Genomic DNA, 288,358 nt, shown 5'->3' on the forward strand with positions numbered 1-288,358 from the left:
TCAAGCCTGTTTTCCTCAGTCCTCTGTTGCCTCCTCCGCCTCCTCCTCCTCCTCCTCGGATGATCGGAGGTGGTCCTGCCTACACGGTGCGACGCATCATGGATTCCAGACGGCGGGGCCGGGGTTTCCAGTATCTCGTGGACTGGGAGGGGTATGGTCCTGAAGAGAGGAGTTGGATTCCGCGGCGACAGATCCTAGATGCTGACCTCATTCGTGACTTCTACCGCCTCCATCCTGGCGCTCCGGGATATCCGCCCGGTGGCGTTCGTCGGAGGGGGGGTACTGTAACGATTCCGGCAGTCTGAGTCGGTTCCTGTCTGTGTATTAGTTTTTCTGCTCGGGATCTCCAGTTTCCCGAGGGTTCTGGAACGCTCCCTGCCTGGTTGCCGGGCTACGTTGCTAGGCGGGAGCTCTCCTGATTTCCACACCTGCATTCCATCAGCAATCTGCACACCTGGCCCTGATCATCACCTTCATAAGCTCTGACCTGACATCCATTCCCTGCCGGATCGTTAGCCATGAACAGTATGTTTATCAGTGGATCAGCCTTAGAGCATGTAGCGTTAGTTTTGTTGTTTTGCACCTTGTTTGCTTGTTTTGTACTTACCTCCGTTTTGTTCCATCTGCAGTCACTCATCCGGAACCTTCACCCAACCTCTGCCTGATGGTCGGCGGCTGCCGAGCCATTACTGGACCTACCACTGCACCCTCAACAACCCATCCACGCCACCCGCTCTGTTTCCTGGATTATTCAGCCTCACTCGTGGATCTATTAAATAAACACTCACCTTTGTTTCAACCTACCTTGTCCTGGTCTGCTTCTGGGTTCTGGCTTAGTAAACCGTGACAGTCTTTGACCATTTTTAGGGCCTTCCTCTGACACCGCCTGTTATAGAGGTCCTGGAAGGCAGGAAGCTTGGCCCCAGTGATGTATTGGGCCATACGCACTACCCTCTGTAGTGCCTTGTGGTCGGAGGCCGAGCAGTTGCCATACCAGGCAGTGATGCAACCAGTCAGGATGCTCTCGATGGTGCAGCTGTAGAACCTTTTAAGGATCTGAGGACCCATGCGAAATCTTTTCAGTCTCCTTAGGGGGAATAGGTTTTGTCGTGCCCTCTTCACGACTGTCTTGGTGTGCTTGGACCATGTTAGTTTGTTGTTGATGTGGACACCAAGGAACTTGAAGCTCTCAACCTGCTCCAGTACAGCCCCGTCGATGAGAATGGGGGCGTGCTCCTCTTCTTTTTCATGTAGTCCACAATCATCTCCTTTGTCTTGATCACGTTGAGGGAGAGGTTGTTGTCCTGGCACCACACAGCCAGGTCTCTGACCTCCTTCCTATAGGCTGTCTCGTCGTTATCGGTGATCAGGCCTACCACTGTTGTGTCATCGGCAAATTTAATGATGGTGTTGGAGTCGTGCCTGGCCATGCAGTCATGAGTGAATAGGGAGTACAGGAGGGGACTGAGCACGCACCACTGAGGGGTCCCTGTGTTGAGGATCAGCGTGGCGGATGTGTTGTTACCCGCCCTTACCACCTGGGGGTGGCCCGTCAGGAAGTCCCAGGGTCCTTAGCTTAGTGATGAGCTTTGAGGGCACTATGGTGTTGAAAGCTGAGCTGTAGTCAATGAATAGCATTCTCACATAGTTGTTCCTTTTGTCCAGGTGTGAAAGGGCAGTGTGGAGCGCAATAGAGATTGCATCCTCTGTGGATCTGTTTGGGCGATATGAATGTTGACCTGTTTAAAGGTCTTACTCACATCGGCTACGGAGAGCGTGATCACACAGTCATCCGGTACAGCTGATGCGCTCATGCATGTTTCAGTGTTACTTGCCTCGAAGCGAGCATAGAAGTAATTTAGCTCGTCTGGTAGGCTCGTGTCACTGGGCAGCTAGCGGCTGTGATTCCCTTTGTAGTCTGTAATAGTTTGCAAGCCCTGCCACATCCAACGAGCGTTGGAGCCGGTGCAGTACGATTCGATCTTAGTCCTGTATTGACGCTTTGCCTTTGTGATGGTTCATCGGAGGGCATAGCGGGATTTCTTATAAGCTTCCGGTTTAGAGTCCCGCTCCTTGAAAGCAGCAGCTCTACCCTTTAGCTCAGTGCGGATGTTGCCTGTAATCCATGGCTTCTGGTTGGGGTATGTACGTACAGTCACTGTGGGGATTACGTCATCGATGCAGTTATTCAAGGATTTTTCTTAATTTTTTACATGTTCTATATTGTAGAATAATAGTGAAGACATCAAAACTATGAAATAACACATATGGAATCATGTAGTAACCCAAAAAGTGTTAAATAAATCAAAATATATTTTATATTTGAGATTCTTCAAATATCCAACCTTTGCCTTGATGACAGCTTTGGACACTCTTGGCATTCTCTCAACCAGCTTCACCTGGAATGCTTTTCCAACAGTCTTATGCTGAGCACTTGTTGGCTGCTTTTCCTTCACTCCGTCCGACTCATCCCAAACCATCTCAATTGGGTTGAGGTCGGGGGATTGTGGAGGCCAGGTCATCTGATGCAGCACTCCATCACTCTCCTTCTTGGTAAAATAGCCCTTGAGGTGTGTTGGGTCACTGTCCTGTTGAAAAACAAATGATTGTGGGAACTCCTTCAAGACTGTTGGAAAAGCATATTTTGATTTGTTTAACACTTTTTTAGTTACTACAGATTCCATATGTGTTATTTCATAGTTTTGATGTCTTCACTATTATTCTACAATGTAAAAATAAAGAAAAACCCTTTGTGTTTTAATAAAATCAACTGTATGCATTGAGCTTGTTTGATGCTTTAAGCTTACGGTTTGATGAAACAAGACAAATGCCTCAAGAGGACGCCAGAGATCTAGATAACTAGAAGAAGAAAAAACTTAACCTGACCCAACTATTCTCCTCCCGCTCCTGCTGGCTTTCACACTTTCTGCCAGTACTCTCCTGAAGTTAACGGTAATAGGCTACAAGAGGAGTCGGCAACCTTTCTCATGTGGAATGCCAATTTATCTTACCATTTCTACCAATCTGAGTGCCAGTTATGGTTTTCATATGCACATTTTGTGAAACAGTTTAATTTAATTTATAATAACGTCTTCATATCTCAATCATTGTCATGAGGTTAATTAAAATTCAATACAAATCTAAATGAAAATGATACAAACTTAAAAAGTAACTAATATTTCCATTGCCAACTATGTAAAAATAGCCTACATAAAGCCAACACATAAAAACATTGCAGCCTGCAGGTAGAAAATATCCTCCGGACTCGGGAGAGGTGAAGGTCGAGAGCCATGCATCCTCCGAAACACGATCCTGCCAAGCTGCACTGCTTCTTGACACACTGCTTGCTTAACCCGGAAGCCAGCCACACCAATGTGTTGGAGGAAACACAGTACAACTGGGGACTGAAGTCAGCGTGCATGCGCCCTGCCCGCCACAAGGAGTCGCTAGAGAACGATAGGACAAGGACATAAATCCCGGCCAAACCCTCCCCTAACCCGGACGACGCTGGGCCAATTGTGCGCTGCCTCGTGGGTCTCCCGGTAGCGGCCGACTGTGACACAGCCTGAGATCGAACCCGGGTCTGTAGTGATGCCTCAAGCACTACGATGCAGTGCCTTAGACCGCTGCACCACTTGAGAGGCACTCTAAATAATATTTGTTTTCATTAATAATAACTGCAGCACCCTCAGCACCCCCACTTCCCGCGGCTATGCTCAGGCACCGCTCCAAAATGTTGCATGAGTGTTCAATTCGGTTGAGATCTGGTGACTGAGACGGCCATGGCATATGGTTTACATCATTTTCATGCTCATCAAACCATTCAAGCACTTGTGCCCTTTGGATGGGGGCATTGTCTTCGTAAGGGGGCATAGCCATGGTAGCCAAAATAATGGCCTGCCCTGCATTTTTATACAGTGCATTCCCAAAGTATTCAGACCACTTGACTTTTTCCACATTTTGTTACGTTACAGCCTTATTCTAAAATGGTTAATTTGTTTTTTCCCCCCTAATCAATCTACACACAATACCCCATAATGACTAAGCAAAAACCTTTGGCAATGATTACAGCCTCGAGTCTTCTTGGGTATGACGCTACAAACTTGGTACACCTGTATTTGGGGAGTTTCTCCCATTCTTCTCTGCAGATCCTCGCAAGCTCTGTCAGGTTGGATGGGGAGCGTCGCTGCACAGCTATTTTCAGGTCTCTCCAGAGATGTTCGATCGGGTTCAAGTCCGGTCACTGGCTGGGCCACTCAAGGGCATTCAGAGTCTTGTCCCGAAGCCACTCCTGCGTTGTCTTGGCTGTGTGCTTAGGGTCGTTGTCCTATTGGAAGGTGAACTTTCGCCCCCAGTCTGAGGTCCAGAGTGCTCTTCATCAAGGATCTCTCTGTACTTTGCTCCGTTCATCTTTGCCTCGATTCTGACTAGTCTCCCAGTCCCTGCCGCTGAAAAACATCCCCACAGCATGATGCTGCCACCACCATGCTTCACCGTAGGAATGGTGCCAGCTTACCTCCAGAAGTGACGCTTGGCATACAGGCCAAAGAGTTCAATCTTGGTTTCATCAGACCAGAGAATCTTGTTTCTCATGGTCTGAGAGTCCTTTAGGTGCCTTTTGGCAAACTCCAAGTGGGCTGTCATGTGCCTTTTACTGAGGAGTGGCTTCCGTCTGGCCACTCTACCATAAAGGCCTGATTGGTGGAGTGCTGCAGAGATGGTTGTCCTTCTGGAAGGTTCTCCCATCTCCACAGAGGAACTCTAGAGCTCTGTCAGAGTGACCACCAGGTTCTTGGTCACCTCCCTGACCAAGGCCCTTCTCCCCCGATTGCTCCGTTTGGCCAGGCAGCCAGCTCTAGGAAGAGTCTTGGTGGTTCGAAACTTCTTCCATTTAAGAGTGGAGGCCACTGTGTTCTTGGGGACCTTCAATGCTGCAGACATTTTTTGGTACCCTTCCCAAGATCTGTGACTCGACACAATCCTGTCTCAGAGCTCTACGGACAATTCCTTCGACCTCATGGCTTGGTTTTTTCTCTGACTTGCACTGTCAACTGTGGGACCTTATATAGACAGGTGTGTGCCTTTCCAAATCATGTCAAATCAATTCAATTTACCAAAGGTGGACTCCAATCAAGTTGTAGAAAAATCTCAAGGATGATCACTGGAAACAGGATGCACCTGAGCTCAATTTCGAGTCTCAAAGCAAAGTGTCTGAATACTTATGTAAATAAGGTATTTCTTATTTGTGTAATTTTTAGGCAAAAATGTCTAAAAACCTGTTTTCGCTTGGTCATTATGGGGTATTGTGTGGCTGTAGAATAAGGCTGTAACGTAACAAAATGTGGAAAAAGGGAAGTGGTCTGAATACTTTCCGAATGCACTGTATATCACCCTAAATATGATGGGATTTAAATTGCTTAATTAACTTAGGAACCACACCTGTGTGGAAGCACATGCTTTCAATGTGCTTTGTATCACTCATTTAGTCAAGTGTTTCCATTATTTTGGCAGTTACCTGTATTTTTTATGTAACACATTGTACCTTCCTGAATAAACTCCAGAATAAACCTCAAGAACAAGGAGATTTTACTGGTGCTCAGGAGGTCCCTAACGTTCTACATCTGTCTGGGTGTTATATGCTTAAGTTTTTAAAATATAACTAGCAAATATATAGTTTATTTTCTAGAAACCTATCATTAGCTACATTGATGAACTCAGCTGATGGTGGGAGTTAGCTGGCTACCTAGCTCTTTCCCAGCAGTTTCAGCCTAGATACTGTAGCTAGCTAGCTATCTAATGGCCTTTTAAAAATCTTTATAGATAATATAAATAAATACATTTTCCTCTCGAATTTAGAGCTGCCTACATCAATGAGATAATGAAAAACACGTTGAAATATCATTGTAGATTTGCAAGCAAACATATCTCATATCATGCAAGCACAGGTGCAATTCGAGAGAGCACAGGCAAGTATACCATGAGCAGGGAGCTCAACATTAATTTTTTTTGCGCTCAATTCCACTTTCTGGGCACCCAACATTTTTGTCTGAGCTCTTAACTCTCTCTCAGCTCCTCAACATGATCCTATGCGCCCTCTAGATTTTTTTATCTCAACTCTCTCCAACTGCGCTCAACATTATTTTTCGCGCTCTCTTGTAAGACTGAAATGACCTATATGCCTATTTTTTTGCTGCCATGGGCTAATTGAGAGGTGGGGGGGGGGGGAGCCAGTTGCCCATCCCTGTTCTAAGGGGTACAAATAACAGTGCCTTTGAGTCTGACAGGATATCAATTACAGGGTCGAAGCAGCGTACCACGTTATGGCAACAATATGTCTGAGAATAATATTTTCAATATTAAGGTATTTTGGATTCCGCATTATTTCATTGCAGAACAATAATCCAAGCTCCAGCTGGACGAATCGATTTCTGCAGCCTTTTTAAATGATAGTGGCCAATTACATTGAGAGTGCATCTCTTCCCACCCTTCCTGCATGGTTCAGCTGTGTTTAGAGCCGAAACTCGCTCGTTCCAAACCCAAACAGTGAACAGACACTGGCCGTTGTGTTGGTCGGAGCGAAGCCACAAAGACCTCTCTCCCTCCCTCTCCCTCTCTCTCTCCATCGCATTGCATTCTTCTCCTCTCTCCTCCAATCAGCGTTCTATAATTACCGAGACCCCCCCTCCCTCCCCCTCTTTCGCATCCGACACCACGTGATCATAACCAGACCGTAACCTGCTGCTGGTGGGCGCAACGCGGATTCCAGAGAGATGAGGAGGTGAGCGCAGCAGACGGACTCACTGAGCGTCTGAACACAATTACGAGGGGACCGCTTGTCAAGGAAGCCTGTGGCATTTCTGGATATTACTAGGACGTCTCCGTATCGAAACCGTGTGATATAAACATTATTTCAGCTTCTATTCCTTCCACCCACCCCTTTTTTTTCATCTTTATTTTCTCTCCTCATCGTTGAGCCTCCTTCCTCTACCTGCCTGCCCATCCTCTTTCACTAGTTTACCTGGCTAACTTTCCCCTTGACACCATCCCACACACCCTCCATTGCTCCCCCCACCCGACCTTATCACCCGAACCCCCTTCACATTGTAGCTGCGCCACCTCGAATCGGGCGGAACTCGTTGGTTACTCTACAGCACTTCATGGGGCACGCATTCTTGCACAGAAGATGTCCCTTTCATGGTCACTGAGCGCCCCGGTGAAACAGCCAACGCCTGGACCGGAGTTGTTGGTGCGTGTCTGCCTCTTTTGCCCAGCTCGCTTGTGTTGTCGGGGTACGCCGCTGAACTGAGATGGGTCTATCCGTGGCGGCGGCGGCACTACAGGAGCCCCGACGCTCGCACCAGTGGAGCCGGACAGTGGGAGATTGGGTCTGGATCACCGTCGTATCGGTTTTAGCCACTTTACCTGTAGAGCAACTTTGCGCTTTCCCGTCATCCCTCAGCGACTGTCAGACGCCTACCGGCTGGAACTGCTCTGGTAAGAACGCTAAGGAGTCGGGTGCATTTCTTTGGGCTACATTAAAATCCCGTCTGTATGTTCTGTCTGCCTGTTCCAGATGTGCGCCTTTGTAAGCAGGGCGGCTAATAGTTTTTCCCGTAACGGTAATGAAAGTCTTATTGCATATGGGAATTTGGGGTGGACAGGCTAATAAATTATCGAGGACATTGTCTGCAAATAGCATCGTTTGGGTTTTAGAGGAAAACATTATTCCAAATAGCCAAGGAGTTAGGATGGTCATTAGCCCTCGATCATTTCTGGGTTGCCTAAAGGTTCCCTTATATTATAATACGCTATGGCTTTATCATTGACAACATACAAATGAATTTATTCGCAACAAAAAAATGTTTATGCAATTCACCAAAATGGCACATTGATGCAAATGTCCATGAAAGTAAATGTTTACCTTTCTTGCATTGTTTTGCTTATTAATCAATTAATTAGCACACATTGGCTATTATTATGAGCCTGTTATTATTATAACTAGCCTATTTTATAGTTATTATTAGTCACTGTTGTTGCGGAATCATTTGCGCGGTGCAAAATTTAGAATTGCAATTATTTCTCAGCATAGGTTCGTCGTCACTTGAGGAATTCAAGTGCCACATTCTAGTTTATATTTTAGACTCCCCAAGAGTGTATGTTTGATTCATTTTAAAAACTAATGAATAACGTATTATTTCTTAACTTGTGAGCAATTGGAAATGTCTCCAATTGTCACCAAAGACAATATTTAACCCATTGCACGCACTACAATGATTTTATTTGTTCACTATAGGCTGCTATAAACCTTTTCAATTGTGTAATCTATAGATTACCAGAATACAGGTAGGGTGACATCAGCTAAATTGGGCCACTTTTTGGTAAATCGTTTGGGACAATAATACAATACCATATATGCCTTTTCCATGTGTTTTTATGATTAATAATGACTGTTTTTGATAATTTTGTGTTGAAATTATTTAATAAAATATAATTATTTAGGCCCTACAGTTCTTGAAACATCAGCTCTGCCAACATTTGTTGCATGAGCAGTTTCAGGTAAAATGGGCCACAGCTTCAGGTAAAATGGGCCAGTCAAACTCCAAAGGGAAATAGTCATTTATCATCAATTTTAATTTTAAAACACAGTTGCTTATACAGCCACATAACATTTAAACTGCATTAAACAAAAATTCATATGTGCCATTCAAAAACATTTTGGGTGCAAACCCACATATTCAAATGTGCAATTAAAAAAATCTTGTTCTGAAACCAGTAATATCCGGCCCTTCCTGCTGTCAGGGAGAAACCAGATATGTCGTTGTTGGCTGCAAAATCAAAGGCCACTTGCTGGACATCACGCTTTGTGAAGGGAAACCCCCTCTGCGCCAATGTCTTGAGGGTGGCAGCAAGCTCCCTTTCCGCCTCCTCTGGAAGGTAGGGCTTCCGCCCTGACACATGTTCACTGCCAGTCACCTTTCCGCTGATGCGTCTTTGCAGTGTGGATCGCGGCACACCCCATGCTCGTGATAAGAAGTGCACACTCACTGTAATTCCTTTCTTCACTCCCTCCCTGTATTCATCTAAGGCACCCTTCATCCTCTCCTCTTTCCACATATTGTAGTTGTTTGGCCTTCCTTTCCCTCCCTGTTTTATCTTTGTATCCTTTCCTCTCTGGTCCTTGCTCCTCCTCTCTTTTCTCTCGTTCTGTCTCCTCTCATTTCCTCTGCATTCCTTTCTCCTCACCTGTTCTCTCACTTCCTGTCTCCTCTGCTTGTCTCCTCTCTCATCCTTCCTTCTCCCTCTCACTTCCTCTCTCTTTCCTTCTCCCTCTCTCCTCTCCCTCTCGCTTCCTTCTCGTTTGCCATACTCACTGTAAATAAAATACTACCATTATTACTGTTGGGGGGTCATGGTGTGTGTGTGTGTGTGTGTGTGTGTGTGTGTGTGTGTGTATGCACGTACATACACATACAAACACAAACACACACCCTTACACAAACTCACTCACACACACTCAAACACATGTGTATGTGTGTTTGTGAGTGACACAAATGATGGCCCATTTTAGCTGAAACCATGTGGCCCATTTTACCTCAAGGGGTTAAGGTAAATTGGGCCCCCCAAAAAAAGCATCACTTTTTCAAAAAATATGTTCATATACCAAACTAACAACATTATTTCTGATTGATGCCATCAAGACAGATATTATGCATAGTTTTTTATGGGCATGTTGTTGTTTTTACAGATTTATCATCCTTATAATAGTTTAGTTAGATTTGGTATGCCAGGCTACTCACCATGCAGCTTTCTGGTGCAGTCTTGATTTGAATTATTGCACTGCCCACCATAGCAACCATGAACCAATCAAATCACCTGTTACTTGTCAAGTACAGTTATGACAACAGTTTGAAATCCTTTGCAGTCATTGGCTCTAAATTCCAGAGGGGCTGGGACCCCCAAACCTTAAATGGCCCATTTTACCTGATGGCCCATTTTACCTGATATCACCCTAGCCAATTTGTCTGTTCTTTAGCCAACTGCACGGCGAAATATAGCCTTTTCTTTTTATCTACCTGGCGCTGTTCCGTTACCTGCAGGAGTTTCATTTAGTGCTACCCGGAATATGAACCTTACCGCTTTTTTATAGGCCGGTGTAAACTTGTTTTCCCTTTTCGGTGCTAAACCGATAAAAACATGGACGCGAGGCTGTAAAGCACGTCCGCGCGACAGCCTGCCTTTGTAAATCATCTGACTGTGCCGCCGTTGATTTTCTGTCGCATTTCTAAATTTGAATCCTAAAATAGCCGCAACCCTTTTCCCCACATTTGAGTACAGTAGGCCTAAGTGCTTGAGCATTATTCTACACCCACTGATTTTGAAATGTGCAAGTATCACCGTCATTTAGTCTGTAGCTTACATAAAATGCAAAATGATTGTGATGACAATTTATTATTTGCGTTAATCCATACACTTGGACCTGTAGCCTTCAGCTCATTTCCTTTATAAGCATATGAATGTACTTGTGAAAAGCTCTCTCTACAAACCCCCAGTCCAATTACCCATCATGTTGCCTATTATCACACAAGAAATGTAGATAAGCAAATAGACACTGGATTTGTATTTTTTTTAGCAAGAATGTACAAACTATGCATTTGAGTGAAATGCATGCAGAGCACTACCTGAAAATGGTAGGCTGCAAGGTCTGAGTGCTTAAAAGCCAACATTAAATATTTGGCCAACATTGCCAGAGTAACAGGTTGGGATGGTAATCTTGGGACCAGAGGACTAAATATGCTATCCTGCATGCGTTTTATGTCCCATTTCCTCAGCCAGTGAGGAATGACTAGTGCGTCCCAAATGCACCCTGTTCTCTGTGTAGTACACTACATTTGACCAGGGCCATAGGGCTATGGTCAAAAGTAGTGCACTATATAGGGAATAGGGTGCCATTTGGGACGCATCTTGGTAGCTAAACTATTACTGGACTGTTGTAGATAATTAGGTCAAAGCTCTGTCATTTATCAACCCCGGTTTGCATCCCTCGTTTCTCTCTAATGGGCTGGACTAGACTTGACTTAAGAGACTTATTTTAGTCTTATTGCCTTTTCACATCCTGAATGTCTATCTTATTAATGGATTCACAGAACTAGTTTCACTTTGTTTTTTAGGCTCTAAACTTTGTAACTGTGATGTATCAATGGATTGTGTGTGTGTATGTGTGTGTGTGTTCATAGGTCTAACCAACATGGTCAAGTTCATTGAAGGTAATTGTGAGGGTGAACGTGAATGTGTTGTTGATGATGATGATGACGATTTGGTGTCCCCAAGTCAAACCCATATGATCCTCTTAGGGGGCTGTGTCTGAGCTTTCATCCCTCCCAACATGAAAATGTAACAAGTGACACATTGTCCATTATGAACATGAATGGTAATCCTCAATGATGCAAAACACTGAACCCCTAAATAGCAGCTGGACTCAATGGAAGCCGCCTTCCTGGTCATGGTCGATATAAACCAATGATATAATGAATAGATGTTTTCAACACCAAGTCCGTGGCTGCTTTGACATGACAGTGAAAATACTTTGATTGCAAAGCAAGAAATGCATTAGTTGTTATCATGTCCTTCTTTAATGATAATATAAATAATAATAATATATGCCATTTAGCAGACACTTTTATCCAGAAGGCTTGTTTGTCCCTGGTGTCAAGAATTCATTTGACTGTGCTTGGATACTGTACATGATCAGAGAATGAGAGCGAGAGAGAGAGTAATTTGGCTAAGATGATAGCATAGTATATGTTGTTGATATTGCATTATGGTCTTGGTGGTATCTGAAAATAACCATTGTTAGCTGGAAGGCCAACATGGTGATTGGATAGGCAGAAGGGATGGATAGATTGATGGTAAAGGAAACACATGGAAACTCATGCATGTGGCAAGAATGTTGTTTGTGGCCTTGCTATTGACAAACCTCAGAACTATAAAAGAGGAATGCATATTTCTGATACACAGCTGTCCCGGTAGCACTTTATTTGATGGTACTTGGTATATCATTAGTAAAGTATGTGCTATAGTGTACTTTCTTACACGAATTGTGTCTATTGGTGCAGGTTATTATTGTGTAATTTCCATTTTACCATGTCAATTCTGATTTTAGGATGACCTTATCTGAAATACCCGTGACACGGTCTTCAATAGAGATTGTGGACTAAAACTACTAGGAGAATATACAATATGTTGTTAATTCCATCAACCTGGGCCTTGTTTCACAGATTGTTTTTTTGTTTGTGTTCATAGCTAGATCCCAATTAAGTTGCATCTTTAGCAACTGAGCTGTTTCCATAAAGACGTAAAACACTGTTGCAATAAAACTGATCAACGAAACGTAACTTTCTGTGAATATGAAGTCACTGGTTTAATAAGAGGCAACGTTTACAGATACAGTGGGGAAAAAAAGTATTTAGTCAGCCACCAATTGTGCAAGTTCTCCCACTTAAAAAGATGAGAGAGGCCTGTAATTTTCATCATAGGTACACGTCAACTATGACAGACAAAATGACAAAAAAAAATCCAGAAAATCACATTGTAGGATTTTTAATGAATTTATTTGCAAATTATGGTGGAAAATAAGTATTTGGTCAATAACAAAAGTTTCTCAATACTTTGTTATATACCCTTTGTTGGCAATGACACAGGTCAAACGTTTTCTGTAAGACTTCACAAGGTTTTCACACACTGTTGCTGATATTTTGGCCCATTCCTCCATGCAGATCTCCTCTAGAGCAGTGATGTTTTAGGGCTGTCGCTGGGCAACACGGACTTTCAACTCCCTCCAAAGATTTTCTATGGGGTTGAGATCTGGAGACTGGCTAGGCCACTCCAGGACCTTGAAATGCTTCTTACGAAGCCACTCCTTCGTTGCCCGGGCGGTGTGTTTGGGATCATTGTCATGCTGAAAGACCCAGCCACGTTTCATCTTCAATGCCCTTGCTGATGGAAGGAGGTTTTCACTCAAAATCTCACGATACATGGCCCCATTCATTCTTTCCTTTACACGGATTAGTCGTCCTGGTCCCTTTGCAGAAAAACATCCCCAAAGCATGATGTTTCCAACCCCATGCTTCACAGTAGGTATGGTGTTCTTTGGATGCAACTCAGCATTCTTTGTCCTCCAAACACAACGAGTTGAGTTTTTACCAAAAAAGTTCTATTTTGGTTTCATCTGACATTCTCCCAATCCTCTTCTGGATCATCCAAATGCACTCTAGCAAACTTCAGATGGGCCTGGACATGTACTGGCTTAAGCAGGGGGACACGTCTGGCACTGCAGAATTTGAGTCCCTGGCGGCGTAGTGTGTTACTGATGGAAGGCTTTGTTACTTTGGTCCCAGCTCTCTGCAGGTCATTCACTAGGTCCCCCCGTGTGGTTCTGGGATTTTTGCTCAACGTTCTTGTGATCATTTTGACCCCACGGGGTGAGATCTTGCGTGGAGCCCCAGATCGAGGGAGATTATCAGTGGTCTTGTATGTCTTCCATTTCCTAATAATTGCTCCCACAGTTGATTTCTTCAAACCAAGCTGCTTACCTATTGCAGATTCAGTCTTCCCAGCCTGGTGCAGGTCTACAATTTTGTTTCTGGTGTCCTTTGAGAGCTCTTTGGTCTTGGCCATAGTGGAGTTTGGAGTGTGACTGTTTGAAGTTGTGGACAGGTGTCTTTTATACTGATAACAAGTTCAAACAGGTGCCATTAATACAGGTAACGAGTGGAGGACAGAGGAGCCTCTTAACGAAGAAGTTACAGGTCTGTGAGAGCCAGAAATCTTGCTTGTTTGTAGGTGACCAAATACTTATTTTCCACCATAATTTGCAAATAAATTCATAAAAAATCTTACAATGTGATTTTCTGGAATTTCTTTTCTCATTTTGTCTGGTCATAGTTGACGTGTACCTATGATGAAAATTACAGGTCTCTCTCATCTTTTTAAGTGGGAGAACTTGCACAATTGGTGGCTGACTAAATACTTTTTTTCCCCACTGTATTTCCACAAGCTGGTGAGACTCTTTTACGAGTTTATACAGTCAGTGTTTATATTGCACTTTATTAACAACCACCATTGTAAAAACAACAACATTGAACGCTAGAAACCAGATCAGAGAGAATTATCAGTGGCCCAAGGTCAACGGAATCTCTGCCTCTGAGGGTAGAGGTGGAAAATCCTTCAATATCATCTAATCGAAACAGGATCAAAAGTTGCTAGGCCTACAGATGTAGGATCTTAATTTGATCACCACATTGCAGGTGAACTTGGAAATGTAAAACTTGTAGTGTATTTGAGGTTTAAAAAGGCTTCTGAAGTTTGTTTCCACTTAGAAATTTCAGACTTGATTTTCCCTTACAAAAATGTCTGTTAATTATAATCCACATAATAATTCACATTTCCTGTTGCTGCAGGATTATTTATCTGCTGTAGGAAAATTGCTCAAATTAAGATCCTATATATGTAATTGTCGACTGCTTGCCTCCAGCAACCTTTCAAACAGGCCTTTTTCGATGTATAAATCACCATGGATTAACTACTGGCCATGGATTAACTACTGGCCATGACCTGAGTTCCCCCTTTCATTTACACATGAGAGATCAGAAAGAGTGCTCTTGAACACATAAGTCCCCCGCTCTTTGCAATGCTTGTTACCACTAACAAGCAATGGTTCTCTTACAGGAGAAACAGTTCAAACCTGTAGCCAGGAACTATGAAATACTTGACATAAGAATGAGGTCAAAGAAGAGTCTCTCCCTGCCTTGCTGTTGTTCCGTTCTACATTTCTAATTTATTCCTTTTTTTTTAACCAACACAAGGCTTGAAAACAGGGAATGTCCTATAGAGCTATCTGGCTCTATGTGACAGATACAGTTCCACGTATGTTAGTGACGTATTGGACTGTGGAGAAATTGCTTAGGATTTCATAAGTGCTTCGCTTGCCGTCTTAATAGTTGGCATATAAACATCACATTTTGCATATTTGATGTTTGCCAGCTTGTTTTGGTAAATTATTTAGTTCACTGTTATCTCCTCCTTTAACAGTGGGTGGGGCATAGGAATTACAAATAGTATTGGCCTCTGACATGGCATATTTTGCAGCTAAGAGCACATTAGGCCTGGAGCAATATAAAGATGTAGGATCTTAATTCGACCAGTATTGTCGGAGCAAAATAATCCTACAGCAACAGGATTTTAACGTTTAGCCCATAATGATGTTTGATGGGTGGTTAAACTATAAGCTGGCCAAAATTAGGCTACATGAAAAGTGCAATACTGTTAATATAACCGTGTGTTAGTGTGGGTTTTCAGTGAATTTATGTAAATCACGAGCTCATCTGCATTTCCTGCAGCAGTGCAGGAAAATTCTCAGCAACAACAGAGTGATCAAATTAAGATCCTACATCAATTTTTTATGTAGTGGAGGTGCTGGTGGGGCTCCAACTAGTTTTGCTCTGGTAAATAATGGCCTTATGGAAACAAAGCACACCCTCACATGATTGGTTCATAGTTCAACGACTACCTTAGCAGCTCACCTTGGGTAAATGTATGTATGCATGGGTATTTTCACATATTTCTGGTTTAATAATAGTTTAGGCATGCTAGTGAGTGGTTAAGGTAATGGTTAGGATATAAACACGTTTGCATTTGACCAACTACCACTTGTGGCTTACAAGTCCTGTGCGTGAAGCGCTCTGCCACCCCAACCTAGCAACCTACTCACCAATACCTGTAATGACAACTGCTGCATTTGCACTGAATGGCAATATGTTCAAAGACACACAAACTGACCCTCCCATAGACTTGTTAAAATGTGTATAACGTCCAGAAAATACTGCGCTCAGGAAACGTGCAGCCGAGATACAGCAGCAACAATACACCAACACATTTGTGGATACGCCATATCAAAGTCATACTAGCAACCGCGAGCTGCCCAGTGATGCAAGCCTACCAGATGAGCTAAACGCCTTCTATGCTCGCTTCGAGGCAAGCAACACTGAACCATGCATGAGAGCACCAGCGGTTCCGGACGACTGTGTGATCATGTGATGGGTGATATGAAGGAGTCAGGTGCAGGAGGGCAAATCACAGAATAAAAGGTGCGGAAAACAGGCGCACTGGAAAAACAACGAAGCACACGGGTGAAAATAACCCGGCGATACAAAATAACAGAGAGCTCCACCGAGCTAATCGAACCTCCACAATAAACAATCACACACAAAGAAAAGGGGGCAGAGGAAACACTTATACAGGTACTGATGAGGGATATGAACCAGGTGTGTGTAATAAACAAGACAAAACAAATGGAATGATGAGATGAAGAGCGGCAGTGGCTAGAAGGCCGGTGACGACAAACGCCGAAGCCTTCCCGAACAAGGAGAGGAGGCAGCCTCGGAGGAAGTCGTGACAGTACCCCCCCTTGACACGCAGCTCCAGCAGCACGCCGACACCGGCCTCGGGGACGACCAGGAGGACGTGGAGCAGGGCGAGCCAGATGGCGACGGTGGAAATCCCACAACAGGGAGGGATCGAGGATATCCCTCACCGGGACCCAGCACCACTCCTCCGGACAGTACCCCTTCCACTCCATGAGGTACTGAAGGCCCCCCACCCGACGCCTCGAATCCAGGGTGGAACAGACGGAGTAAGCCGGGGCCCCCTCGATGTCCAGACGGGGCGGAGGGACCTCCCGCACCTCAGACTCCTGGAGCGGACCAACCACCACCGGCCTGAGGAGAGACACATGGAACGAGGTGTTAATGCGGTAATCTGGAGGGAGTAGTAACCTATAAGTAACCTCATTTATTCTCCTCAGGACTTTGAACGGCCCCACAAACCGCGGGCTCAGCTGCCCGGCAGGGTAGGCAGAGTGGGCAGATTCCGGGTCAAGAGCCAGACCCGATCACCCGGTACAAAGACCGGGGCCTCACTGCAGTGGCGGTCAGCGTTGGCCTTTTGGCGATGCACGGCGCGTTGGAGGTGGACGTGAGCAGCGTTCCACGTTTCCTCCACATGCCGAAACCAGTCATCCACAACAGGAACCTCGATCTGGCTCTGATGCCAAGGTGCCACAGTGCCAGATCCGGCTGATAATTTAAAACACATTGAAAGGACGTTAGGTTAGTGGAAGAGTGGCGGAGAGAGTTCTGGGCATATTCGGCCCATGGCAATAACACCGACCACTCCCCCGGCCAGTCCTGGCAGTAGGACTGCAGGGACCTACCCACATCCTGATTCACCCGTTCCACCTGCCCATTAGACTCTGGGTGAAAACCAGAGGTCAGGCTGACCGAGACCCCCAGACAGTCCATGAACGCCTTCCAGACCTTGGATGTGAACTGGGGACCCCGGTCAGACACTATGGCCTCTGGTACCCCGTTGTGCTGGAAGACGTGTGTAAACAGGGCCTCCGCAGTCTGCAGGGACGTGGGGAGACCGGGCAGAGGAAGGACGTGGCAGGCTTTGGAAAAGCGGTCCACAACGACAAGGATGGTGGTGTTACCTTGAGAGAGGGGAAGATCAGTAAGGAAGTCATTACACAAGTGAGACCATGGCCGTTGTGGAACTGGGAAGAGCTGTAACTTACACGCTGGGAGGTGCCTAGGTGCCTTACTCTGGGCGCACACCGAGCAGGAGGAGACATACACCCTCACGTCCTTAGCCAAGGTAGGCCACCAGTACTTTCCGGTCAGACAGCGCACTGTACGACCGATACCTGGGTGACCAGAGGAGGGGGACCAATAGATCAGACGGTCACGGACAACAGAAGGCACATACTGCAGCCCAGCTGGACACTAAGGTGGAGATGGCTCTGTGTGTAACGTCCGCTCTATGTCTGTGTCCATTGCCCATACTACCGGTGCCACAATGCAGGAGGCCGGGAGTATGGGGGTGTTGTCTATGGGCCTCTCCTCTGTGTCGTACAGCCGTGACAGTGCGTCTGCCTTCACGGTCTTCGTACCCGGGATGTAAGATAGTGTAAAATCAAACCGGGTGAAGAATAGGGCCCACCTGGCCTGGCAAGCGTTCAGCCTCCTCGCTGCCCGGATGTACTCCAGATTATGGTGGTCCGTCCAGATGAGGAAAGGGTGTTTTGCCCCCTTGAGCCAGTGCCTCCACACGGTCAAGGCTCGGACAACAGCCAACAGCTCCCGATCACCAACGTCGTAGTTCTGCTCCGCCGGGCTGAGCTTCTTGGAGAAGAAGGCACAGGGGCGGAGCTTGGGTGGCGTGCTCGAGCGTTGAGATAGGACAGCACCTATCCCTACCTCGGATGCATCCACCTCCACTACGAATGGTAGTGATGGATCGGGATGGGCCAGTACCGGGGCTGAGGTGAACAGAACCCTCAGGTTACTGAAGGCCCTGTCAGCCTCATCAGACCAGCGGAGCAGGGACGGCCCACCCTTCAACAGAGATGTGATGGGAGCTGCGACCTTGCCAAAGCCCCGGATAAACCTCCAATAGTAGTTGGCAAAGCCAATAAAGCGCTGCACCTCCTTAACCGTGGTTGGAGTCGGCCAATTACGCATGGCTGAAATGCGATCTCCCTGCATCTCCACACCTGAGGTGGTAATGTGGTATCTGAGGAAGGAGACGGACTGTTGGAAAAACAGACACTTTTCTGCCTTGGCATAAAGGTCATGTTCCAACAGTTGGTCCAGCACTTTGCGAACCAGGGACACATGCTCGGCACGTGTAGCGGAATTCACCAGAATGTCATCGATGTAGACCACTACACCGCGACCAAGCATGTCCCGAAACACCTCGTTCCCAAAGGACTGGAAGACGGATGGAGCATTCATCAAACCGTAAGGCATCACCAGGTATTCGTAATGCCCCGTGTTTGTGCTGAATGCTGTCTTCCAGTCGTCCCCATCTCGGACACGCACCAGGTTGTACGCACTCTGGAGAGCTAATTTTGTGAAGAAGCGCGCCCCATGCATTGACTCGATCACAGGTGGAATGAGGGGTAGAGGATAACTATAACATATTGTCCCATTGTTCAGTGCTCGGTAATCAATGCAAGGGCGCAGACCTCCGTCTTTCTTCTTCACAAAAAATAAACTTAAGGAGACGGGCGAAGTGGAGGGACATATGAACCCCTGGCGCAGGGACTTGGAGACGTATGTCTCCATAGCCTCAGTTTCAGCCTGTGACAGGGGATACACATGACTCCTGGGAGGCACAGCGTCTACCCGGAGGTTTATCGCGCAATCCCCCGCCCGATGAGGTGGTAATTTGGTCGCCTGCGTTTTGGAAGATGCGTGCGCCAAATCGAGGTATTTGGGGGGAATGCGCACGGTGGAGGTAGTGTCTGGACCGTGGTTGCACCAACGGAAACACCTAGACACCTACCCTGACACTCTCGCGATCACCCCTTGAGAATCCTCTGCGGCCATGATAAGGTGGAGTTGTGGAGTGCTAACCAGGGAAGACCTAACACAACAGGGAAATCAGGAGACTCAATAATAAATAAAAAAGTGACTTGCTCTCGATGAGTCTTGTGCGTAACCATAGTGACTGGTGCTGTAACTTCCCTAACGAACCCGGACCCTAATGGTCGACTGTCAAGTGCTCTGATGGGGAGTGTAATGGATAGGGGAACCAATGTAATGCCTAGACTATGTGCAAATGACCTCTCCATAAAGTTCCCAGCTGCGCCTGAATCGACCAGCGCCTTACACTGGGGAACTACTATGTAATCAGGAAGTAGATGTGTAGGGTACAGTGCGCAGCAGAGGGCTCTGAACGAGTTTGGGTATTCAATACCTGGGGTGACGCGAGAGTGCCCTGCCTGCCGCCTCCAGACCCAAAGGTTGCCGAAGACAGCGTGCAGGAGAATGTCCTCTCACGCCACGTGAGTGACACTGGTGCTGTCGTCCTCCGCTCTCCCGGATCGCTGCTCCACCCAGTTCCATCATCTCCTGATCCGGGTTGGGGGGAAGTGGAACGGGCAGGCCCCTTCCAGGACGTCCTCTAGCAGCCAGCAGGTTGTCCAACCGGATGGCCATGTCCACCAGTTCATTGAAGGACAACATGGTGTCCCGGCAGGCTAGCTCCCTTCGGACGTCCTCTCGTAGATGGCACCGGAAGTGGTCGATGAGGGCCCGCTCGTTCCACCCGGAACCAGCCGCTAGTGTCTGAAACTCCTGTCCGAAACTCCAGCCGAAACTCCCCTGCCTCAGGTGGACTATCAGCTCGCCTGCCTCTCTACCTTCAGGCAGGTGGTCGAAAAGTTTGCGGAAGTGGCGAGCGAACTCCCCGTAGTTGTCCAACGCGGCTCCTCCTTCACTCCAAACCGCGTTGGCCCACTCCAGAGCTTTCCCAGAGAGACGGGAGACGAGGGCGGACACCTTCTCCTGCTCCGATGGAGCCGGGCTGACGGTTGTGAAGTAGAGGTCCAGCTGCAGGAGGAATCCCTGGCAGCGGGCAGCTGTCCCGTCATACTCCCTAGGTCGGGATAGTTGAATCCCTCTGGGTGCTGGAGTGTGGGTGGCTGGATCCGGTCGCTCAGCTGGTCTCGAAGGATCGGGTCCTCTCCTCTTCAGGCGTTGGACGACCTGGAGAACCCGATCCATCACTTCTCCCAAGCTGGCTAGCATATCAGAATGCTCCCGGACCCGTGCCAATACTCCTGGCATGTTCGCTTCTCCTGCTGTCTCCATGTCGGGTGTGTGATTCTGTGATGGGTGATTTGAAGGAGTTAGGCGCAGGAGGGCAAATCACAGAATAAAAGGTTTATTCCGAACACAGTAGTACGCAGCAATGCATCAAACACTTCAGTGAGGAAAACAGGTGCACAGGAAAAACAACGAAGCACACGAGTGAAAGTAACCCGGTGATACAAGATAACAAAGAGCTCCACCGAGCTAATCGAACCTCCACAATAAACAATCACACACAAAGACAAGGGGGCAGAGGGAACACTTATACAGGTACTGATTAGTGGATATGAACCAGGTGTGTGTAATAAACAAGACAAAACAAAAGGAATGATGAGATGAGGAGCGGCAGTGGCTAGAAGGCCAGTGACGACGAATACAGAAGCCTGCCCGAACAAGGAGAGGAGGCAGCCTCGGAAGAAGTCGTGACAGATCACACTTTCTGTAGCCGATGTGAGTAAGACCTTTAAACAGGTTAACATTCACAAGGCCAGACGGATTACAAGGACACGTACTCAGAGCATGCGCTGACCAGCTAGCAAGTGTCTTCACTGACATTTTCAACCTCTCCCTGAACCAGTCTGTAATACCCACATGTTTCAAGCAGACCACGATAGTCCCTGTGCCCAAGAACGCCAAGGTAACCTGTCTAAATGATTATCGCCCCGTAGCACTCACATCTGTAGCCATGAAATGCTTTGAAAGGCTGGTCATGGCTCACATCAACACCATCATCCCAGACACCCTGGACCCACCCAAATTTGCATACCGCCCCAACAAATCCACAGATGACACAATTTCTATTGCGCTCCACACTACCCTTTCCCACCTCAACAAAAGGAACACCTACGTGAGAATGCTGTTCATTGACTACAGCTCATACTGCCCTCCAAGCTCATCCCTAAACTAAGGACCCTGGGATTAAACACCTCCCTCTGCAATTGGATAATGGAATTTCTGACGGGCCGCCACCAGGTGGTGAGGGTAGGCAATAACACATCCGCCACTCTGACCCTCAACACAGGGGTGCGTGCTTAGCCCCCTCCTGTACTGCCTGTTCACCCACGGCTGCATGGCCCACACGACTCCAACATCATCATTACGTTTGCTGACGACACGACGGTGGTGAGACAGCCTACAGGGAGTATATCAGAGACCTGGTAGTGTGGTGCCAGGACAACAACCTCTTCCTCAACGTCAGCAAGATAAAGGAGCTGATCGTGGACTACAGGAAACGGAGGGCTGAGCTCTCCCCCATTCACTTCGACGGCTGTAGTGGAGATGGTCGGGAGCTTCAAGTTCCTCTGTGTCCACATCACTAAGGACCTATCATGGTCCAAACACACCAACACTGTCGTGAAGAGGGCATAACAACGCCTCTTCCCCCTCAGGAGGCTGAAAAGATTTGGCATGGGCCCTCAGATCTTCAAAGAGTTATGCAACTGCACCATTGAGAGCATCTTGACTGGCTGCATCACCGCTTGGTATGGCAACTGCTCGGCCTCTGGACCGCAAGGTGCTACAGAGGGTAGTGCATATGGCCCAATACCTCACTGGAGCCGAGCTCCCTGTCACCCAGGACCTCTATACCAGGCGGTGTCAGAGGAAGGCCCTAAAAATTGTCAAAGTCTCCAGCCACCCAAGTCACAGGGTGTTCTCTCTGCTACCACACAGCAAGCGGTACCGGAGCGCTAAGTCTGGGACCAAAAGTTTCCTGAACAGCTTTTACCCCAAATCCATAAGACTGCTGAACAGTTAATTAAACAAACTTTCTGCTTTTCACCCCCTACCTACATGTACAGTGGGGAAAAAAAGTATTTAGTCAGCCACCAATTGTGCAAGTTCTCCCACTTAAAAAGATGAGAGAGGCCTGTAATTTTCATCATAGGTACACATCAACTATGACAGACAAATTGAGCATTTGTTTTCTCCAGAAAATCACATTGTAGGATTTTTTATGAATTTATTTGCAAATTATGGTGGAAAATAAGTATTTGGTCACCTACAAACAAGCAAGATTTCTGGCTCTCACAGACCTGTAACTTCTTCTTTAAAAGGCTCCTCTGTCCTCCACTCGTTACCTGTATTAATGGCACCTGTTTGAACTTGTTATCAGTATAAAAGACACCTGTCCACAACCTCAAACAGTCACACGCCAAACTCCACTATGGCCAAGACCAAAGAGCTGTCAAAGGACACCAGAAACAAAATTGTAGACCTGCACCAGGCTGGGAAGACTGAATCTGCAATAGGTAAGCAGCTTGTTTTGAAGAAATCAACTGTGGGAGCAATTATTAGGAAATGGAAGACATACAAGACCACTGATAATCTCCCTCGATCTGGGGCTCCACGCAAGATCTCACCCCGTGGGGTCAAAATGATCACAAGAACGGTGAGCAAAAATCCCAGAACCACACGGGGGGACCTAGTGAATGACCTGCAGAGAGCTGGGACCAAAGTAACAAAGCCTACCATCGGTAACACACTACGCCGCCAGGGACTCAAATCCTGCAGTGCCAGACGTGTCCCCCTGCTTAAGGCAGTACATGTCCAGGCCCGTCTGAAGTTTGCTAGAGTGCATTTGGATGATCCAGAAGAGGATTGGGAGAATGTCATATGGTCAGATGAAACCAAAATATAACTTTTTGATAAAAACTCAACTTGTCGTGTTTGGAGGACAAAGAATGCTGAGTTGCATCCAAAGAAGACCATACCTACTGTGAAGCATGGGGGTGGAAACATCATGCTTTGGGGCTGTTTTCTGCAAAGTGACCAGGACGACTGATCCGTGTAAAGGAAAGAATGAATGGGGCCATGTATCGTGAGATTTTGAGTGAAAACCTCCTTCCATCAGCAAGGGCATTGAATATGAAACGTGGCTGGGTCTTTCAGCATGACAATGATCCCAAACACACCGCCCGGGCAATGAAGGAGTGGCTTCGTAAGAAGCATTTCAAGGTCCTGGAGTGGCCTAGCCAGTCTCCAGATCTCAACCCCATAGAAAATCTTTGGAGGGAGTTGAAAGTCCGTGTTGCCCAGCGACAGCCCCAAAACATCACTGCTCTAGAGGAGATCTGCATGGAGGAATGGGCCAAAATACCAGCAACAGTGTGTGAAAACCTTGTGAAGACTTACAGAAAACGTTTGACCTGTGTCATTGCCAACAAAGGATATATAACAAAGTATTGAGAAACTTTTGTTATTGACCAAATACTTATTTTCCAGCATAATTTGCAAATAAATTCATTAAAAATCCTACAATGTGATTTTCTGGATTTCTTTTCCTCATTTTGTCTGTAATAGTTGACGTGTACCTATGATGAAAATGACAGGCCTCTCTCATCTTTTTAAGTGGGAGAACATGCACAATTGGTGGCTGACTAAATACTTTTTTCCCCCACTGTACATAGTACTTCAGTCAATCACCTAATCAAATCTACATGTACATTTTAACTCAATCAATCACCCCAACTACCTCGTACCCCAGTACACTGACTCGTTACCGGTTGCTCCTTGTATGTAGCCTGTATGTAGCCTTGTTATTGTTATTTTGTGTTATTTTATTGTGTTACTATTTTCTTGTCTTGTTAATTTGCGATTTTCCAGCTTTTAAGCATAAGAAGCAATCCAAGAATGTCTGAAAAGGAAACACAGCAAGTTCTGAGATTCATTGTCTTTTTAAAAAAACTACATGTTTCTCACCCACTCTTTTTTCTTTCTGTTCTTTCAGAGAAAGAATGAATGGATTGCAATACTTTCAGCCTAGAACTGTGAGAACACAAGACGCTTTCGGCTTCACTACTGAATGTTCTAGATGTTGGCAGTCTGTGGCTCTGACTGTGTCTTTGAGTCTATGGCTTTGGGGCTGACTGTGCAGTAATTTCTGTGATTATGTAACCGCTATGACTGTGACTATTGCTTTTTGTGTCTGACGGTCAGCAAAGCACAGCTATTGAGTCTGTATTCCTATCTGGTATCTATTTGACTCTTTGTCCCACATTCATTCACACATAAATGCAGACTGAACTGCGGGTGCACTCACTTGCATTAAAACCACCACACCCCAAAAGCTCTAGAAACTAGTTGTCATAGAATCTGTCCCCTCACCTTTACAAACATGTCATTAGATATTGACACATAACTACACCTGCCCTTAAATTTGAAATCTGTTGCGGTGAAACTGCCACATCCGTTTGCGATATTACAACAACAAAAAAGTTTCTTCAAACAACGATCAATGTTTTTTTCCCCTCAAACATCATTGCACGCGCGATAAAACAGCAGAGTATGTACTGCGATTTTATTTATTTATTACATTGTTGGACGCTCATCTCCTTCTTTTCAAATACAAACAAAAACAATAACAAATGATCTGGGGCGGATCTCAACTTTAAAATACAGCAAAACATTCTGACTAAACCCACAGTGGGGTTTACATTAATCTGAGATAGATTGTTACTGTCTTTGTGTCTTTTCATATGAAATGTACTATTTCAACAATTTACAGTCAACAATAGAAGTGTAGTAATTGCTCCCTAAGTGTATTTCAAATATTTGTCTTTCTAGTGTCATGTTTATCTTTCAAAATGTTGTGCTGTAAACAGTTTGGTTTTTCAAGGGATTATTTTCTGCAATTAACTTGTCTGTTTAATATGCCTATACTATATATAAACATGTACAGTACTCCTACCCTCAGTTATATATTATTTAATATGTTGATGTTAATGTGATGCCATTTCTAAAGGCAGTTTATTGCATTCCCAGAGCTATTTTTGACAAGTAGGATAAATTACTTCTCTAAACTCCTGGGGCACTGCTCATGTGTCACATTTGACACCTGCTTAGTAAATCCTTATGCAACTTGCATGCCATGTATTCTAACATATTACCGAAGGAAACACAACTTCAAGTGATTTAGGCTAATTGTTTTCTGTCAACGGTAGAAGAGAAATAGCTCCATCTTTGAGCGTGGGTCAAGTTTATGTTTCAAAGGCGTGTTTTTGAGGTGATTGTGGATTAGTTAGCAGATTTCGAGATATATGCTATTTTAGGGCAATTTTGTTGGAATTAGCTGGTGCTATTTTTCCCATTACTTCTGGGGTTATTCTGAGGTTATTCTGGATAGCCTACGGGTGATTCCTAACGAAACTAGAACAAAAAAAGACCATGAACATTTAATCAATAGAAGGTTCCTTTGGAGAAAGGATTGTTGACATACAGTGTCTTGCAAAAGTATTCATCCCCCTTGGCATTTTTCCTATTTTGTTGCATTACAACCTGTAATTTAAATGGATTTTTATTTGGATTTCATGTAATGGACATACACAAAATAGTCAAAATTGGTGAAGTGAAATGAAAACTTGTTAAAAAAAAATCTAAATCATAAATAACGGAAAAGTGGTGCGTGCATATGTATTCACCCCCTTTGCTATGAAGCCCCTAAATAAGATCTGGTGCAACCAATTAACTTCAGAAGTCACATAATTAGTTAAATAAAGTCCACCTGTGTGCAAACTAAGTATCACATGATCTGTCACATGATCTCAGTATATATACACCTGTTCTGAAAGGCCCCAGAGTCTGCAACATCAATAAGCAAGGGGCACCACCAAGCAAGTGGCACCATGAAGACCAAAGTTGTGGAGAAGTACAGATCAGGGTTGGGTTATAAAAAAATATCAGAAACTTTGATCATCCCACGGAGCACCATTAAATCCATTATTAAAAAATGGAAAGAATATGGCACCGCAACAAACCTGCCAAGAGAGGGCCGCCCACCAAAACTCACAGATCAGGCAAGGAGGGCATTAATCAGAGAGGCAACAAACAGACCAAAGATAACCTTGAAGGAGCTGCAAAGCTCCACAGTGGAGATTGGAGTATCTGTCCATAGGACCACTTTAAGCCATACACTCCACAGAGCTGGGCTTTACGGGAGAGTGGCCAGAAAAAAGCCATTGCTTACAGGAAAAAATAAGTAAGCCTTTGGTGTCCGCCAAAAGGCATGTGGGAGACTCCCAAATATATGGAAGAAGGTACTCTGGTCAGATGAGACTAATATTGAGCTTTTTGGCCATCAAGGAAAACAATATGTCTGGCGCAAACCTAACACCTCTCATCACCCCGAGAACACCATCCCCACAATGAAGCATGGTGGTGGCAGCATCATACTGTGGGGATGTTTTTCATCGGCAGGGACTGGGAAACTGGTCAGAATTGAAGGAATGATGGATAGAGCTAAATACAGGGAAATTCTTGAGGGAAACCCGTTTCAGTCTTCCAGAGATTTGAGACTGTGACGGAGGTTCACCTTCCAGCAGGACAATTACCCTAAGCATACTGTTATAGCAACACTTGAGTGGTTTAAGGGGAAACATTTAAATGTCTTGGAATGGCCTAGTCAAAGCCCAGACCTCAATCCAATTGAGAATCTGTAGTGTGACTTAAAGATTGCTGTACACCAGTGGAACCCATCCAACTTGAAGGAGCTGGAGCAGTTTTGCCTTGAAGAATGGGCAAAAATCCCAGTGACTAGATGTGCCAAGCTTATAGAGACATACCCCAAGAGACTTGCAACTGTAATGGCTGCAAAAGGTGGCTCTACAAAGTATTGACTTTGAGGGGGTGAATAGTTATGCCCGCTCAATTTTTTCTGTTTTTTTTGTCTTATTTCTTGTTTTGTTTCACAAAAAAAAATATTTTGCATCTTCAAAGTGGTAGGCATGTTGTGTAAATCAAATGATACAACCCCCCCCCCCCAAAAAAAAAAAATCAATTTCAATTCCAGGTTGTAAGGCAGCAAAATAGCAAAAATGCCAAGGGGGATTTCACAAGCCACTGTATATTTGACATTTTATCTTAAAGCATAATTGAGAAATAATTAGTTGAAGTTGGAACATTTATGACATTTTGGCCTTACCCAGACCTTTAAGACTCATAATGTTTCATCTGTAGGTGCTACAAAGCAACATTTGGTGTCATATGACATACAGTGAGGGAAAAAAGTATTTGATCCCCTGCTGATTTTGTACGTTTGCCCAATGACAAACAAATGATCAGTCTATAATTTTAATGGTAGGTTTATTTGAACAGTGAGAGACAGAATAACAACAACAAAAATCCAGAAAAACGCTTGTCAAAAATGTTATAAATTGATTTGCATTTTAATGAGGGAAATACGTATTTGACTCCCTCTCAATCAGAAAGATTTCTGGCTCCCAGGTGGCTTTTATACAGGTAACGAGCTGAGATTAGGAGCACTCTCTTAAAGGGAGTGCTCCTAATCTCAGTTTGTTACCTGTATAAAAGACACCTGTCCACAGAAGCAATCAATCAATCAGATTCCAAACTCTCCACCATGGCCAAGACCAAAGAGCTCTCCAAGGATGTCAGGGACAAGATTGTAGACCTACACAAGGCTGGAATGGGCTACAAGACCATCACCAAGCAGCTTGGTGAGAAGGTTACAACAGTTGGTGCGATTATTCACAAATGGAAGAAACACTAAAGAACTGTCAATCTCCCTCGGACTGGGGCTCCATGCAAGATCTCACCTCGTGGAGTTGCAATGATCATGAGAATGGTGAGGAATCAGTCCAGAACTACACGGGAGGATCTTGTCAATGATCTCAAGGCAGCTGGGACCATAGTCACCAAGAAAACAATTGGTAACACACTATGCCGTGAAGGACTGAAATCCTGCAGCGCCCGCAAGGATTCAGAGGAGAACTGGGTGAAAGTGTTCTGGTCAGATGAGACCAAAATGGAGCTCTTTGGCATCAACTAAAACTCGCCGTGTTTGGAGGAGGAGGAATGCTGCCTATGACCCCAAGAACACCATCCCCACCGTCAAACATGGAGGTGGAAACATTATGCTTTGGGGGTGTTTTTCTGCTAAGGGGACAGGACAACTTCACCGCATCAAAGGGACGATGGATGGGGCCATGTACCGTCAAATCTTGGGTGAGAACCTCCTTCCCTCAGCCAGGGCATTGAAAATGAGTCGTGGATGGGTATTCCAGCATGACAATGACCCAAACACACGGCCAAGGCAACAAAGGAGTGGCTCAAGAAGAAGCACATTAAGGTCCTGGAGTGGCCTAGTCAGTCTCCAGACCTTAATCCCATAGAAAATCTGTGGAGGGAGCTGAAGGTTCGAGTTGCCAAACGTCAGCCTCGAAACCTTGACCCAATGACTTGGAGAAGATCTGCAAAGAGGAGTGGGACAAAATCCCTCCTGAGTTGTGTGCAAACCTGGTGGCCAACTACAAGAAACATCTGACCTCTGTGATTGCCAACAAGGGTTTTGCCACCAAGTACTAAGTCATGTTTTGCAGAGGAGTCAAATACTTATTTCCCTTATTAAAATGCAAATTAATTTATAACATTTTTGACATGCGTCTTTCTGGATTTTTGTTGTTGTTATTCTGTCTCTCACTGTTCAAATAAACCTACCATTAAAATTATAGACTGATCATTGGGCAAACGTACAAAATCAGCAGGGGATTAAATACTTTTTTTCCCTCACTGTATGAGTAGTATTTTAATTTCAATAATAATTTTCTTACATTAATTTATGAAAATGAGTGATTTGGCAAATTGTTTTATATATTGTTAAACATAATATACTCTATAGGAATATCAAAGTTTCAGACTGGGATCCATGCTAGTTTTAAAGATATGGCCCATTTTATACAATGTAACCAATCACAGGCCTCCTTTTACTTGTATCATTGCACATCCTGCAAACCACCAGCAGAGGGTGACCATTTTGAATCCATTTTCACATTCACTCTGTTGTAAATGCTTACAAATTGGATCATAACTCTAAAAGTAAAAGAGATCCAACTCTGGAACTTTATTATGCCAATAGAGTATATTATGTTCAACAATATACACTACCAGTCAAACGTTTGGACACACCTACTCATTCAAGGGTTTTTCTTTATTTTTACTATTTTTACATTGGAGAATAATAGTGAAGACATCAAAACTATGACATAACATATATGGAATCATGTAGTAACCAAAAAAGTGTTAAACAAATCAAAATATATTTTATATTTGAGATTCTTCAAATAGCCACCCTTTGCCTTGATGACAGCTTTTAACACTCTTGGCATTCTCTCAACCAGCTTCACCTGGAATGCTTTTCCAACAGTCTTGAAGGAGTTCCCACATATGCTGAGCACTTGTTAGCTAGTATTCATTCACTCTGCCGTTCGACTCATTCCAAACCATCTCAACTGGGTTGAGGTCGGGGGATTGTGGAGGCCAGGTCATCTGATGCAGCACTCCATCCCTCTCCTTCTTGGTGAAATAGCCCTTACACAGCCTGGAGGTGTGTTGGGTCATTGTCCTTTTGAAAAACAAATGATAGTCCCACTAAGCCCAAACCAGATGGGATGGCGTATCGCTGCAGAATGCTGTGGTAGCCATGCTGGTTAAGTGTGCCTTGAAATCTAAATAAATCACAGACAGTGTCACCAGCAAAGCACCCCCACACCATAACACCTCCTCCTCCAAGTTTAACACTTGTTTTGGTTACTACATGATTCCATATGTGTTATTTCATAGTTTTGATGTCTCCACTATTATTCTACAATGTAGAAAACAGTAAAAATAAAGAAAAATCATTGAATGAGTAGGTGTATCCAAACTTTTGACCGGTACTGTATATATACAAATGTGACAGATCAAAAATGGTATGTTTTCAATATTCATGTTTCTATTTTTCAATAATCATAGATCAGTGTAAGATGAAACATTATAGAGTCTATAGAGCCTGGGTAAGGCCAAAAAGTCACAAATATTCCAACTTCAATTAATTATTTCTCAACTATGCTTTAAGATACAAATGTCAAATATATGTCAACAATTGTTTTTGTTCTAGTTTCATGAGGAATCATCCCAACTGTATATGGCACTGCCAAGGTATGAAAAAGGCAGACAAGTTTGATTTTGGAGTATTGTATCCCTTTAAGTGGGCATTTCTAAAGACGTGTTTGTGAATAAGACTGGTTTCTGGGACTAAGCAGGCTATTTTTAGTGTGATGGGAACATATGAACACCTCTGTTTTTTTCCAAGAAGTGAATTAGCCTGTAGCATGACTGCTACCATTCCTCTCCACCTGAGTGTCACCCATGTGTCAGCCCCTTGCCACTTTCCCATGGCAACTCATAGGGCCCTCGTCTCATAAGTGCTTCAGTCCAGCAGCCATATAATCCAAGTGTCACTCCGACGTCCATACTGCTGCTTCTGGCTGTATGATTATGTGGCGCCACTAAGAGCTAACACTTGCTGCCCATTAAGAACCCACGTGAATATCAGGTTGGCTATTGTAGCATGCTATTCCTTTCCTCTGAGCAATGAGCACCATCCAGAGAAGAGAGCTTTTAGGCTGATGGAGAGTTGGGCAGCACTCGGGATGGAAGTGCTGTCGTAATGTTCAATCCATCACCTTACTACCCATCGCCTCTGGACAATAACATTGTCATGTAGCTGGCTAACAATCAACAACACATTAATTGCTGAGCTTTTAGAGGCCAAGTGTGTGCCTCAGATTATTGCTGTTTTCATTTTATTTAGGAAGAAATGTCAAGCAGAAATTGCTCATATGACTAATTTGACCTTCTATTTGAGTAAAACGGATCAACAAGTGATAGCTTAGGTTATGCATTACTAAATTGAATCTTCTTTCAAAAATGTTGATAATCTTTCATCTCAAAACGTGAAACACATATACATAGATGTCAATTAACATTTAGTGTGCAGGTACTGTAAATGAACAACATCAATGTCAATTATCCAACACTTCTCCTTCACCCAAATTCAGACAGCTGATGTTCTGAAAGAGCTGCAAAATCTGGACCCCTACAATTCCGCTGGGCTAGACAATCTGGACCTTTTCTTTCTAAAATTAGCCGCCAAAATTGTCACAACCCCTATTACTAGCCTGTTCAACCTCTCCTTCCAGACTCACATTAAGCATCTCCAATCCAGATTTAAATCTAGAATCTGCTTCCTATTTCACAACAAAGCCTCCTTCACTCATGCTGCCAAACATGCCCTCGTAAAACGGACTATCCTACCGATCCTTACAAAATAGCCTCCAACACTCTACTCAGCAAATTGGATGTAGTCTATCACAGTGCCATTCGTTTTGTCACCAAAGCCCCATATACTACCCACCATTGTGACCTGTATGCTCTCATTGGCTGGCCCTCACTACATATTCGTCGCCAATCCCACTGGCTCCATGTCATCTATAAATGTCTTATAGGCAAATCCCCGCCTTATCTTAGCTCATCGGTCACCATAGCAACACCCACCCGTAGTCTGCGCTCCAGCAGGTATATCTCACTGGTCATCCCCAAAGCCAACACCCCCTTTGGCCGCCATTCCTTCCAGTTCTCTGCTGCCAATGACTGGAACGAACTGTAAAAATCTCTGTAGCTGGAGACTCTTATCTCCCTCACTAACTTTAAGCATCAGTTGTCAGAGCAGCTTACCGATCACTGCACCTGTACACAGCCCATCTGTAATTAGCCCACCCAACTACCTCATCCCCATATTGTTATTTACATTGTTATTTATTTTGCTCATTTGCACCCCAGTATCTCTATTTGCACATCATCTTCTGCACATCTATCACTCCAGTGTTAATACTAAATTGTAATTATTTTGCCTATTTATTACCTTACCTCCATAACTTACTACATTTGCACATACTGTATATAGATTTTCTATTGTGTTTTTGACTGTACGTTTTGTTTATCCCATGTGTAACTCTGTGTTGTTGTTGTTTTTATCGCACTGCTTTGCTTTATCTTGGCCAGGTCGCAGTTGTAAATGAGAACTTGTTCTCAACTGGCTTACCTGGTTAAATAAAGGTTAAATAAAATAAAATAAATAAAAAAGGTTATATGACGAAAATGATTGAAGTTGTACACAACACAAAGGAAGGCCAAGCCTAATTACCTATTAATGCAGGTTTTATGTGTTATAATGAGGATAACCATCCTCCTCTTCCTCTCTGGAAGAGCCTCCACTTTATTCTACCTAACTTTGTTTTCGTCCCAAATGACAACCTGTTCCCTATTCAATACTTTTGACCAGGGCCCATAGGGCTCCGTTCAAAAGTAGTGCACTATATAGGGAATAGGGTGCCATTTGGGGTGCAACCTTTGTTTTCTGGACATGTTGACCTTGTTTAACAATTTTTTTTTTTTTTTTACCATGACATTGTACTTACATTTAATGCAAATGTATGAAATTGTGGCAATAATAGCACCCTTTTTGTCTTTGTGATCTGTATAAAAGACTAAGGCTTCTCGATTTCGAATGGACACTTTTAAGACGACTTTGATATGTGGGTGCTATTTGTAAACAATGGGCTCAGGTAAAATAATAGCCTGGAGCTTTCTGTCCTGTCTCGTGCCCATGAGACTGCTTGATTCGATTTGGGATGCTTCGTCTGAGCCATTTGAGTTACCTAATTCAGACTGAATTGTATAGAATCCCAGACTAAGTCCCAAATGGCACCCTAGTCCCTATACAGTGCATTACTTTTGACCAGAGGCTCTGGTCTAAAGTAGTGCAATATAAAGGGAATTGGGTGCCATTTGGGATGCACCCACCGCACTGGGCACGGACGTCAATTCAACGTCAGTTCCACGTTGGTTCAACGTAATGTCATTACAATGACGTGGAAACAATATTGATTAAACCAGTGTGTGCCCAGTGGGGCAGTGTCCTTCCTAAACGTTTTTGCCTCCTCGGGACAATGCCTGGGGTCAACCTTGTTATATAAAGACAGACAGAACGTCCTTCCCTAAAGACAAAGATAGACTATTTTATAAAATTTAGCATGACTAATGGAAGACCCACTGGGCACAAACGTCAATTCAACGTCTAGTCCACGTTATTTCCACGTGGAAACAATGTTGATTCAACCGTTGTTTGCCCAGTGGGTCATTAGTACGGTTGTTTTTCCAATTGACATAGTTTTTTTTGTTGCAATGTTTAATGGGTTTATTACACTGTTCAAAATGTATCCCTTACAAAGCTGTTCTTGGCACCATTCAGTAGGTGTTCTAATGTTAGGAAGTCTTTCTCACAAAAATATATTTTAATCTCAATGGGTCTGTACACTCTTCGAAAAAATGTTCTATGTGCAACCCTCTGTGTAAAGGGGACAGCAGAATAACCCTTTTAGGTTCTAGATATCACCTTTTTTTCTAAGAGTGTATAGATAAAAGTTACATATTTTGTGTCATTATTTTTTCTATTTTAAGTACTCTTGCTATATTAACCTGCTAATGGGCGGCAGGTAGCTTAGTGGTTAAGAGCGTTGTGCCAGTAACCGAAAGGTCGCTGGTTCTAATCCCCGAGCCGACTAGGTCGATGTGCCCTTGAGCAAGGCACTTAACCCTAATTGCTCCTGTAAGTCGCTCTGGATAAGAGCGTCTGCTAAATGACTAAAAATGTAAATTTAATGATGTACTAGAGATCCTAATAAACACTAAACATACCACTTGAACACAACCCAGTGACCCTGCTAAGACATTTGGGATGCATCCCAAATGGCACACTATTCCCTATTCCCTGCTCAAAAGTAGTGCACTTTGTAGAAGATAGGGTGCCATTAGGGATGTAGCCTTGGACTCATTGGTATAATGCAAAATGTTTTTGCATTGGGGGAAAAATCTACCTCCAACCTTTGCTTCAGTATGTTTATGCATTCAGCTAAAGTTTTATGTTTTGTGTTTTTACATGGCAGGTTTTGATGACCGGGACACAGACCTCTTCTTGTGTGACACCAACACCTGCAAGTTTGACGGAGAGTGTCTGAGAATTGGAGAGACAGTGACGTGCATCTGCAACTTCAAGGTAAGACATTGTTCAATGTTTTAGTCTCAGAAAATGTTTTTGGGGAAAAGTTGCATATTCTTCAGTTCATATGCAGCGATCATTATGAAATGGCATATTATTATTGCAACCTCGTGGTTGTAGATTGATTTTGATGGCGGTGATGCCTGTTTGTTGTTTTTCAAATTAAGGAGTGGGCCTTTAATGTATCGAAAATTGAATTTAAACGTTTGTGTTTTGTAGTCTACACCAGTCAGTGTTTCAACATCCTTACAGTGTTTCCACTCAGAAATGTTATTTTATAACTCACTGATTGGTGGATGGACCCCAAAACCCACTAGCTATCAAGAGGGAGGGGACTACGATGTATAGTGAAGACATAATTTACCACTTCTCATAAAACCGAATGTCACTCTCAATCATGGTGGCTGTTTTATGCATTCCACTTCATTGATGGTATAGCCATTGACAACACACACATTTATATATCCTCATTAGTAACATAAATCCAGTGAATGATGCTGTACTTGACGGCTTATGCTTCAGTTTATTACCAATCTATAACAAAAATGCAACAAACCAGCCATCCATTGATATATTTTTTTTATTGCTTTTACCTCATTCAAACAAATATGCTCTATATTACCCACATCAAGTAAGATACTGAGATAAAGCACATGGATATGCCTAATACGTTTCAGCTCGATGCTCTCATGTCCAATCCTGCAAGTTTATCAGCACATCCAGCGCCAAAGCTCGCTTTTATCTCAATTTTGTACTTCCCTGGGAGCGAACATTAGTAGAAGCGCACAGATAAATGACATTACCTCTCCATTTCTCATCCCTGAGATCTCGCACTCATAGTGGCTGTCATTAGGGACAGAGCTCTCTCTGTGAAGCTTAGCAAGGAGCAGTTAACACCGCTTTCATGTCATACTGACTTAATACTGGTGTGGCCTTGGGTCACGGCCCGCCGTGGCATCCTGTGTCTCATGGACAGGACGGGACCTGACGTCAATGTGCTTAAACCTACTAGCCGCCATGTCTTTATTCCATTAAGCGCCGTAATTCAGCAAAATGTATCCTCTTATAGGAGGGGCTGTGTCTCCCCCACCCCTAGTGTACTCCCCCACCTCTAATGTCCTAGCATGCACACACATGCATTAGAGTGCAGGCACACACACACACACACACACACTTTCAGCCCTTGAGAGGTTACGTGCAGTATAGTTGAGAGGAGGAAGTGGGTTTGATCTGCTAGAATCAATGGATGCTATTCAACGGCAGGATGCCCATTCAGCAGCCGTGTTAGATAGCTAGTCCACCCACACTGCCTGTGTGTGAGTGTGTGTGCACACGTTTCTGTGTGTGTGTGTGTGTGTGTGTGTGTAGCTACAGCTTCACGCTCATGTGATTCTTGGACAAGCTGTGAAATATCTTGTTATCATTTAATGATACCTGAACAGGGCTTTCTTATCTGTGTTTAATTGGTGGAATTTTTTATATGTTTTTGAATGAATGTAATGTAGTTTTTTTGTCTTGAGTCATGCTTGGATTTTTGGTTCAAGGTCATTGGTCATCCATCCGTATTGGCTTATGACTCGCTTTCTAGCGCCTCAGTAATTTCTTTTCGAAAATGCTATTGTGATAACGGCTCTGGCTTGCTCTTCAAGGTGTAGTTTTGACCCTGTCTGTAATGTGTGTTCTTTAACTCCATAAAATGTGGTGTTGTGCCATTTTCTCTGCTGTAATACATTGGATGGCATGTCATGATGTTGCTGTCATTTTCTCTGATGTCTGCCCATGAGTGGCTTTCAGCAGTTTAATGGCATTCTGTGTATCAGTCCACAATGTTGCTTTTATTTCCTCTAATATCTGGTTGTTACTGGGCATTCAGCATTTTGATGTCATTCTCCTTCCAATGTCAGGTTGTGATGAGATTCAGACTTCTGTGGATGTCAGTGTGGGAAAGGAGAGTGTCTCCTTCCTAGCTCTCTCAGCGCAAACTACCAGATATCACACACACACACACAATTAAATACACACATACATACTACACACACTGAAGGACCGTAGCTATACCACGGAGCAGTCACAGGTGGCATTCAGGACGCCATTATCAGAGCATTCCTGATGGAGACCTCATTCCACATATTTGCATGCATTTATGATACTTTAATCTGGGGCCATGTGAACCGTCTGGGAAGGAGTCGTACAGTCCATAGAGCCGTAATGGTGGGTTTAATTCCCAGGGGCAGCCTTGGATAAAGGGCGCCTAGGGAGACTGGACAGCAGGGACCCTGGCTTAAGATGATGATGGCTGTTCGAGTATTCATCAGTGTTTGAGGTGAATCTAAAGTGTGTTTGTCAGGAAGTGGCTAAGGATAGCTAAATATATTCCAAGACTCAACTTGTATTGGGAGTTGTTACACCAACACCTCCTATTGGCAGATGTAGGTATTGTCACTAACGTGAAATGGCAGGACACAGGATAATACATGATAGAATATGTTTAATCTCCCCTCCTTCCTTCCTTCTTTTCATCCAACCCCGCTTATCTGTTCCACCACTCCCTCCCTTATCCCTCCCACTGACTCTCTACCTCTCTCTCCCTCTCTCTACGTCTGCCTTTATCTATATATTGTCTCTTCTCCCTGCAGCTTCTACTCTCCTACTCCTCTCTCACAGATGTGGTGTTCCTCTTATCTGTATTGCGTTAGTAGTGGGTCTCTGGACCTGCAAGCCCTCTGAGACTTCCCTTGGGCTCTGCTGTCATAGTGTGCTGCAAAGCTGACTTCTACCTTTGCATGACAAATGTGCCAATTAAAATCAGCGTGAAGAAGAGTCCAGCACCGGCGGCAGCTCCCAGAGCTGTGCCTTTGTCTTTGTGAGCAGACTGTGTGAGCTTATGCAGGTTGAGTGAAGGGCAACGTCGATAGATGGGCACTCCTGTAGTGTCCAGCAACACATGCTGTTTTAGGACCTGGAAATGGAGCCTGAAGGCCAGAAGGGCAGTCCGTTGGTGTACAACGTAATGCTACTGTAATTAGTGTTGTCACGATACCAACATTTTACTAACGATACGATACCAGGCCAAGTATCACGATACCTAGTAGTACCGTGGAAAACATTCAGTGGCCTAGCGTCCTGTTCGCCCCGCCCCCCAGACGCTTGTTCCCTTTTCTAAACGTTATGCGCATGTGCTACACAAAAAACATGTCACTGATATTCACACTTCTACTCAATACAACACATACAGAATTTTACTTCACACTGTTCACTGTATAATAGAATACTGCATAGAATGGCTAATCTGCTCATATTTGCCAAGGCCTACCTGTGATTTGGCTGGAGGAACGGGAGGAAGGAATATACATTGGGGAAAACAAGTATTTGATACACTGCCGATTTTGCAGGTTTTCCTACTTACAAAGCATGTAGAGGTCTGTAATTTTTATCATAGGAACACTTCAACTGTGAGAGACGGAATCTAAAACAAAAATCCAGAAAATCACATTGTATGATTTTTAAGTAATTCATTTGCATTTATTGCATGACATAAGCATTTGATACATCAGAAAAGCAGAACTTAATATTTGGTACAGAAACCTTTGTTTGCAATTACAGAGATCATATGTTTCCTGTAGGTCTTGCCCAGGTTTGCACACACTGCAGCAGGGATTTTGGCCCACTCCTCTATACAGACCTTCTCCATGATCCTTCAGGTTTTGGGGCTGTCGCTGGGCAATACGGACTTTCAGCTCCCTCCAAAGATTTTCTATTGGGTTCAGGTCTGGAGACTGGCTAGGCCACTCCAGGACCTTGAGATGGTTCTTACGGAGCCACTCCTTAGTTGCCCTGGCTGTGTGTTTTGGGTCGTTGTCATGCTGGAAGACCCAGCTACGATACATGGCCCCATCCATCCTCCCCTCAATACGGTGCAGTCGTCCTGTCCCCTTTGCAGAAAAGCATCCCCAAAGAATGATGTTTCCACCTCCATGCTTCACGGTTGGGATGGTGTTCTTGGGGTTGTACTCATCCTTCTTCTTCCTCCAAACACGGCGAGTGTAGTTTAGACCAAAAAGCTCTATTTTTGTCTCATCAGACCACATGACCTTCTCCCATTCCTCCTCTGGATCATCCATATGGTCATTGGCAAACTTCAGACGGGCCTGGACATGCACTGGCTTGAGCAGGGGGACCTTGCGTACGCTGCAGGATTTTAATCCATGACGGCGTAGTGTGTTACTAATGGTTTTCTTTGAGACTGTGGTCCCAGCTCTCTTCAGGTCATTGACCAGGTCCTGCCGTGTAGTTCTGGGCTGATCCCTCACCTTCCTCATGATCATTGATGCCCCACGAGGTGAGATCTTGCATGGAGCCCCAGACCGAGGGTGATTGACCGTCATCTTGAACTTCTTCCATTTTCTAATAATTGCGGCAACAGTTGTTGCCTTCTCACCAAGCTGCTTGCCTATTGTCCTGTAGCCCATCCCAGCCTTGTGTAGGTCTACAATTTTATCCCTGATGTCCTTACACAGCTCTCTGGTCTTGGCCATTGTGGAGAGGTTGGAGTCTGTTTGATTGAGTGTGTGGACAGGTGTCTTTTATACAGTTAACAAGTTCAAACAGGTGCAGTTAATACAGGTAATGAGTGGAGAACAGGAGGGCTTCTTAAAGAAAAACTAACAGGTCTGTGAGAGCCGGAATTCTTACTGGTTGGTAGGTGATCAAATACTTATGTCATGCAATAAAATGCAAATTAATTACTTAAAAATCATACAATGTGATTTTCTGGATTTTTGTTTTAGATTACGTCTCTCACAGTTGAAGTGTACCTATGATAAAAATTACAGTCCTCTACATGCTTTGTAAGTAGGAAAACCTGCAAAATTGGCAGTGTATCAAATACTTGTTCTCCCCACTGTACATGCATAATGATCTGCATGTTATTGTGGCAGTAAGGGGAAAACACTGCATGAAACCTTCTACTCTTCAGTTAACACACAGACACACACACACACACACACACACACACACTCCTTCTGTCTCCCTCTCTCTCATAAACACACACACACACACACACACACACACACACACACACACACACACACACTCTCTCTGTCTCCCTCTCTCTCATAAACACACACACCACTCTCTCTCTCAAACATACACACACACTGTTCCCAACTTTAAAAACATTAGGCACCAAACAGAATGTAACGAGCACCAGGAAGAGAAAGATTTTTGATATAGTTTGGCTTATGTGAATCCTACCTTTGAAGCACATCTCATGAGTAGCAGACCATTTTCCTTTCTTCTTGTACCAATAAAATGTGCCTAGACCTACTGTCAAGTTAGCAGGTTGTTAGCTAGCTAGGTAACATGACTTAACAACGTTGTTCGTTAGCAAACCAATAATTAGCGGGCCTGGATTAGTTTCAAATCGCCCGCGACATGGTTTGTGAAATTATATCAAATGCGCGCGAAATTGCGCAGGAATATTTTTTTTTAGCATTGATTATAGGAGTCATATTTTTGTAACCGTTTTAGCTAGAGACAAGACATTTTCTTTGTTACACAGGTGCAAGAATGCCTGTCGCAAAGCTGTTTTTCCTCTCAGGCACTGCTGCGTGACAGCGAACCTGCAAAGCCTATATTCAGACTGGCCTGTGCTCTTGGTTATATCAGGGATTCAATTATATACAATGTACCAACTTTGCTCGCTCTGCACACTGCTCCAATGTATCAAATGTACAAATGTAACAACAAAAGACTGATCAGGGTCTCCATCCCCGCTCGCCATCACGACTAAATTATATTTAAAAAACTGATGGAGGAATAGAGCGGACGGACTGAAGCAGGTGAGTGAGGGCTGGTAGGGGATGTGGCTGGCTAATCACAGCTGCCACACATGATATGCGCATGAAAGTGAAATGGACATTATTGGACCGGTGCATATAAGAGACTAGTTGTTGTTGCTTAAAAAATTACCTGAACTTATAAACAATTGACTTAATAAACATTTTATAACAGGCGCCAGCGGGTTCTTTAGATCGGTAGGGCCAAAAAAGTTGGTAGTATCATATGAAACAGTACTACGGTATTCTAAAATGTTGTTATCATAAGTATCATGGCTTTGTGGTACCGTGATATTACCATGTTACTGGTATACCGTTCAACACTAACTGTAATAGGTGGAATGTAGATGGAAATGTAGCAATAAGGGGAAAATGTAAGGGAAACTCACTGGTGAGTATGTTCGGTATTGGTGTGATGCAATAGCCCAACTAGCTCATTTGACCATGCTAGTAATTAAGAGGAGATCTGAAGACATTATCCTACATTTGTTTTTCAAGGCAGAAATTCCACACAACCCACCTCAAGTCACCCAAACAACCTAATTGAATAATTTAACGCCATCAGAATGTATGTGTGTGTGGGGGGGGTACTTGGGCAGGGCTCTCTCCTCGTAAGGTAGCATCTGTGTCAGCCCCCCTGCAGCTCTAGCTGGCCTGTCAGACACCATTACAGCAGAGCCCATCTCCGGTGACTGCACTGGGGAGACTCCTCAGGGACAGGCAGGCAGAGACCTAATCAAGAGGAGACTGCCAACCGGTTAAAGAGCAGAAGCACAAGCCAAGCAGCCCCCAGTCTATCTCTCCCACCAACTGTCAGAGCAGACTAGCATCCCCAACCATGGCAAGGCATCGTAGGAGTTTGTCAATCACTCAGACAATGCGCAACACATTTCTGTCTGGTGGATGGGAGGAATACATCATCAGGTTAGGCACGGAACAGATTTGATCCTGGGATGGTGTTCTTCAGGAATTAGCTGTTGGTCCATTGCTTTTTTGTAATTGACCCCCACTGACATAAGCTCCCTCTGATGTGTCTTGAGTAATGTGGAGTGTTTTTTAAAATTATTTAGTAATTTATTTTATTTTATTAACACATCCACCCTATTCGGAGGATACATATCTTTTTAGTTTTTTACAGCTTTTCTGCTACATATACAGTGGGGAGAACAAGTATTTGATACACTGCCGATTTTGCAGGTTTTCCTACTTACAAAGCATGTATAGGTCTGTAATTTTTATCATAGGTACACTTCAACTGTGAGAGACGGAATCTAAAACAAAAATCCAGAAAATCACATTGTATGATTTTTAAGTAATTAATTTGCATTTTATTGCATGACATAAGTATTTGATCACCTACCAACCAGTAAGAATTCCGGCTCTCACAGACCTGTTCATTTTTCTTTAAGAAGCCCTCCTGTTCTCCACTCATTACCTGTATTAACTGCACCTGTTTGAACTCGTTAACTGTATAAAAGACACCTGTCCACACATTCAATCAAACAGACTCCAACCTCTCCACAATGGCCAAGACCAGAGAGCTGTGTAAGGACATCAGGGATAAAATTGTAGACCTGCACAAGGCTGGGATGGGCTACAGGACAATAGGCAAGCAGCTTGGTGAGAAGGCAACAACTGTTGGCACAATTATTAGAAAATGGAAGAAGTTCAAGACGACGGTCAATCACCCTCGGTCTGGGGCTCCATGCAAGATCTCACCTCGTGGGGCATCAATGATCATGAGGAAGGTGAGGGATCAGCCCAGAACTACACGGCAGGACCTGGTCAATGACCTGAAGAGAGCTGGGACCACAGTCTCAAAGAAAACCATTAGTAACACACTACGCCGTCATGGATTAAAATCCTGCAGCGCACGCAAGGTCCCCCTGCTCAAGCCAGCACATGTCCAGGCCCGTCTGAAGTTTGCCAATGACCATCTGGATGATCCAGATGAGGAATGGGAGAAGGTCATGTGGTCTGATGAGACAAAAATAGAGCTTTTTGGTCTAAACTCCACTCGCCGTGTTTGGAGGAAGAAGAAGGATGAGTACAACCCCAAGAACACCATCCCAACCGTGAAGCCTGGAGGTGGAAACATCATTCTTTGGGGATGCTTTTCTGCAAAGGGGACAGGACGACTGCACCGTATTGAGGGGAGGATGGATGGGGCCATGTATCGCGAGATCTTGGCCAACAACCTCCTTCCCTCAGTAAGAGCATTGAAGATGGGTCGTGGCTGGGTCTTCCAGCATGACAACGATCCGAAACACACAGCCAGGGCAACTAAGGAGTGGCTCCGTAAGAACCATCTCAAGGTCCTGGAGTGGCCTAGCCAGTCTCCAGACCTGAACCCAATAGAAAATCTTTGGAGGGAGCTGAAAATCCATATTGACCAGCGACAGGCCCGAAACCTGAAGGATCTGGAGAAGGTCTGTATGGAGGAGTGGGCCAAAATCCCTGCTGCAGTGTGTGCAAACCTGGTCAAGACCTACAGGAAACGTATGATCTCTGTAATTACAAACAAAGGTTTCTGTACCAAATATTAAGTTCTGATTTTCTGATGTATCAAATACTTATGTCATGCAATAAAATGCAAATTAATTACTTAAAAATCATACAATGTGATTTTCTGGATTTTTGTTTTAGATTCCGTCTCTCACAGTTGAAGTGTACCTATGATAAAAATTACAGACCTCTACATGCTTTGTAAGTAGGAAAACCTGCAAAATCGGCAGTGTATTAAATACTTGTTCTCCCCACTGTACATACATTTTACATATACATTTTACATACACATTTTGCATACACATTTTACATACATGGTACTTTTATATAAAGCAATCACATAACAATTATACATTATCGAACATAAACTCTTTAATCCCATCCCTCAGCCACTCTCAGCCCATCCCACCTATCACCATAGACCACCCTTGTTTGGTTTCCATGTGCCATATATTTTTCAATTGTGCTGTGATGTTTTACATACATTTTTAACCTTTCTAATCATATAGTATCCACAGATTGTGAGCTAAAGATGAAAACCATTCCTACGAGTATTGTTATATTATTTATTGGCTGACTATGGCTTTCCAAATCGCCCAACACTGGTATTTGTAAGGTTAATTTTAAGTGAATGTTGTTTTTGCAAACTTTCTATTGAAATTGATTGTGGTAAGTTCATTTATATTTTTTGAGATGTGAATACCAAGTATGTCTACTTCACCGTCCGCCCATTTTATTGGTAAACTACAAGGTAGTGTAAACACTGTGTCTGTTAACGATCCAATACGTAATTTCGTCGTCGTCGGGTGAGGTTGTGTCTCTCTCTGGCGGGAGGTAAGCTTGGCTTATATGGCTTATATACATAGTTTGGGCTTTGTCGAGTAAAGCTTAAACTATGTATTTAGATTGTAGTTAGGTATTGTAGGTAGTTATCGTGGGTTGTTGTATGTAATTATTGTAGGTTAGTATTGTATTCGGCTGAGCCCGGTGAAGCACGAAGCTAGCTAACCCACTAGCTACCTGGACTAGCTAGCGGGTGGCTACTGGTAACTATTAGCAACTGTGGATAGTTGTTTCACGCCTGAGAGTACCTGTAATTACGCCAGCTAGCTGCCTACAATAATTACATACAATAATGCCTACCATTCAGCTGTTTTTCTAACCTCATTGTCTGAAGCGTTAACGTTAGGTAGTAAGTGGCTACTGTGCTTGAAATTTAGCTAGCTTGCTGCTACCTGGATAGCTACTAAACAATAGCTGGAATGACCTAGCGAACAGACGCGAACTGGCTGATTCAATTCAGTGGATAGCTTTGCACTTGGCTAGCTAACAGTAGCTGCTAGGGGTAAGTTATAACCTACATTTGTGTTTTGTTTTTACATACTGGTAGCCAGAGTCGTTCAAGGGAATTCGGGACATGGGTGACTAGTTAACGTTAGCTTGGCTCTCTCTGTTTGTTTGTGCCATGGGAGGAGGGGTTTCTTCTTTGTCTGAAAGCAATGGCTAGCTAGTATGCTAACTATTCTAGCTAACTAACTGGCTGAATAAGTTGACGACGGACTCGCTCAAGCTGTCGGGACTAACCCACAACGTTAGACACGGACACGAATGATCTGCTTGGCGTGTTGACACACTGGAGGTTTGTTGTGGCCAGGTATTGGTGCTAAACCGTGTTGTTGGAGTCCGGCATGCTAGTTGGCTGTGGCGTCATATGACTAGGTGCCCTGGACGATTTTCACGGAAGAATACTGTACCAAGTTAGCTAGCTGAATAAACTAAGTTAGTCTATTCCTAGAAAACATTGAACCGCTGTAGTTTACAACAATTATAGTTTCTGAGGTGGAAGTTGGGAGAGTTATATTTGGGTGTTTCAGTGATATGTGAGGGAGGCCCCGCTCTCTCCTTTCCCAGATGTTTAGTTCATTTCATTCCGATCTCCTTTGCATTATTGTAGCCATTTTCTGTAGCCTGTCAACTATGCCTCTGTCTATCCCTGTTCTCTCCTCTCCGCACAGGCTATACAAACGCCTCACACCGCGTGGCTGCTGCCTCTCTAACCTGGTGGTCCCTGCACGCACCACCCACGTGGAGTTCCAGGTCTCAGGCAGCCTCTGGAACTGCCGTTCTGCTGCCAACAAAGCAGAGTTCATCTCAGCCTATGCTACCCTCCAGTCCCTCGACTTCTTGGCGCTGACGGAAACATGGATTACCACTGAAAACACTGCTACTCCTACTGCTCTCTCCTCGTCTGACCATGTGTTCTCGCATACCCCGAGAGTATCTGGTCAGCGGGGTGGTGGCACAGGAATCCTTATCTCTTCCAAGTGGAACTTCTCTCTTTTTCCCCTGACCCATCTGTCTATCTCCTCATTTGAATTCCATGCTGTCACAGTCACTAGCCCATTCAAGCTTAACATCCTTGTCATTTATCGCCCTCCAGGTTCCCTTGGAGAGTTCATCAATGAGCTTGACGCCTTGATAAATTCCTTTCCTGAGGATGGCTCACCCCTCACAGTTCTGGGTGACTTCAACCTCCCTACGTCTACCTTTGACTAATTTCTCTCTGCCTCCTTCTTTCCACTCCTCTCCTCTCCTCTTTTGACCTCACCCTCTCACCGTCCCCCCCCCTACTCACAAGGCAGGCAATACGCTTGACCTCATCTTTACTAGATGCTGTTCTTCTACTAATCTCACTGCAACTCCCCTCCATGTCTCCGACCACTACTTTGTATCCTTTTCTCTCTCGCTCTCCTCCAACACTACTCACTCTGCCCCTACTCAGATGGTAATGCACCGTCGCAACCTTCGCTCTCTCTCTCCCGCTACTCTCTCCTCTTCCATCCTATCATCTCTTCCCTCTGCTCAACCCTTCTCCCTCCAATCTCCTGATTCTGCCTCCTCAACCCTCCTCTCCTCCCTTTCTGCATCCTTTGACTCTCTATGTCCCCTATCCTCCCGGCCGGCTCGGTCCTCCCCCTCCTGCTCCGTGGCTTGATGACTCATTGCGAGCTCACAGAACAGGGCTCCGGGCAGCCGAGCAGAAATGGAGGAAAACTAGACTCCCCTGCGGACCTGGCATCTTTTCACTCCCTCCTCTCTACATTTTCTTCATCTGTTTCTGCTGCTAAAGCCACTTTCTACCACTCTAAATTCCAAGCATCTGCCTCTAACCCTAGGAAGCTCTTTGCCACCTTCTCCTCCCTGCTGAATCCCCCTCTCTGTGGATGACTTCGTCAACCATTTTGAAAAGAAGGTTGACGACATCCGATCCTTGTTTGTCAAATGACACTGCTGGTCCTGCTCACACTGCCCTACCCTATGCTTTGACTTCTTTCTCCCCTCTCTCTCCAGATAAAATCTTCCAACTTGTGACGGCCGGCCGCCCAACAACCTGCCCGCTTGACCCTACCCCCTCCTCTCTTCTCCAGACCATCTCCGGTGACTTTCTCCCTTACCTCACCTCGCTCATCAACTCATCCTTGACCGCTGGCTATGTCCCTTCCGTCTTCAAGAGAGCGAGAGTTGCACCCCTTCTCAAAAAACCAACACTCGATCCCTCTGATGTCAACAACTACAGACCAGTATCCCTTCTTTCTTTTCTCTTAAACTCTTGAGCGTGCCGTCTTTAGCCAACTCTCTTGCTATCTCTCTCAGAATGACCTTCTTGATCCAAACCAGTCAGGTTTCAAGACTGGTCATTCAACTGAGACTGCTCTTCTCTGTGTCACGGACGCTCTCCGCACTGCTAAAGCTAACTCTCTCTCCTCTGCTCTTGTCCTTCTAGACCTGTCTGCTGCCTTTGATACTGTGAACCATCAGATCCTCCTCTCCACCCTCTCCGAGTTGGGCATCTCCGGCACGGCTCACTCTTGGATTGCGTCCTACCTGACCGGTCGCTCCTACCAAGTGGCGTGGCGAGAATCTGTCTCCGCACCACGTGCTCTCACCACTGGTGTCCCCCAGGGCTCAGTTCTAGGCCCTCTCCTATTCTCACTATACACCAAGTCACTTGGCTCTGTCATATCCTCACATGGCCTCTCCTATCATTGCTACGCAGACGACACACAACTAATCTTCTCCTTTCACCCTTCTGATAACCAGGTGGCGAATCGCATCTCTGCATGTCTGGCAGACATATCAGTGTGGATGACGGATCACCACCTCAAGCTGAACCTCGCCAAGACGGAGCTGCTCTTCCTCCCGGGGAAGGACTGCCCGTTCCATGATCTCGCCATCACGGTTAACAACTCCGTTGTGTCCTCCTCCCAGAGTGCGAAGAGCCTTGGCGTGACCCTGGACAACACCCTGTCGTTGTCCGCTAACATCAAGGCGGTGACCCGATCCTGTAGGTTCATGCTCTTCAACTTTCGGAGAGTACGACCCTGCCTTACACAGGAAGCGGCACAGGTCCTAATCCAGGCACTTGTCATCTCCCGTCTGGATTACTGCAACTCGCTGTTGGCTGGGCTCCCTGCCTGTGCTATTAAACCTCTACAACTCATCCAGAATGCCGCAGCCCGTCTGGTGTTCAACCTTCCCAAGTTCTCTCACGTCACCCCGCTCCTCCGCACACTCCACTAGCTTCCAGTTGAAGCTCGCATCTGCTACAAGACCATGGTGCTTGCCTACGGAGCTGTGAGGGGAACGGCACCTCCGTACCTTCAGGCTCTGATCAGTCCCTACACCCAAACGAGGGCATTGCGTTCATCCACCTCTGGCCTGCTGGCCCCCCTACCTCTGCGGAAGCACAGTTCCCGCTCAGCCCAATCAAAACTGTTCGCTGCTCTGGCACCCCAATGGTGGAACAAGCTCCCTCACGACGCCAGGACAGCAGAGTCACTCACCACCTTCCGGAGACACTTGAAACCCCACCTCTTTAAGGAATACCTGGGATAGGATAAAGTAATGATTCTATCCCCCCCTTACCCCACCCCACCCCCCCCAAAAAAAAGAAAAAAAAAGAAAAACATATTGTAAAGTGGTTATCCCACTGGCTATAAGGTGAATGCACCAATTTGTAAGTCACTCTGGATAAGAGCGTCTGCTAAATTACATAAATGTAAATGTAAATGTAATATGGTACACTTGTCATAATTAGGTTTTAGTCCAGAGAGGCTAGAAATGTTATCAAGATCTTCAATGAGACTGTGCAGGGAATCCAGATTGCGGACTTAACAAAAAACTTGAATCATCAGCATACGTTGACAATTTTGTTTTTATCCCCTGGATTTCTAACCCCTTGATGTTCTTGTTGGATCTAATTTTAATAGCTAGTATTTCAATGGCCATAAAAAATTAATATGGAGACAACAAACAGCCTTGTTTTACTCCTGTTAAAAGCTCATTACTTTCTGAGAAGTAACCATCATTTACTATTTTACATCTGGGGTTGCTGTACATAACTTTAACCCATTGTATAAGAGATTCACCGAAATTTAATCCAGGCATTTAGATATAAATTCTAGTCGTACTTTACCAAACACCTTTTCAAAAACTGCTTTGAAGACCAGGCCTGGTATCTTTGATGTTTCATAATGTTCAATTGTTTCAAGTAATTGTTGTATATTATCTCCAATATATCATCCATGTAAATGTGGAGTGTTGCTGAGGCGAAGTCTGAGCCAAAACAAACCAACAGAAACTGGGAGTTGATGTCTGTGCTTCTGGCGCTGGGTTACAATGTATTGGAACTCTATCTGATTTGGCACCAACTTTGGACTAGAAGCAACAAAGTACTTTAACACCCACTTTTTGATTGAAGGCTTTACAGAGAGAGCCCTTGAAAGAGGGCATAAGAAAATAAAATACATTATTTTAAGTCAATGGAGACTTGACAACTCCAGTCAGTTAAGGAAACAAATTCTAATGAAATTGGAACTGAAAGAAAATTGACCCCAACTCTGACAGAGACCTTCATGATCGACCAACCCAATGCCTCCTCCCGTTTCACGGCTCATCTTCACGAAAGCCTTCCTCGGTTGCCTTCGTTTCCCTGGTGGAAGTTCAGAGCTTCCCACTGGTATAGAGCTAATGATTTGACAAAAGCCCCCAATTTCCACTCTCCATCCCCCGAGCTCTGTGCCATGCCAAAAACAGTGTACCAGACATCCATCACGCTCCGAGGTCGACTGACAGAGGAGACTGCATCAGATACTGAGACGCGATCTCGGGACGAAAACATCTGTCTTTTGTCATGAGGCACTGCTGCCCCTACTGCTGGAACCAGTGAGTCATCTCAGTCAGAGGCTTACGTAGATTTAGCTTTGATTAGTATGAGCAGATGTAAATAAAGACTATGCCTCAGTGTCTTATGAGTGGAAACCGTGAATACAGCGTATTGTATAGGTCAAATGGTGAACTGATTTCATGAGAATCGGAACATGCCGTGCAGTACAGTTGCCATCTTCTGAGGTGAGCCACAGATTTGTAGAGATGTTTATTATTGATAGGGGTGGATGATAGCCTTGGGATGTATTGCATAATCGAGAGCTGGCTTTAATGGATACAGGAAATGCATGAGGCTAGGGGGTGTTTGTGTGTGGGTCTGTGTCCATATGTGTCTGCGTGTGTGTGTGTGTGTGTGTGTGTGTGTGTTTTTCTGTGTGTGTGTGTGTCTGTGTACACGTTTGTGATGTAGTGTTGTCACACAGCAGGAAGCTAAACCTTTAACAAACAGAGAATATGGTGGCCATGAAAACAAGTAGTCTTAATTACAAAACGAAACAAACATCGAGAGAGGGTGGATGGATACTTTACAGGGCAACCATTTACTGCTTGGCAACCCAGGCCTGGACTTCAAAGAGTTTGCGTGACAGTCTGGGTCAGCCAGTGCTGAGTAATTGGCCATTGATGTAGCTATAATGGGTCCGGCGGCAGCTGATTAGAATATCAATGTTAATCGGCAATGTTGTAGCTTGTACTGGTTGACATGGTGCTCTATGGGGTCAAACTATGGAGATCTTCAAGTAGACAACCCCTGGCAATCACAACCCCATCTAATATATTGCATTCTGCATTTGTCTCATTCCTATGCTGCACATGTTTGTGCACATATGTCTCCGTTATCTCTCTCCCTATTATCTCCAGTGTCAGAAAAATACATTCTCAGCTAAGCCAAGTCAGTCTCTATGTCATGTATGTAACCAGGTCTAGGTGAAAATATTACTTATTTTCTTTCAAACTTTATGCATTTGTAATTTCCACTCTGAGGAAGACATCAGCTTGACGTCAAAACATCAGTCACCTGTTCTGTACATTCTGTACAATGGATTAAAGTGAGCTAAAATAAATACATCTCTGCTTTTTTGTTGAGTGCTCCAACTCCTTTTTACCTTGAATTAGTCCTTTTGGAAGATTTTCTTTGTAAGCCATTCTCATGATTTCTGTCATTGTTGAGCACCCCTCCTTTCCTTTTTTGTTTGCTGAACCGCGTAGGCCCACCTGAACGAAATGTAATTTGTGTGTAGCAACTGGTGGGTGGAGTTTTCACCTTTGGGACTATTCCATTCATTCCAATGCGCTGAGCAACAACAATATGGGGAACACATTTAATAAAGAAAGTTGACCATGTCTTGTCCAAAATTCCTTTATGATAGTCTGTAAAATAAATTGCAGTAGAATTGTGAATTCTTGATTTTCACAGCTGTGAATTAAATACAAAGTTCCCAGCTAACAATTCTAGGGAGAGAGAACGTTTTTGTAATATTACCCGTAATGTTCCCCAAATGTTTAGCTGTCCAGTTTTCTGTTAGTTAGGGGGACATTCTATGTATGGTAGCAAAACCTCCTGAGAACCTATTTAGCATGTTTTGGCGTTAGAGGAAGGAGAACATTCCCTAAATGTCTAACAGAACTCAAGCAGAACGTGGTTGCCATGTTCTCAGATTATCCAATATGAATGTTCTAGACACGTTTCATTGGAACGTTGCAAGAACATTCCTGTGTCCAGTTTTCTGAGGGTTAAGGACAATATTCCTTTAACGTCCCGCCATCATTAGACCACATTCCTTGTTGCAAACTTGAGTATCAGGCTGTGGAATGCTTCGATGCGGGACGTTTGGTAGTTGTGACTAAGCTTGACCACATCCTTGACCAGTCTCTTGTCCAGCACAATGTTGGTAAGTTTTTCATATGCCATAGGGCCTATAGAATAGAAAATGTGCAGCGATGACTCAACATTCAGTGACGGATCAAATATACAAAGAGAGGAAGAATAGAAATGATGAATCCGCTTACTTTGCTTCAGCCAATCCCTAGCCTCTTCACAGATGAGGGGTGGATGCAGGCAGTTGGGGAAATCATTGCCATCATGTGTGTGGACATCCTGCACATGGTTGGCCACAGTCGTCCATTTGGCCACTTTCTCCTCTCCGCAGGTCGAGGTTGAGGCTGCCCAGTGCAAGTGGTTCACTATACTCCTCCTCCAGGGTCCAACTTGCTCACAGGTCTTTGATTTAACCGGGGCATCTATTTTCTTTCCAAGCCCTAATAAGATGAAATTACATTGAGAATGTTTACAAATTATGTAATGCACATAACACTGGAGAATATCTAAACAATGACATGAATGTGAAGACAACATTACGAACAAACTACACACCTTTAGCAATGTGCCATGTATCGTAGAAATTTAGAATATCAGGCTTCTCTTCCCTCAGGAACTTTTGGATGGAAGGGTGTCGATCTGTGACTATGCTGTGAATCTTGACCCCCGCTGCCTCCAGGGCAGAGAGGCTCCGCACCAGCCCCTCCTCCATGCGCTGGCTGTCTCCCACCTCGTTGCTCTGTGCAGGAAACAAAAGTCTTACAGATCTTATATTGACATCACTTTGTCAAGTAAGGATGTGTGTTGTAGTTGATGTGAAATCTACCTAAACAAATTGAATGTCCAACACTGTTGGCCTTCACATCCATTCTAGTGTAACTCTCAAATGTATCTAGCCGGGTATTTTTTAATACAACTTTTCACATAACACACATTACCTGTCGTTGTTGATGAAGCTGTCTGTGTCATCAGGGCAGTAACTCGGGTCACTATCAGAGGCCTCATGATGGCATGTCCTTTTCATAGGAGTCAGGGGGAGACCCTGGCAACAACGTAGGAGGTGTCGATGTCACAAGGGTACTTGTGTTGCATGACACACTTTTATTCTGAGGTCTTGCCTGACAACAGGGAATGAAAAGATTTTTGGAGGTGGCTAAACCATTGCAATCACATTGTTGGACATGTTATGATACCCACCCTGGCTCCTTCTGGTAGGTCCTGGCATCCGTACACAGTTCATGACCAGGGGATCAGTTTGGCATCCAACTGTGCACTTTGTCTAACAGAAAAACAGGGTCAACGATTTTGTCATCATCCCTCAATTATAAACATAAGTTGAAAAAATTACTTAACCTAATTTGGAAGCTAATTCTATGCTTTACAGATGCTCCAGTCAGTCTACACTATGCAGCCGTTACACTATGCAACCAACTGTGACATGGGTTGGTTTGGGTTTGTTGCTGCTAGTTAGTACACTGTTGTAGTAGTCAGACATGAGTTAGCTGTGCACCATAGCTGCATACAATTTATATTTGCACTTCCGTCACGTCATGCCATTGTTATAAACGTGACCAAAAAAGAATACTGGCCATCATTCTGAATGGAGTCTAATACGATGCCTTTGTTAAAGTAGGCAAAGTTTGTCAAAAATAGCTAGCAATGCTAATGTTAGCTAGCTAAAATACGGTGGTGTTCCCGCCATCTTAGTTAGCTAGCTGACTAAAGTTACACTGCAGCTGAAGTCAATCTGGCAACATCACAATCATGACAAAAGGTTTTCCTACTAATTATTTGCCTCCTTTTGAAATGTTACCGTGTTTCCAAGCCAAATCCGATGTATTGAGGTAGCCAACTAACGTCAGCTAGCCTGCCTCGCTTGCATTATTTTTATTTCACCTTTATTTAACCAGGTAAGCCAGTTAATAATTAGCTATCAAAATATGCATAACCAGCAGTGTCTAGCTATACTCACCACCGCTGGTCACAGGTATGACAGCAGACAGACGTTGACAGACCGCAAAAGTGGTAGTGTCAGATGCTATCTAGCAAGATTGTGAGAACTGCAACCACCTATTCTATGGTAGGGTCCTTCGGCAGGGCATGCAAACCATGGATAGCTATGCATCCCAGCATGCATTTTTGAACCAAAGGCATGGTCATAGCTAACACTGCTAGCTACTACTACTGCTACTAACTGTAATTATAATCTAACGAGAAAGGGGGCATTAATTGTTGACATAATTGTAATCCAAACCCAACCTTAATTTACTCGTTGTGACCACTGAGGTTCCAAACTCTTTTTAGACAAGACTTACTTTATGACCAACATTATCCGAGTTATACTTTTTTGTCAATTTTGACACTAAAATAAATGTTTCTGACTCATATCGATGCCACATACAGTAGGTCGTTTTCAAAGGGATTAGTTGGTTTTTAGGGGAAGTCTCTCTAATATTCTAGACAATGTTGAAAGAACATTCCTGTGTCAAGTTTTCAAAGGGTTAGGACAATATTCCATCAATGTCCAACCAAATATATACAGAACATGGTCGCCATGTTCTCAGAATATAAAATATTAATATTTCTGTGTGTCAATTGTCACCTTATGGTCCCAAAGAAACGTTATCCCCCTCAAAAATTGTTTCATTACACGTCACACCTTGTTACTGTTGCCAAGCCCATCAAGGCCTTGATTGGTGAACCACTGATCCATTCACTGCTCTTTGTCTGTTGGCAAGGTTAGAGACACATATGCACAGTGTTTTTTTACATTTACAGTGTTTTCAACTTACATATTTGACACACTTTGACATACATTATTACATTGTGCATTTTCATTTATATAGTAATTATTATTCAGCATGTCCTCACCTGGGATTTGAACTAAAAAACTCTTGGTTCACGGCATTCTGATCGTTCTGCTACGCAACCATGTCTGTGTCAGTTATCAGTTCATCTGACTACTCTCTCATCATTGACATTTGATGACTTTCTGTATAGTGGTCTAATGTTGGTGGAGCATTTGACCCTGTTTTAATTTTACTCCTGAAACACTAAGATCAATTAAATCGTTTTTCTTGAGTGTACTTTTAACATAGCTGATATTGACTTGAAAGTTAATTTCAAGAAGACGATGGAGAGATGCTCAACTATATACAATTCATAAATACTGATAATTTATGAGAGGTACTGGAAATGTGGTCATAGTTTGTGCTCAAGTGGTAATCCTACTGATTTTAATTATATCTGTTAGGGGTGTTGTAAATGTTGCCAAATAATTACATTAACATATACTGAACAAAAATATTTTTGGAGTTACAGTTCATATAAGGAAATCAGTCAATTGAAATAAATGCCAAATTCTCTAAAACAACGTTGGAGGCGGCTTATGGTAGAGAAATTAACATTCAATTATCTGGCAACAGCTCTGGTAGACATTCCTGCAGTCAGCATGCCAATTGCACGCTCCCTCAAAACTTGAGACATCTGTGGCAGTGTGTTGTGTGAGAAAACTGCACATTTTAGAGTGGCCATTTATTGTCCCCAGCACAAGGTGCACCTGTGTAATGATCATGCTGTTTAATCAGCTTCTTGATATGCCACACCTGTCAAGTGGATGGATTATATTGGCAAAGGAGAAATGCTCACTAACATGGATGTAAACAAATTTGTGTTCAAAATTTAAGATATAGTGCCTTCGGAAAGTATTCAGACCCCTTGACTTTTTCCACATTTTGTTACATTACAGTCTTATTCTAAAATGTATATATATAAAAAAATATATATCCTCCGCAATCTACACACAATACCCCATAATGACAAAGCGAAAACAGGTTTCTTAATGTTTTTGCACATTTCTTAAAACTAAAAAACATAAATACCTTATTTACATAAGTATTCATCCCATTTGCTATGAGACTCGAAATTGAGTTCAGGTGCATCCTATTTCCATTGATCATCCTTGAGATGTTCCTTCAACTTGATTGGAGTCCACCTGTGGTAAATTAAATTCATTGGACATGATTTGGAAAGGCACACACCTGTCTATATAAGGTCCCACAGTTGACAGTGCATGTCAGAGCAAAAACCAAGCCATGAGGTTGAAGGAATTGTCCGTAGAGCTCTGAGACAGGATTGTGTCGAGAGACTGAAAAATTGCTGCACCATCAAAGGTCCCCAAGAACACAGTGGCCTCCATCTTTCTTAAATGGAAGAATGTTTGGAACCACCAAGACTCTTCCTACAGCTGGCCGCCCAGCCAAACTGAGCAATCGGGGGAGAAAGCCTTGGTCAGGGAGGTGACCAAGAACCCGATGGTCACTCTGACAGAGCTCTAGAGTTCCTCTGTGGAGATGGGAAAACCTTCCAGAAGGACAACCATATCTGCAGCACTCCACCAATCAGACCTTTATGGTAGAGTGGCCAGACGGAAGCCACTCCTCAGTAAAAGGCACATGACAGCCCACTTGTGTCACACCCTGGCTCTGGGACTCTATATGTTGAGCCAGGGTGTGTTCATTCTATGTGTTTATTTCTATGTTGGTAATTCTGTTGTGTTTATTTCTATGTTGGCTAGAGTGACTCCCAATCAGAGGCAACGAGTGTCAGCTGTCGTTGGTTGTCTCTGATTGGGAGCCATATTTATACTGTCTATTTTCCCTTTGTGTTTGTGGGTTCTTGTTCCGTGTTCGGTCATTGTTACCGTGGACTTCACGAGTCGTTTCTTGTTTTGTTGATTGTGTTCTATTATCACTAAAGATAATAAAGTTAAACATGTTCGTTCATCACGCTGCGCCTTGGTCTGTTCATTACGACGATCATGACAGAAGAACCCACCATGCAACGACCAAGCAGCGTGTCCAGGGGCAGCTCTTGGGCTGGACATGGGAGGAAGCGTCGGGAGAAGAGACGGTGGAGGCGCGCCGTAGAGAGGAGCAGCGGCGCCAAACGGGTCAACGTCGGACAGGCGAGAGGCAACCCCAGAAAATTTTTAGGGGGGGGCACACGGCATGGACGACGGGGCTGACGGAGGCAGAAAAGGGGCGGATTCAGAAGGCCACCAGGTTACGGATACACCGCCCTGTACGTCCTGTGCGGATGCCTCACACAGAGTGTGTGAGGGTAGGCATTCAGCCAGGACGGGTTGTGGCCGCTCTTCACTCCAGGTCTCCTATCCGTCTCCACAGCCCGGTTCGGCCTGTCCCTGCTCCACGCACCAAGCCTACGGTGTGCGTCGCCAGCCCGGTCCGGCCTGTCCCTGTTCCACGCACCAAGGCTACGGTGTGCGTCGCCAGCCCGGCCTGTCCCTGCTCCACGCACCAAGCCTACGGTGTGCGTCGCCAGCCCGGCCCGGCCTGTTCCTGCCACTCGCACCAAGTCTACGGTGTGCGTCGCCAGCCCAGCCCGGCCTGTCCCTGCTCCACGCACCAAGCCTACGGTGTGCGTCGCCAGCCCGGCCCGGCCTGTTCCTGCCACTCGCACCAAGTCTACGGTGTGCGTCGCCAGCCCAGCCCGGCCTGTCCCTGCTCCACGCACCAAGCCTACGGTGTGCGTCGCCAGCCCGGCCCGGCCTGTTCCTGCCACTCGCACCAAGTCTACGGTGTGCGTCGCCAGCCCAGCCCGGCCTGTCCCTGCTCTACGCACCAAGCCTACGGTGTGCGTCGCCAGCCCAGTCCGGCCTGTCCCTGCTCTCCGCACCAAGCCTACGGTGTGCGTCGCCAGCCCAGTCCGGCCTGTCCCTGCTCCACGCACCAAGCCTACGGTGTGCGTCGCCAGCCCGGCCCGGCCTGTTCCTGCCACTCGCACCAAGTCTCACGGTGCGCGTCGCCAGCCCGGCCCGGCCTGTTCCTGCCACTCGCACCAAGTCTACGGTGCTCGTCGCCAGCCCGGCCCGGCCTGTTCCTGCCACTCGCACCAAGTCTACGGTGCGCGTCGCCAGCCCGGCCCGGCCTGTTCCTGCCACTTCGCACCAAGTCTACGGTGCGCGTCGCCAGCCCGGCCCGGCCTGTTCTGCCACTCGCACCAAGTCTACGGTGCGCGTCGCCAGCCCGGCCCGGCCTGTTCTGCCACTCGCACCAAGTCTACGGTGCATCGTCGCCAGCCCGGCCCGGCCTGTTCCTGCCACTCGCACCAAGTCTACGGTGCGCGTCGCCAGCCCGGCCCGGCCTGTTCCTGCTACTCGCACTAAGCCAGGGGTGCGAGACGTCAGCCTGGTAAGGCCTGTTCCTGCTACTCGCACTAAGCCAGGGGTGCGAGACGTCAGCCTGGTAAGGCCCGTCCCTCCTCCACGCACCAAGCCAGGGGTGCGAGTCGTCAGCCTGGTAAGGCCCGTTCCTCCTCCACGCACTAAGCCAGGGGTGCGAGTCGTCCAGCCTGGTAAGGCCCGTTCCTCCTCCACGCACTAAGCCAGGGTGCGAGTCGTCAGCCTGGTAAGGCCCGTTCCTCCTCCACGCACCAAGCCAGGGGTGCGCGTCGCCCAGCCTGGTAAGGCCCGTTCCTCCTCCACGCACCAAGCCAGGGGTGCGCGTCGTCAGTCCAGCACAACCCGTGCCTGGGTCACCGGTGCCTGGTAAGGTACCGGTCAACTGCTCCACTATGGAGCTGAAGCTAACCGCTCCTGCTAAGTCCAGTTCAGCTCCAGCCGGCGGGGCCAGACTGGACCAGGGGCGCTATGGGGGGTTTATTGGAGGGTGGTGGTCAAGGCCGGAGCCAGAACCGCCGCCGAGGAGGTATGCCCGCCCAGCCCTCCCCTGTTTTGTTCAGGTTGAGGCGCGGTCGCAGTCTGTCACACCCTGGCTCTGGGACTCTATATGTTGAGCCAGGGTGTGTTCATTCTATGTGTTTATTTCTATGTTGGTAATTCTGTTGTGTTTATTTCTATGTTGGCTAGAGTGACTCCCAATCAGAGGCAACGAGTGTCAGCTGTCGTTGGTTGTCTCTGATTGGGAGCCATATTTATACTGTCTATTTTCCCTTTGTGTTTGTGGGTTCTTGTTCCGTGTTCGGTCATTGTTACCGTGGACTTCACGAGTCGTTTCTTGTTTTGTTGATTGTGTTCTATTATCACTAAAGATAATAAAGTTAAACATGTTCGTTCATCACGCTGCGCCTTGGTCTGTTCATTACGACGATCGTGACAACTTGGAGTTTGACAAAAGGCACTTAAAGACTCTCAGACCATGAGAAACAAGATTCTCTGTTCTGATGAAACCAAGCTTGAACTCTTTAGCCTGAATGCCAAACGTCACATCTGAAGGAAACCTGACACCATCCCTATGGTGAAGCATGGTGGTGGCAGCATCATGCTGTGGGGATGTTTTTCAGGGACTGGGAGACTAGTCAGGATCGAGGCAAAGATGAACGGAGCAAAGTACAGAGAGATCCTTGATGAAAACCTACTCGAGAGCGTTCAGACCCTCAGACTGGGTCGAAGGTTCACCTTCCAACATGATAACGACCCTAAGCAAACAGCCAAGACAACGCAGGAGTGGCTTCGGGACAAGTCTCTGAATGTCCTTGAGTGGCCCAGCCAGAGCCTGGACTTGAACCCGATCTAACATCTCTGGAGAAACCTGAAAATAGCTGTGCAGCAACGCTCCCCATCCAACCTGACAGAGCTTGAGAGGATCTGCAGAGAAGAATGGGAGAAACTCCCCAAATACAAGTGTGCAAAGCTTGTAGCGTCATACCCAAGAAGAATCGATACTGTAATCGCTACCAAAGGTGCTTCAACAAAGTACTCAGTAAAGGGTCTGTATACTTATGTAAATGTCATATTTCAGTATTTAATTTATTATAAATTAGCAAAAAATTCTTAACCTGTTTTTGCTTTGTCATTATGGGGTATTGTGTGTAGATGGATGAGGGAAAAAAACTATTTAATAAATTTTTTAATAAGGATGTAACGTAACAAAATGTTAGAAAAGTCAAGTGGTCTGAATACCTTCCGAAGGCACTTTAAATAAGCGTTTTGTGCATATGGAACATTTCTGGGATATTTTATTTCAGCTCATGAAACACTTTACATGTTGCGTTTATATTTTTGTTCAGTACTGTATATATTGCTAAGAATGTGAGAGTAGTGCAGGTTCCTATCAGGTCTCGAACCTAGGCCAAATCAAATCAAATGTTATTTTATTTGTCACATGCGCCGAATACAACAGATGTAGACCTTACAGTGAAATGCTTACTTACAAGCCCTTAACCAACAATGCAGTTACCAGCACTAATGACGAACGCCCTAACTACTGTCGCAATAGCGATATCCCTCAGTCCTTATTGGGCCATTATAGTTAGGCCCTGTACAGAAGCAAACACTAACCCCTTCTCCCTAGGCACTTGTGTAGATCTGAAACAACTGGATAGGTGTAAGCGATAGGGTGAATTAACTTTGAGGTAAATCTCAGCTCTGTTAAGTACACTCAATAAAAACTATTTTATTGATCACAGTGATTCAGGAGTAACATTAAAACAGGATTATAGGCCTGATTTTAAAAAAATGTTTTTTTGGAGAATGTTTCTTTGGGACCATCAGGCGAGTTCCTGACGACTCATACACAGGAATATTCTTGCAAATGAAATTGTATTTCTCACATGCTTCGTAAATAACAGGTGTAGACTAACAGTTAAATGTTTACAAATGGGTAATTTTCCAACAATGCAGAGTTAAAGATAAAGATACAAAATATATAGATAGAAATAGTGACATGAGGAATAAATACACAGTGAATACAGAATAACAATAACAAGTAAAAAATAACATGGTTATGTACAGGGAGTAGCAGTACTGAGTTGATGTACGAGGTAATTGAGGTAGCTATATACACATACTGTAGGTAGGGGTAAAGTGACTATGCAACAGGATAGATAATAGACAGTAGCAGCATGGTGTGTGTGTGTGTGAGTGTGTATGTGTGGCGCCAGTATGCATGTGTGCGCGTGTAATGTGCGTGTGGGCGTATCTAGTATGTGTGAGTGTGTGGTTAGAGTCCAGTGTGTGTGCAAGAGAGAGTGCAAAAAAGGTAAATGCATGTAGTCCGATTAGCTATTTAGCAGTCTTGTTTAGCAGTCTGATGGCTTGGGGGTAGAAGCTGTTCAAGGTCCTGTTGGTGCACTGGTACCACTTGCCGTGCGATAGCAAGAGCACATCTATGGCTTGGGTGGCTGGAGTCTTTGACAATTTCTTGGGCCTTCCTCTGACACCGCCTGGTATAGAGGTCCTAGATGACAGGGAGCTTGGCCCCAGTGATGTACTGGGCCGTACTCACCACCCTCTGTAACGCCTTGTGATCTTGTGCCTTGCAGTTGCCATACCAAGTGGTGATGCAGCCAGTCAAGATGCTCTTAATGGTGCAGCTGTATAACTTTTTGAGGATCTGAGGGCCCATGCCAAATATTTTTAGCCTCCAGAGGGGGAGGAGGCTCTGTCGTGCCCTCTTCACATCTGTGTGGGTGTGTATGGACCATGTTAATTCCCTAGTGATGTGGAAACCGAGGATCTTGAAGCACTCAAACCACTCCGCTACAGCCCCATCGATGTGGATGGGGGCGTGCTCGCCCCTCCGTTTTCTGAAGTCCACGATCAGCACCTTTGGCTTGAGGGAGAGGTTGTTGTCATGGCAACACACTGCCAGGTCTCTGACCTTCTCTATAGGCTGCCTCATCGTCGTCGGTGATCAGGCCTACCACCGTCGGGACATCAGCGAACTAGATGATGGTGTTGGAGTCATGCGTGGCCACGCAGTCATGGGTGAATAGGGATTACAGGAGGGGACTAAGCACACACTGCCCCCGTGTTGATGGTCAGCATGACGGATGCGTTGTCACCTACCCTCACCACCTGAGGTCGGCCCGTAAGGAAGTTCAGGATCCAGTTGCAGAGGGAGGTGTATAGTCCCAAGGTCCGGAGCTTGGAGAGGACTATGGTGTTGAATGCTGAGCTGTAGTCAAGGAACATAATTCTTACATAGGTATTCCTTTTGTCCATGTGTGTGAGGGCAGTGTGGAGTGCTATAGAGATTGCGTCATCTGTGGATCTTTTGGGGCAGTATGTGAATTGGAGTGGGTCCAGGGTGTCTGGGATGATGGCATTGATGTGAGCCATGACCAGCCTTTCAAAGCATTTCATGGCTATAAATGTGAGTGCTACTGGGCGATAGTCATTTAGGCAGGTTACCTTGGCATTCTTGGGCATGGGGACTATGGTGGTCTGCTTGAAACAAGTTGGTATTACAGATCGGGTCAGGGATAGGTTGAAAATGTCAGTGAAGACACTAGCCAGCTGGTCAGTGCATGCTCTGAGTACGTGTCCTGGTATTCCATCTAGCCTCGCGTCCTTGCGAATGTTAACCTGTTTAAAGGTTGTTCCGATGTGAGTAAGAACTCACATCGGCTACGGCGAGCAAGATCACACAGTCGTCCGGAACAGCCGGTGTTCTCATGCATGGTTCAGTGTTGCTTGCCTCGAAGCGAGCATAGAAGGCATTTAGCTCGTCAGGTAGGCTCGTAGCTTGCGGCTGGGTTTCCCTTTGTAATCCGTGTTATTTTGCAAGTCCTGACACATACGTCGAATGTCAGAGCTGCTGTAGTAGGATTCAATCTTTGTCCTGTATTGACGCTTTGCCTTTTGGATGGCTCATCGGAGGTCGTAGCGGCATTTATTATAAGGGTCTGGATTAGTGTCCCGCTCCTTTGGGGACGACGTCGTCGATGCACTTATTAATGAAGCCGGTGACTGATGTGGTAAACTCCTCAATGTTATCGGATGAATCCCGGAACATATTCCAGTCTGTGCTAGCGAAACAGTCCTGTAGCTTAGGCACTCTATTCCCTACATAGTGCACACATTTTAACCAGAGCCATATGGGCCCTGTTCAAAAGTAGTGCACTATGAAGGGAATTGGGTGCCATTTGGGACGTAGCCAACCAGTTTTACAGAGCCACAGTTCCATTCCCTAATCATATTTTTATATCTGTCTCCACTGGCTGATTCGACTTGTCTGAATTTAATTGTCTGTCCCTGCAAAGCCTTCTGTGAATAGCTAGCCCTGCTTTTATTCATGGGTAGATGGGTGTAGATGGATACCAATTTCAATGGATGGTTGGATAAATAGATGGGTAGTTGATTCATTTACTCTTTCGTTTATTGATGCTGATGGGCTGTCATGTTTGGTTTATACGGGTTTCAGATTCCTCTACCTCTTGGATTTTCACACACTAAAATGCACTTGGTCCCTTTCTTATAAGTATACAGACAGTGATGCTTCTTCTCTCTCTCTCTCTCTCTCTCTCTCTCTCTCTCTCTCTCTCTCTCTCTCTCTCTCTCTCTCTCTCTCTCTCTCTCTCTCTCTCTCTCTCTCTCTCTCTCTCTCTCTCTCTCTCTCTCTCTCTCTCTCTCTCTCTCTCTCTCTCTCTCTCTCTCTCTCTCTCTCTCTCGCTCTCTCGCTCTCTCTCTCCTTCTCACCTATTTTTATCTCTATCTTTTCACTCCTCTTCCTGTCTTTCTCTCTCCTCCTTTTCCCTTTTCCCTTCTTCATCCCTTACTTCCTCTCTCTATGTCTCTCTTGCGCTCTGCCTTTTATGTTCAACCTTATCAGACAACTGCTATGTCCAACGTTATTTGATGTGCAGCATGGGAGTGTGTGTCGAGTGACAATGTTTGCAATATTTGCGAACGCTTTGTGTGATGTCACCTGCAATGGCAAGGAGGCCTTTTCTACATAGTGTACAATGTGCCCTGGCCCTGAATGATTGTGTGCCAGGACAGTTTCACAGGCTGGTAGACAACAGGTCTACATGTCCGTGCCTTATTTCTCTGCCGTAATATAGAGGAAGTGAGGGGAGGTTGGGGCGGCAGGGGAAGTTGCTCACAAGGCAGAGCCACAGCAGCCCCTGCAGGTGTATTTGGGAACAACAGCTCAGCCAGCAGATACAATGGGATGGGATGTCGATGATGAATGTAGATGGGCAAAGACACACACATGCATGGACACACACACAAACCCTAACCCGAAAACCTTTACCCTAACCATAAACCTAACCCTAGATCCTAAACCTAACCCTAAAACTAACCCTAGCTCCTAACCCTAAACCTAAATCTAACCCTAACACTAATCCTAACCTTAACCCTAAACCCTCTAGAAATAGTATTTTACCTTGTGGGGACTAACAAAATGTCCCCAGTTGGTAAAATGTTTGTTTGTTTACTATTCTTGTGGGGACTTCTGGTCCCCACAAGTATAGTTAAACAGATCCACACACACACACACACACACACACACACACACACACCCGCCTATGGACAATACCACACTCCATTACCATGTAGGTAGTTGAATAGCTGCCCTGTGCTCCAGGTTTTGTCACAGTGGAGGGTTGAAGTTCCGTTCAGAGGTGTGGTCCGTTTTGTAAGGCCCAGTGTGGGCGCAGAAGGCCGTGCCATATGGCCTTAGCCCATCGCTTTTGCTCACTGCAGAGCATAGCAGGGGATCAAATTCTCTCACCTTCTGTCTGTTCCTCTCTCCAACCCTTCCTTCTCATTCATCCCTTCCTTCTCATTCACCCCTCTCCCTCTCCCTCGATCCCCACTTCCTCATATCCCTCCGTAGCTTCATCCCACGTCTCTCTGATTCATCTCACCCCCATTGCCTGTTTATCTCCCTGCATGCCTTCTTTCTTTCTCCCTCTCCTCCTCTCTCCCTCCTCTCCACCATCCCGCCTTATTGAAAAGGATGAGAGCCAAACTGGGCAGCTGAGAACTGTGAGACATTGAGGCTCAGCGGCATCTTTGTGCCTACATAGCTGTACTCTGAGATGGGGGCCTAATTCACACGGTTCCTCCTCCCATGCCTGCCTCCCTAAGATATGGATATTTAAATCCCCCTCACTCCCCTTAGGGGAGAGAGAGATAGGGAGATGATCAGACTAGGGGAGGCTTTACAGAGAAACAGGCACACTCCAAGACACCCGCAGGGTCTTGCCGGACATCTTTCCTTCAGTTGCATCAAAAGACGTCCCTGGTGTTAAAAAACACTGAGCCAGATGGAGAGAGAGGGAGAGGAGGATGAAAACGTTCAGTGTAAGGCACCCAGGCCCTCTCTGTAGAATTGGCCATACTTTCTTTCTCTTGAAAATGGGGAGGGAGAGAGAAGGGGAGAGTTCTTCCCTCCATCCTTGAGCTCTCTAATTATTTATATTTTACTGTGTTCCCCAGCTCTTTTTCAAACAGCTCAGTTACTTATTTCCCTTCCTTTCTTTTGTCTGTCTCTAATTTCTTCCCATTCTCCTTCTTTCTTCCAATCCTATGTTTCTCCACTCCTCTCCCCTTCACTTGTCCTCACCCTCCTCATCTTCTTTTTTCTCCCTTGCTTTCTATCTCCAAGTCTCTTCTTTCCTCTACTCCCACTCACTCTCTCTCTCGTTCTCCTTCCCTTTCTTTCTCTCTCTTTGATCAGGAGCCAACCCTCTGTTCCTCCCCTCCTGCATTATGGCGCCCTCCCTTACTCTCTCAGCCAGTTAAAAATGATCGTCGCTCTGTAGCCCTGCGCCGCATCCAGGCTCTAGAATCGATGGCATGGATATTTTTGTGCTGCTCTTGGCAGTCGACAGACTGTGTGTGTGTGCGTATATGTGTGTGTGTGCATGTGTGTATGTGTGCAGTGTTCTGCCAGAGTGTGAACAGATGAAATGACAGCCTACTGTGCGTTTTTCCGTTGTGTAGACCTGCACATTGTTCATCTATTAGGGGCCACCAGGGGCCTGTAAGAGACAGTCTAGCTCCTGTCCTATAGGACCCAAACTGTGGGCCCGAAGGTATCCTTGTGATGTCACACATGGCGGTGACATATTGTTTTATGGTTTGCTTTTCCAGTCAATGTGTTACTGAGCTACAAGCCTATACAGTATTTGCAGTGGCTTTTTGTTTAGAACAGTTTTCCCAAAGCTTACTGAAATGATTTAAAGTGGAACCAACATGACGATAGAGATACTGTATTGTATATACATTAGCCTACAGTTTACATGTTATATAGTGCCGTAGGCCTAGAATATAGAGATGGTGGTATAGTTCTGTGCATTGTACAAGAGCTACCTTTCCTATGTATAAACACTGCATTAGTATGAAATCCATATAGACACACATAAAGAAATATGTTATGGATGCATAAGCTTGTGTATAGGAATTTATACTGTATTATGTGGAGAGTCGAGATGGATGATTAATTTAGTAATCTGACCGTAACCTTAACCTTTACTCTCTCTCTGCAGTGCAACAATGACTACGTCCCAGTGTGTGGCTCCAACAATGAGAACTACCAGAACGAGTGTTATCTACGCAGGGACGCCTGCAAGCAGCAGTCTGAAGTGCTGGTGGTGTCAGAGGGCTCTTGTCCTGTCGGTACGTAGCCTATGTAGCATCTCAAGGATGGACATTTACGCCACATGTTAATATGCATGCAGTCTCTCTCTCTCTCTCTCTCTCTCTCTCTCTCTCTCTCTCTCTCTCTCTCTCTCTCTCTCTCTCTCTCTCTCTCTCTCTCTCTCTCTCTCTCTCTCTCTCTCTCTCTCTCTCTCTCTCTCTCTCTCTCTCTCTCTCTCTCTCTCTCTCTCTCTCTCTCTCTCTCTCTCTCTCTCTCTCTCTCTCTCTCTCTCTCTCTCTCTCTCTCTCTCTCTCTCTCTCTCTCTCTCTCTCTCTCTCTCTCTCTCTCTCTCTCTCTCTCTCTCTCTCTCTCTCTCTCTCTCTCTCTCTCTCTCTCTCTCTCTCACTAAAAGCTAGGTAGAATTATTGACACCTGCAAGGCCGGCCACTCAACCACTTTTCAAGGCACAATAGAGTTCAGGGAAAGGGACTTTCCTAAAGCGAGGTCACACATGCCTATTACTTACAAGTGCTTCGTTAAATGCCTCGCTCAAGAGTTCTTGTGTGCCCAATGTTAGATTTGAACCAAAAACTCTCTGTAAAGGTGTCTGAAGGAAGTGCCTATAAAAAGTTGAACAATTGTTTGAAGCCACTACACTCTCCTGCATTCCATTGTCAAAATATAAAACCAAACTGCCATCATCCACAATACTTTACTCCATCAGAGTTACTATTGTAGCATGAAACTTAGAGAAGGCGCCAAGCCGAGTCAAGCTGCACTTTGTTGGCCTGGTTCAGCATCCACCAAGGTTGTTGGAACCGTGCTGGAAAGGACTATGTGAGAAGAAAATATCAGAGCCAGCACAGCATGGTTTGGGTCAGCACAATAGTGTGAAAAGGGTATTAGACTATTTGTGCCATGTTCACCGCTACAGTAATCTAGGATTATCCCACGATTCCTTTATTCAAGATAAGAACCTACAAGCATGTCGACTTAGTCTAGCGTTTAAAATCTAGTAAGGGTCGTGTTCATTAGGGTATCCAACAGAAAATGTTTTAGTCCCTCCCTGTTTCAGTCCTTTTTCTTCCATTTGATGTCTGACCAAAGTGAATCTTTGGCAAGGGGAACATGTTGGCTTCACTCAAAGTTTCACTGGTGGGCTAGAGTAGCACTCTGGGGGTGTCGCTGACTCAGTTAACCTCACTGCCAGCCTGGTCAACTCCACTTAAGGGACTTTAAACACTCATATAGCTCAGCGGTCCACACCACACTCATAGAGAACACAGTAGGATTTGGAGTGGGTTGTGTGTGTGTTTGTGATTTATTTCGCAAGAAAAAACGTCACCTTCTCGCCTGACTCACATGGAAGCTCTTAACTCTCTGTAAATTGCTTGTGTGTTTGTGATTTCCTGTGTGTGTGTGTGTGTGTGTGTGTGTGTGTGTGTGTATGTGTGCGTGCATGTTTGTGTGTCTTTTTGAATGAGAGAATGGCTTTTTCCACGTGATAAGAGCTAATTTCGAGAAACAAGCATCAGAACACAAAAGGAATGTGGTCGTGCCTCGGCAGAACAGGCGTGCTAGTGATGAGAATAGGCTGACAGCTCGCTCCCCTCCTCCACACCTAGCCCCCTCATCCCCTCCGTCTTTCTTTCCCTTTATTTCACTCCATTCTTCACTGTCACGTCAAGAGCGTGTGTGGTAAAATCAAATTAGACACAATTTATGGACCGGCCAGTCACTCTTGGAAGTGGTCTTAAAAACAAACGACAGGAACAAAGAAGGGAGTACAGAGCACAAGAAAGTTATTACCCTCCATCTTGCCTATTCCATCCACCTTTCTCTCCCTCTCTCTTTATTTTCTTTGTCGATTCTTCCTCACCCTTTACCTACATCACTACACATCAGATAAATAATCGAGGGGCGAGTGAATGCGTTCACACACTGATATCTCGATTGACATGGGTCATGTGTTTTAAGAAACGTGTGAAGTGCTGAACTCAGGTTGACAGACATTTCACCTGTTACCCTCTTGAATTCAACACCTTGCCTGTTGACTTTTTTTCTCCATTCAATATAAGTCAACATACCTAAAAAGTTACAATTAACTTGACACCCCATTAGACCAACAAAATGCTTTTATAAACGTGATGATGTGGTCATGGGCTGGAACAAAAGCCTGCACACAGTACCTTTCAAGGACTGGTGTTGGACATCCCTGTTGGAAACAAACCAGTCACAGAATGAACAAAGGAATAGGCTGTCAGTCTCTTTCCCATTTCCAGTGTACTACCCACTGGGCACAAACTGGTTAAATAAACATTGCTTCAACGTAAGTTGTCAACGTACTGTGACGTGGAATCTACGTGGAAAACACATTGGATTTGAAAAAAGTCATCAAAGTAAACTGTTGTTTTGAGGGTGACATTTCAACCACAGGATTATGTCATCATATTTCCCAATTTTCAACATTGCCAAACCTTGTAAACCTATGTTGAATGTGTACCTTTGAAACAACGTCAGATCTTCAACGTAATATCCACTATAATAAAAATAAAACTATAGGCTGGGCAGCACCTTCTAATGATCTATCTAGAGCTACCCTTTAGTCTCCTACCCAGGGTTTTAAGCAAACCCAGCCCTGCTTAGTTTTGATATTTGTCACCGACTGTTACCAATGTGGTATCGTGAGAACGATTGTTGAGAAATCTCCACTTAATAGATTCACTGTTGCTATCAAAGTCATTCCAAATGATAGGCTTAACAGAGCAAATGAAATGTAACCATACTTTATCAATCATATATCATCAATGATGCTATTTAGGCCTAAATAGCATTTGGGAAGTCATCAACACCTATTGTTTAAATTCAACCCAGGATTCAACAAAACATTTACAATTCATATAGGCGTAGGTTTTCAAGCTTTGGTTGATTTCAAATGGAATTGCAAAAGTGATATTAAATTGTGTTTGGTTGTCAACGCAACCAAATATCAACATTCAAAGGAGATGTCTCCTTGAATAGTTCCGTCTGTGCCACTGTGTCTGGCATTAAATCCATTTTGTCTACAAATAAAAAATGTAGATGTTGGATTCACGTCTCCAGCTCAACCAAATATCTAAGTTAAAGAATGTGACATAATCAAATCGAACTGTATTTAAAGTTCATTTAAAGTTTGATTTGGTTTGATAGAGTCCTATTAATTAACTAATGATTAGTTAACAAATTATATGTTGCATTCAGGTCTCGATCTCAACCAAAAATTAAAGTTAAAGAATAGGATTAAGCCAGTGGCTCAGAGTATTTGATCCCCTGCTGATTTTGTACGTTTGCCCACTGACAAAGACATGATCAGTCTATAATTTTAATGGTAGGTTTATTTGAACAGTGAGAGACAGAATAACAACAACAAAATCCAGAAAAATACATGTCAAAAATGGTATAAATTGATTTGCATTTTAATGAGGGAAATAAGTATTTGACCCCTCTGCAAAACATGACTTAGTACTTGGTGGCAAAACCCTTGTTGGCAATCACAGAGGTCAGACGTTTCTTGTAGTTGGCCACCAGGTTTGCAAACATCTCAGGAGGGATTTTGTCCCACTCCTCTTTGCAGATCTTCTCCAAGTCATTAAGGTTTCGAGGCTGACGTTTGGCAACTCGAACCTTCAGCTCCCTCCACAGATTTTCTATGGGATTAAGGTCTGGAGACTGGCTAGGCCACTCCAGGACCTTAATGTGCTTCTTCTTGAGCCATTCCTTTGTTGCCTTGGACGTGTGTTTTGGGTCATTGTCATGCTGGAATACCTATCCACGACCCATTTTCAATGCCCTGGCTGAGGGAAGGAGGTTCTCACCCAAGATTTGACAGTACATGGACCCGTCCATCGTCCCTTTGATGCAGTGAAGTTGTCCTGTCCCCTTAGCAGAAAAACACCCCCAAAGCATAATGTTTCCACCTCCATGTTTGGCGGTGGGGATGGTGCTCTTGGGGTCATAGGCAGCATTCCTCCTCCTCCAAACACAACGAGTTGAGTTGATAGCAAAGAGCTCGATATTGGTCTCATCTGACCACAACACTTTCACCCAGTTCTCCTCTGAATCATACAGATGTTCATTGGCAAACTTCAGACGGGCCTGTATATGTGCTTTCTTGAGCAGGGGGACCTTGCGGGCACTGCAGGATTTCAGTCCTTCACAGCATAGTGTGTTACCAATTATTTTCTTGTAGACTATGGTCCCAGCTGCCTTGAGATCATTGACAAGATCCTCCCGTGTAGTTCTGGGCTGGTTCCTCACCGTTCTCATGATCATTGCATCTCCACGAGGTGAGATCTTGCATGGAGCCCCAGGCCGAGGGAGATTGACAGGTCTTTTGTGTTTCTTCCATTTGCGAATAATCGCACCAACTGTTGTCACCTTCTCACCAAGCTGCTTGGCGATGGTATTGTAGCCCATTCCAGCCTTGTGTAGGTCTACAATCTTGTCCCTGACATCCTTGGAGTGCTCTTTGGTCTTGGCCATGGTGGAGAGTTTGGAATCTGATTGATTGATTGCTTCTGTGGACAGGTGTCTTTTATACAGGTAACAAACTGAGATTAGGAGCACTCCTTTAAGAGTGTGCTCCTAATCTCAGCTCAGTTACCTGTATCAAAGACACCTGGGAGCCAGAAATCTTTCTGATTGAGAGGGGGTCAAATACTTATTTTCCTCATTAAAATGCAAATCAATTTATAACATTTTTGACATGCGTTTTTCTGGATTTTGTTGTTGTTATTCTGTCTCTCACTGTTCAAATAAACCTACCATTAAAATTATAGACTGATCATTTCTTTGTCAGTGGGCAAACGTACAAAATCAGCAGGGGATCAAATACTTTTTTCCTTTAAATGTTGATATTTGGTTGTATTGTCAACTAAACACAATTACATATTACTCTTGTAATATGTAAATAGCCTAAAGTTAAGGCTGTTTTACAAACTAATGTAACAGTATTTATTCAACTTTAAAATGAGTAACACATCCATGGCCACATTTTGAGGTTACTGTAACAATAAATGTATTCTTATGTAATCATAGAAAGTGTGCATGTTCAAAGTAGCATGCAAATGTTGCAGGTCTGGGAAGATCTTCACAATTGCTATAATAATCTGCGCAGAATCTCAAACGGCAATGACCACTTGAACCATGTACTTAAATATTCTCAATTGCAGTCCAGGTCATTTTGGTTGTGCTAGTAGATGAAGTACAGTGATAGCACATTAAGTTGTTGTGTAAATAAACAAAATATCTAACATTGCATTCCCATTTGAACTTTGTTGTGCTTTTAAATGGTTGAAAGTACAGTGATATCACATTGGGAATTCAACACATTTTGACTATATTATTGAGTGGGTGAAAATAGTTTATAATCTCATTGATCAACATATCAACCAAATATTACCCAATTCTCCACTTTGAAATGATGTGGTGTGCCCAGTGGGTAGTTCCTTTCATGGCTTAAATAAGAGCTGTGACTCAAGCCTTCATCTGCCTACTCACTCACTCCATCTACTTCACTACCTCTAGAGAAAACATCACACGCTGTGATGGATGTATATCGATAACATGCCAATATGTTCCCCCATATGGTTTCCTTTGTGCTTGAATTGTTCATGATAAAGTAGGACTCATGTTAAACTCTGGAATGGACTGTCAGTGAATGTGATATGTTTGTATGTTTGTTGTTATGATATGGCTGGACAATGTGATACTGTATGTCCAGGCATATCTTAACAACCTCTGATTGGATGGTTCGAACCCCATCTATCCACATCAAAATTATAATTGGCTGTCTAGTATCCAGGCATCTCTGTTCTCTGATAGGCTACCCTGTCTCCATGAACACCTGTGTTTACATGTAAACAGGTCTGGTCTCCATCAGTACACTGGCTTATTTGTACTGTAGCCTACATGTTGACAACACAGCCAGGGTCCTTGTTATTGTTTACCTCAGTAAACACGTCTGACAGCCATGTGACAGCAGGGCTCTGTCCTCCCAGCAGCCCTGTGTGATCAGAGCCAAGGCCGAAAGGCCAGACGTCGGGATCTGCTGTCTCTGCCAAATGGCAAAAAGGACACAGAGCCAAGGTTCCTAGTCATGCTACCATGCTACTGAGGCATGTACTCACATGCATTTCTTTAGGCTACCAACGTGTACTTCTGAAATGTGAGTTATTTTTAAAAAGTACCATTTCACCAAGATAATCACATTTGGGTGACTCTGTAGAGAGAGTTTTTGTAAGGAAGAAGACAATGTTAAAAAGTTGCTTAAAAGTTCCAGTCCTGGTTTTGCATTGTTTATGACTCAAAACACGACACTTATCGGTAATTTTGCCAAGTTCAAGTTGTATCATCTTTTATTTCTTAACCCTATTTTCAACCGGCTGGTGTAGCATGTTTTGACAGCCCTTCTGCATCAATTTACATCATTTGTGTCCTTTTGGGTTACTGCAGTTCAGTGTTGTGGTACTCTAACTTTATTTCCTATAATAGTAATAAAAACGGCACTGTTTGAATCTACATTGTTTACACGTCATTTCAACCCCCCCAAAATCAATGTGATGACATTAAATCAACGTGTAAAACTGACTGGATTTGTGTAAGGTCATTTCGTCTTTTTTTCACCCAACTTTTAACCTAAATCCTATGACATGGTGAAATGTTTTCTTGATTTCACACTGAATTCACGTTAGTTGACAACTCAACCAAATGTAAATCAATACTAGACGTTGAACTGATGTCTGTGCCCAGTGGGATTGCTCTACACACCACCTGAAAACGCATTCATTTCAATGTAATTTAATATTAATTTTTGGACACAAACAGTCCCTTGACTGTCTGGTAGAATGATTGGAAGTTCTTTGAGTTGTTAGTAATAGGAATTTAAGGTGAAATAATGTTTTCAACATGTTTTTCAAGAAGAGACAGTCAATTTTGTTATACTTTTAGAATTGAGGTAAAGGATAGATGTTGAGTTTGTTTACCTCTGGGTTACGGATAAGCTGGTATTTACCAAGCTACTGCTAGGCTAACAAAGAGCTAACAGAGAGTTAATGGTAGCTGAGAGGCATGGGATGCTACTGTTCCTCCATCAGATTGAGTGGTGGTGCTGCACTGTGGAGTGCAGTTAAACATTAGCATACAGTGCCTTCGGCAAGTATTCAGACACCTTTACTTTTTCCAAATGTTGTTATTTTACAGCCTTATTCTAGAATGGATTAAAAATATATATAATTCCTCAGCAATCTACACACAATACCCCGTAATGACAAAGCGAAAACAGTTTTTTTGAAATATTTGCAATATATACCTTATTTACATAAGTATTCAGACTCTTTGCTATGAGACTCGAAATTGAGCTCAGGTGCATCCTGTTTCCATTGATCATCCTTGATATGTTTCTACAACTTGATTGGAGTCCACCTGTGGTAAATTCCATTGATTGGACATGATTTGGAAAGGCACACACCTGTCTATATAAGGTCCCACAATAGACAGTGCATGTCAGAGCAAAAACCAAGCCATGATGTCGAAGGAATTGTCCGTAGAGCTCCGAGACAGGATTGCGTCGAGGCAGGGTATCAAAAAATGTCTGCAGCATTGAAGGTCCCCAAGAACACAGTGGCCTCCATCATTCTTAAATGGAAGAAGTTTGGAACCACCAAGACTCTTCCTATAGCTGGCCACCCGGACAAACTGTGCAATCGGGGGAGAAGGGCCTTGGTCAGGGAGGTGACCAAGAACCCGATGGTCACTCTGACAGAGCTCTAGAGTTCCTCTGTGGAGATGGGAGAACCTTCCAGAAGTACAACCATCTCTGCAGCACTCCACCAATCAGGCCTTTATGGTAGAGTGACCAGACGGAAGCCACTCCTCAAAGTAAAAGGCACATGACAGCCCGCTTGGAGTTTGCCAAAAGGCACCTAAAGACTCTCAGAGCATGAGAAACAAGATTCTCTGGTCTGATGAACCCAAGATTGAACTCTTTGGCCTGAATGCCAAGTGTCACGTCTGGAGGAAACCTGGCACCATCCCTATGCTGTGGGGATGTTTTTCAGCAGCAGGGACTGGGAGACTTGTCAGGATCGAGGCAAAGATTAACGGAGCAAAGTACAGAGAGATCCTTGATGAAAACCTGCTCCAGAGTGCTCAGGACCCCAGAATGGGGTGAAGTTTCACCTTCCAACAGGCCAACGTCCCTAAGCACACAGCCAAGTCAACACAGGAGTGGCTTTGGGACAAGTCTCTGAATGTCCTTGAGTGGCCCAGCCAGAGCCCGGACTTGAACCCGATCGAACATCTCTGGAGAGACCTGAAAATAGCTGTGCAGCAACGCCCCCCATTTAACCTGACAGAGCTTGAGAGGATCTGCAGAGAAGAATGGGAGAAACTCCCGAAATACAGGTGTGCCAAGCTTGTAGCGTCATACCCAAGAAGACTTGAGGCTGTAATCGCTGCCAAAGGTGCTTCAACAAAGTACTGAGTAAAGGGTCTGAACACTTATGTAAATATGATATTTATATATATTTTTTTAATACATTTGCAAAAAAAAAAAAAAAACTGTTTTTGCCTCATCATTATGGGGTACTGTGTGTAGATTGATGAGTGGGAAAGAAAACTATTTAATCAATTTTAGAATAAGGCTGTAACATAACATAAGTGGTCTGAATACTTTCCGAATGCACTGTAGATTGAGCAATAAAAGCCCTACTCGTGGTTTACAAGGGAGGAACTCCCTCAAACATGTATTCCATAGGCTGGGATCCGCACTATGCAGCTGTTGTAAGAGCACATTTTTCACTGGCTGTCCACAGGTCTCATAAACAATTATTTATAGGCAGCTCATCCTACACTTCTTCAATTTAACCATTTTTGGGGTTAAATACATCCTATACATTTGTGAACCGCCATCCACAACAACCACAATCTGTAAATTGTGAATAATTGAGAGAGCAGCAGTGTGATTCACATAATTGCTATGTAGATTATGATATCAATAGGCTTCAGTGATATCCGTATCGCCAGTTGGCTACACTATTGCTGTCATCTTTACCTCCAAGCGTTTATTCAAGTTGGTCGTATAATCTTTGATTCCGATAGCAGTCTCACCATTGGAAGACATGACTTGCACTGTATACTACAACAACCTATTCCTGCTCCTTTCCTGCGATTCATCAAACACATTTGTGTGTCATCATAGTGGTCTTTGACTTGTGTACAGACTCTTAAGGTACTGACGCCTAAGATCACATATTTGTGATCATTGTTGAGTGGTCCCTGCAGCGTACCATCGCAAATACAGTGAGGGAAAAAAGTATTTGATCCCCTGCTGATTTTGTACATTTGCCCACTGACAAAGAAATGATCAGTCTATAATTTTAATGGTAGGTTTATTTGAACAGTGAGAGACAGAATAACAACAACAACATCCAGAAAAATGCATGTCAAAAATGTTATAAATTGATTTGCATTTTAATGAGGGAAATAAGTATTTGACCCCTCTGCAAAACATGACTTAGTACTTGGTGGCAAAACCCTTGTTGGCAATCACAGAGGTCAGACGTTTCTTGTAGTTGGCCACCAGGTTTGCACACATCTCAGGAGGGATTTTGTCCCACTCCTCTTTGCAGATCTTCTCCAAGTCATTAAGGTTTCGAGGCTGACGTTTGGCAACTCGAACCTTCAGCTCCCTCCACAGATTTCTATGGGATTAAGGTCTGGAGACTGGCTAGGCCACTCCAGGACCTTTCTTGAGCAGGGGGACCTTGCGGGCGCTGCAGGATTTCAGTCCTTCACGGCGTAGTGTGTTACCAATTGTTTTCTTGGTGACTATGGTCCCAGCTGCCTTGAGATCATTGACAAGATCCTCCCGTGTAGTTCTGGGCTGATTCCTCACCGTTCCCATGATCATTGCAACTCCACGAGGTGAGATCTTGCATGGAGCCCCAGGCCGAGGGAGATTGACAGGTCTTTTGTGTTTCTTCCATTTGCGAATAATCGCACCAACTGTTGTCACCTTCTCACCAAGCTGCTTGGCGATGGTCTTGTAGCCCATTCCAGCCTTGTGTAGGTCTACAATCTTTACCTGACATCCTTGGAGAGCTCTTTGGTCTTGGCCATGGTGGAGAGTTTGGAATCTGATTGATTGATTGCTTCTGTGGACAGGTGTCTTTTATACAGGTAACAAACTGAGATTAGGAGCACTCCCTTTAAGAGTGTGCTCCTAATCTCAGCTCATTACCTGTATAAAAGACACCTGGGAGCCAGAAATCTTTCTGATTGAGAGGGGGTCAAATACTTATTTCCCTCATTAAAATGCAAATCCATTGATAACATTTTTGACATGCGTTTTTTAAATTTATTTTGTTGTTATTCTGTCTCTCACTGTTCAAATGAACCTACCATTGAAATGATAGACTGATCATTTCTTTGTCAGTGGGCAAACGTACAAAATCAGCAGGGGATCAAATACTTTTTTCCCTCACTGTATGTGATTGGAACAGTAGCAACGGAACGTATGATGCAACAAACGCGTCAAAACAGCATTGTTGTCTGAAAAGAATCTAAACAATGTTTTGTACTGATGGGAAATAAATGTCTTCACAACTTTATTCCTCAATTTCACCTTTTATTGTAAAAGATAAATGTGAACTTCATCATCCAAGCATCACACGGAACACATCCACAGCCCAGAATGCCATTCACTATAAGAAACAAACAAACAAAGTCAAAGATGGCTGCGCCGATTGCCTCAAAAATATGAACTGTTTGGCCACTTTTTTGCATATTGCAAGTCTTCGATGTACTTGTTGCAGTGTACACAAGAACCGGAGCACATGACTTGACAAGTTGTCCATGGCAAGTCCATGGGAGGTAGAAATGGTGGAAGGTATCGTGGGGGGATATGATGCAGGAAATATTACTATAATGGGGGATTTATCAATAAATGGGGGGCAAACACAGGAGAAGTTTATAAGCTAAATAAAATAAAATAAACCTGGAAAGGTGGGTCAGAGCTGGCAACCCAGAAGTACCATAGTTACAATCTGATGCAGCGTTCAAAACAAATGGGAACTGGGAACTCGGAAATCTCTTACTTCCGACTTCAGTGCGTTCAAGACTACTGGGAACTCAGGCTTTTTTCTGGAGCTCAGACTTTGCAACCTGAAGATCACTGACGTCATGATTTGACCTCGTATTTTCCGAGTTCCCAGTTGTCTTCAAAGCACCATAAGTCAGTCGAGTGAACCATCCCTTCACCTCGTTGTCTTATAACATCTTTGGTCTGACAGATGCTAACGTGACAACCAGAATGCATTGTATGATGTCAACAAACATGATGCCACATATAGCTGGCAAATAGCTTAGCATTAGCTCATCATAATCAGTACAACCTTCAAAAAAGTATTTTACACACATCATATGTGTCCATTACAATCTATGCAAGAATCGGAATGCATGATTTGTCACCAGTACTTGAAAACGTGAATAAAACAGTAAATACATTATGCTCCATACATACATACGGTATGCTACAGTAGAAACGACAACGTGATATACAGAAAATAAGGCACTTCCTTTGCTAGGAACGCACACATGTCCAAAGTTATTATTAGGAAGGAAAACAATGCGGGCGCCAGCCAGAAAATGTGCCAGGGGGAAAATGTTTGTGCAAGGCCTGTTCTGACTAGATATGCGCACATTTCGGTTAATCGCTCAGCACTAGTAACTGATTACAGTACCATTTTCTCTGTAATCAGTTACATGTAACGGATTACTATTCTGAACGCAAGTACGGATATTCGGACACGGCGAGTCTCTCTGCTCTTTCTCCCTCTTACATTTTCTGTTTTTATCAGTATACATGCAAATCTCAAATTGTACGTTTTAAGTGGGTGTGTTAGTGTGTCTTAGTCTGTGCGTGTGTGTGTGTTTGTGTGTGTGATAGAGTGAGAGTAATGCAACATAGCCTTAGGTGTCTGAGGTACAGTGAGGCACAGCAAGGTTAATAACTTTCCCCTGGTGTTCCGCCCCTCTCCTCTCCTCCCCAGTAAAATGTAGTCTTTATCTCAATAGGATCTTCTTGTTAAAAATAAAGGTGAAATTAAAAAATAAAACAATAATGATTCTCCAAAGTATTCCTGTTCTTTCATTGACGAATAAAGATGGTTAACTAGGGGTCCTCGTATTTAGGCTTATCAGGTTTGCCTCTAGTTTTGCAAAGGAAACCTGGGTGACGTTCATTAAGGCACACTGTAACAAATGGTATTTAACAATTTGCAACATTAAATGAAACATTTCTTATTGGACAAGTCCAGGTACTGCTTCCCTGTTTCAGACCATTTTCTCCTGTTTGGTGCATAATGAACATGCACCTGGTGGGAGTGAATGTCCAATGACTGCTTTCCCCTCTAGTCGGTTTAGCATAGTGGTCTGCTGCTTCTCATGTTACCACTGCAGCAGCTCCAATAAGTGGCCATCAGTATCCCTTTCAGAGGCATATTGCTAAACAACAGTGTAAGCTAGATGTCTTGGAGGAAGCTTTACAAGGATGCAGCAGGATTCGAATGGGCATACAGATGGAACGATATACCACACAATCATATAGAGCAAACATGTATACAAAGATGGGGATAGATTGGAAGATCTCATTTTGTAAGGTTGTGATTAACCAACGCACACACACACACACACACACACACACACACACACATACACACACACAATAGTTGTTTAGCAGGAGGCTTAGTTCATCTGTCGTCGCAAACCATTCTCAGATGTTGTCTTTAATTATCTCCCTCTCTCTCTCTCACTCTCTCTCTAACCCTCTTTCTCACTCTCTCTCTCACAGATGCCGGCTCAGGCTCGGGAGATGACGGTAAGATCGCTCAACTCTTTTCTCTTCAGTAGTTTTCATTATCCCTTATAATACTATTGTTTCTGAACTCATTCTCCTTGCTTAGAAACAAGACTGGCCATGACACACTACTTGGAAGTGAGCTTTTCACATAGCACATATTCAGATGGGGAACGAATGGATATTCACAAACATGCACGCACGCGCTCAGTAAACACAGTGCATGAACAAATGAACAAACATAAACGCGCTCTAGAACATAAACACACACACACACAAACACACACACACTTGTTTGTATTCTTTCAGACATGCGGACACATCCCGACACACACACCATGCGATCATACCCTTTAACTAAATAATCATGCATGTATACAGTAAGAACACTCTAAGATGCTTAGCACACCCCTGTACCATGCTAATGACACCCTATTCCCTATACAGTGCACTACTTTTGACCAGGGCCCATAAGTAGTGGAACATGTTGCCATTTGGGATGCAGCCATGGTCACAGAGCCTGGTGAGGGAAACAGGAAATGAGTCCCTTCTCTGGAGTGTGTTGCTTGCTTCCTCTCCCTCTCCATCATCTCTCTCAATCTCTCTCTCCCCATCCCCCTATCTCTCTCTCTCTCCGTAACCCTCTCTCTCTATCACCCTTTCTCTCTTTTTACCCCTCTCTTCACACTCCTCCTCCTCCTAATTTTGCTGTTATAAGCACCACATAAATTACTCTTCTCCTAGGGGAATCAGATGTGTGTTTGTGCGGGCGTGTGTGTGTGTGTGTTTGTATCCTATATATGAAAAATGTGTGCACTCACTAACTGTAAGTCGCTCTGGATAAGAGCGTCTGCTAAATGACTAAAATGTAAAATGTAAATATATAGCCATTATTCACTGTGTATTTATTCCTTGTGTCACCATTTCGATTTTTATTTTTTTGGAAATGGACCCGTAAGGAAGCATTTTACTGTTAGTCTACACCTGTTGTCTACGATGTATGTGAATGGGGAAATTTGCACAAGATGCAAGTGTTGGATGTACAATGAGTGGTGGGAGTCAGAAAGAGTGGGTAGACAATTGGAAAGGGGATTGGAGTATGGTGGCAGATCTGGGATAAAAGTAGAAAGGAATGCCTCCCGAGTGGCGCAGTGGTCTAAGGCACTGCATCGCAGTGCTAGCTGTGCCACTAGAGATCCTGGTTCGAATCCAGGCTCTGCTGTAGCCGGCCGCAACCGGGAGACCAATGGGGCGGCGCACAATTGGCCCAGCGTCGTCCAGGGTAGGGGAGGGAATGGCCGGCAGGGAGGTAGCTCAGTTGGTAGAGCATGGCGTTTGCAACGCCAGGGTTGTGGGTTCGATTCCCACGGGGGGCCAGTATGAAAAATAAAAAAAGAATAATGTATGCACTAACTGTAAGTCGCTCTGGATAAGAGCGTCTGCTAAATGACGTAAATGTAAAATGTAATGTAAATGAATGGGAAGCTTTGGAGTAGGTGACAGCAAAGGTGTAGGTACAGTGGTCTGCGGAAGTATTCACCCCCCTTGGCATTTTTCCTATTTTGTTGCCTTACAACCTGGAATTAAAATTGATTTTGAAGGGGGTTTGTATCATTTGATTTACACAACATGCCTACCACTTTGAAGATGCAAAATATTTTTTATTGTGAAACTAACAAGAAATAAGACAAAAAAACTGAAAACTTGAGCGTGCATAACTATCCACCCCCCCAAAGTCAATACTTTGTAGAGCCACCCTTTGCAGCAATTACTGCTGCAAGTCTTTTGGGGTAGGTCTCTATAAGCTTGGCACATCTAGCCACTGGGATTTGTGCCCATTCTTCAAGGCAAAACTGCTCCAGCTCCTTCAAGTTGGATGGGTTCCGCTGGTGTACAGCAATCTTTAAGTCATACCACAGATTCTCAATTGGATTGAGGTCTGGGCTTTCACCAGGCCATTCCAAGACATTTAAATGTTTCCCCTTAAACCACTCGAGTGTTGCTTTAGCAGTATGCTTAGGGTCATTGTCCTGCTGGAAGGTGAACCTCCGTCCCAGTCTCAAATCTCTGGAAGACAGGTTTCCCTCAAGAATTTCACTGTATTTAGCACCATCCATCAATCCTTCAATTCTGACCAGTTTCCCAGTCCCTGCCGATGAAAAACATAGTGTTCTCGGGGTGATGAGAGGTGTTGGGTTTGCACCAGACATAATGTTTTCCTTGATGGCCAAAAAGCTCAATTTTAGTCTCATCTGACCAGAGTACCTTCTTCCATATGTTTGGGGAATCTCCCACATGCCTTTTGGCGAACACCAAACGTGTTTACTTATTTTTTTCTTTAAGCAATGGCTTTTTTTCTGGCCACTCTTCCGTAAAGCCCAGCTCTGTGGAGTGTACGGCTTAAAGTGGTCCTATGGACAGATACTCCAATCTCCGCTGTGGCGCTTTGCAGCTCCTTCAGGGTTATCTTTGGTCTCTTTGTTGCCTCTCTGATTAATGCCCTCCTTGCCTGGTCCGTGAGTTTTGGTGGGCGGCCCTCGCTTGGCAGGTTTGTTGTGGTGCCATATTCTTTAAATTTTTTAATAATGGATTTAATGGTGCTCCGTGGGATGTTCAAAGTTTCAGATATTTTTTTATAACCCAACCCTGACCTATTTGGAGAGCTCCTTGGTCTTCATGGTGCCGCTTGGTGGTGCCCCTTGCTTAGTGGTGTTGCAGACTCTGGGGCCTTTCAGAACAGGTGAATATATACTGAGATCATGTGACAGATCATGTGACACTTAGATTGCACACAGGTGTACTTTATTAAACTAATTATGTGACTTCTGAAGGTAATTGGTTGCACCAGATCTTATTTAGGTGCTTCATGGCAAAGGGGTGAATACATATGCACGCACCACTTTTCCGTTAATTATTTTTTAGAATTTTTAGAAAAAATGTGGACAACTTTGTGTATGTCCATTACATGAAATCCAAATAAAAATCAATTTAAGTTACAGGTTGTAATGCAACAAAATAGGAAAAACGCGAAGGGGGATTAATACTTTTGCAAGGCACTGTACGTGCATACACATTTGTGTGCATCTGTGTTAAAGAGATTTAATTATTGTAGCTGTATTTTCTGTATATACAGGTGTTTGTTTAGCTCATGTATGTTGATTTGTGTGTATGCGTGTGTTTGCGTGCGTGTGTTTGTGCGCTCTCGTTCGTTCGTACTCACGTGTGTGTTCCGGTGTGTGTACGTGTGTTCGTCCATGCAAGTGTGTTCATTAGTGTATGTGGATGGAGGAATAACAAGTATCCCGGAGCCAGATATGATAAACAGATTGCACTCTGCCTATGGACTTCCAAATGAGAGACGGCCAGAGAGAAGCGGAAATGAAGAGGGTTGGAGGTCAACCAGAGAAATAGGACAGAAATTACTAGAGAGATGAGGAAGAGAGTTAAAGAAAGGGAGGAAGCAGGACGCAGAGAGCGATAATGGAGGTAGAGTGAGAGAACGAGATGAAGGGAGGGTTGACAGTGATAACGAGGAGGAGGTAGAGATGGATGGAGAGATAATAGAAAGGGGAGGATGGCAGGAAGAAGGGATAGAGAAAAGATGACAGTTTATTGGTAAAAATGTAAAGACAGAGTTATAAAATGGGGTTAGGGTAGTACAGAGGCACTAACACAAGAACAACCCCCAATAAAAATCGAATGTCTTTTAATGGCCGACGATAAATCTCAAAGTTGAGCTGTTTATGGTAGTCTGGTAGGTCCAGTTTGAAATATAGATAAGGAGATTTGGACACACGCACGCATGCACACACATACACACACTGTAAACCCCAATGTGCTGTCATTGCTCAATACTTTTGAGGAAACCCGTTGCACTAAATATATATTGTAGTCATTACTCAAACCGATCACTGTGACCCTGTAGGGCAGGGGTGTCAAACTCATTCCACAGAGGGCCGAGTGTCTGAGGGTTTTTGGTTTTGCCTTTCAATTAAGACCTAGACAACCAGGTGTGGGAAGTTCCTTCAAATATCCAACTCATCATCAAGCTTTGATTATTTGAATCAGCTGTGTAGTGCTAGGGCAAAAACATATTGTACAGTGGGCAAGTGAAAGTCAATTATAGGCCTATCCAACGGCTGCGGGAGGAATAAACAATGAAGCAGGGATTTTATGCAAACGTGTCTGTGGGAGGAGAGGCAACTCAAGGACCACTCCTGCATGCGCATAGCAGCTAATCATAGGCGCTGTTTGCATATATTCATGGTTGGATTTTCCCTTTCTTGAAACAATCATTGATTTAAATATAAGCCTATTAGATCAATGATGATAGGCTATAAAGAAATAATCACTGACATGACATGACTTGGTTGGTAGCCTAGCGTAATATCTCCTTTCACTATCCATCTATCGGTGATGTCTTCAAGGATGGGAAGACCGAAGGACGCATAGGTTATCCCAAAACAGGGGCATCGTCTCCGTTATAGGCTATTTGTCTCAGCTATCCCGCTAACTTAGGCTACTACTTGTTCACCTTATAGAGGGTAGTGGCTAGACCTGTTAGGTTATAATAATGGACCGTATAATGTCTCAGATGGGGCTTTAACCAAACCCTTGCCCCCCTGCCCTGTGGCTATGCAAGGGTTTTCCGGATGCCCCAAACAACCGGAAAGGGGATTCATCAGAGAAAATGACTTTACCCCAGTCCTCAGCAGTCCAATCCCTGTACCTTTTGCAGAATATCAGTCTGTCCCTGACACTCACACCTGCCTGCTGCCATTCCTGAGCAAGCTCTGCACTGGTGGTGCCCCGATCCCGCAGCTGAATCAACGTTAGGAGACGGTCCTGGCGCTTGCTGGACTTTCTTAGATGCCCTGACGAGGAAGAACAATGATTTCAAGCACCACCCTCCTTTTTAAAGCTTCCAGTCTGTTATTCTAACTCAATCAGCATGACAGAGTGATCTCCAGCCTTGTCCTCGTCAACACTCTCACCTGTGTTAACGAGAGAATCACTGACATGATGGCAGCTGGTCCTTTTGTGGCAGGGCTGAAATGCAGTGGAAATGTTTTTTTGGGATTAAGTTCATTTTCATGGCAAAGAGGGACTTTGCAATTAATTGCAATTTATCTGATCACTCTTCATGACATTCTGGAGTATATGCAAATTGCCATCATCAAAACTGAGGTAGCAGACTTTGTGAAAATTAGTATTTGTGTCATTCTCAAAACTTTTGACCACGACTGTATACTGAACAAAAATATAAATGCAACATGTAAAGTGTTGGTCCCATGAGTTGAAGTTAAAGATCCCAGAATTTTTACATACACACAAAAAGCTTATTTCTCAAATGTTACGGACAAATTTGTTTACATCCATGTTAGTGAACATTTCACCTTTGACATTTCATCTTTGCCAAGATAATCCATCCACCTGACAGGTGTGGCATATCAAGAAGCTGATTAAACAGCATTATCATTCCACAGCTGCACCTTGTGCTGTGGACAATAAAAGGCCACTCTAAAATGTGCAGTTTTGTCACACAACACAATGCCACAGATGTCTCAAGTTTTGAGGGAGCGTGCAATTGGCATGCTGACTGCAGGATTGTCCACCAGAGCTGTTGCTAGATAATTTAATGTTAATTTCTCTACCATAAGCCGCCTCCAATGTCGTTTTACAGAATTTGACAGTACGTCCAACCGGCCTCACAACCGCAGACCACGTGTAACCACAAAAATGTGGAGATGGTGAAAAGATACACTGCAATATTATCAGGGGCTTCTCAAGCCTCAAGAGGACAGTTGATAGAGTCCTCTAAAAAACTGAAGTCAAACAGTGGCTGTCATATCACATCCTCAAGGATCCTAGATCAACAATGGCCAAGGGAGGCAGAGGGATCGGTTTGGGATTGGGCCGCAGTACAATGAAGGCTACATGCAGAGGTATGACACATAAAGCTTTGGTGAATTCACGTTAGTGCTGGGCTAGAACAAAAACATACACCCCTTTGGGTCCCCCCGAGGTCTAGGATGAAGAACCTTTAAACTTTGTGGTATAGTGATATTATGGTGACCAAATTTTCCAACCACCTCTGTCCACACAGCCAAAGGTACTTAATTGTGGTGGAAACAGTGTCCGACAACTGTTTCCTGAGAAACTATTTAAACTGTGAAAAAACACCTTCATTACTACAGATCCCCTTTCAGAACACTGGTTGGTAGGGACCAATGCAGCGGTCTATTGCCTAATTATCAGTATTCATAAGGTATTCTCCACGTCTATCTCTTATGCTTCGTCTCTCTTTTTCTTTGTCTTTCTCTTTACCTTTCCTCTCCTCTTTCACTTCATTCTCTATAATTATTACTCTCTTTCAGCCAATCTTTATGCTGTGTGTGTCTAAAGTGTGTGTGTGTGCTGCCACGTGCATGTGTGTATGCGCTTGTGTGTGTGCGCATTGTCTGGAGTGTGTGGGTATGTGTGTGTGTCGAATAATTGAGGGATAAACATTGCATTTACAGTTGAAGTCGGACGTTTACATACACTGTAGCCAACTACATTTAAACTCAGTTTTTCACAATTCCTGACATTTAATCCTTGTAAAAATTCCCTGTTTTAGGTCAGTTAGGATCACCACTTTATTTTAAGAATGTGAAATGTCAGAATAATAGTAGAGAGAATGATTTATTTCAGCTTTTATTTCTTTTAATCACATTCCCAGTGGGTCAGAAGTTTACATACACTCAATTAGTATTTGGTAGCATTGCCTTTAACTTGTTTAACTTGGGTCAAACATTTTGAGTAGCCTTCCACAAGCTTCCCTCAATAAGTTGGGTGAATTTTGGCCTATTCCTCCTGACAGAGCTGGTGTAACTGAGTCAGGTTTGTCGGCCTCCTTGCTCGCACATGCTTTTTCAGTTCTGCCCACACATTTTCTATAGGATTGAGGTCAGGGCTTTGTGATGGCCACTCCAATACCTTGACTTTGTTGTCCTTAAGCCATTTTGCCACAACTTTGGAAGTATACTTGGGGTCATTGTCCATTTGGAAGGCCTATTTGCGACCAAGCTTTAACTTCCTGACTGATGTCTTGAGATGTTGCTTCAATATATCCACATAATTTTCCTTCCTCATCATGCCATCTATTTTGTGAAGTGTACCAGTCCCTCCTGCAGCAAAGCACCCCCACAGCATGATGCTGCTACCCCCGTGATTCACGGTTGGGATGGTGTTCTTCGGTTTGCAAGACCCCCCCTTTTCCTCCAAACATAATGATGGTCATTATGGCCAAACAGTTATATTTTTGTTTCATCAGACCAGAGGACATTTCTCCAGAAAGTAAGATCTTTGTCCTCATGTGCAGTTGCAAACCGTAGTCTGGCTTTTTTATGGCGGTTTTGGAGCAGTGGCTTCTTCCTTGCTGAGCGGCCTTTCAGGTTATGTCGATATAGAACTCGTTTTACTGTGGATATAGATACTTTTGTACCTGTTTCCTCCAGCACCTTCACAAGGTCCTTTGCTGTTGTTCTGGGATTGATTTGCACTTTCACACCAAAGTACGTTCATCTCTAGGAGACAGAACGTGTCTCCTTCCTGAGCGGTATGACGGCTGCGTGGTCCCATGGTGTTTATACTTGTGTACTATTGTTTGTACAGATGAACGTGGTACCTTAAGGCATTTGGAAATTGCTCCCAAGGATGAACCAGGCTTGTGGAGGGCTGCAATTATTTTTCTGAGGTCTTGGCTGATTTCTTTTGATTTTCCCATGATGTCAAGCAAAGAGGCACTGAGTTTGAAGGTAGGCCTTGAAATACATCCACAGGTACACCTCCAATTGACTCAAATGATGTCAATTAGCCTATCAGAAGCTTCTAAAGCCATGACATAATTTTCTGGAATTTTCCAAGCTGTTAAAAGGCACAGTCAACTTAGTGTAGGTAAACTTCTGACCCACTGGAATTGTGATACATTAAATTATAAGGTAAATTATCTGTCTGTAAACAATTGTTGCAAAAATTACTTGTGTCATGCACAAAGTAGATGTCCTAACCGACTTGCCAAAACTATAGTTTGTTAACAAGAAATTTGTGGAGTTGTTGAAAAACGAGTTTTAATGACTCCAACCTAAGTGTATATAAACTTCCGACTTCAACTGTAAGTTCATTGAAATACCATAGCTGAACTAAAGGATTTATAAAATTATCATTCTGAAACCACAGCGATATGGATTAGCCTCCATTCATTTGAATTAAGTGTGATATTCAATTTCTCAGTTGCTCTCCCATAGTCAATACATACTGTAGTGACACGTCATGGGCTTAGCAAGTTACTCACTGCTGTCTCAGACAATATTAAAACAATGAAGGCCTACACTTGAATAACATCACTTTGATCTAGAGCTACCATTATTTTGTTTATGGCGTCAGTGGGGGTAGTGGTCTATAGATGACATTGTTTGATCTTTCACAGCCATTGAGACACTTTTAAAAAGTGAAAATAAATGACCTGGTTTTGCCTTTGACGAAAATATTTTGCCATTCCGTCTACTTTGGCTCCGCTCACAGTGCCCTGTCGACTCAGTTGCAGCCCCATCGCCATGGTAACGAGGTTAGAGGTTTAGGAAAGCGAATAATCTCATTTTCCCACAGTAACGATAAGGACGACTGTGTGCGTGTGTGTGTGTGAGAGAGGGGGGGAGAGGCCCAGAATGACCAAATACAGACACCTCCCTGCCGGCCAAATACGTTCTGCTCCCAGATATACAGTAAAATATAGCCCCATCCACCTGTCACGCCCTGGCTCTGGGGACTCTAATATGTTGAGCCAGGGTGTGTAAAGTATGTGTTTTGTTCTAGGTTTCACATTCTAGTATTGTTTGTCTATGTTGGCCAGTGTGGTTCTCAATCAGAGGCAACGTGATTCAGCTGTTGCTTGTTGTCTCTGATTGAGAACCATACTTTAGCAGCCTGTTTCCCCACATAGTTTGTGGGATCTTGTTTCTAGTCGGTTGTGTTAGACCGTGAACTGTCACGTTTTCGTTTTGTTGTTTTTGATCGTGTCTCTAATAAAGAGTATGTTTGCCTGCAACGCTGCGCCTTGGTCCTCATCTCTGTTCGACGATCGTGACACCACCCCGCAGGTTGACGTTTTATTATTAGCTATATTGTACAAATTAGCTTTTTGGTCTTTATTTAAAGTTAGATTTAGGCATTAGGGTTAGCAATGTGGTTAGGGTTAGGTTTAAAATCAGATGTTATGACTTTGTGGCTGTGCCAGCTAGTGACAACTCTGCAGAGCTGCCTCAAATACATGAGTCATCCCAATAAATGCTAACCTGTGTCCACCCCACACAAGTCTGTATTAGGACGAAACGTGTGGAGATTTGATATTGTGAAAATAATATGATAACCAAAGCAATTTACAGGATAGTAAGTGTACATTTCAGCATGTGTATGTGATCCCTGAGGGCATTGAACTCAATCCTTGGTGTAGCACCACCATGCTCTCACCAAATGAGCCACACAGGCTGCGTTTAGACAGGCAGCCCAATTCTGATATTCTTTTCCACTAACTGGTATTTTGAATCACATCAGATATTTTTCAGAACTGATTGGTCAAATGACCAATTATTGAACAAATATCAGAATTGGGCTGCCTGTCTAAACACAGCCACAGTGTGTGTGAAAAGTGGTGGTAATAATTTGACCCTCCCCTATACCCAAAATTATAATGAAAACATAAAGTGGATAGCAGAGAACATGCCTACCGTTTACCCTCACTCCTAGGACAGACCAGAGACTTAGATATGCAGTTTTAGAAACTGTTCTTCCTCCTGTAAGGAATATGTATAGCACGCAAGGCTGAGGGCCAGAAGGTTGTGGGTTCGCAGAACACCGTGGACAAGAGTAGGGGTGGAAATGCAGCATATACTTTATATTAAAAGCATTGCATGAATCTATCATCGTATTTGCAGGTCTGAGAAAATGTAGCCTTTTATAAACATTTCAAGCAATTCTACGTCATTTTACATTACTGGAGACCTTAGCAGAATCTTTTTTAAACCACACAAATTACCGAAATTACAGGCTAAGAATGGAAAGAGAGATAGGTCGATGCGTTTATCTTATCATATTTCTCCAATGCCAAATCAGTGTGTCTTGTTTGCTACAAAACTATTCCTGTTTGCAAATAATGAAATCTACGACGTCATTATGAATCTAAGCATGGTACTTCCAATCCAGACAGAGTAGGCCTATCGACGCAGAAAAGTGTAAGCTTTAACTGCTGGCAACTCATCTTCCGTGGCTTAACCCCACAAGAGGACACAAGTGTTTCCCTAAAAGCTGTCTGGGTTTAAACATCTTCTATTTTACATTAAGTGAATAGACTAATCAATTGATAGCGACATAATTAGAGCAGGTTAGCATTTTTCATCTTTAATCTTGTTCTGGAGGCAGCTCTTTATCAAGATTAGACAGGTCTTGACACACATTCCAACACAGCATATGTCCATGAGTATCCAAATGTGTCCAGGTCCGATACGGACCATATCAACACTTCAACACATAGTTGGACACACCGAGAAAAACGTGTCAGAATCCATGAACACATTTGGACACATATGTTATACATGCTGTGTCAAATGTTTCGACCCACCTTTATACAGCCCGTCACTCACCATTTCATATTTGTTGACACATCCTAACATCTCAAAAGTAAGCATTTAATCCCTTTATTGAATAACTGTATTATACATTTTAATGTATCTTTAAATTAAGGGTGCTCATTGCTGTCACCATGTACATAGACCTTCAGAGTTACAGCCCGGAACTTTTATTATTGATTCACAATGTGCTCTTTAAAAAGATAACAAAAATTACGTTCATACCTCATATATCAAGTCTGCCAATCAAACTACAACATTTAAGTCCTAGGCCAGACAGTGGCAAGTCAAGTTCAAGGTCACAACCTCATGAAAAAAAACAACTAACTAAGTATTCATCATTACCTGACAAGTTCTAATCAATAATACGTTGTTCCAATACGTATTTACTACATACATGAGTTGTAAGTCAGTACTGATTATGTTTTAATTTGAGTAGTGATGAGCAGAGTTTTCGGACATGCCTACTGGTGAACACACATTTTCTATTCGCATTACTACACAATTCCAGCTGAATTAACCTTGTTATTGGGCATTTGGGAATCTACTACTTAATAGCTTCCGACTGGCAGCTTTAGTGTCACCAGTCCAGAGAAAGGCGGCTGGGCTGTGTGAGGAAAACGGCACGTGAACGGCCACCAGAACAGCAGAAGCACGGCTGCAGCTTGATAAAGCGGAATATCGCGGGCGCCTCGTGAATGAGGTAATTGGCAAAAAGCTCTGGAGGTTGTTGCAGAGAAATAGTCACATAATGTAGAACTGGTGCCAGCGCAGGATGCAGCGTTGTGTCTTTCCCCCTTCATGTGGCTCTTCAGGGCCGATTCACCCATGTTCGCAATGTCAAAGTCTGATGTATTTTTTGCACCTTACACGGTGTGGGTTGGTTGGGGCCAGTGATGTAGTGGTAAACTATACTTAACAAAAATATTAAACACAACATGTAAAGTGTTGGTCCCATGTTTCATGAGCTGAAAGATCCTAGAAATATTCCAAACGCACAAAAGGCAGGATTTAATCTACATTTGCTTGGCATTTTAGCTATCGATGTGAAGATTGGCGGCACCTAATCAGTCAGTTCTGTACCTGCCTGGCTGAGTGGCAGTGTGGGTGGAATGAGCGAGCTCGCCTGGCAACTACAGCTCAAAACACGTGAGGAAATGAAACTCGGTAGTCTGCCTGGAAATGTATTCGCAAGACTAATACATTTTCCTAATATATTTCATAAACATATTTGATCATTATCTTTGCTAACAAAAACTACGCAAACCTGTTTCACAAATCACAATTTATACCTCCAACATACTAAATAAAGAAGGAAAACATTATTTACAGCGCAAAATACATTTCGGAGTCAAGAGCTCTGGAACGGGCAGTAAAGTGTTAATGTTTAAAATGTCAATGCTTAAACTCTGGTCTAGCTCAAGCAGTCAAACAACGTAATGTTTTAATCCTTTGTAACGCCAAGATGTGGGGTCTTCCAGATCAGGTTCGCTGTTCTTCAAACTAGCCACTCTTTGCCTTGATGACAGCTTTGCACACTTTTTTTTTTCTTTTGGGGGTAGAGCTCCATTTTGGTCTCATCTGATCACAACACTTTCACCCAGTTCTCCTCTGAATCATTCAGATGTTCATTGGCAAACTTCAGACGGCCCTGTATATGTGCTTTCTTGAGCAGGGGGACCTTGGGGGCGCTGCAGGATTTCAGTCCTTCACGGCGTAGTGTGTTACCAATTGTTTTCTTGGTGACTATGGTCCCAGCTGCCTTGAGATCATTGACAAGATCCTCCCGTGTAGTTCTGGGCTGATTCCTCACCGTTCTCATGATCAGTGCAACTCCACGAGGTGAGATCTTGCATGGAGCCCCAGGCCGAGGGAGATTGACAGTTATTTTGTGTTTCGCACCAACTGTTGTCACCTTCTCACCAAACTGCTTGGCGGCGATGGTCTTGTAGCCCATTCCAGCCTTGTGTAGATCTACAATCTTGTCCCTGACATCCTTGGAGAGCTCTTTGGTCTTGGCCATGGTGGAGAGTTTGGAATCTGATTGATTGATTGCTTCTGTGGACAGGTGTCTTTTATACAGGTAACCTGTATATATGGCTCCCTTTAAGAGTGTGCTCCTAATCTCAGCTCATTACCTGTATAAAAGACACCTGGGAGCCAGAAATCTTTCTGATTGAGAGGATGTCAAATACTTATTTCCCTCATTAAAATGCAAATCAATTTATAACATTTTTGACATGCGTTTTTCTGGATTTATTTGTTGTTATTCTGTCTCTCACTGTTGAAATAAACCTACCATTAAAATTATAGACTGATCATTTTTTTTCTTTTTTTTTAATTCTTTTTTTTTTTGGGAAGGGGGGGTAGATCAGCTTAATATTGCATATAGATTGTAACTTCTATCAATGTAATTGTCTGCATCACTTCCAATCCCCCATGTTTTTTATATATATACTCCCCTTTATTACTTTTCAACCCCGCCATCCTTTCCTTACTTGGGGTAAATTAGTGAACAACAATGCCCAGGCCTCTACTTCCAGCCTATACTTACTATCTACACCTTATGGACACAGGCAATTTTACAATAATTATATTTTATTTGTTTTTGCTCCTGAACTTCTTCTACTCTCAACCTCTCCGATCATTTTCATGATGTCCATCCGGTTTGCTTCTATATGCCATATCTTTCTAACTGTGCTCTTTCCCAAAAGCTCCCAACATACAACCTATATACTTATTATGGACACAGTATGCTTACATTATTAGTTATCTTGTTATTAGTTGTTGTTATTTGTTATTAGTCCCATCCTTTGCACACTCTTGGCATTATCTCAACCAGCTTCATGAGGAATGCTTTTCCAACAGTCTTGAAGGAGTTCCCACATATGCTGAGCACTTGATGGCTGCTTTTCCTTCACTCTGCGGTCCAACTCATCCCAAACCATCTCAATTGGGTTGAGGTCGGGTGATTGTAGAGGCCAGGTCATCTGCTGCAGCACTCCATCACTCTCCTTCATGGTCACACATGCGGAGATCATCCATTCACCTACTCAGCGTCTCACAAAGACACGCCGGTTGGAACCAAACATCTCAAATTTGGACTCATCAGACCAAAGGACAGATTTCCACCGGTCTAATGTCCATTGCTCGTGTTTCTTGGCCCAGGCAAGTCTATTCTTCTTATTGGTGTCCTTTAGTAGTGGTTTCTTTGCAGCAATTCGACCATGAAGGCCTGATTCACACAGTCTCCTCTGAACAATTGATGTTGAGATATGTCTGTTAATTTAAATGTATTCCAGGTGACTACCTCATAAAACTGGTTGAGAGAATGCCAAGAGTGTGCAAAGCTGTCATCAAGGCAAAGGGTGGCTATTTGAAGAATCTCAAATATACAATTTGTTTACACCTTTTTTGGTTACTACATGATTCCATATGTGTTATTTAATAGTTTTGATGTCTTCACTATTATTCTACAACGTAGGAAATAGTAAAAATAAAGAAAAACCTTGAATGAGTAGGTGTATCCAAACTTTTGACTGGTACTGTATATACACTGCTCAAAAAAATAAAGGGAACACTTAAACAACACAATGTAACTCCAAGTCAATCACACTTCTGTGAAATCAAACTGTCCACTTAGGAAGCAACACTGATTGACAATACATTTCACATGCTGTTGTGCAAATGGAATAGACAACAGGTGGAAATTATAGGCAATTAGCAAGACACCCCCAATAAAGGACTGGTTTTGCAGTTGGTGACCACAGACCACTTCTCAGTTCCTATGCTTCCTGGCTGATGTTTTGGTCACTTTTGAATGCTGGCGGTGCTTTCACTCTAGTGGTAGCATGAGACGGAGTCTACAACCCACACAAGTGGCTCAGGTAGTGCAGCTCATCCAGGATGGCACATCAATGCGAGCTGTGGCAAGAAGGTTTGCTGTGTCTGTCAGCGTAGTGTCCAGAGCATGGAGGCGCTACCAGGAGACAGGTCAGTACATCAGGAGACGTGGAGGAGGCCGTAGGAGGGCAACAACCCAGCAGCAGGACTGCTACCTCCACCTTTGTGCAAGGAGGAGCAGGAGGAGCACTGCCAGAGCCCTGCAAAATGACCTCCAGCAGGCAACAAATGTGCTTGTGTCTTGTGAGACCATATGCTGGTGTGGTTGGCCCTGGGTTCCTCCTAATGCAAGACAATGCTAGACCTCATGTGGCTGGAGTGTGTCAGCAGTTCCTGCAAGAGGAAGGCATTGATGCTATGGACCGCCCGTTCCCCAGACCAGAATCCAATTGAGCACATCTGGGACATCATGTCTCGCTCCATCCACCAACGCCACGTTGCACCACAGACTGTCCAGGAGTTGGCGGATGCTTCAGTCCAGGTCTGGGAGGAGACCCCTCAGGAGACCATCCGCCACCTCATCAGGAGCATGCCCAGGCGTTGTAGGAAGGTCATACAGGCACGTGGAGGCCACACACACTACTGAGCCTCATTTTGACTTGTTTTAAGGACATTCATTCAGATCTAGGATGTGTTATTTTAGTGTTCCCTTTATTATTTTGAGCAGTGTATAAAGTATATTAAAGGCTAATAAGGGTGGTTCTAGGAAAAACCCTCCAAAGAAAAAAAAGTGTATTGGTAGAACCCTTCATAGAGGGTTCTAGGTAGAACCATACAGTATACAGGGGTGTGATGTGGTGATGTCAAAGGAGTCAGGCGCAGGAGGGTAAATCATAGAATAACAGGCTTTATTCCGCAACCACAGGATTACGCGGTAACGCGTCAGAAACACTCCAGTGCGCAAAATAGGCGCACTGGAAAATACAAGGCTCACAGGGAAATATCCCGCTGTATGTCCGCGTCCATCGCCCACACTACCGGCGCCACAATGCAGGAGGCCGCGAGTATGGGGGTGTTGTCTATGGGCCTCTCCTCTGTGTCGTACAGCCGTGACAGTGCGTCTGCCTTCACGTTCTTCGTACCCAGGATGTAAGATAGTGTAAAATCAAACCGGGTGAAGAATAGGGCCCATATGGCCTGGCGAGGGTTTAGCCTCCTCGCTGCCCGGATGTACTCCAGGTTACGGTGGTCCATCCAGACGAGGAAAGGGTGTTTCGCCCCCTCGAGCCAGTGCCTCCACACGGTCAGGGCTCGGACAACAGCCAACAGCTCCCGATCACCAACGTCGTAATTCTGCTCCGCCGGGCTGAGCTTCTTGGAGAAGAAGGCACAGGGGCGGAGCTTGGGTGGCGTGCCCGAGTGTTGAGATAGGACAGCGCCTACACCTACCTCGGACGCATCCACCTCCACTACGAACGGTAGTGATGGATCGGGATGGGCCAGTACCGGGGCTGAAGTGAAAAGAACACTCAGGTTACTGAAGGCAGCGTCAGCAGACCAGCGGTGCCGGGACGGCCCACCCTTCAACAGAGATGTGATGGGTGCTGCGACCTTGCTAAAGCCCCGGATAAACCTCCGATAGTAGTTCACAAAGCCAATAAAGCGCTGCACCTCCTTGACCGTGGTTGGAGTCGGCCAATTACGCACGGCTGAAATGCGATCTCCCTCCATCTTCACACCTGAGGTGGTAATGTGGTATCCGAGGAAGGAGAAGGACTGTTGGAAAAACAGACACTTTTCTGCCTTGGCATAAAGGTCATGTTCCAACAGTCGGGCCAGCACTTTGCGAACCAGGGACACATGCTCGGCGCGCGTAGTGGAATACACCAGAATGTCATCAGTGTAGACCACTACACCGTGACCCAGCATGTCCCGAAACACCTTGTTCACAATGGACTGGAAGACGGATGGAGCATTCATCAAACCGTACGGATCACCAGGTATTCGTAATGCCCCGTGGTTGTGCTGAATGCAAGAAGCGCGCCCCCATGCATTGATTCGATCACAGATGGAATGAGGGGTAGAGGATAACTATAACGTATTGTCCCCTTGTTCAGTGCTCGGTAATCAATGCAAGGGTGCAGACCTCTGTCTTTCTTCTTCACAAAAAAGAAACTTGAGGAGGCGGGCGAAGTGGAGGGACGTATGAACCCCTGGCGCAGGGACTCAGAGACGTATGTCTCCATCGCCTCCGTTTCACCCTGCGACAGGGGATACACATGACTCCTGGGAGGCACAGCGTCTACCCGGAGGTTTATTGCGCTATACCCCAACCGATGAAGTGGTAATTTGGTAGCCTGCATTTTGGAAAACGCCTGCGCCAAATCGAGGTATTCGGGGGGAATGCTCACGGTGGAGGTAGTGTCTGGACTTTCCACCGTGGTTGCACCAACGAAAACACCTATAGACCTACCCTGACACTCTCACGACCACCCCGTGAGAACCCTCTGCGGCCATGAAAAGGTGGGGTTTTGTAGTGCTAACCAGGGAAGACCCAACACAACAGGGAAATCAGGAGACTCAATAATAGAAAAAGGGACTTGCTCTCTATGGGTCTCGTACGTAACCATGGTGACTGGTGCTGTAACTTCCCTAACGAACCCGGACCCTAATGGTCGACTGTCAAGTGCTCTGATGGGGAGTGGAATGGATTGGGGAACCAAAGTAAAACATAGGCTATGTGCAAATGACCTGTCCATTAAGTTCCCAGCTGCGCCTGAATCAACCAGTGCCTTTCACTAGGGAACTACCGTGTAATCAGGAAAGTGGATTTGTAGGGTACAGTGTGCATTAAAGGGCTCTGAACTAGTGTGGGTGTTCCATACCTGGGGTGACGCAAGAGTGCCCTGCCTGCCGCCTCCAGATCCAAAAGAACGCAGACAACAGCATGCAGGAGAATGTCCTCTCGTGCCACAAGAGTGACACTGGCGCTGTCATCCTCCGCTCTCCTGGATCACCGCTCCACCCATCTCCATCATCTCGTGATCCGGGATGGGGGGGTGGAATGGGCAGGCCCCTTCCAGGACGTCCTCTAGAAGCCAGCAGGTTGCCCAACCGGATGGCCATGTCCACAAGTTGATTGAAGGACAACGTGGTGTCCCGGCAGGTTAGCTCCCTTCGGACGTCCTGTCGTAGGTGGCACCGGAAGTGGTCGATGAGGGCCCGCTCGTTCCACCCGGACCCAGCCGCTAGAGTCCGAAACTCTAGGGCGAAGTCCTGCGCGGTCCTCGTCCCCTGCCTCAAGTGGACCAGCCGCTCGCCCGCCTCTCTACCTTCGGGTGGGTGATCGAGAAGACAGCCCGAAAGAGGCGAGCGAACTCCCCGTAGTTGTCCAACGCGGCTCCTCCTTCATTTCAGAACGTGTTGGCCCACTCCAGGGCAGGAGATGAGGGCAGACACCTTCTCCCGCTCCGATGGAGCCGGGCTGATGTTCGAGAGGTATAACTCCAGTTGTAGGAGGAATCCCGTGGTCAGGATATATGAATCCCTCTGGGTGCTGGGGTGTGGGTGGCTGGATCCGGTCGCTCAGCTGGTCTCGAAAGATCGGGTCCTGTCCTCTCCAGGTTGGACGACCGGGAAAACCCGATCCATCGCTTCTCCCAAACTGGCTAGCATCGTTGAATGCTCCCGGACCCGTGCCACGACTCCAGGCATGTGCTCCTCCCCTGCTGACTCCATGTCTCGGGTGTGTTATTCTGTGATGTCGAAGGAGTCAGGCGCAGGAGGGTAAATCACAGAATAACAGGCTTTATTCCGCAACCACAGAGTTACGCAGTAACGTGTCAAAAACACTCCAGTGCACAAAACAGGCGCACTAGAAAATACAAGGCACACAGGGAAAATCCCGACGATACAAAATACAAGGAACTCCACGAGCTTCACTATCCTCCACAATAAACAATCACACACAAAGACAAGGGGGCAGAGGTAACACTTATGCAGGTACTGATGAGGGGATATGAAGCAGGTGCGTGTAATAAACAAGACAAAACAAATGGAATGATGAGATGAGGAGCAGCAGTGGCTAGAAGGCCGGTGACGATGAACGCCGAAGCCTGCCCGAACAAGGAGAGGTGGCAGCTTCGGAGGAAGTCGTGACAATGTTTTATTTTGAAGAACCCTACATAGAGGGTTCTAGATGGAACCCTCTGCAAAGGGTTCTACTCAGCACCAAAAAGGGTTCCCCTATGTGGACAAACCGAAGAACCCTGTACGGTTCTACTTAACACCTTTTTTTCTAAGAGTGTAGAAGGTTTTAGCTCAGCCATTGAATGTCATAGAAACAAAAAAAGATATCCCCATATGTATTCAAAGTCACATCTTTCCCGGGTATTTTACAGCTTGTTTCTAGCATTAAGCATCGCGGACCAAAGCGCTGTTATAGATCACTTTATATAATCAGATCCATGTTATTTTCTTCAAAATCTTAAGCTTACAAGGGGTAGGCCTATGCTTTTTGCAATTTTCTTTAACAAAAGGTAGGCCTATGGCATACGCATAACCTCTCATACCCCCTCAATTTGAGTCCTGGTTTTAACTTCACTGACACAGAGGTAGGCTATTTAAAGAGTACATGGGGGGGTGGAGGAATTGGCAGAAAAAAATATATGGATAGCAGCCTAGCCTAATTTAATCTGTCAAACAGGTAGACTTATCTCTTACTACTTAAATAGGAAGAAATAGGCTCCAACACAAAGCCCTCTCGTTGTTCGTAAAGTCAAATTAAAATGAAGACTGTTTAAATGAATTAGGCCTACTCGAATATACCTACTTTCAGCACCATGAGCTGTCCATTTCCGATTGATTATGCCACGGCTGTCGCTTCAAGTTTCAGAAACATAGCAAGCTATCAAAGTTGATCTCCGGTCATCCTCATCATCTTTGCGCTCTCCCTCTCAAAGTGAACAGAACATAAGTTGTTCCGTGCGCATGATAGTGAATTTCTTTGAACTAATCAAACATTAGTACATTCTTCCCTGAGCATGCACTTCGTATAGCCTAGCCTATAGGCTATGGATAATTTGATTGAGACAACACTAAATATCCTATAGGCGCACTTGATATTGTGCGCCCAGTGGAGAGAAAGAGATGAGGGGTGGCATCACGCACACATCGATATATAACCTAATAAGCAACTAATTCTAAAACACTGAGAAATATTGAAATGTCATCAATTCCAAATTACATAACCCTCCCCTGGACTAAATATATATTTTTAAATAATAATAACAATAATAATAATAACTAAACCCTCCCCCTGACTGAAATTGAAAAAGTATGATGCTCCCCCATTTTCCTCCAGGTCCCCATTCCGTACATCCCTTATCATATTCCATGTGCCATACTTTTCTAACCAGAGGGAAGGGAGATTGTGAAACTGATCCTACATTGCTGGCACTTAAAAGTGAAAACTCCGATCAGTTTTAATTAGCACTTTTAGGTCTGTGTTCAAATGGCATCCTTGCCTCATTACAAAAAGTTGAAAAGAGACTTGAGGATAATGGATGGTATTTCATATAACTTTTTACTAGGTGTATTATGTACATCAGCAGTGAAGAACCCTCCTAGAGACTTACTGGTTGTGCAGGCTATTGTTCCAGCCCTGTTTTAACAAAACTGATTCAGCTTGTCACGGTCCTGCGGAGCAGCTGATTATTTGAATCAGGGGTGTTAGATCAGGGCTGGAGCAAAAGACTGCACATCCAGTAACTCTCCAGGAGTAGGGTTGGCCACCCTTGATGCACATTCTATATTATTCATGCTATACATTATACATTTCATGTACATTCACTCACCCCATTGGATACCAGTTTATAGCACCCACATTGGTGATGCAAGCAACCATTTTGCGCTAGACTGGTCACCATGCATTAGCTATGGCTATGGAGAAGCTGGCTGCATAATGTATCACAATATGTGAAATCACTATGCTCATAATAGCCCACAACTTTTCCGTCACTCAAAGCATGTTTCAAAACCTGTGCATTGATAAGATGTTGTCATGCTACACAGCGAGGGTTCAGGATATGATCTGCAAAGGGACAAAAGCAAAAGTCCTCAGATCCCATGTTTTGCTCCCATTCCCTCCCTCCCAACATGAAAAAGGTATATAATATACTATGGTATAAATACTATAGTATTCACTGTAGTGTTTATGCAGACTTTACTGTAATATTCACTATAATGTTTTTGCAGACTAAATTAACTGTAGTATACTGTAGTATTCACAGTTAACTATAGTATAAATACTGTAGTAAATACTATAGTAATTAATGTAGTGTTTACACAGATAGTAGTATGCTGTAGTATTTACTGTAGTGTTTTTGCAGACTGCAGTATACTGTAGTATTTACTGTAGTGTTTTTGCCGATATTACTGTAGTATTTACTATAGTGTTTTTATTTTATTATCTTTGACATAGAAGTGAAACCTACTGGACAAATACTAAAAGGGCACATTTTCCATAACCTGTAGGCAGGTAGGACTTGGGTCTGACCGGATAGTTCAGAGCTTCTGCTCCTTTCTATAACATGTAGGAAACACAGTATATGGTCTATACTTGGCACATAGGTTTCTCACTTATGGGTGTCACAAATTGCGATATGGTAGAGGGGAATTGGCAGGTTATATGCTATTTGAATTCTGTAATATTTACTCTAGTTAAAAAAGTACTGTTTTTGTGGACTGTACTGTTTTTGCGGATAACACTGTAGTATTCTACAGTATACTACAACATTCTATAGAATTCTATAGTAAGTACTCTCTCCCTGTGGTGGCTCTTCAAATCAAAAAGCTCTGGAATTATTGATGAAATGTAAATCTCCGGGAAGCACTGAAGGGTATGGGACTGAGTGAGATGAAGTGTGTGTGTGTGAGAGGGATTGAGTTTAAGCTGTGTGCAGTGTGTGTGTGTGGATATGTGCGTGTGTCTGTATTTGTGTTTTTTGTTTTACTATCTTGTGGGGACCAGAAGTCCTCACAAGGATAGTAAAACAAGGAAAATTCCCATTTTGCCAGTCCCCACAAGGAAATTGACAATTTTAGGTTTAGGGTTAGGTTTAGGGTTACTATTAGGGTTACCGGTAGAATTAGGGTTAGGGTTATGAGTTAAGGTTAAGGGTTAGGGTTATGTTTTGGGGTTAGGGAAAATTGTATTTTGAATTGGAATCAATTGTTTGTTCCCCACAAGGATAGTAAAACAAACATGTGTGTGTGTGTGTGTGTGTGTGTTTGTGTGTGTGTAGTGGGGGCATCTGTATGTTTGAGCACAGTCTGTGGGACAGAAAAAGGATCTGCTGTATTATAAAGGGGGTCACCTCTGGGCCATCGCAGGCTTTTATAATTTTTTCCCTGTGTATGAAATAATGAAATAAGGCTGACGTGGAGCCGAGCCCGCCCGGGAAGTGAAGGATATGGAGGGATGAAGATAGAGGGATGGAGGGATTGAACCCGTCTCTATAATGGTGGGATTAGGTGGGTTTAACGGAGAATAGGGAGAGACAGGTGGGCTAGCATACCGGTTGGGAGGAATTTTAGCAAACAGGGTGACGTGTGGGTGGGTGGGTGGTTAGGTGTGTGTGTGTGTGTGTGTGTGCGTGTGACACATGTATCTGCAAATTCTGCTAGATGAAAGTCAAAATGAGTATGACATCCAGACAGTTTACTAGTTTTTTTAATTTTCACATACCATAAAATGTTATTTTTCTGCATACTCAAATGGCCTACTATTTAGGACCAAGTATGGGTATTCGGACTTGCTATTGCTTCTCAGAATGCTATTCATGGTTCGCACGTTGCATCACAATACTGTTTTGAACATTCTCTTGAAGACTGGTGCCCGACTGAACGTTCTACTCAATGTATTCTCAATTGGCGTTAATAGAGATTTTGTCAAAAGTGCATTATAGTGGCTTGGAAATACGATGACATTTCAAAAGGAGGCAAATAATTAGTAGGAAAACCTTTTGTCATCATTGTGATGTCGACTGATATAATTTTTTTGTATTACATTTTTTTGGGTCAAACCCTCCGCTAACCCAGACGACGCTGGGGCAATTGTGCGCCGCCCTATGGGACTCCCGGTCATGGCCGGTTGTGACACAGCCTGGGATCGAACCCCAGGCTGTAGTGACGCCGCAACACTGCGATGCAGTGCCTTAGACCACTGCGCCACTCGGGGGGGCGCAAATGGCAGCTTTAGAATGTTCATAACAATGGCGTGACGCAACCGAGTGACTGAGGTTCACCCCATTAATTGTTATTGCTTCTAAGAGACTCGCTTCTGAGAACGCCCTACTTATGTTCTGGTATTGCAGAGGTAACCAGAAATGGTTTGCTGGGATGATTCATACTCTTATAAAATGTTATGTTAAACATGTTTTAATTATATTATTGTTCATGTAGCCTGTCGTCAGTTAAGATACCTATTTAGCTTTTTCCTTCTGATAGGTTGATCTCTGATTCAGCATTAATTTGAAAAAAATAACAGAGTGATTGATTCTAATCGAAAAGAGGTCATTCAATCAGCACAAATCCCAACCCTTTCATCATCAAGCGGACAACTTCAAAGGACCTTATCCAAACTATTTAGTAATATGCTTGCTAGCAATATGGCTAAAGAGTATGGCTAACAGTAATAGCCAGGCAAGAGACCCTGCCCTTTAACAGGACTTGAATGGTAATTTAACCTTATGTACTCTTGATAAGACCATCTCCAGCAATACCACCATGTAAACCCTACTCCAACTTCATCCGTCCGAACAAAACAAAACATTTAACCTCTCCCCGAATGAAACATCTTTGTTGCAAAAATAAACCAAATAAATTAAATGTGTTCATTTTCTATGTGTTTGTTCCAGTCTAATAGCCTACGTAACCATGGTGACTGGGCTACTGGGCGATTTCTGGTTTAATACAGTGTAATGAGCCTATGTGCTCTCGATTGATGACCCTAAAAGTACCACCTCCCATTTAATTGCACAGGTCCGTGTTTGGTCCCGTTATAAAAGAGCCAACACTCTCTCTGATCTCTCTGATCTTCCACTTCATTCCACTTCTGTCACCATGGAGCATGGATAGCTCATTAGAGACACAGGCTATGTCTGAAATGGCACCCTATTCGATATATGGGGCTCTGGTCAAAAGTAGTGCACTATATAGTGAATAGGATGCAATTTTGGGCTCATTCTGTGTCTCAGGGTGATGCAGCTGCAGCTATTTAAGCAGCAAGCTTGTAGGAATTGATGGTTCCTAATAAGTACCTATGACCACCTGTGTTGATGTCATTAAGGAGAGAAAGAAACAATGAATTAAATAAATAAATGACAGATTAATGTAAGAAAGAATGGAATGGAATGGAACTGGGTGAAAGAAAGAAAGAAAGAAAGAAAGAAAGAAAGAAAGAAAGAAAGAAAGAAAGAAAGAAAGAAAGAAAGAAAGAAAGAAAGAAAGAAAGAAAGAAAGAAAGAAAGAAAGAAAGAAAGAAAGAAAGAAAGAAAGAAAGAAAGAAAGAAAGAAAGAAAGAAAGAAAGAAATGAATATCACACTGTATTTACTCTGCTATAAGGCAATATGGTGCGGCCAATTCCGAACAGCCATCAGATATGTTCGATATCACAAGTCATTTTGAACAAGTGTCTGCAGGCAAAACAACAGTAGTGTTATGAGTGTTGTAGGCAACAAACTATATCTTTCTATTTACTGTAGGTTCACACCAGTGACTCATCATACTCCACACCCAGCTTCTCCCCCTAACATATTTGACTTATCAATAGTAGGTAGTGTCAATGGGCTCACAGCACCCACCTACTCCCTGGAAACGCCATGCGTCGCTGTGTTCCATATGTAAACATCTGAAGGCTGTTTATTTACGGGTTTAGCCGCTATCTCTGGAGAAGCTAGTGCATCCCTGGAGGTACGAAATGGAGAACTCCACCGCAATGTGTTGAGGGCTGGTTGTTATTTGAAAGGGTAGGAAGTAGAAGGAGTGGGAGTAGTGCTTAGGGAATGCCCATGTTGTGAGTTGTTTGTTTATCTGAAAATAGCGTGTGATCGGACTGGGGGGGGATTGTCAACAAAGGTGTTTGTTGATTTTGAGAGGTGTTTGTTGGTTTTTGGAAAAGTTTGTTTTTGTAGGAGCTAAGGAAGTTGGCGACGATGAAAGTGTTTATTTGCATTGCAAAGTGAGGATCAAAGTAGGAGTGAAAGGTGTCTACTTTGGTGTATGGGTTCAAGCAGAGTGGTGTTTGGGATAACGAGGAATATTGAATTGGTCATGTATAATTCCTATGTTCAGTTTAGGTGTTTTGAGTGTATTGGTGAACTTTTGTTTGACCTTGACATTCATGACAATAAAGCGGTTTTTATTTGAATGGAATCCAGTATACTTGCTTGTGTTACAGTGCAGAGTTTCAAATAACGCTTTGGTGAGCTGATGCTTTGTATTTGAATAGAAGGTAATTTGGACACTCCAACAGGCTGAGAAAGTTGGTTGTTTTCATCTTAATTCAATGTGTTATGGATACGTATACTGAACAAAAATATAACCGCAACATGGAACAATTTAAAAGATTTTACTGAGTTGCAGTACAAGGAAATCACTCAATTGAAATAAATCCATTAGGCCCTAATCTATGGATTTCACATGATTGGGCAAGGGTGCAGCCATGGGTGGGCCTGGGCATAGGCCCACCCACTTGGCAGCCAGGCCCAGCCAATCAGAACTCGTTTTTACCCACAAAAGGGCTTTATTACAGACAGAAATACTCCCCCATCACCACTCAGACGATCCCACAGGCAAAGAAGCCGGAGGTCCTGGGCTGGCGTGGTTACACGTGGTCTGCAGTTGTGAGGCTAGTTGGACGTACAGCCAAATTCTCTAAAATGACGTTGGACACAGCTTATAGTAAAGAAATTAACATTCAATTCTCTGGCAACAGCTCTGGTGGACATTCCTGCAGTCCACATGCCAATTGCACGCTGTGTCATTGTGTTGTGTGACAAAACTGCACATTTTAAAGTGGTATTTTATTGTCCCCAGCACAAGGTGCACCTGTGTAATGATCATGCTGTTTAATCAGCTTCTTGATATGCCACACCTGTCAGGTGGATGGATTATCTTGGCAAATGAGAAATGCTCACTAACAGGGATATAAACAGATTTGTGCACATTTTAGAGAAAATACTTTCTGTGTGTAAGAAACAATTCTGGGATTTTGTATTTCAGCACATGAAACATGGGACCAACACTTTACATGTTGTGTTTATATTTTTGTTCAGTGTACTATACTTTGGGAGTTAAGAAGGTTGTTTGTGTTTAAAGGGCAACTACACCTCCTGATTTGGCCTTGTTTTAGATTTGGTTCATTAAAGCTGCAATATGTGTCACGGTTCCCTCAGACAGAACCCAGAAGCAGACCAGGACAAGGAGAGTTGAACGAAGGTGAGGGTTTATTACAGATTCAAAAAGGTGCAGAATAATCCAGGGAACAGAGCGGGCGGCGTGGATGAGTTGTTGAGGGTGCAGTTGTTGGTCCAGTGATGGCTCGGCAGCCGCCGACCATCAGGCAGAGGTAGGGTGAAGGGTCCGGACGAGTGACTGCAGATGGAACAAAAACGGAGGTAAGTAAACAATAAACCAACAAGGTACAAAACAACAAAACTAACGCTAGAAACTCTAGGACTGATACTTCTGATAAACCTACTGTTCATGGCTAACGATCCGGCAGGAACTGGATGTTTGGCCAGAGCCTAAGAAGGGTGATGATCAGGACCAGGTGTGCAGATTGCTGATGGGATGCAGGTGCGGAAAACAAGAGAGCTCCCCGGAGCGTTCCCGAACCCTCGGGAAACTGGAGATCACGAACAGGAAAAAACTAGTCACCAGACAGGACCCGACTCAGACTGCCGGGATCGTTACAGTACCCCCCCTCCGACCAAACGCCACCGGGCGGACCTCCCGGAGCGCCAGGATGGAGGCGGTAGAAATCACTGATGAGGTCAGCATCTAGGACCTGTCGCCGCGGAATCCAACTCCTCTCTTCAGGACCATACCCCTCCCAGTCCACGAGATACTGGAAACCCCGGCCCCGCCGTCTGGCATCCATGATGCGACGCACCGTGTAGGCAGGACCACCTCCGATCATCCGAGGAGGAGGAGGAGGAGGCGGAGGAGGCAACAGAGGACTGAGGAAGACAGGCTTGAGGCAGGAGACATGAAAGGTGGGATGGACTCTGAGCGTCCTCGGTAGTTTGAGTCGAACTGCCACTGGATTGATCACCTTCTCCACCACAAACGGACCAATGAACTTCGGTAACAACTTCCTAGACTCAGTCCGTAAAGGAAGATCCCGTGTGGCCAGCCAGACCCTATCTCCGATGGTGTAGGTGGGAGCGGGGATCCGGCGACGATTCGCCTGGAGCTGATACCGGTCCGAAACTCTAAGGAGTGCCTTTCTGGCCCGATGCCAGGTCCGGTGGCAACGACGAATATGGGCCTGAACAGAAGGCACTGAGAGCTCCTTCTCCTGAGAAGGGAACAAGGGAGGTTGGTAGCCATACAGGCACTGGAAGGAAGACATCCCAGTGGCAGATGTAGGGAGAGTATTGTGGGCATACTCAACCCAAGGCAACTGAGAGACCCAGGAGGTGGGGTTGGAAGAGACCAGACAGCGTAGCGTGGATTCCATCTTCTGGTTGGCTCTCTCCGCCTGACCATTGGATTGGGGGTGAAAACCAGATGTGAGACTGACTGTAGCTCCAATGGCCAAACAGAAGGACTTCCAGACAGCAGAGGTAAACTGAGGGCCACGGTCGGAAACGATATCACTGGGCAAACCGTGGACCCTGAAAACCTCCCTAACCAGGATCTCGGACGTCTCCGAGGCAGAGGGAAGCTTGGCAATAGGCACAAAGTGGGCGAACTTGCTGAATCTGTCCACGATAGTCAGAACGACCGTGTTCCCCTCAGAAGCGGGCAACCCAGTGACGAAGTCCAGGGCCAGATGCGACCATGGTCGCCGGGGAATAGGAAGGGGGTGAAGTAGTCCAGAGCTGGGCCGATTGGTACTCTTATTCTGCGCACACACTGGACAGGCAGCAACAAACCCCCGAGTATCCTCGGCCATGGCAGGCCACCAAAAACGTCTGCGAAGAAACGCCATTGTCCGAGCCACGCCAGGGTGACAAGCCATCTTGCTGGCGTGGGACCATTTGAGGACAGCAGGACGAACCGACTCAGGCACAAACAACCGACCGGGTGGACCGTTACCGGGACCGGGCTGAGTCCGAAGGGCCGCCAGCACCTCCTCCTCAATCTTCCACATAACTGCTCCCACGACGCAGTTCCGGGGGAGAATTGTCTCGGTCTTGGACCCACTCTCCTCCGTCTTGGAGAACATCCGGGACAAGGCGTCCGCCTTGCCGTTCTTAGACCCAGGTCGGAACGTCAGGAAAAACTTGAATCGTCCGAAAAACAACGCCCACCTGGCCTGACGGGAGTTGAGTCGTTTAGCCGATTGCACGTAAGCAAGATTCTTGTGGTCAGTCCAGACAATAAACGGTTGCTCCGCCCCCTCCAACCAGTGGCGCCACTCCTCCAAGGCAAGTTTCACCGCGAGAAGCTCCCGGTTACCCACATCGTAATTCCTCTCCGCAGGCGAAAGGCGACCGAGTAGTAGGCGCAGGGATGGAGTTTACTGTCCGTGGAGCATCGCTGCGACAGGATGGCGCCAACTCCCACATCAGACGCGTCCACTTCAACGACGAACTGACGGGCCGTGTCCGGTTGAGAGAGAATCGGTGCGTTGGTGAATCGCCTCTTCAAATCCAGAAACGCTCGATCCGCCTCCGGATTCCACTTGAAGGTCCTGATACTGGAAGTCAAGGCAGTTAATGGAGCGGCCACACGGCTGTAATCCCGGATGAATCTGCGGTAGAAATTCGCAAACCCCAAAAATCTCTGGAGCTGCAATCTCGTACCGGGCTGGGCCCATTCCAGAACCGCTCTAACCTTCTCCTGGTCCATCCTAATCTCTCCCCTGGAGATGATGTACCCGAGAAAGGATGTCGTGTGGGCGTGAAACTCGCACTTCTCGGCCTTCACGAACAGGCGATTCTCCAACAATCGCTGCAGAACCTGCCGGACATGCTGGACGTGGTCGGAAGGTTCCTTCGAGAAGATCAGAATGTCATCCAGGTAAACAAACACAAAGAGACCGATCATATCTCTCAGGACGTCGTTCACCATACTCTGGAATACCGCTGGAGCATTGGTCAGTCCAAACGGCATCACCTGATACTCGAAGTGACCCATCGGTGTATTGAAACCCGTCAACCACTCGTCCCCCTCTCTGATCCGGACCAGGTGATACGCATTGCGTAGGTCTAGCTTGGTGAACACCGTAGCACCCTGTAAGGAGTCGAAGGCAGAACTCATCAAGGGCAGGGGATACTTGTTCTTGACCGTGATGTCATTCAACCCCCGATAATCAATACACGGTCGAAGAGAGCCATCCTTCTTACCCACAAAGAAGAATCCTGCCCCCAGGGGTGATGACGAGGGACGAACGAGACCAGCAGCTAGGGACTCCTTGATGTAGGTCTCCAACGCCTCACGTTCAGGTCGGGAGATACTGTATAACCTTCCCTTGGGGTAGACAGCTCCAGGGACCAGGTTGATGGCACAATCATATGGTCGGTGGGGAGGGAGTGACAGAGCCTTCTGCTTACTGAAAACTTCCCCCAAATCGTGATATGTCTCGGGAACCAGGGACAAATCTGGGGGTTTAGCCTCAATCACCTGACTGGGAACCGAATGGGGGCAGGCAGTCTTGAGACAGTTAGCATGACAATCAAGGCTCCAACTCGTTACCTTGCCCGTCACCCAATCGAACGTGGGATTGTGTTCCTTCAGCCAGGGGTATCCAAGGACCAGAGGAACATGGGAAGACGGCAGAATGAAGAATGAAATCATCTCAGAATGATTCCCCGACAACCGCATCTTAACCGGTTCAGTCCTCATCGTGATACGTGCCAGACTACTGCCGTTCAGAGTGGTCGCTTCAATGGCTTCCGGCAATTGCTCCTTGGAAAGCCCCAGCTGTTCCACCAACTCGGCATCAAGAAAGCTTCCATCGGCACCTGAATCGATAAAAGCGTTAAGCGCTAAGCTCTGATTCCTGTTCACAAGGGTAGCCGGAAACGGGGTCTGACAGAGGTACTGAGAGGTTGAAACTGGCTCGCTAAAAGTCCTCCCAACTTTAGCGAGCCGGGCAGTTTGACGACCGCCGGGAACAAGTGGAGATGTAATGTCCCGAGCTACCACAGTAGAGGCAGCAGTTGGTCTTACGTCTATGTTGACGCTCCTCCTTGGTTAATCCGTGCCGCCCCACTTGCATGGGTTCAGAATCGGGAGAGAGGACCTCTCCACTAATCCATTGTGGTGGAGAATGATCGACGTGTTCTGGTCCACCACCCGACCCGACTGGGAACTGAGAAGTTGATCGATTGGACGGACCCCATTGCTTCTCCCTCCTTCGCTCTCGGACTCGATTATCCACCCGAATAGACAAGGCTACCAAGCTGTCCAGATCACTAGGCTCCGGATAGGAGATCAACTCATCCTTGAGCTGCTCCGACAGACCCTGGTAAAAGGCCGCTTGCAGAGACTCCTCGTTCCACCCACTCTCCACCGCCAACGTCTTGAACTCGATCACGAAGTCGGCCACGCTGCGAGTTCCTTGGTGAAGCGAAAACAGGCGCCTAGCTGCGTCCCTCCCTCGGACGGAATGGTCGAAGAGCTTCCTCATCTCGGCCGTGAACCCCTGGTATGAAGCCATGCAGGGGTCTTGTCGTTCCCAAACGGCTGAAGCCCACTCCAGCGCTCGACCACGCAGCAACGCAATCACAAAGGCTATCCTAGCCTTGTCTGTGGCATAAGAGTAGGGCTGTAGATCGAACACTAATCCACACTGCATAAGGAAGGAACGGCATCTTCCCAGCTCCCCCTCATATCTATCCGGCGTCGGAACCTCGGGCTCACGGAAGGACCCAGCTCCAGAAGCGGCAGGCGAGATGGGTGAAACCGGTAGTGGATCCTCCACCGGAAACTTGCGGTGGTTCTGGACCTCCGTCAGACCGGTAGAAAGGTTCCGAACTGACAACGCGATCTCCTGTAGTACCGTGCTATGATGGCCCAACATCTTCTCCTGATGGGTAATGGCATGGCGAACAGAGTCCAGGTCCGCTGGGTTCATAACTGGCCGGATCGTTCTGTCACGGTTCCCTCAGACAGAACCCAGAAGCAGACCAGGACAAGGAGAGTTGAACGAAGGTGAGGGTTTATTACAGATTCAAAAAGGTGCAGAATAATCCAGGGAACAGAGCGGGCGGCGTGGATGAGTTGTTGAGGGTGCAGTTGTTGGTCCAGTGATGGCTCGGCAGCCGCCGACCATCAGGCAGAGGTAGGGTGAAGGGTCCGGACGAGTGACTGCAGATGGAACAAAAACGGAGGTAAGTAAACAATAAACCAACAAGGTACAAAACAACAAAACTAACGCTAGAAACTCTAGGACTGATACTTCTGATAAACCTACTGTTCATGGCTAACGATCCGGCAGGAACTGGATGTTTGGCCAGAGCCTAAGAAGGGTGATGATCAGGACCAGGTGTGCAGATTGCTGATGGGATGCAGGTGCGGAAAACAAGAGAGCTCCCCGGAGCGTTCCCGAACCCTCGGGAAACTGGAGATCACGAACAGGAAAAAACTAGTCACCAGACAGGACCCGACTCAGACTGCCGGGATCGTTACAATATGTAACTTTTTGGTTTTGTACACCAGCTTCAAACAGCTGAAAATACAAATATGCATTGCGGAAGTTAGTGTAACAATGGTCCATTGTTTTTCCAGCTTGAGTGCTACAGTCAATATGCTGATAGAATTTAGGTAGCCTTTTCCTCAAATGATTCTCAATTTTTTTCTCACATTTGCTAAACTTTTTCTAAATTTTTTCTCAATGACAAGCCCAAGGTATTTGTACTCCTCCACTATTTCGATGGGCTCACCTTTTATCAGTGATGGTGTGTGCATGGTAGTGTTCCTTCGAAAGTCAATCACCATGTTCTCAGGGACTTGTTGGTCTTTTATAAGATGCAAAACTTGGCACAAGGAATGAACATTTCACTACTTTCACTCATGTTTGAGTTTTGTTGCAGCATGTATGTGTTGAACTTTCAGACATTTTATTTCATATAAGATTATGTTCATTTTAGGAGACACTGATCTACCGCTAGTCTGGGCTGCATTAGTGAAGTATAGAGATCCACAGAGCAAAACGGTGGAGTGTGAAATTACTGTTTAGTTTTGGCTTCTGTCCGGTCGTGTATCTCCTACTCTATTTTACTTTCTCTCTATGTCTCTCACTCCCACTCTCTGTCTTTATCTATGTCTCTGTTTGTGCCGATCATTCTCTCACTCACTGCACCTGTCTGTCTCTTCCTCTCTTTATTTCAGTGTCTGTGTGCTTCCCTCTCTTTCTTCCCCTCTCTCTCCTTCCCCCTCCCCCTCTCCCTCTTTATTGCCCTAGCTCCGTGTCGGGCCCTGGCACCGGCGCCCTACCTCTTTCCTCTGCATATGGGATTAGTGATTAGCCGTTAGTGCTCTCAGCCCCCTCTGAGCACCATTCGGTGAGCTGCAGTGCTGATCGAGACCCTTCTTTAAAAACCAACAGTGTGGGGAGACAGAGATTGGACCATTGGGCGAGCGGGCGAATGGTAGGATTAGACAGGGAGTCAGTGGGGTAGTGGCTGGCACCAGCTGGGGTGGTATGGCCTGGCACGGGGGTGGGCGTGGGCTGATAGATTGCATTTCCTGCCTCGGTTGCACAAACAAGGAGGGGCAACAAGAGGACAGAAGGGGTGCCGCTGTGCTAAGTATCACGCAAGCTCGTTAGGGAGAGAAGAGTCACGAAGTAGGGAAGAGGGGGAGAGTGAGTGTGTGGTTCTTAGAGAGTGTTTGTGTCTTTAGCTTATTTCTTATAGAATATACTGCAACCCCTCAATCTACAGTGCCAGTGTCTGTTCACTGCAGGATGGGAAGTAAATGGACAACTCAGGTTGATGCACTTTATATAGATGTGAGTGAGACAGTGATGCTACGCTATGCTAATGCTAACAACATGTTAGCATGTTTAATCAAATCAAATCAAATTGTATTCGTCACATACACGTGTTTAGCAGATGTTATTGTGAATGTAGCGAAATGCTTGTGCTTCTAGCTCCGACAGTGCAGCAACATCTAACAAGCAATATCCAACAATTTCACAACATACACCCAATATACACAAATCTAAGCAAGGAACAGAACTTAAGAATATATACATACATGGACAAGCAATAACAGAGCGGCATGGACCAAGATACAGCAGAACACCATAGAAAACAGTATATACATATGAGATGAGCAGTGCAAGACATGCAAACATCATCAACATTTCAACAGACAGCAGCAGCCTCCAATGTGCCAGTGATGGCCATTCAACAGTCCGACGGCCCAGAGATAGAAGCTGTCCTTCACTCTCTCAGCCCCAGCCCCGATGCACCTGCACCGACCCCGCCCTCCAGACGACAGCGGGGTGAGCAGGAAGCGGCTCGGGCGGTCAATGTCCTTAATGATCTCTTTGGCCCTCCTGTGACATCGGGTGCTGTAGGTGTCCTGGAGGGCGGGTAGTTTGCCCCCGGTAATGCGTTCGGCAGACCGCACCACCCTCTTGAGAGCCCTGCGGTTGCGGGTGGTGCAGTTGCCGTACCAGGCAGTGACACAGCCCGACAGGATGCTCTCAATTGTGCATCTGTAAAAGTTTGTGAGGGTTTTAGGTGCCATGCCAAATTTCCCCAGCCTCCCGAGGTTGAAGAGGCTTTGCTGCGCCTTCCTCACTACACCGTCCGCATGGGTGGACCATTTCAGTTTGTCAGTGATGTGTACTCCAAGGAACTTGAAGCTTTCCACCTTCTCCACCGCGGCCCCGTCGATATGGATAGGGGGGTGCACCCTCCGCTGCGTCCCGAAGTCCACGACCAACTCCCCTGTCCTGCTAATGTTGAGAGAGAGGTCATCCTCCTGGCACCACACTCCCAGAGCCCCCACCTCCCCCCTGCAGGCTGCCCCGTCACCGTTGGTAATCAAGCCTACTACTGTTGTGTCGTCCGCAAACTCGATGATCGAGTTGGAGGCGTGCTTGGCCACGCAGTCATGGGTGAACAGGGAGTGCAGGAGGGGAATGAGCACGCACCCCCATGGGGCCCCAGTGCTGAGGATCAGCGAAGTGGAGATTTTGTTTCCTACCTTCACCACCTGGGGGCGTCCCGTCTGGAAGTCCAGGACCCAGCCGCACAGGGCGGGGTTCAGACCCAGGGCCTCAAGTTGTCAGTTAGTGTAAGCATGTTAGTAAGTTTATTCAGTTAGTGTTAGCTTCAGCGCTTGCAGTACTAAGTAGGGATTCATATTTTCCTGAAAATCTACCAAGTTTCAATACCGGGAATAATTCATATTTATCCTGAAAATCGGAAGGCAAGATATGGTCACAATGCCAGGGTTCTCCCAAAATAAGTTTGTCGCTTCGCCACATTGCCGGCTTGGCTGCGCCACTATGTAAAGATTTCACAGCAAGTGAAACTGATATTTTGTAGTGATAGAGTAACTTTGATAGCCAATGACATTGTTGTGAATTGCGAAACAGGCCGTTCATAATTTCAAAGCGTTATCATGTGCCTCAATTAATTTAGCACATTTCAGCAGTAGGCCATCTCGACACAGAGCACGCTCAGGACTCACAGAGCGCACCCCAAGTAGGCTATACAGTGAGGGAAAAAAGTATTTGATCCCCTGCTGATTTTGTACGTTTGCCCACTGACAAAGAAATGATCAGTCTATAATTTTAATGGTAGGTTTATTTGAACAGTGAGAGACGCATGTCAAAAATGTTATAAATTGATTTGCATTTTAATGAGGGAAATAAGTATTTGACCCCCTCTCAATCAGAAAGATTTCTGGCTCCCAGGTGTCTTTTATACAGGTAACAAGCTGAGATTAGGAGCACACTCTTAAAGGGAGTGCTCCTAATCTCAGCTTGTTACCTGTATAAAAGACACCTGTCCACAGAAGCAATCAATCAATCAGATTCCAAACTCTCCACCATGGCCAAGACCAAAGAGCTCTCCAAGGATGTCAGGGACAAGATTGTAGACCTACACAAGGCTGGAATGGGCTACAAGACCATCGCCAAGCAGCTTGGTGAGAAGGTGACAACAGTTGGTGCAATTATTCGCAAATGGAAGAAACACAAAAGAACTGTCAATCTCCCTCAGCCTGGGGCTCCATGCAAGATCTCACCTTGTGGAGTTGCAATGATCATGAGAACGGTGAGGAATCAGCCCAGAAATTCACGGGAGGATATTGTCAATGGTCTCAAGGCAGCTGGGACCATAGTCACCAAGAAAACAATTGGTAACACACCAGGACTGAAATCCTGCAGCGCCTGCAAGGTCCCCCTGCTCAAGAAAGCACATATACAGGGCCGTCTGAGGTTTGCCAATGAACATCTGAATGATTCAGAGGAGAACTGGGTGAAAGTGTTGTGGTCAGATGAGACCAAAATGGAGCTCTTTGGCATCAACTCAACTCGCCATGTTTGGAGGAGGACGAATGCTGCCTATGACCCCAAGAACACCATCCCCACCGTCAAACATGGAGGTGGAAACATTATGCTTTGGGGGTGTTTTTCTGCTAAGGGGACAGGACAACTTCACCGCATCAAAGGGACAATGGACGGGGCCATGTCCCGTCAAATCTTGGGTGAGAACCTCCTTCCCTCAGCCAGGGCATTGAAAATGGGTCGTGGATGGGTATTCCAGCATGACAATGACCCAAAACACACGGCCAAGGCAACAAAGGAGTGGCTCAAGAAGAAGCACATTAAGGTCCTGGAGTGGCCTAGCCAGTCTCCAGACCTTAATCCCATAGAAAATCTGTGGAGGGAGCTGAAGGTTCGAGTTGCCAAATGTCAGCCTCGAAACCTTAATGACTTGGAGAAGATCTGCAAAGAGGAGTGGGACAAAATCCCTCCTGAGATGTATGCAAACCTAGTGGCCAAGTACAAGAAACGTCTGACCTCTGTGATTGCCAACAAGGGTTTTGCCACCAAGTACTAAGTCATGTTTTGCAGAGGGGTCAAATTCTTATTTCCCTCATTAAAATGCAAATACATTTATAAAATTTTTGACATGCGTTTTTCTGGATTTTTTTGTTGTTATTCTGTCTCTCACTGTTCAAATAAACCTACCATTAAAATTATAGACTGATAATTTCTTTGTCAGTGGGCAAACGTACAAAATCAGCAGGGGATCAAATACTTTTTTCCCTCACTGTAGCATTGTTGACTCATACAAACATTGTAACGGCAGTCAAACAAAAGTCAAATGACTTAAATTGCTAAGCTTGCTAGATAACCTCCAACAAAAACCTCTCCTCTTTGGCTAAATCGAGTTGATGATTATGCAGATAGCAGATCAGCTCATGAATAACAGGGAGATGAAGAGAGGAAATTGTTTAAATATCAAGGTATCTTAACAGGGTCCAACAAAAATCTATATCTACTCTAATACCGTTTTGTTGATCGCACATTCTTTACCAACGCTCTCATATGGGCAGCAATACGAGACAGCGCGGGGAAAATGTTATAGCGTTATTTTTACATGCATAGGCGAGACATGCTTTGATAATGCAACCTATGGATTACAGAATAAAGTTAGGAATTCTCATGCTAGACAGGGTTTCAGTGGGATTGGGACAATAGGAAAATAGCCTTTATATAAGGCTACTACGTGAGTCAATATATAAATAATACACTTGATTTAGGCTACATTATTGCATGCTAAATGTTTTTGACCAGTGATAGATGAGTAAAATAAATAATGCGCTACCATTTCCACTTGTCCAGCCAGAGATCAATTAACCAAATATACAGACAGAGATTCAGTAAAACAAAATCACATTGATTGATTATCAGACAAGTCACAGGCTTTTGGTCGGGAGTAGGACAGGCTACTACGCGAGTGAAGAGCAAAATCCACTTGTATAACATGCTACCAAAATGTTCTGATCAGCTAATATATGAGCAAACTAGAATAAAGATGATATTTAGCACTCACCTCAATTTAGCTAACATTTCCCCAGCCTAATTGTTACCCAAAATCCAAACAGAGATTCAGTGAAAACAAAAATCACTCTTGTTTCAAAGCAGCGTGATTGCGCTGTCACAATCAAAACAGTGCTGACGTTATAATCTAGTTGACCACACATGACTATTGCTTTAAATTAGTATAACGGTTGGATATGACTTTGGGAGTTTCAATATAATCAAGAATTTGATACATGCCTTCAAATGCATTAGCTTACTTTATTCCAATATGTTCATCATTCAGTTGATCATAACAAAGGTGAGTTTTTCTCTCTCTGCGCTTTTTCTAGGCCCAATGGCTTTTTCCTCGTCTCCTTACTCCGCTGCCGCCCGCCTCCGCGGTGTTGTTCTCAACAACAGTTTAAATCAATATAGCCTACTGTTTTCTAGAAATCTGGCATTTTTACAGGTTTGGGCTCATTTAATTTCTGTAATGTCGGACCAGGCCTGGGCTCGGGCTTCAGCTAACCGGGCTTGGGTCGGACTGGGATTGAATTTTCTGTTCTGATGATAACTCTAAATTGCGGTCGGGTCTCATGTGCAGTGTCAATTATGCGTGTGCTTTGAATTTATGGCGACTTTGTGTGAAATAAATACACTAGGCTAAAGGCTTCCATGCAACAACCTGTTTGGATAATGTGCTATAAAAAAATATATATCTGCTGCTGCGCATGTTGTGTATTTTGTGGAATTGCATTAGTGCGACATTGGGGGGAAATGTTATAATTTCCCGGATCTTGTCATTAAATTTTTCAGGGAAATGTGAATAGTGGTCCGGAGACAGTGCCGGGATCCCTGTTACCGGTTTTAATCCCTAGTACTGTATTGGGGCCTCACCATAACAGCATCTTATCGCCAAATCTTCCGTATCAGTGAGCAGATGTGCTGATGGAGAACTACAACACTGCTGTTTCACACTCTGCAGCACATAGCACAGTCAACAGGAAAATACGGCCAATAATCTATTCCCATGGCACAGTGGGTTGGAGTGGTGCTGGCAACACCAGAGCTGTGGGTTTGATTCCATATTGTGTGTATACACTAACAGTCAAAAGTTTGGACACACCTACTCATTCAAGGGTTTTTCTTTATTTTTACTATTTGTTACATTGTAGAGTAATAGTGAAGATATCAAAACTATGATATAACACATGGAATCATGTAGTAACCAAAAAAGTATTAAACAAATCAAAATATATTTTTTATTTGAGATTATTTAAATAGCCACCTTTTGCCTTGATGACAGCTTTGCACACTCTTGGCATTCTCTCAACCAGCTTCATGAGGTAGTCACCTGGAATGCATTTCAATTAACAGGTGTGCGTTCTTAAGTGTTAATTTCTGGAATTTCTTTCCTTCTTAATGCGTTTGAGCCAATCAGTTGTGTTGTGACAAGGTATACAGAAGATAGCCCTGTTTGGTAAAAGACCAAGTCCATATTATGGCAAGAAGAGCTCAAATAAGCAAAGAGAAACAACAGTCCATCATTACTTTAAGACAGGAAGGTCAGTCAATCCGGAAGATTTCAAGAACTTTAAGAACTTTAAAGTTTCTTCAAGTGCAGTCGCAAAAACCATCAAGCGCTATGATGAAACTGTCTCTCATGAGGACAGCCACAGGAATGGAAGACTCAGAGTTACCTCTGCTGCAGAGGATAAGTTCATTAGAGTTACCAGCCTCAGAAATTGCAGCCCAGATAAATGCTTCACAGAGTTGAAGTAACAGACACATCTCAGAATCAACTGTTCAGAGGAGACTGTGTGAATCAGGCCTTCATGGTCGAATTGCTGCAAAGAAATCACTACTAAAGGACACCAATAAGAAGAAGAGACTTGCTTGGGCCAAGAAACACGAGCAATGGACATTAGACTGGTGGAAATTTGTCCTTTGGTCTGGAGTCCAAATTTGAAATGATTTGTTCCAACAGCTGTGACTTTTCGAGACACGGTGTGGGTGAACAGATGATCTCCGCATGTGTATTTCCCACCGTAAAGCATGGAGGAGGAGGTGTTATGGTGTGGGGGTGCTTTGCTGGTGACACTGTCTGTGATTATTTTTCAGAATTCAAGGAGCACTTAACCAGCATGGCTACCACAGCATTTTGCAGCGATACGCCATACCATCTGGTTTGGGCTTAGTGGGACTATCATTTGTTTTTCAACAGGACAATGACCCAATACACCTACAGGCTGTGTAAGGGCTATTTTACCAAGAAGGAGAGTGATGGAGTGCTGCATCAGATGACCTGGCCTCCACAATCCCCCGACCTCAACTCAATTGAGATGGTTTGGGATGAGTCGGACCGCAGAGTGAAGGAAAAGCAGCCAACAAGTGCTCATCAAATCAAATCAAATTAAATGTTATTGGCCACATGCGCCGAATACAACAGGTGCAGACATTACAGTGCATACTTACAGCCCTTAACCAACAGTGCATTTATTTTTAATAAAAAAGTAAAATAAAACAACAACAAAAAAGTGTTGAGAAAAAAAGAGCAGAAGTAAAATAAAATAACATTAGGGAGGCTATATATACAGGGGGGTACCGATGCGGAGTCAATGTGCGGGGGCACCGGCTAGTTGAGGTAGTTGAAGTAATATGTACATGTGGGTAGAGTTAAAGTGACTATGCATAAATAATTAACAGAGTATCAGCAGCGTAAAAAGATGGGGTGGGGGGTTGGGGTGGGGGGTTGGGGTGGGGGGACAGTGCAAATAGTCTGGGTAGCCATGATTAGCTGTTCAGGAGTCTTATGGCTTGGGGGTAGAAGCTGTTGAGAAGTATTTTGGACCTAGACTTGGCACTCCGGTACCGCTTGCTGTGCGGTAGCAGAGAGAACAGTCTATGACTAGGGTGGCTGGAGTCTTTGACAATTTTGAGGGCCTTCCTCTGACACCGCCTGGTATAGAGGTCCTGGATGGCAGGAAGCTTGGCCCCAGTTATGTACTGGGCCGTACGCACTACCCTCTGTAGTGCCTTGCAGTCGGAGGCCAAGCAGTTGCCATACCAGGCAGTGATGCAACCAGTCAGGATGCTCTCGATGGTGCAGCTGTAGAATTTTTTGAGGATCTGAGGACCCATGCCAAATCTTTTCAGTCTCCTGAGGGGGAATAGGCTTTGTCGTGCCCTCTTCACGACTGTCTTGGTGTGTTTGGACCATGATAGTTCGTTGGTGATGTGGACACCAAGGAACTTGAAGCTCTCAACCTGTTCCACAATAGCCCTGTTGATGAGAATGGAGGCATGCTCAGTCGTGCCTGGCCATGCAGTCATGGGTGAACAGGGAGTACAGGAGGGGACTGAGCACGCACCCCTGAGGGGCCCCCGTGTTGAGGATCAGTGTGGCAGATGTGTTGTTACCTACCCTTACCACCTGGGGGCGGCCCGTCAGGAAGTCCAGGATCCAGTTGCAGACGGAGGTGTTTAGTCCCAGGATCCTTAGCTTAGTGATGAGCTTTGAGGGCACTATGGTGTTGAATGCTGAGCTGTAGTCAATGAATAGCATTCTCACGTAGGTGTTCCTCTTGTCCAGGTGGGAAAGGGCAGTGTGGAGTGCAATAGAGATTGCATCATCTGTGGATCTGTTGGGGCGGTATGCAAATTGTAGTGGGGCTAGGGTTTCTGGGATAATGGTGTTGATGTGAGCCATGACCAGCCTTTCAAAGCACTTCATGGCTTTGTGGGAACTCCTTCAAGACTGTTAGAAAAGCATTCCAGGTGAAGGTTGAGAGAATGCCAAGAGAGTGCAAAGCTGTCGTTGAGGCAATGGGTGGCTATTTGAAGAATCTAAAATATAGAATATATTTTGATTTGTTTAACACTTTTTTGGTTACTACATGATTCCATATGTGTTATTTCATGCTTTTGATGTCTTCACTATTGTTCTACAATGTAGAAAATAGTAAAAAATAAATAAAAACTCTGGAATGAGTAGGTGTGTCCAAACTTTTGACTGGTGCTGTAGGTGTAAGGTGTTTTGACTAAGTTGTTTTGAATAACATTTCTGGTAAATGACAGTGTATTTTGTAGTATCACAAAGGGCACATTGAGGAGACAGGCTTAGGCTGAGTAATGAGTGTACTATGCTGTCTTATCTAACATCATATACAGTGGGAGAAAAAGTATTTGATACACTGCCGATTTTGCAGGTTTTCCTACTTACAAAGCATGTAGAGGTCTGTAATTTGTACACTTCAACTCTGAGAGACAGAATCTAAAACAAAAATCCAGAAAATCACATTGTATGATTTTTAAGTAATGAATTAGCATTTTATTGCATGACATAAGTATTTGTTCACCTAACAACCAGTAAGAATTCCGGCTCTCACAGACCTGTTAGTTTTTCTTTAAGAAGCCCTCCTGTGCTCCACTCATTACCTGTATTAACTGCACCTGTTTGAACTCGTTACCTGTATAAAAGACACCTGTCCACACACTCAATCAAACAGACTCCAACCTCTCCACAATGGCCAAGACCAGAGAGCTGTGTAAGGACATCAGGGATAAAATTGTAGACCTGCACAAGGCTGGGATGGGCTACAGGACAATAGGCAAGCAGCTTGGTGAGAAGGCAACAACTGTTGGCGCAATTATTAGAAAATGGAAGAAGTTCAAGATGACGGTCAATCACCCTCGGTCTGGGGCTCCATGCAAGATCTCACCTCGTGGGGCATCAATGATCATGAGGAAGGTGAGGGATCAGCCCAGAACTACACGGCAGGACCTGGTCAATGACCTGAAGAGAGCTGGGACCACAGTCTCAAAGAAAACCATTAGTAACACACTACGCCGTCATGGATTAAAATCCTGCAGCGCACGCAAGGTCCCCCTGCTCAAGCCAACGCATGTCCAGGCCCATCTGAAGTTTGCCAATGACCATCTGGATGATCCAGAGGAGGAATGGGAGAAGGTCATGTGGTCTGATGAGACAAAAATATAGCTTTTTGGTCTAAACTCCACTCGCCGTCTTTGGAGGAAGAAAAAGGATGAGTACAACCCCAAGAACACCATCCCAACCGTGAAGCATGGAGGTGGAAACATCATTCTTTGGGGATGCTTTTCTGCAAAGGGGACAGGACGACTGCACCGTATTGAGGGGAGGATGGATGGGGCCATGTATCGCAAGATCTTGGCCAACAACCACCTTTCCTCAGTAAGAGCATTGAAGATGGGTCGTGGCTGGGTCTTCCAGCATGACAACGACCCGAAACACACAGCCAGGGCAACTAAGTAGTGGCTCCGTAAGAAGCATCTCAAGGTCCTGGAGTGGCCTAGCCAGTCTCCAGACCTGAACCCAATAGAACATCTTTGGAGGGAGCTGAAAGTCCGTATTGCCCAGCGACAGCCCCGAAACCTGAAGGATCTGGAGGTCTGTATGGAGGAGTGGGCCAAAATCCCTGCTGCAGTGTGTGCAAACCTGGTCAAGACCTACAGGAAACGTATGATCTCTGTAATTGCAAACAAAGGTTTCTGTACCAAATATTAAGTTCTGCTTTTCTGATGTATCAAATACTTATGTCATGCAATAAAATGCAAATTAATTACTTAAAAATCATACAATGTGATTTTCTGGATTTTATTTTAGATTCCGTCTCTCACAGTTGAAGTGTACCTATGATAAAAATTACAAACCTCTACATGCTTTGTAAGTAGGAAAACCTGCAAAATTGGCAGTGTATCAAATACTTGTTCTCCCCACTGTTTTTACATTTTCATCCTCATTAAAGGAAATGTCAGTCATTTGTGTGCTTTGGTAGACCTGTTTCAACCCAACACCAGACTCAGACTTATATATAATCCTCATTGCTCTCGTCTGAAATTCACTCACATCATAACTAATGCTTATTGTCATACATCATTCTCAGACGTCTTATGTTTTCAACGCTCTAGCTTTGTCTCTCTTTCCACACATGCACGCACACACACACACTCACACAAATGTCCTCTCCCTATCAACCCTCTCTTCTCCCTTCCCTTCTCTCAACCTCCTCCCCTCTTTCCTTAGATATAAATAAGTGTTCGTCTAGCCCGTCTAGCCCCCACAGCTCTTGTCCCTGGCGCATACCTATTCTGGAGCATACAATATGTGGAGCTGCTCCTCATATCTCCTACTGGGAGTTTATTCTCCACTGAGAGTGTACTTGATGAGTGCTGCACTGAGTTTTCTGGAGGGAAATGGATGGAGAGGGGAGTGGAGTGGAGAGAGAGAGAGAGGGGGGGCTATTTGTCCTTCCCTGGCTTACTGCTGTGTATCAGGCACAACATGGGACTTACAGAGCAAGTATGCTGCAGATTGAATTAATTGAATTTACAATGAACATGCTGATGCAAGATGTGATGATAATTATGTGGATTGTGTGTGTGTGCACGTGCACTTCTGTGGGTGTGTGGGTTCAAAATACTATGCTTGTGGGTATGTCGTGTGTGCATGTTTTTGCGTGTGTGTGCATACATGGATTTGTTTATACGTAAACATGCATCTACTTTGAATGTGTATGGTCATGTGTGTGTCATTTTCCAGGATGAGACATTTTTGGCTGTGTGCGTACGTCCACGTCCACCAGTATGTATGTGTTTGTGCTGGACATATTTTGCTCTCTGTCCATCTGCTTGCATACAGAGTGGAGAGCAGAATGTTCTTCTGCAGTTGACCCTGTGCCTAGTGGGCAAGAGAGAAGAGCAGTGGTACACAGAGTGGTACACAGAGCAGCCTTCCCAGACGTGGGATTCTTCCCAAATGGCACCCTTTTCCCTACATAGTGCACTACTTTTGATAGTGCACTACTTTTGAACAGAGTTCTATGGGCCCTGTTCAAAAGTAGTGCATTATAAAGGGAAAAGGGTGCCATTTGGGAAGCAGACCTGGGTACAGTAGAACCACTCTCTGCCACCACAGCAGTAGCGGCCAAACAGCGAGCCAGAGAGAGAGCAGGGTCTAATCCTCTCAAAGCTGGGAAAAAGGAAGTTTCAAGCTTTAATTCCTCCACTAATTCTAAACCCCCTTAATCCATTCAAAATGGATGACCCAGTTTGGGACCTTGTTCATCAAACTTGTTCCCACTGTACTGTTGCTAGCTACCTGTCATGGACTCATGGCCTTTTTGGGTTCTTTTGGAGGGGGAAGGACAGGGAGTTGAGAGAATATATAGTTTCAGGCAAAATATCTGGTTTTGTAGCAGTAGCATTATTTCCTGTGTATTTACGCACAGTATTTGACAGAATATTGCATATTGGGTAATGACTCATGCATGTTGGGTAGTTACTAGTGCTGAGTGATTAACTGACATTTCTGGTATATTTAAACAACTAATTGACCAATGTCGGTTCAATTATTTGAATTCCATTTCGATCTGTTTTTTTCTGTGAGCTCAATGCTCTGTTTCTCTGGAGATAAATTAGATCAAGCCCGAAATGTGCGATGTAGTAGGGAGGCCAATATTCGACATAGTTTAGCGCAGATAACGTGGTAATTAACTACAATGACCATAATCCATTGAATGCCTACTTGTCCGTTCTGTGTGGGGCATACACGGGGAGGGAGAGAAGAATGTACGATCGAGAGGGATAGAGAGCAGTTGCCTTGCGAGGTATCTCTACCTGAAAATACATGACTGATAGTTTTTAGAAGTCATAAAAGTATGCCTTATTTACTTTGAAGAACTACTAAAATTGTGATTTTGTCAGACAGCATAGGCAGCAGCTCTATAGAAATGAGATGATATGATTTGGAATGAAATAATAGTCATCAAAGAAAACTAATGTAAGATTTTATTAAAGTAAAGTAATGTGAATAAATAATGGTTAATAAGTAATAAGCAGTGATGGGCAGTCACTACCATCATGGGACTTTTATTAATTGTTTTATTCTGTGTTACAGCATTCAACCCACATACTGCATAGTGCATTTAATGTTTAAATGTTTTTTTGAAACCGAAGTTGAAAACCGTGATTATTGTTTAATAATCTAACTGAAACAGAACCGACCTCAAAAAGCACTCAGCACTAGTAATTACTAAGGAGAGATCGAAGACTGAAATAGATTATTAAACATTGCTTTGAGGATATTTGACTTTGTGATATTTGGAAAATGTAAAGCCTCGTTGGGTGAGCAATTGGACAACTAGCCTATTGCAACTTTCCATCTTTGATTGAGGAGCAATATGGAAAATAACAATTCTTTAACTATAGTAAACCAAGTAGTTTTTCTGATATATGTTGTTCCACATTGGTACTCTGTAACTATTATGTAACTGCAGAATTAGATGTTTATACACATTCCTCCAAATGTCAAATTTCCAAGTTGCTCCAAACGTCAAATTTGAAGTGTTTTTTACACCCTGGGTTGAGTCCTGCTTAAGTATCGTTCTGTTTCTCGTCAAATTCAGAAGTTGCTCCAAATGTCAAATTTAGAAGGTTAAGGTTTTCGATAGGGTTAAAACATAAAGATTAGGCACTCATTTTGAATGGTTAAGGAAAGGGTTAAGGTTTGGGATAGGGTTAAAATAAAATAAATAAAAACAAGTGTCCACCACTGGGATCGAACACGTAATCTTCTGATCCAGAGTCGTGGGATCCAGAGTCGTGGGATCCAGAGTCGTGGGATCCAGAGTCATGGGATTACGCTCATCCAACACCCCCATCCACAGCACCCAAGCAAAACCCAAGCCTACTTGATGGAAATAGTGTTCACTGTTGCCCCTAGTGGCCGGTTTTAAAGGCATTTCCCGAGGTCCTCAGGACATGGATAGACATCCAATTGCGCGATCTGCCTGACGTGTGTTCCAGACCATTGAAGTGCTTTTTAGTCCAGGAATAGGCTTAAAGTCAGGGTACGGGAAAGTGATACTGTCCCTGCATTACCTCAGTTGAAAAACGTTGTGAAAATACAGTGGAATGTCAATTTGTAAGTTGCTGTAAAAGAAGGTGTCACTGTCTACTAAGCCATGAAAAAGTATTTATTCTAACAATGTTTAATAATCTTATCAGTATTCCAGAGCACGCCTCATTGTGGAGTGATAGGTGTCAGCTCATGATTGGGTCGTGCTAAAGCATGAGAATTACCCATTAAATCATCTAGCACTGTCAACATTAGGATCCTGGGGTCCCTCAATGGATTTCTTTGGTTTAGGATAGAGACCGATCAGTCATCCAATCCATTGCATCCAATCCATGTGTAGGCAAGCCTATAGCTCCCTCAAATTTTCAACAACCATATCTAGATATTTAATGGTTAACTCTCCAAAGGCCACACATAGTTTAGAGCTGTATGATATTTGTCACTGTTTCAGATTAAATAAAACAATTAAGCTTAAATGTGACATTTGCACTTGCCCTTAATCTTTGAAACCTCTATTTTATCGTTGTTTTCTACCTTTAAAATTATTTGCAACCTTTTTAGATACTGTACCAATGGCATACAAACCAATTGAGCATGTCGCTGTAATATACAGTATATAAAGTATAGGTAATATATGCGTGTGTCCTTTTATGAAAATGGAAGCTAGAGATGGTTGACGGTTCTTTTTTATAGAAATTCTACTTTCCTCACCCTCCCCTGCGGGATATTTGCAAGTTTTGTGTTTCGCCATTGCTTATCATCAAATCCCTTAATAGTATCATTATTTACATCGCAGTCATTATCGCCGTGTCTCATATTCTTTGTCATTTTGTCATCCATGTCATTTCTTCTGTCGCCCTTGACTTGCTTTTGGGAGTTCAGGCAGGGACTTTTTGTTAGGCTGGTGGTGACAAATGGCTTTGTAAAAAGTGCTATAAACAATAAAGAAAAAAGAAAATAAATGGAAAAAATTGAATCTATGCTTCAGTGGTATCATCTTTCATCTTTTTCAATATCAATGTCCATTATGTTTATGGATTGTTTGGCTGCTGCCTCTATTCCTTGGTACGTGGGCCCAGTGTGTCAGATTCACAGATTCAATGCTTAGAGGCATCCGGGTGTTGATAATGTCATTTTGATTGATTGGTTTAATCGTTTAATTGTCATTGCAAGTCTTCTAATAATGGATGGTCTCTCAGTACAGACAGATTATGGTTCAGAGGGTGTATAGTCCTTTACTCTGTGTAGTTCATGATTGCGTAGTCCCTAGACACTATCAATGACCTCGACCACCGCTATATGATTTCCTGTATCATATTTCCTGTATGTTTACATGAAGTAGCCTACACCATATGGCCAGATTCCATCAAGCATGCCTGGACAGTGTCAGTGGTTGAACTTTCACATTTTCAAAGTTTAATCCTTTGAACTTCTTGAGTGCAGCAGTGCCACACTGAAGTTAATGTGGTGCACCATGCTAAGGCATAGCCACAGGAAAAATAATTGCTCACCCAGCACAGTTCTTGCTGTTATAATATCAACATCCCGTTTTCCTGAAAACTGGTAGCATTTACATTTAAGGAGTCTACTTGCTATTTTTGCAGTAGCCAATCATATTCTGCTATATCAATTGAATAGAAAAAGGGGGTTTGTGTACATACTGCAATGAAGGTTTGTTTGAATTGAGGTCTTGCACATCGCTTATGCACACTGGCTAATTGCCAGTACAAGTATTAAAAGTAGCATGGTGTCTTTTGACACTACGGTCATCAAGCTCTACTGAGTCAAAATGAAATGGGGATCAACCAGTAATAACAGAGAACCATATGGTTTACTCCATTCTGAAGCTGCGTTGTCCTAGTGACCACACACCAGCAACAGTCTTCATCATCTGTGGATGCACCCTTTGTGTATGTTTGTGTGTGTGTGTATGCGTGCGTGTGCTTGCGCTCTGTTTGTAACCAAGGTCGCTCGTTTTTTTCAGAGGTGTGTGGGCTTCATTCATCATCCCTGTGATAGGTGCTGCTGTAGTCTCTCTCTCTCTCTCTCTCTCTTCATCTCTCTCTCTCTCGCTCGCTCCCCCCCTCTGTCTCTCACTCTCTCTCTGTCTCTCTCTTTTTCTGTCTCTGTCTTGTTTGAGAGAGGGGTCTTGGTCAGTGTGGTGAGCTCTATTATTGAGAAGAAATCTAACTGTACTACACATGTCTGGCATGTCATTTCTCTCTCTCTCTCTCTCTCTCTCTCTCTCTCTCTCTCTCTCTCTCTCTCTCTCTCTCTCTCTCGTTCTCTCTTTGTCCTCCCCTTTATAAAGATTGATTGTAAGTCTCTCTCTCTCTCTCTCTCTCTCTGTGTGTGTGTGTGTGTGGGTGATGTGAAGAGCACAAACATGGCTAATTGTTACAGTCATTGTCTTCCTGTGTCTCCTGATACTTGGTATAGTAGACAGGAACAGGGGAGATGTTGTGTAATGTTGCTACGAAGACACAGAGCTACTGTAGTCTGGGATGTGGGGACTTGGGAGGAAAAAGGGAATGAGGGAAAGAGGGTAAAGCACTGCCTGTTGTCCCAAGTCACTTCGTAATTGTACTGACAAATGTAGGGTGGGTGGGGAGAGAGGTGTGTATGTACCTGCGTGCGTGTGTGCGTGCTTGCGTGCGAGAATATTTGTGTGAAGTGTACGTAGCATTTGACATAGTACAGAGAGGCAAGGGATGCAGTTTGAAATGCAGTTACAGTATAAAACTATTGAACGTTTTATAGAACAGAGAAAGTGGAAGACAGGCTGAAATAAGAACAATTACATCTGTGTCAGCCCTCTATGAATTGTGTTTGCTAATCCAATCAGTAGCAGTCAATCATATCAATTCAACCTGGATAGGAAAATATACAATATAATTGAACTGTCAACCTCAAGTCTGTTGAATCGTTATTTGAACACTTGAACGCAACACACACTTTTTGTATAATTTGTATGATATATTTTGAAATAAACAAGTTCAATTTCTAAATTGCTTTCGAGGGATAGAGTGTGTATTCAACAGTTTTGCATATTTGCTCTGGTTTGAGTTGCAGTTGGTATCGTTGTGTTGTTACTGTATGCAGTACTGCTTTGGGATTCAAGCTGCTTTGCAGACAAAGATAATTGAGGCTCACCTTACCTTCTGGAGAGATCTAAGGTATAGAGTAGTTCCATGAATACAGAATGTACACATTTCTCGCCTGACTGAGTTCTATCTTCACAGAGACAGGAAAAGAGAGAGAGTCTTAAGCATTCAGGAGGGGTGGGTGTATGGGTATGTGTGTTCTGCCAAGTCCTGAGGGCACAGACACAGGTTCAAACAAAAATTGAGGAATGGGGAGACATTTTCAAACTCTCACTGCAAGGAAACTTTCTCCTTTCTTGTTTTTCTTACCTTTCTATCCTTTCTACTGGTGTGTAAGGACTTTGGGCAAATGCATGTACATGGTCAGAACGATTGCTGAAGCAGAGAAAACAAGGGGAGAACTATAACCTAAACAAGGCTCGACTTAACCTTGAGAAAGTACTATCCAGACAAAACCAGAAGATGTCAGGCCAAATAGGCACCGAAACAGTCAGAAAAGGGTCACAAACCAAAGCACTAACCAGACCAAATATGCACAAGAGTAGACAAAAAAGCACTAACCAGACCAAACAGATTCTACAAGTGTCAGGAACTCTATTGGAGGGATGCGACTCCATTCTTCCACAAGAAATTCCATCATTTGGTGTTTTGTTGATGGTGGAAAAAGAAAAACAGAAAACAGAAAGACAGAAAACGCTGTCTCAGGCATCGCTCCAGAATCTCCCATAAGTGTTCAATTGGGTTGAGATCTGGTGACTGAGACAGCCATGGCATATGGCTTACATCGTTTTCATGCTCATCAAACCATTCAGTGACCACTCGTGTCCTGTGGATGGGGGCATTGTCATCCTATGAGGGCTTAGCCATGGTAGCCAAATGAATGGCCAGAATAATGGCCTGTCCAGCATTTTATACATGACCCTAAGGATGATAGGATGTTAATTGCTTAATTAACCCAGGAACCACACCTGTGTGGAAGCAGCTGCTTTCAATATATTTTGTATCCCTCATTTACGTAAGTGTTTCCATTATTTTGGCAGTTACCTGTATGTAAGAGAGTAGACAAAACAAACAGCGAACAGACCAAAACGAGGCCAAAACGTAATGTAATGAACACTAAAACAGACTAAACAAGTAAACCCAGGACAAACCAGGTCAAACAGGCACTAACCCAGATGAAAGCTAGACTATAAACCAGGATAATCCAGTCCAAAAGTTATTTCCAAACACCACAAGGGAAAACACTCCAACAACCCAAGGTGGGGGAAAAATTAAGGATGACACTGGGAGATAATACTTCTCTCCCTGCTTCTTCTTTCTCTTCCTCACGGGCGCTAACTTGTTAAAAATAGCACCCAGTAATAGAGGGCTGGGATGGAAGAGGGAAAGGGGACCAGGGATCCTCAGAGAAGGGATACGCAATTTGAGTTTGGGCAGATTGCTTTTTCCCCCGCCCGGCTACTGATGAGTCGTGGCTATGCACCGGTGGGGGCCTAAGCCCTCCAGCCGCCAGCGCTCTGCAGAAAAGAAATCATCATGATGAAATAAAGGAGAGACTCCAGAAAGATCAGCATGGATTTCAGGCGACAGAGAGAAAGAGACGGGGAGGGATGGAGGTAGGGAAAGAGGGAGGGAGGGAGGGAGGGATGGAAGGAAGGAAGGAGGGAAGTAGGAATCAGAGTGACAGTACAGGCTGATTGTTGGATACGGTGGATGTAGAGGCACTTGAGACGTCTGGCACCGGTTGCTAGGGGTCATGGTAACATTGTGGGATTGAGGACTTGTGAGATTTTCACCTAATGGGTTTTACATTTTTTTTTGGCAGAAGTAGTGTGGATCTTATTGAACCACTGTGTATATATGGGTGTCTATAGGGGCTTAAAGGGGCCTGTGACAGTTGTGGTACCAATGGCTCAGTGGATCGGTGCATGGAACCTGCATGGGCCACTAATACATTTATTAAATTACCATATTGTTATGTCATATGTTCTTTTGAGTGGCCAGTTGACCATTTGAAATATGTGATGCAAATGTGGACCTTCAATTGTCCTTTAAAGAGGCTAGCCGGGATCTTTAAAACTATGTCTGTATTTTTTCAACCTTCCGTTTGGACTCGACTTGTCAATGTATGGCTCATACATGCTAATATCTGCAGTCCTCTCCCAGCGGAAAAAGCCACAAACTCCTTACATTCTAACCTGACATAATTTAGTGCACACGCTCTGAAGCAAGAGGTATTGCCTGGCTGCATGCTTAGTTATTTTTATAACAGCGAGAATTAATTAAATACAGTACATCGATCAAATGAATGCATCTGAAGTTAGAAAACATCAGAATTAAGACATTCGATATGTTAGACCTCTCTCTCTCTCTCTCTCTCTCTTTCTCTCTCTCTCTCTCTCTCCCTCTCTCAGGAGGTGAGGGGTCGGCGGAGACTGGGCAGAAGGAGACGTCCACCTGTGACATCTGCCAGTTTGGGGCGGAGTGCGACGTGGACGCCGAGGATGTATGGTAGGTAAACCTCAGGGTTAGTGCACAGCTGGCCAACTCATTCAGGAGTTAACAGTAACATTAGTACCAACTCAGTGGCCTTATATATATATATATATATATATATACACTGCTCAAAAAAATAAAGGGAACACTTAAACAACACAATGTAACTCCAAGTCAATCACACTTCTGTGAAATCAAACTGTCCACTTAGGAAGCAACACTGATTGACAATAAATGTCACATGCTGTTGTGCAAATGGAATAGACAACAGGTGGAAATTATAGGCAATTAGCAAGACACCCCCAATAAAGGACTGGTTTTGCAGGTGGTGACCACAGACCACTTCTCAGTTCCTATGCTTCCTGGCTGATGTTTTGGTCACTTTTGAATGCTGGCGGTGCTTTCACTCTAGTGGTAGCATGAGACGGAGTCTACAACCCACACAAGTGGCTCAGGTAGTGCAGCTCATCCAGGATGGCACATCAATGCGAGCTGTGGTGAGAAGGTTTGCTGTGTCTGTCAGCGTAGTGTCCAGAGCATGGAGGCGCTACCAGGAGACAGGCCAGTACATCAGGAGACGTGGAGGAGGCCGTAGGAGGGCAACAACCCAGCAGCAGGACTGCTACCTCCACCTTTGTGCAAGGAGGAGCAGGAGGAGCACTGCCAGAGCCCTGCAAAATGACCTCCAGCAGGCCACAAATGTGCATGTGTCTGCTCAAACGGTCAGAAACAGACTGCATGAGGGTGGTATGAGGGCCCGACGTCCACAGGTGGGGGTTGTGCTTACAGCCCAACACCGTGCAGGACGTTTGGCATTTGCCAGAGAACACCAAGATTGGCAAATTCGCCACTGGCACCCTGTGCTCTTCACAGATGAAAGCAGATTCACACTGAGCACATGTGACAGATGTGACAGAGTCTGGAGACGCCGTGGAGAACGTTCTGCTGCCTGCAACATCCTCCAGCATGACCAATTTGGCGGTGGGTCAGTTATGGTGTGGGGTGGCATTTCTTTGGGGGGCCGCACAGCCCTCCATGTGCTCACCAGAGGTAGCCTAACTGCCATCTTTACCGAGATGAGATCCTCAGACCCCTTGTGAGACCATATGCTGGTGCAGTTGGCCCTGGGTTCCTCCTAATGCAAGACAATGCTAGACCTCATGTGGCTGGAGTGTGTCAGCAGTTCCTGCAAGAGGAAGGCATTGATGCTATGGACTGGCCCGCCCGTTCCCCAGACCTGAATCCAATTGAGCACATCTGGGACATCATGTCTCGCTCCATCCACCAACGCCACGTTGCACCACAGACTGTCCAGGAGTTGGCGGATGCTTTAGTCCAGGTCTGGGAGGAGATCCCTCAGGAGACCATCCACCACCTCATCAGGAGCATGCCCAGGTGTTGTAGGGAGGTCATACAGGCACGTGGAGGCCACACACACTACTGAGCCTCATTTTGACTTGTTTTAAGGACATCACATCAAAGGTGGATCAGCCTGTAGTGTGGTTTTACACTTTAATTTTGAGGGTGACTCCAAATCCAGACCTCCATGGGTTGATACATTTGATTTCCATTGATAATTTTTGTGTGATTTTGTTGTCAGCACATTCAACTATGTAAAGCAAAAAGTATTTAATAAGATTATTTCATTCATTCAGATCTAGGATTATGTGTTATTTTAGTGTTCCCTTAATTTATTTTGAGCAGTGTATATATATATATTTTTTTTTTTCACCTTTATTTAACCAGGTAAGCCAGTTGAGAACAAGTTCTCATTTACAACTGCGACCTGGCCAAGATAAAGCAAAGCAGTGCGATAAAAACAACAACACAGAGTTACATATGGGGTAAACAAAACATAAAGTCAAAAATACAACAGAAAATATATATACAGTATGTGCAAATGTAGCAAGTTATGGAGGTAAGGCAATAAATAGGCCATAGTGCAAAATAATTACAATTTACTATTAACACTGGAATGATAGATGTGCAAGAGATGATCTGCAAATAGAGATACTGGGGTGCAAATGAGCAAAATAAATAACAATATAGGGATGACGTAGCTGGGTGGGCTAATTTCAGATGGGCTGTGTACAGTTGCAGTGATCGGTAAGGTGCTCTGACAACTGATGCGTAAAGTTAGTGAGGGAGATAAGAGTCTCCAACTTCAGAGATTTTTGCAGTTTGTTCCAGTCATTGGCAGCAGAGAACTGGAAGGAATGGCGGCCAAAGGAGGTGTTGGCTTTGGGGATGAACAGTGAGATATACCTGCTGGAGCGCATACTACGGGTGGGTGTTGCTATGGTGACCAATGAGCTAAGATAAGGCGGGGATTTGCCTAGAAGTGATTAATAGATGACCTGGAGCCAGTAGGTTTGGCGACTAATATATAGTGAGGACAAGCCAACAAGAGTGTACAGGTCACAGTGGTGGGTAGTTTATGGGGCTTTGGTGACAAAACGGATGGCACTGTGATAGACTACATCCAATTTGCTGAGTAGAGTGTTGGAGGCTATTTTGTAAATGACATCGCCGAAGTCAAGGATCGGTAGGATAGTCAGTTTTACGAGGGCATGTTTGGCAGCATGAGTGAAGGACGCTTTGTTGCGAAATAGGAAGTCCCGTCGAGAGTAGTGATTCTAGTCGGGTGAGCGGGTGCCAGCAGCGTTCGATTGAAGAGCATGCATTTAGTTTTACTAGTATTTAAGAGCAGTTGGAGGCTACGGAAGGAGTGTTGTATGGCATTGAAGCTTGTTTGGAGGTTTGAAGGTCCAATGAAGGGCCAGATGTATACAAAATGGTGTCGTCTGCGTAGAGGTGGATCTGAGAGTCACCAGCAGCAAGAGAAACATCATTGATATACTGAGAGAAAAGAGTCGGCCCGAGAATTTAACCCTGTGGCACCCCCATAGAGACTGCCATAGGTCCAGACAACAGGCCCTCCGATTTGACACATTGAACTCTATCTGAGAAGTAGTTGGTGAACCAGGCGAGGCAGTCATTTGAGAAACCAAGGCTATTTAGTCTGCCAATAAGAATGCGGTGGTTGACAGAGTCGAAAGCCTTGGCCAGGTCGATGAAGACGGCTGCACAGTACTGTCTATTATCGATCGCGGTTATAATATCGTTTAGGACCTTGAGCGTGGCTGAGGTGCACCCATGACCAGCTCAGAAACCGGATTGCATAGCGGAGAAGGTACGGTGCGATTCGAAATGGTCGGTGATCTGTTTGTTAACTTGGCTTTCAAAAACTTTCGAAAGGCAGGGCAGGATGTATATAGGTCTATAACAATTTGGATGTAGAGTGTCACCCCCTTTGAAGAGGGGGATGACCGCGGCAGCTTTCCAATCTCTGGGGATCTCAGACGTTACGAAAGAGAGGTTGAACAGGCTAGTATTAGGGGTTGCGACAATTTCGGCTGCTAATTTTAGAAAGATAGTTAGTGTCCACCCTGAGTAAGGAGGCTGGGGGTTCAATCCCCAGTCGAGTCATACCAAATGTCATGGGCGGGATCCTGGTCTCCCACGGGATAAATCAACGTCTTGACCATTAAACCAAGAGGAAATTCCCTTTCCCTGATGTTGAAGTGGCATGCAGGGCTACCTTATCACAAGACCATGAGCAACCATGTACCCGACTCATATCTGCTACATAAAGACTTTAAAAATGGGACCCGATGCCTCTCAGCACGGCACTCAGCAATAAGTAAATTGATTGGGGTTAAATGGATGAAAGAACGAATGAATAAACAAATGAACGAATTACCGAATGAAATAACAAATTAATGAGTGCATTTATTTTTGTGTCATACCACATTTATGCAACCCTTAATTCCCTTATGGCACACGGTTTAGATTTTCAACACTTTTCAGTGCCACATCAGTGCACCTCTTTTAACCCTAATTCAACCCCATTGACTTCTTCAGCCCCATGGGAGGATTGTCTTTAAATGGTGGATGGACTGAATGTCACAGACCAAGAGAAGGAAGGTGGAAAAGGTCTTTATCAGGCTTAAATGCCCCCACACCTTATCCCCAACACACACACACACACACAGAGACACACACAGACAGACACACACACACACATACACACACACAACAATCCCTCCCCATTCCACTCTGTTTGTTTGTGTTTGTTTGTGTGTGTGTGTCCTGCATCAGTCCCGCTTCAGTGCCCCAAACACGCTTCACTGCCTCTGTTCCCACCGTTCTCTCTCCCTCACTTACTTTATCATCTCTCTCTTTCTTTATCTGTCTCTCCCCCCCTACTCTCTATCTCTCTCTCTTTCTTTCTCTCCCGCTCTCTCTATCCCTCCCTTCCTCTTTCTGTCCGTCAGTCCTTTAGAAGGATTACTTTGAAATATGAGGCTGGGGATTATAAAAAATCTGTGTGATATTCGGCAGAAATAAAGTTTATAGCTGTGGTTTTGCACGACATGGAAGAGGCTGGGGAAGGGTGCCGAGTGGTCTAGCCACTGAGTGTGTGTGAATGCACGTGAGGATGTGTGTTTGTGTGGTGTGTGTTTGCTTGAGTGCATATAAAATCAAAAGTGTGTATGTTTTTAAGTGTGTTTGTGCGTGCATGCAAGTGTATATTTGTGTTTGTGTGTGTTTGTGATAGAGTGCCTGCCTGTGTGTGTACATCTGTCTGCATTCGTGTGTGTGTGCATGCGTGTATCCGTGTGTGTGCATGCGTGTATCCGTGTGTGTGTGTGTGTGTGTGCGTGCGTGCGTGTGTGCGTGCGTGCGTGCGCATGTGTGTGTGCGTGACTGGAAGTGGCCGTTAGAGGACAGGTACACAGGAAGCCTACAGGCAATCATTGAGTTTAGATAGATGGGAAACCACATGGCACTGTGCAAATCAATAAGACACATCCTACTAAGAAGTGCTCCTCACACACAGGCACACCAATACACTCTCTCATTGTTCATCTCTGCTCCCTCTCTCTCCCTATTGATATACACAGAGTGTACAAAGCATTAGGAACACCTGCTCTTTCCATGACATAGACTGACCAGGTGAAAGCTATTATCCCTTATTGATGTCACTTGTTAAATCCACTTCAATCAGTGTAGATGAAAGGGAGGATACAAGTTAAAGAAGGATTTTTAAGCCTTGAGACAATTGAGACATGGATTGTGTATGTGTGCCATTCAGAGGGTGAATGGGCAAGACAAGATATTTAAGTGCCTTTGAACGGGCTATGGTAGTAGGTGCCAGGCGCACCGGTTTGAGTGTGTCAAGAACTACAACACTGCTGGGTTTTTCACGCTCAACAATTTCCAGTGTGTATCAAGAATGGTCCACCACCCAAAGGACATCTAGCCAACTTGACACAACTGTGGGAAGTATTGGCATCATGGGCCAGCATCCCTTTGGAACGCTTTCGACACCTTGTAGAGTCCATGCCCTGACGAATTTAGGCTGTTCTGAAAGGTGTGCAACTCAATATTAGGAAGGTTTTCCAAATGTTTTGTACACTCAGTGTACGTTTGTGTGTGTGTGTGATTTTATTTTATTTTATAAGGATCTTTTTTATCCCACCAAGGCCTACTCTTCCAAAAGCCATAAAGAAATGTAAAAACATACAGAAATGTTGAACAACAACAAAAGTAAACACCAATCCACATTCACATTGCCGTTATATGATGTGTGTGTACACTGTGCGTGTGCATACGTGTGTCAGAGAATGTGCGCCCATGTGCGTGTGTGAGGATGTGTTGACGCAGTGCAGTATTGCAGTGGTAGTGCCTATTGTGGAGAAAGTGAGAAGCTCTATTAAAAATGCATGGCCTACAGACATTATCCTTGATGACCGCCACAGATGGACACTCGGGATGGCAAGCCTCTGAAAGCATTGCCACTTCTGGGTCTTTGTGTGTACGTTCATGTGTATGTGGTAATAATAGGTGGGGGATTGTGTATGCATTATTTGTTTGTGAGTGTGTGCATGTGCGTATAGGTCATGCATGTCATTACACAGTATGCATATCTATATATATATTTTTTGGGGGGGGTCATTTAGCAGACGCTCTTATCCAGAGCGACTTACAGGAGCAATTAGGGTTAAGTGCCTTGCTCAAGGGCACATCGACAGATTTTTCACCTAGTCGGCTTGGGGATTAGAACCAGCGACCTTTCGGTTACTGGCACAACGCTCTTAACCACTAAGCTACCTGCTGCCCCATTTCTGTTTATTTCTATGTATGAGAGTGTTTATGTGTATGTGATTATGTGTGTGTTTGTGTATGCAAATTGGGCAGAGAGTGGGTGTAAAGCAAGGCCAGTGCTTTGCTCATAGATGGCTCTGGGCCAGGCGAAAATAAAAAAGGAACAGAGTATAATGACAGATTTATAATTACAGTATCTAACGTTCAGAGCTACTCAGCAAGAACTGTCTGGGGACTGCAATTTTGGTGTAATTTCTGCTGAATATGCTCACTGAGCACTTTGGGTCACACACACACTCGCTAACTCATGCACACACATTCTCACACACTCACTGTCGTTCCAATGGAGACCGCACACACACACAGTCAGTCAGACAGTCAGTAAGTCAGTCAGTCATGCACATACACACATGCACGTACATACACTACCAGTCAAAAGTTTGGACACACCTACTCATTCAAGGGTTTTTCTTTATTATTACTATTTTTTACATTGTAGAATAATAGTGAAGATATACAAACTATAAAATAACATATATGGAATCATGTAGTAGCCATAAAGGTGTTAAACAAATCAAAATATATTTTATATTTGAGTTTCTTCAAAATAGCCAACTTTGCCTTGATGACAGCTTTGCACACTCTTGGCATTCTCTCAACCAGCTTCATGAGGTAGTCACCTGGAATGCATTTCAATTAACAGCTGTGCCTTGTTAAAAGTTAATTTGTGTAATTGCATTCCTTCTTAATGCGTTTGAGCCAATCAGTAGTGTTGTGACAAGGTAGGGGGGTATACAAAAGATAGCCCTATTTGGTAAAAGACCAAGTCCATATTATGGCAAGAACAGCTCAAATAAGCAAAGAGAAATGACAGTCCATCATTACTTTAAGACATGAAGGTCAGTCAATACGGAACATTTCAAGAACTTTGAAAGTTTCTTCAAGTGCAGTTGCAAAAACCATCAAGCGCTATGATGAAACTGGCTCTCATGAGGACCGCCACAGGAAAGGAAGACCCAGAGTTACCTCTGCTGCAGAGGTTAAGTTCATTAGAGTTACCAGCCTCAGAAATTGCAGCCCAAATAAATGCTTCACAGAGTTGAAGTAACAGACACATCTCAACATCAACTGTTCAGAGGAGACTGTGTGAATCAGTCCTTCATGGGCGAATTGCTGCAAAGAAACCACTACTAAAGGACACCAATAAGAAGAAGAGACTTGCTTGGGCCAAGAAACTCAAGCAATGGACATTAGACCGGTGGAAATTTGTCCTTTGGTCTGGAGTCCAAATTGGAGATTTTTGGTTCCAACCGCCGTGTCTTTGTGAGAGAGTGTGGGTGAACGGATGATGTCCGCATGTGTAGTTCCCACGAGAAGCATGGAGGAGGAGGTGTTATGGTGTGGGGGTGCTTGCTTGTGACACTGTCTGTGATTTGTTTAGAATTCAAGGCACACTTAACCAGCATGGCTACAACAGCATTCTGCAGCGATACGCCATCCCATCTGGTTTAAGCTTAGTTGGACTGTCATTTGCTTTTCAACAGGACAATGACCCAACACACCTCCAGGCTGTGTAAGGGCTATTTGACCAAGAAGGAGAGTGATGGAGTGCTGCAGCAGATGACCTGGCCTCTACAATCACCCGACCTCAACCCAATTGAGATGGTTTGGGATGAGTTGGACTGCAGAGTGAAGGAAAATCAGCCAACAAGTGCTCAGCATATGTGGGAACTCCTTCAAGACTGTTGGAAAAGCATTCCAGGTGAAGCTGGTTGAGAGAATGCCAAGAGTGTGCAAAGCTGTCATCAAGGCAAAGGGTGGCTACTTTGAAGAATCTAAAATATAGAATATATTTTGATTTGTTTAACACTTTTTTGGTTACTACATGATTCCATATGTGTTATTTCATAGTTTTGATGTCTTCACTATTATTCTACAATGTAGAAAATAATAATAAAATAAAATTTAAAAAAACTTGAATGAGTAGGTGTGTCCAAACTTTTGACTGGTACTGTACGTGTGCACACCCACACACACACACACACACACACACACACACACACACACACACACACACACTACACGCTCAGATGCACAAAGACACTTTCCGACTGAGATATAAAGTGAAATTCATTGACAAAATGGTGAACAGAACAGGCAGTATCCACCACAAATAAACAAGTTGAATCGTGCAGATAAAGCAAAAACACAAACACCACACACATACACCCACACACACACCCTCTGAAACAAACACAATAGACTACACTCGACAACAGCTGCTGACAAATCTGAAGAACTCCAGTTCTCCATCACTCTATTCTTTATTTGGTGTGACCACTACTGATGTGTCCCACCATCCTTTGCGGCAGGTGCGTGTGTAACATCGACTGCTCCCACATCAGCTTCAACCCGGTTTGCGCCTCGGACGGCCATTCATATGACAACCCCTGCCAGGTGAAGGAGGCGTCCTGTCAGAAGCAGGAGAGGATCGAGGTCAAATACCTGGGCCACTGCCAAGGTGAGATATAGCTGCTACTAAAACGTATTTCTGTATCTTTCTTCTTCTTCTGCTTCTTCTTCTCCCTTCTCCTCTTTCTATGTTCATATTTAGTAATGTTGGCCCCATTAATATTAAATTCATGTTAAATTACATTAATATTTAGTCATTTAGGCCCCCAATCAATTGCAAATAAAAAAATGTTGCTGTATTGGAGGTTTCAGACTCCTTACAACCATCAAAACCTCCTCTTGCAGAATATTGACGTGGAAACATACCTGTCCTTGAATAAAATGTTAACCTTCTTTATCAGCAATTGGGGCCTTTGTAATTTTATTTTGACCAACAATTGATCCAGTGCAAAGCAATACAACACAACCACATCAACAAAACACCATAATTATGTCTTAGAACAACAACCCATTCACCAAGCATAAATATTTGTCCTCTTGTTTGAATGGAGCCCAACAATTCATATAATGAAGCATGGGTACTGCGGTTGGGTACTGTGATAGCAAAAAATTATGATTCCACATTTTTCACATTTGCATTTTTTCATCTGAAATGAAGGCTCATGGGTCCCGTTCTATGTGTATGAGTTATGGCTGTTCTCATACTTTCTGCATTATGATGCATTTACATGACACTACAACATTCTATGGCAGCCGTGTTAGCTCCGATTAACAGAATGACCATTATGATGCATTTACATGACACTTAAAAATTCATTTACATGGGGAATATAAAAAATACTATGTAACTGAATATCTAGAACTACAACAATATTCAAAAAGTTGGCCCAACTCTAAATATATGGATGGCTATATCCACTGTCTAGATGGATGGAACGTTCCATATGGGTTTTGCCTCAGGCGCAAAACTGAGTCATTTAGCGAATAATTTCCATTATATTTGTCTGTTCAGTCAGAAGTTAGGTTTCTCTAAATATTTTTCCTACACTTAGGAATCTAATCATAACCTTAATAGGCTACTGGCTGCAAACATAGGGAGGCAACAAACAGCGGGCTGTAGCGGGTGATTTGGATGGAGTCAGGCGCAGGAGGGTAAATCACAGAATAAATGGTTTATTCGGCAAGTATAGCGGTACGCAGCAATGCGTAAAATGCCTCCTCGCTGCCTGGATGTACTCCAGGTTACGGAGGTCAGTCCAGACGAGGAAATGGTGTTTCGCCCCCTCGAGCCAGTGCCTCCACGCGGTCAGGGCTCTGACAACAGCCAACAGCTCCCGATCACCAACGGGCTGAGCTTCTTAGAGAAGACGGCACAGGGGCGGAGCTTGGGTGGCATGCCCGAGCGTTGGGATAGGACAGCGCCTACCCCTACCTCGGACACATCCACTACGAACGGCAATGATGGATCGGGATGGGCCAGTACCGGGGCTGTGGTGAACAGAGCCCACCGGTTACTGAAAGCCCTGTCAGCCTCAGCAGACCAGCAGAGCCGGGACGGCCCACCCTTCAACAGGGAGGTGATGGGAGCTGCGACCTTGCCAAAGCCCAGGAGAAACCTCCATTAGTAATTGGCAAAGCCAATAAAGTGCTGCACCTCCTTTACCGTGGTTGGAGTAGGCCAATTACGCACGGCTGAAATGCGTCTCCCTCCATCTCCACACCTGAGGTGTTGGAAGAACAGACACTTTTCTGCCTTGGCATATAGGTCATGCTCCAACAGTCGACCCAGCACTCTGCGAAACAGGGACACGTGCTCAGCGTGCATAGCGGAATACACCAGAATTTCATCGATGTAGACCACCACACCGCGACCAAGCATGTCCCGAAACACCTCGTTCACAAAGGACTGGAAGACTGTAGCATTCATCAACAACCCGTACTGCATCACCAGGTATTCATAATGCCCCGTGGTTGTGCTAAATGCTGTCTTCCACTCGTCCCCTTCCCGGACATGCACCAGGTTGTACGCACTCCTCCTGGCGCGCCCCATTTATTGATTCAATAACAGAGGAGATGAGGTGTAGAGGGTAACTATAGCGAATGGTTGTTTGATTAAGTGCATGGTAATCAATGCAAGGGCGCAGACCTCCGTCTTTCTTCTTCACGAAAAATAAACTGGCGAAGTGGAGGGACGTATGAACCCCTGGCGCAGGGACTCGGAGACGTATGTCTCCATAGCCTCCGTTTCAGCCTGCGACAGGGGATATACATGACTCCTGGGAGGCACAGCATCTAACCAGAGGTTTATCGCGCAATCCCCTGCCCTATGGGGTGGTAATTTGGTTGCCTGCATTTTGGAAAATGCTTGCGCCAAGTCGAGGTATTCGGGGGTAATGCTCACGGTGGAGGTAGTGTCTGGACTTTCCACCGTGGTTGCACCAACGGAAACAGCTAGACACCTACCCTGACACTCTCGCGACCACCCCGTGAGAACCCTCTGTGGCCATGAAAAGGTGGGGTCGTGTAGTGCTACCCAGGGAAGACCCAACACAACAGGGAAATTAGGGGACCCTATGGGTCTCCTGCATAATCATCGTGACTGGTACTGTAACCTCCCTAACAAAACCTGACCCTAATGGTTGACTGTCAAGTGCTTTGATGGGCAATGGAATGGATAGGGGAACCAATGTAATACATATACTATTAGCTAAAGACCTGTCCATAAAGTTCCCAGCTGCGCCTGAATCGACCACCACCTTACACTGGGGAACTACCATGTAATCAGGGAAGTTGACATGTATGGTGAAGTTCGCAGCAGAGGGCTCTGAACGAGTGTGGGTTTGCGCTACCTGGGGTGACGCGAGAGTGCCCTGCCTGCCGCCTCCAGATCCAGAAGAACTCTGATGACAGCGTGCAGCAGAATGTCCTCTCTTGCCACAAGAGTGACACTGGATCTGTCATCCTCCATTCTCCCGGATCGCTGCACCACCCAGCTCCATCTGAACGTGATCCGGGTTGAAGTGGGATGAAATGGGCAGGCCCTTTCCAGGACGTCATCTTGAAGCTAGCAGGTTGTCCAACCAGATGGCCATGTCCACCAGTTGGTTGAAAGTCAACATGGTATCCCGTCAGGCTAGCTCCCTTCGGACGTCCTCACGCAGTCTGCATCAGAAGTGGTCGATGAGGGCCTGCTCGTTCCACCTGGACCCAGCTGCTAGAGTTCGGAACTCCAGGGCAAAGTCTTGCGCGGTCCTCGTCCCCTGCCTCAGATGGACCAGACGCTCACCCTCCTCTCTTCCTTCAGGGGGATGATCGAAGACTGCCCTGAAGAGGCGTGCGAACACCCCGTAGTTGTCCAACGCGTCTCCTCCTTCACTCCAGACCGCGTTGGCCCACTCCAGGGCTTTCCCCGAGAGGCAGGAGAAGAGGGCGGACACCTTCTCCCGCTCCGATGGAACCGGGCTGATGGTGGAAAAATAGAGGTCCAGCTGCAGGAGGAAACCCTGGCAGCGGGCTGCTGTCCCGTCGTATTCCCTCTGTCGAGATAGGTGAATATCTCTGGGCGCTGGGGTGTGGGTTGGTTCCGAAGGGTCGGGTCCTCTCCTGGCGCTGGACGACCTGGAGAACCCGATCCATCGCTTCGCCCAAGCTGGCTAACATGTTGGAATGCTCCCGGACCCGCTCCACGACTCCAGGCATATTCCCCGCTCCTGCTGACACCATGCTGTTGGGTGTGTGATTCTGTAGCGGGTGATTTGGACGGAGTCAGGCGCAGGAGGGTAATTCACAGAATAAATGGTTTATTCGGCAAGTACAGCGGTACGCAGCAATGCTTAAAACACTACAGTGCGGTATAACGGCGCACTGGAGAAAACAAAGCACACGGGTGAATATCCCGGCGATTCAAATATATAAAGCTCCACCGAGCTATCGTCACCTCCACAATAAACAATCACACACAAAGACATGGGGGGCAGAGGGAATACTTATACAGGTACTGATGAGGGAATATGAACCAGGTGTGTGTAAAAACAAGACAAAACAAATGGAATGATGAGATGAGGAGCAGCAGTGGCTAGAAGGCCGATGACGACGAACGCGGAAGCCTGCCCGAACAAGGAGAGGAGGCAGCTTCGGAGGAAGTCGTGACACGGGCTGTGTCACTACGACAATAAGAATCAATCCATCCTTGACCGGCAAATTAAATGCAACAGACATTCAATGCCCTTAATGTTCCTTAAATCATTCCCTAACGTGTATATAATCAAACTCAAAAATCTTCCCTAGATTTAACCTAACAAAAAAACCTGTAAAACCACCATAGAATGTTTCAAAAGTTGCTTAAAGGGATTCTCCGGTACTTTTGTATACTAGGTGTGTATAGTAGCTGAAAGTAGAGCTCACAAGCCAGAAGTGGCCCCCGAAAAAATTGCGTACTACGTCACATATGTGCATATATGTGCACCACTTCATTGCTCTCTGTCGCTCTCGCTCTGCTATGTGTGCATCTTGCTAGCTGTCACGCAAATGGCGAGGGGCTGAAGCTCATTGGCTGGAACTCGAATTGCTAGGGGGCTGGCCCACATGGGGGAAATGTAGGGAAAATGGCATAGCATAGCTTCCAGGAAAATAGTATCTTTCAAACTAGGGATTCCGTGGCTAATTGAGGTAAAACAGTAATTCTGCTCATAGATTATGCATGTATGAACTACACTTTGACACATCCAGCCCAAAATGGGTTTAACAAATACTTAGTAGTCGCCAAAGTTCCGGAACATGTCTTTAAATGTCCCAAAAATTAAACCCACATTGTATACAGTGCCTTCCAAAAGTATTCATCCCCCTTGGCGTTTTTCCTATTTTGTTGCATTACAACCTGTAATTTAAATAGATTTTTATTTGGATTTCATGTAATGGACATACACAAAATAGTCCAAATTGGTGAAGTGAAATGAAAAAATAACTTGTTTAAAAGAATTCTAAAAAATTAATAATGGAAAAGTGGTGCGTGCATATGTATTCACCCCCTTTGCTATGAAGCCCCTAAATAAGATCTGGTGCAACCAATTACCTTCAGAAGTCACATAATTAGTTAAATAAACTCCACCTGTGTGCAATCTAAGTGTCACATGATCTGTCACATGATCTCAGTATATATACACCTGTTCTGAAAGACCCCAAAGTCTGCAACACCACTAAGCAAGGGGCACCATGAAGACCAAGGAGCTCTCCAAACAGGTCAGGGACAAAGTTGTGGAGAAGTACAGATCAGGGTTGGGTTATAAAAAAATATCCAAAACTTTGAACATCCCACGGAAATCCATTAAATCCATTTTTTTTTAATGGAAAGAATATGGCACCACAACAAACCGGCCGCCCACCAAAACTCACAGACCAGGCAAGGATGGCATTAATCAGAGAAGCAACAAAGAGACCAAAGATAACCCTGAAGGAGCTGCAAAGCTCCACAGCTGAGATTGGAGTATCTGTCCATAGGACCACTTTAAGCCGTACACTCCACAGAGCTGGGCTTTACAGAAGAGTGGCCAGAAAAAAAGCCATTGCTTAAAGAAAAAAATAAGCAAACACATTTGGTGCTCGCCAAAAGGCATGTGGGAGACTCCCCAAACATATGGAAGAAGGTACTCTGGTCAGATGAGAATAAAATTGAGCTTTTTGGGCATCAAGGAAAATGCTATGTCTGGCGCAAACCCAACACCTCTCATCACCCCGAGAACACCATCCCCACAGTGAATCATGGTGTTGGCAGCATCATGCTGTGGGGATGTTTTTCATCGGCAGGGACTGGGAAACTGGTCAGAATTGAAAGAATGATGGATAGCGCTAAATACAGGGAAATTCTTGAGGGAAACCTGTTTCAGTCTTCCAGAGATTTGAGACTGGGACGGCGGTTCACCTTCCAGCAGGACAATGACCCTAAGCATACTGCTTAAGGGAAAACATTTAAATGTCTTGGAATGGCCTAGTCAAAGCCTCAAACCAATTGAGAATATGTGGTGTGACTTAAAGATTGCTGTACACCAGTGGAACCCATCCAACTTGAGGGAGCTGGAGCAGTTTTGCCTTGAAGAATGGGCAAAACTCCCAGTGACTAGATGTGCCAAGCTTATAGAGACATACCCCAAGAGACTTACAACTGTAATGGCTGCAAAAGGTGGCTCTACAAAGTATTGACTTTGGGTGGGGGGTGAATAGTTATGCACGCTCAAGTTTTCTGTTTTTTTGTCTTATTTCTTGTTTGTTTCACAATAAAAAAATATTTTACATCTTCAAACTGGTAGGCATGTTGTGTAAATCAAATGATACAAACCCCCCAAAAATCAATTTAAATTCCAGGTTGTAAGGCAACAAAATAGGAAAAATGCCAAGGGGGGTGAATACTTTCGCAAGCCACTGTATATCGCGATTTGGAATGAAACCCTTCAAATGGATCAATAGGTATAAGTATATTGTATTGAAGTTTGTATTACAATAATCAACTTACCATTAAATGGTTTGGATAATTTGAATAAGATAAATCATGATCCCTATAACACATATACTATAAATAAATACTCTCTATATATTACGGAGTCTTGTTATGTTATAATTGTTTATGTTATTCCTTATATTTTGTTTAATAGAATGCTCAGAGGATATTTATTATTAATCCTTAAATCCTTAAATGTTGTCCTAAATATTGTAATCCACATGAGACTCTCAAAGATGAGATAATTTAACTCCTTAGTGAGGTACTGTCCTACCCTAGCTACTGGTTCAAGGTCAGTTTTGTGTTTTAGCCTGTAATTTTGTCCCTAGCAAGACTCAAAGAGTGCTGACCTAGGATCAGTTTGGCCTATTAGATCACAATGAATAAGAATAGACAGCAGGGACCTGATCCTAGATCAGCACTCCTACTCTTAGACTGTAATATGACTGTACCTTCTCAGGTGACATCATGACAGGGACCAAAGCCGGAGACGGACACTATGCCAGGAAAGATTACTCAGGTAGGTGGTAAGGTGTGTGTGTGTGTGTGTCAGATCCATGAATGACGTGAACAATGGCAGACAGTTTAGGGTCAATATGACTCCGGTCAAAGTAATGCACTATAAAGGAAAAAGGTGCCACTTGGGACGCAGCCCAAATTGAATAACATGCCGCCTATTAGCATCAGGGATGTCAGTGGTGGATGAATGTAATTTACACAGCTTTTTAAATCGGATGAACAGCAGTTACGCTATTACGCTAAATTACTGACACTCACCTTTACCCTTTCAATCCTATCCTTTTTATCCTTTACCTTCACTTCTTCTGTGCTCTGTGCTGTGTGTGTGTGTGTGTGTAGAAGAGAAGCCGGACCAGAGAGGAGAGGTGGCCATAGGCTTGTACATCCCCTGTCCTGAGCACTATAAGAACTACTGTGTCCACGGAGAGTGTGAATATCCCAACATACTGTCTGTGCCGTCCTGCAGGTAAACACACACAGGCCTACACATGGACGCATACGTGTGGACACACATACCAGTACATAGTGACCAGTGTTGGAGTCGTTACTCAAAAAAAGTTAGATATTTAAGCAATAAGGCACGAGAACCCGGATATTATCTTGTGGTAACTTCCGACTAAGGGCTGATTTTAGGCCCGAGGCGAAGTCAAGGGCGGGACACAGCCTTTAGGAGAGAGTTATCACATGATAATTCCTGTGTTCGAGTGCGTTATTGTTTTTTTAAACGGTTGCCAACATATTAGAAAAGATTAACAACATGTTTTCATTGAAAACATTAATTTAGTGAGTACATTTGTTGAAATGGAATTATGGCATTATGGCATCATGGCATTTTGCAGCGATTATCGTGAATAACTTACTTTAAATCTCGTAGGGGGCTTGGGCTAATGCACCTAAATGTACAAAGTCTGATTTAAAAAATGAACACAACTAATATTTGGGTACAGGACTCTTGTCCTGACATTCTGGTTCTCTCTGAAATATGGTTAAATGGTTATGTCGCTGATAAAGACATTGAAGTAAAATATTATAATGTATTTAGATGTGACAGATTACAGAAAGGGGGAGGAGTGGCCATACAGTGCCTTCGGAAAATATTCAGACCCCTTTACTTTTTTCACATTTAGTTAAGTGACAGCTTTATTCAAAAATTGATTAAATAGTTTTTCTCCCTCATCAATCTACACACAATACCCCATAATGACAAAGCAAAAACAGATGTTTTTTAAATGTTGATAATTTATTAAAAATGACAAAAATGAAATATAACATTTACATAAGTATTCAGACCCTTTATTCAGTACTTTGTTGAAGCACCTATGGCAGTGATTTCAGCCTTGAGTCTTCTTGGGTATGACGCTACAAGCTTGGCACACCTGTATTTGGGGAGTTTCTCCCATTCTTCTCTGCAGATCCTCTCAAGCTCTGTCAGGTTGGATGGGGAGCGTTGCTGCACAGGTATTTTCAGGTCTCTCCAGAGATGTTCGATCGGGTTCAAGTCCGGGCTCTGGCTGGACCACTCAAGGACATTCAGATGCTTGTCCCGAAGCCACTCTTGCATTGTCTTGGCTGTGTGCTTAGGGTCGTTGTCCTGTTGGAAGTTGAACCTTCACCCCAGTCTGAGGTCCTGAGTGCTCTGGTGCAGGTTTTCATCAAGGATCGCTCTATACTTTGCTCCGTTCATCTTTTCCTCGATCCTGACTAGTCTCCCAGTCCCTGCCACGGAAAAGCATCCCCACAGCATGATGCTGCCACCACCATACTTCACTGTAGGGATGGTGCCAGGTTTCCTCCAGACGTGATGCTTGGCGTTCAGGCCAAAGAGTTCAATCTTGTTTCTCATGGTCGGAGAGTCTTTAGGTGCCTTTTGGCAAACTACAAGCGGGCTGTCATGTACCTTTTTACTGAGGAGTGGCTTACGTCTGGCCACTCTACCATAAAGGCCTGATTGGTGGAATGCTGCAGAGATGGTTGTCCTTCTGGAAAGTTCTCCCATCTCCACAGAGGAACTCTAGAGCTCACTCAGAGTGACCATCGGGTTCTTGGTCACCTCCCTGACCAAGGCCCTTCTCCCTCGATTGTGCAGTTTGGCCGGGCGGCCAGCTCTAGGAAGTCTTGGTGGTTCCAAACTTCTTCCATTTAAGAATGATGGAGGCCACTGTGTTCTTGGGGACCTTCAATGCTGCAGACATTTTTTGGTACCCTTCCCCAGATCTGTGCCTCGACACAATCCTGTCTCGGAGCTCTACGGACAATTCCTTCGACCTCCCGGCTTGGTTTTTGCTCTGAGATGCACTGTCAACTGTGGGACCTTATATAGACAGGTGTGTGCCTTTCCAAATTATGTTGAATCAATTGAATTTACCACAGGTGGATTCTAATCAAGTTGTAGAAACATCTCAAGGATGATCAATGGAAACATGATGCACCTGAGCTCAATTTCGAGTATCATAGCAAAGGGTCTGAATACTTATGTAAATAAGGTATTTATGTTTTTATTTTTAATAAATTAACAAAAAAAAATTTAAAAACAGTTTTCGCTTTGTCATTATGGGGTATTGTATGTTGATTGCTGAGGATATTAATTTATTTAATACATTTTTAGAATAAGGCTGTAACATAACAAAATGTGGAGGGGTCTGAATACTTTCTGAAGGCACTGTATATGTAAAATCTAATTTCATGGCATTCCAATCTTTAAATATTTCTGTTCCCAAGAAATTTTAGCTCCTGGTTGTAGATGTGTCCATAAACCAGAATACACATTTATTTGTTGCTGGGATTTACCGCCTCCCTGCTGCCATGGGGGATGCTATTGGTGCTATATCCAGGTGTTTAACACCTTTTTTGTCCTCAGAGTTGGTCATTTTAGGGGATTTGAATCTGGATTGGCTATCCACGGCCTCAGATGAATTTAAGAGTTTATGCATTGATTTTAATTTGACTCAATTGATCTCAAAACCAACACAGCTAAATGTGTAAAACCCTGGTAACTCCTCATTGATTGATGTAATTCTTACTAATAACCCCCATAAATATTTGTCTAGTGGAGTGTTTGCATATGATCACAGTGTCCCATAGTATGTATTAGAGATACGAAACAGCAAAATACTAATCCTCATTTAATTAAGAAGAGACATTTGAAAAAGTTTTATCCTCAAGGGTTTTTACATGACATGTTCTACTCTGATTTAGCCACTATCTCCTGTATTCCTGACCCTGAGTTGGCTTTAGAACATTTGTGACTGACCGGCTCGATTCGGTCTCATGTAGCAACATTTGAAATTGTGTTTTTTTCATTGGATAAAAGTAGAGACTCAGCTAGAAAATGGTATATCATACACTACAGTTGAGGAACAATGGGAAATTAATTCTGCTTTGAAAGTTGGTAAACTTGTAACCTCACTTTTGAGAAAATGGCCCTTGAATGTTTTGGTACCTACTGGAGAGCTCTTCTTTGTCTACACCCATTCAGCATCGTTCACACCCTCCTAAGCTTTAGCCCCACCCATCTCTTTAAGGATTCACATGTAAGGCTATGAACTAAACAAAACCAACGATTTCAAGACTAAAGGCTGGCTTTTACTACGGGTGTGTTTATCAATTTAATCTAGAGTGCCACAGTGTGCTCTGGGCATTCGTAAACTCAGAGCGTTGTCATATTGTCCGTTCGTAAATTCAAACCGTTTCGCTCTCAGAGTGTTCAGAGCGCACACTGGACGCTCTGTCCGAGGAGTAGGATTGATCCAAGCGTTCTGACCTAACAACAGCAGTCAAGCAACCAAGCTAACTGGCCAACGTTAGCTTGCTAGCTACTTCCAGACACAAATGAGAGAACAGCTCACTCTGACCATTTTACTCACTCTAGCAGAGCTGGTTAGGCTATTTTTATGTTATCCACAGCGTTGGTGACTGCAACTGTGCTGCTGGCAACAATTTAATTACGCTTTTTGATAACGTTTACTGACACCGGCCATATTCAACGGGTGTTGAGTGTTCGGAAATTCATCAGTTATTCTGCGCTCTGGCATACTCAGACTGAATTTACGAACGCACCTGAAATGGTTACTTGCATAGTGGAGTCTTTTGTTAAGACATGTAGCTAGCTAGCTAGGTAAACAATGAACCTAGCTAGGTAAACCACGTGTAAGATCATGCACGTCACGCAACGTTAGCTAGCGAGCCAGCCAGCTAGCGTTAGCTAGTTAAACAATGAACCATAGTGCCAACTCATGTTGTTACTACCCTGCATGAATCTGCTGGTAGCTAACCAACCAGGTTCAATGTTAACTAGCTAACATTAGACTCTAACTAGCAAACCAAATGGCTCTGAGATACGAATAATAACATCATACATGTAATGTTAGCTAGCGAGCCAGCCAGCTAACGTTAGCTAGTTAAAAAATGAACCATAGTGCCAACTCATGACGTTACTAGCCTTCATGAATCTGCTGGTAGCTAACCAACCAGGTTCAATGTTAGCTAGCTAACATTAGGTTCTAACTAGCCAAGCAAACCGCTCTGAGATACGAATAATAACATCATACATGTAACATTAGCTAGTGAGCCAACCAGCCAGATAATGTTAGCTAGCTAGCTAACAGTACACTTTAACTTGAAATGAAACCACTTTCTGTCAAAATTAGAAACGTGTAATATCTGAAAATGTAGCTACCTAGACTATCTTACCCGTATACATCATGCATGATGGATGCGTCTCCCTGTCACGGATGCCATGGTTGCCCATCGTTTGAAGATGCAATCTGGAGACAGGTGTTTTCTCCATCTCTTTAGCTATCATACTCTAATTCCACTGATTTCAAAACTCGATCCTCCAGAAAGTGGAGAGCAACACTTATGCAGCTCCACTACACGATACATTATATGTTTTTTTAAGCAGTGTTAGACAGGATTACCTGCACATACTGACCAGCTCAAATAGATAGAAGCCTTCTATATGGCAGACCAATCCAAACTCCTCTCTCGGCATGTCTAGCCCACTCATTATCTCAGCCAATCATGGCTAGTGGGAAGGTTGCTGTCTTTTTCTGTGGCTTAACCAACTAGGCTCGTAATTTAACCATTTTATTTGTATTTACAGATGGCATACAAGTTTGATATTAAGGCACATGAAAGTTCACATGTTCCAGAAGGCATTTCTGCCAAAAAAGTCATTTTGATTTAAAAAAAAGTTTATGTTCAAATGGCTCTCCTGTGACCCACGACATACGCCTAGTTTCCTGAAACAAGTCACATTTTATCTCTGCAGGCTTTTTATTTGAGAGAAACTGTGGTTTAATTTACCCTGGTTAGTCAATTGACTGCTCTTCCCTCTGCCAGCCTCTAGCTGACTCGACGGTTAACCCATCAACTTCTAGTAAATATTTGTTTTCATTTCAACAATTTACTATCTGTGATGTGCTAGATGCCTTGCTTAAGATTTATGTAAAAAAAATCTACTGGGGTTGATATACTTGATCTATTTTGCTGCAGCTCTCTGCTCCCTGATTGCTGAATCATTAATCCATATTTTTAACCTGACGATTACATCTGGTACTATCCCCAAGGTTTGGAAGGCGGCCCATGTATTCCCCCTTCACAAAGGTGGTGACACGTGTGACCTAAATAATTATTGCCCTATTTATGTATTCTATGTATTCTAAATGTACATCAGTCGGGTTTTAGACCAGGTCATAGCACTATCTCTGCTGTATCCCTAGTTATAAATGATGTGGTTAACTGTATGGATAAAAGGCAACATTGTGCTACCCTCTTCATTGACCTGTCAAAGGCTTTCGATACTGTGGATCACTTAATGCTAATTCAGAGGCTTTCCTCAATTGGCCTAAACCAGGCTTTATGTAACTGGTTTAAAAATTACTAGACAGATAGAACTCAATGTGTATCTACTGATGGTGTCAAACCAAGTTTCCTGGATATTACGAAAGGTGTCCCGCAGGGGTCGATTCTGGGTCCTGTACCTTTTACTGTTTACATTGACAATATTGACTTGTCTGTAAAAATTATGTAACCTGCACTTGTATGCCTATGATACTGTTGTGTATACGTTACCGTGGATAAGGGCAGCATTTCCTCTACTACATACCCAGCTACAAGCTTGTTCAGCTCTCCCTGGGTTACAGGCTGTCTTCCTGAACGATTACAATTCAGCCTTGGTTGATTTTCGATGAGGTAGGCTTACAGTCATCTTTAGTTTCCCTTATTACTCACTTGTGCCCCGTCCAGCCCTCTAGGTGAGTAATAAGCCCGTGGCCAGGCCAAGCCCATTAACCTGTGGGGTCAGTGGGATTGTGCTGCGGTCACAGCCACAGGGCTTTAGCCTCTTCTCATCTCTCCCCTCACAGAAACATGACTCTACCCACCTAGCTCTTCAAGCCTACAGACCCTGCATATTGAATAGTGGTGATAGTTGTATGGGGAAAATAGGGGAAGGTCTCTGGCGCCGCCTGCTGTATGGAGGAGGTAGTGTTTTGATGAATGGGTGTGTTGATTTAGGATCAGTTTTATGATTATATGGACAGGGTGGGAACTGATCCTAGATCAGCACTTCTACTTTGAGACATTTGATAAATACAGCCCCTGTTCAGGATTTGAGGTAGAAGTTGATCTTTAACCACTGATCGAGGATCAGTTTATCCAAATGCCAATTCCTAATCATAACCACTTCATACTTCTCCATTGGCATAACTGTGAGAGAACAGAGAGTTTACTCTCAGTACACCAGTCCACTGCATCATGATAAAAGATCTGTGAGGAAAGAGAAAAGGGAGTGGGAGGGAGATGGTAAGGTTGAGTAAAAAAGAGGTGGAAATAGATGGGAGCGAGGGAAGAGAGAGAGAGGGAGAGAGAGAGAGAGAGAGAGATAAGATATAAGAGAAGGAGAGAGAGAGAAATAGCGAAGGTTGACGGGTAAAAGAGTAGTCTGACTTTCCCCTCACCCTCATGTGTCCCACTGAGAAATGACTCATTGTGTGTGTGTACGTGCACGTGTGTGTGTGTGTGTGTGTGTGTGTGTGTGTGTGTGTGTGTGTGTGTGTGTGTCTGTACAGAGCAGGGGGATGCAGGTGTTGGTAGGTAACAACCTCCCCAGAGAAAGAGAGAGTTGGAGAGAAGGATAGACTGACACTATGGTGACCTCAAATGCAAACACACGTATCATGTACACAAACTAACATCAACCTTTGTGTATGTGTGGTTGTGTGTGTGTGTGTGTGTGTGTGTGTGTGTGTGTGTGTGTGTGTGTGTGTGTGTGTGTTTGTGTGTGTGTTTGTGTGTGTGAGTGTGTGTCAGCTGTCACTCAGGCTTCAGCGGGCCCAAGTGTGAAATTAAAGAGTACAATGTGCTCTACGTGGTCCCTGGCTCTGGCAAGCTGCGCTACGTCCTCATCGCCTCCATCATCGGAGCTCTGCAGGTGGCCATCATCTGTGTGGTGGTGCTCTGTATTACCAGGTAGGACACACACACACACAAACATGCATACACACACAGTACACACATGCAGGTACACGCATACTCATACACATACACATTGCGCAATCACACACACACATACACAAACTTGTGTGAGCACACATATGCATTATGCCAGTGCTTCTCAACCTGGGGGTGTACCCATGGGGTCACCTGGGCTATCCACAGGAGGTACTTGTAAAGACCCATAAGAACATTGGCCTAATGATCAGGTCCACACAAGGGGGTACTTTGGGCAGAGCAAAATTAGATTGGGGGTTGAGAACCACTACATTACGCAACCATATGCATAAACTCTCACATGCTGTGCATACACACACACACATTCCCAAAACATATACATCCTAACATGTATACTTCTATCCATATAAGACAGGAAACAGATTACGTTACCTCGTTACATTATATACCGTGCCTTCAGAAAGTTGTCATGCCCCTTGACTTATTCCACATGTTGTTGTGTTACAGCCTGAATTCAGAATGGATTAAATATATTTTTTTCTCACCCATCTACACATAATTCCACATAATGACAAAGTGAACATTTATTTAAAAAATGTTTTACTAATGTATTGAAAACAAATACAGAAATATCTCATTTACATAAGTGTTCACACCCCAGAGTCAATACTTTGTAGAAGCACCTTTGGCAACGATTACAGATGTGAGTCCTTCTGGCTGAGTCTCTAAGAGCTTTCCACAACTGGATTGTGCAACATTTGCCCATTATTATTTTCAAAATTCTTCAAGCTCTGTCCAATTGGTTGTTGATCATTGCTAGACAACCATTTTCAGGTCTTGCCATAGATTTTCAAGTAGATTTAAGTCAAAACTGTAACTCGGCCACTCAGGAACATTCACTGTTTTCTTGGTAAGCAACTCCAGTGTAGATTTGGCCTTGTGTTTTAGGTAATTGTCCTGCTGAAAGGTGAATTCATCTCCCAGCGTCTGGTGGAAAGCAGACTGAACCAAGTTTTCCTCTAGGATTTTGCCTGTGCTTCGCAAAATTCTGTTTCTTTTTTATCCTGAAAAAATCCCCAGTTTCACGGTTAAAAGCATATCCATAACATGATGCAGCCACCACTATGCTTGAAAATATGGAGAGTAGTATACGGTAATGTGTTCTATTGGACTTGCCCCAAACATAACTCTTCGTATTCTGGACAAAAAGTTAATTTCTTTGCCACATGTTTTGCAGTATTACTTTAGTGCTTAGGCTTCCTTCTTTTCACTCTGTCAATTAGGTTAGTATTGTGGAGTAACTGCAATGTTTTGATCCATCCTCAGTTTTCTCCTATCACTGCCATTAAACGCTAACTGTTTTAAAGTCAAGATTAGCCTCATGGGGAAATCCCTGAGTGGTTCCCTACCTCTCCGGCAACTGAGTTAGGTAGGACGCCTGCATCTTTGTAGTGACTGGGTGTATTGATACACCATCCAAAGTGTAATTAATAACTTCACCATGCTCAAAGGGATATTCAATGTCTGCTTTTTTTTTAAACCAATCTACCAATAGGTGCCCTTCTTTGCGAGGCATTGGAAAACCTCCCTTGTCTTTGTGGTTGAATCTGTGTTTGAAATTCACTGCTTGACATGCAACTTATTATGTGACTAGTTAAGAACATTTTTACTCCTGAACTTATTTAGGCTTGTCATTTAATAAAGTTTTTAAAAAGCTATAACCAAGATGAAGAGAGAGAGAGGGAGAGAGAGAGAGAGAGAGAGAGAGAGAGAGAGAGAGAGAGAGAGAGAGAGAGAGAGAGAGAGAGAGAGAGAGAGAGAGAGAGAGAGAGAGAGAGAGAGAGAGAGAGAGAGAGAGAGAGAGAGAGAGAGAGAGAGAGAGAGAGAGAGAGAGAGAGAGAGAGAGAGAGAGAGAGAGAGAGAGAGAGAGAGATACTGTCTGTGAAGTTCAATTAAGAAAGGCAGGGTTATGAGGTTGTCCAGTCAGCTTAGTTTCACTTTAATGTATCTTCCAATAAACCTCTGAATTCAATGCAGTTTAATCAAATTCACATTACTTCTGTAGCAAACAACACGCATGCATTAGGCCATCACTCTTCCCCACTATTCTAAATGCACACATTTAATTTAAAGGGATAGTTCACCCAAATTACAAAATTATATATTGGTTTCCTTACCCTGTAAGCAGATATAACTGAAATCAATGCTTTGGTTTAGTTTCCCTGGCAATGTTTCCACATGCTAACTTTTTAGCATTTGTGACACAAATCCCATTCAAGTCATGGGACCGATATTAGCATTTTTCATGCATCATGTTCAAAACATCTATAAGTGACTTTGTTGAGCTTCACAATCAATTTGAGATACTTTCGTATGATTTGGACATGATGCGCCCAAAAAAATATAATATTGGTCCCATGACTTGAATGCGATTTGTGCCACAAATGCTAAATCATTAGCATGTGGAACAGTGCCAGGGAAAGTAAAGCAAAGCATGGATTGCTGTCATACCTTGTCAATAAACTGCTTACAGGGTAAGGAAACCAATGTATTTTTGTAATTTGGGTGAACTATTTATTAATTAATTTATACAGGGAACAAATTGTTAAAAATCCCAACTGTTCAAAATAATAGACGGAAGACCAATCTATGTATTTTGAGAAGATGGCCACTCAGGAACTATACTACATTACCATTTATTTATATAGTTTTTTGTTCAAAGTGTATAGGCTAATTTGTGCTTCATTATGTAAATAGGGTCTCCCCATATCCACATTCCAGGCTGCTTAATCACATTTTTGTTAATTAGTGAATTCAGTTTTTAATGGTTTGCATAATTAATCCCAAGGTGCATTGGTTTTACAGTGTCAGAGATGCAAATTCTAGAATGTGGTACAGAATATTTAGAATACAAAGATAATAGTTATTTTCTATACTTAGGTACCAACCATTTGATATATATATCAAAGTAGTAGAACATCAACAGGAGTTGTAATATAATGCATTCTATTGATGTTCTTTATTGACGGTTGAGAGGATCATTGTCCTTTACATTCTTATAGAAACTATTTGAGTCATTAATTTAGTGGATATCTAACACTTTAACTTATTTATTTATATATGCCATTTAGCAGACGCTTTTATCCAAATCGACTTACAGTCATGCTTGCATACATTTTACATATGGGTGGCCCCGGGAATCAAACCCACAACCCTGGCACCATGCTCTACCAACTGAGCCATAAAGGTTTGAACATGTGCTCTATGGATTTCGCATGACAGGGAATACAGATATGCATCTGTTGGTCACAGAAAAAAGCTAGAGGTGTGGATCAGAAAACCAGTCAGTATCTGGTGTGACCACCATTTGCCTCATGCAGCGCAACACATCACATTTGCATAGAGTTGATCAGGCTGTTGATCGTGGCCTGTGGAATGTTGTCCCACTCCTCTTCAACGGCTGTGCGAAGTTGCTGGATATTGGCGGAAACTGGAACACGCTGTCGTACACGTTGATCCAGAGCATCCCAAACATGCTCAATGGGTGACATGTCTGGTGAGTATGCAGGCCATGGAAGAACTGGGACATTGTCAGCTTCCAGGAATTGTGTACAGATCCTTGCGATATGGGGCCGTGCATTATTGTAATGAATACTCGGACAGAGTGGTAAGATCCAATCGCAGAATAGCGATTCTTTATTAGAGGACATACAAGGGAATAGCTTAATCGTGGTCGGGCGGGCTGTGGTCAAAACCGGGCCAGGCATAGACAGGCAGAGGTACCAAGGGAGCGGGCTTAGTCGTAGTCGAGGGCACAGGCACAGGATCAGAGAACGGTAATCACTGGGGTAGACAAGCAGAGGATTAAGCAATACGGGGAGTCAAACAACAAGGCACAGGTCGGATACACGGGTCTCTCTCTCTCTCTCGGAACAAAACGCTTAGCAAGTCACAATGGAACAATGCCTCGCACCGACTGAACTTCTGAGCACACCTTAAATCCTACACGAATTACTGACAGGTGTGCTCAGAACTCAGGTGAACCAGATCGAGTCTAATGACTCCCCCTCTCTGTAGATCGGGGAAGTGTCAGACTCTGTCTAGACCCAGCCAACCCCCGATCCCTTACAATTATCATGCTATAACATGAGGTTATGGCGGCGGATGACTGGCACGACAATGGGCCTCAGGATCTCGTCGTGGTATCTCTGTGCATTCAAATTGCCATCGATAAAATGCAATTGTGTTCGTTGTCCGTAGCTTATGCCTGCCCATACCATAACCCCACCGCCACAATGTTGACATCAGCAAACCTCTCACCCACACAACGCCATTCACGTGATCTGCGGTTGTGAGGCCGGTTGGACGTAATGCCAAATTCTCTAAAATGACGTTGGAGGCTTATGGTAGATAAATGAACATTCAATTCTCTGGCAAAAGCACTGGTGGAAATTCCTGCAGTCAGCATGCCAATTGCACGCTCCCTCAAAACTTGTGACATTGTGTTGTGTGACAAAACTGCACATTGTAGAGTGGCTTTTTATTGTCCCCAGCACAAGGTGGACCTGTGTAATGATCATGCTGTTTAATCAGCTTCTTGATATTCCACACCTGTCAGGTGGATGGGTTATCTTGTCAAAGGAGAAATGCTCACTAACAGGGATGTAAACAAATTTGTGGCAAAAAAATATTGAGAAATAAGCTTTTTGTGCGTATGGAAAATGTCTGGGATCTTTTATTTCAGCTCATTAAACATGGGACCAACACTTTACTTACAACACTTTATTTTGGTCGCTTGTATTTGCTGACTTCTCACTTCTCTCTATGTACTTGCATGTCATTGACCACGCCACTAGGTGGCAATGAAGGCTATCACATTTTTTATAACAAGCGTTTCCAAAGCAATTCAATGCCCCTTTCACTAGTTAGTTCCCTTTTTGACTTGTTGATTTCCCTTCAAGTATATGAGCAACCCAAAGATAAAAACAACTGAGGGTCAATAAATCAGAACTATTTCTTTATTATGAAAAGAAAACTGTGTTTCGGCATCAAAGCCTTGGATAATGAACATAAAACAAATGGCTTATAGCACTCTCTCTCTCTCTCTCTCTCTGTCTTGTTGTTATACCTCCTCTCCTCTATTTGTCTCTCTCTCATTTCTCTCTGTCTGGACAGGAAGTGCCCACGGAGCAACAGGGTCAATCGGCAGAAGCAGAACGCCACCCACTACAGCTCGGAGAACACCATGCGCGCCTCCACCCGCCTCATCTGACTGAGCCGCCTCACGATGGGGGAAACCCTGAGACCAACTCCGCTCCGGGTCCAAGTTTCCCCGTAGACACAGATCTAGGATCAGCTTCACCCTTCTTCTACTTCCCAACAATCCCAACCTGAATGAACTATAAGGGATTGGGTGGTGGGATGGGGAAGAAACGCAAAACAGACCTTAGATCAGCATCTAGGGGCAACTTCATCCTTCTGGAGACCAGCGGAGGAGGTTGCACATTGATGACGTCATCATCATCATCCTCACCCCACCACCCCCACCTCTCCGCGCCTCGCCCCCAATGATGAGGCATTGAACAATGGGCTTTGGGGGTGAGGATACAGGTTCGGTTTGTTGGGGGGGCTATAGAAGTGGGTTAGCTGATGTTCGTGGGGGATGTTGGTTGTTTTTAGGGGGAGAAGCAATGGGGGGTGGGAGGTGGAGGGGGAGGGGGGCTACACGTGATGCCTTGCACCTGTGGTATAGGTCACCGAAGAGGAAACTATGGTACTACAGTACAGCTCTATTTGGTTATGTATTACTGGGTCTATTTCCAATAGTTATTACATTGTCTTGGTGGGGTCTTTTATCTGTAATGTAAATAAATAATTTATATCACGAAAAGTAACTTTTGCCCATCTTTAAAATATTGCTGTTGGGTGTACAAATTCACATTTACAGTTAAGATAACATCACTCTCAAGAGGAAATGGTGGGGTAGGTTTGTCTGAGATGAAAGGTGTATTTCCAGATCTTCACTTCGGAATCTATCAATTCTAGTGGGCCACAGGTGAGTAAACTCCCCTGCAATCAGTGACATTCATTGATCAATTAACTATCAGATAGAAAAGAAAACCTGAACTCCAACATTGTGGAACATTGCGGATAGAAATGTCATGAAATTTGTGTTACAGCTGACAAGACATGATGACTATTTATTCAGAATGTCAGAGAGGCATGTTTGTTCAACATAACCTATTTATATCGGAACATTCCATAATGTTGTGCCCTCCTGAACATGCCCCAGTAGGGCTTTGGCCCTTGTGGACCGTAATTGATGGTGAGGAGCTGTCTTGCCATGATGAGGTGCAATTTCACCATAAGCCTACCCTATACAAGAGAACTGAGTAAGAGTAGCTAAGTTAAAGTATACGTACCTTAAGAGCTATGACAGGTGATGTCTTTTCTATGCATCGCGCGCACACACACACACACACACACACACACACACACACATTATATACACATGTCCAGCTGACAAGATTTCAAATATCATACAGATAAGTTGAAAAGTCTGAAATTGTGTTCAAGATCGTCAAGATGTCAAATGCATCATTTTTCATTGTACACACCACTGTGGAGACATTTTAAATGTGGTCTTACTGACCAGGTTCAATTGTGTTCAAAGTTGAGCTGACCTGACCAGAATAAGTGTCAGGGTCACCCAAATGCTACACCACCAGACTGCAGGATTCTACACAAATTCCACGGAGACAGCGGGTCACATCCCAGTTCACCCCACAGACGAGCATGTGGAATCCTCTATCTTCCTGTCCTCTCCCCTCGTTTTTCCAGCTCGGGGGGTAAGGGGGGAGCAGGAAAAAAGGAATGTCTGCATGTCTCCCCAGATATACACCATGGGAACGTTATAATTCTGGGACCAGGATTCCACCAACAGATCTATGTTGTTAGTTTTCACTTTAGGAAGGTCAACAGTGTTGAATTATATGTTTTTCCTCTTCACAGGTTACATAAACGACTGATTGCAATGATTGTTGTGTAATGAAACATTTTGCACATAGGATGCGGTTATTCCTATAATAGGGAGAAAATATTTATCATTAAATGTGAGCGTTCCATGTCAAATTCAAATTCAAAATGAATCCAACTTTATTTAAAGTACCTTTAAATCAAAGACTGTGGATAAATGAAGATAGCTCATTTACTATTGAAAAAAATGTCTACTTAATGGGGTGGAGCTCCAAAGACACCAATGTGATAGCAGCTGGGTCTGGTCTACTTACAGTGCCTTCAGAAAGTATTCAGACCCCTTGACTTTTTCCACATTTTGTTACGTTACAGCCTTATTCTAAAATGTATTACATATTTTTTTCCCTCATCAATCTACACACAATACCCCATAATGACAAAGCAAAAACACTTTAAAAAATAAATAATGAATATCGCATTTATATAAGTATTCAGACCCTTTACTAAGTACTTTGTTGAAGCACCTTTGGCAGCGATTACAGCCTAGAGTCTTCTTGGGTATGTTGCTACAAGCTTGGCACACCTGTATTTGAGGAGTTTCTCCCATTCTTCTCTGCAGATCCTCTTAAGCTCTGTCAGGTTGGATGGGGAGCGTTGCTGCACAGCTATTTTCAGGTCTCTCCAGAGATGTTCGATCAGGTTCAAGTCCGGGCTCTGGCTGGGCCACTCAAGGACATTCAGAGACTTGTCCCGAAGCAACTCCTGCGTTCTCTTGGCTGTGTGCTTAGAGTCGTTGTCCTGTTGGAAGGTGAACCTTCACCCCAGTCTGAGGTCCTGAACGCTCTGGAGCAGGTTTTCATTAAGGATCTCTCTGAAAAACATCCCCACAGCATGATGCTGCCACCACCATGCTTCACCGTAGGGATGGTGCCAGGTCTCCTCCAGATGTGACGCTTGATATTCAGGCCAAAGAGTTCGATATTGGTTTCATCAGACCAGAGAATCTTGTTTCTCATGGTCTGTGAGTCCTTTAGGTGCCTTTTTGCAAACTCCAAGTGGGCTGTCATGTGCCTTTCACATAGGAGTGGCTTCCATCTGTTCACTCTACCATAAAGGCCTTATTGGTGGAATGCTGCAGAGATGGTTGTCCTTCTGGAAAGTTCTCCCATCTCCACAGAGGAACTCTGGAGCTCTGTCAGAGTGACCATCGGGGTCTTGGTCACCTCCCTGACCAAGGCCCTTCTCCCCCGATTGCTCAGTTTGGCCGGGCGGCCAGCTCTAGGAAGAGTCTTGGTGGTTCCAAACATCTTCCATTTAAGAATGATGGAGGCCACTGTGTTTTTGGGGACCTTCAATGCTGCAAAAAAATTTTGGTACTCTTCCCCTGATCTGTGCCTCGACACAATCTTGTCTCTGAGCTCTACGGACAATTCCTTTGACCTCATGGCTTGTTTTTTGCTCTGACATACACTGTCAACTGTGGGACCTTATATAGACAGGTGTGTGCCTTTCCAAATCATGTCCAATCAATTCAATTTACCAAAGGTGGACTCCAATCAAGTTGCAGAAACATCTCAAGGATGATCAATGGAAACAGGATGCAGATGAGCTCAATTTTGAGTCTCATAGCAAAGGGTCTGAATACGTATGTACTGTAAATAAGGTATTTCTGTTTTTAATGTTTAATAAATTGGCAAAAATGTCTAAAGACCTGTCAACGTCTGGGTGAAACGGAATCAGGCGCAGGACACAGAACTGAGAAATGAATGGATTTACTAAAACAAAAGTAAACCATAACAAACCCTCCACGCAGGGAAGAGCAGAACAACAGCTCACCAAACGACGTAAAACAACGGACAATCACGCACAAACCAGGAGGGAAAACAGAGGTAATTATAGGGAAACAAATAAGCATAATGGGTAACAGGTGTGAATAATAAAGACAAGACTAGTGTAACACAGAAACATCGATCGGTGGCAGCTAGTACTCCGGTGACGACGAACGCCGAAGCCTGCCCGAGCAAGGAGGAGGGGCAGCCTCGGCTGTATTCGTGACAAGACCTGTTTTCACTTTGTCATTATGGGGTATTGTGTGTAGATTGATGAGGGAAAATTCAATTTTAGAATAAGGCTGTAACGTAACAAAATATGGAAAAAGTCAAGGGCTCTGAATACTTTCCGAATCCACTGTATGTCCAATGGACGATGAGCACCAATACGTTTATCTATAATTTGTCTTCATATGACAAGGATTGAAAAGGATTTGCCAGTAGATTGTCGACTTAATGCATGATGATGGCTGCTTGTCTATCTTGCTAGGGAAGATTCTGATAGTATGATGTTGACATGATCAGTCCAATCAAAGCTACGTTAGATATAATGTGATTTGATGTTATTTTATCTGTGGCCAATGACCTTGTGCCTTCTTGGATGGGCACTTCTACTGTACATATATGGCAGCACCCAAGGGGCTTCAATTTCCGAGCTCTCCCTGTAGATTTTGTGGTGACGTAATTTCCCCATGAGTGACAGAACACTGAGCCAATCACGGCGCAACTAGAGAACATTACCAACCCCTATGCTCTGTATTTTCCGCTGGCTGCCCCTTCACCACAGAAAGCACTGGTCTAGGCTGAAACACCTGGATTTTGGAGCTGCCTTACTCAAGGAAACAAAAAAGAGACCATGTTTGTATGCAGCTTTATTAACTCTATTGTTATTATTTTTACATTGTTTGCAAACTGATATGTGACACGTGTTAATGCCAAAATGACAGGCAAAACAGGCAAGACATTATTATTATTAATTTTTTGCTAAACAGGTGGGGCTCAAAACAGGTGAGGCTCTGCGATCTTAAGATGAATGGACTAAATGTAAGTCACTCTGGATAAGATAATCTGCTAAATTACAAAAATGTCAAATGTAAATATTTGACATACAGATCTCATATTAGTATTTATGTCATAAATGTATCATTTGTACAGTTCTTCATTAAAAATGTAGTTATTTGTCACATTTGACTGTGTAAAACCTAGCAGTACTACTTATTTCTCTGAGAGTGAGGTGGATATATAGCATTTTGCAACAAAATATGTTGATTGGTCCCTCTCCAATGAAACCATCAAGTGATAGATTTCAAACAAATACATGTCTGTCGTTGAACAAACCCATGTGATGATTAGGTGGTGAAATAACACACCAATCTCTTTCATACGTTTTTTCAACAATAAAAGCCAATTTACCAACATTTCTGAAAAAGGATATATAGCGTTTTTGAATGAAACTCTTCAATTGTTGTTACCAGGTCCTAGCTAGCTAGTGGCAATACTTTGCCTTTCTAAACAAGAATGTCACAGTTACTGCTTGTCCACAAGGGTGTGTTTGATAGACCTGTGAGCTACAGGTAACTGCCAAAATAAACTAAACACCAACATAAAGTGTCATAATGGGGTGTTGGGCCACCACGAGCCAGAACAGCTTCAATGCACCTTGGTATAGATTCCACAAGTGTCTAGAACGCTACTGGAGGGATGCAACTCTATTCTTCAACGACAAATTCCATAATTTGGTGTTTTGTTGATGGTGGTGGAAGAACCTGTCTCAGGCGCTGCTCCAGAATCTCCCATAAGTGTTTAATTGGGTTGAGATCTGGTGACTGAGACACACACACATATGGTTTACATCGTTACTGTCACGATTCAGACAGACGACCAGAGGACCACAATTGCGTCACACCAGAAAGTTTATTAAACTTAAGGGAAAAGGGAAGTAGGGAGTGAATGAAGGCTCCAGGGGTAACAGGGATCCCGTCCAATGCGCTGGGTCTGTGCCCCCCCAGTGGCAGCGATGCGTCCCTATGAAGCCGGTGGTGGGTGGTCCAGAAGTCCTGGGGGGAGACACAGACACAACAGGGCGGAATGAAACCAGGCAGCAGTACAGTTCAAGGGAAATCCAAAATACGTAGTAGCAAGGCAGAAGGCTGGTCAGAGTTACCGGGATTGAAGAGTAGTCAGGAGTCGTAATGGCAGAAGCAGGTCTGGATCTCCTGAGGCAGAAGAGTATCCAAAAAACAGGCAGGTCCGGGGTCACAAAACCAGGGTGAGCCAGAAGCGCGAGCAAACAGGTTCCGGGTGTGAGCTTTGCAGACGATCTGACACCGGAGAGCTGAAAGACAGGGCCTTAAATACTGGGAGAGGTTAGTGGGTAATGCAGCGCAGCTGGCAGAGTAATTAGAGCCGAGCAGAGCAGGGACAGGTGGAGCTAGTTAGGCTGAGTAGAGAGAGGGAGGTGAGCAGAGTGGAAGATAGTGGAAACAAATAAGGTGGTAACCCGGTGGAGTGAGAGGGCTCATGACAGAACCCCCCAAGGGACGGCCCCAGAAGTCCCAAGAGCAACACCACGCCGGGCGGGAGGAGGGGAGCCGGAGGAGGGCTAGAACTCCTCCGAACGGTCCGAGTGAACGTCCTCATCCTCGGAGGAAGCCGGAGGGCCGTGGTCGGGAGATGGGACAGGTCCCGAGACAGGATCAGGCACAGGACAGGAAGCCGAGCGGGCCGGACGGTTAGGGACCCCTCTGGGGCGGCCCCTACGGATTGCAGGTTGATCAGGATGCCGTTGGTGGAAAGCGGTGATGAGAGTCCTATCCACAATCCGACTAGCTGGCACCCAGGTCCTTTCCTCAGGTCCATAGCCCTCCCAGTCAATGAGGTACTGGAGACCCCTACCCCTCCGTCTGGACCGAAGCAGGCGGCGGACGGTGTAAACCAGACCACCATCGACGAGCCGTGGAGGAGGAGGACCAGGCGCAGCAGGGACCAGCGGACTCTCATGGATGGGCTTAATCTTAGACACATGGAAAGTGGGGTGCACCCTCAGGGAATTAGGCAGTTGGAGCCGGACAGCAGTTGGGCTAATCACTCTTATGATAGGGAATGGGCCAATGAACCGAGGTGCCAGCTTCTGCGACTCCACCCTGAGTGGCAGGTTCTTCGATGACAACCACACCCTTTGACCAACATGGTAGGTGGGAGCAGGAATTCTCCGACGGTTGGCCCCGGTAGTGTAGCTGGCAACGGACCTGAGGAGTGTGGCTCGGGCTTGTGACCAGGTGCGGCGACATCGACGGGCAAAAGCAAGTGCAGATGGGCAAGTAACCTCCTCCTCCTGGCTGGCAAAAGAGGAGGCTGGTATCCATAAACACATTGGAAAGGGGACATACCGATGGCAGAGCAGGTCAGAGAATTGTGTGCGTACTCCACCCATGTCAATTGCTGCGACCAGGAGTGGGGGGTTGCGTGAAGTCATGCATCGCAGCGCCTTCTCGAGCTCCTGATTAGCCCGCTCTGACTGCCCATTGGATTGGGGATGGAATCCGGAAGTCAGACTGACTGTGGCTCCCAGCAGGTGACAGAACTCCTTCCAAAAAGCGGAGGAGAATTGTGGACCACGGTCAGAAACAACATCCCTTGGCAGTCCGTGGATCCGGAAGACGTGTTCCAGGACCACCTGGGCGGTCTCCTTGGCGGTTGGGAGCTTGGGGAGGGGAATGAAGTGTGCCATCTTGCTGAAACGGTCAACGATGGTGAGAATGACGGTCATGCCACTTGAAGGGGGGCAGCCCCGTGACAAAGTCAAGGGCGATGTGAGACCAGGGACGTCTGGGCACAGGCAGGGGCTGCAGCAATCCGGCTGGGGGCTGGCAGGACGACTTGTGTTGGTTGCAGATGGGGCAGGCTTGGACGAATTCCCCGTACATCCTTCCTCAGAGAGGGCCACCAGAACCTCTGGGCGAGCAGGTTGTAAGTGCGGGTGGAGCCAGGGTGACAAGCTAGGCGGGAGTCATGTCCCCACTGAATGACCTGGGACCTCAGGTCTTCGGGGACAAAAAGGCGGTCAGCTGGGCAAGTGCTGGGACCTGGCTGGTTACGGAGAGCCTCCAGCACCTGTTCCTCAACAGCCCAGGTCAGAGCTGCAACGATGCAGGGACTTGGCAGAATCGACACAGGGTCCTTGGAGGGGGTGTCATCCTTCTGGAATTGACGGGAGAGGGCGTCTGGCTTGGTGTTGCGTGATCCAGGCCGGTATGACAGAGTGAAATTAAACCTGGTGAAGAACAGGGCCCAGCGGGACTGCCTGGAGTTCAACCGTTTGGCCGTGCGGATGTACTCCAAGTTCTTATGATCGGTCCAAACGAGAAATGGAATGGTGGACCCCTCCAGCCAGTGACGCCACTCCTCCAAGGCAAGCTTCACAGCCAGCAGCTCACGGTTCCCTATGTCGTAATTGCACTCAGAGGGGGACAACCGACGTGAGAAAAAGGCACAGGGATGGAGCTTCCTATCCTCCGCAGCCCACTGAGAAATCACAGCCCCAACTCCCACATCCGAGGCGCCCACCTCCACAATGAATTGCCGGTCCACATCAGGCATCTGGAGGATGGGAGCGGAGGTGAACCTCACCTTGAGGGTACTGAAGGCTTTGTCGGCTGCTGGGGTCCAGGTGAAGGGTTGCTTGGTGCTGGTTAGAGCAGTGAGAGGGGCAGCAACGGTACTGTAGTTCCGGGATAAACTTCCTATAGAAGTTAGCAAACCCCAGAAACTGTTGCAGCTTCTTTCTGTTCTCCGGAACTGGCCATGAAGTGACTGCTGATACTTTGGCAGGATCCATTTGGATACTTCCTTCTGCCACTATGTACCCCAGGAAGGCCACTGTCTTGACGTGAAACTCACATTTCTCTGCCTTGGCGTAGAGGGAATTCTCCAGAAGACGATGAAGGACTTGCTGGACATGGCGGGTGTGTTCAGACAGGTTTCTGGAGTAAATTAAGATGTCATCCAGGTAAACGAAGACAAACTTGTTTAACATGTCCCGCAGTACATCATTCACTAGAGCCTGGAACACAGCAGGAGCATTGGTGAGGCCAAAAGGCATAACCAGATACTCGTAGTGGCCTGTTGGTGTATTGAATGCGGTTTTCCATTCATCTCCCTCCCGGATCCGCACTAGGTGGTAAGCGTTTCTGAGATCCAACTTGGTAAAAACAGTGGCTCCCTGGAGCAACTCAAAAGCAGAGGTGAGCAGAGGCAGAGGGTAACGGTTCTTCACTGTGATGTCGTTGAGTCCCCTGTAGTCGATGCAGGGGCGAAGAGATCCGTCCTTCTTCCCCACAAAGAAGAAGCCAGCACCAGCAGGAGATGAAGATGAACGGATTAATCCTGCGGACAGAGAGCCATTGATGTAGTCCTCCATGGACTTTCTTTCAGGAGCAGACAACGAATAAAGACGACCCCTTGGAGGAGCTGTTCCAGGGAGGAGGTCGATGGCACAGTCGTACGGTCGGTGAGGGGGCAGAGATGTGGCTCTTGCTTTGTTAAACACCTCTCTGAGACCATGGTAGCATTCTGGGACATTGGAGAGGTCAGGAGCGGAGTTAGTAGGTACTGGCCGAGGGGGTAGTGCGGCAGCAAGCAGGCAGGTTCGGTGGCAGTCCTCTCCCCACTCCCTGATCACCCCGGTCACCCAGTCGAGCTGAGGGTTGTGCCGGCGAAGCCATGGGTAACCCAGGATGAGGGGTTGGCCTGGAGAGGGGAGCAGGTGAAACTGGATAGTTTCTTGATGGTTTCCGGACAGACCCATCGAGACCGGGGCCGTGACATGAGTGACCGATCCGAGTAAGTGTCCGTCCAGTGCCCGGGCAGGAATAGGAGGTGTCAAACGGAGGTTCTCCAGTCCCAGTTGGCGTGCCAGCTTGATGTCCATTATGTTGGCTTCGGCGCCAGAATCCACCAGAGCAGCCAGGGTGTGAGTTGAGTCAGAGAGGCGGAGGTGAACTTGCAGCAGGGGTTTGCGGTCGGAGGACTGGATGGTCATTGAACTCAACCGGACTCCCCCTACGCCCGGTGAGCTTCGGCCCTTTAAAGGGCAGGTTACCACACGATGTCCATCACCTCCACAATAGAGGCAGAGGTTTGAGGTGAAGCGGCGCTGGCGCTCTGCAGGAGTGAGGGAGGCTCGCCCAATCTCCATAGGCTCAGACTGATCAAGCTGACCTGGGTGAGTGGCAGTAGATGACAGGAGCCCAGTCGGATCTCTCCGAATGCCGGTAGTAGGTGGACCTTGGCGCCCCCTCTCACGACGACGGGTCTGTATCCTTCTGTCGATCCTGACAGTCAGTGCGATGGCTTCATCAAGAGTGGAAGGCAGTTCATGGGAGACCAACTCGTCCTTGATATAGTCAGCCAAACTATGGAAGAACGCGTCCCACCAACGATGGTGTGTTCCAAGAACTTCGTCTAGCCAGGGTTCGGAAGTCGATGGAATGGTCTGCGACTGTACGTCTGCCTTGTCGAATACTGAACAGTTCACGAGACGCCTCTGCGGTGGGTGAATCCAGGTCAAACACCTTCAGCATCTCCTCAGCAAACAGGTCGAAGGTTGCACATGCGGGGGTTTGACGTTCGAACTCTGCTGTTCCCCAGAGTCGAGCTCGGCCCGTCAGGTGAGTGATGGCATACCCAACTTTAGCCCCTCCGTGGCGAAGGTCCTTGGCTGCAAGGAGAACTGAAGTCGGCAGCTAGTCAGGAATGGCCGGACCTGGGTTGAATCGCCGTTGAACCGCTCGGGGTTTCCAATCTTGGGTTCGGAGCAGCGGCTGCAATGACCGGGGCAGGTAACTCGGGGGCTGGGCTGGTGGGCAGACTGGCTGGGGTAAGGTTGGTGAGGAGTTGAATGATCATGGCGAGTTGTTGTTGCTGCTGCTGGAACTGCTGCTCATGCTCATCGGTTTCCATGTCGGGGAAAGTGTGCGCTGAGTCCATAATGGTCAGATCGTACTGTCACGATTCAGACAGACGACCAGAGGACCACAATTGCGTCACACCAGAAAGTTTATTAAACTTAAGGGAAAAGGGAAGTAGGGAGTGAATGAAGGCTCCAGGGGTAACAGGGATCCCGTCCAATGCGCTGGGTCTGTGCCCCCCCCAGTGGCAGCGATGCGTCCTATGAAGCCGGTGGTGGGTGGTCCAGAAGTCCTGGGGGGAGACACAGACACAACAGGGCGGAATGAAACCAGGCAGCAGTACAGTTCAAGGGAAATCCAAAATACGTAGTAGCAAGGCAGAAGGCTGGTCAGAGTTACCGGGATTGAAGAGTAGTCAGGAGTCGTAATGGCAGAAGCAGGTCTGGATCTCCTGAGGCAGAAGAGTATCCAAAAAACAGGCAGGTCCGGGGGTCACAAAACCAGGGTGAGCCAGAAGCGCGAGCAAACAGGTTCCGGGTGTGAGCTTTGCAGACGATCTGACACCGGAGAGCTGAAAGACAGGGCCTTAAATACTGGGAGAGGTTAGTGGGTAATGCAGCGCAGCTGGCAGAGTAATTAGAGCCGAGCAGAGCAGGGACAGGTGGAGCTAGTTAGGCTGAGTAGAGAGAGGGAGGTGAGCAGAGTGGAAGATAGTGGAAACAAATAAGGTGGTAACCCGGTGGAGTGAGAGGGCTCATGACAGTTACATTGTTTTCAATCAAACCATTCACTCGTGCCCTGTGGATGGGGGCATTGTCATCATATGGGGCCATAGCCATGGTAGCCAAAGTAATGACCTTAAGCATGAGCCACTCCTGTGTAGAAGCACCTGCTTTTAATATACTTTGTATCACTCATTTACTCAAGTGTTTCCATTATTTTGGCAGTTACCTGTAGCTAGTAGCAGCAAGCTACAGACTTGTGGGTGGGGAGGTGCAATGGAATGTTATGTGATTTCTAAAACCATCTTGCCAAACAGACACTTTCCATGTACTGAGTATTTACTGCAAATATAATGTTTGTTGTGTATTGAAATAATTACCCAATAAATTACTGGGAGTTTATATAGAGACTGTGCGACTCTCTTTATTTATTTGTATAGCTTACAGTGTATTGAAATAATGAAAAGCTTTGCTTAAAAATTTCCATATCATATTGACAGTGTCAAATAAAATGTTTCCAGGGTAGCTAACTCATATTCCTCAAATGAACAGCAAACTTGGTTTGAGAAGCATTTGGCTATAAATTCTCATCGACATCACAGTGAATGTCCTCATTGTTCATGCACCGTGGGGAAAACCTTTTGGCATGGCGAATCCAAGCTTGACATTGGTCTGCATTGATGTTGTCGCATGCCTCATCCATGGCCAGAAGTAGGGTGGCACGCTCATGAGGATGTCGATCGTACACCTTCCACCTCCATGCTGAAATGTTTTTATCATTAGGGTTGAGGAATGGAGAGTATGGGGGCAGGTATAGGGTCACGAATCGGGAATGGTCCCGAAACCATGCCTGAACCATCTATGCATGGTGGAACCTGACATTGTCCCACACAATGACATAGTTGACACCTTGACAGGCCTGCTCCATTTCATTGAGAAACACAATGAGGTGTGCAGCGTTATAGGATCCAAGTAATGGCCTATGTCCTACCACACCATCTTCAGAGATAGCTGCGCACATGGAGATGTTTCCACCACGTTGTCCAGGCACACGAGTTTTGGTCAGGTTGAAGCTCGCTTCCTCAAAAAAGATATACTTATGATGGTTCACAGCAGCATCAAGCACCATCACCCTCTAAAAATATATTTTGGTTAGTTATTTTTAGAGTGTAGTTCCAATATGATATTGTGAAGTAGCATGTGCATCAAATAGTTATGGTAATACAGTATATAGTGCGGTACCTGAACATACTCAGCACTGGTGCCTCTTCAAAAGGCGGCCGATTGTTGGTGGGCTGATGGATGCCACATTGGCAAAGGTGTCATCATTCTCCTCAATTGCCTGCTTTATTTTTGACAGCCATATGTCATTCCTGGCCCTCACCATTTGACACTATACTGTCAATAGATCATACTGTAAGAATAATGTAACATGTTTTGTGAATTTACATGCATTACAATATGTTATTTATTGTAAATGTCATGGTAAAGCATAGTGCATATCCTGCAGACTTACCGTTTTTCTTGGCTAAATATTCTCATGATCGAATTCACGGTTGATCTTTTCAGATTGGGGTGAACTCATCTGTCAGCCTCTGCCATGGTAAGGCCTCTGTTTACCATATGGTCAACAACGATGACCCGGACTTCATTAGACACAACAGTTCCCTGCCGTCTGCCTCCCTCTCTCTGATGTTCACCTCTTTGAGGGGACACATGCCCACCTCTTTGACCTTTTTGACGGGGCCCATGCTCACCTCTTTGACGGGCCCCTTGTCCACGAGCTCTTTGATTTCTTTCTCTCCCTTGCTTTCTATCCTGCTCCATGTTGAAAGAAATTGCAAGTGTTCACACACACCCTTTTTCATGGTGACCAATTGTGACTACCACTATGTGAAATCAATTAGCAATAACAAACCAGTTTAAAATCTATAGGTTTACCAAACGGTTAAGTAATTCATCATTAAGCGCAGTTGGATTAAGTGATGGTCAAATTTATTTTTACCCCTTTTTCTCCCCCATTGGTAGTTACAGTCTTGTCCCATCGCTGCAACTTCCCTATGGACTCGGGAGAGGCGAAGGTCGAGAGCCATGCATCCTCTGAAACACGACCCTGCCAAGCTGCACTGCTTCTTGACACACTGCTCGCTTAACCCGGAAGCCAGCCTCACCTATGTGTTGGAGGAAACACCGTCCAGCTGGAGACCATAGTCAGCTTGCAGGCGCACGGCCCGCCACAAGGAGTCGTTAGAGCGTGATGGGACAAGGAAATCCCGGCCGGCCAAACCCTCCCCTAACCCGGATGACGCTGGGCCAATTGCGTGCCGCCTCATGGGTCTCCTGGTCATGGCCGGCTGTGACACAGCCTGGGTTTAAACCTGGGTCTGTAGTGACGCCACAAGCACTGTGATGCAGTGCCATAGACCGCTGCACCACTCGGGAGGCCCCCTGGTCAAATGTATTTAAACAAATGAGAAGAGAATCATTTGAAAAGTATTGCGAGCATTGCATTGTGAATAGCAATTATTTTATATGAAAGGTATTTCTAGATGACACACTGATTAGGTTTGGTGAAAAGGATACTGTATGATTTTGTGTGTTGTACTTAGTCAATTGAAAATGTGCTCAAAGTTTTGAAAAAACGGCCTATTTGATGATCTGTGTTGAGTTTTGTACTAGGAATTGTGAAATCTTACCACATACTTGTGAAAATAGTACCAAAGCGATAAAAAAAAACTGTAAAAATAGCTATTTCCAGTTCTTGTTACCGGAATACTGAACATGATAAACCCATCCCTGTCCTAAGGTTCTGTACCGAACGCATTCAAAATGGCCGTTTTTAAGCCTCTATTGAAAAAGCCAAATCTCAACTCCAGCGACTTGAAAAAGTATAGACCTATTTCAAACGTACACTTCCTATCTAATATCCTTGAGAAATCCGTGGCCCAGCAGCTTACATATTTTCTAAATGTGTGTGCGTGTTTGTGTGTTTCATGTGTGTGTGTGTGTGTGTGCGTGTCTGTGTCTATTCCTTTGTGTGCCTTTGTACTGCATGTCTACGTAGATCTACGTGTGTCTAAAGGCTTCCGCATGCTTCTCAGCTGAAACAGTTTGGTGGAGTTTGTGCATATATTATGATGACATTTTGTGACGATTTTGTTCATTTTGGACTGTTCAGGCACACAAACATTTTTCGGGAGGCAAGCCGAAGTTCGGAGGTGAAGTCGCCCCGAAGTCGGTGATTGGTCAACAGAGGAGATTCTTCAATAAAATATTTGTTGTCATTCTACGAGAGACGACTCATTTTCATGCACATTTTTTCATTGAAAAATACTTCACCAAACATCTTAGTTAGATGTAACATTGCGCGACTAATATCGCTTCAGCAAAAACGTCAAAATTATTGACAGATTTCTTGAGTTATCTTAGATTTATTCTGACTATTTTGAGGAAGTGTATACTGATTATGGCTTCTCAAAATGGACAAACAGTACTATTGCCGCTTTTTTCTTGTTTTTCAAGCAAAGGTTTTTTAAGGGAGTATGCGAGCACACTCGTTCGGTTCGGCTAGCCGAGTTGATGTCTTTAGTGTGTGTAAGAAACCATCACTAAATGTCTCCATGCAGTCTGCCCAGCCCCGGAGGTGTTGAATTACATTCGATCATCAAACCATCACTCTGACAAACATGTGGCAGGAACTAAAGGAGGAGGAGGATGGGGAAGGGTGGAAGGCACTGTGGCTGCCATGAACAAACAGTAACAAAAGACGTAATAGGCCTACATTTCTTATCAGCCTCCAAGTGAGTTCAGTAGATTGATGTAGTTATATATCCTGGTTGGGAGATTAGTTTGTTATCAAGGCAGGATAGTAGATACAGTACATTTTAATAGAAGACAATAGAAGACAGCTGTGGGAGTCAATGACTTATTTGACTCTTTTGCTCTTTGAGAAGCATAGGTCATTCACAAACTTCCTCTAGTGGGCTCGGTGTTGGGTGGTTTTATCTTCTTTCAAGGATAATATTGCATCTCGAAGTTCTGCCTCCACAGACCTTGTTCTGCCTCCACAGACCTTCTCCAGATATTCCTGGGTCTTCCTGGTTTCCTTTTTCCCTGTGGGTTCCAGGTTAGAGTTTGTCTTGTCATGTTGGTGGGTGGTTTCCTCAAGGTGTGCCCGATCCAGCCCCGTTTCCTGCGTTTTATTTGAGAGTGAATTTGTTCTTGCTGGGAGTTAATAGTTAACCAATACTGTAGGATACTATGAGTGCAACTCCAGCCCCTGTGTCTTCTGTTAGAAAGACGCTATGAGCCGGTGATCCACTGTTAACACTTTATTTCAAGGATTGGAAGTGATGCAGACAATTACATTGATGGAAGTTACAATCTATCTGCAATATTAAGCTGATCTACCCTAAAAATATAAAATAATAATAATAATTTAAAAAAACTTTATTTCAATAGTCAATTGTTAAAGTCACAACAATTACAGTTTCAACTAAGACAATAAACTTAATGTGCCTGGGTTTTCAATGATATTCAAAATGAAAACCTGCTGATCAACTAAACCTGCCAAGTGGCCCATGGGTAAGGTCAGCTGGCCAATAGCCAGCCGTTACAGGGAAGAAGACCCCGCCCAGGAAGATTTTAGCCAAAAACAGATTTGCCTAATCCATCCAGCCTGATGTAACCTGTTTGTTTACATCATAAAAATGTTAAGACAATATTGTTTAATGTGTTACTTGGCTCCTAGTCCAGGGGTCATGAAATAATTGTAGATTATGAGATTTGCAAGATAAAGATAAATGGTTGACCCCTTTCCCGAAGACAAGACTTGCTCAGAAGCTTTCAGAAATGTTTCTCTACAGTTGGACTTTGCTCATTGCTTATATATTTTTTTAACTAAGGCATGCTATTATCAACATACAGTACCTTGCAAAAGTATTCACCCCCCTTGGCGTTTTTCCTATTTTGTTGCATTACAACCTGTAATTTAAATTGATTTTTATTTAGATTTCATGTAATGGACATACACAAAATAGTCAAAATTGGTGAAGTGAAAAAAATATATATACTTGTTTCAGAAATTATACAAAATAAATAACGGAAAAGTGGTGCGTGCATATGTATTCACCCCCTTTGCTATGAAGTCCCTAAATAAGATGCAACCAATTACCTCCAGAAGTCACATAATTATTTAAATAAAGTCCACCTGTGTGCAATCTAAGTGTCACATGCTCTGTCACATGATCTCAGTATATATACACCTGTTCGAAAGGCCCCAGAGTCTGCAACACCACTAAGCAAGGAGCACCACCAAGCAAGCGGCACCATGAAGACCAAGGAGCTCTCCAAACAAGTCAGGGACAAAGTTGTGGAGAAGTACAGATCAGCGTTGGGTTATAAAAAAATATCAGAAACTTTGAACATCCCACAGAGCACTATTAAATCCATTATAAAAAAATTGAAAGAATATGGCACCACAACAAACCTGCCAAGAGAGGGCTGCCCACCAAAACTCACTGACCAGGCAAGGAGGGCATTAATCAGAGAGGCAACAAAGAGACCAAAGATAACCCTGAAGGAGCTGCAAAGCTCCACAGCGGAGATTGGAGTATCTGTCCATAGGACCACTTTAAGCCGTACACTCCACAGAGCTAGAAAGAAATAAGCAAACACGTTTGGTGTTCGCCAAACATTTGGAAGAAGGTACTCTGGTCAGATGAGACAAAAATTGAGCGTTTTGGGCATCAAGGAAAACGCTTTATCTGGCGCAAAACCAACACCTCTCATCACCCCGAGAACACCATCCCCACAGTGAAGCATGGTGGTGGCAGCATCATGCTGTGGGGATGTTTTTCATCGGCAGGGACTGGGAAGGTATGATGGATGGCGCTAAATACAGGGAAATTCTTAAGGGAAACCTGTTTCAGTCTTCCAGAGATTTGAGACTGGGCTGGAGGTTCACCTTCCAGCAGGACAATGACCCTAAGCATACTGCTAAAGCAACACTTGAGTGGTTGAAGGGGAAACATTTAAATGTCTTGGATTGGCCTTGTCAAAGCCCAGACCTCAATCCAATTGATAATCTGTGGTATGACTTAAAAATTGCTGTACACCAGCGGAGCCCATCCAACTTGAAGGAGCTGGAGCAGTTTTGCCTTGAAGGATGGGCAAAAATCCCAGTGGCTAGATGCCAAGTGTGCCAAGCTTATAGAGACATACCCCAAGAGACTTTCAGCTGTAATTGCTGCAAAAGGTGGCTCTACAAAGTATTGACTTTGGGGGTGTGAATAGTTATGTACGCTCAAGTTTTCTGTTTTGTCTTATTTGTTGTTTGTTTCACAATAAAAAATATTTTGCATCTTCAAAGTGGTAGGCATGTTGTGTAAATGAAATGATACAAACCCCCCAAAAAACCATTTTAATTCCAGGTTGTATGGCAGCAAAATAGGAAAAATGCCAAGGGGGGTGAATACTTTCGCAAGCCACTGTATAACTTTGTTAATTCCTTTCAATAGAAAGCATATGGCATGGTAAAGTAACAAAAATGGATGGCATTGGCATGTGTCATTCAGATGTAAAATTGATCTCTATTAAACCTGGGAGGGGTTGAAATTTACACAATTGTTACCCGGAGGAAAATGGGGGAGGGTCATACTTTTTCAATTTCTGTCAGGGACAGGGTTATGTATTTCTTTATTTATTCCTGGGAGGGTCATGTTATTTGTAATCGATTAACAAACCCAACGCAATGGTAAATCTAAGTGCTGGCGGTAGCGCTATAGGTTTGGGGGTGTGTCAGAAATATCTTTGCTATTTTCACAACCAAAGATGATCGGCACAGTGCTGGTGGTGGCGCAAAAGGGCTGGGTTTTGATGAGTAAACCAGTTGTGGTTGAATCGAGGCTTGACTCACTGGCCAATCAGAACGTGCTCCATGGCTAAATGTGTGGTTGCTTCAAGTTGTGTATTTATGGTATTTTATGTATTTTATGTGTTCCCTTGGAATAAACTCCAATTCTAATGTTAGTCCATCATAGTTTGATAAACAGCATTGTGTTGTGTGACTAATCTGCACATTTTAGAGTGGCCTTTTATTGTCCCCAGCACAAGGTGCACCTGTGTAATGATAATACTGTTTAAATAGCTTCTTGATATGCCACACCTGTCAGGTGGATGGATTATCTTGGAAAAGGAGAAATGCTCACACATTTCTGCACAAATTAGAGAGAAATAAGCTTTCTGTGTGTATGGAACATTTCTGGGATATTTTATTTCAGCTCATGAAACATGAGACCAACACTTTACATGTTGCGTTTATATTTTTGTTCAGTATTGTAGGCCTACGGTAAGGGTAGCCTACGGAGGGATTTTGGTTTTAAAAATGGGAAATGGGAAATGGGAAACAAGCAATTGTTACAGGAAAATATACTAACTTCTAAATAGGCGGTATTCATCTCTCGTTTCATGATGGGCATGGATACATGTGGCCTACATCATGGAGGGGGTTTTACGCATCTCCAAAGCACAGCAAAAATAATGTAGGCCTGCCTACAATACATATATAAAAAGGGAATGTCAGCTCACTGTTTTGCTCCTCTCAAACTTGATATTTTAATAAAGCTTTGTTGATTATGATTGACTTCCAAGCGGTTTCACGAGCCAAACCCTTTATCGAGGGTCTTGACTAGCCTACTTGATTGCATTGGGCAGGACAAAAAGAAAAGAGCCTTCATTGAGAGGAGGGGAGGCTATGCTTGGTTTTTAATCAAATAAAATGAAATGGGAAAAAACATTAGTTTTATTCCATGCGCATATGGGCAGTGTGCGTCACGGCTGGATAGGCTGCATTACCGCTGTCCAAACCAGCTTTTGGTTGGTCTTAAATATGCCTACCAGCGCTGCCTGAAATTAGCATGTTGGATCATGTTTTTAAGGACACACCTCAAATATTTCCACCCGTCCTATCTGACCGCAAGCAAGCTGCTGTAAGACAAGTAAATTACCCATCCTTGCGCAACAGTTTGAAAATAGCAGAGTGCTGGCTTTAACAGGTCAAAATTGTAAACGAACGCGGGTGTTTGACACTACGCTCTAAAAATAAAAGGTTCCTGGAGGATCCTTCAGGATAATTTAAGGTTAAAAAATTACCTTAAGGTTAATTTATGAACCTATACTCTGCCATCAGTTCGTTTTTTTTTACCTTTGTAGACTTAAGGGGTGCTTTGAATAAATATTTTCGAAAGAGGGGTTTGTTTTGGAACCACCACCTTAACGACAGCCATAAATAGAGCCCTGAATGTCCTATTGCTCAGTGTTTGAGAATTAGTTGCTTATTATATCTTGATGTGTGCCCGATGCTGCCCCTCATTCCTAATTCTCTTCTGGGCGCGCAATATCAAGTGCGCCTAGTGTGGTCTCAATCAAATGATCCATACTCTCTATACTATAGGCTATAGGCCTAGGCTATACGAAGAGCATGCTCGGAGAAACACAGGGTAAAGTTATATTTCTAAGAAAATGTACTTCCTTCACGAGTTTTTGCGCTGCTGGGATGGGATATATATAAAACTAGGATAAACTCCATTACACACTGCAATGGATAGGCTATACCAATCATGAGCCCTGGCCAAAAAATGCAGTATCTGTGTGCACGGGCTAGGCCTACTGATGTCCTGTTCAGTTTACCGGAGAGCGCGAAGATGAGGTGGACCGCCGGTAAGCTTGCTACTGCTATAATTGATTTTAATAAAAACAATATGTTTCGTTGCCCATAATGAAGCTATTTATCAGAGTTATTGACCTCACAATAAGCCATATTTGAGTAATTTACATAACTTACATTACTATGAAGAGGCAGCCACGGAGATGGACAGCACATGGGTGCTGAAAGTAGGCTAATTCTAGAAGTCCTAATTCATTTTATCAGTCTTCGATTTAATTTGACTTTAGGCTACTGTCACGACTTCCTCCGATTCGGCGTTCGTCGTCACCGACCTTCTAGCCACTGCCGCTCCTCATCTCATCATTCCATGTATTTTGTCTTGTCTTTTACACACACATGGTTCATATCCCCTCATTAGTACGTGTATAAGTGTTCCCTCTGCCCCCTTGTCCTTGTGGGTGATTGTTTAGTGTGAGGAGAGTGTAGCTTGGTTGAGCTCCGTGTATTTTGTATTGCCGGGGTATATTTTCCCTGTGTGCCTGTTTGGTTCCAGTGTGCCTGTATTGCGCACTGGACTGTCTGACACATTTCTGCGTAATACTGTATTCCGGAATAAACTCTGTATTCTGTGATTTACCCTCCTGCGCCTGACTCCTTCAAATCACCCATCACAGACTCACCCACCCGCCATGGAGTCAGCAGGAGAGGAGCGCATGCCTGGAGTCGTGGCACGTGTCCAGGAGCATTCAACGATGCTAGCCAGCTTGGGAGAGGCGATGGATCGGGTTCTCCAGGTCATCCAATACCTGGAGAGGAGAGGACCCGATCTGTCGGGAACAGCTGGGCGACCGGATCCAGCCACCCACACCCCAGCACCAAGAGGGATCCATATATCCCGACCACGGGATTTCGATGGGACAGCTGCTCTCTGCCAGGAATTCCTCCTCCAACTGGAGCTCTACTATTCCAGCATCAGCCCGGCCCCATCGGAGTGGGAGAAGGTGTCCGCCCTCGTCTCCTGCCTCTCGGGGAAAGCCCTGCAGTGGGCCAACGAGGTCTGGAATGAAGTAGGAGCCGCGTTGGACAACTACGGGGAGTTCGCTCGCCTCTTTCAGGCTGTCTTCAATCACCCGCCCAAGGGTCGAGAGGCGGGCGAGCGGCTGGTCCACCTGAGGTGGGGGACGAGGACCGCGCAGGATTTCGCCCTGGAGTTCCGGACTCTAGCAGCTGGGTCCGGGTGGAACGAGCGAGCGAAACACCCTATCCTCGTCTGGACGGTCCACCATAACCTGGAGTACATCCAGGCAGTGAGGAGTCTGAACCCTCACCAGGCCAGGTGGGCCCTATTCTTCACCCGGTTAGATTTTACACTATCATACATCCCGGGTACGAAAAACGTGAAGGCAGACGCACTGTCACGGCTGTACAACACAGAGGATAGGCCCAGAGACAACACCCCCATACTCCCGGCTTCCTGCATTGTGGCAGCGGTAGTATGGGCGATGGACGCGGATATAGAGCAGGTGTTACGCACAGAGCCATCTCCACCCCAGTGTCCAGTTGGGCTGCAGTACGTGCCTGCTCTCGTCCGTGACCGTCTGATCTACTGGGCACACATGTCCCCCTCCTCTGGTCACCCAGGTATCAGTCGTACAGTGCGCTGCCTGACCGGAAAGTACTGGTGGCCTACCTTGGCTAAGGACGTGAGGGTGTATGTCTCCTCTTGCTCGGTGTGCGCCCAGAGTAAGGCACCTAGGCACCTACCAGTGGGTAAGTTACAGCCTTTACCAGTTCCACAATGGCCATGGTCTCACCTGAGTATTGATTTCTTTACTGATCTTCCACTCTTTCAAGGTAACGCCACCATCCTGGTCGTGTGGACCGCTTTTCCAAAGCCTGCCGTGTCCTTCCTCTGCCCGGTCTCCCCACGGCCCTGCAGACTGTGGAGGCCCTGTTCACACACGTCTTCCGGCACTACGGGGTACCAGAGGACATAGTGTCTGACCGGGGTCCCCAGTTCACATCCAAGGTCTGGAAGGCGTTCATGGACTGTCTGGGGGTCTCGGTCAGCCTGACCTCTGGTTTTCACCCCGAGTCTAATGGGCAGGTGGAACGGGTGAATCAGGGTGTGTGGGGGTGGGGGGGGTTCTCCTAAGCTAACATATGGAATTGTTTTAAGATGGTCATACCATGGATCATTTAGCTATTTGATATAGAATTTTAGGACCTCTGTAGGTATATATAAAATATGTATTAGATATACTATTGCATTTGGCCTTTACTACTATAGCCCATAGAAAAGCATTGAATAACACATGAATAAATGGAAAAATAGACAGTAAAAAATTATTTTGTTAGGAATAAGATGTTGAAGTGTCTGTCCTATTTATAGTAGATATAAGAAAGCTCAGGAAATATTTTTGGTTTTTGGACAAATATTTAACGCCTTTCTTTTGTTGGCACAAAACTACCTCCATACTTCCATATTTATTTTAACCTTCAGATGAGTCCTGTAACAGTTGTGTGGGTTGTAGAGCAATATGGAAAACACCATCGGTTTGGACGTTACAGACAGGAGTTGGCACATCGGGGGGGCCGGGGGGGGGTCGTAGAGTGTCATCTTTCCACAGAGTGGTCAGACCAAACCAAACACACGTTTTCGTGAGAAGACCGATTTTTGGGATGTCACCTGGTCTTACAAACAGCGCTGTAGCTCAGCTCTGCCACTTTCCACCGCAGATGCGGAAGGCCGACATAGGTGGATGCGATCGATTGAGATGCAGCCCATGCAAGAAAACGGATATCTTTAGCTTAAACTGATGGATTTTTGATGGGGATTGTTTTATTATGTTAATTGGATTGACCCACGGGTGCGTCAATACACTCTTAAGGTCTTTAATCAGCAGAGGGCAAATGTGCCCATCTCACAGTGTCAAGCATGCGCTGTAAGGAACACACCGGCCTTTGGGCATAATTTATTTGCAGTGTAAGATTTGAGATGAGATGTGTGTGTGTGCGTTCATTCACGTGTGCACACAAGTGTCCGTACATTTCAAACGAGAGAGGGGAGAAAGAACCAACATAGGAAATCCTACCTTAACATAGGCAAGGAAAATGTACCGGACAGTCCTTAACACAACAAAGAAAATCTGTAGGAAATCTGTAGCAAAGCACAGGGTCGGGAGGAATAGGCGAAAGTACACAATTAAAGGAGAGGGGAGAGATGTGGAAAGAAAGAGATGAATGGGGGAGTATAGAAAGGAAAGGCGGACATCTGAAAGAAGATAGGTGGAGACATGGGATGAATGACGGATAGGAGCGTCATTCTTCCAAAGTAGGGAAAGGTAAAGATTCAGGGGTTGATATTGCAGGGAGGTCAAGCTTTCAAGTTAAGGAAGTGTGAAGGAGTACACACACACACACAAACACACACACACACACACACAGAAACATGTTTGAGGAGAGTCAGCTAGGGCAAAAGGATTAGTGTTGAAGTTGGAATTTGGTTGACTAATATGATTGCTAACCTGAGCAGAATCTAATAACTACCAGCTCCAGGTGTCAACCCTGAATGTCTTACGTATCTAACAGTGATAAAGTGAACTTTGTCATTATATTCTACAAATGCTTTGCTCTATGTTGAAATCCTCAGCTCAACAGATAAACACAAAGATCCTCCAACTCCCTTGTCTCTCACTTCTACAAGAGAACATATATACACAGCCAAACACATGCATAGACCAACACATGAACACACACACACACACACACACACACACGTACAGTTGAAGACAGATGTTTACATACACTTAGGTTGGAGTCATTAAAACTCGTTTTTCAACCACTCCACACATTTCTTGTTAACAAACTATAGTTTTGGCAAGTAGGTTAGGACATCTACTTTGTGCATGACACAAGTCATTCTTCCAACAATTGTTTACAGACAGATTATTTCACTTATAATTCAATGTATCACAATTCCAGTGGGTCAGAAGTTTACATACACTAAGTTGACTGTGCCTTTAAACAGCTTGGAAAATTCCAGAAAATGATGTCATGGCTTTAGAAGCTTCTGATAGGCTAATTGACATCATTTGAGTCAATTAGAGGTGTACCTGTGGATGTATTTCAAGGCCTACCTTCAAACTCAGTGAATCTTTGCTTGACATCATGGGAAAATCAAAAGAAATCAGCCAAGACCTCAGAAAAACAATTGTAGACCTCCACAAGTCTGGTTCATCCTTGGGAGCAATTTCCAAATGCCTGAAGGTACCATGTTCATCTGTACAAACAATAGTATGCAAGTATAAACACCATGGGACTACGCAGCCATCATACCGCTCAGGAAGGAGACGCGTTCTGTCTCCTAGAGATGAACGTACTTTGGTGCGAAAAGTGCAACTCAATCCCAGAACAACAGCAAAGGACCTTGTGAAGATGCTGGAGGAAACAGGTACAAAAGTATCTATATCCACAGTAAAATGAGTTCTATATCGACATAACCTGAAAGGCCGCTCAGCAAAGAAGAAGCCACTGCTCCAAAACCGCGATAAAAAACGCCAGACTACGGTTTGCAACTGCACATGGGGACAAAGATCGTACTTTTTGGAGAAATGTCCTCTGGTCTGATGAAACAAAAATAGAACTGTTTGGCCATAATGACCATTGTTATGGTTGGAGGAAAAAGGGGTGGCTTGCAAGCCGAAGAACACCATCCCAACCATGAAGCACGAGGGTGGCAGCATCATCCTGTGGGGGTGTTTTGCTGCAGGAGGGACTGGTGCACTTCACAAAACAGATGGCATCATGAGGAAGGAAAATTATGTGGATATATTGAAGCAACATCTCAAGACATCAGTCAGGAAGTTAAAGCTTGGTCGCAAATGGGTCTTCCAAATGGACAATGACCCCAAGCATACTTCCAAAGTTGTGGCAAAATGGCTAAAGGGCAACAAAGTCAAGGTATTGGAGTGGCCATCACAAAACCCTGTCCTCAATCCTATAGAACATTTGTGGTCAGAACTGAAAAAGCGTGTGCAAGCAAGGAGGCCTACAAACCTGACTCAGTTACACCAGCTCTGTCAGGAGGAATGGACCAAAATTCACCCAACTTATTGTGGGAAGCTTGTGGAAGGCTACCCAAAACGTTTGACCCAAGTTAAACAATTTAAAGGCAATGCTACCAAATACTAATTGAGTGTATGTAAACTGCTGACCCACTGGGAATGTGATGAAAGAAATAAAAACTGAAATAAATAATTCTCTCTACTATTATTCTGACATTTCACATTCTTAAAATAAAGTGGTTATCCTAACTGACCTAAGATGGAATTTTTACTAGAATTAAATGTCAGGAATTGTGAAAAACTGAGTTTAAATGTATTTGGCTAAGGTGTGTGTAAACTTCCGACTTCAACTGTATATTATGACAACATTTTGTGACTTTTTTGTTCGTTTTGGAGACACTGGCATAGGCAAATACACAACATCAGAAATGCTCATAGAATAAAATTGGCACTCAAACAGACAGACGGTGCAGTTAGAGCAGTCACATGAGCACTCACAGTGGCAACCTCTGGCTCACTTTTCTCTAGCAATTTAGGGCTAGACATGTTACCAGGACAACCACACCCCTCCCCTCTGGCTTTGGGGGAGGTTTTTAAAAGCCTACCACTGAGTAGAGAGAGAGAGAGAGAGAGAGAGAGAGAGGAGTAGAAAAGTGGGTATATAAAACTCTGCACAATGTGGTACTGAGAGAGAGAAAGAGAGAAAGTGAAAGAGAGAAAAATGGGAGGAGAAAAGTGGGTGTGTGCATACAACTCCTGCTCTACTACACAGTGTAAAAAAGGGGAGGGGACATCAAAACAATCAAGAGAACAGAATCTCTGTTGCCTTCTCATTCCTCCTCTGGAGCTTGTGAAAACAGCAGCAGCAACAACAACAACCAACTGACTGAGACAGTCCACATTCTCTTCAAAACAGGATATTTAACCTCCTCCACCCTGTGGCCATGGGAGAAGACTCATCGCATGCCGAGCGCAGCAGCAACAGCAGCAGCATTTCGGTCAACCCCCAGCATTACCATGCACAGCAAGACAACATGGACCTCCTGGTGCCCAGCTTCAGCCCCAGTTCGGCTCCCTCCTCCCCCTCTAACACACTCTCCAAGCTGGGCTTGAAATCCCCCGGGAGCCCTGGCCCTGGAAGTCCCACCAGTCCAATGGCCAGGGACCAGGTGAGTGCCATCACAGTGGTGGCTCTACTCGACAAGCTGGTCAACATGCTGGCGGCGGTGCAGGAGAACCAGCGGCGCATGGAGCAGCGCCAGGCTGACCTGGAGGGTGCCGTGCAGGGGGTCCAGGGCGACGTGACTCGCCTGTCCAAGAACCACACCAGCACGTCCAACAGCGTGAGCAAGCTGCTGGAGCGCTCGCACAAGGTCAACACCCACATGAAGGAGGTGCGGGAGCGTCTGGACAAGCAGGCGTCGCAGGTGAAGCAGCTGGAGGCTAACCATGGACACCTGCTCAAGAGGAACCATTTCAAAGTGCTAATTTTCCAGGTAGGGATAGAGGGCTGGATGGATTAATGTGGTTTTGTGTAAGGGGGAAAAGGGAATATTGAGAGAATGTAAGAAATGTAAGAAGTGTGTTTGGGGGTTGTGAGAGAAGGAGAGGGAAGCATGTTAAAAGTGTTTGTTTGTTTGTGTGCATATTTGTCAAGTGTGTGAAAGTGAGAAACAGAATGTTAAAAATGTTTGGGAGAATGTTGAAAGTAGTTGTTTGTTAGTGCCTGTGTGTGTGTATGTGTGTGTGTGTGTGTGTGTGTGTGTGTGTGTGTGTGTGTGTGTGTGTGTGTGTGTGTGTGTGTGTGTGCATACGTGAAACCGATTGTGGACGTTGGGAGTTACTGCAAGGGTGTTTACGAGTACATCCTACACTGTAATATTTGTGTTGTGTGTAAATGACAGGCTTGGCAGCTGTGTGAAAGTGTGTGAGAGAGAGAGACATGGTGTGAACATGTAACTACAGAGGGAGTGGTGTTTTGAAGAGCTCCATTGGATATGTAAGAGAGAGAGAGAGAGAGAGAGAGAGATAGCGAGAAAGAGAGTGTGTGTGTGTGTGTGCGAACGTGTGCTTGTGCGTGAGCGTGTGTGTGCGTCCAAGCTGTGTGAGGATGGGTGTGGAGAGGACAATAAAGGAAAGTGTAGATCACAACTCGCACTTTTATGTATAATGATCTACAATCAGTGGTGGAAAAAGTGCCCAATTGTCATACTTAAGTAAAAGTAAAGATACCTTAATAGAAAATGACTAAACTAAAAATGAAAGTCACCCAGTAAAATACTACTTGAGTAAAAGTCTAAAAGTATTTTGTTTTAAATATACTTCAAAAGTAAAGGTAATTTCTCAAATATACTTATGTATCAGAAGTAAAAGTATAACTCATTTCACTGGACGGCACAATTTTCTTGTTTTGAACATTTACGGATAGCCAGGGGCACACTCCAACACTTAGACATAATTTACAAACGAAGCATTTGTGCTTAGTGAGTCCGCCAGATCAGAGGCAGTAGGGTTGACAAGGGATGTTCTCTTGATAAGTGTGTAAATTGGATCCTTTTCCTGTCCTGCTAAGCATTCAAAATGTAACGAGTACTTTTGGGTGTCAGGGAAATTCTTTAGGAATGTAGTGAAGTAAAAGTAAAAGTTGTCAAAAATATAAATAATAAAGTAAAGTACATATACGCAAAAAACCTACGTAAGTAGAACTTTAAGTATTTTTTACTTAAGTACCTTACACCACTGTCTACAATCTAGTTAAATTAGATCTATGCATTAAGAGTGACTTTATCTTGCTTTTCCTCCTCTCTGGTCACTGAAGTGATTTACAATATATAAATAATGTATAAAAGTATAATATACCACTTGGCTGACACTTACAGTACAATTACTGCATCCACATTTAATATGTGACTGTGATCCCCACGGGAATTCAACCCGCAACCTCAGCATTAATAGTGTCATGCTCTTACCAACTGAGCCAACACATAAAAGGTGTGATCAGATGATTTTAATAGTATTTGAATAGTGTTTCCCAACCTTACTCTTTGCTCAGACCTAGCTCCATTATACTAAATATACTGAATTATTGTGTGGCCAGTATATTCTTGAATGATTTGATAGGGCTTGATACTGTATGTGTTCAGTCAGGAAAAGGGCAAGTCATATTGACACAGGTTAAGCCCTGAGAGCTCATAGCCACTGATCTTATCTGGTTTCCCAGGTACTACTGCTCTTGTTCAATAGCAACAGGTGCAAATACTGCACATTGGCTCCAACTGCATGACTCTAGTCTGGTGGTTGTGCATTGGAGTTGGTTATCCACAGGTAATTCCTATAGTTGTTGCCTACGTACAATTGCTTAACTGTTTTGAGTCCTTATAGTGCTTTGGTCTAAAATGGTGCGACATATTGATGATGGGGTTATGGGGAATACTGATTGGTAATAATGATAACATTCTGGAGAGCACATTATCTGTACTGTATAACCAGCAACATACAGTACAAGTTAAAGAAAACATCAGAGGATGCCATTCTGTCACACAGTGCTACAAAGAACACGCTATGAGTCACAAAATATACAACTCACTGATAAGGCATTTAGATTCCAACTCCGCACCCCTGAGCTCTCTTTTGTCTTTTGTTTGCTCATGGCCTAAAAAAATGTCTCTCCACTGATTGAAGTCTTCCTCCACGCATTGATTGAGAACATACGGTGCTCTGTACGTGCTACCCAAGGTGGAAATGCCACTGTGCTGCTCCTAAGGGCGCTAGGGTAAATACCCACCACTCTGGGCCAAAGTAGCACCGACCGGCACTGCCGCTCGGCTGCTCCTCTCCCTTTAACGAGCCCTAACGAGGCCAGGGGAAAATGTAGTGCTTAGTGTAGTTTGTAGTTTGGCCCGTTGTTTGTTTGTGTTTGTGCTCCAGTGCTTTCCTGTCTCCCTGACCTCCCCTTTTTCGGAGAGACACATATTCTCCCCTTCCCAGCCACGAAACAGAAGAGTCCAATGCCATGTGGTAGCTTCTGTTTGTGACAAAGTTGGTTGTTAATACCGAGGGGAGGTGAAAGGTCTTGGATTGGCAAGAGGGTAAACGTTCATTTATATTAAAATGGGAAAGAGGGATAGTAATACAACCGTGGAATATGATATGAATGTGTGCTTGTGCATGAGTGTGCACGTGCATGCATAAGTGCATGTGTGCAGGCATCTGTTTGTGTGTGTGCGTGTGAGCGTGTGCACGCATGTGTGTGTGCGTGTGTGCGTGCATGTGTGCAGTTTTCAAGATAAGTAGTGCGATTGGAGGGGTAGGATGGGAAGTCCTCTGATAGCTCGCTAGTGTTTATGGGACGTCTAATCATTGAGAGGCAGGGAGTGACAACAACAGTGATGACCTTTTATCACACACTATCAAAACACATTCAAATCCAACAGCATTGAATGAAAACACACTTCACAACCAAACAAAACATGCTGCATCAGGAAAACAAAACACAGCCTTATCGAAAGACGTTCTTTAACACATTCGACCTGAGCAACTTTGTGTAACAGTGTATTCGTGCTGGAGAATGCAAACAGATCGTAAGTTGAGTGATCTTTGTTCTTGCCCATTGTATTTGTCATCAGTATTTTTAACAAACACACTTGAATTAAGAATGAAACACTTTGGCATCATATAAATTGTTTTCTGAATTAAATTGAAGAGTTCAGTAGTCAGCTTTGATTCATTAAGACTTTACTGCCGTTGTCACAGAACTCTTGACCAAAGGTCTCTAGGCTTGTCAGCATCGGCGGCAGTGAGTAAGCACTGGTATTAGGGTTTATTTATCCAAGTTCCTTATGCAGGATAAGGCAGAGCCAGTCCTGCTTTAGCTGCCTCACCCATTTAACCCCTGATTCAACCAATCATTCTTAAATAACATGCTTGAATACTTAGAAATCCATCCTTGTTTCCTTGAAATAAGCACAAATCTATAAGGAGAAAAAGAATGGCTTGAGGGTGCAGCTGTGATTTGTGTGTGTGTGTGTGTGTGTGTGTGCGTGCGTGCCTACATCTCTCAGGTGTTATGTTCCAGTGGGCAGGGCTCACTAAACCTAGCTCAAGGCATAGTAATACCACTGAAGCTCACGCTCACGTACAAATATCCTCTCCTTGCAAGCATTTAGTTTTTGCCTCTCTTTCAAACAACAAAGCCTTCCATTTCATTATCCCCCGATGTGCATGGATGAGTTTGGTTCAGTGACAGCTATCACAACATGAAAGAGGGCCTTGAATCCCAACACTCATCTGGGTCATGTTCATTAGGCACCAAACAGAATAAATTAGACTGGAACAAGGAGGGACTAACTGTAACAAGTATTCCGTTGAAAATATAAAAAACATGACCCTGTTTCTGTCCCATAGCCTAATATGTCTCTCTGTTTGTGGAGACAGAGAAAGGTAGTCCTACAGACTCAAATGAACAAACCTGTTTGTTTACCTTGTGGCTCCTCTCTTATCATTCTCATTTTCCCTTTTCATCTCCTGAACAGGCTACGGCGAGAGGTGTGTAAAAGAAAGAGAGGGGGAAGGAGAGGGAGAGGTAGCAAGAGAGAAACACAGTGATAGAGAGGAAGAGAGAGAAAGAGGGAAAGAGAAAAAAGGACAACAGAGAGGGGGACAGAGTGAAAGAGCTGAAAGGGAAAGTCGAGTGATAGAGGAGGGAAAGGATGAAAGGACATATGTGAAGGCAATTAGACAAAATGATAACATGAGGAGAGGTTAAAATAAGGTATGATAGGTGAAAAGAGAGGGAGAGAGAGAGACACACACACGAGAGAGAGAGAGAGAGAGAGAGAGAGAGAGAGAGAGAGAGAGAGAGAGAGAGAGAGAGAGAGAGAGAGAGAGAGAGAGAGAGAGAGAGAGAGAGAGAGAGACAGAGAGACAGACAGAGATGGAGAGGTTTCTTTGATTAATTTGACTTGAGGAGTATAAGTTACGTAGTGCAGCCTGCCAATGGCTCACAAAGATTCCTTGAATGCAGGGGTGGTTTGACAACCCCAGGTGGCTTTATTGCGCTTTCAATTCTCTGTTGAAACACTAACCTAAGGGACATTATAAGCAAAATGGAAACCAGACGAAACGATTGTATTATTCAATAAAAACATGTTTATTTTGGACCAGGTTAAGTTCATTTGTATGCTGTGAGGGCTAGAATTCAACAGTTTAGTGAACATACAACTGTATCCAAATATACAGTACCAGTTTAAACTTTTGGACACACCTATTCATTCAAGGGGTTTTCTTTATTTTTTTTACTATTTTCTACATTGTAGAATAAAAGTGAAGACATCAAAACTATGAAATAACACATATGGAATCATGTAGTAACCAAAAAAGTGTTAACCTCTACGGGATCGGTGTCCCGTACGCGGGACGGTTGAGCTAACGTGCGCTAATGTGATTAGCATGACTGTTGTAAGTAACAGCAAACTTTCCAGGACATAGACATGTTTTATATGGGCAGAAAGCTTAAATTCTTGTTAATCTAACTACACTGTAGCTATTATAGTGAAAAAATACCATGCTATTGTTTGAGGAGAGTGCACAACAGCAAAAAACTTAGAACGTCAACTGGTTTGATACATTCACCTCTGAAGGTAAATAATGTACTTACATTCAGTAATCTTGCTCAGATTTGTCATCCTAAGGGTCCCAGAGATAAAATGTAGCATAGTTTTGTTTGATAAAATCCATTTTTATAATAAAATGTAGGAACTGGGTTCTACAGTTTGAACCCCTGCTGTCTCTGGCTCCACACTCACCCCGCCCGGCCATCTAGATGTGTGAAAGTTAATGTATAATCTTATGATCCATCATGTATGACATTCCTGGGAGTGTTAAACTTACATTTTGTATTACCATATAATTTGGGTATGTTCTCTATAGTTATGTACTTGAAAATGTATCAATTGACCATTTAGGCACATTTGGGCAGACTTAATACAAAACAGTCCAGTATTGCAATGCTTCACTGGATCTATAGCTAACATTCATTTCTATTGTGCCCAAAATAATCTGAAACACAACCAAAACAAAGAGCAAATGCATCCAACAAGTATGTAGAGTCACAAGCTTGATGTATTCATTGCGTGCTAGGAATATGGGACCAAATACTAAACTTTTGAGTACTTTAATACACATATAAGTGAATTTGTCCCAATACTTTTGGTCCCCTAAAATGGGGGGACTATGTACAAAAAGTTCTGTAATTTCTAAACGGTTCACCCGATATCGATGAAAACACCCTCAAATTAAATCTGACAGTCTGCACTGTATCATTTCAAATCCAAAGTGCTGGAGTACAGAGTCAAAATAACAACAGAATTGTCACTGTCCCAATACTTTTGGAGCTCACCGTATATTGTCACATATGTGAGAAACACAGGCATTGTATAAGAATCATGTGTTGTGTATTTTCTTATAGGAAAAATGTGTATAATAATTTCCATATGGTACATTACAAAGTTATTACAGCTTCCTGCAGCCATAGCTTTATAGAAGTATTGGTGTCTTATGAACAAACCATGTTGACATTTGGGTTTGTGCGAATGTATTTGCTATTTATAAAGTTAATAAGTCCACTTATTTTTTTTATGAAGTTCCACAAAAATAACATTGTCTGTGTGAATAGTATTTACATTTATACAGTGAGGGAAAAAGTATTTGATCCCCTGCTGATTTTGTACGTTTGCCCATTGACAAAGACATGATCCGTCTATTATTTTAATGGTAGGTTTATTTGAACAGTCAGAAACAGAATAACAACAAAAAAATCCAGAAAAACGCATGTCCAAAATGTTATAAATTGATTTGCATTTTAATGAGGGAAATAAGTATTTGACCCCTCTGCAAAACATGACTTAGTACTTGGTGGCAAAACCCTTGTTGGCAATCACAGAGGTCAGACGTTTCTTGTATTTGTCCACCAGGTTTGCACACATCTCAGGAGGGATTTTGTCCCACTCCTCTTTGCAGATCTTCTCCAAGTCATTAAGGTTTCGAGGCTGACGTTTGGCAACTCAAACCTTCAGCTCCCTCCACAGATTTTCAATGTGATTAAGGTCTGGAGACTGGCTAGGCCACTCCAGGACCTTAATGTGCTTCTTCTTGAGCCACTCCTTTGTTGCCTTGGCCGTGTGTTTTGGGTCATTGTCATGCTGGAATACCCATTCACGACCCATTTTCAATGCCCTGGCTGAGGGAAGGAGGTTCTCACCCAATATTTGACGGTACATGGCCCCGTCCATCGTCCCTTTGATGCGGTGAAGTTGTCCTGTCCCCTTAGCAGAAAAACACCCCCAAAGCATAATGTTTCCACCTCCATGTTTGATGGTGGGGATGATGTTCTTGGGGTCATAGGCAGCATTCGTCCTCCTCCAAACACGGCAAGTTGAGTTGATGCCAAAGAGCTCCATTTTGGTCTCATCTGACCACAACACTTTCACCCAGTTCTCCTCTGAATCATTCAGATGTTCATTTGCAAACTTCAGACGTGCATGTATATGTGCTTTCTTGAGCAGGGGGACCTTGCGGGCGCTGCAGGATTTCAGTCCTTCACTGCGTAGTGTGTTACCAATTGTTTTCTTGGTGACTATGGTCCCAGCTGCCTTGAGGTCATTGACAAGCTCCTCCCATGTAGTTCTTGGCTGATTCCTCACCGTTCTCATGATCATTGCAACTCCATGAGGTGAGATCTTGCTTGGAGCCCCAGGCCGAGGGAGATTTACAGTTCTTTTGTGTTTCTTCCATTTGCGAATAATCGCACCAACTGTTGTCAACTTCACACCAAGCTGCTTGGCGATGGTCTAGTAGCCCATTCCAGCCTTGTGTAGGTCTACAATCTTGTCCCTGACATCCTTGGAGAGCTCTTTGGTCTTGGCCATGGTGGAAAGTTTGGAATCTGATTGATTGATTGCTTCTTTGGACAGGTGTCTTTTATACAGGTAACAAACTGAGATTAGTAGCACACCCTTTAAGAGTGTGCTCCTTATCTCAACTCGTTACCTGTATAAAAGACACCTGGGAGCCAGAAATCTTTCTGATTGAGAGGGGGTCAAATACTTATTTCTCTCATTAAAATGCAAATCAATTTATAACATTTTTGACATGCGTTTTTCTGGATTTTTTTGCTGTTATTCTGTCTCTCACTGTTCAAATAAACCTACCATTAAAATTATTGACTGATCATTTCTTTGTCAGTGGGCAAATGCACAAAATCAGCAGGGGATCAAATACTTTTTTCCCTCACTGTATATATTTTATATAATGTGCTTCTTGCTCGATGATGGCAACTCCTATACAAGGCCACAGGAAAATCATGATTGCTAATGTCCTTCTCCTGGGGATAAAGAGCATATAAAAATGTCTTTACCATACAGAAAAGGGTTACATGTCAAACAAAACAAATACAGAGCCTTTCAAAACACTAAGACAATAAAAGTGGGAATTTGTACACAGTGAGTCATGAATATAAAGCTGTGCACGGGATTTACCAACATGTAAACATGTAGAGGGGCATCCTGAAGATGCACGACACTATAATATTAAAATAAATCAAATCATGTAGATATTCTGGCATTATATCCTGATTCTTTTTCTCATACCTAGTGCTTTGCTTATGTGAATCCTACAGTAGATTTGTTTATGAGTGTGTTAGGGGATTTGACATTTGTGTGATATTATTATTATATAAATAACTTATTTTTTACTATTTGTTGTTGTATTTTACCCTCTTTTTCAATTATGATCTTTTCTCATCGCTGCAACTCCCCAACGGGCTCGGGAAAGGCGAAGGTCAAGTTATGCGTCCTCCGAAACATGACCCGCCAAACAGTGCTCCTTAACACCCGCCCGCTTAACTCGGAATCCAGCTGCACCAATGTGTCTGAGGAAACACTGTTCAACTGACGACCGAGTCAGCCTACAGGCGCCCGGCCCGCCACAAGGACTCGCTAGAGCACGATGAGCCAAGTAAAGCCCTCCCGGGCCAAACCCTCCCCTAGCCCGCACGACGCTGGGCCATTTGTGCGCCGCCCTATGGGACTCCCGATCGCGGCCGGTTGTGATACAGCCCGGGATTGAACCCGGGTCTGCGATGCCGTGCCTTAGACCGCTGCACCACTCAGGATTGCTGTTTAGGTGACATGCGTGGTTCTGCTACCGGTTCCAACTGACATTTTTGCTTATAAATCTATTTGTGGACACCGTAGTTCGAAATGGCTTGAATTGAGTGAAAGCCCTGGTTCCCACAGAAACAGTAGTATATTTTTTGTGACATAGGATGTGAAATCTGAAACCACTTGATGCTGGGATATCCCTCCTACCGTTTCATTCCCTCTTCCAACTGTCCATCAACTTCTGGCTGAACCCTACATCACAGACACTGACAAAGCACATGCCTGCAATCCTTACATCATAGCGCAGCAGGAGAGATTCAGAGATCGATTTGAAGCCATTCATCTAAAATAATTAATAGATTTTAAACAAAAACACTTACTGTTTGTCATAGATTAACAAGATTAATATTAAATTAAAGGCGAGTTCCTAACGAGTTCAGGAAGCCAAGCTAGAGCTCTGTTTGACCTTTAGAAAATATGCACATTTTCTCTAAAACTAAACATACAAATATGTATTTTAGAGTTATAAGGAAGGTGCAATCTTATAGCTTGTGGTTTTATAATTTGATTATACTATATTTAGAAAGCATATACATCATTTCAAGCCTTATTCATACAGTTCTGTTCAATAGGAAATGCATCATATAAAATATTTTATATTTCATATTTGTATCATATTTGTACTGTGTGCTTGAGCTTGTGTCCTCAAAAGTGACTACCTCAACAATTTATAACTATTTTTAACAGAAAGGTGAGATTTTAACCTTTCTTGGAGTATGCAGCACTAATAGTTATTGTTTATGGCCCTCACATGACAAATAATTACTTTTGGGGATTACATAGTTTACATTTAAAATTACATTTAGTTACATTTAAGAGGTCTTAAGTTTCAAAAAGTCCAGCAATGCAATTACATTGAAGGGCTGTTGTTACGATCGTCAAAAGGAGTGGACCAATGCGCAGCGTGGAATGCGAACATCTTTTATTATTATTCACCACACGAACAAAAACAACAAAACGATACGTGAAGTCCTTGGGTACATACACAAACCAACACGGAACAAGATCCCACAATACACTGTGCCAAACAGGCTGCCTAAGTATGGTTCCCAATCAGAGACAACAAGCAACAGCTGATTCTCGTTGCCTCTGATTGAGAACCACCCCGGCCAACATAGATACACATGAACTAGAAACTGAAACAAAGAACACAAAACATAGACTCTACACACCCTGGCTCAACATAACAGAGTCCCCAGAGCCAGGGCGTGACAGCTGTGAATAGTGCAGCTTGTCCCTGAGCTGTTGGACGAATGGTTCTTGCCTCTCTGCCTGCTGGAGGTACAGTACTGCCTGTTGCTTCCAACCCTACAATTAACAACAAAGACGTTAGGAAATGCCTTTGTCACATCATCTGGATAAGGGCATGTCTGTGCTGCGCCAGAAATACTCTAAATGGGGAGATGGGAAACTCCATTCCATTCGTATTATTACATTCCTCTAGGGGGATTTTTATCTGAGTCTGCTAGCCTGCTACATTTCGTTAGCTAGGTAGCTAGGAATTGCTGTGAAGTCACCAAAATTATTTGGAATAACGATTGAGGTAGCTATGTAGTCTAACTCAACACTTGACTCTACGAATTAATCTAAATTACAATAAATAAAGGTTAACTTACTCCTTATTTGCTGTCCAATGGCACCACAAGTGGGCATTTGATTTTCCAACTCATCACATGTGCTCTTACTACGCTACAGAAACACTGCTAACCAAAAAAAACATGCAGGGCATACACACTGAATTAAAGGGCACCTACACTAAATAATCTAAGTTTCTTAAATTTTGCCCAGAACTCAAAAGTTGTCCCCTGATGTTGTTGTGGATAAGAGCGTCTGCTAAATGACGTAAATGTAAATGTGAATGTTGTGAACACAGAAAATAACATTTGTTTGTTTTTCTATTTAAAAAAGTGTGACTGAACTGAAGGAAAACCAGAAATAAAATTGGGAAATCTGAAACCTGGTAAAACAAAACAGAGAAAACGGAATTTGGAAAAAAACTAACAAATTTAGGCAAAAAACAGATTTTCAAAGGCCCTACCAACGTTTTTTACTGTGCTTGACTTCATTCTAGAGTGTGTATCTTCCTGCAGCACAGCATTTTGGGGAAAGTTCAGGTCAAGTCCAATATTGGCTATGCACACAAGAGGTTGGACCATCCTAAAAATGTTTTAGAGTAATATAATATAAACAATTTAGCAGACACTTTTATGCAAAGCGACTTACAGTCATGCGTGCATACATTTTTATGTATGGGTGGTCCTGACAATCGAACCCACTACTGTGGCGTTGCAATGCTCTACGAAGATTTAATTTAATATGAAAGGCTTTATAAATATAATGTGGTGCAGATCACCTCAAGATAAAAACGTAATATTCAATATCTGTAAGTTTGACTAAATATTAGAACTTCACTCCACATACTCGTGGGTAATAACCTTCAATCTGGATAACAACACAAAACAAATTATAAGGCTAGAGAAATGTATCGACCAATATTGCCAAAACAAATAACAACCAAACATGACAGAGAGTAAACATAGAAAACTAATCCCCAAAAGAAAACGTGACTCATCGCCTGACACAGACGATTTATGGTAAGGGTGGAAACCGATCTGCTAAAGTCGATAAATGATAAACTGGGCAGACTTGAATTAGTCAGTAAAGATATAAAGGAGTTGAAGAGGTGCCTCGAGATGAGTGATGAAAAACCTGTGACAATGGAGAAGGAAACAAACAAGCTAAAAGGTACAGTCAATACGATTGAAACAGACGTTAAAAAACTTAAATGAGAGCATGTTTCTGAGAGAAGCCTTACTTGATTGACTAGATCTATGAGAGAAAATCTGGTACTTAATGGTATCAAAGAAAAAGAAGGAAAAGATCCTGAAACCATGGTGAAATAATTCTTACAGCACTACAGATCCCAGGCGATGTTGTAGAAAAAATCAAACTTGAACGTGTACATATTCTAAATATTACAAAGTTCCCATAGAGGAGTCGAATAATGGAACACCCAATACTATACAGTACATGGTAGGAATTGTAATAAAAATATTGATAAAGAAACTACACTATACCATTCAAGATAGGGAATGTTGTAAGATAATTTGTTTTCGACTTTAATTAGCAAAATAATATCTTCAAATATATGGAACTGGAACACAAAAGTACTCAGTATGAACATGGTTGGGATAAAAACACAGCAAACAGAGGACATAGAAAGCACAGTGTGTGGGTATGTGCGGGTGTACTGTGATGGAAGGTGGGGCGTGTGTTTTTGTGTTTGGAAAAGTGTGGAGTTAAGTGAGTGAAAAAGGAAAATGGTTGCGAATACCAGAGCCCATGTGTGTCAGCAAGCAGGGGTCGTGAGAGCGAGCTTTCAATTTTGTGCAGATATGGGATATACATAGTTTAGTTATTTATTGTCCTATCATGATGGAATGGTCCCCAACCCTATACACCCACCTGAGCAACTCATACACTAAGGAGAAGGCTTTATCTGTTTTATGGGCCTACTGTAAGTAGCCTATCCGCAGCCAAAACAGAAAGATGAATGCGGTCAGAAACTCACTAAAGCAGCACCACCCCCTCAAGATTCTGAGCATGCCTGGCACGGTTGGTCCTACAAAGCCAAAGCCCCCTGATGGATGGGCATAATATACAAGGAATTTCTCAAAGCTGCTAATGAGAACCTTGATGATCTTGTACCGAGCCGGTGGGGATTCCAGTGGGGTGTCCCCACCCAGGTAGTGGCAGTGCTGGCAACACTAGCTGCAGTAACCCATAGTGAGTGGTCATACTCTCTACAATCATAGAGGGGGCAAATGACTGTGGCCCTGGTGGCACGGAATGATCAAAGGTCTGACTGCACAGAGATGCTTGGGAAAATTGTCAAAACTGGGGACCAGCGTGTGTGTGTTTCAGGGGAAGGGGGTGTACCTGATCTCTAACAGTTAGGACTTGACATTGGTTAATCAAATTTCCCAATTTTTCCACATTTGTATCTCAGATTAGCATGCCTTTTCAAACAGCTGGAACAAAAAAAACAGAAAACTTGAGCGTGCATAACTATTCACCCCCCCCCCAAAGTCAATACTTTGTAGAGCCACCCTTTGCAGCAATTATGGCTGAAAGTCTCTTGGGGTATGTCTCTATAAATTTGCCACATCTAGTCACTGGGATTTTTGCCCATTCTTCAAGGCAAAACTGCTCCAGCTTCTTCAAGTTGGATGGGTTCCGCTGGTGTACAACAATCATTAAGTCATACCACAGATTCTCAATTGGATTGAGGTCTGGGCTTTGACTAGGCCATTCCAAGACATTTAAATGTTTCCCCTTCAACCACTCGAATGTTGCTTTAGCAGTATGCTTAGGGTCATTGTCCTGCTGGACGGTGAACCTCCGTCCCAGTCTCAAATCTCTGGAAGACTGAAACAGGTTTCCCTTAAGAATTTCCCTGTATTTAGCGCCATCCATCATTCCTTCAATTCTGACCAGTTTCCCAGTCCCTGCCGATGACAAACATCCCCACAGCATGATGCTGCCACCACCATGCTTCACTGTGGGGATGGTGTTCCCGGGATGATGAGAGGTGTTGGGTTTGCTCCAGACATAGCGTTTTCCTTGATGGCCAAAAAGCTCAACTTTAGTTTCATCTGACCAGAGTACCTTCTTCCATATGTTTGGGGAGTCTCCCACATGCCTTTTGGCGAACACCAAATGTGTTTGCTTATTTTTTTCTTTAAGCAATGGCTTTTCTCTGGCCACACTTCCGTAAAGCCCAGCTCTGTGGAATGTACGGCTTAAAGTGGTGCTATGGACAGATACTTCAATCTCCGCTGTGGAGCTTTGCAGCTCCTTCAGGGTTATCTTTGGTTTCTTTGTTGCCTCTCTGATTAATGCCCTCCTTGCCTGGTCCGTGAATTTTGGTTGGCGGCCCTCTCTTGGCTGGTTTGTTGTGGTGCCATATTATTTCCATTTTCTGATTAATGGATTTAATGGTGCTCCGTGGGATGTTCAAAGTTTTGGATGTATATTTATATTCCAACCCTGATCTGTACTTCTCCACAACTTTGTCCCTGACCTGTTTGGAGAGCTCCTTGTTCTTCGTGGTGCCGCTTGCTTGGTGGTGCCCCTTGCTTAGTGGTGTTGCTGACTCTGGGGCCTTTCAGAACAGGTGTATGTATACTGAGATCATGTGACAGAACATGTGACACTTCGATTGCACACAGGTGGACTTTACTTAACTAATTATGTGACTTCTGAAGGTAATTGGTTGCACCAGGTCTTATTTAGGGGCTTCATAGCAAAGGGGGTGAATACATATGCACTCACTGCTTTTACATTATTTATTTTTTGAATTTTTTTACTATTTTGTGTATGTCCATTACATGAACTCCAAATAAAAATCAATTTCAATTACTGGTTGTAATGCAACAAAATAGGAAAAACGCCAATACTGGTTATAGGTAACAATTCTTCACATGAACTGCCTACATTATTACACATATTATGTGTGAATTGTGGAAATTGAGATATGTAAGATTTTATATATATATATATGTTTTGATAACTATATATAATACAAATCGAGGTGAGGGCGATGGAAATGCTTTTGGCGGTTGATCTGCTTCTGTTCTGTGGGTGGCACTGTGTGCTCTTATCGAAGGATGGGTCTCGGTCTCTCGGGGGTCCTGGGAACCGTGGGGACAAAGGTAGTCTGCCGGTCACTGGGATGACAACCCAACTCACTCTACACACAATACCCCATAATGACAAAGTGAAAACAGGTTTTTAGACATGTTTGCAAATGTATTACAAATAAAAAACTGAAATACCTTATTTACATAAATATTCAGACCCTTTGCTATGAAACTCAAAATTGAGTTCAGGTGCATCCTGTTTCCATTGATCATCCTTGAGATGTTTCTACAACTTGGTTGGAGTCCACCTGTTGTAAGTTCAATTGATTGGACATGATTTGAAAAGGAAGACACCTGTCTATGTACAGTGCATTCGAAAATCATTTAGATCCCTTGACTTTCTCCACATTTTGTTACGTTACAGCCATATTCTAAAATTGATTAAATCGTTTTTTTCCCCCCTCATCAACACAACACTCCGTACTGAAAAAGCAAAAACAGGTTTTTTAGAAATGTTTGCAAAAATGTTAGTTTTAAAATAAAACGGAAATATCACATTTACATAAGTATTCAGACATTTTACTCAGTACTTTGTTGAAGCGCCTTTGGCAGAGATTACAGCCTATAGTTTTCTTGGGTATGACGCTACAAGCTTGGCACACCTGTATTTGGGGAGTTTCTCCCATTCTTCTCTGCAGATCATCTTAAATTCTGTCAGGTTGAATGGGTCGCTGCACAGCTCTTTTCAGGTCTCTCCAGAGATGTTTGATCAGGTTTAAGTCCGGGATCTGGCTGGGCCACTCAAGGACATATAGAGACTTGTCCCAAAGCCACTCCTGCGTTGTCTTGGCTGTGTGCATAGGGTCGTTGTCCTGTTGGAAGGTGAACCTTTGCCCCAGTCAGAGGTCCTGAGAGCTGTGGAGCAGATTTTCATCAAGGATCTCTCTGTATTTTGCTCCGTTCATCTTTCCCTCAATCCTGACTAGTCTCCCAGTCCCATGCTACACCGTAGGAATGGTGCCAGGTTTCCTCCAGACGTGACACTTGGCATTCAGGCCATAGAGTTCAATGTTGGTTTCATCAAAGTAGAGAATCATGTTTCTCATGGTCTGAGAGTCCTTTAGGTGCCTTTTGGCAAACTCCAAGCGGGCTGTCATGTGCCTTTTACTGAGGAGTGGCTTCCGTCTGGCCCCTCTACCATAAAGGCCTGAGTGCTGCAGAGATGGTTGTCCTTCTGGAAGGTTCTACCATCTCCACAGAGGAACTCTGGAGCTCTGTCAGAGTGACCATCGCGTTCTTGGTCACCTCCCCGACAAAGGCCCTTCTCCCGATTGCTCAGTGTGGCCGGGCGGCCAGCTCTAGGAAGAGTTTTGGTGGTTCCAAACTTCTCCTATTTAAGTATGATGGAGACCACTGTGTTCTTGGGGACCTTCAATGCTGCAGAAATGTTTTGGTACCGTTCCCAGGATCTGTGCCTCAACAAAATCCTATCTCGGAGCTCTACGGACAATTCCTTCGACCTCATGGCTTGGTTTTTGCTCTGACATGCACTGTCAACTGTGGGACCTTACATAGACAGGTGTGTGCCTTTTCAAATCAGGTCCAATCATTTGAATTTACCACAGGTGGATATTTCACAGATTATAAGGTGGAAATTCCACAAATTAACTTTTAAGAAGGCTTACCTGTTAATTGAAATGAGTTCCGGGTGACTACCTCATGAAGCTGGTTGAGAGAATGCCAAGAGTGTGCAAATATAACATATATTTTTATTAGTTTAACACTTTTTTGATAACTACATGATTCAATATGTGTTATTTCATAGTTTTGATGTCTTCACTATTATTCTACAATGTAAAATAAAATACAATAAAGAAAAAACCTTGAATGAGTAGGTGTGTCCAAACTTTTGACTGGTAGTGTATTACTTTTTTTACAAAATTCTAAAAACCTGTTTTTGCATTGTCATTATGGGGTATTGTGTGTAGATTGATGAAGGTAAAACATGTTTTAATCCATTTTAGAATAAGGCTGTAAGGTAACAAAATGTGGAAAAAGAGAAGGGGTCTGAATACTTTCCATATGCACTGAACATAAATATAAACGCAACATGCAACAATTTCAAACATAGTAGTGAGTTACAGTTCAATCAATTGAAATAAATAAATTAGGCACTAATCTATAGATTCACATGATTGGGAATACAGATATGCATCTGTTAGTCACAGATACCTTAAAAAAACAAACATCTCCTTCGTATTGAGTTGATCAGGGTGTTGATTGTGGCCTGTGGAATGTTGTCCCACTCCTCTTCAATGGATGTGCGAAGTTGTTAGATATTGGCGGGAACTGGAACACGCTGTCGGAAAAATTTAAATGTGTTTGTTGACCGTAGCTTTTGCCTGCCCATAACATAACCCCACCGTCACCATGGGGCACTCTGCTCACAACGTTGACATCAGCAAACAGCTCGCCCACACAACGCCATACACAGTGTCTGCCATCTGCCTGGTACAGCTGAAACTGCGATTCATCCGTGAAGAGCACACTTCTCCAGTGTGCCAGTGGCCATTGAAGGTAAGCATTTGCCCACTGAAGTCGGTTATGACGCCGAACTGCAGTCAGGTCAAGATCATGGTGAGGATGACGAGCACACAGATGAGCTTTCCTGAGACGGTTTCTGACAGTTTGTGCAGAAATTCTTCGGTTGTGTAAACCCACAGTTTCATAAGCTGTCTGGGTGGCTGGTCTCAGACGATCCCGCCGGTGAAGAAGCCAGGTTCTGGGCTGGCGTGGTTACACGTGGTCTGCAGTTGTGAGACCGGTTTGACGTACTGCCAAATTCTCTAAAATGACGTTGGAGGTGGCTTATGGTAGAGAAATGAACATTCAATTCTCTGGCAACAGCTCTGGTGGACATTCTTGCAGTCAGCATGCCAATTGCACGCTCCCTCAAAACTTGAGACATCTGTGGCATTGTGTTGTGTGACAAAACTGCACATTTTAGAGTGGCCTTTTATTGTCCACAGCACAAGGTGCACCTGTGTAATGATCATGCTGTTTAATCAGCTTCTTGATATGCCACAACTGTCAGGTGGATGTATTATCTCGGCAAAAGAGAAATGCTCACTAACCGGGATTTAAACCAATAAGCTTCTTGTGCATATGGACCATTTCTGGTTTTATTTCAGCTCATGAAACATTGGACCAACACTTTACATTTTGTGTTTATATTTTTGTTCAGTGTAATTATAACCCACCCAAACTAGGCCTATCTGAAATATGAAAATTCTCAATGAAAACCAGGCAGCCTATTGTTCTGGCAAAGATGTGTCCGTAGCAGATTGCTAAACTGAATTGTATATGGTTAATATTAACTTGGTAGGCTACTCTGTTTTTGGCAGGCAAAACTAGACAAGCACTTTCTGGTCACTAATCTGGATATTTGCGACCGCCTTTGCCAAGGTTGATGACTGGTCATTGGTCAACAGTCAAGACGCATAACCTTTTGGTTTTGAAGCACAGATTATATGTTTTTGAAACAAGAATTTGATGCAATGCCATAGGGGCTATGTTAGTGACCAGATTGAATAAGCAAAGGTGTAAATATAAAATACAAATGGTAGGCTATATGTAGCCTATGAAAATATGTAAAGTGCTTTCTTTACAGTAATGTATTGTTAAACCAAAGTGTTTTGGGAATTTACGGTAACATACTGTACCTTTTTGCACAGTAACTTACAGGTAACTTGCTGCCAGTAAGTTACCGTAAAAACAAGTTAAATTTTTTACAGTGTGGCTATTAAGTTACTGTGAATTTTACAATAACTTACTGAAAGCTGGTTGTTAGAGAGGTAAAACAATATTCACAGCATTTTCCAGACAACTAACTTCCATTAAGTCACTGTGAAATGCACAGTAACCTCTTAACAGCGCACCTCTTTAATGTCATATGCTCTTACAAAGATGGCAGAACTGACAGTGTTAAAAGAGGTGCTCAACCGTTGACAACATAACCATCAACCACTTAAACTGGTACAACACTTCCACTGACAGTTGGCACAAATACACATCAGTGGAGGCTGGTGACTTGAAAAATGTAGGAGGATGGGAGACACACGGTATAGGCGCAGACCTGTATCTAGGCACTATGCGTTGCGTCGTGCATAAGAACAGCCCTTAGCTGTGGTATATTGGCCATATACCACACCCCCTCGTGCCTTCTTGCTTAAGTATACCGCATGGATTGATTGATTGATGAATTTATTAGACCATTTTTTAAACATACATAAGAGCGTTTCAGCCGGAGAGGCCTCCACATACAATAAAAAATCATCAAGGATAACACAATAAAGCTCGAAAGCTTTGGTAGTGGCTGTGTAATTGACTGTGAATGGAGGCTTTGACAAATTACTGAAACTGTGAATCCGCGGCCTCTAAATGAAAAACTTTCTTAGTCCTGATGATGAACACGAGAGAACAGAACACTGATGACAGATTTACCTCCACCGTCACTGGAAGCTGCACATGCTTGGCATCCGCCTGATTTGACCTGAGCTGTGAATCATGCAGTGTGTGGCTTAGATAAGGTCCTATGTATCTGGTATCTGCAGGTTAATAAAACAAACAGGGGTATGTATCTATGGTATTTCATTTGATTTCTCAAGGTGGAGTAGAGTTTCAAATATTTCGTTAGGGACGGTAATGTATGATTATTTGTTGTTTATTTTGTTTATTGATTTGCTATGATTGGTTGATTTGCTATGATTGATTATTGGTTGATTGTTGGTTGCTTTGTGATGAGGTATGTCTGATATGAAGCACCGTTGAGGACCCCATTGCAAATAAGTGTTATATGATCATTTCATGTGTTATCTTCTGGGCACTAGACCTACACCACTTGTACAATCTTTTCCACCACAAAAGTAAATAAAATCCTCTAAATTAAAAGAGTTGTTCATAGAATCTCAATGTTTGACAAAAAATAAACTCCATGTCACACCACACTTCGCTTTGGCTCCCCCTCCTGTCCAGCTCAGGCGTTCGGCGTCGCCGGCCTTCTAGCTGCTGCCGAAACTGCTGCTGGCAAACGCCCTTCACTCATAAACTCCCTCTGCCATTTGTCTTTTTCGGCAATTGTATATGTTACTTGTTTTCCTGAGAGGAATCGTGCTTACTATCTCCTGAGTACTTTATAGTTTGCACTTTGGGTTCACCCAGTGCCTTTTGTTTATGAAGATATATTTTGAGCACAACAGCGTTTGGGTTTCGTCCCGCTTTGATCTATGGTGCTTGAATAAATTCAGTAGTTCTAAACCTGCAACTGCCTACTCCTCTCTACACCTGTGACACTAACACACTGGCATTCCTGCATGCTCCACAATGTGTTTAATGGATGTCAAAGCAATGTTTTGGTCAATAGACCTTAATTAGGCACCAAATGGACGTGAACGGACTGAAACAGGGAGTGAATACCTGGACTCATTTTGGTTTTTCCCGTCTCCCAGTGTTTAAAGCATTTTAAGTTGCATGCCCTAATGTACATGACCCAGGTTTTTTCCCCCTCAAAGTAACATTGGTACATTAACATACTTGTGTTTTCTGTAACTCATTACACTTAAAAAATACATCATCCATGTGTCGCAGTCAACAACTCAAAAAAAGAGTCTGTCAAGAATAATTCACATTTATGAAAAACATGCTATTGGTTGACTGGTTGGACTTTTAAGGGTGACTGATTGGTGTTCTTTCCAAGGAGGGCATGCAATTGGTGGTGAGTGAGTGATGGACAGGGTGGGAGGGGCTCTTCCTGTCCTTCTGGTTGGTCCAGTCCCTAACATTGCACTAATGACAGCCTATTGACACGTGACATGGTCCTAAAAGCAATGTGTTGCATCCTTCCTCTAGCTTCCAGCATTTTTCCATGCTGTGTAATAGATTCTGGAGGGCACATATACTCCTAGTTTCTAACACACATGCACAAACACACAAGCGCACACAAACACACTTATTTTCCACTCTGGGTGATTTACTGAATCCTAACTTGAGATACATAACTCAAACTTTTGAGCAAATCCACTTTTGACATCAACGCATGATTTACATAGAAGTTCATGTTACGCCGGCATATCTTGAGCCCTGAGTGCATTTTTTAAGGAGATAGTTGCAAAAAGACATGTTTGAATCAACATGAAGCCAAGTTTCTTTTCATTTCATCTCCAGACATGTTTTTGATTGATCCGATTTTTATTGGTTTATTTGACCAGGTCGTTATGTGTATTTGCGCTGTAAACATTGTTTTGTTGAGTGCAAGAATCCAAATGTAATTTTTTTCAGCAACAATAGAATACTATTTTGGTCTGACTGAATAGGGGCTTACTCTGTGTAAATCTCCATGGTGTGTGAAGGAGTGCTGTTTGTGGGAGTACGGGTGGGGAGAAGACCATAAGGAAGGGTTTTAGTTGATCCACAGTCAGTGGAGAGGCCCCAGGGGGGCACACACAAGCTCGCACACACACACACACAAGCACACACATACAAGCACACACACACAGTTCTGTAGATTGTGAACTATAGGGTGATGTGGCTGGTACCTGTAACTGGTACTGTTGAGTAACTACTGCTCTGGATGCTGTCAGCCCGACTGAAATGACAAACCACCAACTGTCATTTGGGGATTTATTAAACACTTGAACCTTGACATCCGTTTATGGCTGCCAAAGCATACAGCGACAAATTATGTACTGTGAAGTTGATATTTATATTCCGAACTCTGACATTGCTCATTCTGATATTTATTTATTTATTTATTTTTGTGGGATTTGTGTGTATTGTTTTGTATTGCTCGGTATTACTGCACTTTTGGAGCTAGACTCATAAACATTTTGCTGCACCAGCGATAATGTCTGCAAAATATGTGTACCTGACCAATAACCTATGTTAGTGTCTGCTTAGAAATATTCCCAAGAGAGTTTAGTTGCCTAAAAATGTCATACCTTTAATTTTTCAAATTACGTGATTATGAAGGAAAAATTCATTCTGGGAGAGGATTGGAGAGTGCCTTCAGAAAGTATTCACACCCTTTTACTTTTTCCACATTTTGTTGTGTTACAGCCTGAATCTAAAATTGATTTAATTGTGTCACTGGCCTGCACACAATATCCCCATAATGTCAAATTAAATAAAAATGAAAAGATGAAATGTCTTGAGTCAATAAGTATTCAACCCCTTTGTTATGGCAAGCCTAAATACGTTCAGGAGTAAAAATGTGCACTCACTGTGTGCAATAATTTGATTTTGAATGACTACCTAATGTCTGTACCCCACACATACAATTATCTGTAAGGTCCCTCAGTCGAGCAGTGAATTTCAAACACAGATTCAATCACAAAGACCAGGGAGGTTTTCCAATGCCTTGCAAAGAAGGGCACCTATTGGTAGATGGGTAAAAAAAGCAGACATTGAATATCCCTTTGAGCATGGTAAAGTTATTAATTACACTTTGGATGGTGTATCAATACACCAGTCACTACAAAAATACAGGTGTCCTTCCTAATTCAGTTGCCGGAGAAGAAGGAAACTGCTCAGGGATTTCACCAGATTTCACCAGGCCTATGGTGACTTTAAAACTGTTACAGAGTTTAATGGCTGTGATAGGAGAAAACTGACGATGGATCAACAACATTGTAGTTACTCCAATACTAACTAAATGACAGAGTGAAAAGAAAGAAGCCCGTATCCTGTTTGCAATAAGGCACTAAAGTAACACTGCAAATAATTTGGCAAAGAAATTAACTTTATGTCCTGAATACAAAGTGTTATATTTTGGGCAAATCCAGCACAACACATTCCTGAGTACCACTCTTCACATTTTCAAGCATGGTGGTGGCTGCATCATGTTATGGGTATGCTTGTCTATGGATATTTTTTTGGGATAAAAGGAAACGAATAGAGCTAAGCACAGGCATAATCCTAGAGGAAAACCTGGTTTATTCTGCTTTCCAACAGACACTGTGAGACACCTTTCAGCAGCACAATAACCTAAAACACAAGGCCAAATATACACTGACATTGAATGTTCCTGAGTGGCCTAGTTACAGTTTTAACTTAAATCAGCTTTAAAATGGCTGTCTAGCAGTTATCAACAACCAATTTGACAGAGCTTGAAGAGTTTAAAAAAAGAATAATGTGCAGATATTGTACAATCCAGGTGTGAAATCTTAGAGACTTACCCAGAAAGACTCACAGCTGTAATCTGTATGTATGTATTGACTCAGGGGTGTGAATACTTATGTAAATAAGATATTTCTGAATATCATTTTCAATATCTTTGCAAAGATTTCTGAAACATGTTTTCATTTTGTCATTGTGGGGTATTGTGTGAAGATGGGTGAGAAATCGATTTTGAATTCAGGCTGTAACACAACAAAATGTGGAATAAGTCAAGGGGTATGAATACTTTCTGAAGGCACTGTCCTCTAGCAGTGCACATACAGGGTTTGATTTAAGTTAAAGATCTAACTAGACTAAGTTCTATCTGCTTTTGATATACAGTATCTACGTACCGGTAACTGCCAAAATAAAGAAAAACCCTTGAGTTAATGAGGGATACAAAGTATACGGAAAGCAGGTGCTTCCACACAGGTGTGTTTCCTGAGTTAATTAAGCAAATAACATCTCATCATGCTTAGGGTCATGTATAAAAATGCCCAGTTTTGCCCATTATTTTGGTTACCATGGTTAGAAGAAGAGATCTCAGTGTCTTTGAAAGAGGGGTCTCAAATGAGCATATGGGGTTTAAAGTGTGTGAGTGTGAGTGTGAGTGTGAGTGTGTGTGTGTGTGTGTGTGTGTGTGTGTGTGTGTGTGTGTGTGTGTGTGTGTGTGTGTGTGTGTGTGTGTGTGTGCGCGCGTCTCAGTCACCAGATCTCAACTCAATGAACCCAATGAATACTTATGGGAGATTCTAGAGAGACATCTGAGACAGTGTTTTCCACCACCATCAACAAAACACCAAATGATGGCATTTCTTGTGGAAGAAGGGCGTCGCATAACTCCAATAGAGTTCCAGACACTTGTAGAATCTATGCCAAGGCTCGTGGTGGCCCAATGCCCTATTAAAGACACTTTATATTGTTTCCTTTATTTGGGAAGTTATCGGTATCTTTAATGCTGATGCTTATATCTGATAACCATACACAATTATAGTGTGCATGGTTTTGTGTTCATCCTCTTGATTAATAAGTTGTAACCTGAGGCTTGGTTCAAGTGATCATCCCATTCCTCCACCTTCCTAATCATAATACCGTCCTCTCCCCTCTCCTCTGTTCTCCAGGAAGACAACGAGATCCCCTCCAGCATGTTCATCAAGGACTCCCCCAAGACCCCCCAGGCCAGCCAGCTGGAGGACAACGCCCCTGCGGCGCCCACCCCATCCGTCACCGGCACGGATGCCTACCGCTCTCAGGAGGAGGGTCTCCATAACATCAGCCTGTACTCTTCCGACAATGACACCGGGGGTCTCCACGAGGAAGACGAAGCCCTGGAGGGAGAGGCAGCGCTGGGCCTAGAAGCGGCCCTGCCCTCCTTTGAGAGATCCAAAGCCGACCGGCTGAAGAGTTCCAGCCTGAAGAAGGTGGACAGCCTGAAAAAGGCCTTCTCGCGCCAGAGCATCGAGAAGAAAATGACGAAGATCAGCACCAAGATCGTGCCGCCCGCGAGCCGTGAGAAGATCAAGAAAAGCTTTATGCCCAACCACCCCAAGAGCCCCGCTGCCAAGAGCTCTTCTTTCAAGGTGTCGCCCATGATGTTCAATATGAAAAAGTTGCGCGGCGAAGGGGAGGCCTCGCTGCATCCCGGAGGCTCGCCTAGCGGGCATGCCCACGTGGAGATCCCTCCCCTGGGTAGCATGGATGGGGATCTGCCCCTGGCTGAGGTGTACTCCCAGGAAGGGCTGGGTGTGGAAGGGGGAGAGGAGCTGGCTGGTCCTGCTAGCACTGGGAGAGTGGAGGCCGAGCTGACCATCTATGGAGAAGCGAGGAGCCTTGAGTGTGACCTGACCACCGATCGTCTGCCGGGGCTCACTCTCCCGGAGCATGGTGACGATATGGGAGAGGAGGAAGAGGAGGAGCAGGAGAGCCCGGTAGAGGTAAAGGCCCCCATACCTGCTGTATCTGGCATCGCTGTGGAGCAAGCCTCTTAATCTCATCCCTCTCATATTTTGCTCCTGCACGTTCCCTGGCCATTTTATGTTAACATGCCAACACTATAGTCATCCCTCCATCTTTCCAAACCATGTATCCTCAGTCTGCCTACATCTCAAGCTCCAGTGCCAATGATACTGAGCCTCTAAGCATCCCCGGCACTCCAATGCCTCCAGCCCTGCATGTACGATTGATCCAGGAGATCCATGGACATATCCCAGATCACCAAGCTTCCCATTCAGAGAACCTGAGTGATCAAGAGTGATCAAGAGATCCTGCATCAGTTGCTCCTGCCTGGTGTGTATAGCTACCTACCCTTCTGTGGGGCTACCTTAAGAAAAGAACCAGCAAACCAAGGGACTATAACTCACCTTCCCAACTGGAACCTGGGCTTCTGAACAGCACATCTCCAGGATGCTGAGCCAACTATCTCTCTCTGTTTGTGTGTCTTTGCATGGGCCTCTCTGTCTGTCTGACGGATAGTCTCTTTGTTCTCCTGCCTCGTGTGAATACCGGTAAATCTTTGGCAAAGAGGGTAAAGCCCACAGCTTGGAAGGGTAGCCCGTTGTCTGGGCATTGGCATGGTGGGGTAGCTATGTTTCTACAGCAAGGTTGGTGTAAGGCTGAGGTTTGTGACATGTGTATTTGACCCAGGTCTGGATGTAACCATACAACCTGAGTGCATGGTAAAAATGGAGCCATAGCATTGAGGCAGCTTCATGCCATACCTACCTTAGTTCATTTATTTGCCATAATATATACTCATCAGCGCTCTCATGACAAAAACAGCTTGAAAAACACAGCTTGAAAGTGGTTCATGGTTAAGGTTTTGGGGAGGGTAAGTTGATATTTCTGTCTTAGGGTAACGTCTACTGGGAGCAGCATTGAGACAGGAGAAGATGACTTATGACCTTAAGGCTCTACATACTGGGACTTTCCTAAACCACCCTATATCAGGGCAATCATAATCTTATGTCTATGTATATATTTGATTATAGGGAGTGCATTATCAGTAGGTATAACGACTTATATAGAATCGTGTTTATTGAGTACTGTCACCTGACTTTCATAAATATACTGTAAAAAATATATATGTTTTGGAGTTGATTACATGTGTGCATTCGGTGCACCTAATGTTAGCATAGCACTCACATAAACAATGTTGACACAATCTTATATGGTTGAAATACACACATGCACACAAACACTTGATAAACTAGCACTGAGGCACCCACAAAGACAATCACACACACACACACACACACACACACATACTCCTACACGCACAGAAGTCTTCAAACTTACACAAGCTGGTGTGAGTAACTGCCATCCTGGAGCGAGGAATTCCTGTTTTGGAAGCCCTGTTTAAAAAAAACTGGTGACCAGCCTTTGTTGTGTTTTCGCTGGTGACCAGCCTTCATTGTGTTTTCGTTGGTGACTAGCCTTTGTTGTGTTTTTGCTGGTGACCAGCCTTCGCACTGTTTTGGACACTGGTCATCAGCATACCAGCATATACTGCTCCCAAATGGCGCAGCGGTCTAAGGCATTGCATCTCAGTGCTAGAGGCGTCACTACAGACCAAGGCTGTATCACAATCCGGCCGTGATTGGGAGTCCCATAGGGCGGCGCACAATTGGCCCAGCGTCATCCATGTTTGGCAGGTGTAGGCCGTCATTGTAAATAAGAATTTGTTCTTAACTGGCTTGCCTAGTTAAATAAAAATTAAAAATATGCTGGCCACCAGCATCACGTCACATTATGCTGGCTTGCAAAGTGATGTCTAATTCCTATTGGAATCCAGCCTGAATGGGGATATCCAACAATTGGAATGTTTATTCACCCACAATTTGCATTCAGAATGACTGCCAGGGTTTTGCCCTCAGAACATCAAATCAAATCAAGCTTTATTTATACAGCACATTTCAGACATGAATGCAACACAATGTGCTTTACAGGAAAAAACTAATAAAATTAAAATTAAAATTAAAGGTGAAATACTTATTACACAACAAAGATAAAAAACTAAAGAATGGCACAAACTGAACAACTAAAAAGCACCCTAAGGAAAAGCAAAGCTAAAAAGATGTGTTTTAAGATTACTTTTAAATATGTCTACAGTTTCAGCCCTCCCTCAGGTTCTCTGGCAGGCTATTCCAGAGGCTGGGGGCATAATAACTAAAGGCTACTTCTCCATGCCTCTTTGTCGGGACATGGACTCTACAAGGTGTTGAAAGTGTTCCACAGGGATGCTTGCCCATGTTGACTCCAATGCTTCCACAGTTGTGTCAAGTTGGCTGGATGTCCTTTGGGTGGTGGACCATTCTTGATACACACAGGAACTGTTGAGCATGAAAAACCCAGCAGCATTGCAGTTTTTGACACAAACATGTGCGCCTGGCACCTACTACTGTTCAAAGGCACTTAAATATTTTGTCTTGCCCATTCACCCTCTGAATGGCACACATAGACAATCCATGTCTCAATTGACTAAAGGCTTAAAAATCCTTCTTCAACCTGTCTCCTCCCCTTCATCTACACTGATTGAAGTGGATTTAACAAGTGACATCAATAAGGGATCATAGCTTCACCTGGATTCACCTGGTCAATCTATGACATGGAAAGAGCAGGTGTCTTTTAATGTTTTGTGCACTCACTGTACATCGATGTGTGCCCAATACCGCCCCTCCTCTCTGATTCTCCGCAGTATCAAGTGGCTACGGAGTGCATGCTCGGAAAAGCACAAAGCAAAGTAATATTTCTAAGATAGCTGCTGGCATGGTGTAAATAAAACTAGGCTGCATTACACACTGCAATGGGTATTCCAACCCTGAGCCCCAGCCTGCTCTGCTCTTGCTGATCAAAAACGTTGTGTGCTGCCTAACCAATGGCTGTGCTGTGTAGGCCTACAGTGGCAGTTCAGGAGGAGAGTCAAAGGCTTTTTCCAAAATTAATTTTTCATTAGGCCTAGTCCAAAAATGCACTCTCTTGCGCGCGGACTGTCCTATTGCCTATGTTCTGTTCAGTTTGAGAAGGAGAGCGCGAAGATGACAAGGAGGACTGGAGGTCAACTTTGATAGCTTTCTACTACTATAATTGATTTTATTAAAAACAATGTTTCTTGCCCATTATGCAAGCGTATTGATTAGAGTCATTGGCCTCACAATAAGCCAGATTCGAGTAACTTACATTGTGGTGACTGAAACTTGAAACAGCAGCCGCGGCACAATCAATTGGAAATGGACAGCTCATGGTGCTGAAAGGTAGTCAAATTTTAATAGGCATAATTAATTTGACTTTACTAACAACAAGAGGGCTTTGTGTTGGAGCCTATTTCTTCATATTTAAGAAATAAGAGGTAGGCCTACCTGTTTGGCAGATTAAATTAGGCTATAGGCTGCTATAAACATAGATTTGTCAGTCAATTCAGTGTCGGTGAAGGGCAGTTAAGTTAAAACCAAGACTCGAATTGAGGGGGTATGAGAGGGTATGCCATAGGCCTACTTTTAATTAAAGAAAATGGCAAAAAGCACAGGCCTACCCCTTGTTAGCTTAAAATTTAGAAGAAATTTAAACTGATCCAATTATATAAAGTGATATATAAGAGCGCTTTGGTCCGCGATGCTTTACAGGATGCATTGTTTTGTTTCTTTGACATTCAGAGGCTGAGACACAACCTTCTATAGCAAGGACATTTTTTTTTACTTTGCTTGGGAAGTAATCTAATTCTGTCACTATCACTTGATTAAGCGATTCACTTTCTGTACAGTAGAAGATGTTTAAACCCAGACAGCTTTTAGGAAAACACTTTCTAACACTGCATATCTAAGGCTCTGGTCTGTCCAAGAAGTGAGGGTAAACGGTATAGACATGTTCTCTGCTATCCACTATGTTTTAATTATTATTTTGGGTATAACGGAGAGTCACTTGTTTTTTTTCCAAGCATTCAGGGATGGTTTAGTTAAAATATATTTTTGATGAAGGTTGTATTATCCATTTTCATTTCAGAAAGGTCCAATTTTCTCCATGTAATCCTTACTATTAAATAACGTTCACCCCCTAAACTGGAACAACAGTTTCAGTAATGGGTGCAATAAGTTCAACTAACAAATTTGATTCGTTTAGAAACATGTTATTTATCTTTGTGTAGCATAAGATAAATGAATTGATTAATTAAACAATTAATCTACAGGCAAAAACAAAGATATTGAATCAAATTATTCTAGAAAATCAAACTGCAATAGAGCATGCTGGGAAATATGATAATAATGAGTGTGGTTTTGCAGACCAGCTTGACCAGCTAGACCATGCAGGACCAGCATAAACTCCCCCCCCAAAAAACATGTTATTTGCCAGGGGTGAGGGTGATATGTGTAACCATTTTTTTTCTTCGTATTAGGAAGGGTTCTTTACTGCTGTGATGGTTGTGAAGAACCATCCTGTTATTTCCCTCTCCACCATGTTTTCCTTTAATGCCATGAAATGCTACACTGTTACAAAATTCCTTTAATTGCATTGGTAAACTATAGGCTACTAGTTGCAGTGAAAGTAAGGTAAACAACAAGTTACTGAACTTTTACAGCTGAATGAAGGTGTTAGTTGTAAAAGGACAGCATGCTGCTGAATGCTGGATACTCAAGACTATACCTCACTTGGGATTTGAACTCACAACCTCTTTGTTGCTAATGACCTGAACTTCCTGCTACACCACCAGGTCTATGTGCATGACAGATCATGGCCACAGATTTAATGGCAAGAATACGGTTCTGCACGTTGCCCAGAATCAAGTCAATAATTGTACAATTATCTGACAACACCAACATAAAAATAGCAGTACTCAGGGACACTTAATGTAATGTGTGCATAAACGCTCTGGGATTTGAACTTACAAGCTTTTCGGCGGAAGTGTATTAATGTTTCAGCAGTGCCATCATGTACATATTTTTACCAAGAACATGTGCCTGAAGAAAGTATTCACACCCCTTGACCTTTTCCCCATTTTGTACAGCCTGAATTTTAAATGGATTAAATTGTGTGTCACGTTCGTTGAGTACAGGATTGGACCAAGGTGCAGTGTGGTATGCGTACATGTTTGTTTATTTTATAAACACCGACAAAACAACAAAAGCAACGTAACGTGAAGTTCCAAAGGCTAAACATCAGACAAGCCAAACACATAGAAACAAGATCCCACAACATAGGTAGACAACATGGCTGCCTAAGTATGATCCCCAATCAGAGACAATGATCAACAGCTGCCTCTGATTGGGAACCACACCCGGCCAACATAGATCTACAATATCTAGATCTACACATAAATTCACACCCTGACCAAACCAACTAAAGAAAACCGGGCTCTCAAGGCCAGGGCGTGACAGTACCCCCCCCAAAGGTGCGTACTCCGGCCGCACCAACCTGACTCAATAGGGGAGGGTCCGGGTGGGCATTCAGCCTCGGTGGCGGCTCCGGCTCCGGGCGTGACGTCCTCTCCCTTTCTGCGTCCCCGTTGCACCCCTGGTCCGGTCTGAACCTCGGCGCGATGCTACCCCTCTCAATCCTCCCACGATGCACCAAGCCCTGTCTGGACCCTGGTGTGGGAGGCCCCGACCCTGGAGAGGGGCTGACGTCTGGTTCTGAAGTGGAGCCGCTGACCGGAGCTGAACTGGACCCCGGTGGATCGGACTGCTCTGGCTCTGGACTGGAGCTGCCGACCGGGGCTGGACTAGGCACCAGTGGAGCGGACTGCTCTGGCACTGGAGTGGAGCAGCTGACTGGAGCTGGATTGGGCACCGGTGGAGCGGACAGCTCTGGCACTGGAGTGGAGCCGCTGACCGGAGCTGAACTGGACCCCGGTGGAGCGGACTGCTCTGGCTCTGGACTGGATCAGCTGACTAGAGCTGGACTGGGCACCGGTGGAGCGGACTGCTCTGGCACTGGAGTGGAGCTGCTGACCGGAGCTGGACTAGGCACCGGTAGAGCGGACTGCTCTGGCATCTGGAGTAGAGCCGCTGACCGGAGCTAGACCAGGCACCGGTGGAGCGGACTGCTCTGGCACCAGCAGTACTGGGCTGGGGACACGCACCACTGGTCTGGTGCGAGTAACAGGCACAGGCCGCACCGGGCTTGGAACACGCACCACTGGTCTGGAGCGAGGAGCAGGCACGGGCCGCGCCGGACTGGAGACACGCACCACTGGTTTGGTGCGAGGAGCAGGCACGGGCCGTACCGGACTGGAGACATGCACCACTGGTTTGGTGCGGGAGAAGGTACAGGGCGTACCGGGCTGGCAACACGCACCACTGGTTTGGTGCGGGGATCAGGTACGGGCCGTACCGGGCTGGGGAGGCGCACTGGTGACACAGTGCGTAGAACCGAAGCAGGATATACTGGACCGTGGAGGCGCACTGGAGGTCTGGACTTTAAAGCTGGCACAACCCGTCCTGGCTGGATGCCCACTTTGGCACGGCACGTGCGGGGCGCTGGCACAGGGCGCACTGGGCTATGAATGTGCACTGGCGACACAGTGTGTAGGACTGGCACAGGATATACTGGACCGAGGAGGCGTACTGGAGACCAGGAGCGTTGAGCCGGCACAACCCGTCCTGGCTGGATGCCCACTTTGGCACGGCACGTGCGGGGCGTTGGCACAGGATGCACTGGGCTGTGAAGGCGCACTGGCGACACAGTGCGTATCTCCGCATAACTTGGTTCCTCAATGAACACACGCTCCTTACAGCGAGTGCGGGTAGTTGGCTCTGGTCTGCCCCCTGGCTCCGCCAACCACCCTGTGTGTCCCCCCAACAAAATGTCTTGGGGCTGTCTCTCGGGCTTCATTCGTTGTCGGCACCGTTGGCGTCGCCATTGATCCTCTCCTACCTGGGTTTCTACCTTCGCCCAGGGTCGAAAACTTCGACCACATCTTCCCCACCTGTGTCCAGGGTGTTTGCTCCTCCTGGGTACGCTGCTTGGTCCGTTGGTGGTGGGATCTTCTGTCACGTTCATTGAGTACAGGATTGGACCAAGGTGCAGCGTGGTATGCGTACATGTTCGTTTATTTTATAAACACCGACAAGACAAAACAACAAAAGCAACGTAACGTGCCGTTCCAAAGGCTAAACATCAGACAAGCCACACACATAGAAACAAGATCCCACAACATAGGTAGACAACATGGCTGCCTAAGTATGATCCCCAATCAGAGACAACGATCAATAGCTGCCTCTGATTGGCAACCACACCCGGCCAACATAGATCTACAATATCTAGATCTACACATAGAAATTCACACCCTGACCAAACCAACTAAAGAAAACCGGTCTCTCAAGGCCAGGGTGTGACAATGTGATTTATTTTGTCACTGGCCTACACACAATACCCCATAATGTCAAAGTGGAATTATGTTTTTCTAAAGTTTTACAAATTAATAAAAAATGAAAAGCTGAAATGTCTTAAGTTAATAAGAAATCAACCCCTTTGTTATGGCAAGCCAAAATAAGTTCAGGAGTAATGATTTGCTTAACAAGTCACATAAGTTGCATGGCATTAATTAGGTTTAACATGATCTTTCAATGACTACTTCATCTCTGAAATGTACCGGTGGTCCACATTACCATATTTGGGGGCTAATATACACTACCAGTCAAAAGTTTGGACACACCTACTCATTCAAGGGTTTTTCTTTATTTTTACTTTTTTTCATTTGTAGAATAATAGTGAAGATATCAAAACTATGGAATAACACATATGGAATCATGTAATAACCAAACATTTTATATTTGAGATTCTTGAAATAGCCACCCTTTGCCTTGATGACAGCTTTGCACACTCATGGCATTCTCTCAACCTTCACCTGGAATGCTTTTCCAACAGTCTTGAAGGAGTTCCCACATATGCTAAGCACTTGTTGGCTGCTTTTCCTTCACTCTGAAGTCTGACTCATCCCAAACCATCTAAATTGGGTTGAGGTCAGGGGATTGTGGAAACCAGGTCATCTGATTCAGCACTCCATCACTCTCCTTCTTGGTAAAATAGCCCTTACACAGCCTGGAGGTGTGTTGGGTCATTGTCCTGTTGAAAAACAAATGATAGTTCCACTAAGCCCAAACCAGATGGGATGGCGTATCACTGTAGAATGCTGTGGTAGCCATGCTGGTTAAGCGTGCCTTCAATTCTACATAAATCACAGAAATTGTCACTAGCAAAGCACCCCCACACCATCACACCTCCTCCTCCATGCTTTATGGTGGGAAATACACATGCGGAGATCATCCGTTCACCCACACAGCATCTCACAAATACACAGCGGTTGGAACCAAAAATCTCAAATTTGGACTCCAGACCAAAGGACACATTTTCACCGGTCTAATGTCCATTGCTCGTGTTTCTTGGCCCAAGCAGGTCTCTTCTTATTATTGGTGTCCTTTAGTAGTGGTTTCTTTGCAGCAATTTGACCATGAAGGCCTGATTCATACAGTCCCCTCTGAACAGTTGATGTTGAGATGATTCTGTTACTTGAACTCTGTGAAGCATTTATTTGGGCTGCAATTTCTGAGGCTGGTAACTCTAATGAACTTATCCTCTGCAGCAGAGGTAACTCTGGGTCTTCCATTCCTGTGGTGGTCCTCATGAGAGCCAGTTTCATCATAGCGCTTGATGGTTTTTGTGACTGCACTTGAAGAAACTGTTGACTGACCTTCATGTCTTAAAGTAATGATGGACTGTCGTTTTGCTTTGCTTATTTGAGCTGTTCTTGCCATAATATGAACTTGGTCTTTTACCAAATAGGGCTATCTTCTGTATACCCCCCCTACCTTGTCACAACACAACTGATTGGCTCAAACGCATTAAAAAGGAAAGGAATTCCACAAATTAACTTTTAAAAAGGCACACCTGTTAATTGAAATGCATTCCAGGTGACTACCTCATGAAGCTGGTTGAGAGAATGCCAAGCATGTGCAAAGCTGTCATCAAGGCAAAATGTGGCTATTTGAAGAATCTCAAATATAAAATGTTTGGTTACTACATGATTCCATGTGTTATTTCATAGTTTTGATATCTTCACTATTATTCTACAATGTAGAAAATAGTACAAATTTAAGAAAAACCCTAGAATGAGTAGGTGTGTCCAAACTTTTGACTGGTACTGTATGTTTTTTTGTGCCAACCATCAGTGGAAGTGTTGTACCAGTTTAAGTGGTTGATGGTTATTTCGTCAAAGGTTGAGTTCCTCTTTTAACACGGTCAGTTCTACAATCTTTGTAAGAGCGTGTGACATTAAATAAGAGCTGTACTGTTAAAAGGTTACTGTGTATTTCACAGTAACTTAATGGAAGTTTGTTACATGGAAGTTACTGTGAATTTTGTGCTGCAAACAGCTGTCAGTAAGTTGTTGTGAAATTCACAGCAACTGCTAGTAACATACTGACAGTTAGTTTGCCAGTTAAGCTGCGATTAAGTTATTGTAAAACACACAGTAATATATTTGCAACTAGCTGCCAGTAGCTCACTGTACCTTAAATGAACTTTTCTGATTACAAGAATGCTTACGACATTAAGTGACAACTATTACGTAGTCTTTGGGGTGAGCACACTTGGGACTCAGCCTCACCTGGCATCAACTTCTAGATTGGCAGCAAACTGACCTCCCTGCCACACCATCAGGTCGGTGAGCGTGACAGAGATCAGCCAAAGTAAGTTACTGTGAATTGTACAATAACAACCTACAGCAAGTTATTGAAAATTAAACATTAACTTCCCAGTGACCAACTCCCATTAACTTACAGCAAAATGCGCAGTAAACTTTCAACAGTGTAGCTCAAGCGTCACAAGCTCTTACAAAAATTGTACCACTGATCATGGACAAATTAGGTGCTCTGCCTTAATCAACATAACAATAAAAACCCTTAAACTGGTACAATACTTCCACTAACGGTTGGCACAAATGTAACATATTTTAGACCATGCCCCCAAATATGGTAATGCCCCCACCCCAGCACATTGCCCACACCTATATTTCAAACTGCAGTGAAAGGTAAACAACAACAAGTCATTTAACAACAATAACACCTTAATTCAACTGTAAAAAACATACCGTATTTTTACTGCAACTCAGTAGCTGGTAACTTTATGTCAAATTACTGGTAATTTTTAACAGTGTATGCCATAAGCACATCTGAAGTATCCTATAAATATAACTGTAGAACAAGTCATTGGTTCTACCTTCGAACCAGAGGGTTCTTCATAAGAGGATTCTAAATGTAACTCAAAATGGTTCCCCTACCTACAGGGAAAAATCAAAGCATTTCACGTTGCACCCAAAAAGGATTCCCCCGTGGGGACAAATGTCAATGTCTATTGGTTCTAATCTTTTAACAATCTATGTCACACCTAGGGCTGTTGCAGTGACCATATTACCGCCACACCGGCACTCATGAGTCATGACCACAGTAAAATTGCACATGACCGTTGAGTCATGTAATCTCCTCTTATACACTCAGGACATGCGTTGGTAGTACCCAACTCGCTAATGACCATCAGGTCGCTAATGGCCTGTTACTCAGGACTCTATTGTCCCTCTAACCACTCTGACATCAATTCAAATCCAATCGAAAATCACATCAAACACTGATCATCAAAACAGTATCATGCTTTTAAAACTCACCTCACTGTGATTAATCAGTTTGAAGAAAGAAGTTCAACAACAGGTTTAAACATAGTGGAAAACATGGTCGTTGTGGATGTTGTTTCAACGCCTAACAACAAAATGGACAGCACTTTCTAAGGTGATGATTCATTCAAAACACCCAAATGCATAGAGCTTATGCAAAGGCTTGGCCTAAATATGAGCCCAAGACCGAAAAAACCCTAAATTAAAATAATGATTGTGCCATTATAGAATACATAGCCTACAGCATATTAAGCATGGCAGAAAAACATAAAATATATCTACATAATTGGTCTAGCCTATACTCCAAAATTAAACATATTCTAGTAATGAATTGCCTTTGAGTGTGGACTGTATTAATATGCATACTGGATGGACTGGTTACCTCATGCTGCACTCCAAACTTTCCATCCATGAGTCGGGGAGAGAACATATAGGCCTAGGCGATACTGTTGGTTCATTGATTGTGCAGGGTGGCTTACAGAGTTACAGTGCCTTCAGAAAGTATTCACACCCCTTGACTTTTTCAACATTTTGTTCCATTACAGCCTGAATTTAAAATGGATTACATTTAGATTTTTGGGGCACTGGCTTACACACAATACCCTATAATGTCAAAGTGGAATTATGTTTGTAGACATTTTTACAAATTAATTTTAAAAAATGAAAAGCTGAAATGTCTTGAGTCAATAAATATTCAAACCCTTTGTTATGGCAAGCCTAAATATGTTCAGGAGTAAAAATGTACTTAAGAAGTCACATAGTAAGTTGCATGGACTCACTCTGTGTGCAATAATAGGGTTTAACATGATTTTTGAATGACTACCTCATCTCTGTACCCCACATATACAATTATATGTAAGGTCCCTCAGTCCAGCAGTGAATTTCAAACACAGATTCAACCACAAAGACCATGGAGGTTTTCCAATGACTCGCAAAGAAGGGCACCTATATACAGTCGGGACAGAGCATCTGCCTTAGCATTCTGGGAACCTGGCCTGTACGAAAGGGTGAAACAAAAACGGGTGAGAAACATTGACCATCTTGCCTTGCGAGGGTTTAATCTCCTCGCCGCCCGGATGTACTCCAGATTGCGGTGGTCAGTCAAAATGAGAAAAGGGTGGTTAGCCCCCTCAAGCCAATGTCTCCACACTTTCAGGGCTTGGACCACGGCCAACAGCTCTCGGTCCCCCACATTATAGTTGCGCTCCGCCGGACTGAGCTTCTTAGAAAAGAACGCTTGGGTGGTGTGCCCGAGCGCTGGGAAAGTACAGCACCTATCCCAGTCTCCGACGCGTCCACCTCAACCGTGAAGGCCAAGGAGGGATCCGGATGAGCCAGCACTGGAGCCGAGGTAAACAGGTTCTTCAGATGATTGAACGCCCTGTCCGCCTCAGCTGACCACCGCAGATGCACCGGTCCCCCCTTCAGCAACAAGGTAATGGGAGCCGCTAACTGACCAAAGCCCCGGATAAGTCGGCCAATTACGGACGGCCGAAATGCGGTCACATTCCATTTTCACCCCAGACGCAGACATGTGGTACCCTAGGAAGGAGATGGACTCCTGAAAGAACAGGCATTTCTCCGCCTTGGCATACAGGTAATGCTTCAACAGTCGTCCAAGTACTTTACGCACCAGGGACACATGTTCGGCCCGTGTAGCGGAGTATATGAGAATGTCATCAATATACACCACTACACCCTGTCCGTGCAGATCCCTGAAAATCTAATCGACAAAGGCTTGGAAGACTGATGGAGCATTCATCAACCCGTATGGCATCACGAGGTACTCATAGTGTCCTGAGGTAGTGCTGAAAGCCGTCTTCCACTCATCTCCCTCCCGAATACGCACCAGATTGTACGCTCTCCTGAGATCCAATTTCGTGAAGAAGCGCGCCCCGTGCAGTGATTCCGTCATACATGCTATCAGAGGTAAGGGATAGCTGTACTTGACAGTGATCTGATTAAGCCCACGGTAATCAATGCATGGGCGTAACCCACCATCCTTCTTCTTCACGAAAAAGAAACTAGAGGAAACAGGTGAAGTGGAAGGCCGAATGTATCCCTGTCTCAGAGATTCGGAGACATATGTTTCCATAGCCGCCTTCTCCGCCTGTGGAGAGGATACACGTGACTCCGGGGAAGTGCAGCGTCTACCTGGAGATTTATCGCACAATCCCCCGGACGATGGGGTGGTAATTTAGTCGCCCTCTTCTTACTGAAGGCGAGAGCCAAATCGGCATACCCAGTAGGAATGTGCACTGTGGAGACCTGGTTTGGACTCTCCACTGTAGTAGCCCCCAAGGAAACCCCTACACACCTCCCTGAATACTGACTGGACCATCCCTTGAGAGCCCTCTGTTGCCAGGAAATAGTGGGATCCAGGGGCGGTGTGTTCATTAGGGCGATATGGGCGACGCACTGCCAAACGGGAAAAGGAAGGGATTTTTTTTCTAATCAATTATATCACGGCAACAGTAGTTTTCAGTGTTCTAATCTAGACGTCTGATCTGCCACTAAATGTCCAATCAGGCTTCAAATGGCCCCGCCCCTTTTGGGGCGATTTCAGTCAGGTTGAAAATCGCCCAGGAGTCTCTCATAGACTATCATGTAAAATATTTTTTTTTTTCAAATATCAGAGCTTTCAATACAATCTCTATGTGTTCCGGGAGGGCTTGCACTTACGCGCTTTCGTCATACGTAACATAAGTAACCATGAACATAACTAAGAAAAGAGCGGGTAGCAGCGTCAATCAATTCACGTACAACTGTCAAGATGGCTAGCTTTGCGAGGCAAAGATGAAACTGAGGGCTCCACCAACCCTGGTATTTTTCTTGGACTTGTCAACTTTGTGGCACAATTAGATGAGGTGTTTGATGACCATCTTAAAAATGCTAAAGTTTTCAAGGGCACATCAAAGACCATTCAAAACGAGCTACTGGAGTGTATGATAGCGGTCATGAGGGAACATATTGTGGAGGAGGTGAAGTCGGCGAACTTCGTAGCTATCCAAGCTGACGAGACCATGGACGTTTCTACACAGACACAGCTGGTGCTTGTGCTGAGGTACATAGATAGCAACCACAAAGTGCAGGAGCGCTTTTTTGAGTTCCTTCCCATCTCGGAATCAACCTCAGTCTCAATCGCCAGTGTGCTTTTGGAGAGACTGAACGGTCTTTTTGACGACGACGAGAAAGTCAAACTCATTGCGCAAGCTTACGATGGAGCCAGTGTGAGGGGAGAGAAGGGGAGAGAAGGCTGGTGTGCAGCAAAAGGTGCGTAAGCATTTCAAGAATGCCCATTACGTGCATTGCTATGCGCATCAGCTGAATTTGATCATGCAGCAAGCTAGAACAGTTTCAGTACAAGTAATGTAGCCTCTCTCTCTCTTTCCCCCTCCCTGTCTGTCTCTTTAACACACACACGCCCAAATCAGTTCACAGTTGATGTTGTTTAAAATAGTTATTTTTCATTTTAAAAAAACAAAAAAAATCTGTTCATGTTCATTTTTACAAATCTATACAATTGGCCAGAATATGGTTGTTCATATTTACAAATCTATACAATTGGCCAGAATATGGTTGTTCATTTTTACAAAGCCATACAGATAGCTGTGTTTACCTTTTCTAGAAATTATTTTCAAATTCTGTTTTCAGGCAAAATGTCTATCACTGTTCATTTTCACAAATCTATACAAGAGGGCAGAATATGGAAGTCTATAAAAATTTATTATTACCAATAACTTGCATCAATGTTTTCAGTAGCCTCTATCAAAAGCTCCTGCTTGCTTGTTGTGAATTATGCTCAGGTGCACATATTTCCAATTCAACCATGAGGCCTTTTTGAAGCAAGTAATGTGTATATCAGTATTGACTTATATGCTGCCCCTGTCTTCATCTTGTTGCTGGACATATCTTTTTTTAAATGTGTGTAGGTCACCTAAATCATCAGAAAAATTGCCCCCCCTGAGAATTCTTTCAGGAGCCGCCACTGGTGGGATCATGAGTGGTTAACCAGGGAAGTCCCAACACCACAGGAGAATCAATCAGATAGAGATTAGACCTCCCTGATTAGACCTGACCCTAGCGGGCGACTATCTAATGCGTGGACAGGGAAGGGCACATCAACACGAACAGTAGGAATCCCTAACCTATGAGAATATTGACAATCAATAAAATTCCCAGCTGCGCCTGAATCTACTAGCGCCTTATGCTGGGAATGAGGAGAAAACTCCGGAAACACAACCTCTATACACAACTGACCAACAGGGAGCTCTGGGTGAGTCGGGTGCCTACTCACCTGAGATGGTCGACCAGTGCTCTGCTTACTGCCTCGACTCCCTGGGGACCCTCCCCAGCACCGACCCGCAGTGTGTCCTCTGCGGCCACAGTTGATGCAGGGGACGGCCCCTCTCCTGGTCTCCCTAAGCGCAGCACCTCTGAGCTCCATGGGGGTAGAGTCGGAGGTGCTGTGGGATGGAGTGAATGGGCCCTGATCAGAACATCCGCGGGTCTCCAACAGGTTATCCAGCCTGATGGACATCTCCACCAGTTGGTCCAGGTTGAGATTAGTATCCCTGCAGGCCAATTCCCGCCGAACGTCCTCCCTTAGGCTGCACCAATAGTGGTCGATCAGGGCCCTCTCATTCCATCCGGCGCTGGCTGCCAACGTCCTGAACTCCAGCGCAAAATCCTGGGCGCTCCTCCTCTCCTGTCATAGGTGGAACAGACGCTCGCCCTCCGCTCTCCCCTCGGGTGGATGATCGAATACCACCCGGAAGCGGCGGATGAAATCCTCATGGCGGACCGATGCAGCGTCAATTCCTCCCCACTCGGCGTTGGCCCACTCGAGTGCCTTCCCCGACAGACAGGAGATGAGGACGGACACGCTCTCATATCCCGAGGGCGCCGGGTGAATGGTTGCCAGGTAGAGCTCTACCTGGAGAAGGAAACCCTGACACCCGGCTGGTGTACCGTCATATGCCCTCGGGAGCGAGAGCCGAATCCCACTGGGCCCAGGTGGAGAAGGGGTGGACTGTGGTATGGGTGGTAGAGTGGTTGGAGGAGGTGTGGGAAGGCCACCTCTCTCCCAACGGTCCATAGTATTCATCACCCTCTCCATGGCGTTGCCGAGCGCCTGGATGATACTCTCCTGTCGTTGAAATCGTTCCTCCATCGATTCGGACTGACGGGCTGTACCTGCTGACTCCATAGATGGTGCGTGGTTCTGTGACGAGTGTCAGTGTAATGCGGTGGATCGAAGTCAGGCGCAGGACACAGAAACATACTTTACTGAAAATTAGTAAAGAAAACAACACAGAAATACCTCCACACAGGAAGGAACTAACCCGCTCACCAACGACACACGAAATGAAAAACAACCACGCACAAAACACATTGGGAGCCACTGGGTTAAATAGGGAAGGCGTGATTACAATAATGGGCAACAGGTGTGTGACATTAGACAACAGGTGCAACATAGAACATAGATCGGCAGTAGCTAGTATTCCAGTGACGACGAACGCCGCAGCCTGCCCGAGCAAGGAGGGGCAGCCTCGGCAGAATCCGTGACACAATATCTGTGTTGATTGGTTAATTAATAAATGAATGTATGTTATGCTACACAAAGATAAATAACATACATTTTTCTAAACTAATCCAATCTGTTAGTTGGATTTATTGCACCCGTGACTGAAATGGTTGTTCCAGTTTAGTCTAATTTATTCAACTTTCTAACACTGGCAGTCAATCTGAATGCAGATTGTGGGAATCCAATCTGTCTGGATTCCAATAGGAATTAAACATCACTTTGCAAGCCAGCATAATGTAACTTCATGCTAGCCACCAGTGTCCAAAACACAGTGAAGGCTGGTCACCAGTGAAAACAATGACGGCTGGTTACATTTGACATTTGAGTCATTTAGCAGACGCTCCTATCAAGAGTGACTTACAGTTAGTGCATTCATCTTAAGATAGCTAGGTGGGACAACCACATATCACAGGCATAGAAAGCTACTATATTGAGGAAAAATGTACTATCAGTAGAGTCAGAGCTAGAAGGGGGGTGGGGAGGGGTCAAGGTGAGGAAGACGATTATTTAAGTTACTGTTTGAAGAGGTAGGGTTTCAGATGTTTTCGGAAGATGGGCAGGGACTCTGCTGTCCTAGCTTAAGGGGGAAGCTGGTTCCACCATTGGGGTGCCAGGACAGAGAAGAGCTTGGACTGGGCTGAGTGGGAGCTGCCCTCCCTTAGGCGTGGGAGGGCCAAGAGACCTGAGGTGGCAGAACGGAGTGCTCGGGTTGGGGTGTAGGGTTTGAGCATAGCCTAAAGGTAGGGAGTGGCAGTTCCTCTTGTTGTTCAGTAGGTGAGCACCATGGTCTTGTAGTGGATGCGAGCTTCGACTGGAAGCCAGTGGAGTGTGCGGAGGAGCGGGGTGACATGAGAGAACTTGGGAAGGTTGAAAACCATGCAGGCTGCAGCATTCTGGATAAGTTGCAGTGGTTTGATGGCACAAGCGGGGAGCCCAGACAACAGCGAGTTGCAGTAGTCCAGATGGGAAAGGACAAGTGCCTGGATTAGGACCTGCGCCGCTTCCTGTGTGAGGTAGGGTCGTAATCTATGGATGTTTTAGAGCATGAAACTGCAGGAGCGGGTCACTGCTTTGATGTTTGCAGAGAACAACAGGGTGTTGTCCAGGGTGACGCCAAGGTTCTTGGCACTCTGGGAGAGCAACACTGTGGCGTTATCAACCGTGATGGAGATGTCTTTGAGCAGGCAGGCCTTCCCCGGGAGGAAGAGCAGTTCTGTCTTGTCGAGGTTGAGTTTGAGGTGGTGGGCCGACATCCAAGTTGAGATATCTGCCAGGCACGCAGAGATGCGTGTCACCACCTGGGTGTCAGAAGGGGGGAAGAAGAAAAGTAGTTGAGTGTCATCCGCTTAGCAATGATAGGAGAGACCATGTGAGGATATGACGGAGCCGAGTGACTTGGTGTATAGAGAGATGAGGGCCTAGAACCGAGCCCTAGGGGACACCAGTAGTGAGAGTATGTGGTGCAGACACAGATCCTCTCCACGTCACCTGGTAGGAGCGGCCTGCCAGGTAGGAAGCAATCCAAGAGCGTGCAGAGCCTGAGACGCCCAGCTCTGAGAGGGTGGAGAGGAGGATCTGATATTTCACCGTGTCGAAGGCAGCGGATAGATCTAGGAGGATGAGAACAGAGGAGAGAGAGTCAGCTTTGGCATTCTTGGTTGATTGACCCATCTTGAGGCCTGACTGGTTAGGGTCAATAAGATCGTTTTGAGAGTGATAATGAGAAAGTTGATCAGAGACAGCACGCTCAAGTGTTTTGGAAAGAAAAGAAAGGATACAGGTCTGTAGTTTTTGACGTCAGATGAATCGAGTGTTGGTTTCTTGAGGGGAGCAACTCGGGCCATTTTGAAGTCAGAGGGGATGCAGCCAGTGGTCAGGGATGAGTTGATGAGGAAAGTGACGAATGGGAGAAGGTCTCCAGAGATGGTCTGGAGGAGGGGATGAGGTCGAGCGGGCAGGTTGTCATGTGGCCAGAACTCACTAGTCGCAGGATGTCATCTGAAGAGAGGGGAGAAAGAGGTCAAGGCGTAGGGTAGTTTTGTGTGAGTGAGAACATTGGACTCAATAGGCTGAGTGAATGAGTAGCGGATGTCAACCTTTTTTTCAAAGTGGTTGACAAAGTCGTCCGCAGAGAGGGATGATGGAGGGGGAGGGGTGGAGGATTACAGAGGGAGGAGAAGGTAGGAAATAGTTTCCTAGGGTTAGAGGCAGAAGTTTGAAATGTAGAGTCGTAGAAAGTGGCTTTAGAAGCGGACACAGAGGAAGAGAAGGTAGAGAGGAGGGAGTGAAAGGATGATATGGTCCTACGGAAGTTTAGTTTTCCTCATTTTTTGCTCAGCTGCCCGCAGCCCTGTTCTGTAAGCTCCCAATGAGTCACTCAGCCATGGAGCAGGAGGTGAGAGGACAGTGCGAGTCATATGATGCGGAAAGGGAGGAAAGTAAGATCGAAAAATCGAGAGCGAGAGAGAGAGAGAGAGAGAGAGAGAGAGAGAGAGAGAGAGAGAGGATTGGATAGAAGAGAAAGATGATAGGATAGAAGAGCGAGAGAGAGCGATGATAGAAGAGAGAGAGAGCGAGAGAGATGTTATGAGAGAGAGATGATAGGATGAGAGAGAGAGATGATAGAAGAGAGAGAGAGCGAGAGAGATGTTAGGAGAGAGAGATGATAGGATGAGAGAGAGAGAGAGAGAGAGAGAGAGAGAGAGAGAGAGAGAGAGAGAGAGAGAGAGAGAGGATAGGATAGAAGAGAGAGAGGGATGATAGGATAGAAGAGAGAGAGAGATGATAGGATAGGAGAGAAGAGAGATGATAGGATAGAATAGAGATGATAGGATAGGATAGAAGAGAGAGATGATAGGATAGAAGAGAGAGATGATAGGATAGAAGAGAGCGAGAGAGAGATGATAGGATAGAAGAGAGCGAGAGAGAGCGAGACAGAGATGATAAGATAGGAGAGAGAGCAAGATGATAGGATAGAAGAGAGCGAGAGAGATGATGAGTTAGAAGAGAGAGAGAGAGCAAGATGATAGGATAGAAGAGAGTGAGAGAGATGATAAGATAGAAGAGAGAGCGAGAAAGATGATACGATAGAAGAGAGCGAGAGAGAAGGAGAGAGCGAGAGAGAGAGATGATAGGATAGAAGAGAGAGAGAGTTGATAGAATAGAAGAGCGAGAGCGAGAGAGATGATAGAAGAGAGAGATGATAGGATAGAAGAGAGCGAGAGAGCGAGATGAGAGAAGATAGAAGAGAGAGATGATAGGAGAGAGAGATGATAGGATAGAAGAGAGAGATGTTAGGAGAGAGAGAGAAGAGAGAGATGATAGGATAGAAGAGAGATAGAGATGATAGGATAGAAGAGCGAGAGAGATGATAGGATAGGAGAGAGAGGGAGATGATAGGATAGGAGAGAGAGAGAGAGAGATGATAGGATAGGAGAGAGAGATATGATAGGATTGAAGAGAGTGAAATAGGATAGAAGAGAGAGCGCGAGAGATGATAGGATAGAAGAGAGAGCTCGAGAGATGATAGGATAGAAGAGAGAGCACAAGAGATGCTAGGATAGAAGAGAGAGAGAGATGATAGGATAGGAGAGAGCGAGAGATGATAGGATTGAAGAGCGAGAGTGCGAGTGCGAGCGAGTGCGAGAGAGAGCGATGATAGGATAGGAGCGAGTGAGAGAGAGAGAGATAGGATAGGAGAGAGAGAGCGAGAGGATAAGAGAGAGATCGAGCGAGAGAGCGAGATGATAGGATATAAGAGAGAAAGCGAGAGAGAGCGAGAGAGAGAGCGAGCATTGCAATGGCGCATGACTATCTGGGTGGGGCAGAGTGGTTAGGGTTGGAGGAAAGGGAGTAGTGATCAGAGACCTGGAGGGGGGTTGCAGTGAGATTCCTAAGCGAGCAGCCTCTAGTAAAGATGAAGTCAAGCGTATTGCCTGCCTTATGAGTTGGAGGGGATTGGGAAAGGTCAAAAGAGGCGAGGACGGGAAAGAGAGAGTTGGAAATAAATTAATCGAAGGCAGACGTCGGGAGGTTGAATTCGCCAAGTACAAAGAGCGGTGAGCCATCGTCAGGAAATGAGCTTATCAAGGTGTCAAACTCATTGAGGAACTCTCCAAGGGCACCTGGTGGGCGAAAGATGTCGATAATGTTAAGCTTAAGTGGACAAGTGACAGTGACAGCATGGAATTCAAATGAGGAGATGGACAGGTGAGAGAGGGAGAAAATAGAAAATGTCCACTTAGGAGAAATGAGTAGACCTGTGCCACCACCGCAGCGACCAGATGCTCTCGGACTATGAGAGAAAACAGTCAGATGACGAAAGAGCAGCTGGAGTAGCAGTGTTGTCTGGGGTGATCCATGTCTCCGTCAGGGCCAAAAAGTCAAGGGACTGAAGGGCAGCATAGGCTGAGATTAACTCTGCGTTCTTGACCGCAGATCGGCAGTTCCAAACGCTGCCAGAGACCCAGAATTCCATATGGGTTGTGGCGCAGGGTACACTAAATTAGAAGGGTTGCTGCCAAGGGGTGGGGAGCATCTGTAAAGCCTACAGGGAGAGGTGCGAACAGGTATAGAAAACACACACATAGCTGACAAAGCTACAAAATAGCAAAATTAGATCATCTGTAAATAACTAGGTAAAATACTGAAGTGAGAGAGTTGTGTGGAGCCTTTGTCATGAACCCTGCGTCCTGAGTCTGTTCCTGCCTGTGTTGCCGTTTTTCTGCTCTGAATCTCCTGTTTCCTGAAGGTTCCTGAACGCACCCTGTCCGGTTGCCGGGCGACGTTGCTAGGTGGGTGATCTCTCGATTACCCGCACCTGCTTCTCATCAGCTTCGGCACACCTGGTCCTGATCATCACCCCTTCATAAGCTCTGACCTGACATCCATTCCCTGCCGTATCGTTAGCCATGAACAGTATGTTTTGTCAGCGTATCAGCCTCTGAGTTACTAGCGTTAGTTTTGTTGTTTTGCACCTTGTTGGCCTGCCGTGTACTTACCTCAGTTTTTTTCTGTCTACAGTCATTCTCCCGGGACCTTCACCCAACCCCTGCCTGGTTGTCGGTGGCTGCCGTGCCATCATTGGATCTGCCACTTCACCTCCACCAACTCTTCTCCGCCGCCCGCTCCGTCTCCTGGATTACTCTGCATTTTTTAAAAAATCTGTTAATAAATACTCACCTTCGTTCAACTCACCTCATCCTGGTCTGCTTCTGGGTTCTGTCGTAGTGAACCGTGACAGCCTTCCTCTCTTCCTCGAAGAAATCCGCAGAACAGTCTTTGTTTTGGCGACAGCCTTAGTTTTGCGACACTACCGCTTCTGACACAGCCGACGCTGAGAAACCAGGAGACTGACGAACTAACACTAATTGCTAACTGCCTAGCAGAGGTGGAGAGCACACCTCCCTGTACTAATTGCTGATTGCCAAGGAGAGGTGAAACCACTTTCCCTCCAATACAGCCACTGATTACCAAAACAAGTCACAAATGTCCCTACCCCTTGATCCTGGTTGATGTGTCAACAACTATCTGCAAATTATGAGCAGTCAGCAGTTCACACACCAAGCAGGCCACTGGGAAGATAGGCGGCATTTAAAGTAGATTGCCCTAGCTAGCAAAAAGACAGTATTAGACCACAACAGATAAAGACCAAAAAAATATATACTTATCACTCCTGGAGATATCAGGAGTCCTCTAGCTATAGAATGAAGCACACTGAGATGGAGCCTGAGAAGCTGGTTATATACACTCAGAAAATTGATTAAACCACTCCTCTAGCTATAGAATGAAGCAGGGAAATCACAACAAAGGCTGGTCACCAGCAAAAAAAACAACTGTCAGCATAACCAGCTAGACCATGCTGGTCAGACCAGTTTGACCAGCATCCAACCAGCATTGACCAGCATAGACCAGCATGGACCAACATAGACCAGCATGTACCAGCTTGAAATGTATGCTGGTCTATGCTGTTTTTTTTAGCTGGGTATACTGTTTCATATCCATATGATGGAGGGAAAGGAATTTAAACCCCTGTGTAGTGGGCATATATCAGCCTGAACTTCATGGTTAGCATCCCCTTTCTGACGACTAGTGCCTTGCAGCCAGTCAGTGCCTAATCTCTCGCGGACAGATTCTCGTGGACATGAAACAGTGAGAATCTGTCAAGGCTCACGTAGAATTACAGTATGTGATTACGAGCAGCAGTAGTTCCTGATTTTGGGTTTCCGTCATTGATTATTTGAACAAATCAGGATTGGGTGAAGGCAGTGCTTAAACTGGTGCAGTGATTTTCAAGCCCAATAAACGGTTTCCACTAGATTCCACAACCACAAAATGTTCCATATTGTAAATATTCATAATTTTTGTTGTTGTTTCTTTTTGGCTATGATAAACATGGGTGACATTAGCATAATGGAGGGATTTGGTTGAGAGTTTCTGTTTGAGAGGGAGGAGACGTTACTTCCTTCCTTTGCACTAAGGTAATCAGAATTGTTAACGGCAACTGACAAACTTTCGCGAAATAATTAAACTTCTTGGTAACCAAGATTAGTCAGTGCCTAGTACACACTTTAGGGGCCTCCGAGATATATAAGTGCCTAATGAAATGTAATAAACAAAATAATGAAACCATTGAGTAGATTATGTACTGATTGTTCCCCTATCTCTCCGGCGAGAGAGAGAGAAGAGAGAAAGAGAAGAAGAAGCAGAGAGGCATTCTTGGGTTTGACAGATGACTCATTGGCAGACCATTTTTCATCCACTGCCCTCGCTGCCGAGACATGGCGGCAGGGGGAACGGGGGTCCTCATGGGCCATAGGTGTGTTGCCCCCGGGGAGGCACCTGGGCACTGGCCCACTGAGAGGGATGGTAGGGGGGAGATGAGGTGGGTGATAGAGAAGGGAGGGTAGAGAAGGGGAGGGGTAAGGAGGGTAGAGGTTTGGATAAGGAGGGTAGATAAGTTAAATAAAGGCATTTTTTGGACAGTGGGAGTAGAAGACAGAAAGAGACATGTTGCGTCCTGATTCTCTACATTCCGTGTCATGGATCTAACAATGGTGGAAACTCCCTCCAGCTAATGCTAACACCAATTAAATGATTTGAAATCCATGACAGGGAGAGTGGAAATGCACAATTCTGGAGAAGGGGGGAGAATCTGGAAAAATAAGGGACGAGTTTTGAGGGAAGGGAGGCATAAGCTGAACAGAGAAGTGTGTCCACCCGTTTGCGCACATGCATGGCCTTTCGTTTTTTAACACAAGCTATACTTAAAAGTGTAAAATATCATGGCATTGCAACCAGGGCCACCATTTGTCACATTTTCAAAACAGAAATATGTCCCGGGTTCACATCCCAGGTAAACACATGAAATACCATTTTTGATCCTGAAGTTGAACCCTACATTCCCCCAGTATATCTCCAACCTAATTTGTTCTCATGTAAAAAATATGCAAGGGAAGGGCTGTTAGTCATTACGGAGGTCTGGTAAACAAACAAAGAATCCAATGCATGTGACCAAAATTCAAAATCTTTCAACAGCGCTTTAGCGGGAAACAGAGACAAGAAGGCCTTCCTATAAATATTCCATGGTGTTTCATTGTCTGATGAAAAGTGTTTGAACTTTGAACAATGGAACCTATGGTGGAGGAAGAAGGCATTTTCCCAGCGCTTTTCAATAAGCTTCATAGTGCTTTACATTGCATGGGAGTAACGCACCCCACCTGCCACCATTGTGTACAGTAGCAGCACCAACCTGGGTGATGCACAGCATCCATTTCATGCCAGAAAAGCTCACCACACATCGGCTCTCATGGTATAAGTGGTGAATGTCACAGGTAACAAGTCCCATACATGGAGTACTAGTTTTGTTACTGTAATATTTTGTTTTTAGATTATATCTTATTTAGTCACATAATTTCACCCAGTTGTAATCCCTGAAGCCAAATAAATTATTTCTCCATGGCAGAAAACTCTTAGCAACATTTACTGTAATGCATTTTCTTCCTATAGAGTCTACTTGTAATTGATATGCTCGAGTTCAGCATCACAATACGTAAATAAAGATTAGTAACAACCGCTGGAGTCTGTCACTTGTGTTTCTTCATTTGCCACACCAAGTCCTGTATTACTGATCTAGGATCAGTTTACAACATCTCAATCTTCACTTAAACCATTGGTGGTACAAAAGCTCAGTCCTCTGAAGCAAGTAGCAAAGGATTGTTGAATCTTGCAGAGCAAATACCTGAGAGGGGCTAGCTGAGTTTCAACCTTTAAAATGTAATATGTAAATGCCTCATACACAATTCATCTGACAGTTTACAAAAGTGAACATGTGTGGAATGAGAATTGGGATGATCCAACCAACAGCACACATGGGCTACTCTGATAAGAAAACTAATTAAATCTAATCTAATTGTATTAGTCACATGCTTCGTAAACAACAGGTGTAGACTAACAGTGAAATGTTTACTTGATCTCTTGCTTTATGATCAACATTGACATCATGAGAAAGTGATGGGGGTAAAGTCATCAACATAAAAAGCATTCAGGCAGGTAGCTTAGTGGTTAAGAGCGTTGTGCCAGTAACCGCTCTGGATAAGAATTCAACAGCGCCGGAGAAGATGGCTGCCGTTTTACAGTCCTCTAACCAATTGTACTATTATGTGTGTTTTTCCGCGTTATTTGTAATTTATTTTGTACATAATGTTTCTGCCATCGTCTCTTATAACCAAAAAGAGCTTCTGGATATCAGGACAGCGATTACTCACCTCGCATTGGACGAAGATTTTATCTTCAACGAGGCGGCCGCGAAGGATATCATACAGACACCCGACAAGGCCCAAATCCCCGTCATTCGCGTGAGGAAGAGACGGAGATATCGCGGACGCAGATCCGGATGCCTTGTAAGGATCCGACGGCGAGCGAGTAAACTGCCTCTTCCATCAATCCTATTAGCCAACGTTCAATCTTTTGAGAATAAAATGGACGATTTAAGATTACGGTTATCCTACCAACGGGACATTAAAAACTGTAATATCTTATGTTTCACGGAGTCGTGGCTGAACGACAACAATGATAACATTCAGCTAGCAGGCTATACGCTACATCGGCAGGACAGAACGGCTGACTCTGGTAAGACAAGGGGTGGCGGTCTGTGTATATTTGTAAACAACAGCTGGTGCACAAAATCAAATACTAAGGAAGTCTCGAGGTTTTGCTCGCCTGAGGTAGAGTATCTTATGATAAGCTGTAGACCACACTATTTACCAAGAGAGTTTTCATCTATATTTTTCATAGCTGTCTATTTACCACCACAAACCAATGCTGGCATTAAGATTGCACTGAATGAGTTGTACAAGGCCATTAATCAACAGGAAAACGCTCATCCAGATGCAGCGCTCCTAGTGGCCGGGGACTTTAATGCAGGGAAACTTAAATCCGTTCTACCTAATTTCTACCAGCATGTTAAATGTGCAACCAGAGGGGAAAAAACTCTAGACCACCTTTACTCCACACACAGAGACGCATACAAAGCTCTCCCTCGCCCTCCATTTGGCAAATCTGACCATAACTCTATCCTCCTGATTCCTGCTTATAAGCAAAAACTGAAGCAGGAAGCACCAGTGATTCGGTTAATAAAAAAGTGGTCAGATGAAGCAGATGCTAAGCTACAGGACTGTTTTGCTAGCACAGACTGGAACATGTTCCGGGATTCTTCAGACAGCATTGAGGAGTACACCACATCAGTCACTGGCTTCATCAATAAGTGCATCGATGATGTCGTCCCCACAGTGAACGTACGTACATACCCCAACCAGAAGCCATGGATTACAGGAAACATCCGCACTGAGCTAAAGGGTAGAGCTGCCGCTTTCAAGGAACGGGACTCTAACCCGGACGCTTATAAGAAATCCCGCTATGACCTCCGACGAACCATCAAACAGGCAAAGAGTCAATACAGGTCTAAGATTGAATCATACTACACTGGCTCTGACGCTCGTCGGATGTGGCAGGGCTTGAAAACTATTACAGACTACAAAGGGAAGCACAGCCGCGAGCTGCCCAGTGACACAAGCCTACCAGACGAGCTAAATCACTTCTATGCTCGCTTGAGGCAAGCAACACTGAAGCATGCATGAGAGCACCAGCTGTTCCGGATGACTATGTGATCACGCTCTCCGTAGCCGATGTGAGTAAGACTTTTAAGCAGGTCAACATTCACAAGGCCGCAGGGCCAGACGGATTACCAGGACGTGTACTCCGAGCATGTGCTGACCAACTGGCAAGTGTCTTCACTGACATTTTCAACATGTCCCTGACTGAGTCTGTAATACCAACATGTTTCAAGCAGACCACCATAGTCCCCGTGCCCAAGAACTCTAAGATAACCTGCCTAAATGACTACCGACCCGTAGCACTGACGTCTGTAGCCATGAAGTGCTTTGAAAGACTGGTCATGGCTCACATCAACAGCATAATCCCAGAAACCCTAAACCCACTCCAATTTGCATACCGCCCCAACAGATCCACAGATGATGCAATCTCTATCGCACTCCACACTGCCCTTTCCCACCTGGACAAGAGGAACACCTACGTGAGAATGCTATTCATTGACTACAGCTCAGCATTCAACACCATAGTGCCCTCTAAGCTCATCACTAAGCTAAGGATCCTGGGACTAAACACCTCCCTCTGCAACTGGATCCTGGACTTCCTGACGGGCCGCCCCCAGGTGGTAAGGGTAGGTAACAACACATCTGCCACACTGATCCTCAACACGGGGGCCCCTCAGGGGTGCGTGCTCAGTCCCCTCCTGTACTCTCTGTTCACCCATGACTGCATGGCCAGGCACGACTCCAACACCATCATTAAGTTTGCCGACGACACAACAGTGGTAGGCCTGATCACCGACAACGATGAGACAGCCTATAGGGAGGAGGTCAGAGATCTGGCCGTGTGGTGCCAGGACAACAACCTCTCCCTCAACGTGACCAAGACAAAGGCACTGCATCGCAGTGTTGCGGTGTCACTACAGCCTGGGGTTCAATCCCAGGCTGTGTCACAACCGGCCGTGACCGGGAGTCCCATATGGCGGCGCACAATTGGCCCAGCGTCGTCCGGGTTAGTGGAGGGTTTGGCAGGGGAGGCTTTACTTGGCTCATCGTGCTCTTGTGATGCGCCTGCAGGCTGACTTTTGTCATCAGATGAACAGTGTTTCCTCTGACAAATTGGTGCAGCTGGCTTCCAGGTTAAGCGAGCGGGTGTTAAAAAGCGCGGCTTGGTGGGTCATGTTTCGGAGGACGCAAGACTCAACCTTCTCCTCTCCCGAGCCCGTTGAGGAGTTGCAGCGATGAGACACGATCGTCATCACAAAATTGGGGTGAAAAAGGGGGTAAAAATAATAATTAATTATTATGGCTCTATACTGCAGGAAAAAGCTGTTTCAGGTGATTACATTTTTTATTTTTTAAACACCTGAAAAAGCTTTTTCCTGCAGTATAGAGCCATAATAATTAATTATTATTTTTACCCCCTTTTTCTCCCCAATTTTGTGATGACGATCGTGTCTCATCGCTGCAACTCCTCAATGGTCTAGTCTGATGGAGAAAGTAGTGCTAGCTAGCTGTCCAACTTCAGCTTTGTTACAACACAAACTTGTACGTGTTGCTAATACATGGCCGCTATACTTAATTATTTGATAAACGTAAATGCAAGTGTTGCTAGTTATTAGACTTGAATTATGTCAAAAAAAAAGTATCCGCAATTTTAAACCTAGACAACTGTGGCACACTTCCCGCAGGTGAAGAAGCCAGATGTGGAGGTCGTGGGTTGGCATGGTTACACGTGGTCTGCGTTTGTGAGAACGGTTGGACGTACTGCCAAATTCCTGCTGACTGCAGGAATGTCCACCTGAGCTGCTGCCAGATAATTGAATGTTCAGTTCTCTACCATAAGCCGCCTCCAACGTTTTTTTTAGAGAATTTGGCAGTACGTCCAACCGGTCTCACAACCGCAGACCACGTGTAACCACGCCAGCCCAGGACCTCCACATCTGGCTTCTTCACCTGCGGGATCATCTGAGACCAGCCACACAGACAGCTGATGAAACAGAGGAGTATTTATGTCTGTATAAAGCCCTTTTGTTGGGAAAAACTCAATTCTGATTGGCTTGGCCTTGCTCCCCAGTGGGTGGGCCAGTCTCCCAAGTGGGTGTGGCTATGCCCTCCCAGGCCCACCCATGTCTGCGCCCCTGCCCAGTCATGTGAAATCCATAGATTAGGGCTTAATGAATTTATTTCAATTTACTGATTTCCTTATATGAACTGTAACTCAGCTAAATCTTTGAAATTGTTGCATGTAGCGTTTATTATTTTTGTTCAGTATAATTATACTTTCCTGTGGATATATTCTCACATTCCTACCTGCAAAAGGAAAAACCACACGGACAACCGGTAAAGTAAGTGAAAATATAATTGTATTCAACATTCTGGCTTGTAGAGGTCGTCAGAGGAAACTTTCCTGATCCAAACGCTCATTTTTGCCATACGTAGAATTCAATGCAATTCAACGTCGGGTCTTCAGGCGAGATAAGCACATTCTGCTGCTCTGCAATAATATGAAAGCAATTGGACAAAAATACTAAAGAAAACATCGAAATGGTTTTAATATCAACAAAGCTGGTTCGAGATCGTAGATCGTTATCACAAAAATTGTAAGCCCAGCGTAGAACGTTATACTGAAAAATATATAGTCACCTTTATATACCAAAACATATATAGTCAACTTTATATAGCCCTATTTCCCATATTCTTTTTATCAAGTCACGGTGGCCGAGAGGTTAAGGCGTTGGACTCGAAATCCAATGGGGTTTCCCCGCACAGGTTCGAATCCTGTTCGTGACGTATTTTTTTTAAATAGAGAAAACAGTATCTTTGACTATTGCTTATTAATTTCATTTTGAGATGTGGCTTACCCAAACCGAACACATATATTTAACAGAGTAAATGCCGTCATTTGGCATACCGAGCAGATCACAACAGTGTCATAACCAAGAAAGAAAAGATGAACTACAGGGTAAATTGGATATATATATATATATAATTTAACATTATAGCATAGGTACACAGCACACTTGATAACACTACTGTACAGTGTGATACAATGTGACAAGCGCTGTAAAAAGAACCTCACAAGTTATCTTTTGTCGCGTGTCCGTCTGGATACATCTTTAAAGATAGCGTATTGCAAAAGTCAGGTAATGTATTGCTATGGACCACATTCTGCACTTCTAGATCAGCCAAAGCTAATAAGTCGTTAGATTTGTGATTTAGAAGAAATTAAACAAAGGGTTTACAATAAATCGGGGGAGGAAATTAAACAAAGGGTTTACAATAAATCGGGGGAGGGGGTATAGTCAGTGATTCTTTATGGCTTTGAAACGGAAAGAAAAATACCCTCCCGTGCACCCCTTTGTGAGCAGTAAAATGGAATGGTCGGGTGTATTTATTCGACCGGCGAAACACGTTGACGTAGTTTGGGGACATTGTTTGAAGAGCAGGGGGAAGTGTGCCACAGTTGTCTAGGTTTAAAATTGCGGGGAATTTCTATAGACATAATTCAAGTCTAATAACTAGCAACACTTGCATTTACGTTTATCAAAGAATTAGATATAGCGGCCATGTATTAGCAAAACGTACGAGTTTGTGTTGCAACAAAGCTGAAGTTGGACAGCTAGCTAGCTAGCTAGCGCTACTTTCTCCATCAGACTAGACATGAGTGTTAACGTTAGCTATAACTTCTAATTGAGCCAAAATCAGTCTTGATCGCTGTCTAAGTAGCTAGCTAGTTCAAGTAAAGCACAAGTCTTGAGTAGTTTTGTGAAAGCTCACAATTGTGAGAATATTCAGGCTAACGTTACTACTGTAGCTAGTTAGCACCAGACTCATGAGGAAAGAGCACTGAATTGTCAGGCGTTACATTTTTTTTGGCTAACAGCTTTGTCGTTCATATTTTTTTTTATTCACCATAAACTGGTGTTTTAGATTAATACTTAGCGCAGCAAGCATATCGTGTAATGTAGTTGGCTAGCTTTATGCGGTAAAATGTGTTACGTTTAACTAAGATGGTTCTAGCAGGAAGTACAGTAACCTTAAGAGAATAGCTTGTTAGAAAATGGAGTAAAGCAGCTACAGTAGTCCATCCATTGAAAAGCAAAAGTAACGTTAGCTTATTATCCTCTTGGAGGCTAGCTTTATAAATCGAGAAACCCACATCTCCTTTGTTTCAGGGTGTGGCAAAAACCTTGTTTAAATAACTTTGTATAGACCGCTAGCAAGTTATGACAATCCCTTTATGTTGAAAACTAACGTTAGCTAGCTAGTTTGCTGCTAGCTACCGACCGAATGCTGCTACCTATTGCATAGCTTCCTAGCCAGCTTGATAGCGTGGCACTTTCCCAACTGCATCCTAAAGATGTCGAACGCCATAAACGAAGGTCTGTTCTTGATAAAAGACGTGAAGCCTGGATCGAAAAATTTAAATATCGTATTCATTGTTTTGGAAATAGGTAAGTTGGTGGAGGTAACAATGTCGTGTTTCTCGTGTCATGTCAACCGAGATTCGTTACCGTTTTCTTAAAGGGCCAGAGGAACAATTGAGTCGATTGTGCAACTTGAGTGCAAACATGTAATCGTGAGGTTTTTTTAAATGCCTCTGCAAGTATTGCATACAATTGCCTTTTTATTTTTTTGTGCTTTTGCTTTGCACGTGTCATGTTCTGACAGGGTGCCATATTACACCTATGAGGACTTGGTCACCCACCACAAAGGCTATGTAGAAGAGCTATGTTTATTGAATTGCATTGCTATAGGGATAACTTCACTTGATCTTGTGTTAGGACGGGTCACCAAGACGAAGGATGGTCATGAGGTGCGCTCCTGCAAGGTGGCAGACAAGAGTGGAAGCATCGCCATCTCTGTGTGGGACGAGCTGGGAAGCCTCATTCAGCCTGGGGACATTATCCGGCTGACCAGAGGGTATTGATTCCCCCCTTCAATGAAGCCTTACTGCAGTGATTCTCATCTCTGGCATTGGCTACCCCCAAGGTTGCACATTTTGGTTCTAGCCAAGCACAATAACATCTGATTTAATTACTCATTAAGCTATTTGATTAGTTAAATCAGGTGTGCTTTTACTGGACTAGAACAGAAATGCAACATTGTCAGAACCCGAGAATTGGAGATGAGAAACACTGCATAACAGGTAGAGGCGTTGACTGATATGAGCCGTTAGTATATGGAGGATGCACTCCCCTGACCACCTGCACAGGCTTACCATTGATTCTGTTATGACAATAATATTTGAAAGGTGAATAGAAGTATGGCAAAATGTGTGTTAGTAAAAAAACAATGCTCATGAAAACCCATGAGCTATTTTCCCCTCTGGAATAGAATTCAAATTCATTTTTCTGAAATGAGTAGAAATGGAACCGAGCCCAACCCCAGTACTTTGTTAGGTAGATGCAGTATCTTGGCTTATCTCGACTTTCCTCTGTCTCTACAGCTACGCCTCCATGTGGAAGGGCTGCCTGACCCTGTACACTGGAAGAGGTGGAGACCTGCAGAAGATCGGAGAGTGAGTACAGTCTATTTATACCACCAGGAACTTCCTGTACTTCACGGGAATTCAGCTGGCCACTTGCCACCCTCTTTCTGATTAATGGTGCATAAAAGCAGAGAACACTAGAAGTGGAAAACTAAGTGGTTAGGGTAGTATTGATGACTCATGTTGAAAAAGTGGTAGTGTAGGAGTCTCATACCAAGAAAAGCAGAAAATACCAACAATGATATCATGGTATGGGTAGCATTCAACAGGCCTGAAATTTGAAGCAATTTTTATTTTTAAAGAAAATGTATCTTAACTCGTCCAATAAGAATGCTTGTTTTTCAAAAATATTGTCTGAAAAACGTACTGATGTGCAACCCCACTGCCCCTCCACTATTGTAAACATGTCTTGTTCTATCAAACAAAACATGTCTGTCTGTTCTTACGTCTATCTACAGTAGTTGAGCAACAGAGGAATCACATTTAGTTATAGAATACACAAGGTTATATTGCTTTGAAATAGGGTTGGCGATATTACGATAGCATCGTCTGATGATGACGACATCGTAATGTGACGGAAGATGGTTTAGTGTATTTGACTTGAGTCACGCAGTACATTTTTGTCTTGCAGGGCAGCACCAAGTGACATTCTGAGTAATTGCCTATTCCTATTTGCAATAGCCTATTTCAATAAATGTTATATAGCCTGCAGAATATAAAAGGAATGTAGTCCAGATGGAACAGAGAATTCCACCAAATCAGCGCAGAATGTCCAGTTTTATAACGCACTCTTTAACTATCTTGTGTCTAGCTGTTTAAAAAAAACATAGCCTATATTCCATTCTCTCTCCATTCGATAGGCTATGAATATGACTGAAGGCTACGCTTCATCGTTTTATGCATGGCTTTCTCCCGATCAAACAATGAATGTAACGGAGTTTCATCTTAAAGTTTTTTGAATAGCCTAAAAACGTAAGGTAGGACTAATAACAAGAAAACAAACCATATCAATAGCCTATTGAAAAAGCTAATGACCAGTTTAATGAAGTTTAACCTTATTATGAAATAAATTATCCATGCGAGGTTGAAACTACATTGGCCAATTACTTATCCTCCTACTAGGCCTATTATAAAAGCTTGAAGACAAGTTTAAGTTATGAACAGTAGCTTATTTCCCAAGTATTGTAGCCTACGAAAGTGTTGTCCTAAAGTTGTTGTGGCTTTCAAAAATAACAAGAATTAAAGTCTGTAACCTAAGCCTAGGCATAGGCTATTCTCAAGCACAGCTTTGGGATGGAACAAACAATATTATTTATATTTTGAGGCAAATAAACAATTATTATCCAGTTCTGAAGACTGTTGACTACTTCTGTCCCGCTCATGATGTAGGCCTAAAACCTAGCTCACTACGGTAAGAAAGCCAGTTCTTCGTCAGTCACTGCTCCATCATGTGCACGCCACAGACACACAAAACTGTTCTGCTCCTCCACCAAAAAGGAACATTAGAAAAGATGTGCCATTGCCTGCACTGCCCATGCTTTCAACCACATTGACTTATGTCATGATTCGTCCAGTTGCATTAGGTTTCGCAATATAGCCCAACTGTCGTTTTAGAAGTTATTTTCTTCCAACTAAAAAATAAATACATTGAGGGGTGGCCAATCGGGGCGATAGCATCGTATATCACAACGTTCTTTTGGGTATATAATCATGATAGGACAAAGGTTGATATCGCCAAACCCTGCTTTGAAATATAGGTTTCATGTATACTGAACAAAAATATAAACGCAACGTGATGTGTTGGTTTCATGAGCTGAAATAAAAGGTCCCTGAAATTTTCCATACGGACAAAAAGCTTATTTCTCTCCAATTCTGTGCACAAATTAGTTTACATCCCAGTTAGTGAGCATTTCTCCTTTACCAAGATAATCCAGCCACCTGACAGGTGTGGCATATTAAGAAGCTGAATAAACAGCATGATCATTACACAGGTGCACCTTGTGCTGGGGACAATAAAAGGCCACTCTAAAATGTGCAGTTTTGTCACACAATGCCACAGATGTCTCAAGTTTTGTCCACCAGAGCTGTTGCCAGAGAATTGAATGTTAATTTCTCTACCATAAGCCGCCTCCAACGTCATTGTAGAGAATTTGGCAGTACGTCCAACCGGCCTCACACCGCAGACCACGTGTAACCACGCCAGCCCAGGACCTCCACATCTGGCTTCTTCACCTGCGGGATTGTCTGAGACCAGCCACCCGGACAGCTGATGAAACTGAGGAGTATTTCTGTCTGTAATAAAGCCCTTTTGTAGGAAAAAACTCATTCTGATTGGCTGGGCCTGGGTCCCCAGTGGGTGGGCCTGGCTACCCAGTGGGTGGGCCTATGCCCTCCCAGCCCACCCATGACTGCTCCCCTGCCCAGTCATGAGAAATCCATAGATTGGGGCCTAATGAATTTAAACTGACTGATTTCCGTATATAAACTGTAACTCAGTAAAATCGTTGAAATAGTTGCGTTTGTTTTTTGTTCAGAATAGTTTCAAGCTGGCTACATAGATTGTTTTAATGCTTTTTGGGACAAGTTGATGCATGCAACATTTACTTGAATGTGCCAGGTTGCGTTTAAATATCAATGACATGCATGCAGTACTAACGCACAGGGTTAATGTTCATGACATTCACATAATGGATTCCCTCCCATAGGTTTTGCATGGTGTATTCCGAAGTGCCTAACTTCAGTGAGCCCAACCCAGATCTGCTAGCCCAGAACAACCAGCAGACCAAGACTGTAAGTACCGCTACCCTAGCCTGGTCCCAGATCTGTTTGTGCTGTCTTGCCAACTCCTATGGGCGTTGTTATGCCAAAAATGTTGGCTATCCAGCACAAACAGCTCTGTGACCAGGCTACCGGTACCCCACCTCCATCCTCTAAACCAGGCGATACTGGCCCTCAGGGGCTTGTGTGTGCTGGTTCTCTCTTTTACTTGACATGGAATTGATACAGCCATGTGAGATTGCTCAAGAGGTTTGGTTATTTAAAAATGAAAAGCTGAAATGTTTTTATTCAATAAGTATTCAACCCCTTTGTCATGGCATGCCTAAATAAGTTCAGGAGTAAAATATTTCTTAACAAGTCACATAAGTTGCATGGACATACATACATTGTGTGCAATAATAGTGTTTTAACATTATTTTTGAATGACTACCTAATCTCTGTACCCCACACTTAGTGATCTGTAATGTCCCTCAGTCGAGCAGTGAATTTCAAACACAGATTCTACCATATAGACCAGGGAGGTTTTGCAAAGAGTGGCACCTATTGGGAGATGGGTAAAAAAAAAGAAAATATATTGAATATCCCTTTGAGCATGGTGAAATTATAAATTACACTTTAGATGGTGTATCAATACACCCAGTCACCACAAAGATACAGGCGTCCTTCCTAACTCAGTTGCCAGAGAGGATGGAAACCGCTCAGGGATTTCACCATGAGGCCAATGGTGATTTTAAAACAGTTACAGAGTTTAATGGCTGTGATAAGACAAAACTGAGGGTGGATCAACATTGTATTTACTCCACAATACTAACCTAATTGACAGAGTGAAAACAAGGAAGCCTGTATAGAATACAAATATTCCAAAACATGGATCCTGTTTGCAATAAGGCACTGAAATAAAACTGCAAAAAATGTGGCAAAGAAATTAACTTTGTCTTGAATAGAAAGCGTTATGTTTTGAGGCAAACACAACACAGTACCACTTTTCATATTTTCAAGCGTGGTGGCTGCATCATGTTATGGGTATGCTTGTCATCGGCAAAGACGAGAGTTTTTTATGATAAAAATAAACGGAGTAGCGCTAATCACAGGCAAAATCCTGGTTATCTGCTTTCCAACACCCTGGGAGACAAATTCACCTTTAAGAAGGACAATAACCTAAAACACAAGGCGAAATATACACTGGCGTTGCTTACCAAGACGATATTGAATGTCCCTGAGTGGCCTAGTTACAGTTTTGACTGAAATTGTCTTGAAAATCGGTCTAGCAATTATCAACAACCAACTTGACAGAGCATAAAGAATTGTAAAAAGAATCATGTGCAAATATTGTACAATCCAGGTGTGCAAAGCTCTTAGACTTACACAGAATGACTCATCACAACACACACCTGATCCTGAACAGAGGTGAGGTGTCATGGCAGACTGAACAGAGGTACAGAATTGCTCAAGATAAAAACGTAATATTCAATATCTGTAAGTTTGACTAAATATTAGCACTTCACATACTCGTGGGCAATAACCTTCAATCTGGATAAAACAAATTATAAGGCTAGAGAAATGTATCAACCAATACAATCAACACCCAAACATGTTGTAGAGTAAGCATGGAGAACCATTCCCCAAAAGAAAACGAGACTCCTCGACGGACACAGACGATTTACGCTTTTCACCACCGGGAATGGAAAGCTGACTTGCTAAAGACGATAAATGATAAACTGGGCATACTTGAACTAGTCAGTAAAGATATATTAAAGGAGTTGAAAGCTGCGACAATGGAGAAGGAAACAAACAAGCTAAAAGGTAGTCTATAACGATTGAAACGGATGTTAAATAACTTAAAGGAGAGCATGTTTCTGAGAGAATTCTTACTTGATTGAGTAGATCTAAGAGAAAAGCTGGTACTTACTGGTATCAAAGAAAAAGAGGGTGAAGGTCCTGAGTGTTGTGAAATAATTATTTCTTACAGCGCTACAGGTCACAGGCGATACTGTCGACAAACTCGAACGTGTACACCATTTCGGACAGAGATATGAGTGCCCAATCGTTGCCAAATTTTGCATTCTTTAAAGAAAAAATAATAACTTGCCGGCATGAATGATCAGTTCCTGAAGGAAATTGCAGAACGGTGTAAAGGTCTGTACCCACTCTTCAAGGTGAATAGATTAAAAGGGAAACGTGTAGCTCTCGTAGTCGATAAACTGTATATTGATAAATTGTTCCGAGACACCAAGACTACTCCATGGCTATTCTAAATATTACAAAATTCCCTATAGTCATTGAATAATGGAACACCCAATATTATCCATGGTAGTGGTTGTAAAAAAGGAAAACAATAAAATACAACAATTGATAAAGTAAACTACAACTACACTATACCATTCAATATTGTAAAATAATTAGTATTTGACTTTCTATTTATAGTATTTTATAAATAAATAAGACAGCATTAGAAAGGATAATTATTGAAATAATACATCTTCAAATATAAGGAACTGGAACACAAAAGTACTCAAAAGCCTGAAATTAGGTAGGAGTCAACATGGTAGGGATAAAAATACAGCAGAGGACATAGAAGGCACAGTATGTGTGGGTGTATTGTGATGGAAGGTGGGGTGTGTTTTTTGTGTTTTGGAGAAGTGTGGAGTTAAGTGAGTGAAGAAGAAATTGTTGCAAATGTCAGAGCCCGTGTGTGTCTGCGAGCAGGAGTTGTGACGGAGAGCTTTCAATTTCGTGCAGATATGGGATATACATTTAAAAAATAAATTATAAATATAGTTCATTTATTGTGCTATCATGGTGGAAAGGTCCCCAACCCTATACCCTAGACACCCACCTGAGTGACCCATACACTAAGGAGAAGTCCTTATTGGTTTTATAGGCCTACTGTAAGTAGCCTATACGCAGCCAAAACAGAAAGATTAATGCGGTCAGAGACTCACTAAAGCGGCACCGCCCCCACAAGACTCTGAGCCTGCCTGGCAGAGTTGGTCCTACAAAGCCCCCGGATGGGTGAGCATAATATACAAGGATTTTCTCAAAGCTGCTAATGAGAACCTTGACCTTGTATCTAGCCGGTGGGGATTCCGGTGGGGTGTCCCCACCCAGGTAGTGGCAGTGCTGGCAACACTAGCTGCAGTAACCCATGGGGAGGGGGTCACACTCAGACAATAAGCGAGGTGGCAAATTATTGGCAAATTATTGTCACCCTGGTGGCAGAAAATAATCAAAGGTCTGACTGCAAAGAGATGCTTGGGAAAATGGTGACAAAAGGGGACCAGCATGTGTTTCATGGGAAGGGGGTGTACCTGATCTCTAACAGCTAGGACTAGACATTGGTTAATCAAATCGTCCCATTTTGCAAAATTTTGCATGCCTTCTCAAACAGCTACAACTGTATATGCATTTGCACATCAAGTCCTGTCTTGAGTTGGTCTCGGGGATGGCACAACTGTAGAACATCTGAGCTTGTGGTTGGTTGTAGGGGAAGGGTGGGGAGTGTGTGTTTTTATCCCACATATGTTGCAATGGGGTAAAGATGTTAGGGGCAATATAGGATGAATCACAATTGTTTTCTAAAATGATAATTGCTTGCCAAAAATGTAATTTTTGTAATGGCAATCCTGGTTATAGGTAACAATCATTCGCATGAACTGCCTACATTATTACACATATTATTAGTTAGTTGTGGAAATTAAGATACGAAAGCTTTTTTAATTTGTGTATATTTTTTGAAAATAACTGTATATAATACCACCGAGGTGAGGGCATTGGAAATGCTTTTGCCGGTTGATCTGCTTCTGTTCTGTGGGTGAAGGATGGGTCCCGGTCTCTCGGAGGGCCCTGGGGGGTGGTCTGCCGGGCACTTGGATGACATCCCAACTTGGGATGGGGAGGTTTTAGCGGGTGGAATAGTGGAGAACAATTGGATGTTTACATAGTAGCAATGCAAATATCATCATACAGTTGAAGTCGGAAGTTTACATACACTTACAGTGGGGGAAAAAAGTATTTAGTCAGCCACCAATTGTGCAAGTTCTCCCACTTAAAAAGATGAGAGGCCTGTAATTTTCATCATAGGTACACGTCAACTATGACAGACAAAATGAGAAAACAAAATCCAGAAAATCACATTGTAGGATTTTTAATGAATTTATTTGCAAATTATGGTGGAAAATAAGTATTTGGTCAATAACAAAAGTTTCTCAATACTTTGTTATATACCCTTTGTTGGCAATGACACAGGTCAAACGTTTTCTGTAAGTCTTCACAAGGTTTTCACACACTGTTGCTGGTATTTTGTCCCATTCCTCCATGCAGATCTCCTCTAGAGCAGTGATGTTTTGGGGCTGTCGCTGGGCAACAGACTTTCAACTCCCTCCAAAGATTTTCTATGGGGTTGAGATCTGGAGACTGGCTAGGCCACTCCAGGACCTTGAAATGCTTCTTACGAAGCCACTCCTTCGTTGCCCGGGCGGTGTGTTTGGGATCATTGTCATGCTGAAAGACCCAACCACGTTTCATCTTCAATGCCCTTGCTGATGGAAGGAGGTTTTCACTCAAAATCTCACGATACATGGCCCCATTCATTCTTTCCTTTACACGGATCAGTCGTCCTGGTCCCTTTGCAGAAAAACTGCCCCAAAGCATGATGTTTCCACTCCCATCCTTCACAGTAGGTATGGTGTTCTTTGGATGCAACTCAGCATTCTTTGTCCTCCAAACATGACGAGTTGAGTTTTTACCAAAAAGTTCTATTTTGGTTTCATCTGACCATATGACATTCTCCCAATCCTCTTCTGGATCATCCAAATGCACTCTAGCAAACTTCAGACGGGCCTGGACATGTACTGGCTTAAGCAGGGGGACACGTCTGGCGCAGCAGGATTTGAGTCCCTGGCGGCGTAGTGTGTTACTGATGGTAGGCTTTGTTACTTTGGTCCCAGCTCTCTGCAGGTCATTCACTAGGTCCCCCCGTGTGGTTCTGGGATTTTTGCTCACCGTTCTTGTGATCATTTTGACCCCACGGGGTGAGATCTTGCGTTGAGCCCCAGATCGAGGGAGATTATCAGTGGTCTTGTATGTCTTCCATTTCCTAATAATTGCTCCCACAGTTGATTTCTTCAAACCAAGCTGCTTACCTATTGCAGATTCAGTCTTCCCAGCCTGGTGCAGGTCTACAATTTTGTTTCTGGTGTCCTTTGACAGCTCTTTGGTCTTGGCCATAGTGGAGTTTGGAGTGTGACTGTTTGAGGTTGTGGACAGGTGTCTTTTATACTGATAACAAGTTCAAACAGGTGCCATTAATACAGGTAACGAGTGGAGGACAGAGGAGCCTCTTAAAGAAGAAGTTACAGGTCTGTGAGAGCCAGAAATCTTGCTTGTTTGTAGGTGACCAAATACTTATTTTCCACCATAATTTGCAAATAAATTCATTAAAAATCCTACAATGTGATTTTCTGGATTTTTTTTTCTTCTCAATTTGTCTGTCATAGTTGACGTGTACCTATGATGAAAATTACAGGCCTCTCTCATCTTTTTAAGTAGGAGAACTTTCACAATTGGTGGCTGACTAAATACTTTTTTCCCCCACTGTAGGGGTTTTTGGCAAGTCGGTTAGGACATATACTTTGTGTATGACACAAGTAATTTTTCCAACAATTGTTTACAGACAGATTATTTCACTTATAATTCACTATCACAATTCCAGTGGGTCAGAAGTTTACACACACTAAGTTGACTGTGCCTTTAAACAGCTTGGATAGGCTAATTGACATCATTTGAGTCAATCCCCAGTATGAAAATGTATGCACTAACTGTAAGTCGCTCTGGATAAGAGCGTCTGCTAAATGACTTAAATGTAAATTGGAGGTGTACCTGTGGATGTATTTCAAGGCCTACCTTCAAACTCAGTGCCTCTTTGCTTGACATCATGGGAAAATCAAAAGAAATAGTATGCCAGCATAAACACCATGGGACCACGCAGCCGTCATATCGCTCAGGAAGGAGACGCGTTCTGTCTCCTAGAGATGAACGTACTTTGCGAAAAGTGCAAATCAATCCCAGAACAACAGCAAAGGACCTTGTGAAGATACTGGAGGAAACGGGTACAAAAGTATCTATATCCACAGTAAAACAAGTCCTACATCAACATAACCTGAAAGGCCGCTCAGCAAGGAAGAAGCCACTGCTCCAAAACCGCCATAAAGAAGCCAGACTACGGATTGCAACTGCACATGGGGACAAAGATCTTACTTTTTGGAGAAATGTCCTCTGGTCTGATGAAACAAAAGTAGAACTGTTTGCCCATAATGACCATCGTTATGTTTGGAGGAAAAAGGGGGTTGCTTGCAAGCCGAAGAACACCATCCCAACCGTGAAGGACGGGGGTGGTAGCATCATGCTGTGGGGGTGCTTTGCTGCAGGATGGACTGGTGCACTTCACAAAATAGATGGCATCATGAGGAAGGAAAATGATGTGGATGTATTGAAGCAACATCTCAAGACATCAGTCAGGAAGTTAAAGCTTGGTCGCAAATGGGTCTTCCAAATGGACAATGACCCCAAGCATACTTCCAAAGTTGTGGCAAAATGGCTTAAGGACAACAAAGTAAAGGATTTGGAGTGGCCATCACAAAGCCCTGACCTCAATCCTATAGAACATGTGTGGGCAGAACTGAAAAAGTTTGTGCGAGCAAGGAGGCCTACAAACCTGACTTACACCAGCTCTGTCAGGCGGAATGGGCCAAAATGTACCCTACTTATTGTGGAAGGCTACCTGAGACGTTTGACCCAAGTTAAACAATTTAAAGGCAATGCTACCAAATACTAATTGAGTGTCTAAACTTCTGACCCACTGGGAATGTGATGAAAGAAATAAAAGCTGAAATAAATCATTCTCACTTTATTATTCTGACATTTCACATTCTTAAAATAAAGTGGTGATCCTAACTGATCTAAGACAGGGAATTTTTACTAGGATTAAATGTCAGAGATTGTGAAAAACAGAGTTTAAATGCGTTTGGCTAAGGTGTATTTAAACTTCCGACTTCAACTGTATATGGACACACAATCATTATGGTACTTTTTAATGGTAAGTTTGCAAACATATATTATGATAAACAGTATTCAAACTTGTATGTCATTATGGTAAAATGAGTATAGCCAGTTATAATCGTAATGGCTTAGCAGATAATAAGAAAAGACGATCAGTATTTACCTGGGTAAAAGAGAAGGAATATAATATCTATCGTTTTACAGGAAACTCTCAACAATTTTAGATGAAGTTGGGTGGGAAAAAAGGACTGGGGGGGAACTCAAAAGGGGTGATGGTATTAATTAACAATTTTATCCACGTGGTGAGGATATTGGAAATGTAATCAAAGCCTATTGAATGATAAATTGTTTCCGCTAGGACAGAATTTTTAACTGACTTTTTCCAAAATAACATGGGTTCATCAGATCTCCTTATTGTATGGGGCACTTTTAAATGTGCCTTTTTAAAGGCCATGCAATTCAATACTCCTCTCTAAAACAAAAGCAATTTAGGTCAAAAGAGTCCATATTAACAAAGGAAATAGGACTAACAGTACAGATGGCAATAAAAACAAAAAGAAATGGAGGAACTTATTTAAGAAAGATCATGTGTAATATATTATTAAAAAATAAAGCAAACTGGATGGAATATGGGGAAAAACGCACCAAATTATTTTTTAATCCTCAACATTGAAATGTTACCAAAATGATTTACTGAAACGTATTACAAATGACGGAGTCACCGATGATTCACCAAATTATATTTTGAAAGAGAAAGCAAAGTACTTTAAGCATATGTTTTCGTTTCAGTCTTCTCCATCTTCGCTAACTGAAGTTAAAACATTTTTTTTCTTCTATTAATAATGTAAAATTAACAGCTGTACAGAGACTTGTGAAGGCCAAATTAGAGGAGGAACTTCTTGATGCAATTAAAGCCTTTTAAGTCTGGGAAAACTCCAGTGCTGGATTGAATACCAGTTGAGGTATACCAAACCTTTTTTGACTTACTCAGAGGACTGTTATTAGCATGTTTTAACCACTCATCAGATACTCAACCAGGTCTGATTTCATTATTACTGAAATAAGACCCAAGTGGTAAATATAAAGATCCAGTCCATTAAAAAAATTGGAGGTCCCTTACACTTCAGTGTTGTGATGCAAACATTCTAGCAAAATGCATATAATTAAAAAGGTATTGTCAGATATTATTCATCCTAATCAAGACAGGTTTTTTTTTACATGGACGATACATTGGATATAATATCAGACAAGTACAGGAAACAATAGAACAATCTGAAAAATCTGGGAAACCAGGCCTGGTATTCATAGCTGACTTTGAACAGGCTTTTGATAAAGTTCGACTGGGATTTATATACAGTGTGGAGAACAAGTATTTGATACACTGCCGATTTTGCAGGTTTTCCTACTTACAAAGCATGTAGAGGTCTGTAATACTTATGTCATGCAATAAAATGCAAATTAATTACTTAAATCATACAATGTGATTTTCTGGATTTTTGTTTTAGATTCCGTCTCTCACAGTTTAAGTGTACATATGATAACAATTACAGACCTCTACATGCTTTGTAAGTAGGAAAACCTGCATAATTGGCAGTGTATCAAATACTTGTTCTCCCCACTGTATAAATGCCTCGATAATTTCAATTGGAGAATCTCCTATACAGTGGGTTAAAGTTGGAATGTAAAGTAACCCTAGGTGTAAATAATGGCTACTTCTCAGAAAGTATTAAACTATCAAGAGGAGCAAAACAAGGTTGTCCAGTATTGGTATCTATTTATGGCCATCTAAATGTTAGCTATTCAAATCAGATCCAACAATAATATGAAGGGGCTAGAAATCCAGGGCTTAAAAACAAAGTTGTCGTTGTACGCTGATGATTCAAGTTTTCTTTTAAATCCACAATTTGGATCCCTCCACAGCCTCATAGAGGATCTAGATACTTTTTATATACTGCAGTATTTGTAGTTTATTTATTTTATCAATTGTTGTATTTTATTGTTTTCCTATTTATTTATGTTTTATTACTATCCCTACCATGTATAGTGTTGGGTGTTCCATTATTCGACTCCTCTATGGGAACTTTGTAGAATTTAGAATAGCCGTGGAGTAGTCTTGGTGTCACGGCACAATTGGTTATCGATATAGAGTTTATCGACGATGAGAGCAATACGTTTCCCTTTTAATCTATTCACCTTGAAGAGTGGGTACAGAACTTTGCGCCGTTCTGCAATTTCCTTCGGGAACTGATCATTCATGCCTGTACTATATTACGTATTGGATCACAAAAAAATACAACTTTTACATTACTGTGTTTACCAATAAAAGGGTCTGACGGTGATGTGGATTTCCCGAAATAAATAAATGATCTCACTACAATACATTTTAATAAAAGTTAACAAAAATAGATAAGATCTTGCTACCATAGAAAGGAAAATGCCTGTCTAGTTGTGAAAAAAAACACCCTGAATAACTTTTTAGGCATATCCCAGTTTACCCATTTGCTTATGGCCTTGCTTACACATAGCGACCTGTTTTTAAAAAAACTATTCATAATATAAATAGGTCTGTTTAATTGTCTGGCTTGCCGTTCCAAATAAAAATGATTTTTTTAGCTCATATAATAAAATGTATATATATTATATGAGCTAAAAAAATCATTTTTATTTGGAACGGCAAGCCAGACAATTAAACAGACCTATTTATATTATGAATTCGGAGGGCAGAAATGATTAAATATAAAAGCATTATAACTCTCACTAAAGGCTTCAGTAATACAACATGTATACTGAAATCTGAACTGGTTCTCTAGTAGAATGGCCTTTTTCTCTTTATTCAGACTACAACCTCTCACTTTCGGTTATTTGAAAATGAAATAATCTCCAAAATATGGCCATGTTTTTTTAAACAAGCCATAGAAAGTTGGTTGCAATTTCAGTTTAATCCACCAGAAAAGACAGAACAAATAATACAACACATTTTATGGTTAAACTCAAATAGACTAATTGATAAAACTTTATTTTTTTTGGAATAAAACAAAAACAAAAAGTATAACATTAGTAAATTATATCATAAGTAGGACTGGTGGAGTTATGTCACACACGCAGCTAACAAAAATATATGGAAATGTCTGCTCTACCCAAAATTTACAACCAACTAATTGCAGTATTACCTAACCTAACAGTATTATCCTAACTTAAGTTAGGAACTTGTCTCTCGGCCCTGCATTAAAGACCAAAATTGGCTAAAGAAAAATGTGATGGATTAAGAAAATATACCAATTGCATTTAAGGACCAAAGAATTGACAGCTGTGCCATTTTATAGATTGCAAAAATAATTGAGAGATTTTCGATCTACCAATTCCATGGCATATGGTTTATAAACGGATACGCAAAACCTAGAATTTGTCTATTTTAAATGATTATACAAAATTCTTGCAACCAATAGAACGTTTTGTGTGTATGGGGGATACAACCATCCCAGATCTGCAGATTTTGCTGCGAAGAAACAGAATCATTAGATCATTTGTTTTGGTACTGTCCGTATGTAGCTTGTTTTTGGTCGCAGGTCCAGGAATGGCTGAAGAATTGCAACATTTACCTAGAACTAACTCTGCAAATAGTTAGCTGGGTGATTTTGAAAAGTCCTAGTCAATCGCTCAATAATATAATAGTACTTTTAGGAAAAATGTTTCTTTATTTGACAATATGCAGAATCTATGTGAATAGAAAGGTTCAGAACGTTTATGAAACATCACAGAACAGTTGAAAAATGTATGGCAAATACAAATCAAAACTGGATGGTCTTCAGCGATAGATGGGAGGAGTTGAGGGTAGCTGAAGGATGGGATTAAAAACAAACAAAATGTAACTATTGTAAAATACGTTGTGTTCGTAAAATGTATATAGTATGTAAAGCTGGAAGTAGAAGCCTAAGTGTTGTCCATTAGTTTACTCCAATTAGGGTAGGGTTAGGGGAAAATAATAAAGGAAAATATATTTTAAAAATATACATAAACACACAGTGCATTCGGAAAGTATTCAGACCCCTTGACTTTTTCCACCTTTTTGTTAGGTTACAGCCTTATTCTAAAATGGATTAAGTAGTTTTTCTCATCATTCTACACCCAATACCCCTTAATGACAAAGTGAAAACAGAATCTTTTTTTTTGTGCAAATGTATTACAAATAAAAAACACCTTATTTACATAAGTATTCAGACCCTTTGCTGTGAGACAGAGCTGAGGTGCATCCTGTTTCCATTGATAATCCTTGATGATTGTAGTTCACATGTGGGGAATTCAATTGATTGGATGTGATTTGGAAAGGCGCACACCTGTCTATATAAGGTCCCACAGTTGACCGTGCATGTCAGAGCAAAAACCAAGCCATGAGGTCGAAGGAATTGTCCGTAGAGCTCAGAGACAGGATTGTGTCGAGGCATAGATCTGGGAAAGGGTACCAAAAAATGTCTGCAGCACTGAAGGTCCACAAGAACACAGTGGCCTCCATCATTCTTAAATGGAAGAAGTTTGGAACCATCAGGACTCTTCCTAGAGCTGGCCGCCTGGCCAAACTGAGCAATCGGGGGACAAGGGCCTTGGTCAGGGAGGTGAACAAGAACCTGATGGTCACTCTGACAGAGCTCCAGAGTTCCTCTGTGGAGATGGGAGAACCTTCCAGAAGGACAACCATCTCTGCAGCACTCACGCCTTTATGGTAGAGTGGCCAGACGGAAGCCACTCTTCAGTAGAAGGCACATGACAGCCCGCTTGGAGTTTGCCAAAAGGCCCCTAAAGGACTCAGACCATGAGAAACAAGATTGAACTCTTTGGCCTGAATGCCAAGCGTCATGTCTGGAGGAAACCTCGCACCATCCCTATGGTGAAGCATGGTGGTGGCAGCATCATGCTGTGGGGATGTTTTTCAGTGGCAGGGACTGGGAGACTAGTCAGGATCAAGGGAAAGATGAACGGAGCAAAGTACAGAGAGATCCTTGATAACCTGGTCAGGACCTCAGACTGGGGCGAAGTTTCACCTTCCAACAGGACAACTTAGTCATTATGAGGTATTGTGTGTAGATTGATCAGGCAAAAAAAAAGAATTTAATCCATTTTAGAATAAGGCTGTAACGTAACAAAATGTGGAAAAAGTCAAGGGGTCTGAATACTTTCCGAATGCACTGTGTGTGTATTTACCAAAAATATATGGGGGATTGGAAATTATGCAGACGATTACATTGATGGAAGCTGCAATAATAAAGCTGATCTACACCCCAACCACCCGCCCCCCACACAAAAATAAATAAAAAATGTAACTTGCAGCTGTAATCGCTGCCAAAGGTTATTCTAACATGTTTAATACTTATCTAATCAAGATACAGTGAGGGTAAAAATTATTTGATCCCCTGCTGATATTGTACGTTTGCCCACTGACAAAGAAATTATCAGTCTATCATTTTAATGGTAGGTTTATTTGAACAGTGAGAGACAATAACAACAAAAAAATCCAGAAAAACGCATGTCAAAAATTTTAAATTATTTGCATTTTAATGAGGGAAATAAGTCGAACTTTTTTTTTGTTGCCAAATGTTAGAATTTTTCTTCCACTTTGACGTTAGAGTATTTTGTGTAGATCGCTGACAAAAAATGACAAATCCATTTTAATCCCACTTTGTAACACCACAAAATGTGGAAAAAGTGAAGGGGTGTGAATACTTTCTAAAGGCACTGTAAATCAGATGCTAAGCAAGAACAACATCAACGGCAGACACTCCCTAGAAAAGGAAATGCCCAGAGTTTACACACCTAAAATCAGATGTTGATTTGAAAGCATGAACAAAGATCAAATTCAAGTTTCAAAGAACAGGAATTGCCCATCTGTGTATTAGACTCTGCATGTGTGATTGTCTTATTATTATTATTTTTTTGTCTTTAGGGGGTTAGGTATCCTATTTATTTTTTTGGTGTGTGTGTTTTCTAATGCCCTCCCTACATCTCCCCTTGCAGGGCAAATCGGATCAGAGGGGGAATTCTCCGCCTAATCAGAATTCAGGTACACCTGCTCAGTCAGGTAAGTGATAACTGGGGTGGCGGGGCAGTTGATCTAGCCAGGAAATCCACAATGAATCACGCTGTTTAATTTCACTAATTTGTTCATAGTGGCGTAAAACAACTGAAATCAGTCCGGATTTCCAGGCTAGTTGAGATCCAGTCCAGAAACGACCTCTAGCCCCTACCCCCCAGGATCTGAAAGGTTTCAATTGGGTATAAGCAATATGGCAAAAACAAAATCCACCTAACCTATCAGAGGGTGAGGTATTTGTTCTGTTTGAGTAGATTGACCCTTTGTACGCACAACTGTGGCAGAAGCATTCCTGCTTATCAAAGCAGAACCTGCATTGACTACCATGGGGAGTGGGCGTTTCTATTCCGCTTTGCACGGCGCTGCGGAATCGATGACCGAAGCAATAAGAAATGTAACGCTGCTCTGTTTTCTCTGCTTGGGATTCATTCTGCTTCATCCAGTCAACCAGAAAATGTTGCTTTAAATTGGCATGCTTTCATGTGCAGAATTGTTTTAGTCGAGATTGTGTGTACACAGAGTAAACCGGGTGACGGCCCACCACGTGAGCGGGTAAAACCGGTGAAGGCGGGGCACTGTTTTCTGGTATATTGTCAACAAAGAAGCCTGATGGATTGTTCAGAAACATGTATTAATTCCATAAAATGAAGGTACAAAATATTCTAACTAGATTAAAGCTATATATGCGTTTTGCATTGCTTATTCCCATCAAATCCTATCTGATATACACGCAGTGTCTTAAGGGGCCAGGGATGTCAATGTAAATGGTCATACTTGATTTTGAGCTTGTTTTTGCTAGTGCCAAATTAGGCCACCTACAAGTAACTGCCAAAATATAGGAAACCAACTGTGTCTTAACCCTTCTCCTACAATTTCTGTGGCCCCGTGGAAATCTAATTAACATAATAAAAACATCCCCATCAAAATCTCTGTTTAGGCTAGAGATGTTTTTTTTTGCATGGGCTGCGTCTCAATCCACCACATCTGCTGATATCACCCTTCTGTATCTGCGGTGAAAGGTGGCAGAGCTAGAGCAGTGTTTGTCAGACTATAAGACGTCCCAAAAATCTGTCTTCTCACAAACTTCTAAAGCCTCCAAACGGTTTGGCCTACAAACTGTTATGACCCCTCTGTGGAAAGATGAGACTCTCACGAACATGATGGTTTTGCTCTACGACCCCCACAAGTGTCACGGGACTCGTCTGAAGGTGCCCGGTACCAGTTTAAAAAATGAATGGAAGTAGATATGGAGATAGTTTAGTGCCTAGAATAATGGGTTTAATACATGTGTACATTTTTTTGTTGAGTTTCCTGATCTTATATTTCTAAGATATAGTACAGACACTTCAGAACAAACTTCGTTTTTTATCATTTTTGAGGGACTATAGTGAATCGGTTATTCAAAGCATTTCTATGGGCAAATAGCAGAAATGCTAAATTCAATGTTTCATCAAATACATGCTTTTTTTGGGGGGATACCTTAAGGGGTCTTAAAAATAAAATAGCTAAATGATCCTTGGTATGACCACCATATGTTAGCGTAGTAGAACGTCAGTGTGCTATGCACATACCAGTCAGCGCACTAGCTCTGGTCCAGGGCGTTATGTTAACCACTGTTGCTTGTGCAGCTAGCTAGTACAACACTAGCTGCTCGCTGCCTGCAAGTACAATGCTCAGGGGTAGGCAACCCTGGCACTTAATGTTTTGGATTTAACCAACCTGGAAGACCAGGTGTGTTGAATTTAGGCAATCACTGAACTGAACAATTAGCTGAGTTGGTCAGGTGTGGTGCCTAGTTGGAACAAAATCCTGCAGTATCTGCGGCACTCCAAGAACAGGGATGCCTACCCCTGACCTAGCTTCTAATTCAAATTTAATTTCACTACCCGCTTTTGGTGGCGGTAATGCGCCATCCTCTCTGCCACAATTCGATAGCTTTTCTCATCTCCTATGTCTCACAATGTCTGTGGCTTGAGAACGTATCTGCTGGAGTCAGTCTCTGAAAATAATGGCCTGCCCAGCAGGCCCTAAGCATGATGGGATGTTAATTGCTTAATTAACTCAGGAACCACACCTGTGTGGAAGCACCTGATTTCAACATACTTTGTATCCCTCATTTACTCTAGTGTTTCCAATGTTTTGTAAGTTGCATGTGCACTATATGACCAAAAGTATGTGGACGCCTGCTCGTCGAACATCTCTTTCCAAAATCATGGGCATTATTATGGAGTTGGTCACCCCCTTTGCTGCTATAACAGCCTCCACTCTTCTGGGAAGGGTTTCCACTAGATGTTGGAACATTGCTGCGGGGATTTGCTTCCATTCAGCCACGAGTATTAGTGAGGTTGGGCACTGATGTTGGCCGATTAGGCCTTGCTCGCAGTCGGCGTTCCAATTCATCCCAAAGGTGTTCGATGGGGTTGAGGTCAGGCCTCTGTGCAGGCCAGTCAAGTTCTTCCACACCGATCTCGACAAAACATTTCTGTATGGACCTCGCTTTGAGCACAGGGGCATTGTCATGCTGAAACAGGAACGGGCCTTCCCTAAACTGTTGCCACAAAGTTGGAAGCACAGAATCATCTAAAATGTCATTGTATGATGTAGCGTTAAGTTTTCCCTTCACTGGAACTAAGGGGCCTAGCCCGAACCATGACAAACAGCCCCAGACCATTATTCCTCCTCCACCAAACTTTACAGTTTGCACTATGCATTCGGGCAGGTAGTGTTCTCCTGACATCCGCCAAACCCAGATTCGTCCATCGGACTGCCAGATGGTGAAGCGTGATTCATCACTCCAGAGAACGCGTTTACACTGCTCCAGAGTCCAATTCCTCTATATAGTGTATGTTTAACTGGAATTGTTAGTTTGTGTTTCTGAATGGCAGTCTCACATATCTTTATTAAATTGGTGCTACCGTAATCTAAGCATAGTAGAAGACTCATGCATTTTGTATGTTTGGTCCATGGCGGGCGGCCTTTCTATCCAACTGCTATCATGTCAAGTTGTGATGCTCATATCTACGCCATGTCCATTCAAAGGATTAAGAAAGTGGTTGACTGCTATATTTAATTTGATAAATGAACTGACACACAAAAAATGTTTCCCCCTCCTATATGACTACACAGTTGATCATGACTGCTGTTCTTAGCGTTCTTGCCCATCCCTTCTCTTCCCACAGGTAACGGTGCCATGATACCATTTGTCAACAACAGTTCTTCCTCCACTCCTCGTGACCCTGTCTTTGGGGGTGTGGGGCGGACTAACGGCCGTTCCCCTGGCAACGCAGCTCCTCCAGTGTCCGTCGTGGGACCTCCCAGTGCCCCCAAGCCTTCGGTCACCATTAGCAATGGCAGGGACCCCCGGCGTGCCAAGAGATGAAACTGGCATTAGGGAAATCTTTCCCTTGGCCTCTTTTAACCCCCCTCCTCACTCTCTCCCTTCCTTCCATCTACCTTTTGAACAAGCCAGACTTGGCATTCGCAACATTATCACTGAAAAATACTAGTTTCTGATCTGCAGCTTATACCGGTTAATCTAGTCGACGTTGTCTTTCTCTAGATGAGCTAATGTTTGTTGGTTGTGCCATAAGTTGCATAAAGCACCTCACTGAATAATTGTGACCTAAACCTGAACACAGCAGCAGGACTTGCAAAGATCTGGACATAAAGTATGCTCACCCCCTTCCACCACCACCACCATAACTGCCAGTTCTGTGCCAGTGTTATTGACAACCCTCCCCGTGCCTCCCGCCCCCATTTGTTGGCTGAAACTATACACCCTACTTAACCACTAGATGCACTTTCTTCTCTTGAAGTTAAAGTGAAAGCATCAGTCATTTGATTCAGGATCTGATTACTGCTGATGGGGAAAGCCTTATGTAGGCAAAACAACTTTTTGGACCGAATTAACTAACAAACCCCCTTGAAAGGGTCACTACTCCCTTCTCAACCAAAACGTGATAGTTAGATTTTTAACTGTAGGTCGATTCGATTTAGTTGAATGGCTACAGTTCATGAGGACTAGTTTATTTGCTGTCCAGTTGTGAACAATACATTTGTTAGGTGGGAACACTTTTTAAGAGCTACTGGCAAGAGGTTAATCCAAATACATTTTACAATTTTACTGCCATTTTGTTTTCTGTTTAATCTCTGAGATACAGCTAGTGAAGTAGCTAATGAGTGCAATAAATAATATTGTCACATTTTTCACTAACTATGTTCCTCATTCTGTCAAACAACTTAAGACTGATGAATAATACATTAATCTATTTTATCACAATGAATGAATGTCCTAATGAACGACAGACAGGAGAACTGCATTTCTGATATTAGGTCAACTAGCCATAAGGCTAATATTCATAACTTCAATTGAGTCCTGAGGCTTATTCAGTAGGAGGAAATATTTACCTTGTTACATGTCTGCTCTATGGGCTCGTGTCCCAGACAGATTAAACGTAGTCCAGGACAAAAAATGTATACTCAATGGAGATTCTCAATTGAAAGAGTATTTTAGTCCAGGACTAGGCTTAATCTGTGTCCAGGAAACCGTCCCTATATCTATCTGAAACGCTTAAAACATTGAAACCTATTGAATAAGATCCAGGGATTACCCAACTGCCCTCAAGTAAAAATATCCAGAGACATTTTAAAGATGTATGTCATCATGCAATGTTTATTTATATACTACCATTATACAGCGCCCTCCAGTGTCCATCCACTCAGAAGATCTTGGCATGCCTTGCGCAGGAAACTCATTCCATGAAGGGCCAAGAGCCTGCTGGTTTTTAAGACCTAGACAACCAGGTGAGAGGAGTTCCTTACTAATCAGCGACCTTAATTGAAGTACAAGGGAAGAGCAAAAACCGCAGACACAGCCCTGCATGGAATGAGTTTGACACGTGCCTTATTGGGATCATTTAGGCTGCTGCTAAAAAACAAGTAGTGCATTTTTTGGAGTCATCTGTGCCATATTGTACCCTTCAATTAGATTGTTATGATCAAAGTTTATAATCCATGCATTGCAATCTTTTATTTATTCCCCAAGTCCAATTGGGACTGAACTCTCATTTATTCATAGTGCAGTTTTGGCAATAGTCTGAACTAGATGAAGCCTTCATAACCCCTTCAGAAGGCCTACATATGATGTTCAAGTAATTTATAAGCAGATATATACAATACCAGTCAAGTTTAGACACACCTACTCATTCAAAGGTTTTCCTGACTTTTTTTACTATTTTCCACATTGTAGAATAATAGTGAAGACATCAAAACTATGAAATAACACATATGGAATCATGTAGTAACCAAAAAAGTGTTAAACATCTACATATATTTTATATTTGAGATTATCCAAATAGCCACCCTTTGCCTTGATGACAGCTTTTCACACTCTTGGCATTCTCTCATCCAGCTTCACCTGGAATGCTTTTCCAACAGTCTTGAAGGAGTTCCCACATATGCTGAGCACTTGTTGGCTGCTTGTCCTTCACTCTGCGGTCCGACTCATCCCAAACCATCTCAATTTGGTTGAGGTCGGGGGATTGTGGAGGCCAGGTCATTTGATGCAGCACTCCATCACTCTCCTTCTAGGTAAAATAGCCCTTACACAGCCTGGGGGTGTGTTGGGTCATTGTCCTGTTGAAAAACAAATGATAGTCCCACTAAGCCCAAACCAGATGGGATGGCGTATCGCTGCAGAATGCTGTGGTAGCCATGCTGGTTAAGTGTGCCTTGAATTCTAAATGAGTGGCGCAGTGGTCTAAGGCTGTGCACTAGATATCCTGGTTCGAATCCAGGCTCTGTCGCAGCCGGCCGCGACCGGGAGACTCATGGGCGACGCACAATTGGCCCAGCGTTGTCCAGGGTAGGGGAGGGAATGGCCGGCAGGGATGTAGCTCAGTTGATAGAGCATGGCGTTTGCAACGCCAGGGTTGTGGGTTCGATTCCCACGGGGGGCCAGTATAAAAAAAATATGTATTCACTAACTGTAAGTCGCTCTGGATAAGAGCGTCAGCTAAATGACTAAAAAAAATAAAAAATATCAATCACAGACAGTGTCACCAGCAAAGCACCATAACACCGCCATGCGTTACGGTGGGAAATGCACATGTGGAGATCATCCGTTCACCCACACTGCGTCTCACAAAGACACAGTGGTTGGAACCAAAAATCTCCAATTTAGACTCCAGACCAAAGGACACATTTCCACCAGTCTAATGTCCATTGCTCGTGTTTGTTGGCCCAAGCAAGTCTCTTCTTCTTATTGGTGTCCTTTAGTAGTGGTTTCTTTGCAGCAATTCGACCATGAAGGCCTGATTCACACAGTCTCCTCTGAACAGTTGATGTTGAGATGTGTCTGTTACTTGAACTCTGTGAAGCATTTATTTGGGCTGCAATTTCTGAGGCTGGTAACTCTAATTAACTTATCCTCTGCAGCAGAGGTAACTCTGGGTCTTCCATTCCTGTGGCGGTCCTCATGAGAGCAAGTTTCATCATAGCGCTTGATGGTTTTTGCGACTGCACTTGAATAAACTTGAAAAGTTCTTAATATTTTCAGGATTGACTGACTTTCATGTCTTAAAGTAATGATGGACTGTCGTTTCTCTGCTTATTTGAGCTGTTCTTGCCATAATATGGACTTGGGCTTTTACCAAATAGGACTATCTTCTGTATACCCCCCTACCTTGTCACAACACAACTGATTGGCTCAAACGCATTAAGAAGGAAAGAAATTCCACAAATTAACTTAAGGCACACCTGTTAATTGAAATGCATTCCAGGTGACTACCTCAGGAAGCTGGTTGAGAGAATGCCAAGAGTGTGCAAAGCTGTCATCAAGGCAAAGGGTGGCTATTTGAAGAATCTCAAATATAAAATAGATGTTGATTTGTTTAACACTTTTTTGGTTACTTCATGATTCCATATGTGTTATTTCATAGTTTTGATGTATTCACTATTATTCTACAATATCTAAAATGGTAAAAATAAAGAAAAACCCTTGAATGAGGAGGTGTCCAAACTTTTGACTGGTACTGTATGTAAAGGGTGGTATAAAAATGAATTCCAAATGTAAGTGTGTTTTGCTTCTAGCCACAATAACTTAAGCTCATTCATTTACATTTACATTTTAGTCATTTAGCAGACGCTCTTATCCAGAGCGACTTACAGGAGCAATTAGGGTTAAGTGCCTTGCTCAAGGGCACATTTACGTCATTTAGCAGACGCTCTTATCCAGAGCAACTCACAAATTGGTGCATTCACGCTATAGCCAGTGGGATAACCACTTTACAATTTTTTTTTGGGGGGGTAGAAGGATTACTTTATCCTATCCCAGGTATTCCTTAAAGAGGTGGGGTTTCAAATGTCTCCGGAAGGTGGTGAGTGACTCCGCTGTCCTGGCGTCGTGAGGGAGCTTGTTCCACCATTGGGGTGCCAGAGCAGCGAACAGTTTTGACTGGGCTGAGCGGGAACTATGCTTCCGCATTCAGAGATCTAGACCAGGGGTGTCAAACTCATTTTAGCTCAGGGGCCACATGGAGGAAAATCTATTCCCAAGTGGGCCGGACCGGAAAAATCATGGTGTATATATATATAACTTAAAAACAACAACTTCAGATTGTTTTCTTTGTTTTAATACGATCAACATACAACATAAAGCTGGAGCCTGAGGACAGTGTGTCCAAAATAGTACAAGCACAACATCACTATTAATCATAAAACACAGTTTATTTGAAAATTCTAAAGAAAAAGAACACACAAACACACAATGCCTCAGTGATTAACAGAACTGTTTCACAGATCACAGAACTATATCAGGGTGTCATTTCTCAGGCAGAAATGTAGATAAAAATAATGAAATCCTGTTCCCCAAACAAGTGCAAGAACCACAGAGTCAAGAATAGGTTAAATATACAAATAAAATAAAATCAATTAAAAACAATAGCACATCAACATAAAAACATATAAACATAAATCTGAAAGCGTTGCTCAAACTCCCGTAACAGTCCAGTTATTTTATCTTTGAACCGCTTCATGTCTGCCAGATGTTGGGTCGCGCACACATTTTTCAGACAGGGGAAGTGAGCTGCATCACCACCGGCAAGTTGCGTCTCCCACAATGACAGCTTCAACTTGAAAGAACGTATGCTGTCATAATACTGCGTGACAACTTTGTTGCGCCCTTGCAGCTGTTTGTTCAAGTTATTCAGGTGCTCTGTAACATCCACCATAAATGCAAGGTCCGGCATCCATTCTGCGGAATGAAATTCTAACACTGGTTTGCCCTTTTCTTCCATGAACTGTTCAATTTCTTCTCGTAAATCAAAGAAACGCCTCAGCACAGCACCTCAGCTTAACCATCTTACCTCAGTGTGGTATGGCAGGCCATAGATGTGGTCTTTCTCTCTGAGAAGGCTGTCAAACTGACGGTGATTCAGGCTTCTGGATCGGATGAAATTAACAGTTTGGATGACCACCTTCATGACGTTATCCATCTTTAATGACTTGCAACACAAAGCCTCCTGGTGCAAAATACAGTGAAAAGTCAAAAAATCACGTCCTCCATTTGCAGATTGCACTTTCTCTCTGAACTTTGTCACAACGCCTGCTTTTTTCCCAATCATTGAGGGCGCACCATCTGTAGCCAGGCTGACAGAGCGGGACCAGTCCACTCCGACCCTGTCCAGCACGCCGACGAGTGCGGTAAAAATATCAGCTGCTGTCGTTGTATCTGTCATCGGCACCAACTCCACGAACTCCTCGGTGACGGTCAATGTGTCATCAACTCCGCGGATGAAAAAATGGCCAGTTGTGCAACATCTGTAATGTCCGTGCTTTCATCAATTGCAACCGAAAACGCAATAAATGACTTTACTTTTTGCTTCAACTGGCTGTCCAAATCCACTGAAAGATCGGAAATCCTGTCTGCAACTGTGTTTCTTGTCAGGCTGATATTTGCAAAAAGCCTGCCGCTTTTCAGGGCACACAATCTCCGCTGCCTTCATCATGCATGTTTTTACAAATTCACCCTCACTAAATGGTTTTGAAGCCACTGCGATTTCATTAGCAATGAGGTAGCTAGCTTTCACTGCAGCGTCACTGATGTCTCGGCTGTGAGTAAACACAGACTGCTGTTTCTTCAGACCCACCAACAGTTCATTCACCTTCTCTCATCTCCGCGGTCCTTGAAAGTTGTCATATTTGTCGGCATGAAGACTCACATAGTGGCGACGAAGGTTATATTCTTTCAGCACTGCAACATGCTCTGAACACACCAAACATACAGCTTTCCCATTCAATTCCGTGATTAAATAGGATGACCATTTTTCTTGGAACACTCTGCACTCTGCGTCCACTTTTCTCTTTTTTGACAGAGACATATTGGGGCAATGAGGGTGCCAAAGCACATAATGTTAAAAGTAGAAGCCATAATAAATATTGCGGGCAAAACAAAGTAGCTCATTGGCTGCACGTGCTTGACCTACTTGCTCTGCCCCGGTATAAACAGTTTGCTTAACACAATTGGAACAGCAGTTTATTTTATTGAAAAATTGCAGCGCATTTTTATACTTAAATATTTTATTTATTTTTATTTTATTTTATTTTTTATCATCTCGCGGGCCGGATTAAACCCGTTTGCGGGCCTGATTCGGCCTGCGGGCCGTACGTTTGACACCCCTGATCTAGACAAATGTAATTTGGAAGAGACAAGTCCATATGACAGTTAATTTGGCCCATTTGAATATGTAAAGTTAATAAATCATTACAAATGGTTAATGTTGCCTTGGGTAACTGGCTGGTATAATTTTAGTGTGGGTATTTTCCTAGTGAGAAAAGATGGACTATGATGACCATAGGTACTTTCCTTATGTTATCCCAATAGTCTGTTTTGAAACTTATTTTGTAACCACGCATTGCAAGAAACCAAAGATACATTGCCTCATATCCTACGTTTCACAAAGCACCACTGACCACAGACAGGGAAGGCTTTGGCATGTGAGAGAATTCACTGCACTGACTGATAGTCAATGTGTCCCGTACTTTTCTGTGTGTAAACAGAAGTGCTGGTCATCAGTGGAGAAGTTCCTCAAAATAAACATTTGAGCTTCAGGCTATTCTGGATATTAAATAACAAACCATTTAAAAATAGTTATCAACTCTTTTGATATTTTAAAAATAGGGCTGGTTTCCCAGACCCAGATAAAGCCTATTCCTTTACCAAAAAGCACTTTAAATGAAGACTCGATTGAGCATTTTTGTTCACGACTAGGCTTAATCTGAGTCCAGGAAACTGGCCCATATAAAAATAAGCAATGTAATCCAGTGAGAGGGGTTACTCAGCTGTTGGGTGAGTGTATGTGAGCTTTATATTTTAAAATGTATTAAATATTTCCTAGACAAATTGAGGGTCGAATAAATGTACGCTCAGATGTACAGTGCACCAGAGAGGACAACAGCACAATATTTTTTGTAATATGTCTGTCTGGTATGTTATGAAATGTGCACCTAAAAGTGAGTGTGCATGTGTTTTTATGTATATACAGTGGCTTGCGAAAGTATTCACCCCCGTTGGCATTTTTCCTGTTTTGTTGCCTTACAACCTGGAATTAAAATAGATTTTTTGGGGTTTGTATCATTTGATTTACACAACATGCCTACCACTTTGAATATTTTGTCTTTAGAAACAAACAAGAAATAAGACACAAAAAAAAACAGAACTTGAGTGTGCATAACTATTCACCCCCCCAAGTCTCTTGGGGTATGTCTCTATAAGCTTGGCACATCTAGCCACTGGGATTTTTGCCCATTCTTCAAGGCAAGTTCAAGCTGCTCCAGCTCCTTCAAGTTGGATGGGTTCCAGAAATAGCGCCAGAAATAGCGTTTTCCTTGATGACCAAAAAGCTCAATTTTAGTCTCATCTGACCAAAGTACCTTCTTCCACATGTTTGGGGAGTCTCCCACATTACTTTTGGCGTACACCAAACGTGTTTGCTTATTTTTTTCTTTTAAGCAATGGCTTTTTTCTGGCCACACTTCCGTAAAGCCCAGCTCTGTGGAGTGTACGGCTTAAAGTGGTCCTATGGACAGATACTCCGATCTCCGCTGTGGAGCTTTGCAGCTCCTTCAGGGTTATCTTTGTTGCCTCTGATTAATGCCGTCCTTGCCTGGTCCGTGAGTTTTGGTGGGCGGCCCTCTCTTGCAGGTTTGTTGTGGTGCCATATTCTTTCCATGTTTTATAATGGGTTTAATGGTGCTCCGTGGGATGTTCAAAGTTTCTGATATTGTTTTTATAACCCAACCCTGATCTGTACTTCTCCACAACTTTGTCCCTGACCTGTTTGGAGAGCTTCTTGATCTTCATGGTGCCGCTTGCTTGGTGGTGCCCCTTGCTTAGTGGTGTTGCAAACTCTGGGGCCTTTCAGAACAGATATATATACACTGCTCAAAAATATAAAGGGAACACTTAAACAACACAATGTAACTCCAAGTCAATCACACTTCTGTGAAATCAAACTGTCCACTTAGGAAGCAACACTGATTGACAATAAATTTCACATGCTGTTGTGCAAATGGAATAGACAACAGGTGGAAATTATAGGCAATTAGCAAGACACCCCCAATAAAGGACTGGTTTTGCAGTTGGTGACCACAGACCACTTCTCAGTTCCTATGCTTCCTGGCTGATGTTTTGGTCACTTTTGAATGCTGGCGGTGCTTTCACTCTAGTGGTAGCATGAGATGGAGTCTACAACCCACACAAGTGGCTCAGGTAGTGCAGCTCATCCAGGATGGCACATCAATGCGAGCTGTGGCAAGAAGGTTTGCTGTGTCTGTCAGCGTAGTGTCCAGAGCATGGAGGCGCTACCAGGAGACAGGCCAGTACATCAGGAGACGTGGAGGAGGCCGTAGGAGGGCAACAACCCAGCAGCAGGACTGCTACCTCCGCCTTTGTGCAAGGAGGAGCAGGAGGAGCACTGCCAGAGCCCTGCAAAATGATCTCCAGCAGGCCACATGTGCATGTGTCTGCTCAAACAGTCAGAAACAGACTCCATGAGGGTGGTATGAGGGCCCGACGTCCACAGGTGGGGGTTGTGCTTACAGCCCAACACCGTGCAGGACGTTTGACATTTGCCAGAGAACACCAATATTAGCAAATTCGCCACTGGCGCCCAGTGCTCTTCACAGATGAAAGCAGGTTCACACTGAGCACGTGACAGACGTGACAGAGTCTGGAGACGCCGTGGAGAACGTTCTGCTGCCTGCAACATCCTCCAGCATGACCGGTTTGGCGGTGGGTCAGTCGTGTGGGGTGGCATTTGTTTGGGGGGCCGCACAGCCCTCCATGTGCTCGCCAGAGGTAGCCTGACTGCCAATAGGTACCGAGATAAGATCCTCAGACCCCTTGTGAGACCATATGCTGGTGCGGTTGGCCCTGGGTTCCTCCTAATGCAAGACAATGCTAGACCTCATGTGGCTGGAGTGTGTCAGCAGTTCCTGCAAGAGGAAGGCATTGATGCTATGGACTGGCCCGCCCGTTCCCCAGACCTGCATCCAATTGAGCACATCTGGGACATCATGTCTCGCTCCATCCACCAACGCCACGTTGCACCACAGACTGTCCAGGAGTTGGCGGATGCTTTAGTCCAGGTCTGGGAGGAGATCCCTCAGGAGACCATCTGCCACCTCATCAGGAGCATGCCCAGGCGTTGTAGGGAGGTCATACAGGCACGTGGAGGCCACACACACTACTGAGCCTCATTTTGACTTGTTTTAAGGACATTACATCAAAGTTGGATCAGCCTGTAGTGTGGTTTTCCACTTTAATTTTGAGGGTGACTCCAAATCCAGACCTCCTCCATGGGTTGATAAATTTGATTTCCATTGATAATTTTTGTGTGATTTTGTTGTCGGCACATTCAACTATGTAAAGAAAAAAGTATTTAATAAGATTATTTCATTCATTCAGATCTAGGATGTGATATTTTAGTGTTCCCTTTATTTTTTTGAGCAGTGTATATATACAGTGGGGAGAACAAGTATTTCATACACTGACGATTTTGCAGGTTTTCCTACTTACAAAGCATGTAGAGGTCTGTAATTTTTATCATAGGTACACTTCAAATGTGAGAGACGGAATCAAAAACAAAAATCCAGAAAATCACATTGTATGATTTTTAAGTAATTCATTTGCATTTTATTGCATGACACAAGTATTTGAAACATCAGAAAAGCAGAACTTAATATTTGGTACAGAAACCTTTGTTTGCAATTACAGAGATCTTAAGTTTCCTGTAGGTCTTGACCAGGTTTGCACACACTGCAGCAGGGATTTTGGCCCACTCCTCCATACAGACCTTCTCCAGATCCTTCTGGTTTCGGGGCTGTCGCTGGGCAATACGGACTTTCAGCTCCCTCCAAAGATTTTCTATTGGGTCACTCCAGGACCTTGAGATGCTTCTTACGGAGCCACTCCTTAGTTGCCCTGGCTGTGTGTTTCGGGTCGTTGTCATGCTGGAAGACCCAGTCACGACCCATGTTCAATGCTCTTACTGAGGGAAGGAGGTTGTTGGCCACGATCTCGCGATACATGGCCCCATCCAGCCTCCCCTCAATACGATATATTACTTCATATATACTTCATAGCAAAGGGGGTGAATACATATGCAAGCACCACTTTTCCGTTAATAATTTTTTCGAATCTTTTGTTTCACTTTTAGTATTATTGTTGTGACAAGTGACCCACTTAATGTCTCAAGTTACTTTTCTGGTGACCTGGTGAGTGGTCGAACATTCTTAGAAAAACATTGTGGTCTGGTCATGACTGGAGAGTTTATGTAATTTCCCCTCAGGTAGTAAAAAAAAAAAAAAAAGTACCAATCAATTTATAAGAATACATCAGTGTTATAGTGCATGATTACTTCAATTAATATGAGACTTAAAGGAATAGTTCACTCCAAAACCAATGTTTATAAGATTGTTATATAGCCTCTCAGAAGTGCTCTGTCATATTCTACAATATCGGTTGTATCGATACAATTATTAAGGGAAATATGAATGCACTACCTTAAATGAATGGAAAAGATCTGTGCGATTCACTTTTTACAATTTCAACCAACCATGCAGTATTCGAATTTGAGTGACAATATTACACTACCAGTCAAAAGTTTTAGAACACCTACTCATTCAAGGGTTTTTATTTTTACTATTTTCTACATTGTAGAATAATAGTGAAGACATCAAAACTATGAAATAACACATATGGAATCATGTAGTAACCAAAAAAGTGTTAAACAAATCAAAATATATTTAAAATTTGAGATTATCCAAATAGCCACCCTTTGCCTTGATGACAGCTTTGCACACTCTTGGCATTCTCTCAACCAGCTTCACCTGGAATGCTTTTCCAACAGTCTTGAAGGAGTTCCCACATATGCTGAGCACTTGTTGGCTGCTATTCCTTCACTCTGCGGTCCGACTCATCCCAAACCATTTCAATTTGGTTGAGGTCGGGGGATTGTGGAGGCCAGGTCATTTGATGCAGCACTCCATCAATCTCCTTCTTGGTAAAATGGCCCTTACACAGCCTGAAGGTGTGTTGGGTCATTGTCCTGTTGAAAAACAAATGATAGTCCCACTAAGCCCAAACCAGATGGGATGGCGTATCGCTGCAGAATGCTGTGGTAGCCAAGCTGGTTAAGTGTGCCTTGAATTCAAAATCTATCACAGACAGTGTCACCAGCAAAGCACCATAACGCCTCCTCAATGCGTTACGGTGGGAAATGCACATGCGGAGATCATCCGTTCACACACACTGCGTCTCACAAAGACACGGTGGTTGGAACCAAAAATCTCCAATTTAGACTCCAGACCAAAGGACAAATTTCCACCGGTCTAATATCCATTGCTCGTGTTTCTTGGTCCAAGCAAGTCTCTTCTTCTTATTGGTGTCCTTTAGTAGTGGTTTCTTTGCAGCATTCGACCATGAAGGCCTGATTCACACAGTCTCCTCTGAACAGTTGATGTTGAGATGTGTCTGTTACTTGAACTCTGTGAAGCATTTATTTGGGCTGCAATTTCTGAGGCTGGTAACTCTAATGAACTTATCCTCTGCAGCAGAGGTTACTCTGGATCTTCCTTTCCTGTGGTGGTCCTCATGAGAGCAAGTTTTATCATAGCGCTTGATGGTTTTTGAGACTGCTCTTGAATAAACTTTAAAAGTTCTTCACATTTTCAGGATTGACTGACCTTCATGTCTTAAAGTAATGATGGACTGTCCTTTCCTTTCTCTGCTTATTTGTGCTGTTCTTGCCATAATATGGACTTGGGCTTTTACCAAATAGGACTATCTTCTGTAAACCCACCTACCTTGTCACAACACAACTGATTGGTTCAAACGCAATAAGAAGGAAAGAAATTCCACAAATTAACTTTTAAGAAGGCACACTTGTTAATTGAAATGCATTCCAGGTGACTACCTCATGAAGCTGGTTGAGAGAATGCCAAGAGTGTGCAAAGCTGACATCAAGGCAAAGGGTGGCTATTTGAAGAATCTCAAATATAAAATATATTTTGAATTGTTGAAGACATGTTTGATTACTACATGATTCCATATGTGTTATTACATAGTTTTGATGTCTTCACTATTATTCTACAATGTAGAAAATAGTAAAAATTAAGAAAAACCCTTGAATGAGTAGGTGTCTACACTTTTGACTGGTAGTGTATATAGCTACATTTAATTAACCTCTTGGATGTAAAGGCCCCTAAAGAGCGGACTAGCGTAGTTCTGGTACCTGTCATTTTCGCTTTTAAATCGATCTGTGGACACCGTAGATCGAAATGGCTTCCATTCAGCAATAGCCCTAGTTCTCACGGACTCTGGAGTATTGCCACGTTTACGTGCTTGTCGGAACTAGGAAACTCAGGTTTTCCGACTTGCTAACTGGTTGTAGGTACACACGTGCTGCGTTCAACCAGTTAGCAAGTCGGAAATTTCAGAGTTTCCTAGTTCCGACTAGCATGTGAACAAATCTTTCACCTTTGTGACTCAGGCTGTGAAATCTGACACCACTTGAATTTGGGATGTCCCGTCCACCATTTCATTCGCTCTTCCGACTGTCCATTAACTCCTGGCTGAATGCTACAGTGGGGAAAAAAAGTATTTAGTCAGCCACCAATTGTGCAAGTTCTCCCACTTAAAAAGATGAGAGAGGCCTGTAATTTTCATCATAGGTACACGTCAACTATGACAGACAAATTGAGAGAAAAAAATCCAGAAAATCCCATTGTAGGATTTTTAATGAATTTATTTGCAAATTATGGTGGAAAATAAGTATTTGGTCACCTACAAACAAGCAAGATTTCTGGCTCTCACAGACCTGTAACTTCTTCTTTAAGAGGCTCCTCTGTCCTCCACTCGTTACCTGTATTAATGGCACCTGTTTGAACTTGTTATCAGTATAAAAGACACCTGTCCACAACCTCAAACAGTCACACTCCAAACTCCACTATGGCCAAGACCAAAGAGCTGTCAAAGGACACCAAAAACAAAATTGTAGACCTGCACCAGGCTGGGAAGACTGAATCTGCAATAGGTAAGCAGCTTGGTTTGAAGAAATCAACTGTGGGAGCAATTATTAGGAAATGGAAGACATACAAGACCACTGATAATCTCCCTCGATCTGGGGCTCCACGCAAGATCTCACCCCCGTGGGGTCAAAATTATCACAAGAACAGTGAGCAAAAATCCCAGAACCACACGGGGGGACCTAGTGAATGACCTGCAGAGAGCTGGGACCAAAGTAACAAAGCCTACCATCAGTAACACACTACGCCGCCAGGGACTCAAATCCTGCAGTGCGAGACGTGTCCCCCTGCTTAAGCCAGTACATGTCCAGGCCCGTCTGAAGTGCATTTGGATGATCCAGAAGAGGATTGGGAGAATGTCATATGGTCAGATGAAACCAAAATAGAACTTTTTGGTAAAAACTCAACTCGTCGTGTTTGGAGGACAAAGAATGCTGAGTTGCATCCAAAGAACACCATACCTACTGTGAAGCATGGGGGTGGAAACATCATGCTTTTGGGCTGTTTTTCTGCAAAGGGACCAGGACGACTGATCCGTGTAAAGGAAAGAATGAATGGGGCCATGTATCGTGAATTTTTAAGTGAAAACCTCCTTCCATCAGCAAGGGCATTGAAGATGAAACGTGGCTGGGTCTTTCAGCATGACAACGATCCCAAACACACCGCCCGGGCAACGAAGGAGTGGCTTCGTAAGAAGCATTTCAAGGTCCTGGAGTGGCCTAGCCAGTCTCCAGATCTCAACCCCATAGAAAATCTTTGGAGGGAGTTGAAAGTCCGTGTTGCCCAGCGACAGCCCCAAAACATCACTGCTCTAGAGGAGATCTGCATGGAGGAATGGGCCAAAATTGGGCCAGCAACAGTGTGTGAAAACCTTGTGAAGACTTACAGAAAACGTTTGACCTGTGTCATTGCCAACAAAGGGTATATAACAAAGTATTGAGAAACTTTTGTTATTGACCAAATACTTATTTTCCACCATAATTTGCAAATATATTCATTAAAAATCCTACAATGTGATTTTCTGGATTATTTTTTCTCATTTTGTCTGTCATAGTTGACGTGTACCTATGATGAAAATTACAGGCCTCTCTCATCTTTTTAAGTGGGAGAACTTGCACAATTGGTGGCTGACTAAATACTTTTTTTCCCCACTGTATGTATTTTACAGTTATAAGGAAAGTTAAATCTTATAGTTAGGCCGGACAAAGTTGAATTACTGTTTAACGGATGCCCTGGCTTACTTTTCTCCACACCCCGCAAAAAAGAATCACTACAAATCAGATGTTATTTTTTGGGGCACTATATGCGGCGCTTTGTTTATAATGCACTGTCCGCTCTCCCTTGGGGCTTTCCCAAATTGATGCGCAAGAGACCAAACAGCCTCAGATCACGCGCTCACATCATGTTCGAGCCTCAGATTGGACAGTGAAACGCACGCTAGCACCTGAAGGCGACGTGCAGATGTTTCATTTCAATCTCATGCCATCATGGCTGAAGCCAGCGCAAATTCCTACTATTTATGTGTCCAGGTTAAACGTGGGACGTCCCTTATTATAAACAAACAGTCGGTTAAATTCATGGTAAATGCATCATTTTCAGATCTATTTGAAGCTATTTAATAGATGAAACGTTATTGAACCAATTGACTGGCCAGAGATCAGGGCATTCATCAGCAAAGACGCAGTGCAAGCTGATAGTATTTTGGACAACCAAATTAAAGTAATTATGATTGATGAAATCGAAGTGTGTCAGCTTTATGGTGATTTGCGATTCATAACTTACATTTTACCGGTACTACCAGTAGTAGTAGGCCAACCGATAACACCAAGACGGAATGCATTTGAAGTGATGATGCGCCGCCGAAAACAGCTAGCATGTCCAGCAAAGTACATCGCCAGTGGCACGCACACACGCAGATCAGCAGCTCCACAATGATGTGATCGACTGTCTCCAAGGTGGGGGCTTTTCGTGGCAGCCAGACGAGACAATCGAAGGAGGATGCGGTGAGCAAAGTTACTGGCCTCGAATTTAGTCAAGCTTGCTCTATGCTTCTAATTAAACAAACATTTGTATTTTGATGATAGGCTATACTCTATGGCTGGATTTATGTATTTTTTCCAATGCTACATTCATTTGGCAGACCTAACTTGATTGACCATCTTTCTACAAGGCCTAGTGTCTAAGAGGCCTACTCATATTTGTATTAACATTTTGTTAACGCCTATAGGCTATTGAGATGCATTCAGGTAATGACCTCATTATTATACATCAACGTTTTAATTTGATAACAATTATGTATTGTCAATCATTCTTGAATTAGATATTTTTTGTAAATAGTCTACTCTATTACCCTATACATCACATTAAATTACGATATTGGATTGCACTTTTTCTAGTGTTACATTCATTTGACCTAATTCGAATGATTGCCCTTTATTAACAATAGCATATTTTTCCTAGAAAGGATACTCTATGATAGGCCTTTATATTTGTATTGTCTTAATTTGTTAAAGCCTTGTTAGGCTATACAATTAAGTAGATTAATGAACTGATAATACATTCATACATGATTTTATTTTCCAATAATATTTGAATATGATAGGATGTATAATAAAATGCAATATTCTATGTGAATAATGTTCATTAATGTTAATGTGTGTACTACTACTAATAATAATATGATAATCAGGCTGAAATGTAATATTTATCCTATTTTTCATGTCCATATAGCCTGGACATTCGTTACCCGATTATCAAAAGCACTCTGGTAAATGGACCCCCATCTAGAGAAGTTCAAAGAGAGGCTTAGGCATACCAGACACAATCCTGCAATTACCACAAGGCCTTGGATCCTACAACAGATACCAGGAAACACGACACAAGGCACCAAAACTAAGTCAAGATCAGCTTCTGGATCATTGCAGTCAGCTCGCTATCTCAATATCCCAGCCCTGGGCACACCGGAATCACTTCACAGGTATTTTAATTAATGTAGTATTGTGTCATTTTTCTATATCAATTAAGTTTGTGGCACACTACTAGTCCTTGTAGATTCCTGGCAAACATACTGTGTCTGATATTGTAAAGTGTCACCATTATTTTCAAAAGTAAGTGTGTTAAAGTTATGTTTTAAACCTCTGAACTAAAACTGCCTGTGTTCCTTGTTTACATTAGATCTCATAGAAGATGTGGTGCGTCTAACAGAGTCCATAGCAGTTTATGCATCCCACTTGGAGAAGGTGAATCAAACAATGACCAGACGTCACCAACAGCCCACTCCCCTACATACATCAGAGTCTGATGTTTTATGCTACACTGTGAGAGCATCTTGCGGACTGATCAGCCCCCAGTACAGCGATCTGTTACAAGCTTTGGAGAAAGTGCCCCAATACCACCCCCTCTTTCTACTGGACTTTGCTCCTGAAGATAGATTCCAGAGAAGGAAATGGATTGACAACTTGAAACTTCTATTGACTTTCACTTTTACAAGTTTGCCTGTGGTAACTACCTAGGCACTCTGACATTCATATGGACGGTATCCTCACATAGCAATGGTGTTCATGAGACCAGGCAAGCTTCTGTCATCTCCACACTGAGAAAATAAATACCAACATACCACATTAGAGCAATGCAAAAAGCATTCCTGAACAAATACGCACATCCTGCCAAAGTGAACAGCTACTTCCTGAGAGAAATGTATCGGTTTCTGACAGATGACAAGAGTTCAGCAAACGATGATTAACAGGGCCTACTTGATGAGAGGGTATCCTTGTTTCCTCCTTGATGGTGATGACCCAGACCTGATCATGGATTTAAGGAAGCTGAATGGAAAACCACAATCCTCATTCCAGCCCTTTTGGGATGAAGTACAGAAGTATTTTTACGAATACACAGCTCAGGTCAACGATCGCAGACATGGGGAGTACTTGTACTTACCTTTTGCTATATCAGTTGAGGACTTGCGTGACACAGAGGAAAAGCGGCTTCCACCAGAAACTAAAATCCCATCAAAACAGTGGCTAAGACTGCAGATTACACACAATAATCCATGTTCCATGTCTGCTCTCCAGTTGACAGGAAGGTTTGACCTCAAGTTCATGTTCCAGTCTCGGGTGATAAGAAAGGGACATCAACACTCAAAGTTTGTTGCAGTACAGTGGAACTACATTAAACAGTTCAGTTTGCCTGCATGTGGCAGAAGGACTGTGAAATGTTATGTGTGGATGATAAGGCAATCATCCCTGTCGGAGAACCTGGCCAGTCTATAGGGACCTGTAACAGAGGCAGACATCCAAGCATTGCTCCTGTGAGTGGGCCAGTTCTAGCAGCTGCTGACCATGATTACCACATAAGTGGACTTGTACCATCTGTCATGTTGATCACAGACATCCCAGCATCTCCATCTAGTTCATTCTATGATGGGGTCACTGTCGAGGACAAGGTTTTCCAGCCACCCAGCCCTCTTCGACACACAGTTGAAAATCTCAGCATTCTCAGAAGAGAGAACTACAGTGAAGGTGATGTCTCTCTCAACAAGTCAATCTTGATAATTTAATCTGATGGTGGGCCAGACCACAGAACCACATATGCCTCTGTTCAAGCATGCCACACACTCCTGTTTGTTCAACTCGATCTTGACATGCTTATCGCCTGTAGAACAGCACCAGGTGACAGCTGGGCCAACCCTGCTGAGAGAGTTTAATTCACTTCTAAACTTGGGGCTTCAGGGAACAGTCCTGGCTAGGGAGAAGATGGAAGAATCAAATGAGAACCATGTGAAGAACTGTAGCACAATGACAAGCCTACGTGAAACAGCCACCAAACAACCAGACCTGAAAGAGGCTTCTGAAAAGAGTATGCATCCTGTTGCAGCTCTTGTGAGTGGCCGGTTTGAGCGCCTGAAGTGGAAAGGAACACAGGAAGAAATTGCCAATATTGCACAACAATTCAACATCATTGATACAGAAGTTGACATGATGCATGACCTCAGCAGAAAAGGCCTTGACAAGGAACAGTACAAGCAATTCCAGGACAGACAAGATGTCACAATACATGGTACAGATATAGAAATGCGAGGGAGAAGATCCATGCTAGTACTGCTTAGTGAATCCTCCACGCTTGCCAGAAGAACAATTTAAGAAATTAAGGTTTGTGCCTGATCCAACATTGACAGCAGACAGACGTGAGTACCAGACATTTGATGATCTGTACAGCTTGGACACCACTGACAAGGATAGGCCTTCTCTGACACCAAATATAGAAAATATAAAGAGGAGTGCTGCCATGGTCAGACAAAAGGTAAGAGCGACCATCAACTGTGTTGAATGTGAGAATCCAAGGTACTTGTATGCCAAAAGCAAGCTGTCTAAAGAAGAACAGAAAGCAGTCCAACGCATTGTTACAATCCATATCACGAGCAGATAGTTGCTTTCAAGGGGCTAACCTGTGGAATACAAGTGGAGACGCAGTATTACTCAGCAATCACAGTGTCATTCCCAGATGTGTGTCAATTGTGGATGTCCAGATGTTCTTGAGGGGGTGAGGCTCAAACGACAATTCCTACATGTCTGGCCTATGTGCCCACTGTGTAAGCAAGAAGGAAAGCAGTTAACTACGAGAGCTCCAATAAATCTTAAAAAGAAATGAACACCCTAGAGACCAGAATAAACAACAAATAAAGGTCAAAGCAGACCATGCTGTTGAGCAGTAAAAAGCAGCAGGTGATTGTGCTATTGCCTCTGACCACAGAACATTGTCCGTCATTTTCATTTCCAGACGATTCTACATGTTGAATCACCATTGTTGACACCCAGTAGGTGATCTACTGCACACGGCCAACTTTAGTTATGGTGTCTTCTGAAGCTGTCCCGATTTTTATCTGAGATTTTTTTTTAAATCAGGAATAAAGAAACTGTCACAAGTTATACTTCCCATTGTGTTTAATTTCTCATGGTTATAACATTGTAACATCTCGCCTCACTTTTCTGGGGGGAAAATCCGTTATAATTTGATTGTACTATATTTAGAAAGCATATGTCATTTCAAGCCTTATTCATACCGTTTTGTTGAATAGGAAATATAGTACAACAAATAAAATATTTAATATTTGTATCATAATCAAATCAAGTTGTATTTGTCACATGCACCGAATACAACAGGTGTAGACCTTACAGTGAAATGCTTACTTACAAGCCCTTAACCAACAATGCAGTTTTAAGAAAGAATACAAAAATTGCAAATAGTCTGGGTAGCTATTTGATTAGATGTTCAGGAGTCTTATGGCTTGGAGGTAGAAGATGTTTAGAAGCCTCTTAGACCTAGACTTGGCGCTCTGGTACCGCTTGCCATGCGGTAGCAGAGAGAACAGTCTATGACAATTTTTAGGGCCTTCCTCTGACACCACCTGGTATAGAGGTCCTGGATGGCAGGAAGCTTGGCCCCAGTGATGTACTGGGCCGTACCCACTACCCCTCTGTAGTGTCTTGCGGTCGGAGGCCGAGCAGTTGCCATACCAGGCAGTGATGCAACCAGTCAGGATGCTCTTGATGGTTCAGCTGTAGAACCTTTTGAGGATCTGAGGACCCATGCCAAATCTTTTCAGTCTCCTTAGGGCGAATAGGTTTTGTCGTGCCCTCTTCACGACTGTCTTGGTGTGCTTGGACCATGTTAGTTTGTTGGTGATGTGGACACCAAGGAACTTGAAGCTCTCAACCTGCTCCACTACAGCCCTGTTGATGAGAATGGGGGCTTGCCCGGTCCTCTTCTTTTTCCTGTAGTCCATAATCATCTCCTTTGTCTTGATCACGTTGAGGGAGAGGTTGTTGTCCTGGCACCACATGGCCAGGTCTCTGACCTCCTCCCTATAGGCTGTATCATTGTCGGTGATCAGGCCTACCACTGTTGTGTCATCGGCAAACTTAATGATGGTGTTGGAGTCGTGCCTGGCCATGCAGTCATGAGTGAACAGGGAGTACAGGAGGGGACTGAGCACGCACCCCTGAGGGGCCTCCGTGTTGAGGATCAGCGTGGCGGATGTGTTGTTACCTACCCTTACCACCTGGGGGCGGCCTGTCATGAAGTCCAGGATCCAGTTGCAGAGGGAGGTGTTTAGTCCCAGGGTCCTTAGCTTAGTTATGAGCTTTGAGGGTGCTATGGTGTTGAACGCTGAGCTGTAGTCAATGAATAGCATTGTCACATACAGTTGAAGTCGGAAGTTTACATACACCTTAGCCAAATACATTTAAACTCAGTTTTTCACAATTCCTGACATTTAATCCTAGTAAAAATTCCCTGTCTTAGGTCAGTTGGGATCAACACTTTATTTTAAGAATGTGAAATGTCAGAATAATAGTAGAGTGATTTATTTCAGCATTTATTTCTTTCATCACATTCCCAGTGGGTCAGAAGTTTACATACACTCAATTAGTATTTGGTAGCATTGCCTTTAAATTGTTTAACTTGGGTCAAACGTTTTGGGTAGCCTTCCACAAGCTTCCCACAGTAAGTTGGGTGAATTTTGGCCCATTCCTCCTGACAGAGCTGGTGTAACTGAGTCAGGTTTGTAGGCCTCCTTGCTCGCACACGTTTTTTCAGTTCTCCCCACACATTTTCTATAGGATTGAGGTCAGGGCTTTGTGATGGCCACTCCAATACCTTGACTTTGTTGTCCTTAAGCCATTTTGCCACAACTTTGGAAGTATGCTTGGGGTCATTGTACATTTGGAAGATCCATTTGCGACCAAGCTTTAACTTCCTGACTGATGTCCTTCCTCATGATGCCATCTATTTTGTGAAGTGCAACAGTCCCTCCTGCAGCAAAGCACCCCCACAGCATGATGCTGCCACCCCCGTGCTTCATGTTTGGGATGGTGTTCTTCGGCTTGCAAGCTACCCCCCTTTTTCCTCCAAACATAACGATGGTCATTATGGCCAAACAGTTCTACTTTTGTTTCATCAGACCAGAGGACATTTCTCCAAAAAGTAAGATCTTTGTCCCCATGTGCAGTTGCAAACCGTAGTCTGGCATTTTTATGGCGGTTTTGGAGCAGTGGCTTCTTCCTTGCTGTGGATATATATACACTTTTGTACCTGTTTCCTCCATCTTCACAAGGTCCTTTGCTGTTGTTCTGGGATTGATTTGCACTTTTCGCACCAAAGTACGTTCATCTCTAGGAGACAGAACGCGTCTCCTTCCTGAGCGGTATGACGGCTGCGTGGTCCCATGGTGTTTATACTTTTGCTTTTCCCATGATGTCAAGAAAAGAGGCACTGAGTTTGAAGGTAGGCCTTGAAATACATCCACAGGTACACCTCCAATTGACTCTCAAATTATGTCAATTAGCCTATCAGAAGCTTCTAAAGCCATGACATCATTTTCTGGAATTTTCCAAGCTATTTAAAGGCACAGTCAACTTAGTGTATGTAAACTTCTGACCCACTGTAAGTGTGATACAGTCAATTATAAGTTAAATAATCTGTCTGTAAACAATTGTTGGAAAAATTACTTGTGTCATGCACAAAGTAGATGTCCTAACCGTCTTGCCAAAACTATAGTTTGTTAACAAGAAATATGTGGAGTGGTTGAAAAACAAGTTTTAATGACTCCAACCTAAGTGTATGTTCCTTTTGTCCAGGTGTGAAAGGGCAGTGTGGAGCACAATAGAGATTGCATCATCTGTGGATCTGTTGGGGCGGTATGCAAATTGGAGTGGGTCTAGGGTTTCTTGGATAATCGTGGTGATGTGAGCCATAACCAGCCTTTCAAAGCACGTCATGGCTACAGACGTGAGTGCAACAGGTCGGTAGTCATTTAGGCAGGTTACCTTAGTGTTATTGGGGACAGGGACTATGGTGGTCTGCTTGAAACATGTTGATATTACAGACTCAGACAGGGAGAGGTTGAAAATGTCAGTGAAGACACTTGCCAGTTGATCAGCGCATGCTCGGAATACACGTCCTGGTAATCCGTCTGGCCCTGCGTCCTTGTGAATGTTGACCTGTTTAAAGCTCTTACTCACATCGGCTACAGAGAGCGTGATCACACAGTCGTCCGGAACAGCTGATGCTCTCATGCATGTTTCAGTGTTACTTGCCTCGATGCACGCATAGAAGTAATTTAGCTCATCTGGTAGGCTCGTGTCACTGGGCAACTCGTGGCTGTGCTTCCCTTTGTAGTCTGTAATAGTTTGCAAGCCCTGCCACATCCGACGAGTGTCGGAGCCAGTGTAGTACGATTCGATCTTAGTCCTGTATTGACGCTTTGTCTGTTTGATGGTTAGTCGGAGGGCATAGCAGGATTTCTTATATGCCTTGAAAGCTGCAGCTCTATCCTTTAGCTCAGTGCGGATGTTGCCTGTAATTCATGGCTTCTGGTTGGGGTATGTACGTACGGGTACTGTGGGGACGACGTCATCGATGCACTTATTGATGAAGCCAGTGACTGATGTGGTGTACTCCTCAATGCCATCGGAAGGATCCCGGATAATATTCCAGTCTGTGCTAGCAAAACAGTCTTGTAGCTTAGCATCTGCTTCATCTGACCACTTTGTTATTGACCGAGTCACTGGTGCTTCCTGCTTTAGTTTTTGCTTGTAAGCAGCAATCAGGAGGATAGAATTATGGTCAGATTTGCCAAATGGAGGGGCGAGGGAGAGCTTTGTCCGCGTCTCTGTGTGTGGAGTAAAGGTGGTCTAGAGTTTTTTCCCTCTGGTTGCACATTTAACATGCTGGTAGAAATGAGGTAACACAGATTTAAGTTTCCCTGCATTAAAGTCCCCGGCCACTAGAAGCGCCGTCTCTGGATGAGCGTTTTCCTGTTTGCTTATGGCCGTATACATTTCATTGAGTGCGGTCTTAGTGCAAGCATCGGTTTGTGATGTTAAATAGACAGCTACGAAGAATATAGATTAAAACTATCTTGGTAGATAGTGTGGTCTACAGATTATCATGAGATACTCTACCTCAGGCGAGCAAAACCTTAAGACTTCCTTAGATATCGTGCACCAGCTGTTGTTTACAAATATACATAGACCGCCACCCCTTGTCTTACCAGAGGCTGCTGTTCTATCCTGCCGATACAGTGTATAACCCGCCAGCTGTATGTTATTCATGTCTTCATTCAGCCACAACTCGGTGAAACATAAGATACTACAGTTTTTAATATCCCGTTGGTATGATATATGTGCTTGTAGTTCGTCCACTTGAAGCAATTGTAAGTTGGCCAATAGTATCGATGGCAAATACATATTAGCCACTCGTCGCCGGCTCCTTACCAGGCACCCCGATCTCCTTCCGCGTGATCTCCTTTTCTTTCTACTGCGAGTGACGGGGATGAGGGCCCTGTCGGTAGTCGGGAGCAAATCCCTCTCGTCCAACTCATTAAATAAAAATGATTTGTCCAGTTCAAGGTGAGTAATCGGTGTTCTGATGTCCAGAAGCTCTTTTCAGTCATAAGAGACGGTAGCAGCAACATTTTGTACAAAATAAGTTACAAACAATGCGAAAAAACACACAAAATAGCACGGTTGGTTAAGAGTCCAGAAAACGGCAGCCATCCCCTGGTGCCATTTCCATGTGTACTGCGTACTTCATGTACTGTGTACTCAAAAGTAACTACACCTCAGAAATGTATAACTATTTTTACCAGAAATATATGATTTTTATCTTTCTTGGAGCATGCAGCATTACTAGTTATCGTTTATGGCCCTCATGATAAATAATAACTTTTGCGATTACATTTTAGTTACATCTAGAAAAGTCTCTTGTCACATGTGTAATTTACAATAATGCTGGTTTCAACAGAGATCTCATCACATAAGTACATGAGACGTTTCCTGTGGGGTGGGGGGGGGTGGGGGGGGGCATGTGAACTCTTTTTGACAGACATCCGTTCATCGACAAAGCAAGACATTGTCACAATGGCAGGTAAGCGATTTAGTTAATTCCTATAACATGACACACACATCGTAACACACATACATTTTCAGTTCATATTTGAACGTGCAATTTGTTTTTCTACAACACATTTTTTGTTGTTATTCACACAGGCTTATCATGTGGTATCAGGCTCATTTTGATTCTGAAAAACAACTCGTTTGTCCTGACTTTGATTCAATTAGTTTTATAATGAATGCTATGGAATCAATGATCTTTATCACTTAGATAAATTTTTAAGTCAAGCATACATTTCAAAGCCTTTTGTAGTAAGAAAGAAAAGGATCTTACTGATTCCCATCAAGTATTACCATAAGGGATATTGCTGTAATACCTTTTGAGGAAACCAGACTGGTGCCTCTGTGCAGACACTATACCAATGCATTTTGCCAAAAGATAAAATAAATTGTCAATTTAGCTGTTACTATTTTTCTATACTATCCATTTTGATTCAAGAAAGTGTAAGCATTTACCAACAAAACAAGTCTGATCTTTTTTTCAGACCCTAATACCTCCCACCCTTTGACTGTGGACGACTTTGGTGAATTGTACCATGAGTTAAACTACACTGACTTCAACATAACCTATGAGATAGACGAAAACACCCTAACCTGCAATACTTCCCCCATCTCCTCCGCTGTGACAGTGGCCGTATGTGCCTTATACGTCCTCATCTTTATCTTGGCCATTCCTGGGAACCTGGTGGTGGGGCTGGTGATCGGCTCCAGCAAGCAGTTACTGTCTCCCTCCGACTTATACCTCCTCCACCTGGCTGTGGCCGACGTCCTGCTGGCTCTCACCCTCCCTTTCTGGGCCACCTCTGTCACCGTGGGCTGGGTGTTCGGCGACGCCATGTGCAAACTAGTCAGCGTCTTCCAGGAGGCCAGCTTCTATGCCAGCATCCTGTTTTTGTCCTGCATCAGCGTGGACCGCTACCTGGTGATCGTGCGAGCCATGGAGGCTTCCAAGGCTGCTCATCGCCGAGAGGTCAGCTGGGGCACCTGTGCCATTGTCTGGCTCATGGGTGGCCTGCTGTCCCTGCCTGGGCTCTTCAACCACGCCTTCCTCCCATCCGGCACAGAGCGGGTGACATGTGCCGAGAGTTACGCACCAGGCAGCGCGGCGGTTTGGCGGCTGGTCACACGGGGTCTCCGGCACGTGTTAGGGTTTCTCCTCCCGTTGACCGTTATGGTGGCGTGCTATGGTGTGATTGTGGCTCGACTCCTGCGGACCCGGGTTGGCTTCCAAAGGAAGAGGGCCATGAGGGTGATTGTTGCGGTGGTGGTGGCCTTTCTGCTGTGCTGGACACCCTACCACCTGGCGGTGATGGTGGACACCCTATTCCGGGCAAAGGTGGTGGGGTACGGTTGCCAAGAGAGGAGTGCCGTGGACAGGGCCTTGTTCGCCACCCAGAGTCTGGGCCTGCTGCACAGCTGCGTCAACCCGTTTCTGTATGCCTTTGTTGGGGAGAAGTTTAGGAGGAGGCTGGTCCAGAAAGTGGGTGTGATGGAGCAGCGAACGTCGATGACCAGGGCCAGCAGATCCAGCTCTCAGACCTCGGAGGCCACCTCCACATTCATGTGATCTCAAAATGTGTTTGTGTATTTTTACCCCAGATTATAAGTGGTGCTATGGGTGTGCAGAAATATGGCCACATAACTGTCAACAAACTGGAAATTCAAAACTGCCTCCTTGAGACCACATTTGTCATTACATGTATTATTAACTCAATGCAGCAATTCTTTGCGAACAGCAAGTGAAACGCCCCTTGCGGGAATCGAAACCTATGTTTCCTAGCCCGTAGGCAAACCTGCAAACCGCTGCTCCAACAAACATGTACCCTTTTTGTTTGGGATTTACAAACTTGGCGATGACATACATATGCATGTTTCCCGTTATAAATCAGACCTGTCATAAAACTGCGTGCGTGAATTCACCTTTTTATGTTGACAATAGCGCCTTTTATTTGCTGTATAATTTGGAACTGTTGGAATTAGTTTCTGAAAGAAATACCAATGGCAAATTTGATTACACTGCTGTTGTGGTGTGGGCAGAATGTTTTAATATTTTACAGTGACTTTTTCAAACTAAATATGCATGCTGCCTATAGCGGGTGCCAAACACTTGATTGATTGTATATTAGAAACAACTTAAAAGTAAAATTCTACAGCCCACACTTCTATGCAAAAGACGAATTGTTGTTCAACATTTTGTTTATCAATAGATTATTGTGTTTCTATCTCCTTCCTTGGTGTAGGCTCTGATATTAAATAGGCTATGACCTTGCGCTCCTATTGCATAGCAATACTGTAGCCTATACAGTCAAATATTTTACATAAGCTACCAGTCTATTTACTGTGTTGGCAGAATGCTGTGAAATTTTCTGAAAGAGAAAATGATGCCAAATTGTTGTGGACCTGTCAGCAGAACGTTTTAATTTAACAATGTTTTGCCTTTCCCCCCAACCTAATATGCTGGACTGACCGCAAATTCTGAAAACATTGTCTAGGCTACTAAAAAACGAATAATTACATTAGTGTACTAACAGCCATTTCCCGTTATTGTTTGAATTATTCAAAAAATAAAACGCTGATTCTTGCTCTTCTCACTTACTGCAAATGGCTGCATCTTGTTATTATGTTTATGAGTAAGTGTGTTGTGACACACATATGTATGGTCATATTTTTTATGTTTTATTTCATTTGTTATTTATCATTTTCTAGGCCTCCTAGCTATTTGCATTTAAATTATTGTGTTTGTACTGCCACTAGGGGGAGCTGTGACGTCAAATGGGAGCGTTAGTGAGATCGTGAGATTTTTGTTTTGTTTTTTGTTTGTTTTATTATACATTTAGCAGACGCTCTTATCCAGAGCGACTTACAGGAGCAATTAGGGTTAAGTGCCTTGCTTAAGGGCACATCGACAGATTTTTCACCTAGTCGGCTCGGGGATTAGAACCAGCGACCTTTCGGTTACTGGCACAACGCTCTTACCCACTAAGCTACCTGCCGCCCATATTCTAGGTTTCTTCTTCAATCTTGTAGAATGCCTACTACTGAACACCACTAACGTTTCTCCGTCTCATCATTATATTCTGTTAATTCATTTACATTTACATTTTAGTCATTTAGCAGACGCTCTTATCCAGAGCGACTTACAGTTAGTGAGTGCATACATTATTTTTCATACTGGCCCCCCTTGGGAATCGAACCCACAACCCTGTCGTTGCAAACGCCATGCTCTACCAACTGAGCTACACCCCTGCCGGCCATTCCCTCCCCTACCCTGGACGACGCTGGGCCAATTGTGCGCCACCCCATGGGTCTCCCGGTCGCGGCCGGCTACGACAGAGCCTGGATTCGAACCAGGATCTCTAGTGGCACAGCTAGAACTGCGATGCAGTGCCTTAGACCACTGCACCACTCGGGAGGTTAATTCAGGTATGTAATGTGCAAAGGTGCAAGATGACTCTCAAGGTATTGAGGTAACATGGTTAATTACATAGTCCATGAGTTTGGTGACGTTTAAAGGGAATTGGAGGGAGTTTTAATCGAGTGATTAAAATCGTTGGTACGTTCCCCATTGTAAGTAATGGCTAGTTTGCTAATGGTTTACATGTAAGAGAAGGGATTAAGATGGTGTGAACTTTTTGTACGTTTTAGCTCCTATTTGTTTTATTTTCTATGAACGAAGGCTCAGTTTAATTCAGGGAATATATGTAAATATGCAACTTGACAATGAAATGTATTAAAGTGTTTATTTGTAAAAATAAAAAAAGTTTAACAGTTCGTTAGCTTTATGCTAACCAAATGTACCTTTGCTAAGCGCTAGCTAGCGCTAGGCCAGTGGGTTTCAGCTATTGTTAGCTTACTTGTTAATGGTTTAGAAGGTAATGGTTGTAGCATTGTTTAGCACACGCCTCCAGTCATTTGTAGCTTTTTTAAAAATTGACACTGCTAGTACAGTACGTTTTTATATATATATATAACACTACCAGTCAAGTTTGGACACACCTACTCATTCAAGGGTTTTTCTTTATTTTGACTATTTTCTACATTGTAGAATAATAGTGAAGACATCAAAACTATAGAATAACACATATGGAATCATGTAGTACCCAAAAACGTGTTAAACAAATAAAAATATATTTTATATTTGAGATTCTTCATATAGCCACCCTTTGCCTTGATGACGGCTTTGCACACTCTGGTACTGTGTATATACATATAGAATGTAATGTAGCCTCTTATAGTACAATTTGATGGTTTTACATGCCAAATAGATTGTTGCTAGATGCTAAATACTAAAGTTAGATAACGCACTTTTGTACATCGCG

At 43.9% G+C, this 288,358-nt stretch overlaps 4 protein-coding genes and 1 non-coding gene across 6 annotated transcripts; all 5 read left to right on the forward strand.

Moving 5' to 3' along the window:
* Positions 1-6,747: 6,747 nt before the first annotated feature.
* On the forward strand, positions 6,748-158,136 carry LOC121550935 (tomoregulin-2). The gene is made up of 10 exons (XM_041863392.2): positions 6,748-7,494; positions 34,490-34,599; positions 65,251-65,380; positions 78,232-78,258; positions 129,391-129,487; positions 138,016-138,164; positions 145,006-145,065; positions 145,404-145,530; positions 152,376-152,534; positions 157,692-158,136. Exons 1-10 carry the CDS (start codon positions 7,308-7,310, stop codon positions 157,786-157,788), a joined length of 1,143 nt encoding a protein of 380 aa, XP_041719326.1. The 5' UTR covers positions 6,748-7,307; the 3' UTR covers positions 157,789-158,136.
* Positions 158,137-183,417: 25,281 nt separating this feature from the next.
* On the forward strand, positions 183,418-210,317 carry LOC121555687 (caveolae-associated protein 2-like). Its single transcript, XM_041869521.1, has 2 exons — positions 183,418-184,177; positions 207,873-210,317. The coding sequence occupies exons 1-2, from the start codon at positions 183,626-183,628 to the stop codon at positions 208,737-208,739; spliced, it is 1,419 nt and encodes a 472-aa protein (XP_041725455.1). The 5' UTR covers positions 183,418-183,625; the 3' UTR covers positions 208,740-210,317.
* Positions 210,318-237,807: 27,490 nt separating this feature from the next.
* On the forward strand, positions 237,808-237,889 carry trnas-cga. Its single transcript has one exon. It is a non-coding gene; the product is annotated as a tRNA-Ser (tRNA).
* Positions 237,890-237,956: 67 nt separating this feature from the next.
* On the forward strand, positions 237,957-260,719 carry nabp1a (nucleic acid binding protein 1a). Of its 2 annotated transcripts, none has more exons than XM_041863381.1 (6): positions 237,957-238,061; positions 239,884-240,022; positions 240,549-240,620; positions 243,296-243,380; positions 256,431-256,494; positions 259,686-260,719. In XM_041863381.1, exons 1-6 carry the CDS (start codon positions 237,992-237,994, stop codon positions 259,883-259,885), a joined length of 630 nt encoding a protein of 209 aa, XP_041719315.1. In that variant the 5' UTR covers positions 237,957-237,991; the 3' UTR covers positions 259,886-260,719. The 2 variants fall into 2 exon arrangements, with proteins under 2 accessions (XP_041719315.1, XP_041719307.1); XM_041863373.2 differs by lacking the exon at positions 237,957-238,061 and adding an exon at positions 238,498-239,553.
* A 23,191-nt stretch (positions 260,720-283,910) lies between these two features.
* On the forward strand, positions 283,911-286,871 carry LOC121548245 (C-X-C chemokine receptor type 1-like). Its single transcript, XM_041859662.2, has 2 exons — positions 283,911-284,013; positions 284,525-286,871. Exons 1-2 carry the CDS (start codon positions 283,911-283,913, stop codon positions 285,604-285,606), a joined length of 1,185 nt encoding a protein of 394 aa, XP_041715596.2. The 3' UTR covers positions 285,607-286,871.
* The last annotated feature ends 1,487 nt before the right edge of the window (positions 286,872-288,358 follow it).

Source organism: Coregonus clupeaformis, chromosome 4 (assembly GCF_020615455.1).
Source record: "Coregonus clupeaformis isolate EN_2021a chromosome 4, ASM2061545v1, whole genome shotgun sequence".
NCBI lineage: Eukaryota > Metazoa > Chordata > Actinopteri > Salmoniformes > Salmonidae > Coregonus > Coregonus clupeaformis.

What these genes read in the sequence shown, in the direction of transcription:
- nabp1a (XM_041863373.2), top strand. Translation starts at nt 239,460, where the DNA reads ATGTCGAACGCCATAAACGAAGGTCTGTTCTTGATAAAAGACGTGAAG. An exon ending in ATTATCCGGCTGACCAGAGG is followed by an intron (nt 240,023 to 240,548) that starts GTATTGATTCCC and finishes CTGTCTCTACAG; the next exon opens with CTACGCCTCCATGTGGAAGG. An exon ending in AGGTACACCTGCTCAGTCAG is followed by an intron (nt 256,495 to 259,685) that starts GTAAGTGATAAC and finishes CTCTTCCCACAG; the next exon opens with GTAACGGTGCCATGATACCA.
- LOC121550935 (XM_041863392.2), top strand. Translation starts at nt 7,308, where the DNA reads ATGGGTCTATCCGTGGCGGCGGCGGCACTACAGGAGCCCCGACGCTCG. An exon ending in ATACCTGGGCCACTGCCAAG is followed by an intron (nt 138,165 to 145,005) that starts GTGAGATATAGC and finishes GTACCTTCTCAG; the next exon opens with GTGACATCATGACAGGGACC. An exon ending in GTGGTGCTCTGTATTACCAG is followed by an intron (nt 152,535 to 157,691) that starts GTAGGACACACA and finishes CTGTCTGGACAG; the next exon opens with GAAGTGCCCACGGAGCAACA.
- LOC121555687 (XM_041869521.1), top strand. Translation starts at nt 183,626, where the DNA reads ATGGGAGAAGACTCATCGCATGCCGAGCGCAGCAGCAACAGCAGCAGC. An exon ending in TCAAAGTGCTAATTTTCCAG is followed by an intron (nt 184,178 to 207,872) that starts GTAGGGATAGAG and finishes TCTGTTCTCCAG; the next exon opens with GAAGACAACGAGATCCCCTC.
- LOC121548245 (XM_041859662.2), top strand. Translation starts at nt 283,911, where the DNA reads ATGAGACGTTTCCTGTGGGGTGGGGGGGGGTGGGGGGGGGCATGTGAA. An exon ending in AGACATTGTCACAATGGCAG is followed by an intron (nt 284,014 to 284,524) that starts GTAAGCGATTTA and finishes TCTTTTTTTCAG; the next exon opens with ACCCTAATACCTCCCACCCT.